Source organism: Pleurodeles waltl, chromosome 4_2 (genome assembly GCF_031143425.1).
Source record: "Pleurodeles waltl isolate 20211129_DDA chromosome 4_2, aPleWal1.hap1.20221129, whole genome shotgun sequence".
In the NCBI taxonomy this organism is placed as follows: Eukaryota; Metazoa; Chordata; class Amphibia; order Caudata; family Salamandridae; genus Pleurodeles; species Pleurodeles waltl.
In genome coordinates, this window is record NC_090443.1 from 932,138,382 (window position 1) to 932,426,739 (window position 288,358).

The 288,358-nt window shown below is 45.9% G+C and overlaps 1 protein-coding gene across 2 annotated transcripts; it reads left to right on the forward strand.

Moving 5' to 3' along the window:
• Nucleotides 1–8,814: 8,814 nt before the first annotated feature.
• LOC138293492 (voltage-gated potassium channel KCNC1-like) lies at nt 8,815–138,491 on the forward strand. Of its 2 annotated transcripts, XM_069232732.1 has the most exons (4): nt 8,815–9,034; nt 65,839–65,925; nt 66,516–67,056; nt 136,210–138,491. In XM_069232732.1, the coding sequence occupies exons 3-4, from the start codon at nt 66,565–66,567 to the stop codon at nt 137,026–137,028; spliced, it is 1,311 nt and encodes a 436-aa protein (XP_069088833.1). In that variant the 5' UTR covers nt 8,815–9,034; nt 65,839–65,925; nt 66,516–66,564; the 3' UTR covers nt 137,029–138,491. The 2 variants fall into 2 exon arrangements, with proteins under 2 accessions (XP_069088833.1, XP_069088832.1); XM_069232731.1 differs by lacking the exon at nt 65,839–65,925 and having other exon boundaries at nt 8,830–9,034.
• The last annotated feature ends 149,867 nt before the right edge of the window (nt 138,492–288,358 follow it).

The window sequence follows — 288,358 nt, forward strand, 5'->3', positions numbered from 1 at the left end:
CCTGCAACCTGCCAAGAGGAGCTGTCTGGCTGCCCAGAGGACTCACCTGGACTGCTTTGCTATGAAGGACTGCTGCCTTGCTGTTGCCCGCTGTCTTGCTGACCTCTGGCTCGGCTGAGAAGTGCTCTCCAAGGGCTTGGATTGAGCTTGCCTCCTGTTTCCTGAAGTCTCAGGACCAAAAAGACTTAATCTCTGCAAAGAACTCCTTGTGCGGCGAAAAATTGACACACAGTCTGCTAGAATCAATGCACAGCCTGCCTAGCAATGAAAGAATCACTGTATTGCCCAACTGGAATGATGCAGCCCCGCTCCCCAAGTGGAGAATGATGCAGCACCAACGTTGCAACCGGAACTTCGATGCACAGCCCACTGGATCAACGCATCGCTGAGCCGGAACAACGCAGCCTGACTTCCTGCAAGGGGAGTCGACGCAGCACCTGCCGTGTAGCAGAAACTCCGACTCATTGCCCACTGGATACACGCAGCACCTATGACTTCACTCTGCATGCCCAGGATTTCCACGCATTGTCCCTTGGCGTCAAAAGACCCCGCATCGCAAAGAGGATTCAAGCCTGCGTGCCGGGATTTGACGCAAAGTCCTTGCCGCGCAGAAAAGAATTGACGCATGTCTGTGTACGCCTGAAAATCCGACGCACACCCTTCATATTCCACTCATCTCCCACTCTGCAGTCTCTGTGGGTGTAATTTTGACACATATCAGGTACTTCATTCTGCAAGAGACACTTATTACTTTTTAAAGACTTAAAACTATTCTCATCATTGCAAAAGTGATACTTCAACTTGTACTTATCAAATTTACTCAGATAAATACTCTATATTTTTCTAAACTTGTGTGGTGTATTTTTGTGGTGTTTTCACTGTGTTATTGCATGGTTTATTGCACAAATACTTTACACATTGCCTTCTAAGTTAAGCCTGACTGCTCAGTGCCAAGCTACCAAAGGGTGGGCAAAGGATAATTTGGATTGTGTGTGACTTACCCTGACCATAGTGAGGGTTCTTGCTTGGACAGGGGGTAGCCTGACTGCCAACCAAAGACCCCATTTCTAACAGGTGCCATGTCAATAATTTAGGTATTCTGCAGTGTCATTTTCCTCCAGTGGTCCCTTGTAATTTGTTTAGGGACTCAGTAGTCTGACTTTCCTCCAGCAGTGCTTTGTCAGTTCTTTAGGTACTCAGCAGTGTGCCCTTCCCCCACCAGTGCCTTGTGAGTTTGTTAGGTATTCAGCAGTGTGACCTTGCTCTAGCAGTGCTTTGTCAGTTCTTTAGGTACCCAGCAGGTTGATCTTCCTCCAGCAGTGCCTTGTCAGTTCTTAGATACTCATCAGTGTGACATTCCTTCAGCAGTGCTTTCTGTAGGTACTTAGTAATGTGACATTCCTTCAGTGGTGCCTTGGCACTTCTTTAGTTACTCAGCAATGTGAACTGCCACTGGCAGTGCATTGTTAGTCTGTAGATACTCAGCGGTGTGACATTCTTCCAGCAGTGCTTTGTCCGTTCTTAGGTACTCAGCAGGATGATATTCCTCCAGCAGTGCTTTGTCACATCTTAGGGACTCAGCAATGTGACCTTCTTCCAGTAGTGCCTTCTCAGTTCTGCAGTTATTCAGCAGTGTGACTTTCCTCCAGAGGTGCCTTGTTGGTTCTAAAGATGCTCAGCAGTGTGACCTTCCTCCAGTGGTGCAGTGTCAGTTCTTTAGTTATTTATCAGTGTCACCATTCTTCAGTGGTGGCTTGTAATTTCTGCAGGTACTCAGCAGTGTGACCTTTCTCCGGTGGTGCCTTGGCATTTCTGTAGATACTCAGAAGTGCGATCTTACTCCAGAGGAGCCTTGTCAATTCGGTAAGTATGCAGCAGTGTGACCTTCAACCAGTGGTGCTTTGCCAGTTTTTATGTGCTCAGCAGTGTGACCTTCCTCCAGCGGTGTCTTGTCATTTCTTTGGGTACTCAGTAGTGCGATCTCCCTCCAGAGATGCATAGTCAGGTCTGTAGGTACTCAGCAGTGTGACCTTCCTGCAGTAGTGCCTTGTCAGTTCTGTAGGTACTCAGCAATCTGACTTTCCTCCTGCTATGATTTGTCAGTTCTGTAGGTACTTGGCAGTGTGACCTTACTCCAGCAGCGCTTAGTCAGTTCTTAGGTACTTAGCAATGTGTCCTTCCTCCAGTGGTGTGGTGTCAGTTCTTTAGGTACTCATAAGTGTGACATTTCCCCAGTGGTGTCTTGTCATTTCTGTAGGTACTCAGCAGCGTGATCTTCCTCCCAAGGAGCCTTATCAATCCTGTAGGTACTCAGCAGTGTGACCTTCCTCCAACGGTGCTTTTGTCAGTTCTGTACTTATTCAGCCGTGTGACCTTCTTCTGGAGGTGCTGTAGGAGACTGGCCTGGCTTGTAGTGGGTACCAGAGGTACTTACACCTTGTGCCAGGTCCAGTTATCCCTTATTAGTGTAGAAGAGGTGTTTCTAGCAGCTTACGCTGATAGAAGGTAGCTATGGCAAAGCAGCTTAGGCTTAACCATGATACATGATAAGCTCCTACTATACCACTGGTGTCATATGCACAATATCATAAGAAAACACAATACACAGAAGTACTAAAAATAAGGTACTTTATTTTTATGACAATATGCCAAAAGTATCTCAGTGAGTACCCTCAGTATGAGGATAAGTTATATACACAAGATATATGCACACAAACCAAAATTATGCAGGTAATAGCAAAAGGAAGTAATGCAAGCAATGTAAAGTTACAGTAGATTGCAATAGGAGCACATAGGTATAGGGGCAACACAAACCATATACTCCAAAAGTTGAATGCGAACCACAAATGGACCCCAAACCTATGTGAGCTTGTAGAGGGTCGCTGGGACTGTAAGAAAACAGTGAGGGTTAGAAAAATAGCCCACCCCAAGACCCTGAAAGGTAGGTGTAAAGTGCACTTACTACCCCCAGAGAGCACAAAAGTCGTGATAGGGTTATTCTGCAGGAAGAACAAACACCAGCAATGCAACAACAGTAGTTTTCCGGACCTGAGTACCTGTAAGACAAGAGGACCAAGTCCAATAGTCGCAACAGTGTCGAGAGTGGGCAGGAGTCACCTGTTGGAAGAAGCTTGGAGTTCTGCAAGAACGAAGAGGATTAGGAACTTCAGCTTTGGAGGGTGGATGTCCCACCTCGTGAAGAAGCTTGCCGAGGTGTTCCCAGGCAGAAAGACCGCAAACAAGCCTTGCTAGCTGCAAGGGTCATGATTAGGGTTTTTGGATGCTGCTGTGGCCCAGGAGGGACCAGGATGTCACCACTTGGAAGAGGAGACAGAGGGGGTGCCCAGCAACGTAGGGAGCCCTCACAGAAACAGGCAGCACCTGCAGAAGTACCTGAACAGGCACTTAGAAGAAAAGTGAACCGGAGTCCACCCGAAGTCACATTAGCGAGTCCCACGACGCCGGAGGACAACTCAGAAGGTTGTGCACTGCAGGAAGGAGTGTTGGGGACCCAGGCTTGGCTGTGCATGAAGGAAATCCTGGAAGAGTGCACAGGAGCCGGAGCAGCTGCAAATCATGCGATACCTAGCAATGCTGTCTAGCGTGGGGAGGCAAGCACTTACCTCCACCAAACTTGGACTGAAGAGTCACTGGACTGTGGGAGTCACTTGGACAGAGTTGCTGAGTTCCAGGGACCACGCTCGTTGTGCTGAGAGGGGACCCAGAGGACCAGTGATGCAGTCTTTTGGTGCCTGCGGTTGCAGGGGGAAGATCCCGTCGACCCACAGGAGATTTCTTCAGAGCTCCTGGTGCAGAGAGGAGGCGGACTACCCCCCGAGCATGCACCACCTGGAAACAGTCGAGAAAGCCGGCAGGATGAAGCGATACAAGGTTGCTAGTAGTCGTCTTGCTACTTTGTTGCGGTTTTGCAGGCGTCCTGAGCAGTCAGCGGTCGATCCTTTGGCAGAAGGTGAAGAGGGAGATGCAGAAGAACTCTGATGAGCTCTTGCATTCGTTATCTGAAGAATTCCCCAAAGCAGGGACCCTAAATAGCCAGAAAAGGAGGTTTGGCTACCTAGGAAGGAGGATTGGCTACCAAGAGAGGTAAGAGCCTATCAGAAGGAAGGAGCCTCTGACATCACCTGATGGCACTGGCCACTCAGAGCAGTCCAGTGTGCCACAGACACCTCTGTTTCCAAGATGGCAGAGGTCTGGGACACACTGGAGGAGCTCTGGACACCTCCCCTGGGAGGTGCAGGTCAGGGGAGTGGTCACTCCCCTTTCCTTTTTCCAGTTTTGCGCCAGAGCAGGGCTGGGGGATCCCTAAACCGGTGTAGACTGGCTTATGCAGAGATGGGCTCCATCTGTGCCCATCAAAGCATTTCCAGAGGCTGGGGGAGGCTACTCCTCCCCAGCCATCACACCTATTTCCAAAGGGAGAGGGTGTTACACCCTCTCTCAGAGGAAATCCTTTGTTCTGCCTTCCTGGGCCAGGGCTGCCTGGACCCCAGGAGGGCAGAAACCTGTCTGAGGGGTTGGCAGCAGCTGTAGTGGAGACCCCAGAAAGGCAGTTTGGCAGTACCCGGGCTTTGTGCTAGAGACCCGGGGGATCATGGAATTGTCACCCCAATGCCAGAATGGCATTGGGGTGACAATTCCATGATCTTAGACATGTTACATGGCCATGTTCGGAGTTACCCTTGTGACGCTGTACATAGGTAGTGACCTATGTACAGTGCACGCGTGTAATGATGTCCCCGCACTCACAAAGTCCAAGGAATTTGCCCTGAACTATGTGGGGGCACCTTGGCTAGTGCCAGGGTGCCCACACACTAAGTAACTTTGCACCCAACCTTCACCAGGTGAAGGTTAGACATATAGGTGACTTATAAGTTACTTAAGTGCAGCGGTAAATGGCTGTGAAATAACGTGGACGTTATTTCACTCAGGTTGCACTGGCAGGCCTGTGTAAGAATTGTCAGAGCTCCCTATGGGTGGCAAAAGAAATGCTGCAGCCCATAGGGATCTCCTGGAACCCCAATACCCTGGGTACCTCAGTACCATATACTAGGGAATTATATGGGTGTACCAGTATGCCAATGTGAATTGGTAAATTTAGTCACTAGTCTGTTAGTGACAAATCTGGAAAGCAGAAAGAGCATAACCACTGAGGTTCTGGTTAGCAGAGCCTCAGTGAGACAGTTAGGCATCACACAGGGAACACATACAGGGCACATACTTATGAGCACTGGGGCCCTGCCTGGCAGGGTCCCAGTGACACATAGACTAAAACAACATATATACAGTGAAATATGGGGGTAACATGCCAGGCAAGATGTTACTTTCCTACAGGTGCCTTGTTAGTTCAGCAGTTATTCGGCAATGTGACCTCCTCCAAAGGTGCCTTGTTGGTTATGTAGGTGCTCAGCAGTGTGACCTTCCTCCAGTGGTAATATGTAAACACTATGGGCCACCCTATGGACAACAAATTACATATAGTATAAATAAATTTAATAATGTAATTTAAATACAATTATGCATGTCTCTCAAGCCCTGTAAACAAAAATCCAACATTAATTTTATTATGATCTCAACACATATAGAGAGTCAATCATTATTTAATACTTTCACAAAATTATATAAACATATTGGAAAAAATATATACAAAGGAAACCAAGAAAACCCAAAACACCCTCATAAATATAACAAGAAAAAATATCTCAAACTGAAAGGATTCTGCAATCAAACAACCCACACATACACAGGCACTACCACTCACCCTCTAATAAAATAAATCCATATAATACAAACTATGCCGTGTAACATGCATATAATACAAAATAGTTAAACAATACAACATTCCAAAATATCAAATTGTTGGTGATTTTAAATCTGTAGTTATTCCACCATGATCAATTTCATGATGTATTATCTTCAACATACATTAGATAAACTATAAATTCAATCTTTTGGGTTTTCTTGGTTTCCTTTCACATATTTTTTCCAACATGTTTATATAATTTTGTGAAAGTATTAAATAATGATTGAATCTCTATATGTGTTGAGATCCTAATAAAATTAATGTTGGCCCATAGTGTTTACATATTACTAATTTTCTCTGGAGGGGCCATTTTTGTTGTTTCAGGGGCCCCTGTGTAGAACTTACTTCCTCCAGTGGTGCCTTTTCAATTCTTAGGTACGCAATGCATGATTTACACCACTTTGTAACCCTTTGCATCACATTATGCATGCGCCATGCATAATATATGCAAAAGATGTGTTCCCCCTCATTAGGGGAACATCACAAATGGCACATTGGAACTGCGCCATTTTTTGTGGCTACTTTTAATGCCTGCTCAGAGCAGGCATTAAAATGGGGCACACCATTGGTTACAATGGCCCCCTGTGCACTGTTGAGGGATAGCCCCAACATTTTGGCTCTAACCCTTAACAGTACATCAATACTGTCAAACATTGTGACGCTATTGCCCCCTACCATGTGCCATGGAGTATTTTAAATACGGCACACACATGGTGGCAGTAGGAGAGCGCTAAGGGGCGCAGGACAAGTAGCACTGCACTGGGTGCAGCGCCACTTGTCTTAAATCTGCTCTTATGTTTTTCTCAGTCTTTCATTACCCGAATGTTGCTAACAAAGGGTTGGTTTGGATGGAAATACATTCTTATTAGTGAAGTCAACTACAACCGGTGTGGTATGTTTTAAGCCCTAAGTCTAAACAATCTTACAATATACTGCCTACTAGTATGGATTACATGATTCCTTGTAATCTTTACTCTCTTATGAAACATTTCCTAGCATTTCTACATGCTGATTTACACATGTATGATTCATTGTCTCGGTATAGTTTATGTGTGGTGTAAAGTGCTCTGACATGCCTCACTGTTATGAATAGTGCTGTAAAACAAATTAAATGCATCGAGAGAGGTGCAATGGAGGGATCAGGGGCAATGTTGGATGGTGATAGTGAGGGAATCCATGGAGAAGGAGGTCACTGTGGAAGGGCACAGAAAACGGTTGTTGCACTGGGAGCCACCAGCCCTAACGCCGGCCCTGCTTATGTATGCAGCAATTTGACCTTCTTCCTGTGGATCCTTGTCAGGGACTTTTATCCAGAAGTGGCTTGCCACTGCTATAACTCTCCCACAGTGTGACCTTCCCCCAGGGCTTCCTTGTCCATGAGTTTCTTCCAGAAGTGGCTCGCCAGTGCTTTAGCTCTCCCACAGTGTGATCTTCCTCCAGCATTTCTTTGTCAGTGAGTTTCAACCAGAAGTGGCTGCTCAGTGTGCATAACATAAGTATTTTGCACAGCTTTTTTTGCTTTGCTTTTGCACTATTTTGTTTCAAAACCCAGTGTTTTTTAAGGTACATACATGTTACTAGTGACTTGCAGTCTGTGTAGATAAGAGCAGCAGCCAATTGGGTTGTGTTGGTACTAAAGTTGTGAGAAAGTTGCAGTGTGCTCCATAGCTGTGGTGCTCATCATCATTATCAATCAGGATTTGTAAGACAGGGCTAATCACCCAACAGGGCATTCAGCCGCTTGCAGTGAGAACGAGTGAAAAGCAAGGTGAAGGCACACAAAAAACTGGGGAAAAAGCAAGAAGAAATCAGTGAAAACGAGGGAAAAACAAGGAGAAGGCAAACAAAAAAACAGGGGAAAAAGCAAGTAGAAAGCAGTGAGAAGGAGGGAAATGCAAGGAAAAGGCACTCAAATAATGGGAGAAATAGTAAGGAGAACACAGGAGTAAGAGCGATGCAGCAGCACAGGGACAGCTGGGCCTGGGACCTGCTCAACGGGGCCATGCTGCAGCCTCCATTAAGTAAGCCCTGGGAGGAGCGAGGTGCGCTGGGAGCCGGTGGGCAGGGCTAGGCAGGAAGCAGCAAATAACGGGCAGGCGGGGTGGTAATGAGAGAAAAAGCGATGAGAAAGCAGTGAAAATGAGGGAAAAGCAAGGAGAAGGCAAACAAGAAACGGGGAAAAAGCAAGTAGAAAGCAGTGAGAATGAGGGAAATGCAAGGAGAAGGCACTGAAATAACGGGAGAAAAAGTAAGGAGAACACAGGGTCAAGAGCGATGCAGCAGCACGGGGACAGCTGGGCCTGGGACCTGCTCAACGGGGCCATGCTGCAGCCTCTATTAAGCAAGCCCTGGGAGCCGGTCTGCAGGGCTAGGCAGGAAGCAGCAAATAACGAGCAGGCAGGGTGGTAATAAGAGAAAAAGCAAAGAGAAAGCAGTGAAAATGAGGGAAAAGCAAGGAGAAAGCACACAAAAAACGGGGAAAGCAAGGAGAAAGTAGTTAATACTAGGGAAAAGCAAGGAGAAGGCACACATAAAACTTGGCAGGGGAAGCAAGGAGCAAGCAGTGAGGACGAGGGAAAAGCAAAGAGAAGGCACTCAACAAAAGGGGGGAAAAGCAAGGAGCTGCAGCACAGGAAGAGCTGGGCCTTGGACCTGATGTGGCATGGGACCTGCTAGGAACCTGGTGCTTTGTAGTGTATGCCAAGGCGTACATTAATATACATCATGGAAATAAGAGAGTGGCAGTACGGGGGTGGGGGGAGTATTCTGACCGAGAATGGACTTACATTCTAATGGAGGAATTTACCCTCCTAGCATCCATCATTATGAATTATAATTGCTCAGTTTCGAAGGCGCATTGAATGTCGCTAAAACAAAATAAAAGGACTGCTGGACTGAAGTATGGGAGTTAACTTGATGATGACAGAGTATTCTTCATAACAAGCCCCCTCCTGGGAACTCCCACTTATATACAAGCGGAGTTAAACAGCCGCAGGTTTGCGCACCCCACACAGAGACAACATGTGGTCGATGGGTGGATGTTCTCTGGTCCACATCTGTAAGCTATAGTTTTCTTGGCATCTCCCCTTCCCCTGGACATGGGGAAAGCCCCCCCACTTCCTGTTTTTCACTGGAGCAGCTGGCTTGCTTTCTGACTTTTACTCTCTCGGCCAGTTTCCCTCACTCTGTCCCGGCGCAGGCAGCAGGCGAAAGGTAAGAACTTGAGGCTCGCTAGATTTCTGCTTAAGTGTTTGCGTTTTGTGTTTTTGATAAGGCGTAATGTGCGCGCAGGGGAGAGAAAGAGGTCGCCTCTGTAATGTTTTAAAGTTATTTACTAAACGACGTATGAAGCTGCCACCATTTTGCAGAGCCCCGCTCACCCCTCTAAGATGCTGAACGTATTAATATAACGCGAATTTTTACTTTAGTGTGGCTTTGTTATTTTTAACAAAATAAATAAACCGAGAGGGAGCAAGAATGGTTATTGCAAAACTTCACTAAATAAAATAGGCCAGGGAAATACTGAAAAGCATATTACTTTGCGGCAATGTTTTAGTGGGAAGATAATCATAATGGGACTGGAGGGGGTTAATACGAATGCAAAGGGGTCGGATCTGTACGAAGCACACAGATCTAAGTGGAGGTGTGGGAGCCAACACACTTATAGGGAGAGAGGCGAGCCCGAGCCGAGCCAAAGGTCTGACTGGGATCCTAGAGCCCGTGCACGAGACGAGCCCTGAAAATGTTTGTTATGTAGTGCTTTAAATGGGCCGGTACTGTCCGGTACTGAGTACCGGCACTTTTTTATTTTGAGAGCGAGAGTACCGGCACATCTCAAGAAAAACGCAATACTTTTAATTGGAGAGTACCGGCACTTCTCACAAACAAGCAGGTACTCTGGCACAGAGTACCTGCAGTTCCATTTTTCCATTTCAAGCACTGATGTAAATCACACAACAAACATCACATAGAATCTCATAAAGTCGCTTAAAAACGAAAACGTTATTTAAAATGTGAATGTTTGACATGAATACCTCCTATTATAAACATTGCACTGACAAGTACTCATTAAAAGTGTTAGTTAGTGGTGCACTTGAAGATAATACAATTGTCATGTAAATGCTATGTGTGGCCCAGATTATTACACAGCAACATTATAGACTATTATATCAGTCACAGGTTTTTGTACAACTGGTATTCTGAACTCGCATGTTTTTAAGTGCTTTCATACACGATGATGAAGAAAAACGTTTTAGTGAAGTAGAAAAAAAATCCTTAAAATAACACAGTTCAACCTCTGAAGCCGCAAAATATCCAGATTTTCTGGTTTCATTGTGTGCAATCAGCCAGGAAATGGGAATCTATTTGCTTTTCCTTACATTAAGGTTTTGTTTTTCCCTCTGTGCATTTTTTGCAGTTTTTGTATAGAGAGAACTCGACTCGTATGCCCCACTGGAGTGCTTTTCATGGGCACCAGTGGCATTACACAAGGTCACATTCATTTTTTTATAGGCATGGGAGCATTCAGTGCCGGTAAAGACTGGTTTTCCTAATCCACTCAGATGTTCAAATAAAATACAGATCTGTTATTTGCAGCAGGCATATTAACCCTCTGCGCTGCTTTATGGGGAGTCAAAACTGCCACCAGACAAGACTCAGATCTCTTTCTCTCTCCCTGATAGGAACATTAATCACAACAATTACCGCAACATTTTTTATTGCTGCCTGAAAGCTGGAGCACAAGGACCTCTGCAGCAGGTGCTTTAAAATCGTAAATGATTGCTCAACACAGTGCGCCCTCCCGAGGTCAGTGCCCCCCTTACAGGTCAGCTCCAGTGGTGCTGTACCTGTGGCACTGAAAGCCAGCTCTGTTTGTCCACAATCTCAGGATTTTGAGCCAAGGAGTCGAACCTGGTTCTTTTGACTCATAAAGTAGCTTTGAGGGTTAATGAGCCTGCTGCAAAACACATCCTGTAACATGCAGATCACAGATTCATATTTTATGTTGTTAGGTAAGTGGGTCACTGCATTTGACACAGAGATCCTTTTTAGGGGCGAGCGCAAATCTCTCCGTCCCCTGTAGTAATCTCTTTTTGGGCTTCCAACCACGCCCATGTTACATCAGTCACTTTGATTGGTTCGTGGGCTTGCCTTTTAAAATCCGCTTGCTTTCATTTCTGAAAGGCATGCATACGTCATGCCTTTCCGCTGTTTAGCCCACCTACACAGTGCTAGTAAACTACTGAAAACATACGAGGCTTGATGTTTTCAGCGTGGTTTCCGGACTACTTTACCTGTTTATTTTCCACGCAGCGCGATCGCGCTGGGGTTTACATAGTGCGATTACACTAGTTTTTTCCCGTTTCAATTTCAGCACGACCGCGCTTTTACATAGTGCGATTGCACTGCATTTTTTTCTTTTAATTTGGTTGGCAAGAAAAGTCCGGTTAGGAGTTTACAACGCTAATAGCTCTAACTCGAGCAAATGCGAAACCCGTTGCATTCAAAATGCTTGTTTGACTTCCAGTTCGTAAGTTGCAATCCATGATTTGTAGCACACCGAGCTCTGAACCGGTGTCAAGGAGCTACATTAAAACTGCAAGTCATTGTTTTAGATACCTATTTTTTCTCAATCTATTATTCTACATTTGCAAAGAAGGATTCCTTTTGGTAGTAATAATGTTTTGTTAGTACAGACAATTGTAATCCCTGTGTTAAGTTCTAAATGCTGAGTGTTTGTTTTTCCTGACTGTGCACTCTTAACATATATACTCTTTATAAGTGTGGACGAAATGTGACTCCTACACCTAATAACCCTCATTGTCTTATATAACTATTCTTGTACATTCATTTACACAAATATATGATTTATTGTCTCTTTCGGTGTGATGTAAAGTGCTTAGACATCCTATACTGGTATTACTAGTGAATTGCAATTGGAGGGGCACCGACAAAGTTCACATAGGAAGTAATCATCCAAATATGTTGCTCCAATGGGATCTTTTATTCTCTTCGAATAACAGTCAACCGCCAACATGTTTCGTTCACCACCTGTGAACTTCCTCGGGCTGAAAAACAAACATACAGAAAGTATACATAATTCTCATTTAATACATCAAAAAATATCATTCCAATACATAATAGAGCCATACAAACATGACATCTAAAGCTTTGAGCTCATAATGCTAATAGAAAACAGTGTCAAATTTCACCATTACATGTTTAAAAACATGTGCACATGTATCTTCCCTCTCTGTATTATTGGTTACTGCTAAAAACATAAAAAGCACATCTAAAGACATTAAGAAGGAAAGGAAAGGACTGAACCATTCCCCCTTTTACATAATGCTGCATTAGCAATCCAAATTAGGACCAAGTCCTAGGAATAGGTGAACTCTAGTGATCACTCCACAATGAAATATTCTAGTTCAAATATATTTCCCCTACATGTAGATATTTACTAATACATACTAATAAACAGCTCTTCAATCTAAGCGTAATATTTAAAAATATTTCTCCTCCCTCTCATGAACATTTTTATATTCCAGTAGGAATATAGGTCGAACAGGGCTTTAAATAACATACCATCAGTGTTTTTATTTGTGCAGAGGGTTGAAGTTTCCCATTACAGCACCTGCAAGCTCTCAACCACATATATTCTCTTCTATTATTCCTTTGGTAAAAGTATATTCATTCCTAAAAATGAATCGAAAATTCATTATTAGTGATATAAAAGAATTAAATAAAAATAATTTAGTAAGTGCCATTTAAATCGATATGTATGTAAATGCTCATACACACCTCTATATCTGGTATACCTACAGTGCATGCACATTTCTGATATGGGATGGGGTAGAGGAGTTGAACAAAGTCAAAAACCTGCATCCAAGCAGTGATAGGCTCTAGATATCCCAACAACTCCCCCAACCCCTCCCAGGCAGGGTGATTCTCAGACTAAAGCAGGGCTGGTGTCCCTTTCAATCAAGCATTTGTTTTGGTCCCAGCTAGAAGTAAACGTAACTAACCTCGCTGTCTGCAGGTTGCTGCTCTGAACAGAAAGCAGATAATCTGCAGGCGCTGCTGAATTGTGTCTTGGTGTCAGAAAATTATATCAGGACTGTAAGGAAATGCCTCCTTGGCATGGTTACCCCCTAACATTTTGCCTTAGCTTATGCTAAGTTAGGATTTGAAAGTGTGCTGGGACCCTGCTAACCAGGCCCCGGCACCAGTGTTCTTTCCCTAAACTGTACCTTTGTCTCCACAACTGGCACAACCCTGGCACTCAGGTAAGTCCCTTGTAACTGGTATCCCTAGTACCAAGGGCCCTGATGCCAGGGGAGGTCTCTAAGGGCTGCAGCATGTCTTATGCCACCCTAGGGACCCCTCACTCAGCATATGCACACTGCCTCACAGCTTGTGTGTGCTGGTGGGGAGAAAATGACTAAGTCAACATGGCACTCCTCTCAGAGTGCCATGCCAACCTCACACTGCCTGTGGCATAGGTAAGTCACCCCTCTAGCAGGCCTTACGACTCTAAGGCAGAGTGCACTATACCACAGGTGAGGGCATATGTGCATGAGCACTATGCCCCTACAGTGTCTAAGCAAAACCTTAGACATTGTAAGTGCAGGGCAGCCATAAGAGTATATGGTCTGGGAGTTTGTCAAACACAAACTCCACAGTTCCATAATGGCTACACTGAAAACTGGAAAGTTTGGTATCAAACTTCTCAGCACAATAAATGCACACTGATGCCAGTGTGCAATTTATTGTAAAATACACCCAGAGAAATCCTCCATCTTGTGAGTGGAGGATTCCCCCTATAGGATTAGGGATGTGTCCCCCTCCCCACAGGGAGGAGGCACAAAGAGGGTGTAGCCACCCTCCAGGACAGTAGCCATTGGCTACTGCCCTCCCAGACCTAAACACACCCCTAAATTCAGTATTTAGGGGCTCCCCAGAACCTAGGAAACTAGATTCCTGCAACCTTAACAAGAAGAAGGACTGCTGACCTGAAGCCCTGCAGAGAAGACGGAGACGACAACTGCTTTGGCCCCAGCCCTACCGGCCTGTCTTCCTACTTCGAAGAAAACTGCAACAGTGACGCATCCAACAGGAACCAGCGACCTCTGAAGCCTCAGAGGACTGCCCTGCAACCAAGGACCAAGAAACTCCTGTGAACAGTGGCCCTGTTCAAAAACCTGCAACTTCCTTGCAACAAAGAAACAACTTTAAAGACTTCACATTTCCCGCCGGAAGCGTGAGACTTTCCACTCTTCACCCGATGCCCCGGCTCGACCTGCAGAAAACCAACACCTCAGGGAGGACTCCCCGGCAACTACTAGCCCGTGAGTAACCAGAGACGACCCCCCTGAGCCCCCACAGCAACACCAGCAGAGGAAATCCAGAGGCTCCCCCTTCCGCGACTGCCTGTAACAAGGGACCAGATGCCTAGAACTAACACTGCACCCGCAGCCCCAGAACCTGAAGGAACCGAACTCCAGTGCAGGAGGGACCCCCAGGTGACCCTCTGCCTAGCCTAGGTGGTGGCTGCCCCAAGGAGCCCCCCCTGTGCCTGCCTGCACTGCTGAAGTGACCCCTGAGTCTCTCCATTCCTTCCTATACAAAACCCGACCCCTGTTTCCACACTGCACCCGGCCGCCCCTACGCCGCTGAGTGTGTACTTTCTGTGCCTTCTTGTGTCCCCTCCGGTGCCCTACAAAACCCCCCTGGTCTGCCCCCGAGGACGCAAGTACTTACCTGCTGGCAGAATGGAACCGGGGCACCCCTGTTCTCCATAGAAACCTATGTGTTTTGGGCACCTCTTTGACCTCTGCACCTGACCGGCCCTGAGCTGCTGGTGTGGTAACTTTGGGGTTGCCTTGAACCCCCTACTGTGGGCTCCCTATGCCCGAACTTTGAGACTTGTAAGTGTTGTACTTACCTTCAAAACGAATCTTTGCGTACTTCCCCCGGAACTGTTGATTTTTGCAGTGTTCACTTTAAAAAAAACTTTTTGCCATTTTTACAAACACTGTACATTATATTGTGTTTATTCAAAGTTCCTGGAGTATCTAAGTGAAATACCTTACATTTGAAGTATTAAGTGTAACTCTGGAACCTGTGGTTCTCAAAATAAACTAAGAAAAGATATTTTTCAATATAAAAACCCATTGTCCTGGAGTAAGTCTTTGAGTGTGTGTTCCTCATTTATTGTCTGTGTGTGTACAACAAATGCTTAACACTATCCCTCTGATAAGCCTACTGTTCGACCACACTACCACAAAATAGAACATTAGAATTATCTACTTTTGCCACTATGTTACCTCTAAGGGGAACCCTTGGACTCCATGCACACTGTTTCTTACTTTGAAATAGTATATACAGAGCCAACTTCCTACAAGGACAAATACAGCATATTTCACTGGGTCAGGCAGATCACAGATCTGGCTCAGAAATACCGACTAGAACTGGTACACAGAGGTATCGCCCTCATTTTCTGCACTCGACCTACATAAACAGATGGGCATTCTTTCCTGAATAAAAGAATCCCTCATCCCTCCATTTAACCTCCAAATACGCACCATTGCTTTGCAGCCTGCTGTGCAGCCTCTTTTGTTTTGTTTTCATAGATGTCTAAGTTGGCAGGTCTACCATGATTTCTGGGTCACATCCCAGTCATAGTTTTTTGAGTGGAGAGGGATCTGCCAGGACAAATAGGCCCACTATTGTGACTGATCATGGGTATAAACCTTATTAAACAAAGTACATACTTTAGACATGTATAACGCTGTGTACCTTTGCAGAAGCACAATGCAAAAGATGCACATGACAAATATTTCGAAACTGAAGGAGGGCTCTGTTTATGCGCCTCTGGTGTTTGTGGTACACTGCTTGCATTGAGATGTTTGTGCACTCTTCAGCCACCGCAGGGTTGTTGTAAAGCTATTTTAGCCATATTTTATACACTTTATTTTAGCTACCCAGGCCTGCAGCTATGCATTTTCACCTAGATAAATTTTCTGCAGCATGTTTTTTTATTTTTATTTTTAGTAAGAGCCACTTTTGCGGTGCTGTCTTTATTGTTTCTATCGCATTCTCCTTTCGCCTAGGAAAACATTGTGTTCTTAGCAGAGGCTCTATGTTTTTTCCAAGGCTTTAGTCAGATAGGATTGCCGACAAACATGGTATGCTGTGTCTTCAACATTCACAGAAAAACATGCACGCAGGGACTATTTCTTAGAATGTCAGATGTTTTATTATAAAAACACCCCTTTGTCACAGACACGTTAGAGGGAGATTCCAGCCAGATGACCACGACTGTATGCTGATTGCTTCGCTACAGCTACCTGCTTAGATGGCCGCCCCTGATCCACATGGGGACGGTGTCTTTCTAGACTACAAGCATCCAGGTATGAGGGATGATGTACTCCTAGGGGGAAACCCAAAGGGCAGATTAGGCTTAGTATGCTGTGCTCATACTTAGCATAGGCAGGAGTATTATAGATCCATCCCCTTTTGACAGTATGGTAGGACTGTTTTTGTGTTTTACACTTCTAGTCACATGCTTGCTTATATTGTGTTTTATCATCCTAGGTATTGCTATACACACACTTTTATCTAAGATGCAGTTATTTCAATAAATGCTTATTGAACTTTATTCTGCCTCTGTTGTCTTTGCCGGAGTGAGACTTTTGGTAACTGAGAGAAAGGGATGTGATCTGATTAACCACGATTCCCTGAGGAGTCTATCTTGCCATGTGCTCGGTTGCCACAATCATCTCGGCCAGAGATGAGGAGCTGCTAGTTAGCCGGAAAACCCGCATTAGGCTGACAGGTCTCACCTGGTGTGGAATTGTACTCAGTACCTGCAATCCATGTGATCCTACCCCCCAAATCCAGTAGCCTCATTAGCATAATGAGAACGTATGCAACAGGGTCACAGGGACACGTCCTGCTGCCAAACTCGACATCCCTGTAAGACCCTGCCTTCCACTGCACACTTAGGGCCGTATTTACAGAAAGTGGCGCATCACTTTTGATGCACCACTTTTATTGCGCTTCCTAATGACACCATGTGTGTGCTTATTTACAATACCTGCGTGGGAATGCCCCCCTTGCATACATTATGCCTGGTGCAGGCATAATGTGGTGCAAGGGGTTACAAAGTGGTGCAATGGATGCATTGCCCCACTTTGTAGAGATGGCATAGAAGAATGGCCTTCTTCATGCCACATTAGCGTAAAACAAATGGCAGTAGAGTGGCGCTAAGAGTCACTAGGGCCTTGTAAATCTGGCCTTAAGGGAGGTAAGTCATCAAATAGTGGCCGCAAAATGTTGTCAACATGCAAAAAAAACACAATAAACATGCCACACTAATCTAAGTAAACACAAAAAAAACTGCATAAATGAAGGTGTCCGAGTTAACATACAAATAGGTAATCATGCCGAACTGTGTCACAAATGATGTATGAAGGTCATGAAGACAAGAATACAAGATTGCCAATGAGAACTCATCTTATAAGGGTGTGCATGATCATCACACTGCAGCCAGACCTAAAACTGTTTCCCCAATACCAAGGGGGTCATTCTAACCCTGGCGGTCGGTGATAAAGCGGCGGCCAACCCGCCAACAGGCCGGCGGTCAAAAAAATGCAATTCTGACCCTGGCGGGAACCGCCAACACAGGCCGCCGCTTTAACACTCCGACCGCCACGGCGGAACAAACAAACAGCGCGGCGGTCACCGCCAACAGGCAGGCGGCAGACAATGTACCGCCCACCCTATCATGACCCACCAATCCGCCACCTTTTCCGGGGCGGGAGCCCCGCCGATAAAAACACGGCGGAAACAGACATTTTCAATGGAAAACGCTCACCTCGAGACACTCCACGCGGAATCCGGACTGCATGGAACCCGAATTGAATATCATACCTGCTCTCGTCTACCTGCTCATCTACCACGAGTACGAACTCCGGCGCAGACGTCAACGGTGAGTACTGCACCTACGACACAGGGGAGGGGGTAGGACGAAAGGTTACGGGCACACACATATGCGACCCCCCCAATATGTACACACCAATGCAGAGCAACAAGTCACAGTGACACCACCCAAACACCCGTAAAAAATACAATGACACAACCAAATTTAGAATAAATATTTATGTACAAAAAAATCTCCTGGAAATTATTGACCAACCGTGATAAATATTTACAAAAATAAAAAATATATACACATCAGTGTATAACTGAAGTAACAAGTCCTGCACATCCTACGAATCTAACATGTCCGTGGGCCAATGTTTAGCGAAACAAGGGCAAAGCCCACACACGAGACCTGAGTCCTTTGGAGAGAACACTGCAGGGGCATCTGATGTTAAAACTACAGGCACCTCAGGGGGAAGGGAAGGGGGGGCCACCACAGCCACATGAGTCCACGATGCCAGATCCACGAGGAGCCACCATGCCCACTGCACCATCCTGGGGAGTGCAAAGCCACAGTCTCTCAATGTCTCTACAGTGGGTGGGCTGCCCACTGTACCATCCTGGGGAGTGCAAAGCCACAGTCTCTCAATGTCTCTACAGTGGGTGGCTTGCCCACTGTACCATCCTGGGGAGTGCAAAGCCACAGTCTCTCAATGTCTCTACAGTGGGTGGCTTGCCCACTGTACCATCCTGGGGAGTGCAAAGCCACAGTCTCTCAATGTCTCTACAGTGGGTGGGCTGCCCACTGTACCATCCTGGGGAGTGCAAAGCCACAGTCTCTCAATGTCTCTACAGTGGGTGGGCTGCCCACTGTACCATCCTGGGGAGTGCAAAGCCACAGTCTCTCAATGTCTCTACAGTGGGTGGCTTGCCCACTGTACCATCCTGTGGAGTGCAAAGCCACAGTCAATCCGGTGGATGACAGTCTCCACTGGTCAAGGAGGAGGCATGGTGGGCACAGTGAACCATAAACAGTGCCTGAGACGGCGGTTCCCAGCGGAGCGGTGCATGAGATGAAGGGCCCAGCGGAGCGGTGCTTCACAGGAAGGGCCCAGCGGAGCGGTGCTTGCAGGAAGGGCCCAGCGGAGCGGTGCTTGAGATGAAGGGCCCAGCGGAGCGGTGCTTGACACGGTGGGGCCCTGTTCAGCGGTGCTCTTCTGCACGGCGGGCCCTGTTCAGCGGTACCTGTCTTCACGGCGGGGCCCTCTTCAGCGGTGCTCTTCTGCACGGCGGGCCCTGTTCAGCGGTACCTGTCTTCACGGCGGGGCCCTGTTCAGCGGTACCTGTCTTCACGGCGGGGCCCTGTTCAGCGGTACCTGTCTTCACGGCGGGCCCTGTTCAGCGGTACCTGTCTTCACGGCGGGGCCCTGTTCAGCGGTGTTCTTCTGCACGGCGGGCCCTGTTCAGCGGTACCTGTCTTCACGGCGGGGCCCTCTTCAGCGGTGCTCTTCTGCACGGCGGGCCCTGTTCAGCGGTACCTGTCTTCACGGCGGGGCCCTGTTCAGCGGTACCTGTCTTCACGGCGGGGCCCTGTTCAGCGGTACCTGTCTTCACGGCGGGCCCTGTTCAGCGGTACCTGTCTTCACGGCGGGGCCCTGTTCAGCGGTGCTCTTCTGCACGGCGGGCCCTGTTCAGCGGTACCTGTCTTCACGGCGGGGCCCTCTTCAGCGGTGCTCTTCTGCACGGCGGGGCCCTCTTCAGCGGTGCTCTTCTGCACGGCGGGGCCCTCTTCAGCGGTACCTGTCTTCACGGCGGGGCCCTCTTCAGCGGTGCTCTTCTGCACGGCGGGGCCCTCTTCAGCGGTGCTCTTCTGCACGGCGGGCCCTGTTCAGCGGTACCTGTCTTCACGGCGGGCCCTCTTCAGCGGTGCTCTTCTGCACGGCGGGCCCTGTTCAGCGGTACCTGTCTTCACGGCGGGGCCCTGTTCAGCGGTACCTGTCTTCACGGCGGGGCCCTGTTCAGCGGTACCTATCTTCACGGCGGGGTCCTCTTCAGCGGTGCTCTTCTGCATGGCGGGCCCTGTTCAGCGGTACCTGTCTTCACGGCGGGGCCCTGTTCAGCGGTACCTGTCTTCACGGCGGGGCCCTGTTCAGCGGTACCTGTCTTCACGGCGGGCCCTGTTCAGTGGTACCTGTCTTCACGGCGGGGCCCTGTTCAGCGGTGCTCTTCTGCACGGCGGGCCCTGTTCAGCGGTACCTGTCTTCACGGCGGGGCCCTCTTCAGCGGTGCTCTTCTGCACGGCGGGGCCCTCTTCAGCGGTGCTCTTCTGCACGGCGGGGCCCTCTTCAGTGGTACCTGTCTTCACGGCGGGGCCCTCTTCAGCGGTGCTCTTCTGCACGGCGGGGCCCTCTTCAGCGGTGCTCTTCTGCACGGCGGGCCCTGTTCAGCGGTACCTGTCTTCACGGCGGGGCCCTCTTCAGCGGTGCTCTTCTGCACGGCGGGCCCTGTTCAGCGGTACCTGTCTTCACGGCGGGGCCCTGTTCAGCGGTACCTGTCTTCACGGCGGGGCCCTGTTCAGCGGTACCTGTCTTCGCGGCGGGCCCTGTTCAGCGGTGCTCTTGCAGTATGTCAAGGGAGTCAGACCTGGCCTGGACACCCTGCTCACTCGCCCTCCGACCGTGCAGTGTCAGGCCCCTTCGGGGACGGAGTCCTGGGCCCTTTGGTGTCGTCCCTTGCAGCCGGGATGGGGCTTGTGGGGCCCTTGCCTCCCCTGGCTGTTGTGGCAGGTGAAGTGGCCGGAGTTACCTCCTTGGGGGCAGCCGTCTCTGTCCGTTCACGGCGGCCCTTCACTTTCCGGATCCTCTTGCCTGGGGGGGGGGGCTGGCTGTCCCCTTGCTGCTCACCGAAGTGTCACTGCCGCCAAAGGGTGGACTCCACATGCCATGCACCACTTGCACTTTAGAAGCTGGGCTGGTGGTGGCTGAGGTGACCTTGGGACTTTTCCCAGTTGGAGGGGGTGGGTCAGGGGAGGGAAAGAGGTCAAGATTGGAGAGGTAATATTTCTTGGGACCAAGGTAAGGGGTAGGAGTAGTGGTGAGAGAAGTGGAGGAAGAGGATGTGGTTGTATGAGAGTCAGGTGTGCTGTCCTTGGGTGCAGGTGACTGGGACGTAGGCTGTCGTGAGGTGGTTGGCTGTTGTTTGGGTGTCTGCCAGCGTTTATGTGTCTTGGAAGAGGGGGTGACAGACACAGTGGGAGAGGACACAGGGGACGTGTAAATGCCAGTGGGGGTGGTGACTGCAGGTGTGCGGACTGTAGTGGAGGGTGTGCTGGTGGTGGAAGAACTGGCTGATGTTGGTGTGCATGCAGGTGTGAGTGTAGACGTCACAGGGAGGGAGGAGGGAGACGAGGAGGACGGGGACACAGAGGTGGTAGTGACTGTTGATATGTCTGCATCTGTGTGTTGCTTGGGTGAATGCTTGTGTTTTCTGTGGTGCTTATGTTTGGATGAGCTGGCCTTGGGTGTTGAGGTGTGTGCAGGCTGGTCTGATGGTGTGGATGGGATAGGTTGAGGTACAGGAGACAGAGAAAGGGTGGAGGCAGATAGAAGAGGGAGACTGGAGACAGGGACAATGGCTGCCGTCAGTGCTGAGGCCAGAGCAGTGAACGCTCGTTGATGGGCAGCCTGACCCGAATGAATGCCCTCCAGGTAGGCATTGCTCCGATGCACCTCCCTTTCCACCCCCTGGATGGCATTCAGAAGGGTAGTCTGCCCAACAATGACCGTCCTCACCAGGTCAATGAGCTCCGCACTGAGGGCAGCAGGGGTAACAGAGGCAGGGGCTGAGGTGCCTGGGGCGAAGGAGACGCGCGCCTTCCTGGCCGAGCGGCCACGGACCGAAGAGTGAGGGTCTGCTGGGAGGGCGGTGCTGGTGCGCTGGGTGGCGGCTGTACCTGTTGTTGCGGGGGGCACAGATGTTGCCGCCACCGCTAGGGAGCTCCCAAACGAGGACGTGTCCGTGTCGCTGGTGTCTCCACCGGCCCCGTTGTGGTGCTCCCCTCGCCCTCCGGATCACTGGTGCCCTCGGTGTCTGTGTCAGTGCCCACCGGGGCCTGGTGACCTGCAGCTCCCTCGTGCTCCAACGCCAAATCTCCTCCGCCTGATGATGCTAAAGCACAAGAAAACAAAGATTTAGGGTGGGGGGAGAAATAAAACAAAGTTGAGTGCATGCCTTATCAATACCCTTTGCGGAGAGGACAGACACAGGTGCCTCATGCACTAAGTCACGAACTTGGGGTACACTACTCAGTACTTCTGACTAGGCCAACAGGTCTAGGGACAACAGACGCGCACATGGGTGATGCTGGACCATGGGTAGCTGCGCTTGGCACCCTACAGAGGTGGGGGGCGGGGGCACAGGGCCATGCCTAAGGGAGAGGACTACACTACAGAAAGCGCCCTGGCCTAATGTCACCCACAGCCCTCCTCCCCCACCCAGACGCCTCCACTGCGCATACAGATGGAGAATGTGCAGATACTCACCCCCTTGTGTCTGCTGTGCTGTCCTCAAGCGCCCATCCAAATCAGGGTAGGCCACCACCAGGATCCGGGACATCAGGGGGGTCATGGTGCGACTGGCACCCCTCCTAGGTCGGGAGGCCATCCCCAGCAGTGTTTCTGCGGTCTTCCTCGTTCCGCGGCGGATGTCCTCCCACCTCTTGCAGCAGTGGGTGCCCCGTCTGTTGTGAACCCCCAAGTTCCGGACTTCCTTGGCGATGGCACGCCAAATATCGATTTTCTGATGGGCGCTCACCTGTTTGACATGTACAGGGTGGGAAAGAGAAAACGTCACATATCTGCTTGTTTGGAGTACATGCCCCCCCTCCCCAACCTTGCCATGGGTCCCATTCTCTCATCTGTCGTGCGTTGCACTCCTCATTTCCTCCCCACCCCACCAACTTACATCCCCCCCACACCACACAGGCATAACCCATTCAATGTGCACTCAGTGTACTCACCTGTTGGTCTGGAGGACCGTAGAGTAGCGCATACTGGGGGAGGACCCCGTCCACGAGCTTCTCCAACTCTTCTGAACTGAAGGCGGGGGCCCTTTCACCAGTAGCAGCAGCCATTGTCACTTCCAGACCGAGTTCACAGCAGCACTTGCAGTATAGGTCCTCTCCTGTGGATGATCAGGTCTCGAGTGATTAAGCTGATAGGAAATGGCGGTCACGCCCGCGGCGGTGCGTACCGCGGCGGTGCGTACCGCGACCGCCGGCGCACATCGTCATTGGCTCATGAAACCCATAGGCTTCAATGTTAACCAATGCGTCTTCGCACAGCGGTCTTCGACCGCCTACCGCCACGGTGTGCCCCGCCAGCGCAGTGACCTCACATCCCATTGTCCCACTTCACAGGTCAGGCAGCCGCCATTTCAAGGGCCCACATGGCTTAATTTCTAATGCGTCACACAGGCCTAGGCCTTGCTATGGCACACATACAAACATAGCAACCCATACATTTACCTGTACTGTGCAAGCTGTGTTGTACGTACCTGTGAGTGGATTGACTCTGTACTCCATATTCTCCTTCCTAGGCACCGTCCGCTGGGACTTGCGATGAGAAGGAGGAATCCTTGCGTGTACCGGCCGCTGGTGGATCTGTCGACAATGGAAGAACGCCATTTAATACTACGATACCGACTTGACCGAGCCACCATCCATGAACTGTGTGCCCAGCTGGAGCCAGCCCTGATGTCCCCCATCCGCCAACCCACAGGAATTCCCCCTCTAGTGCAGGTTCTGTCTGTCCTCCATTTTTTTGCAACTGGCTCATTCCAGACAACAGTGGCCATGTCATCTGGGATGTCTCAGCCTATGTTTTCAAAGATTTTGTCCAGAGTGTTGTCTGCCCTGATGAAACTCATGCGGAGCTACATCATTTTCCCAGAGGAGGGTGATTTGCCTACAGTGAAAGCTGATTTCTATGCCCTTGGACACATCCCCAACATCATTGGTGCAATTGATGGAACCCATGTGGCTTTAGTCCCCCCAAATGACGAGGAACAGGTGTACAGGAACAGGAAGAATTACCATTCTATGAATGTGCAGGTGGTCTGTTTGGCTGACCAGTACATCTCCCATGTAAATGCCAAGTTCCCAGGGTCAGTGCATGACGCGTATGTTATGCGAAATAGCAGCATTCCCTATGTGATGGAACAGCTACAGAGACAGCGTGTGTGGCTAATTGGTGACTCTGGTTATCCCAACCTGCCGTGGCTACTGACCCCAGTGAGGAATCCCAGGACCAGGGCAGAGGAACGGTACAATGAGGCCCATGGGCGTACTAGGAGGGTGATTGAGCGAACCTTTGGGCTCCTGAAGGCCAGATTTAGGTGCCTGCATATGACTGGTGGATCCCTAATGTACTCACCAAAGAAGGTGTGCCATATCATCGTGGCGTGCTGTATGCTTCACAACCTGGCTTTGCGACGCCAGGTACCTTTCCTGCAGGAGGATGGTCCAGATGGTGGTGTTGTAGAAGCCGTGGAGCCTGTGGAGAGTGAAGAGGAGGAAGACTCAGAGGACGACACAGACAATAGGGACAGAGTGATACAACAGTATTTCCAGTAACACACAGGTAAGAATCACCCACGCCATTTCACAATTGCTTAGAGCCTCCTGCATCTGTACTTTCTGTAGTTCCACCCAGATCTTTTTCATTAATTTTTGCCTTTCCCTTCCCTTCTCAGTGCTGTCTGACTCAGTGCCTGCCTTCTGCTTGGTTTGCCCATGAACTACACCGTATTGACATTGGTATGTTGTCATGACTAATTGACAGAACAGATATTGAACAGTAATATGTAATACATTTGTTATTAATACAGCATGACTCCAAACTGATTTGTGTGCAATATGTGATTTATTTACAGTGCTAGATATCGGTACATGTGATTCTAAGGGTGATGGGTGGGGGTGGAGGAATATCCATGGCAGAGTCCAGTTCTCAGTCTCACAGGTGCATTGTCCTTTTGCCTGTGGAAGGATGGAGCAGAGGCAGTTCATGGTTGGACAGGGTGGCAATGTGGGACAGTGGGAAGACTTGAGGGGGTATGTCCTGCTGGCGGGGGTCTTGACATCCTACTCTGTCGTTTTTTTTTATCTCAGGCTCCTCTTACGGGGTGGTTGTTCTTCAGCAGGAGGTGGGGTTCTGGTGGGCTGTCGTGGTGTTGGGGCCTCCTGTCCACTAGCGCCGGCGGAGGTGGTAGGCTGTTCCTAGTCCGGGCTAGTGACAGGGGCCCTGTGTGGTGCAACATGGTCCCGCAACGCGTCTTCTATCCTGTTGAGGGCCAGGACGATGGTCCCCATTGCGGTCCCGATGATTCTCAGCTCCTCCCTGAACCCCATGTAGCGTTCCTCCTGCTGTGCCTGGATCTCAGTGAACCTGGCCAGTACCGTCGCCATCGTTTCTTGGGAGTGGTGGTAGGCCCCCATGATGGTGGTGAGGGCCTCTTGGAGAGTGGGTTCCCTGGGCCTCTCCTCCCCCCCCTGTCGCACAGCAGCCCTCCGAGCTGCCCGGTTTCCCCCGGCCTCTGTCCCCTGGACGGTGTGCCCGCTACCACTGCCCCCAGGTCCCTGTTGTTGTTGGGGTGTTGGGTTAGCCTGGGTGCCCTGTAGTGGCAGACACACCGCAGATTGAGCTGTCCTAGAGACAGAGGCATGGGCCCGCTGGGTGGGAGCTGTGCTGGTGTTGGCAGAGGGGGTCGGGTTTGGTGTGGCCTGTGGCTGCCTGAGGGGAACCGACTGCCCAGAGGTCCCCGATGGTCCGGGCTGGTCATCAGGTTCACTGTCGACAGAGCTGCTATCCTCACTGTGGGCCTGTTCCGGGGGTGGGATGGACATTTCTGGACCCTCCTGGCTGGTGTGTTGGCGTTCGGGTCCTGCATGAGGTAAGAGAGTTTGGTTATTGTTTCTGTGTGTGCAATAGCGTTCGTGTTATGGGTGCCCTTGTCCCCCAGTGCAGGCATTCCCTTGAGGGAGGTGTTGTGAGGGTAGTTAGTGGGGTGGGGGGGGGGTTAGTGCAGTGGTCATGCTTAGGTGATGGGTGTCCATGATTTGTGTTGGCATTCAGGGTATGGTGTTGGGTTGGGTGGGTTGTGCTGGTGAGACATTGTCAGGGAGGATGTGTGCTGGGGGGTTGGGGGTGAGGGTGTGGGTGTGGCTTGGCATGCTGGTGGGGTGGGGGGGATATAGTAGTTGAGATTGGACTTACCAGAGTCCATTCCTCCGGCTACTCCAGCGAGGCCCTGAGGATGCAGGATGTTCAAGACGTCTTGCTCCCACGATGTAAATTCAGGAGGGGTGGGTGGGGGTCCGCCGCCAGTCTTCTGGACCGCGATGTTGTGCCTGGAGACCATCGATCCGACCTTCCCCCGTAGGTCGTTCCATCTTTTGCGGATGTCCTCCCTATTCCTGGGACGCTGTCCCACCGCGTTGACCCTGTCCACGATCCGCTGCCATAGCTCCGCCTTCCTAGCTATACTGGTGTGCTGCACCTGCGAGCCGAAGAGCTGGGGTTCCACTCTTAGGATTTCCTCCACCATGACCCGGAGTTCTTGGTCCGAAAACCGTGGGTGCCTTTGGGGTGCCATGGGGTGGTGTGGTTGAGGTGTGGGGTGGTGTATGTGATGATGAGTATGTTGGTGTGTGGTGCTTTGTGCTACTATGTGGTGTGTGTGATGGTGTAGTGTGCCTCAGTGTGTCTTGCTATGGTTTGTCTGCTGTGTCTCTCTCTCATTCTCTCAGTAATTGTGGTCGCAGGGGTTTGTGGGTGATGTGGGTGTGTGTTTTATAGTTGATTGATTGTGTGGGAGTGGTGTGTGTATGTGTATCATGTGTGTGGATTTTGAATTGTCCAATGTGGCTGTGTTTTGGTGCTGTGTGTGTATTTTGACCGCGGCGGTGTGTAGCGCCAATGGAATACCGCGTTTGAAAGACCGCTGTGTGGATTCGTGGGTCAGTATGGCATGGGCGTATTTCTGTTGGCGTGACGGTGGAGGTTTGGTCATCTCCAGTTTATCGCTGCCCGCTGATGTGGCGGACTGCAGTGGAGGTCGGATTTTTGGAGGTTTGGCCGTTGTGGGTCAGAATGACCGTGGCGGCTTTCCGCGGCCGTGGCGGTGTTATGGCGGTCTTCTGACCGGCGGTAAGCGCCTTTTACCGCCGAGGTCAGAATGACCCCCCAAGTCTGGAAGCACTGTTTGTGACTTTCAAAACACACTTATCAACAGAAACACATTGGGATCCATATTAACTGTGATTGGTGGTTGCAACAAAGGGTCAACACTTTGCAAGGTAGCTCTGGGCTAGCTGCCAATCGTACAGCTCAGTTGGGATTTGTTTGTCGCATAGGACACAGATGTTATAGTACAAAATTGATGTACACTGAATCCAAACACACGATCAAGTACCATTCAACACATACTATTAAGGATTAACCAAATATTTATTAAATACTAATCACAGATGAGGAAACTGAGGGAAAGATCTAACCTACCCTAATCTACCCTGTCTACTCATTACCCACAACTGTCCCTAACTAACCTAAGCTACACTTACTTATCACATGTAACGAAATGTTCTAACATCTGCCCCCCACCCCCCATATGAGACGGGACACATGGAGGACAACACATTCTAACCTAAACACATACTATACTATCCTATACAAATATATATGTTTTTGTATTTTTTTGAATTTTTGTAAAGTTTTTTTGCATTTTTTTTTTAAAAACACACAAGAACCCCAACATAGCCCACACACATGTAATAAGTAAAAATACTATAATTTGCCAATAACATGTACACCGAGGAGTTATAGAAAACTCCACACATGTTTGTCTCTACAGACACAGCACAGGTAAGGTCTATCTACAATTAGGAGTCAGCAAACCATAGAGCACTCATAGGGTCAGACATGTCAGGAAATGCAGAACTTGGTACACAACATATACTTCCAGCCAGTGAGGCCTGACTTACATCAGACACAGAGTTGCTAGGACACCCATGATCATGAATTGCATGCACACCTAGGCCATTGCATTCAAGTTCCACATACTTGTAGCACTACATGTGGAAGTACATGCTGCTAGTAGGTTCTACCTAATGTTTCAAAATTACGTAGGTAAATAGGGTAGCAGATGTCTATTGGAAAGCATTTTGCTATACCAATCTTAGAGAATGTGGGTCTGACAGGCTGACTAAATCGGGGCTGACTTCCAGTGCGACTCTTGGTAATACAAGTGTCATACACATGACTAACCCCTGTACTCACAGTGGGGCCTACAGGAATGACCTACAATCCCTACATGATAACATTGGATACGCATTGGCCAACTCAAAACATGTGAGAAACTGAATTCCCACTCATGGAACAAGAGAAAAGCTTGCCCAACGCATCACACCTTGCTATGCGTCCAACTCACACAAGTCCATAACCAGCAAACACAACACATAACAGACATATCAACACTTACTGGAGTGGTCGGGGTCCTCAAATGTCGCCACCTCTCCCACAGTGTAGGGTGCTGGTCCACCTGTAAGGTATGGAGGCTGAATAAGGAAATGGCAGCCATTCAGACATGATGGTACTGCATCTGATATATCACGGCCAACTTGTACATAGCATGGGTCTCCTGTCACAGTTACACACATATCTGCACACATATATTGGCCCTAACTATCATGTGGTTGCAAATATGCCCCGTAATTGGTGAGCAGTAAAAAATATGGAGTGTAATAGTCTCATCATGTGCATCCAAGAGAGACATCCAAAGCCTGGTTACTTGAGGACTGCATTACCAGTCAAACATGCCTTGTGGCCATGACACATTTATTACACATAGGTCCAATGTACAGAGGGAGGGGCAGGGACTTTTGTAAGCCATCCTGTTGTTACAGTTTATTCAATTGATGTGGCCCAGCTATGGTGATTTGCACCAACCATGGAGATGTGAAGCCATGTGCATATACTTGGACTGCCATCCATATTTGGAAGTTGGCACAACTAACTCCAACAAACATTCTAAGATGTTAGCTGAGGGCACCTTACACCTTTTCACAATGTTTTCAAATCCAGAACTGACATGTATCCAAAAAGATCAAGGAACACAATAATCCCACACATTCATAGTACTTCCGTGAACGCTTTCCTTCCACACTCACCAGACTCACATGAGACATATGTCTGAGCCACTTTGCTATTATCAATTGACGTGAAGGCAGCACTCATTTTCTGCATCATGTAGTGATTCTAAAGTCAGTCTAGCAATAGCGTCAACAAAGTTGGCCTAAATGTTGGTACATCTGTACTTCTCTGTCAATAGAACCCTATATAGACATGATTGGCTCCTATTTTGTTAGCTTTTCTGACAAAAAGGCCACACCAATTTCCTTCATGGAAAAGTTACCTGTAAGTTTGCTGAGCACGTGCTACCTGACAGCTAGCAATTGTGATCCTTGCCATAGTGCATCAATGATCCCTTTATATTTCCCCAGCATTACACACAGTCAGCAAGTTAGCTGGCAGACATTGTACTAATCCCCTTATGTCACTACAGAGCATTTAATCGTGCACATTAACATGATTCGTACTCACCAACAGTGCCACCAATCATGATTCCCAGGTGGTCCAAGAGATCCTGCTCCCTGGTGATGAGGTCAGCCCACCGGTGCTTCAGCTGGTGGTCACTCCTCTGGCTGGCATACACACGCTGCAGGTGATGCAGCACCTTTCCCCACCGGATTCTGCGCGCCTCTGTTGGATACCCCTGTATCACCCTGCCTGGATCATGAGCGGCAAGAAATGCGTCACAAGCCAGATGAACCCCCTCAACTCCTCTTCCCCCATCCTGCCAAGACGTGGCCTACCAGACATACTTGGAAGTGAAAGGGAATAGGGGTAAAAGAAATAGACAGGGGAAAAGGGGGAAAGTAGGGGTACAAACACAGATAAAAAGTAAACCTAAACACTAAAAGAGCCCAACTATCCCCAAACTAACACTACCCACAACATACTCCCACAAACAAAAAAAACACAAGATAAATGGACAAATGTAGACAAAAAAGAGTAGTACAGTATACAGCAACAATATTTATTTCACAAATTGACAATACAGATAGCACACAGGACAAAAACAGCACAAAATCTCAGGACAACACTCTCTACACAGCCACACAGTCTAGAAGGATCATAGACTGCAAAGTGAAAGTGAAAGTACAACCACTGTACATAATCTGTAAACAGGATATCCTATTACATCACTTCCTGTATGAAAAGTCCCGCCTTTTTTGCGTTATACGTCATTTTTTGTTTACCAAAACTGTATTTGCGTCATTTTTTTGGACGCACAGAAGTAAAAATTAACCAGCATCCACATAATAGTACATGGACTGTACAAATATCTGGATGCAGGCTAAATTTCACTCCTGTGCGTAAAAGAAAATGACGCAAATACAGTTTTGGTAGTCAAAAAATGACGCATAACGCTACAGTGCATTAACTGGTTTTGCCCATTTTTACTTGTTTTTTGGTTATGTTACATTTGGGACACATCAGAGATAGGCTGATTGAAGACAGTATGGTGTTGATGGTGTATGTTCACATGTGTGACATCATACTGCAGTGGACCATGATCGGCTACTCCCTTCACAGTATTTTTACGGTTGGCTGACGCACTAGATGGCCATATGTGTGGCCTACATATATATGTTGCACAAATTGTGCATGTTTGGCATAAGGAGAGGATAGCAATGTGACGCACATATGTACAATACCTAAATGCCTTTGGCTCAAATTGTGTGCTTTGGCAACTAATGTATTTGTTGACCAAGTGTGTGTGTATCACATGAAGCATATTTGTACATATGCTTGTATGAATGTGACGTCCATGTGTCCAATCCTTAGATGCAAGTCATATTGGAAATGTCAATGGTCCACATTTTCTACATCCTATGTCCTACAGTATTGGTAAGAGTTTCCTAGGCACTATTTGGTGAATCCCACAGTGAGTCATACACATGCATTCAGGAAGTGAGTACCATGTTGTTTGCACAGACAGACAAGGGTGAATCTCAAATGTATGATGACACCACAGTTGAGGCCATAGAAGTGAGCCAGAACTATCAAGTGGCTGTGGTGGGCCAGCATACAGGACAGCACGTGTCCACTTATTTCCAGTGATCAATTGCACATAGGTGTCTTGTTCATGTGTGTGGTCCAGTGATGATCCTGTATATTTTTATAATATGTAATTTGTCACAGTTCGGTCCAGGACTCATCATGAGTCAGTGGCAGGTATTCCTGTATCTACTGAGCATACTTGGTTGATCAATGTGAGTAAAGTGGATGTGGACATGTGAACCAACATGTGGATGGTCCCACCCTGTCACTAAAGACGTTTAATGAGACAGTCAACAGAGCAACCTTGGTGTGCTGAGTGAGCTAATGTCTCAGGTGTCATGTTCCGGCAGGTGTCATTACAACATTTGTATACAGGTTGGCCTCTGCACTTCCCATTGCATCTGGGAACATTATAGCCACTGTGCTGATTATTCTTGCAGCAATTCACCACACACGGCCCATCACTATGTTGTGCGCACTGTGATTCTGTGTGTGAACTGTCATGGTCCTGACATTTGTGTATTATTCATGGACATTATCAGAGGTTGCTGGTTGTGCTGAAAGCCCCGTACTCAATCCCTGCCTATGGCCCTGGGACACTGTCACACTTTGTCATTCATGCATAAATGCAACCCAGACAAGGGATGGGCCATGAATTTTGCTTTTCGAAGAGGATGTAACTCAAATGGTACAGTTAAAAGGCATATGATGCTATACAATGTATTTGTGTATGCATTGAAGAAGTCCATGCCCAATACCCCCTGATGAATGAGAGGTTTGCTAACGCAAGTGTGGTACATATGTAGACACAGGGATACTTTAGTGTGACGCACAGACAGTTGCCAGTCAGGCTGACACAATGCAAGGTGATTCAGGATCCAGCTACTTGATAAGTTACATAATCAGTGGTCTGACTAAGACTGTTTGGAGGACAAACTAGACAGTTGACATGTAAAACTGTGTATGTCCTGTGTTTTTGAAGGTGACAAATGAACCCAGTGGCTGTGTTACACGGCTTAATTAGTATCAATGCTTAACGGTGTATTTGACATAATGGCAACTCCTATGCTGTTCCAGGCATCAGCAGGGGCAGTGCTTTTTGAAATGGGTGGTGTGCATGGAGGTGATCACAGGTGTGGGCTGCATCTGTTTCTCACCAGTCCTGTAGGTGAGACTTGCATTCTAAGGGCCAACAGACATTTTCACAGGGGAAGCAATCTACATGTGCTAACAGGGCTTTGAAACTAGAAGACAGTGTATAAATTGACCTGAAGTCCTTGCAGTCAGATGTTCTATGACAATGGCATACCATAGGAAAGGGTGTAGCACACTGGTTTGCTAATGTTGGTCTGTGTGTGTAGAGGAGGGAATATCAGGGTACACATCTTAGTATTCCAGGGACCTCTTCTGACAGGTGGGTTGTGACCAGGTGCATGGGTGTGTCAGGAGTTAGGAAATGGGCTGACATATACATGGAATGTCATGTGTGCAATGCTGCTCGTATGTGTGGCACTTGTGCTGTCTCTGTTCTGCTTCTATGGAACTCTGGTCACAGATATTCCTTGCAAATATTGGATGCAGTTGGACTTACTGCTGTCAAGGGTCTGGTCAAGCATTCCTGTTACTGATGCCAAAGCGCATTGACTGCCTCATGTATGAGGCTTGTTTTCCCCTTATTGAGTGATGGTGTCTTAGTTGTGTGCCATATGCTGCGTTGGACCTTGATTTCAACATGTATGTGTGAAATAGTTGTGGTCCTCTGCTATTGGCCTTCAAAGGAAAAATGTGTCATTAAGAGTGTGTGTGTATGTGACCATTGTATGTTAGGCATCACAATAGCTCTGGGATGTTCAGTGTCCTACTCAGTATATCAGCAATGCTCCATGAGGCAACACTCTTATTCTGATAAGTAGAGATGAAGGTGTGCAAAAAGGAATAGCCAGACCATGATATGGTGATTAGAATAGGTGTTTATTTAAATTAGTTAACTAAAGTGGTGAAGGTGATCATATTCAAAATAAATTGTTAACGATCTGTTGCCGCCTGCGTATACCAGCGGCCGTGTTCTGTAGTTCCCCCTCCTGTTGCAGGCCAGCATCCTCCTCTTCCTCCTCTTCAGGCATGTGTGGCTCTGGTTCCAGGAGGGGAATGTTTCTTTTGACGCAAATGTTGTGCAATATTGCACATGTTAGGATGATCCTACAGGCCATCTCCGGGGAATATAGGAGGCTACCACCAGTGATGTTGAGGCACCGGAACCTTGACTTGAGGATGCCGAAGGTCCTCTCGACAATGCTGCATGTCCTCCTATGGGTGTCGTTGTAGGCACGCTCTGCAGCAGTACTTGGGTTGCCAAATGGTGTCATAATCCATGGCTGGATGCCATACCCCTGATCAGCTGCAAGAGAAAATGATTGGGATCATGTTGATGTAGCTGGCACTATTGAAATGACCTTTCATGGCAGTAGTTGTCTTGTGCTGTCTGTGACTCTTTTGTGTAATGATGTGGCATCCTATGCTTGTAGGATGTACCATCTGCATTGTGTTGTTTCCTTGGCTGAACGAGTGTTTGTCTGCTAACCGTTTGTCAGCAGTATGTTTTGGGATTTGCAGTGCACTGTGCCCTCCCTAGCATTGTGACTTGTGATACAGGTGTCCGTGTGTCTTCACTGGGGGTGAGATGATAGTTCCATGCACAGTTAAAATTGACAGTGTTAACACGCTCATTTCAATGTACCCTGGACATCCCATACCTATAGACTTAGGCAATGGATTAATGTAAAGGTCATTGGGACACTTACATTTTGCAAGGTGACATTTTGGCAACCCACTCCACATGTTGTGATCTTTGATGTCTTAACATTAGGCTGTACAGTAATTTCCGATATGTGACAGGTTCAATGGTGAGCTAAGAAACATGGCTAGCAATGTCACGACCTCAGTGTGTTCCTGTCCACATGTCGCTGTTGTGGTGTATGTGTTGTGTGTCCTAGAGGGTTGCTGTGCAGTGTGTATATAAGTAGGTTTCTGTACTTACCAACAAGTAGTCCATTGCCATACCGTCCATCCTGGAAGTGTTCATTGATGGTGCAATGACGGAAGATGAAGGAGTCATGGACACTCCCAGGATATTTAGCCACGATGTTGGTGATCAATCCCTGGTGATCGACTATGGCCTGCACGTTGATGGAATGTGTGTGCTTCCTGTTGCGGTAGAGGTGTTCAGTTGCAGCAGGTCGCACAAGGCATACATGTGTGCAGTCGATTGCACCAAGGACGTGTGGGAAGCCACTAATGAGGTAGAACCCCTGTTTTGTTTCCTGCTGCTTCTGCAGTGTGTTAGGGAAGCAGATGTGGCGGGTGTCAGTCAAATGATGGCATCCAGTACTTTGGGCAAAAAGGCGGAGAATGATGGTTGTGATATTCTGCCAACCAGGGCATCAGTTGTTTGGAAAGAGCCACTTGCCAGCATATGAAGTACGGCAAGTAGTTGGTTTCTGTTGGGATGGTGCGGGGTGTCACCAAAGTGGGGGCCAACTGCGGTTCAATGTTGCGCAGCAGCTGCTGAATGGCCTGCCAGTTCAACCGGTACCTCTGGATGATGTTGTGTTCCCTGAGGCCCTGAAGGGTGGTTCTGGGGCAGAATATCCTCTCCTGCCTTCTGCGCTGCCTTTGGGGTCCCTGCTGGTGTTGTTGTAGCTGCTGTTGTTGCTGCTGGGCTCTGCGTCTGCGTGCGCGCTGGATTAGAATCACCTCCATGGCTCCCTGTTGCTGCTCTGCTGCTCTGCTGTTTGTTCTGTGTGTTCTGATTAAATACAGGTGTGTTTGACCCATTTTAACGCCTGCTCTGACCCAGGCGTTAATTTTTGACGCAAATCGGGCTGTGCGTCACCTTTTGGCTCCGTCTCCCGGCCGTGCGTCATTTTTGCCCGAAAGCATAAATACGACGCACGGCCGTTTAATGCATATAATTAACGCAAGGCGGGTTGGCGCATCCAAAAAATTATGCACACGGCAGAATTTTGTCGTCCGCGGTTTCGGGTGTCAAAGTTTAAATACGGGGCAACGTTTGCGCTGATTGTGCGTCAAAACTTTTGACGCACATTCAGCGCAGACGGAGTATAAATATGCCCCTTGTTATTTTTGTAAATTGGTGGGGATCACCCTATTGAATTGTGTGTCTCATGTATTGACTGTGTGTGCATTTGCAGATGTCTAACACTCCTCTCTGATAAGTGTAAGGCTGTTAGACCACACTACCCCCTAAAAGAGCCCCTTGGCATTTCTAGAGCAAGCCCCTGTCCACTGGTAAGGGAACACTTGGACTCTTTGCAAGATATATCTCATTGTGATATATCATGTAAAGAGCCAGCTTCCTACAGAGATCAGAAGCTTATGGTCTCCAGCAGAGTCCCAGCTCCATATCATCATCCTGGAACTGAGAGTTATCCACTTGGTCTTGAAATCCTTTCTGCCCTCCATCAAAGGTAGGCTGGTATAGGTGTTCATAGACAACACCACTGCCATCTGGTACTGCAACAAACAGGGCAGGATAGAGTCACAGACCATATGCCTCTAGTCCCTCCATCTCTGGTAATGGCTGGACAGAGATTTTTTCTTGTGGTGAACCATCTGGCAGGATCCTTGAATACCTAGGCAGATGAGCTCAGCTATTGACACCTGGCATATCATGAATGGCAGTTACACCAGGAGGTGGTGCACAGTCTTTTCTGCGAATGGAGAGAAACTTGTCTGGATCTGTTTTCCTATGCTGAGAACGTGCACAGTCAGCACTTCTGAGCATTGGCGTTTCCAAGGCATCTTTAGCTTGGAGACTCTGTACTCTTGTATGCTTTACAGCAATAAAACTCCTGTCTCAAGTTCATAGAAGATCAGGAGCGGCCAAGCCCCATCCATCCTTGTGGCTCCGGATCGGGCCCTGACAATACGTTATCCAGACCTCCTGGGCTTGAGCATCGGCCCTCTAATCAGTCTTGCCTTCCGGGAGGGCCTGTTTTCACAGCAAAAGGGCAGGGTTCTGCACCCAGGCCTTTGCAGTCTCCATCTTCATGCTTGGAAATTGAGCAGTAACAGCTGACCAACTATGACCTTCCTCCAGAGGTGGTTTATGTCATTTTGACAGCCAGGCAGGCATCCCTCGAGAAAAAACTGTATAAACCTGTCATTGGGAACAATTTGTGGTCTGGTGCAGCACACGCCAGATTGACCCTCTTGGCCAAGTCAGCTGCCATTCTATTGTTTGTTTTGTCTCTTTCCTGCATGGCTTTGCTTTGGGCATGGCTAAAGATTATCTTTCGTCCTTCTTGCAGTTGCTAGATCTGCCCTCCTGGTTTGTTACAATTTGTGATGTAATTCTTGAGAGGACTTCAACATAAGTTTCCCTCTTTAGGCTGCCCCAATGTGACCTTAATCTACACCTTACTCTTTTGATGTGCACTCTGTTCAGAGCTGCCATTGAAGGCTCCTTACTATCAGGACGGTGCTCCTCTTCACATCACGTCTTTACATGTATGTCACTGAGCTTCAGACTCTTTGTGGTAATCCACCATACACCACCTTCTTTCTAGAAAAACTGGTTCTGCAGACTCAGGCACCATTTCTGCCTAATGTTTTGTTGCTGTTCAATGTTGGCCAAACCATCACCCTGCCAGCATTTTAATTCTGCTTCACCTTTCTAAGGGTGAAGAGAGTCTCCATCGCTTGGACCTCAAGAGAGCACTGAGCTTCTACATCAATCATAATAAAGAGCAGTGGACAATCAGGTCTTTGTGGGGTTCGCTGGAGCAAAGAAAATTCAAGGTTGTGCAGAAAAAAACCTCTCCTGCTTGATCATGCTCTGCATTAAGAACTGCTATGTACTTACTAGAAAGCAGTCTCTGGAAAGTCTGTGTGCTCACTCTACTAGGGCCTAAACGAATACAAAAGTGTTAGGTTTCAGTGTCCCTGTCCTAGATATATGCCAGGCAGCTACGTAGGCATCCCTCCATACATTCAGGACTCACTATTATCTGGGCAGCAGGATTCACGAGAGGTTCAGTTTGTCTCTCCGGTTCCGCATGACTTACATTCACAGACCCACCTCTACTAGGTACTGCTTCAAGTATCTATTCAAAAGGTTAGGTATCTGTGGCAATTTGTCTCTATCAGAAGATGAAGTTACTCACCCTCTGTAGAGCTTGTTCTGGTAGAGACTCTATCTAGCTGCAGATTCCTAACCGACTCTGCATTCGTCCCCGTTTTGTGATTTGACTCTTCAATAAGGTCCCAAGTCAAGGAATCTGCTGCTGCTCACAATCAATTTACTCTTGGGGTTCTGCGTCTGGGGACGCGGACATCCTTGAAATCAACTGACATCAGCACAGTGGAGCAGAAGTTGATGGTGCACAGAGGTACTGCTGAGAAGTTTCCAGATCCAGACTGTCACCGGAAGAATATTCAAAAGGTGAGGAGTTTGTGCCTAGAAAGTCTCTAACAGAAAGAGCATTACCGAAGGTAACTAACATGTTTATCTACTGTAACATAACAGCATAAGTGTACTAGCCTGTGGGTATGGCCATATTTGGTTGAAGGCCATTGCGAAGGATCTTTTTAATAATTTTGTCACTGTGAGTGGAATACTCTGCCATAGCCACAGCTGCATTTTGTGCCCTGAAGATGTGTCTCGTGCAATAACAAGATAGTATGCAGTGTATCGTAGCTCCATGCCATGTTTTATTTTGTTATCTAGTCCTTGACATTCCAGGATAACATTCAGTACCTAAGGTTCTCATCTGTGTCTGCCATGTGTACATATTATAGGGCAGATTTATCATTGTTTTGGCCCCACTTGCACCACCCAAGATGACATTAGGGTGACGCAAAGCCTGGAGTCAGCTTTACCAAGCCACGCAAGGCCATCGTGCATGGCTTGGTACGTCTGGTGTAACGCAAGGCAGCGCACGCTGCTGCCTTGCTTTATGCAGCACAGTGGCGGCATTGCATGAGTGGAGCGTGTGTGTTCCCACGCATCCACTCATGCATTCTGAAGCATTCCCAAATTTAACAACATTGGTAGAACTGGGAATACGTCAGAATTGTACACCTTCCCATCAGAGGTGCAACAAGGATAAATATCTTTATTTCTTATTGTTGTTTCTTTTTAAGTGTGCTACATTCTGCAACACCCTTAGAACGAGGAAATGCCTTTGAGGATTGTTTTAGTGCAGGAAGGGGCTCCTTCCAGCACAAAACCAATCCTGCCTGAAATGCAGACACCCTTGCTTCATGACACAAGGTTGCCTACATTGGCACTAAGCTGCACTGAGTGAGTCAGCGCCAGGAGAGGACTGGAATGCGCCATATGACACCCTCTCCCTTTCACGTAGTGCAGCACTGCAAGATCAGTGTTGTCAAGGGATAAGTTGTCTTACTGCATTGCATTTCATGACAAAATGATAAATATGCAACTAAGTTTTTGTGTGGCAATGCGTACTCACCTGAATATTTAACATTAAGGCCCTCATTACAACCCTGGCAGTCCAAGACCGCCAGGGCTGTTTTGGCTGAAGCACCGGCAACAGGCTGGCGGTGCTTCAGAGGGGATTACGACCGCCGTGGTAATGCCGCAGTCACACCGCCGGGGCCGGCGGTTTCCCGCCACATTTGCCCTGGCGGTGATAATCCGCCAGGGCAGCACCGCCAGGAAAAGGCTGGTGGTACGGGGAGTCGCGGGCCCCTGGGGGGCCCCTGCACTGCCCATGCCACTGGCACAGCATAGCAGACAGTGAAAAGTGCGACGGGTGCAGCTGCACCTGTCGCACGGCCGCAACACTGCCGGCTCCAAATGGCGGCCGCACGCGGTTACAACTTGGCGGGCGGCAATGACCCCCTAAATCTTCAGTAACCTGAACTTTAACTCCACGTCAGTTCCCCTATTCACTATACTTCCACCCCATCAGTATCTATCACCCATGAGAAATGTTTTCAGCCCTCACTTAACACAACATGGTGTTACCACATTCTTGCTGCTGAAGTCGGGAGGTCTAGCAGCACTAAAGTATTATCACATTGAGTTAGTAAACTGACCACTCACTATGTAATTATTCAAATATTGGAGCCCTTTCTCCTTGGCTATTTGAGTCTTCTGGAGCAATATTGGGCTCTTGTTCTTCTCCATGGTTTTCTCAAGAACTTTCTACCTCCTGTGACTCATACCTGTACTCAGAGGAGTTGTTATCTTCTTGGTCTGATTGTTGGAGGTGTGCTCTTCCATAATCTCTGCGTTCACTATTGTCTCCAGGGGTAGCACTCCTACAGGTATCATCTCTCCCCTTATGGGCCTTCAGGACTGCCCATGTCTGTGTGGGCCTTTTTTTTTGTTGCCTAATCCCATACTTTTTCAGTGGTGTTAAAGAAGAGGGTTTGGGAGATCTATGGTACGCCTGCTCATTTGTTTCATATGTGGTGGGGTTTCTGTGACTCTTGTGAAATGGGAACAAGGACCTCCACTTTCTACTGCCATTCTGGAAATTAGTTTTTTTTTATTGATCTCCATGTTTGTGCTTTTAGAGACCTAGCCTATTATGAAAGAAAATACACTGTCATGCCCATTTTGTCTTTTATACATGGATCTTGTTGCCTGCCCAGCATTGCTATGCACTGATCTGAGGCTACAACATGTCCTGCTTTTCCCCCAGCCATTTAAACACTGACTTCCAAATATATTTGATCTTTTTAGAGTCCCATAACATATGTTTCCAATTCTCAGTTTTTATCAGCCATTTAAACACCGACTCCCAAACATGTTTGATCTTATTACAGTCACAAGGGGTTACGGAAATGCTTTTGACATGACAGCGCAGTTTTGCGTCAAATAGTATAAATATGGGCCCAAGTGTCTTTATATTTATTTTGGCACCAAAATCAGTACGATCAGGTATGTATGTTTTACAAGAAAAATCTTTACAGTTTAGAAAAGTCAACAGTGCAATTTTTGAAAACCTCAATGTTATCCTATTGAGGAAAAACAAATACGGCAAGCAGGTATAGTACAATGACTTAGTGGACCAATCTCCTGGACTTAAGGTAAGTGTTGGGTAAGGTCAAGGGAACACCAACAAGTCACACTGGGCGGCACTGGGGTGGCTGGGTGCAGGGTGATAGTACGGCATTGGGTACCCAATGTTATGTTAGTCAATGGGGATCGGTCCAGTTGAAAACAGGCCACAGAATAGGACTGGGTATCCAGTCAGAGTGATCCACCAAGTGGGCTCAGTCCTTACAATGCTCAGGGACATAGGGACACCAGTGTTCCTCTTCTCCTCGGTCCTGGGCATCCGGGTGCAGAGGGTCCTTGTACCATTGGGTTTCTGTCACCGCTGGCAGTCACGGTGAAGGGGGCCCACAGAAACAGGCTGCAGGCTTGGGTTGGGGAACTAGTCTGGCTAAAGCAACAAGTGGGCTCAAGTCTCTTAAGCAGTCTTCTTCAGGATACCTGTGGACCTCTTCTCGGTCCGAGGCACCCGGGTGCAGAGGTGCAGTGAACCATCAGGTTGCTGTCACCGGAGGCGGTCGCAGTTGAGGTGTGCCTGCACAAAGAGGATGTAGGCATCGATGTGAAGGTCACAGTGGAGAGACCCACAATGTACTTTGGCCCGTATTTATACTTTTTTAGCGCCGCATTTGCGCTGCTTTTTGACGCAAAATTGTATTTTGCAAGTTTGCACCGCTTTTGCGTCAAAAAGCGGCGCAAATGCGGCGCTAAAAAAGTATAAATACGGGCTTTTATCTCTGGAGAGGTGGGGGTCACGCTGGCGCCGACTTCAACTCAGACTAGTGGGGCACGGGTGCAGTGGTGCTGTCCGGCATTGGGCTTTGGTAGAGTCCTCTTCAGTGTTTTTTAGTTACCTGCAAGGATGCAAGGGAGCGTGCGTGGGAGTTACTTGTGCTGGGCTGAAGACTGGCAGTACTCTTGGGCTTTTGAAAGTTTCACCAGCTGGAGGACAAGGTATCTTTCCCACAATTGTTGAAGTCAGCAGGCAGGCTGGCAGGGTTAGTGCCCAGTCAGTCACTGGTTTTCAGTACTTGCTTTGTGCATCTCTGGAGTGCCCTTCTTCTTCAGCAGTGATCTGCTCTCCTGGTACCAGTGGCTTCCCTAAATACTAAATTTAGGGATGTTTAGGGGAGTGTAGGGTAGTAGCCACTGGGCTACTTACCCCTGGGGTCACTACACCCCCTATATGACCACTTCCTGTGGGAAGTGAGCATGATCTTGTCCCAGAGTTTGAAAACATTAAAATGGCTTCCCTGTTCACTCACAATGTCTAAGATTCAACAAAGACATAGCAGAGGTATATCCATGCATGCAGTATGCCCTCACGTGTAATATAATGCACCCTGACTTATGGCTGCTAGGACTGCTGTAGGAGTGACTTACATATATTGCATGCAGTGATAGAGAACTCAACACACAGGCTGTGTGCCATGTCATGTTTTCACTTTTAGCTGCAGCAAGATTTGCAGCCTGCAATGGGAGTCTGCATATGCTAGATGAGGGGTCCCTGAGAGTGGCAGAATACATTCTGCAGCCCTTGGGGACCATCCTTGGTACCCATCCCCTAGGTACCAGGGGTACCATTTACTGGTGACTTAAAGGGTGACCAGAGGTATTGCCAAATGGGGAACAATTGCACAGGGGACCTGGTTAGCAGGAACCTAGTACACATTCAGTCAAAATTGCATCCCATACCAATCAAAAATTGGGTGGGGGTGACCAAGTCAAAAAGCTGCACTTTCCTACAATGCCCACCTCTTACAAGTGACCACCCCAACCTAGAAGTGATGAATCAGTCACTACCATCAGCACCAAGTGGGGAAGTGAGAGAAGTCTGCTGCTCACCCAATCGCGATCCAGCAACCACCACTGCTGATATTTTGCAATTTTGCAATACAAATGTGGTCAGAAAGGTGTCCTAGATGTCGGGCCTCCTAGGACTTTGGATCCCACTTCAGAGCCCTCTTATGCCTGCTGGTATGCTCAACCAGCAGGATACAGGAGGCCATCTGGCCCAGTAACCACAGAGTTTGCCTTACTGAAATGCAGGATTGAGGCTGAAAGATAAGGCTCATAGCCTGAATGTCCTCAACTCTCTTCCCCAGGGGAATGGCACGAAACCGGACCATATATAGATTGGCTCCAATGAAAGGGAGTGTCAGAGAGGGAATTAGATTGATAGTGAACCATAAAGATGACAGAAGGGTTGCTGTAGTCTGGAGGTGGCTGACAACTGCATGAGGGCAAAGCCTCCATCAATAGCCATTCGTTGACAGAGGGGACGACTGGCACTCCCAACCTCCAACTGTGAGCTGCTACCACCATCACTTCCATGCACTGGTGAGAACATAGCAGAGCACAGAGAATTGAAAATGCTCCTCTCTCACCACAGTCCGCAGGGAGTGCCAGTGGCTTGGTAGGACAGGTATATGGAAATAGGCATCCTGGCGGTCCAACGCCACAACCATTCTCCAGGGCCGTGGTCAGAACTAAGGTGAGCATTTTGATTTTCTCCTTCTGGAGGCAGGCAATGAGAGGGCACAGTTCTGAAATAGGCCGCTGGCCCCCATCTTTCTTAGGTACCAGAAAGTAGCAGGAACAACAATCACAACTTACTTCTGGCGCAGGGATCCTCTCAATAGGATTGGTGAAACTGTTGCAGTTGCTGAGGTAGGGTGGAAAGGCCAAGAGAGTGAGCCTTCATCCTTAAAACTCTCAAGAGCAGAATTAGCCTTGCCCCTGAACAGGTGAGTCCCATCGAAGGGAATGTCCATCACGGAGAACTATAAATCGCCTAAGAACCCAGTTGATGACAACCACGCATGGTGGTGAATAACAGCACCTGTGCCTATGGCCCGCCTGATGGAATAAGAGGTATCCAAGCCTCAAAATATCTTCAACTTGGCTGCATCATGACCATCTTGCATCACCTGAGCAAGAACAGGTCCAAAGTCTTTGGGAACACCGTGGAAGACTTGTGCTACTGAACCTCAAAAGGCGTGGGAGTAGCGTTCCAACAAGTAGCTGGCATTACCAGATCAGTGGTCCAGATTGGTGGAACAAAATACACGTTTGTCAAATGTTTCCACCACTTAGATTCCCTGTCAGGGGGAGTGGCAGGAAATTTGTTGAGATTAGATCGACTTATGGAGGCTTTCACAACTATGGTGAAGGGTGCTGCAAGAGAAAAGCAGGGTTGCCTGGTGCGGGACAATGGTACCTGGCAATTTTTCAATTGAGTAAGGGGGTATGAATATTGTTGGACCTGGCTTTTTGACAGGGTCATCCCCAAACTTTGTGCCTCCTTCCTTCTATTTTTTCTGACCTGTTGTTGGCTTTTGACCTCTGGGCACTTTACCACTGCTAACCAGTGCTAAAGTGCATATGCTCTCTGTGTAAATTGTACTATTGATTGGTTTATCCATGATTGGCTATTTAATTTACTTGTAAGTCCCTTGTAGAGTGCACTATATGTGCCTAGGGCCTGTAGATTAAATGCTACTAGTGGGCCTGTAGCACTGGTTGTGCCACCCACTTCAGTAGCCCCTTAACCTTGTCTCAGGCCTGCCAATGCAAGGCCTGTGTGTGCAGTTTCACTGCCACTTCGACTTGGCATTTAAAAGTACTTGCCAAGCCTAGAGCTCCCCTTTTTTTACATATAAGTCACCCCTAATGTGTGCCCTAGGTAACCCCTAGAGCAGGGTGCTGTGTGGGTAAAAGGCAGGACATGTACCTGTGTAGTTATATGTCCTGGTAGTGTAAAACTCCTAAATTCTTTTTTACACTACTGTGAGGCCTGCTCCCTTCATAGGCTAACATTGGGGCTGCCCTCATACATTGTTGAAGTGGCAGCTGCTGATCTGAAAGGAGCAGGAAGGTCATATTTAGTATGGCCAGAATGGTAATACAAAATCCTGCTGACTGGTGAAGTCGGATTTGATATTACTATTCTAGAAATGCCACTTTTAGAAAGTGAGCATTTCTTTGCACTTAAATCTTTCTGTGCCCTTCAATCCACGTCTGGCTAGGTTTAGTTGACAGCTCCTTGTGCATTCACTCAGGCACACCCCAAACACAGGGTACTCAGCCTCACTTGCATACATCTGCATTTTGAATGGGTCTTCCTGGGCTGGGAGGGTGGAGGGCCTGCCCTCACACAAAGGACTGCCACACCCCCTACTGGGACCCTGGCAGACAGGATTGAACTGAAAGGGGACCTGGTGCATTTCTTAGACACTCCTTGGAGTCACCCCCACTTCAAAGGCACAATTTAATATAAAACAGGGCCTCTGCCCTACCTCGTCAGACACTTGCTGGAGAAGAAACCTGAACCAGAAACTACATCCTGCCAAGAAGAACTGCCTGGCTGCTCAAAGGACTCACCTGTCTGCTTTTCTACAAAGGACTGCTGCCTTGCTGTTGGCCTGCTGCCTTGCTGAACTCTTGTCTGGCTGTAAAAGGGCTCTTCAAGGGCTTGGATAGAGCTTGCCTCCTGTTCCCTGAAGTCTCAGGACCAAAAAGACTTCTCTTTTTCATTTGGACTCTTTGTGCGCCGAAAATCTCTACGCACAGCTTGTTCCGCGGCGAGAAAAACGCTGCACTCCGACGCTGATCGACGCAACGCCTTCAGGGCGACCGGAACTTTCCACGCGGCCTCGCAAGGACAACGCCGCCCGAATTCCAGAGGGGAAATCGACGCAGCGCCTGCCGTGAGAGCGAAACTTTGACGCACAGCCCGCGGAACAACGCACAGCCGAAAAACAAGCAGGAGAATCCACGCACAGACCCGGGACATCTGGTAATCCCCGCGACCCACAGAAAGAGACTGTCCACGCGCCGGAAAACGACGCACGACTTCCCCGCGTGAAAAATAACGACGCAAGTCTGTGTGTGCTGGGGAGAAATCGACGCACACACCATTTTTCCATGTATCTCTTCTTCTGCGGCCCTTTGCGGAGATTTTCCACTCCAAACCAGATACTTTGTGCTTGAAAGAGACTTTGGTGGTCATTCTGACCCTGGCGGTCTTTGACCGCCAGGGCGGAGGACCGCGGGAGCACCGCCGACAGGCCGGCGGTGCTCCAATGGGGATTCCGACCGCGGCGGTAAAGCCGCGGTCGGACCGGCACCACTGGCGGGGTCCCGCCAGTGTACCGCCGCCCCATTGAATCCTCCGCGGCGGCGCAGCTTGCTGCACCGCCGCGGGGATTCCGACCCCCCCTACCGCCATCCAGATCCCGGCGGTCGGACCGCCGAGATCCGGATGGCGGTAGGGGGGGTCGCGGGGCCCCTGGGGGCCCCTGCAGTGCCCATGCCACTGGCATGGGCATTGCAGGGGCCCCCGTAAGAGGGCCCCTACATGTATTTCACTGTCTGCTGCGCTGACAGTGAAATACGCGACGGGTGCAACTGCACCCGTCGCACAGCTTCCACTCCGCCGGCTCGATTCCGAGCCGGCTTCATCGTGGAAGCCTCTTTCCCGCTGGGCTGGCTGGCGGTCTGAAGGCGACCGCCCGCCAGCCCAGCGGGAAAGTCAGAATTACCGCCGCGGTCTTTCGACCGCGGAACGGTAACCTGACGGCGGGACTTTGGCGGGCGGCCTCCGCCGCCCGCCAAGGTCAGAATGAGGGCCTTTGTTTGCTTTTTAAAGACTTAAGACACTTTATATCACTTTTCCGTGACATCTTTACAAAATTATATTGCATCTTTGATCGTTTTGACCTGCATATACCCAGATAAATAGTATATATTTTTCTAAACACTGTGTGGTGTATTTTTGTGGTGCTATATTATGGTATTGTATGATTTATTGCACAAATGCTTTACACATTGCCTTCTAAGTTAAGCCTGACTGCTCGTGCCAAGCTACCAGAGGGTGGGCACAGGCTAATTTTGGATTGTGTGTGACTTACCCTGACTAGAGTGAGGGTTCTTGCTTGGACAGAGGGTAACCTGACTGCCAACCAAAAACCCCATTTCTAAGAAATATGGTGTAGGAAGTGGATTCCTTTCTGGCTAGGGGGCAAGAACAGTTTTATTTTCAGGGAAGTAACAAAACCACTTGCTTCCTGCAAGTCCCCTTACCAGTTATCTTTCTGGAAGAGTTGTGCAAACTCATCACCCGGGTCATAGACATTGTCGGAGGTTGTTCTACAAAGGGAATGCAGAGTATGTTGCCTTCTTTGCGGAAGTGGCAAATTAAGTGGGGAATCAGCACTTCGGGCGTAATTGGGTGCAACTTTATTTGAGGTCAGACTGGCTCTGATTCAGCTTCAGAGAGTACTATTGGGTCCTCTTCCTCTGGCGTCAATGGAGTCGCCATTGGCGTTGAAGTATCCAGGGCCGGCATAGGTTGTGGAGCCGGAAGCTAGGTTGGAATGGGAACCAGAGGCAAGATAGCCTCTGAGGGTTCAACTGATTCAGAGGGCTAACCGGCCAGCTGTCCTCCAGATGGAAGGCCCCTCGGCACCTCTGAGTTGAAGGCGTACCAAAGGGAGTCAACGAGGATTCAAAGAGTTGGAACATGGCTGAACAGAACACTACAATCTGATGTAGCATGGCTGTCGGCCCCTGAAATTCAGGGTGTGCTGCTACTAGTTGTGCTAAAGGGAGATCGAGATGAGTGACACCTCCGTTGTGCCTTTTCAGGCGAATGCAAGTGGCACAAGTGTGTGGAATTCCACTCCGATTTCTTATGCTGCTTCTTTGATTTAACTGGTGATTGGACCATGAAGAAGGCTGGCCTCTCAAGCCACTCCGGGGAAGGTCACCTGGCCCAAACTGTGGACATGGAGAGTGAGTTGGAGTGGCCACAATGCAGAATCTTTTTGTGCTTGGTGACGTAAAGTTTGACCTCAGAGTCCCTGATGGCATTTGGGTCCGTATACGGGCAGTCACTGTAGGCCTTTAGGAGTCGTGGCCTGACCCCTGACACCACAGGCATACCTACTGGGGATCCGTTACAGACATTTGTTCGCAGCAATCCTTATAGGGCTTGAAACCTGCTGCTGTAGGGTGCGACATCCGTTGCACACTGAAGAAACTTTGAGGTAAATGTCTCAGAGAGACATGAACAGAGCTTAGGATCTATGTCTAGTGGCATAGAAGAAAGGAATGACATCTGTACGCAGGGGTGGCACTTATATAGGCCCTGCATGTCATTTCCAGAGTGAAACTACCTCAATTCTTAGTCTCATGGCACCACCTGATGGCCCTTCTAGGTACTGCTGAAAAGTTTCTGGATCCAGTCTGATGCCTAGAGAATATTCAAAAGGTGCGAAATCTGCAGCTAGAAGTCTCTATGAGAAAAAACACGTACCAAACTCACACCTGACATCAAAAAGAGAGAATAGTCTGACCAAAGAATCCAAATGGAATACAGCAGCTAGCAGCAAAAGTCAAGGATAAAAATAGAAAACAACTGGGCAATGAAAAATGATAACAAATGTGTTTCAACACAATTGGCTGTCATACTTGTCTCATTTCTATATGATTCAAAAAGGAACTGACATCTGACACGCTTCACATTGGATTGGAAGCCTCCAATAGAGTCCTATGGACCTTGGGATCCCACCCCATCTCTCAAAATCATAGCATCACCTAATACAGGAAGGGGAAAACCAAGTTTGACATTCTTTAACCACATCTGGATTCCAAAGCTCCCCTACAACATGCACTGACAAATACTTCCAACTGATTGTGAAAGACCATTCTGGCTGACCATGACAACAGAGCCATCAGCATCGCCCAGGACATGAGGATGCCTGTCTATGTGCTGGGTGCAGTGTCCAGTAGCACATCATCTAAGTGTGTGGTGCACCCATAGTCCTCTTCTGACCATTGGCATAATTAAAAGTAAAAAAAGTAAAACAAATGCATGGGAGTGCCAAAAGTGAAGCGAACTGTCCAATAGCACTTTGAAGCTCTTGGGCCTTTATAAAACAAAACACCAACGATGTACAAAAGTACTGGTTAGGGTCAGGCAGCAAATGGCAGTTGCAGGTCCTTTGGGAAAAATAAGTGCAAATACATTACTGTATTTGAAGAACCACAAGGGGTAGGATAGCAATTGAGGAGTGGGTTAGGGGCAGGTGAAGGGTAAACTACAGGGTTGATACATGAGAGGGGGTAAGCACAGCACAAGAGAAAGATAACACATGTACTCTCATGCAGTGCTTAACAAATAGGAAAAAATATTTCCATAAATGTGAACAGTGAAAGGACACAAGTCAGCAATGCTCCGGTGGAGGGACACAAGAAGAGGGACGAAAGATATCAAATAAGAAGCAAACAATTGCAAGTGATAATAAAGCCAACTAATAGTAATCAGTGGGCAGGTTTAGTTTTTTGTATGGTCCATTGAATCCTTTTGCCCACAATCAGCTAAAAGCTGTCTGGATGGTGAGAACCAAAAATTAATATTGAGATTGCATGCTTGGAAACTGTCATGAAAGTGAGCATGAGATGCACGTGTTACATGGAAATTATCCATTCAGTGTTTATATTTGAACCTGGAGATAAATCGTACAATATTAGAATGCTTTGTTGATAGTATTGAAGTATGTGTTTATTGTGTTTACAATGAGAAGACTTTACAATACAAATTCCCCCAAAACGTTAACAATAAGTCATACAATTGCAATGCAGAAGTGATCAGAATTAAGAGTCTTTTTTTGACTATAGCGTAGTTGCATGTGAAGGTTACAGCACTTGATGTCTGTTTTTTATGTCATTTGAAGGTTTGTTATGATGACAGAACTTATCACTTTGGGATTTGAAATGATCAGGAGAGGGTGTGACGTAAAGGGGAGTGGGTGTGGCATAATGGCCTGAGCTGCCGAATCAGGAGCTGGGGAAATGGGTTTGAGCCTCTGCCTCAGCTCAACATTCTATGGCTCTGGGCAAATCACTTAATCTCCCCTTACCTGCAAATCAGCGTTTATAGACCCTTACTGGTGATTTGCCGCACTTTACAAATCCTGGATTTATTTCTTTATTTTATGAACTGAGGGTAAAAACTGATCCTTGAATAGTAGACTCTTTTTGAAATTTTTGCTCTACATGTTGTAGGAGTTTGGAAATTCGTGCATTAAGGACAAAACACTTACTGGTCTGCTGCTTTGTTTCTCCCAAATAATTGTTTGATAGGAAGATAACGAAATATAGATATGTTGAACATCTCTGGCACATGCAATCTTTCATTTATGCACAGTGTTATCTTAAGCCATCAGACATTTGGAAACTCATTTGCCAAAGTTTGATTTAGAATATACTGAGTGATAGACAACCCAAGGTGCCAACCATTTCAAATATTGATACATATTATAGAGCAAATATGAAGCATATGGGTCATTCATTAATCCTACAGTTTAGAAGATGTGAGACAGAATTAGAGTAGCAAATGTCCATCTGTAGACAGTAGTAAAAACTGCAGGGGGCCTAGAAGTCCAACAACTGTTTAAACAGCAGGAAAAGTTGCAAGTACAAAATGCACTCTTGGTAACAATCACTTGGGATAATGGTAACCAAGAAGAGGACACTCAGATACCAGATGCAATGTAAATAATTACCATGATGAGTCAGGTCTTCTAAGCCAACAAAAAGTAGAGTTGAACATCCTTAAAATGTTTTGCTATAGCTAGCTCAAAGAATGTCAACAACTAATATAGTAAACGCAGTGGTTGCTGTAAACTCATTCTGTGGTTAAAAGAATGTGCAGACTACTTTTGCAAAACCTTCATCCAGTTTAAAAAAATAATTAAAAAAAAGGTTCATTAAAGCGACTGTTAAAAGTATAGTCATGTCTTTTTTTATTAAGTTATTTTACATATCTTCTTTCATTTGTTTGCAAACTTTCGCTTGAATAGAAAATTTTAATTTATCATTTAACCACTACATAGCTACAGGTTTAGTTTTCTGCAGCTGTGACTTTGTGAGGGCCACCTTCAATATCTCACAACAAACAAGATGAAAACCTAAATTGAAATCACTAGTGTAGGAAAATTGGTAATTCTGCAGGGTCACCCCTTGTTTTTAGTCTTTAGCTGGATCCTATATTTTTTCTGGCTGTACAACTCAGTGCACTTTACCCCTGCTATTAAGCAATAAATTGCCTGGGCTCGCTCTTTAAACATGGTGAAATTTGCATACCCCCTAATTGACATATTTAACTTACTTATAATAAGCCTCTAGTAAATAGTAGAAAGTGTAGCGCAGGGCCTGTAAGTTAAATGTCACTAGTGGACTTCAGCACCCCTTGTGCCACAGAACTCAGTGACAGTACAACCATGACTGCAGACGTACCATTTGTAGTCTGGCTGTACAGTTTTAAAACTGCATATTCAACTTGTCAGAATACCCCCTTTCGAAAGGTCAAAGCCTTTCTTTAAATGTTTTAGAAGTCACCCCTATGTAGGCCTTGTTGCCCATAAGACAGGGTGCATGGTACTTAATTGTAGGAATTTAATGTTAAATATGTCCTGATGGTGAAAAAGCTCCAAAAGTTATTTTCACTGTAGTAGAGGTTGGCCATTCCATAAGAAAACACTATGGTGGTCATTACAACCCTGGCGGTCGGTGTTAAAGCGGCGGTAAGACCGCCTACAGGCCGGCGGTAAAAAAATATGGAATCAAGACCGTGGCGGAAACCGCCAACAAAGACAGCCACTTTAACACTCCGACCGCGGTACAAACAAACAGCTTGGCGGTCTCCGCCAACAGACAGGTGGGAGACAATGTACCGCCCACACTATTATGACAGGCCAATCCGCCACCTTTTCCGGGGCGGATTCACCGCGGATAAAAACACAGCGGAAACAGGAATCCTGAAGGAAAAACGCTCGCCTCTACACACTCCACGAGGAACGAGGACGCCATGGACCCGAAACTCCAAATTATCCCTGCAATAGTCTTCCTGCTCCTCTACCTGGAGCACGAACGCTGGCGGCGAAGACCACGGTGAGTACTGCACCTACGACACAAGGGAGGGAAAAAACAGTGAAACACACAAGCAACAACCCCACCCTCACCAACTACAACACACACACTAATGCATAGCAATACATCACAGTTACACCCCACAAACCCCCCGGAAGAATGCAAAGACAATAGAAAATGAGTGTAACCATTGTAATATATTAAAAGCAAGTAGGCAGAAATATATATATATACACCATGTACAAAATATATACCAAGCATAGTAGTCCAGGTAGTGCTCTAAGAAAGTCAATGGAACACTGGGACCACACGGTATGGGTGAGGCCCACACAAGATCCCCGACCATGACGGAGAGAACACTGCAGGGGCATCAGACAGCAACTAAACAGGCACCTCAGGGGGAGGGAAAGGGGGGCACCTCAGCCGCTTGAGTGCACGACGCCAAATCTATGAGGGGGCCACATGCCCACTGTTCAATCCTGGGGAGTGCAAAGCCACAGTCTCTCAAGTCTCTACAGTGGGTGGTTTGCCCACTGTTCAATGCTGGGGAGTGCAAAGCCACAGTCTCTCAAGTCTCTACAGTGGGTGGTTTGCCTACTGTTCAATCCTGGGGAGTGCAAAGCCACAGTCACTCAAGTCTCACAAGTGGGTGGTTTGACCACTGTTCAATCCTGGGGAGTTCAAAGCCACAGTCTCTCAAATTCCACAAGTGGGTGGTTTGCCCACTGTTCAATCCTGGGGAGTGCAAAGCCACAGTCTCTCAAGTGGATAACAGTCTGCACTGGTTCTGGAGGGGGATTTGTGCCCAGAGTGCTTAATCCTGCCAAGGACTGAGGTAGTGGATGTATCTCTCCACTGGTTCTGGAGGGGGCTTTGTGCCCAGAGTGCTTCATCCTGCTAAGGACAGAGGGAGTGGATGCCTTTCTCCACTGGTTCTGGAGGGGGCTTTGTGCCCAGAGTGCTTCATCCTGCCAAGGACTGAGGTAGTGGATGTATCTCTCCACTGGTTCTGGAGGGGGCATGGTGCCCAGAGTGCATCATTCACCCCGTGACGGACTCAGTTGCGTCAGTGTCCTTGCCGCTCATGGGCCAGCGGGGCTTGAGATGGCGGTGCCCTGTTCAGCGGTGCTTGAGATGGCAGTGCCCTGTTCAGCGGTGCTTGAGATGGCGGTGCGCTGCGGTGCCCTGTTCAGCGGTGCTTGAGATGACGGTGCCTTGTTCAGCGGTGCTTGAGATGGCGGTGCGCTGTGCAGTGGTGCTTGAGATGACGGTGCCTTGTTCAGCGGTGCTTGAGATGGCGGTGCCCTGTTCAGCGGTGCTTGAGATGGCGGTGCCCTGTTCAGCGGTGCTTGAGATGGCGGTGCCCTGTGCAGCGGTGCTTGAGATGGCTGTGCCCTGTTCAGCGGTGCTTGAGATGGCGGTGCCCTGATCAGCAGGGCTTGAGATGGCGATGCCCTGTGCAGCGGTGCTTAAGATGGCGGTGCCCTGTTCAGCGGTGCTTGAGATGGCGGTGCCCTGTGCAGCGGTGCTTGAAATGGCACGGTGCTTGAGATGGCGGTGCCCTGTTCAGTGGTGCTTGAGGCGGCGGTGCCCTGTTCAGCGGTGCTTGAGATGGCGGTCTCTATTGCAGAGTCTCAGCTGCTGGCGGTCCTTCATGGCCCAGCGGGGCTTTTGCTGGCGGTCCTTCATGGCCCAGCGGGGCTTTTGCTGGCGGTCCTTCATGGCCCAGCGGGGCTAGTGCAGGTAGTAGCCTCCTGGCCAGGTGGGCTGGTGCTGGCGGTGGCCTCCTGGGCAGCTGGGATGGTGCTGGCGGTGGCCTCCTGGGCAGCTGGGCTGGTGCTGGCGGTGGCCTCCTGGCCAGGTGGGCTGGTGCTGGAGGTGGCCTCCTGGGCAGCTGGGATGGTGCTGGCAGTGGCCTCCTGGGCAGCTAGGATGGTGCTGGCGGTGGCCTCCAAGGCAGCTGGGCTGGTGCTGGCGGAGGCCTCCTGGGCAGCTGGGCTGGTGCTGGCGGTGGCCTCCTGGGCAGCTGGGATGGTGCTGGTGGTGGCCTCCTAGGCATCGGGGATGATGGCAGTCTTCTCTGCCGTGCTGCTCTTCCCAGACTTGCCGGATTTCTTCTGGCCCTTCCCCACCTTGGAAGGTGTCACAGCTGACTCCACACTCCCATCTGTAACCCTGGGAGCGGCTTTGGTGGCTGGAGTCTTCCCCCTCTCCCGCCGGGCACTGGCCAACTTCTGATGCTTCACAGGTGGGGGACTGTCTTTGCTGTGGCAGTGGATGTTGTTGTGTCTGCATGTGTGTGATGCTTGCGTGAATGCCTGTGGGATGTGTGGTGCTTATGTTTGCCTGAGCTACCCTTTGGTGTTGACGTGTGTGCATGTTGGTCTGTAGGTGTGCTTGGGATAGGCTGAGGTACAGAGGATTGGGTCGGGGTGGAGGAAGTTGGAGGGGGAAGGCTAGAGACAGGGACAATGGCTGCCATCAGTGCTGAGGCCAGAGTCTGAAAAGCTCGCTGAAGGGCCGCCTGACCAGAATGAATGCCCTCCAGGAATGCATTTGTTTGTTGCAACTGCCTCTCTACACCCTGGATGGCATTCAAAATGGTAGACTGCCCAACAGTGAGGGACCTGAGGAGGTCAATGGCATCCTCACTGAGGGCAGCAGGGGTGACTGGGGCAGGGCCTGAGGTGCCTGGGGCGAAGGTGATGCCCACCCTCCTGGGTGAGCGGGCACGGGGCAAAGGCTGAGGGGCTGCTGGGTGGGCGGTGCTGGTAGGGGGGGTGGCGGCTGTACCTGTAGATGAGGGGGGCACAGATGTTGCCACCACCACAAGGGAGCTCCCATCAGAGGACGAGTCTGTGTCGCTGGTCTCAGCTCCTGTCCCTGCTGTGGAGCTTCCCTCGCCCCCCGTCCCACTGGTGAATTCAGACTCCGTAGTGTCGCCCTCCAGGGCCATGTGGGATGCAGCTCCCACGTGCTCCAGTGCCACTGCTCCTCCGCCTGACGATGCTAATGCACACAAGAACAGGGAGACCACAAAAAGGGGGGGAAGACAGAAGAAAGACATGTTGAGTGCATGCATTACCGCTACCGTTGGCGGACACGACAGACACAGAAGCCCCCTGCACTACGCCGCGCTCTTGGGCTCCACTGTTCAATTCCTGGGAAATGGCCTACAAGGCTATGGACGACATCTGCACACATAGATGACACAGGGGCATGACTAGGTGTACTTGGCACTCTACAGAGGTGGGCTGGGGTGCCACATGGCCTGCCTTACGGAAGGGCTCTGCCTACGGAACTCGCCCTGGCCTAGGGAAACCCACAGCCCACCTTCCCCACCCAGACCCCTCCACTGCGTGCAAAGTCAGCAGAATGAGAGTGTACTCACCCCCTTGTGGCTGCTGTGATGCCCTCAAGCGCCCATCCAACTCCGGGTAGGCCACCGCCAGGATCCTGAACATCGGGGGGGTCATGGTGCGACGGGCACCCCTCCCACGTTGGGAGGCCATCCCCAGCTGAGCCTCCGCCGTCTTCTTGCTCCAGCGGCGAATGTCCTCCGTCTTTTACGGCAGTGGGTGCTCCGTCTGTGGTAGACCCCCAGGGTCCGGACGTCCTTTGCGATGGCACGCCAAATATCTTTTTTCTGGTGGGCGCTGACCTACATGAAATGTACAGGGGAAAATGAGAAGTTATTACCAACTGCACCGTCGAAGTCATTGGCCCCCATCCCTACCCTCGCCATTTGGCACATGCATTCACCGTCTTTCATGCATGCAGCACTCTCCCCCCTTCCTTCTTACATCCAGCCCTCTCCACTCAGGCATAGCCCATACAACATGCTCCTTGTGTACATAGATGTTTGTCTGGAGGACTGTAGAGTGGCGTGTACTGGGGGAGGACCCCATCCACGAGCTTCTCCAACTCCTCCGATGTAAAGGCAGGGGCCCTTTCCCCAGACACTTGAGCCATTGTATCTTCCAGACCGAGGTCACAGCAGCACTTGCTGTGTAGGTCCTCTCCTGTCGAAGATCAGGTATCGAGTGATTGAACAGATAGAAAATGGCGGTCAAGTCCGCGGCGGTGCGTACCGTCAACGCCGGCGTACATCGTCATTGGCTCCTGGGACCCATAGGGTCCAATGTTAACCAATGCAGCATTGCGCCGCGGACTTCGACCGCCTACCGCGACGGTGTACAACGCCAGCGCAGTTACCTCACATCCCATTGTCCCACTTTAGAGTTCAGGCAGCCGCCATTTCAGGGGCCCACATGGCTTCATTTCCAACTGCGTCACACATACCTAGGCCTAGACTCAACACACATACAGGCCACCTTTTGTGTATGATTGGTGTTCTGGGTAAACTGTGTGTACGTACCTCTGAGTTGTTTGACTCTGTGCTCGCTGTTGTCCTTTATAGGCACCGTCCGCTGGGACATGTGAGGAGATGGCGGCATCCTCCGGTGTACCGACTTTTGGTGGACCTGTGGACATTGGAGGAGCGACATGTGATTATCACGTACAGGCTTGACCGTGCCACAATCCAGGAACTGTGTACCCAGTTGGAGCCAGTCCTGATGTCAGCAATCCGCCATCCCACAGGAAACCCCCTGTCAAGTGCAGGTGCTGTCAGTGCTCCATTTCCTTGCAAGTGGGTCTTTTCATACAACAGTGGCCATAGCATCAGGGATGCCCCAGCCTATGTTTTCGGACGTATTGTCCAGAGTGTTGTCTGCCCTTCTGAAACACTACATCGTTTTCCCTCAGATGGAGGATTTGCCTACAGTGAAAGGTGATTTCTATGCCCTGGGACATATCCCCAACATCATAGGTGCCATTGATGGGACCCATGTGGCTTTGTTCCCCCCCACAGGAGTGAACAGGTGTACAGAAACCGGAAGAGTTATCATTCTATGAATGTACAGATGGTATGTTTGGCAGACCAGTACATCTCCCATGTGAATGCCAAGTTCCCTGGCTCAGTGCATGACGCCTACATCCTGCGGAATAGCAGCATCCCTTATGTGATGGGTCAACTCCAGAGGCACCGTGTGTGTCTATTAGGTGAGCACCTGGAGGCAAGTCAGTGGGAATGGTTGTCTGTGTCTGGGGTTATCCCTACAGGTTAGTGTGTGTCTAACTGTTATCCCTCACCATTTGCAGGTGACTCTGGTTACCCCAACCTGTCATGGCTACTGCCCCCAGTGAGGAATCCCAGGACAAGGACAGAGGAACGCTACAATGAGGCCCATGGGCGAACTAGGAGGGTGATCGAGAGGACCTTCGGCCTCCTGAAGGCCAGGTTCCGGTGCCTCCATATGACAGGTGGATCCCTATTCTACTCACCAAAGAAGGTGTGCCAGATCATCGTGGCCTGGTGTATGCTTCATAACTTGGCATTGTGACGACAGGTGCCTTTTCTGCAGGAGGATGGTCCAGATGGCGGTGTTGTTGCAGCTGTGGAGCCTGTGGACAGTGAAGACGAGGAAGCAGAGGAAGAAGACATGAACAACAGGGACTCAGTGATCCAGAAATATTTCCAGTGAGACACAGGTAAGAGTACAGACCTGCCTACTACATGTACTTTAACTCTACTACCTCTCTACTGTCTGTCGTTTTCACCCAGTGTATGGTCACTGAGTTGTCACTTTCCCTTACGATTTCACAGATGTGGGTCTCACTGTGTGACATCTGCTTAGATTCCTCATGGACTAGAGCTGTGTGACATAGGTATGTTGACATTACAATTGAAAGAGCATTTTGTCACTGTAATTGCTAATACACTATTTCGAAATCACAGACAGACTCCAGATTGTTTTGTGCTTTAAGTGTGTTTATCAAGTGCTCAATATTGGAGGGGGTAGTGAAATGGTGAGGGGTGATGGCGGAGGAATATCCATGGCAGAGTCCAGTCTATTAGTCTCACAGGTGCATTGCCCAAATGGGCATAGGAAGTGGAACTGGGGCAGTTTAAGGAAGGACAGGGTGACAAAGTGGGACAGTAGGATTACAATCAGGGCGGTCTCATTTCTTGGCTGGGGTCTTGGCATTGTGCTCTGTCTTTGTCCTGGATCTCAGGGACCGTTTGCGGGGTGGTTCTCCCTCTGCAGGGGGTGGGGTGCTGGTGTGGTGGTCCTGTGGCGGGGTGTTCTGTCCACTAGCGCTGGCGGAGGTGGTGGGCAGTTCATCGTCCATGCTAGTGTCAGGGACCCCTTGTAGTGCCACAGTGTCCCTCCTGGTGTTGAGTACTTCCTTCAGCACCCCTAAGATGGTGCCCAGGGTGGAGCTGATGGTTCTGAGTTCCTCCCTGAAACCCATATACTGTTCCTCCTGCAGGAGCTGGGTCTCCTGAAACTTGACTAGTACCGTTGCCATCGTCTCCTGGGAGTGGTGGTAGGCTCCCATGATGGAGGAGAGGGCCTTGTGGAGAGTGCGTTCCCTTGGCCTGTCCGCCCCCTGTTGCACAGCAGCCCTCCCAGTTCCCCTGTGTTCCTGGGCCTCCGTCCCCTGGACTGTGTGCCCACTACCACTGTCCCCAGGTCCCTGTTGTTGTTGGGGTGGTAGGTTATCCTGGGTTCCCTGTAGTGGTGGACACACTGCTGATTGACGTGTCCTGGGGACGGAGGTATAGGCCCGCTGGGTGGGTGCTGTGCTGGTGTTTCCAGAGGGTGGAAGGTCTGTGGTGGCCTGTGCCAGTGTGAGGGTAACCGACTGTCCGAGGTCCCCGATGGGCCGGGCTGGTCATCTAGATCCAGTTGGACAGAGCTGCTGTCATCACTGTGGGCCTCTTCTGTTGGTGGTGTGGACATGTGTGGACCCTCCTGTCCGGTGACGTTGGGTAGGGGTCCTGCAGGGGTATAAAAGGATGGTTATTACATCTGTATGTGTCATGGTGTGCAATGGGTGGGTGACCGTGTACCCCAGTGCTTGCATTCCTGTGTGGGACCTTGTGTGATGATGGTTTAGGGGGTTGTATGGATATGTGCAGTGGGCATGCTTTAGTGATGGGTGTCCATGGTTTGTTGTTGCATGCAGGGCTTCGTTTTGGGATGGGTGGTTTGTGATGTTGGGACATATGTGAGGAGTTGGGGTGCTGGGGGTGAGGGAGGGGGTATGTGATAGCATGCAGGTAGGGTGGGGGATGTAATAATTAAGATTTGTCTTTTCCAGAGTCCATTCCTCCACCTACTCCTGCGAGGCCCTCAGGATGCAGAATCGCCAAGACCTGCTCCTCCCATGTTGTTAGTTGTGGGGGAGGAGCTGGGGGTCCGCCGCCAGTCCGCTGATCCGCCTGGTGGTGTCTTGAGACCACAGAACACACCTTCCCCCGTAGGTCGTTCCACCTCTTCCCGATGTCCTCCCGATTTCTTGGGTGCTGTCCCACTGCGTTGACCCTGTCCACTATTCTTCGCCATAGCTCCATCTTCCTTGCAATTGAGGTGTCCTGCACCTGTGCTCCGAATAGCTGTGGCTCTACCCGGACGATTTCCTCCACCATGACCCTGAGCTCCTCCTCCGAGAACCTAGAGTGTCTTTGCCGTGCCATGGGGTGGTGTAGGTGATGTGTGGGGTGGATTGTATGGTGATAAGTGTGCTGATATGTAGTGGTGTGTTGTGTGAGGTGCGTGGAAGTTCTGTGGGTGATGGTGTTGTGTGCCTGTGGATGCTGTTGTTCTTGCTGGTGCTGTCTCTTTCTGGCCTTCTTTCAGACTTTTTGGTCGTGGGGGTTTGTGGGTGATGTGGGTGTGTGTTTTATAGTGTAATGGGTGTGTGGGAGTGGTGTGTGTATGTGTATCAGGTGTGTGTATTTTGAATTGTCCAATGTGGTAGTGTTTTGTATGTGTGTGTGTGTAGTTTGAGCGTGGCGGTGTGTACCGCCAATGGAATACCGTGGTTGAAAGAGCACCGCATGGATTCGTGTGTCGTGATAGTGTGGGTGTATTTCTGTTGGCGTGACGGTGGAGGTTTTGTTTTCGCCAGTTTTACACTGACCTTTGGTGTGGCGGACTTGTGTGGGTGTCTGAATTTTGGCGGATTCCGATATGTGGGTCATAATAACTGTGGTGGAAATCCACAGCCGCGGCAGTGTGTTTGCTGTCTTCTGCAAGGCGGTAAGCAGCTTTTACCGCCAATGTTGTAATGAGGGCCTATGTTACATTATTACATTTATTAATGCTAATTTTGGTTAGGGAACAGCTAGAAAAATAATTCAACAACTATTTTATTAGTAATTTAAAAAATCAATGGTTGGTGACTGGGGTGTTAGCCCTGGTTAATAAACAGCCACCATCCCTGGTACAATGAACTACAACAGTCACTAAATTAACCTGTGCTTAACCAAGGGGAGCTTGACACAAAATAGTAGTCCTTAGAGACAATGTGTAAACTATTTATGCAGCATACAAACAGTGTGAAAGTGAAAACACAATACAAAAAATCTCACACCAATTAAAATGGAGTGAATTCTAATACATTATTTGACACAAAAATGACAAAAATCCAATCAGTAGAATCATAGTTATAATTCTTTCAAGTTTTAGTAAACTCTTCGCCTAAAAGTTCAAAGCACCAACTGCTGACAGCTAGTTGCACAAGACCAAGTCAAAGTGGAAAAATATTGCCTAGCACAATGGAGTGCTGCCCGGATACAAGAAGTGGATTGAACCCTGTCAGTGCTTACCTTTAGACTGAGAAGAAATTCTAGTGAAAAAGTTCTGAGAAGGTAAAGTTCAGCGAGGAAAGACTGCAGGCGCTGTCCGAAGAGGGAGTGTCATCATCAGGAAGCTGCTGGACAAAGCCGCGTGAAGATCCTGACGTTTGGACTTAAAAACTTTAGTGGAAATTGAAAATCTCCAGCGGCATGAGGCAGGAGGCTGTAGTTGACTAGAGTTCCAGGAGGCAGGATGCCCCTTTGCCTAAGGACTGCTGAACAGAATTTGGTCCTGTGGAGAAGAACCCAGAGGGAGCTGCCACAAAGTCAGGCTGACAGGAAATGTACCTTGGGCAATTAGAAGAGCAGGTCAGTCCGGGTCTTCTGTCAGTTCTCAGAGCAATTTTTATTATAGTCTCAGTTTTTAGTATAGTCCTAAGTTTTGGATTTTGGCTATTTGGGCACCTTTAACACCACCACCAAGTATCCAGGCCTGGAAGGGCACCACTTGGGTGGTTAGGACTCACCCAGGCTGGGTCCAGGTGTGGGTTCAAGATGGCTTTGAACAGAAGGCCAGCAAACTAGCCCTTGGAGTCACTCTGATACTGTTATATGGTTCCCACTAGAAGTAGGACTACATATTAGGGCGACAGAACTTCAGGCTGTAGGGACTGAGACCATCTACACTATCAGGAAATGTCGGCCCAATTCCTAGCTAGTTCACAGTGCCTTACCTGAAGCCCTAACCTTCCCAGGGTAACAGATGATTCTGACAACCTTGAACATGACCACTCTAATTCCCAAAGAAATCGTGGAAACAGACCTTACCCTTTTGGTGTTTACTTAAGCATGCCCTGGGTGAACTCAAGAAAGATGGGAAGAAGGGCATTCAGACATTTATTAAAATAATCATATTCTTGCATAGAGAGAATGAGCTGCAATTTTGAGGCATATCAAACAAAGTATTGTAACCAGCATAATCAACATGGTGAATAGAATAAATAATCCAACCATGGCAATCTTATTTCTATATTCCTATCTATCATTACCTATATTCTGCGAGCATAGCGGGTGCACTCTCTGCCAGATCTTGAAGGATAACCTGAGACCCCATACTTGGATACCTGAGCCAGGGAGCCGGTCTAGGATGAAATTGGCAATTCTCCTCTGCAAGCTGAGAGGTCAGCAGAGCTGCATATGGAACACAGGATCCATTTCAGGACAGTCATGGCGGGAAGTCTCCTCTGACCCATATAGAGCAGTGCACCGTTTATATAATGAAAACTGTGTTGGAGGCGCAGCTCTGATGCGAGGATATGTCTAGATTTCAGGAGCTGTCTTCAAACGGACAATGCAAGGATATCTTTTTCTATGTTCCAAACCTTGAACAGAGTGTACAGATTACATGAAAGGTTTACTAAAACAAAGCAGTTGTACAGCGTATTCCCAGAATAATATTGTGTAAACATAAACATGTAAAATAATATTTCTAAAAACGATGCCTAAAATGTGTAAAATGTAAAACTAAAATGGAGAACCAAAGTGGGCTCAAGAAGGCCTCAGAACAGTAGTCCTTGGTTCGGTTGAAGACACGAGGTTCAAGCAGCAGGACAGGCCTCTCATGGTTCAAGGCAGGCTCCAGGTACCAATGCAGACTTGTGGAGTACACAGCAGGCCACAACAGCAGGTGGTCCTCTGAGAGGGCTCCGCAGGTCCAGAAAGTGAACTGAAGAGTGGGCTTAAGGGCCCTATTTTTATATCTGCTGCCTTCCTTGAAGTTTGGTGGTTTCTCTTTGAAGTCCTTGGAATTTTCTGACTCCCCTGCTCTGGCTTCAAGCTGGTAGCAGTGATAATGTAGAGGTGACAAGCCATTTTTGTGAAGGTAGGGCACAGTCTATTCAGTTACAAGTGGGACTTTGCCCAGCTCTGCCCCCCCCATCCTGCCAGCAGCTGACCCATTCAGTAAAACCTAATCCCTCTATTGTGTGACTGTCTGGGAGGCATTCACAAAGTCACAACTGCCCACTCCATCCAGTCATGTGAACCAGGGGAGGCATCGAATGGCTAACTTTCTAAAAGTGACATTTTCAAAATTGTAATTTAAAATCCAACTTTGCCACTCAAGAGGATTTTTAATAACAATTTTATAGATACCAAACATCAACTGCTTACCTGTATGCAATCAAAAGCTAGCACTTATTAAATGTAATACCGCAACTCAGTGTTATTCTAGGCGACAGGTAAGCCTCACAATCGTGAAAAACTAATTTGGGAGTTTTTCACTAGCAGGACGTGAAAAACTTAAATGTACATGTCCAACCTTTTAATTACAAGGCCTCCTGCCCTATGGGCTACCTAGGGCTTACCTGATGGGTGACATATATGCAATAAAAGAGGAGTTTAAGGCTTGGCAAGGGGGTTATATTGCCAAGTCGAATTGACAGTTTAGAACTGCATTCAGGCTGCAATGGCAGGCCTGGGATGTGTATTATGGGGCTATTTCAGAGGGTGGTACAATAAGTGCCACAGGCCCACTAGTAGCACTTAACTTTCAGGTTGCTGGTATATAGCACACCAAGCTACAAAAGACTCATAAGCAAATTAAATATACCAATTAGGTGTAAACCAATCTTACCATGTTTAGGGAACTGAGCACAAGCACCTTAGCACTGTTTAGCAGTCCTAAGGCCAACTAAACAAATTCAGCTAAAAGTGGAGGGGAAAATGCAAAACATTTGGGGGTGTCCTTGCGGAGAGTGCTAGGTCCAACAATAGTGAAATCAGATTTCTTAATAAATACTAAGGAAAGGATACTTTTAGAAAGTTACCCTTTCCCTGCCTAAATCTAGATGCCCATTTACATTTCTTCTCCCATTTCTGCCAGACAGTAATTAGTATTTGGATAGGTATGAATGGGTGTAAAATGCCTCCTAGGAACAAACTATGGACCAACCTGAATGGGTAGAGATGAATCCTCTGAACCTGACACAGTATGCTAGGTGGGGCTAGGAGCATTCTTTTTGACATTAGAGTACCAAATCCTACTCGTGCCAAATTCAGCTTCACAGGTCTGCTGAGGTTTTACTTTCGATATAACTTTTCGGGTGCACTTCAAGGGACGGAAAGAGGATGCCAAAACAATTCTTGTGTATCCACCGTCTGAATGCTGGAAAACCCTGCTTTTTTCTACCAGACTTCAGCCTCTGAGTTTTCTGAGACTACAGTGACTTCCCCAAGTTGGAATTCAGTGTTAGATGTGGGAGGACACAAGGGTGACAATACCACACTCTCCAGACATGCACTCAGCAGTCAGAGCCCAAGTTGAGTGTGGCCGAACACTTCCACCATCTTGAAAATTCCCAAAGTGAGTAGCTTTGGCCTTGGGAACTTTTACGCCATTGGTTATTTCGTGCCCTGGAGTCATTCCCAACTACAAGCTCCATTCACCCACTTCAGAACACTCCTGGACCTGAGGAAGAACAGAAGGGCTGGAATTGCTGTCTGCAACCCTGTCAAAGCCCTGAAAGGACTGGACTAGCATACTTTTGTACCCAGGACAAAGAAGTTGAGTCCAGGGGTCATAAGGCTGTCCCCTGTTGAAGCTACATGGATACAAGCTACAAAAATCCTTTCCCCAAATGCCCAGCTGAACAGTTGAAATTGTCCCTGGATTGGACCCTGCTGTTGGGCCTCTGCTTGTCACCCCCGAAGTATCTAAGTGCCTCTCTCTGAGGTCCCAGAAAGCTTTGGAAGTTTACTCCCCTGCTGGATTGGGACATTAAGACTAAAGTCAGAAGGTACCATTTTTGACAATGATGATCCTCTTTGGTGTATCCAATCCACGTTCACTGTTAGATTGACCCAAGGGCCTGGCCTGCAGTGACCATTGACTATCATTGACACTTTTTTCTACTCAGAACTATTACTTAATATTTTAAAATGTCATATCTTTGGTTCTTCATATTGGATTTTTGTCATTTTGGTGTCATTTTGTTTCTTGAATTTCATTCTCTTTTTCTTATTTTTGGATATTTATTGTTTTGCATTTCATACTTAGGCCCTCATTACGAGCCTGGCGGTCTGTGACCGCCAGGCTCGCGGTTGGCGGGAGCACCGCCGACAGCCCGGCGGTGCCCCGCAGGGCATTCTGACCGTGGCGCTTTGGCCGCGGTCAGTGAAGGAAAACCGGCGGTCTCCCGCCGGTTTTCCGCTGCCCGTTGGAATCCTCCAAGGCGGCGCAGCTTGCTGCGCCGCCGAGGGGATTCCGACCCCCCCTACCGCCATCCAGTTCCCGGCGGTCCGCCCGCCGGGAACCGGATGGCGGTAGGGGGGGTCGCGGGGCCCCTGCAGTGCCCATGCCACTGGCATGGGCACTGCAGGGGCCCCCGTAAGAGGGCCCCTAAATGTATTTCACTGTCTGCTGCGCAGACAGTGAAATACGCGACGGGTGCAACTGCACCTGTCGCACAGCTTCCACTCCGCCGGCTCGATTCCGAGCCGGCTTCATCGTGGAAGCCTCTTTCCCGCTGGGCTGGCGGGCGGCCTGAAGGCGGCCGCCCGCCAGCCCAGCGGGAATGTCAGAATTACCGCTGCGGTCTTTCGACCGCGGAACGGTAACCTGACGGCGGGACTTTGGCGGGCGGCCTCCGCCGCCCGCCAAGGTCAGAATGAGGGCCTTAGTATTGTTTTGGTGCTGCATAAATACTTACAGTGCCTCTAAGTAAATCCTATCTGTTCTGGGACATAACCACAAGGGGTTGGGCTCAGGATTATTTAGTGACTTTCAGGGCTTACCCTGATAAGGGCTGTGAAAGTTCTTTGAGGTAGATAGTCACCCACCCCAAAATAATAACCCAATTTCTCACTCCCATCCCAGGCACACGTGATGCAGAAGTCTCCCAAACATGTAGTCATGAAATATATGGTAGAAACCCTCGAGGATGTGCTTAAACTCAAAGCTTTATTATCCTATATTTTTTATTTTGTTTGTGATACTAAATCTTACCATAGTTGTAGGTCCCACATGCTCTCTGCTGGTCAGGTGCCGTAATAGGCTGCCAACAACTATGCCAGGAGGGCTTTTGTCAATCAACAACTAGAATAAAAAACTACAACAATGCAGGGAGGACCAACTTATATCAATAGCTACTGATATATCTTCTCATTAAATTGATTGATTGGCTAACTTCAATGATACTTGTACACGTATGAACTCTCTATGAGAGAGAACTCCTCCAACACATTATCATTATCATTAGATCATAAGGAAACATAACCATTTTAAAAATTGTTTTGATTGTGATTGGTGAAGCATTTTCTCTGCCATTCCATCTTCTTTGTGGCTTTCTTCAGCCTATATCCTAGGGTTTTAGTTTTGTTACATCTTTCAAGAATACAAATTCAGCTACTAGGAACATTGAATCATTTTATTTATCACAGTACCCTTACCTTCATCTACAAATAATGTACCCCCATAAACTACATTATACACATAGGTGTACATGTACTAATAGTCTGCACCAAGTGTACATCACAAGATTGATGCAAAATCTTTTTTTTCTAATTTACTTTACACCACAAAACGTGTTTTGTGCCGGAAATTCATTTGACAGTAGTGTGAAGCAGTACTTAGCACTGCTTTGCATTACTTAACGCCAAAAGAGGGTGGTCCATAGGTGGTGCATGGGCGTTCCCACGCAAGCATCCATGGTTATTGATGCAAAATCCTATCTACTAAAAAAGTAGACAGGGTTTTGCATCACAAAATACCAGCGCTATCAAGGAGAAATGCTTTTATTTCTTCTTTCTTTTCCAACCTTGCATGTGTGCGGCACTGTATATCACAGTTACAAAGTAGGAAAAGTTTTAAAGTTACTATTGGTATAGAATTTTGTCCTGGAAGGCCACCCTTCCACTACAAACCCTATAGTAACTCACGCACACACTGTGGTGCAAAGGTGTGTGCTTGGCACTCAGCAGCCTCATTGTGTGCCAGAGGTGGAGTGACAGGAGGAGGGCGCCAGGTCTCTGTAGATATGGCACTATCCTGCTCGTTCCCCAGGCAATGCAGTGCAGCATTTCTGGTTGCTGTGCTGCGTTGCGTGACAATTTGGCAAAATGACCACAGTCAAGTTATGTCCATTTCTTGCAAAGGCTCATGTTGAAATCATCAACAAGCAGCTTGAAGTAGGCTTGACATTTGCCATGATTACAGAAAGACTTCGGTGGAGGAAGAATCCATTTAGTGTCACTATATATTTTGTTATTTCTTCTGCAGGAAAGGTTGTGGAAAAAGACTGTCAATAAAACTGGAAGTCCAGTCTTATCTGACAAACGGATATAACTTCTACTATCATTAAAAACAGTGAGTATAAAAATCATTTTACAAAAAAACAACTTATAAACATAATTTTCAAGGAACTTTAACAGAGTTTACAACAGGCAATCGTAGCGAAGTTCCAGGATGAAGGACGTGGTCTTGGGTCAATTAGACCACATGGCACCTTTTATAAATATAACATAAAAGGATTGTCTGATATCCCCAATATTCTTTGAAAAAACAGAACTGGCCACCAGTGCATGAGTTGATATGAATTAATTATTTCATGTGCAACCAGCAATTTCAAAACACGATAGTCCCCAGTTGATAATAGATATATCCCACATTTGAACATATTTGCCTACACAGATTCCCTATGTTTTTGACATTTAGTAGAAATCACGTGGTTTTGCAGTGGTGCAGAAGAGAACAGATTCTGAGAGTTACTGGCCTTTTTTGTACTTTTCCTGAACATGGAGCCGCATGAATTTTAATTGCACAATTCTAAATATTGTCCCGGTTCATGACCAGGATCAGTTACATGCTGTAACTTGTAAAACAAGTTTTATAAAATGATTGCAAAGTTTTTTCCTAAACATGGCATTTATTTGTTTTTATTTTTCATTCCATTGTAGGTTTATGGGGTAGGCGCACCCACTGTTTAACTTCGATTCAGTCGCAAAAATGGACGCTCCAAACAATCGGATAACCATCAATGTTGGAGGAGTCAGGTTTGAGACATACTGTAGCACACTTCAGAAATTCCCTGGAACTAAGCTAGACAATCTCACTGACCCTCACTCCTACAGTTCCAGTGACTTTGACTCAAAACTCAAGGAGTTCTTCTTCGATAGAAATGCCAAAGTGTTTGCCTGTGTACTGGAATATTATCGGACAGGCCATCTTCATTTCGCAGGGGAAATATGTAGGTCTGTCTTGGTTGAAGAGCTGGCATTTTGGGAGATAAACGACACTCAGTTGGCACGTTGCTGTTGGCTAAAGCTTAACAGCAAAGAATGTAGCTTGGAAGATTTTGACATGTGGGATGAAAGCCATCAAACCGATGGAACGGGGCTTATAACTCCGACGGGAAGAACAGACTACAGCTGGAAAGCAAGATGGCAGCCAAAGATCTGGGCACTCTTCCAATCGCCATATTCTTCTATTGCTGCAATGGTGAGGCCTCTTCTATTTCTATAATAATAATGAGAGGTGAATACAAACAACATCTTTTAGCCTTTTACAATACTAGGCATAGGATGTCTGGGCTAGAGTGAGGCCTCATCTGAATATTGTGATACTCTTTTTAGTTGAATTCAAAAGCTCTAAATGTTAATACTTAACTACTGTAAGAATATTTATTTATTGGACAACTCTCCTACCACTAGTCCCACATTTAGAAAGAAACCATTCTGTACATACCACACTTGCATTGCAGGGATCCTAGCAATGAGGCAATTTTTCTTGTAGTTTAAATGTTGACCCAACCACACCTGTTATTAGCGGACAAAGGAATGGTGCGCTGTGACGTGGTAAATACTGTTGGTTTTTATACTCTACCTAAGGTACATTGTTATTGACAAGCTAAACAAGTTCTAAATATGGAAATGAAGAAGCAGTTGTGGGAAAGTTATTTGCTGGTGGGAGGCATTGTTTTGGTTACACTCTTGGCAATACTGACCAGACCGTTGCCTTGTACCCCGAGATTACTAGGCCACAGGTGCGGTGTATATTGTTTTCATCAAAAACAAACCCAGATAATTTGTCAGAGAAGTAAATCAAAATAGAAAATTAGCCTTTTTAATTTTATTAGCCTCTGCAGATCTTCCACAATTGTGAGTGTTGAAGCATGTTATAAATTAACAATCCGATCAACAAGTTTGTATACTTTCATTGGAACAACCATAATGGAATCTAGAGGCTCAACACTCTAGAGCTCCACTGGTAGGGTATTCAGATCCAATATATCCAACCAAGAATGACAAATGTATTGCTTATTTCATGTTTGTGAGTTTTCAACAAAGGCATTTTATTGCCTTACAGAGGTAAGATTATTCATGAGGTATATCCACTAGATAGGGCAGAGTTTGAACGTAAATCACTAAAGAAGAATATACAAGAAAAACACTGTTAGTTATTCTCCTGCCCTGAAGTTGATTACGTTTGAAGGAGTGATTCCTGGTGTCCTGGAAATCACCTGTGTGTGAGTGAGCATTGAGCATGCATCCAAGGGACACAGTTTCTTAGGATTTATTAAAATACTGAAATGTTGAATGCTCCATTCGAGACAGTGGGGTGTCTCAGGGCTAATAATGGCTGGTACAGGCCCCCGGTTCCAACATTCCAATGTGTGACTTTGTGTTTCTGCCTTTTTAATTCAGAAAATACTACCCTCAGTGGCTGGAATGTTCTAATAGTTTTATAGGCCCGCACTTACCTATGCCTCAGGTTTAACAACAATATAGCCCTTTGCATTGAGCTATAAGTCTATAATATGTTCCTGTGATAAGAGTTCTAAGGAGTCTCCAAGCCTGGTGTTGTTCCAAGTCTCACATTGAGGTTGTAGAGGTATAAATGCACATATAAATTCTAAACTACTGTTATCAATTTGATGTCCTATGAAAATTCCTACTCAAAACAATCTATGGTAAGTAGAAACTATCTGGAGAAGAGGAGTATGGAAGTGTACACACAACACACATGACAACTGGCACAAAGTAAAACCCACCAAGCAATATTATGTTACCAATTTTGTCTAAAATACTTTTGCAGCTGTTTTGGCCGTGTACATGCATTTTAAGATAAACCTTGGGCAACTCTCAACTGGAGACAGAATGCATGAGTATATGTTAAACCTACTTGTCAATGAGTACCTACAACCACCACAGGTATTGTTTTCATCATGAACTGCATTTTGTATGGATAAGATCATGTTTGCCCTCTCTGCCCATGACATCTGTGTAATAGACTAATTTCCATCTGGAAATCACATAGCAGGATTTCTATTTGACCACATCTAGTGGATGCTGTCCTTGAAATCGTAAAAACGTGAATGGTTTGGAACTTTGTTTGGTACCTTAACGAGGAATCTACACCCTTAAAGTAGATGAATAAATCTTGTGTCTAGGAATATGAATTTAACTCTTGAAAGAGAAAAATATCTCTCCTCTTATCAAGAAACGTTCTTCAAATGCAGCTAATGCAGCTATTATAGGACATGACAGATCCATTGTTGGGCAACCTTCTATTACCTCTAATTCTCTTCAAAACATATAGTAGTCCAAAGTGGAGCATCACAATTTGCAGGATTTAGTCTTTTTATGTTTCTGCCTCTTCACAAGATCAACTGTTTTGCCTCACGGCGAAGAATTAACTATTAACTGGAAGGATGAATAATTTTGTGTGTTGCTCAAATTATATGTTGCTTTAGATACAGTATTCCACAATATTTCCTGAGCAGACTGAAAGACTCAGCTACTATGTCGAAGTTTATTCTAGCTTTGTTTGACTCAGCATGTAAAACACTTAGGGTCTGATTTATGAAAAGTTAGTGCTGCCTTTGCGTCTTTTTTAATGCAAAAGCAGCGCAAACTTCCAAAATATACTTATATTTTGTAAGTTTACGCCACTTTTGCATCAAAAAATGACTCAAAGGCGGCGCTAAATTTTCATAAATTAGGCCCTTATTCTGATACAGATAGGTCTCCCATTCTCTTTGTCCATCAGTGCACATATCTAAGAAAGGCAGAACAAATTAGAAAAGATAAAGCAACTAATGAACCTGTTAAAGAAAACAAATGATGATTTTTTTAAACAGCTATTTGACTGTACTTGAACACTGTGAGCGCGTCTGACCTTATTTGGTCTCTTATAATTTATTTATTTAAGGGTCGCATTAGAGTTTCTATGGACCTTTTTACTGTGCTCAGAGTGATTCCACCATCTTTGATTTCACTACTCATAATCTAATCAACCACAATATCATATGCAATAATCAATTATTCAGAAGCTTTGAGTCAGTAAACTTCACGGACCATGACCCTTGAGGCCATGAATAACCACAACTTTAGTTAAAGTTAGAAAATATATTTCCATATAGTAACAATTTTATCATCACATAAATTAATTTCAGTACCAAATGATACACATATATGAATAACACAGGCTGACCAAAGCGTCAGAAGAATCTCAATTTAACCAAAGCATTGGCAATAAAGCTTTCAAGAGTCATAGTACAAATCAGTAGCAACATTAACTGAGCAACAGAAATAGCATCCATCTAGATTAAACAGGTGAACAGAATCAATCCTTAGTTAATAGCATTTGTCAACATTTGAGCTTACTCACTAACCCTCCAATTAGAATAGCATGTTTGGACATTATGCAAAACAATTTAGTCAAAAGTTAATTTGGAAAACATATAACTAACAAAATAGCGGTTGGCACCTAAAAGAAAAGGAATACAAATCTAGAACAAAGACCATAGCATTGTTATACCTCTCCTCAAGTGGATCAGCAAGCTGTGATTTCTCTTCGTCAATTGGACATCCGCCTAGTCAACATCAGCAATGGGCAATGAAAAGGGAATGGCTCAGCCACGGGTGGACTCTAAGTTAACTAAACCACAAAAAGGACATCATTAATGCAACTTCACTAGGAGGATGGTTAAGAGGGACAAACAAATATCAGAAACTTCTCAGCTCCTCGAACAGGACCACTACAGGTATAAATTGCATGGAAGAAATGGAAGTAGTGAATGCGGCGATTCCACAAAGTGTAGTCTGGGTATAGGGAATTCCCTAAAGCAATTTCTCTTGCCGTCATTGGTCAGAACATCGTACGTTCACAGTGGATCCAATAAAATTAGAAACCTAAATCTAAGATATACTAAACAGTCTTTGCGCACATTGATGTTTGGCTCTTCTCCTTTTCCCATCGTCAGGTCAACGTGCTTCAGTCAGTGCATCCATTATTAGCTCCTGGGAACATCTCTTTCTCATGCATCAAGTTAACATAGTAACATTTTCTACCGCAAAGCAATCTCCACAAGCAGTTCTCATGAAAAAGTCTAAGACATTTAGAAATTGCTTGGTCAGCTCAGTGTGAGCAGTGAGATATATTAATTCTCTGCATTCACGAACATTTATTAAAACAATGCAGCTTGACATGAAGTTTTGTCGACCAGGTCCGAACTCTAAATTAATCAATGGCTAATGTCATTAAAGCAAATACATTACATTAATTCAATAATATGATCGACTAATTCATTTTATTCTACATGTATATTTATTTAACCATAAATGTGAGTTCATTATTAATCATTACATGTGGTATGGTGGCCACTTAAGTGGGAACATTATCCAAGGTGCAAATTATTTTCTGTGTTAGCCTAATTCATGTAAATTCTTAACTAGATAATAAATGCAAATTCATTAGTCCCTCCTCTGATGACTAAATATTTCATCACACTTTGGGCCTCATTACGGCGTCTGTGGTCTTGTAAGCAGACTGCTGAAGTATCTGCAGTCAACAGGCCGCCAGTACTGGCCACCATATTAGGAGTCCTGTTTGGACTTCCACCCATTAATGTTGAACAGGCGGTTGCAGCACCACCACACCAGCAAGACTCCCCCCGCCACATTACAATATGTAATACGGCTTGGTGAAGTCTTTTACGGTGGTGCCGTGCTGGTGTTACAAAACACCAGGACCCATCCCCTCCCGGACTACCAACTCACTGGAAAAGGTAAGTTGATTGTCCGAAGTGGGGGGTGTTGGATGCATGTGTGTGGTGTGTACGTGTGTGTGTGCCTGTATGGGTGTGCGTGAGTGTGTGTGTGTGTGTATGCATGTGTCCGTGAGTGTGTGTGTGTGTATGCATGTGTGCGTGGAGTGCATGTGTGTGCATAAGTGTGGATTGAGTGGGGGTGTGTGGATGAGTGTGGATGAAGGGGGTGGGGAGGTGTGTGCATGTGTGTGGATGACCCGGAGTTGTGCATAAATGTGAATTTGGAGGGGGGGTGCATGCATGAGTGTGGATGAGTGGGGGGTGCATGGAGGTGTGGTGACATGTGTGCATGTGTGTACTGGTGACAGTAATGGGGATTCCTGTCTCCGGGTGCGTGACCACCAGGGTTTTCATGGCGGGGTGACCGCCGGCCTGAAGCAACTCCCCACCAGCCACATCGCTGCGACTGCACTGACAGGCCAGGCGGTGCTGTGGCGGTTTGGCTTCGGCAAAACCCCACAGCTTGTAATGCAGCAGTCTTTACCTCCGGGTCCGCGGTAGAACCGCCAGCCCCGTAAGGAGGGCCTTTTTATCCACTCACACACATTTTTCTTTAACTAAAATTTTGTATTGCTATAACCCTTTACTCTTATACCCTTTCTCGAATTTTCTCTAAGGTATGTCACCAATTTAATTTCTTCCCTCCTCTGATCCTTTTTCAACTTCTTCATTTTAATCACATTATACAATTTATAAATTCCCCATGATCCAATTATACAAGTCACAACAATCAACATTATCTGTATTTTTTTCAAAATTTCTTTCCTCCCTAGGTTGCCCAGCCACTTTTCCACAGAACGTTTTCTCAAACTCCAGGTTCTTTCAATTCTTGTAAATCAGAGTTGATATTAGTTAAATTGTTAATAAAGCTTCTAACTTTCTCACTATTGTCCTGGATGAAAGTACAACAATGTGCATTTGTACTAATTTACAAACTCTGTCCTCCTTTGCTAAAAGGATCTCTAATGCAAGGCGGTTCTGAAGAGTCATAGATCTTACCACAGCCATTTCTGTGTCCTTTAGGATCATGGCTCTTGAAAAACTAGTCAGCATGTTATCCACAATAGTAAACAACTTTTGAATTTTCACTGAATTCAGAGTAACTCCCACTGAGGGAATCATTGCTCCAAATATATCTCCAACTATGCCAGAGAAAGATTCTCTCTTTCATCTAGCATAGTGTAACCCTTTCAGGTTCTCAAGCTGATAAATCTTTGGGAATACTGTCCCTAAGTAACATGTGCCATACCATCCTCTTGGAAGGCTGTAATAAGCATTCGGTCCACAGATGTAATAAACCCCTGGAATTGCTGGGTCTTGTCCATTTAACATAAAAGTCCATTTAGTCTGGAAAAGAAACACATGCCTACATTCACTTGTTCCCGCAAATAATGTGCCAGTTCTAGACTTTGGCTGCTTCCCTACGCATCTAAAGCTAACTTCCCTTGTGTTCTAATTTCACTAAATGCATAGTCATTTCTAAATGTCCTTTTCTCTAAGCCCTTTTCTAATTTCTCCTTTAGTGACTTTCTCCTGTCATCAGTTTGATCTAAGAAGCTCTTTTCTACTGGTATAAGCAAGCATGTCAAATTAGTCCTGTGAGCGTCAGCAGTGCTACTTGTTAATGTAGGCTCAAAGAAACCTCTTAATAATTCTATGGTATTTTCCTTAGCCACTCTACTCAAGTATTTAATTATAGGTACAAACAAAAACACTACATCATGATTTGAATAGAAATACTGGATATACTCTTGGTTATAGAGCCTTGTTAGTAAAAGACTGCAACTAATTCCATACGTTAAAGGCAAGCTGTGATAGGTAATCACTTCCTCTACTGATGAAGGAATTTGTGTGCAAACATAACACTGTCATGCATTCATTGTCTCAACATACTCATTTAATAAGCGATAGAAAACATTAGAAGAAAGATCTCCTTGTGCATTATTTGCATGTAAATATATCTCATCCCTTTTAAACTTTTCTAACTCTATAAATGTAGTAGTCATTTCTAAAACAGAAGTATTATTATTCACAGTTTTCTCAATAAGACTCACACTCACAACGAATACCAAACATACTATCATGCACACAATAGCTAAACCAATACCTATGTATTTACAACACCTACTCTTCCTAGCCTGCTCATTCGGATTCCTCATGATCTGTAACAAATCGGAAAGTAGAAGGAAACAAAAATAAAGCTATGCAGCAAAATAAAAATCTTCTTTGCAAATATTTACAGCTTTCAGTCTCTTTTTCAGAACTTTTGTCAAAACCGCTATCTGTTGTCACATTCGGTTTAGCAGATTGTCAAATCAGATCATTTCAAAATGTTTCTTCAGGTTACTTTCAATTGTCTCTTTTTTCTCTCAGTCACACAAACTTTCCAAAGTTCAGTTCATTGACTTACTTCACATACCAAATTATTGACCTGGAATCTCACGATCAAAACAAAAAGAGAAATATTCACTCTGCCAATCACTAGTCGTTGCATACGCCCATTCAGGACCTGCATACCTTCTACTTGCAATTCGCTTTCTTTTCCGCCTAAGATCTCCATTTAATTTTCCATCACTCAAATCTTCTTTTCTTGTTGTGTCTACTTCTTCTTCAATTGTAGACACTGTAATTGATTTTTTTATCTTAGCTTGTGATTTTGGCCACTTTTCTCCATTCAGTGGACCCTTGGTTATATGCTCTTTTCAAGGTTGGACTTTCAGCTTCCTCAAGTTCTGCAGGATTTTTAGTCAATGTGACTCACTGCGACTTCTGTCGGAGGAGTCAGATCTCTTTGACTTTGATCTGCCTCAACTCCTTCAACCGCAGGGTTTGTGGCTTGCTCTATTTATCCTTCAAGTCCGTCTGCTTCTGGGAGAGCCCTCTTCTGGCTAGACTCTCCTGCTACCTCAGTTGAGGATGGTTCGCTGTCACCCTCCTGTATGTCCTCCACTTCGTCTCTCACAGGAGTGCCTGAATTGTCTTCAGTCTGCTCAGAGTCAGTCTCTGATTCTTCAGTTTCCTTGTCTTTTCCTGGAGTTTGTCCAGAAGTGGTTAGCACTCTCAACAACTTGTCTTCATTATCCAAAGGACAGGGTACTTTCTGAGTATGGCTGGTATGAATACATTTTGGAACTCCTGCACACTTCACAGCTGTCGTAGTAACCAGTACTACTTGAAGCTTCCATCTGATGAGAGAAAGAGTGAACCACATCAGCCAGACCCTTGCAGTAGTCCAACACCATATCATCTGTTAAGTTCACAAGAGCATTTGCAGGAACCGCTGGCAACCTCATTGCTCTGCCCATGAGGATTTCATGTGGTGATAGTCCAGTCTTCCTGTCGGGTGTGTTTCTCAAACTCATCAGAACTAGCGGTAGTGTGTCTGACCATTTCAGATTCGTGGGCGCACACATTTTTGCAAACCTTGATTTCAAGGTTCCATTAATTTGCTTGACAAGTCCTGATGCTTCAGGGCAATAACTACAATGCAACTTCTGTTCAATGTTTAAGGCTGAACACAGCAATTTAATTACTTCATTGTTGAAGTGACTTCCTCTGTCTGATTCTAAAGAGACCAGAAACTCAAAATGAGGCAACAGTTCCCTAAGCAGTAGCTTCACTACATTAAGACTATCATTTCTTTGTGTTAGGTAGGCTTCAATTCATGACTAAAAATGCACACAATCACCAGCACCTTTCTCAATCCTCCATACACAGGCACCTCAATAAAATCCATCTGTATTCTGCTAAATGGACCTCCCTCTCTTCCAATGTGGCTCATACTGACCACAGTCCTTTTTCCCACGTTCATCTGTTGACAGATGATGCAACTGTGGCAAATTGCTTCGCCGACATGTCTAAACTTTGGATTGAACTAGAATTGCTTAAACGTTCGAATCATGGCATCCCTCTCAACATGTGCTTAACCATGATAATATCTAGCCATTTGAGCCAACAAGTTATTTGGCAGGATGATTTGTCCTTCCTCTGTGACCCACACATCATAATCCCTTTGTACACATTTCATTTTGACCCACATTTTCTTTGAATCTTTGTCAGCATTTTCTTGAAGTGCTTTTAGCTCTTCCCAGGTGTCCATCACATTTAAAGCATAATTCGTACATGTTTCTTCCTCAGGTATCAATTAAAAATTGTCTTTGAATGCTATACAATTCAATGCGGAAAACTTTGCGACTTGTTCCGCATATTCATTTCCCATTGACACAAAATCTTGTGATTTTAGGTGTGCTCTGCATTTCACCACAGCGATCTTTTCAGGCATATGTAAAGCTTGCAGCAAATCATGGATTATTTCACTATTTAAAACTGGTGAACCAGAAGAGGTCAGGAAGGTTCTCTGTGACCATAGCAAACCAAAGTCATGGACTATTCCAAATCCATACTGACTGTCAGTATAAATGGTAACTTTAAGCTGTGCAGAAACAATGCATGCTCTGGAGTAAGAGCCACTAATTCAGCTACTTGTGCGAATACACTCCTAGAAGCCAGGACACACAGCATATCCTGCTCTCAATGTTCCCATGTTATCCCTTAAACAGGAAACATCAACAAAAATGATCTGGTCATTTTCTTCCAATTGAGTATCCTGAATATCAGGTCTCGGTTTCGTGCACAAATCGGTCACTTCCAGACAGTTATGTTCAACCTCTTTCAATTTGTTAGTTTCAACATTTTCTTTTGGGAGCAAAGTTGCTGGGTTCAGCACTGTACATCTTTTCAGAGTAACATTTGGTGAACCCAAAATTATAGTCTCTTATTTAACAAGCCTTGCATTGGTAAGATGTTGGGTCTTGGTTCGGGTAAGAAAAACTTCAATGGAGTAAGGGCCCATAACAGTTAAAGAATGTCCCATCACAATGCTTTCACTTGGAGTGAGGCTCAATCCAACTGCTGCTACTGTGCACAAACAGCCAGGTAATGCTGCTGCGACTGGGTCCAAAGAAGCTGGAAAATATGCTACTGGGTGGTTTACACCACCATGGACTTGAGTCAAGACAGACAAAGAACATGCATCATGCTCATGACAAAACAACAAGAATGGTTTTGTGTAATCAGGCATTCCCAAAGCTGGAGCTTTGCACAGACTCTCTTTCAACTCAGTAAAGGCTTTCAAGCAAGCTTGGTTTAATACTAAGGGATCAGTAACTTATTTGCGCGTCAGCTCCTGCAATGGCTTTGAAATGATTGAAAAGTTGGGAATCGATTGGTGACAATAGCTCACCATTCCCAGGAACTTTCTGACATCTCTCTGTGTGGCAGGTGGATTCATCTGCAATATACCTGTGACCCTCTCTCTGGAAATCTTTCTAGCTCCCTTTTCAATTTGGTGTCCCAAATATTTCCCTTCTCTCTGACAATACTGTCATTTTGTTGGGGACACTTTGGGGGTCATTATGACCCTGGCGGTCGGCGTTAATGTGGTGGTAGTTCTGCCAACAGGCTGGCGGTACTTACCGCCACATTGTGACATTGTCAACCCGCTAATGTACCACTCCAACCGTCATGGCGGTAGCGGGCGCCGGGCTGGAGATAACTATCTCCAGACTGGCTGTCATTGTGCCGCTGGCAGGATTATGACCCTGCCTACCGCCATGTTTTTTTGTGGCGTGCTTAATGCCACGAAAACCATGGCGGTAGGCACTATCAGTGACAGGGAATTCCTTCCCTATCACTGATAGGAGGCCCCCACTCCCCTACCTCTCCAGACACTCCCTCACCCCCTACCTCTCTAGACACCCCATCACCCCCCTACATCCACGCCCCCCCATCAGACACACACACACACAGACACACACTCATTCACACATACATGCATGCATTCTTCCATTCACACACACATCCGCACACACTTCAAAACATGCACACAGACATACATTCCTATTTCCATACATACACGCACTCACACTTCCATACATTCACGCACGCAATTAACACTAAACACACACCCGCATTTATGCACACACTCACACATACATGCACACACCCCCACAAACACACATAATACCCCCCTCCAGAGGGTCTTCCCGGCAGGAGAAGGGACGGGGAACTGCTACCGTCAGCAGCGCCCGCCAGCAGAACACCACCAGGCCGTATTATTTTTCATAATATGGCTGGTGGCGGTCTACTGGCGTGGCACTGCTTTGTGGTAGCAGCGCCAGTTTACCGCCATCCGCCAGGATGGCCACAGCCGGATTTCCACCCTTCTTGTGGTGGAAATCCAGCTGTAGTCATATTATGGCGGGCAGGTGGTAGCCGCAGCGACAATCTTTTGGTGGCCGTCACCGTGGAGGTAGGCGTTTTTTACCGCCGATGTTATAATGATGGCCTTTAGTCCATTCCTTTTAAAGTGATTTAACAAGGCAATAGTATCATACTTGCATGCTTCTCTTGTCTTTGAAGCAATCAACAAATCATCAATGTACTGTACCAAGGTTGATTGGAAAGGCATTGCCAATTACCCCAAATTCTTCTTCAGTATCTAATTAAAAATGGACGGTGACTCTGAAAATCCTTGTGGAATTCTGCACCAACACACACTCTATCCAGGAATTTAAAACAGAAAAAACTGTCTATCCTCGTGAAGAGGTACAGAAAAGAATGCTTTTGATAGGTCCACTACAGTGAACCATTCAGCATCACGTGGGATCTGAAACAATATCACTGCTGGATTTCAGACCACTGGACAACATTTAATCAGAATATCATTAATTTTCCTCAAATCCAGAACAATTTGAAACTTCCCACAGGGTTTTCTTAAACCCATGATAGGTGAGTTGCATGGGCTGCTCAGTACTTCTTTCAGATCACATTGGTTTACAAATTCCGCAATTATAGCTGCAATCCCTTTGATAGTATCCTGTGTCATGTAGCTTTGGGGAATCTGAGGGAAAATTGCATTTGGCTTGACTGGGACCTTAAATGGCTCAACTCCTTCGATTAAACCAATTTCCTTTCCTGAAAAATCCCGTACCTTTGTCTTAACAGTTCCCAGTAAATCAGAAGGAAGATCTTGTATTTTAAAAACTGTAAAGAAACTGATCAAGGGTTACTCTTCATTCACAAGTCACAATCTGTTCCTTTAGGAAGGTCTTTTTCGTCATCACTATTTGTCTGAATGGCAATGCCATCATTTGAACAAGTAATGGAACATCTAGTTTTGCATAGCAAGTCTCTTCTTCATCTGAACTCTCACCCATCCAATTATCATTCGCTTCATTCTCACTGCGTAATCGGTATTGATGTATTGTGTTAAACCTTTGACCTGTGCCCTGCTGAGGAAGCATCACCTGCTGCTGGTCCATTGGGGCTTGAGGTATCTGAATTTGTTGCCTAGGTACCATTTGGACTTGGGGTTGAATTTGTTGCAACTGGGGCATCTACAAATGTGACATTTACATCTGTTTCATAAGTTGAAGACCTTGCACCTGCTTCACATTATTCTGAAAATTTGGATTTTGACCCCCTCGTTCTTGGCCCTCTCACATTTGGAAAATAACTGATTTTGTTTGTCTGCTGAACAACACCTTCCTGTCCTAACATCCGACACTCACGCTTCCAATGCCCGAGGCCTTCGCAAGCGTGACAATGTAACATCCTTTTCATTCCCTGCACATCATTCTGAGTGGCTACAGTATTCAAATCGGGACCACAATTCCAATTTCCAACCCCACCACGACCTCTACCTTTCACCTGGTTCTGCAACCACATGTTTACCTGCTGCTGCTGCGGAAAACTTCCTTGCATCCCTGATTGTGCCGCTATAATCTGCATCACCATTGCCGTCTCTTTCAACTCAATCTCATCACTACAGTACTTGGTGCACTGCAATACCTCATCAATGGGCTTCGCTTGCCAATAAATCAAATGACTCTTAATCATCTGGCTAATTTTAGGTCTTAATACCTCAACAAATCTGAACACAAAATGACTCATGTCTTTTGGTTCAATTGTCTCTGTACCACTGTAATGTTTAAATGCCTGCAACAATCTTTCATAGAACGCATGTATGGACTCTTTCCCTTCTTGAGCTGTCCAGTCTATTCTCTGCCAATCAATGTTCTTGGGAGAAATTCTCATTTTAAAAAATTCAGTCACCTTAATGTAATATTTCATTACATCAGGAGATGGTGCACCGGTAGCCAAGTGTCTCTGAGGTTCTCTTGTTGGCCAATCTACACTCCTCTTGTATTCAACCCACACATGTGCTGTGACTACTATTTCTAATAGGGTATTCAAATCTTCCCACAGACATTTTGCAAGCTTTACAAACCTGTGTATTTGCTGGTACCATTCCACTGGTTTCTCTCTCAACCAGGGGTAGTAATTTGTAAATGATAACAGTTCACTTCTGCTCCAAGGGACAAGAACAAAATTCCCTCCCGGAATTTCTCTCATTGGTAATATTTTCACTGGGTCATCATCCTGCTGCACATTTGCAGTAAGGTTCGCAGAATCCCTTTTCTTCTTGTCTTGTTCTTCACCCATCTGCCTCCCACTTATCTAATGTTCCTCATGTTTGAATGCTCTGAATTAATTCCCTAACATAAATTTTCATTCCCAGTATTCTCATGTTCTCAAAGTCCTTTGAGTCAAATTCTAATCTGTAACTCCTTTTCAAATGCTTTGTTTTCTCAATTTCTATGTCATATCTCTCTGCCAGATCTGCTCATTTCCGATGCACTAATCCTGCTTTGTTGGTGATCAGTTTGCACAAATAAAGCAACTCTTCTTCATGGTATGAGTCAATTCTGTCTGGCCCTATTGTTCCCTCAATCTATTCCTCTGCTTCGAGTCTAAGCCTGGTCAAATTTAGTGAACTTCCTCCACTTGAATCTCCTTGTGAGCTGCTCAGCTTCTCCAACCATTCAGGTATTTGCTGAGCTGTCAAACCTTGTAATGAAATATTGTTATTACTCACACTGGGCACCTGATGTAACATTAAGCAAGGGGTCTCTGGTGTCACCATACTTGGGTTAGGACCTATGTCTGATGTCCCCTGATTATTTGGAGGAGTCCTAAAAGGACTCAAATCATTTAACGGACCTGTCCCCATCAAATGGCGGTCCCATTGAAGTCATCATTCCTGCATTTTCATTGAACCTTTCCATTTCTATACTTGGATTCAGAATTTTCTGTTCACTGCTCTTTTTGTTTCCCTGAGCAAACAGTGGTATAACTGGAGCAATGGCAACGGGTACGGACACAGTGTCCGGACACGGTCAGACATTTAGATCTCTAGGGTAAACTACTCCTGTATTCTGACTTGGAAATGCAGACATCTCTGTCTGTGAACCTGTTATAGGAATGTATCTCGGGACTGTATGTGTTTGCATTGGAGACTCTAAATTTGGGGTAGACTCTATCTGGGTCAATGTTGGCTTCTGATAAACTTGTCTCATATGAGCTGTTGGTCCTGTCTGTTGGTCCTGTTGGCATCATTAAACTAGTGGCAGTATCTACAATAGGTACATCTGAATAAATTCTCGGTATGTCAACCTGCCGCTTGGGTAACTGCAATGTAGAAGTGGAAGAGACATGGTGGCTAACCTGTACTTGTCTCTGGATAGTTTCAATAGATGCTGGAGTTGTAGGGCCCGCACTAGTACTTGGACCTGACTCGTGTGCTGCATATGGTGGGGGGCGATTCCTCAACAATTGTAAAATAAACTTGTCATCATCTGAATCCTCATCAAAAGTCAAAGACTTTCTAGACTTGGTCGATCTCTGCTCTTTCTTATCAGAAGGAGAGGAATCCCTCTTCTTGGTACTCTTTCTGGCCTTGCTCTCGTTTTCTTGTGTAATTACAGGAAACATCTTAATTCCCTGTAAAGTCTCAATTTTCTGTTGCTGTCTGGCCACTAATTCCCAAATAGCTAATGCATCAAATTGTGCAGGTCTCGGAGGAGGTACCTAATCATACAACACTCTCCTTAAATTCTCTAAAATCCTCAAATTAAATGTTGCGTGGGCAGGAAATGCTAAGCTCCCATCTTTTTCTGCTTCTTTGCACCATTGTTTTAGCCAAAGACATGGCGCAGCACCTTGTTTTTTGAATGATATAGGTGGGTTTACCTTCTGGCGGCGTAGCCTCCTCTATTCTAACTGGAATGAACGCATTTCCCTTTAGGGCACTTTTTAATGCTTTGAAAACTTTCATTTTCTGTACTTTACGCTACTTCAATTGAATCAGGAAGTAAATTTGAATTCCAAAATCCTTTTCTCAACCAATTACGCTTCACGGTTGTCCACCAATCCGTTCGTGGCTTTTCTCTCCAACCAACCTATCCCAGCGCAGCACACTAACACATACAGCGGCTGACAAAGCCCTTCAGCTTGTCTTCCTCAGTTCAGATCCGCAGCAAACTAAATGCAGATACTGCAAGTACTAAATAAAATAAACACACAACTTGTCTGTTTACTACAGATAGGTAACACAATCACTTCAGAAACCTTTCTGAATTTTCAACTGCGGCTTTTTGCTCTAACAGATACTCCTTCTATCTCAGTTTCCCTGACTCACAAGCAAAATTCGACCCGCAAATTTTACTCTCAACTGATTATTGGATCCTCCTGGTGCACATAAGACCCACCAAAGCTTCGTTGAAAACTACCACTCACTTTAACACTCACACTGAGGCCCATATTCATTCTTTTTTAGTGCAGCATTTGTGCCGCTTTTTGATGCAAAAGCGGTGCAAACTTACAAAATACAATTGTATATTGTACGTTTGCGCCACTTTTGCGTAACAAAATTACGCAAATGCAGCGCTAAAGAAGTATAAATATGGGCCTGAGTTCGTCAACCACGCCTGATTGACCCATTGAACAGATAAATTACAACATAAAGCAAGTGTCTTATGCACTTGTACAATACTCTAGAGTCTTAGACCATGCAGGGTCTATATGCCAGCAACCTTGTGGGCAATTTCGGAGCACAAAGCACCACACACATGTGAAGTTCAACAACTTCCCTACTCACACACTTTGGAGTACGCAAACTCCTAAAACAACTTCATTAGGAGTACGCAGACTCCTTATCCATTCACAAACATCGCAATTCACCTGCGAGTTGCTTAAGCTGTGCAAGCACAAAACCTGTTTCATTCACACTTTCACAAGAAACGCCGAGAACATCTTCAAACAAGCATTGGCAAACTCCAAGGTTTCGGGTAAGTCATGGTAGGCTCTTATGGAGACATCTTTTGTTTCCCTTACCAAATCTGGAATGTTATAGCTGTTGTATCTGGTGATTCATAAGGTCTCTTACGGAGATGCCACCCTCAGTTCCTGCTACCAAGAACTGATACTTTAGTGGCTTCTTAAAGAGATAAACCATCCAATTCTTCTGTTAATAACTGGAAAATGATGATGGCCTCTTAAGGAGACAAACCTCTGACTCTGCTACCAAAAACTGTGAGCACGTCTGACCTTATTTGATCTTTTATAATTTTTTATAAGGGGACACGTTAGAGGTTCGATGGACCTTTTGACTGCGTTTAGAGTGATACCACCATCTTTGACTTCACTACTCATAATCAAATTAACCACAATATTATATGCAACAATCAATTAATCAGCTTTGAGTCAGTAAACTTCACACACCATGACCCATGTGTCCATGAATAACCACACCTTTAGTAAAAGTTAAAAAAATGATTTCCCTATAGTAACAATGCCAACATCATGTAAACTAATCTCAATATAAAATGATACACATACATGAACAACACAGGCTGACCAAAGCATCAGAAGAATCTCAATTTAACTAAAGTGTTGGCAATTAAGCATTCAAGAGTCACGGTACATATCAATTGTAACAATAACTGAGCAACAGAAATAGCATACATCTAGATTCAACAGGTGAATATAATCAATCCTTAATTAATAGCTTTTGTCAACAGTTGAGCTTACTAATTAACCCTCCAATTAGAATAGCATATTTGGACTTCATGCTAAACAATTGTCAAAAGTTAATTTGGAAAACATTTAGCTAAGGCTCAGACAAAATAGCGGTTGGCACCAAAAAGAAAAGGAACAAAAATCTAGAAGAAAGACAATAGAATTGTTATACCTCTGCTTAAGTGGATCAGCAAGCTGCAATTTCTCTTCGTCAGTTGGCCATCGTCTAGTCATTATCAGCAATGGGTAATGAAAAGAGAATGGCTCAGCCACGGGTGGACTCTAAGTTGCCTGATCCACAAAAGGGACATCAAGCTAAAGATCAGAATACTACAAATACTCTATGAGAATAGTTATTAAGCTGAGGAACCATCATTTACACAACTTCTCTAGGAGGATGGTTAAGAGGGACAAAGAAATATCAGGAACTTCTCAGCTCCTCGGACCACTACGAGCAAAGGTAGCATGGAAGAAATGGAAGTAGTGAATGCGCCAATTCCACAAAGTGTAGTCTGGGTATATCGAATTCCCTGAAGCAATTTCTCTTGCAGTGATTGGTCAGAACATCGTACGTCCACAGTGGATCCAATAAAATTAGAAACTTTAATCTAAGATATAATAAACTGTCTTTTGCAAGTCGATGATTGGCTCTTCTCCTCCTGTTCCCATCGTCAGACTCGTCAGGTAGCTCTTTTGTTGCAATCCTTGCTTCAGTCAGTGCATCCATTGTTAGCTCCATTCTTTAGCGCAAAGCAATCTCCACAAGTAGTTCTCATGAGAAAGTCTAAGACATTTATAAATCGCTTGGTCAGCACAGTGTGAGCAGTGAGATATAATAATTCTCTACATTCACAAAACATTCACGAACATTTATTAAAACAATGCAGCTTTACATGAGGTTTTGTTGACTAGGCCCAAACCTCTAAATTAACCATGGGCTAATGTCAATAAAGCAAATACATAACATTAATTCAATAATGTGATCCACTAATACATTTCATTCCACATGTACATGTTTTTAACCATAAATGTGAGTTCATTATGAATCATTACACGTGATATAGTGGCCACTCAAGTGGGCACATTTTCCAAGATGCACATTATTTTCTATGTTAGCCTAATTCATGTAAATTCTTAACTAGATAATAAATGCAAATGTGTTAGTGATTAATTGAGCTTTCGCAACACTGACTCCTGAGCTTGAGGGCATTGATTACCTTCAGGTGCTTTGGATCAAGATCTGAAGAACAAACTGTTGCAGGGGGATATATATAGTGCCATCATAATGGAACAACTGAGAGGCCAGAATGTGAATGGCACCCAAGATGGCCGCTTTTACATGAGTCTCCCTGCCACCTGCTGACACAAGGACTGGTGTGACCCATACCTGGGAGACCTGTGCAATCCATATCTGGGTAAAAATGTGAGAGCAGAATCTAGTGGAATATAGGTGAATCAAGGGGCCACATTATCCACTGCTCAGATTGGTGAATAGAGCATTGTACATGAAGAAAAGGTGACTAAATTGTATTTGTCACAAATTGGTGGCGAGTCCAAAACAAAAATCATAATAACACATTTTAAATTAAAAAACAATCAGTTACATTTATTCTTTGAACATATCAATACAATATTAATTTCATTAGTTCTTCATTTTTAAGTTTAAATCTTCATGTATGTAGAATTACTTCCTAATTCAGTGCTGCTAGTTTAAATATTATTGATGCAGTACAGCCAAATAATTTCAAATTTAATAGAGTCACTTTCCATTCATATCAAGTGCAATTAATGGTTTCTTTGATGTTGTACAGCCTGCATCTGTTTTTTTTTAAATCTTTTTTGATACCATTCCCTTTTTTCTGCATCTTTCTGTTCTTTTCTTGTTCCCTCTCTTTCTTGTTCTTGTGTATCCAGATTGTTGCGGTTAAACTTAGTTGATAATTCTCTTTCCTCTCCACAAAATTCATTCTTTTGAGTTCATCTAAAAAATGGATTTTCTTTGGGGTTCAGTGATGTCATCTAAGCTATTAGCTGCTGTTGAAATACTTTCTGAGTTACTAGAAGCGCTACTACTGGCACTAGTGAGTTGTATGTGACGTCCTTTAATCATTTTATTCCTTTGAAATTAATTATCATATTTTCTAGCATAAGAACAAATCCTACCTATTTGATAATCTTGTTCATCCCTCAAAAATTGATTTCTTTTCCTCCGCTGTAATTCTGTTTTTAGTCAATACTTCCTCCAATATGACCTAATTTTTTATTGTACCATCTGGGATTTTTGTTTACTTGATTTCCTCTTTGACATCACCAATTTCTTTCTGTAACAGTAATGCTTTTTCTTCTATTTGCTCAATTACCATTTCCATAAAGTCTCTAGAGGATTGTTCTAGTTTGTGTTCCCATTTCTATCTCTATAAGAGCTCTACCACAGGAAAAATATTAATTCTAAGTCCTTGCACAGTCCTGCTCTCTCACCTGCAGCCATGTGCATTTAAAGTTAGTGGGCAGTGGTGGTAGTGCTTCTCACCTCACCACCAACACTAGGCCTTTAAGACTGGTGAGGTGGGGGAAAGGTGTGTACTGCCAAGGACAGAGGGCTACATTTGTGGCAAAGATGGGCTCTGCGCTGTGGCACCCTATTATTATGGATGACTCCTTCCCCTCAGACATCTGCCTGAAATTTAAGTGAATATATGGACATCACCTTTTACACTGCTTACAACCACCATATAATATGACCAATCCCTGCAGGCATCAGTCATGTAGCATCTATATGTATGACATTGTACATACATTGGAGAATTGCCTTGCCTACAACTACCACACCCTCACACTTTGAGGTGTTGTGTATGCTACCAGATCATTCAATACAGCCCTGAATGTTGTACGGGTGTTACTATTCCTGATGATTATCTGAGTGGCGCTTATTATTTATTCCCTATCTGGTTTCTATGTTAGAAGTTCATTTTTAAATATTTAAAAAAAATTGGGATCCCCTAACATGTACAGACAGTCACTTTTAACACACTTCCAATTCTCATTGGCCTTATACCTGTCACGTAGTTTGCGGGTGCAGAATTTTGTGTTTGCTTTGATCCAAGATCGCTTATGCATTCCTTCAGGTCCTTCAATAAATTATTTTTTTCTGACTGCTTATATGGCTAAAAGAGCTAAACATGCTTCTGCACCCCACAAATCGTCTCAGAAGACACCCTTTGAAAGCTGATGGAGGCAGTTGTGATGGCTGGTAATGACAATACCTGCGAGGTGACACTTCCTCCTAGTTTTCAAAAGATGTCAAATTTATACACAAGGACTTCATTTCATTTGAAGCTTGATTGGACTCTACATTGAAAGGGCTGGCTGATGTGCAAGAACATCTACGCAAGCCACCACATTATTAAACAGTCTTCTTACTTAGCAGACCCTAATTCACCAAATTTGGGTATGCACCTATAGAATGTAGACACAATGTTGAACTAAAAGAGAGAACTCCACCCAATCGTCTGTGCAATTGTGGAAAATGAGCTCAGTCTGTGCTCTAAATAACAGCAGGCTATAGGTCCTTCCAGGCCTTTCCTTTCTTTTCACAAAATTTCATTAATCATGCGAGCAGTCTGGACTAACACTATTTAATTTAATGCAAGCGCTGTGAACAAGGCAAGAATGCGGGATGACTGCTAGTTGACCAACTCCAATAAAGAGAATCTTTTTCAGCCACATTGGCTGTGTATGATAATGAAAGTGAAGTGCACCCATTAGAGAAAATGAAGATATTTTCCTCATTCTTTAAAGAAGTATACCATTCAAACCACATTGACCCAAGTGCAACAGGGGTACATTTCCTAAACAGTGTTTCTCTTCAACGACTCACCTTCAAATTTGGGAGCAGATTTTGAAAAGTGTCACTACACCTAGTGCAGTGTCATCATTTTTTACACTAGTCCGGCACTTTAAAGGATTAGCGTCAGACATTATTAAGATAATCCTACAAAGCACCCAGAGGCCCATTGTAATCAATAGGAGCCTCTTTTTAAGGCCTGCACTTAGCAGGCCTAAAAAATGCTGATAACAATGGTGCAAAGGAATCTCAAAGATTCCTTTGCACCTTTTTTACGACCCCCCCCTAGCGCTGGAACACCCCTTTGCAAACATAATGCCTGGCGCAGGCATGATGTGGCGCAAGGGGTTACAAAGTGCAAGCATTGTGCCACTTTGTAAATATGGCGCTGCATTTTCCCCTTCCAAAGCCACATTAGTGTCAACAAATGAGGCTAATGTGGCATTGGAATGCCACAAGGGCTCCATAAATCTGGCCCTTAGTGTCTAACTTGATGGTGAAATCACGTGACAGGGTATTTTTGAGGTGCTAAAGTAAATGTCTACTGGGAAATCCCATGGTAATGGCTTCAAAGCTGAACTTTAAAAAACGTAATGTTAGACCTGGCATCCTTGGTGTGGTTTCCCCTATCTTTTTGCCTCTGCTTCCTGTATTTTTGACTCTGTGCTGGATTTTGTTTTTGCTGGTTTTGGTAATCTGGGCACTTTACCACTGCTGACCAGTGCTAAGGTGCAAGCGCTCTCTGTGTAAATTGTATTGATGATTGGCTTTTCCATGATTGGCATATTTGGTTTGCTAGTAAGTTACTAGTAAAGTGCATGAGAAGTGCCCAGGGCCTGTAAATCAAATTCTACTAGTGGGCCTGTAGCACTGATTGTTCCACCCACATGAGTAGCCCTGTAAACATGGCTCAAGACCTGCTACTGAAGTGTCTGGGTGTGCAGTTTTAAACTGCCAATTCAACCTTGCAAGTGTACCAACTTGCCAGGCTCAAACCTTCCCATTTTTGTACATGTAAGGCACCACTAAGGTAGGCCCAGGCCCCCTGGGCAGGGTGCAGTGTATTTAAAAGGTAAGACATGCGCTGGTGTGTTTTACATGTTCTGATAGTGAAATACTGCCAAATTCATTTTTCACTATTGCAAGGCCTATCTCTCCCATAGGTTAGCATGGGGACTGCCTTTAAATATCTTTTAAGTGCAGTTTCCTGTTGGGAGCAGAAAGAGATGTGGAGTTTCGGGTCTCTGAACTCACAATTTAAAAATACATCTTTTGGTAAAGTTGATTTTTGGATTGTCAGTTTGAAAACGCCACTTTTAGAAAGTTGGCATTTTCGTGCTCAACCATTCTGTGCCTCTGCCCGCTTGTCGAATCCACGTCTGGGTCAGACTGACAGTTGGGCTGTTTGTGAATTCCCTCTAGACTGTGACACAATGGGACCTGGGGATTGTCCTCCATATCCTGATGAGTCTCCGGGCTAGAGTGGGGAGGGGATGAGCTGGCACCTGCACCTGAAAGGGCTGTGCCTGTCCTCACACAATGCAGTCATTGCAGACCATTTCAAAGGCAGAAATGGGTATAAGAGGTGGACCAAAAAACCCAGTTTTTTAGAACACTTCTGGGTCAAGAGGAACCTCTGCCAAGGAGAAGAGCTGCTGGAGGAGTATTGCCCCTTTGCTGTGTGCTTTGCTTGGTTGCTCTGCAGTGGCTGCTACTGCCTTAGAGAGGAAAAAGACTGGACTTTGTTGTGCATCCTGCTTGTAAGGTTTCCCTAAGGGCTTGGGCTGAGCTTGCCTCGTTTTAAGAAGTCTCAGGAACAGCAAAGACTTCACCTACCAGCCTCTGGGTTTGCTTGCTGTGAACCCTAACTCGCCAGGTGCTGCTTGTTCTAGTTTCTGGGCCCTTGGGAGTGAAAGCTGGTTGGAAACCAAGAAAACCCAGTGCACACGTGCCAGACAACGCCCGGACTGATGTCGCTGCCTCACTCTGTGACGCCGCCTGCAACTGAAGCTGTGGCCCCCGCTGGAGTGCAAAGACCCAGACTGACATCGGAGGGCTGACGCCACCACAGTCTTGCTGACATCCCATGACTTTGAGAGTCCGAAGTGCCATGTCACCGACATCCGTGACACCCGACTCTGCTGCGGCACCTGCAGTCCTGTTGTGTGACCGCGACCCTGTGAGGTCGCCGCACCGCTTCTTGACCTGCTAGACATCGACTCCGCCAGAGCATAAGAATCTGACACTTCACACCAAATCTGCCTCATCTCCCCAGCTCTGCAGCAAGGACTCGACGCTTCGCAGCAATGCCTCTGCTTCACTGCTCCGCAGCACCGGAACAGACACTCCACCAGATCCCGCAACACCCTGCTTCCCGACTCCATGCACCGGCTTGTTTCTTCACTTTCAAAAGGTACTGTACCTGGGGGTCCATGTGACTCCGTGACCAGCGTAATTGGCGTCAGATTGGTGGGAACAACTCAGTCACAATGCTGTGATAACACCAAATCGAAGCATTTGTGTTTCTAAGCACTATATTCAAATATAATCTTTGAAAATTCATAACTTTGCTTGGTATGTTGGATTTTTATTGTTTGGGTCTTGTTCTAATCAGATAAATATTGGCTGTTGTTCTAAAATGCTGTTGAGGTATTTTGTGGTGTTTTTACTGTTACTGTGTGGGATTGTTCAAAGACTTTTCACATTGCCTTTGAGATAAGCTTGACTGCTTGTGCCAAGCTACCAAGGGGGTGAGCAGGGCTAATCTGAGCTGTGTATCTTCCTTACCCTAACTAGCGTGAGGGTCCCTGCTTGGAAAGAGTGCAAACTGACTGCCAACCGGAGACCCCAATTCTAACACTTAACATCTGAGTTCCCTGATTTTCAATTACGTTTATAAGGAGGCTGACACAGTCAGATTCCTAGATCAAGACTTTAACAAGGCCATGGTCTTCCTGATACCAAAGCTAGGCACAGCCCCGTTGTATACCTGAAACTATATGATTATGCTGCTCATAAAAACAAACATTAGGACACTGGCAAAGGCCCTGGCAAAGTGTCTCAGGACTCATACACAGGGGCCAGATTTATCATAGTGTTATACCACCCTTGTGCTACCCAAGGGGGTGCAGGGGTGATGCAACACCAAAGTCAGATTTACCAAGCCAGGCAAGGACACCTTGTGTGGTCCTGCATGTCTTGATAAATCTGGAGTAACACAAGGCAGCACAAATTGCTGTCTTGCATTATTATGCCCTAGGGAGTACTTCCACGGGTGGAGTGTGGGTGTTCCCATGCATCCACTAATGGATTTTGGCATTTTCCTCGATTTACCATTAGTGGTACACTTGGGAATGTGTCAAAATGCTATGCCTCCCCAGGGGAGGAGTAACAAGGAGAAATATCTTTATTTCTCCTCATTTTTTTCTCTTTCTGTGTGTGCTGCATTTCTATGTGCTGCACACACAGAAAAAGGAAAATGCCTTTCAGAAAGATGTCCCTTTATGCCCAAAAACAATCCTGCCTGCAACGCAGGCACAATTGCAGCATGACACAGGAGTGTCTGTGTTAGGCAGCCAAGGTGTGCCAGTGTAAGGAAAGGACAGGAATGAGCTGTATAGTGTTAAATACAGCTCATTCCTGTCATTTGTTTTTACGCAGGACAGTGCAGCAAGATGGCTTGTTGCACTGCATGAAATTTTGGCCCAGAATTTCTTATGTTCTGTGGAAGGTCAATGAGAGTTCTTGTCCACACACATTGTTCTGCATATACTATAGCAGGTTAAAGATGGCCCTGAAGGGATGGTGGATGCCCTTCTGTAGGAAGCTGGGTACTGGATGCAGTAACCCCACCCCCACGTTTTGTCTGGTTTTTGATGCAACTTTGACTGAAGTGCACTAGGTTCCTGTTAGCCAGGTCTCCAGTGCCAGTGTTCCGTCCCCAAAACAAGACACCTGGGGCCAGATGTAGCAAATTCCGGGTTTGCGACTCGCAAATTGCGAGTCTGTGTGACTCGCAATTTGCGAGTCGCAAACCCGGATGCAGGATGGTGTCCCAGACACCATCTGCGAGTCGCGAGGGGGTCGCAAAGGCCCACCTCATTAATATTAACGAGGTGGGTCGCAATTTGCGACCCCCTTGCGAGTCGCAGCACTCACAGGGATGGTGGCCTGCTGGTTACAGCAGACCACCATGTCTGCGGCTGCTTTTCAATAAAGCAGTTTTTTTTTTGTAATGCAGCCCGTTTTCCTTAAAGGAAAACGAGTTGCATTACAAATAAAAAAATGAAATGTTTCAATTTCATTTTTTCAGAGCAGGCAGTGGTCCATAGGACCACTGCCTGCTACCACTGCCTGCTCTGAAAACATGTTTTCAGGGCCATTCACAAAGGGGAAGGGGTCACCTGGGGACCCCTTGCCTTTTGCGAATGGGTTACCACCAGTGTGACACTGGAGGTAACTGCGAATTGCTTTGCGACCGCGGTCACAAAGCAATTCTGCATCGCGATCCGACTCGCAAATAGGAAGGGGAACACCCCTTCCTATTTGCGACTCGCATTCCCATTTTGTGAGTTGGTAACCAGATTACCGACTCGCAAAATGGGAATGGGCATCGCGATGTGGCTTTTGCGCCTTGCAAACAGCGATTTTCGCTGTATGTGAGGCACAAAAGCTTTCCTACATCTGGCCCCTGGTCACTTGATCCCCAAGTAGCTATACCCTTTAGCACCCATACAAGTCCCTAGTAAATGGTATCCCTGGTACTAAGGGCATGAGTACTGAAGTGCGATCCTAAGAGCTACGGCACAACTTGTGCCACTCAAAGGGACCCAGCACCAACCTCATGCAGACTTCTATTGCAGGTTGAATGACAACGTGCTCCCAAAAGTGAAAACACAACATGACACACAATCTGTGTGCCATACCCTTAAAAACTGTATCTAATATTTGTAAGTCACCCCTACAGCAGGCCTTACAGCCCTAAGGCAGGGTGCTTTATGTAGTGAAGTTGTCATCCAAGAAGGGATTCAAGTTGACACAAGTAGATTGATTTGATGTAGGTTTATTTCCAGTTAGATGCATAAAAGAAACTTCATCCACCACCAAGTACAGATCCTTCCTTCACCACCCTCTCTGCTTTCCTGACTCTCTCACATTCCATATTCCAGAGAGTCTAAGAACATTAAGGAGAGCAGGGGGAGCAGTGGGAGAAACCAACTAAGATAAATACATAACTAAGAGAAACACTATACATATAAAGGAAAACCATGCTGAGATAAATACAATAAATAAACATAGAGAACACCACACTATCTTCCCCCTAAATTATAAAAGAAAACATATATAATTACACCTTCACAACTCTATTCAAATTCCAAATACGCCCATCATCCACTTTTATAGCACCTTTGAACACCTTGGTAACTTTAAAGATTTTACTGTAATGAGAAAAAGTTGCACAATTTATTTTTGGTAACTTGATTTTAACAGAATCACCGACTGCAACAACAAGAGGTTTGACTGCTTTACGAAGATCATATGTCAATTTCCTTTTTTCCTGTAAAATCTTGTCATTGGTTACAGCTAGTTCCTTAATTTTCTTGTGGTCCAACTCTTTACCAACATATTCATTCACCCATGAAGGATTTATGCTTGTATTAGGCACTCTTTTTTTGAACAATACAAATGGAGATTGGCCAGTACTGGAATGCGGCGTATATCTATAACTCTCAACTTTAGATTTAACAGCTTCTATCCAACTACGCCCTGTTAATCTTGCCACTTGAATAGTTTCCTTCAGCGTCCTGTTAAAGCGCTCAACCATACCATTAGTTTCAGGATGATATAGGGCACTTTTCTTATGTAATATACCTCTAGATGCTAAAAACTCGTACATGTGCTTAGAGGTGAATTGAACACCATTATCAGTAATAATGCATTTGGGATATCCTTCTCTAGAAAATACTCCTGAAAGAAAATTAGTAATTGACTGAGAAGTTATGTCTGAGGTAATCAAAATTTCCGGCCAACGTGACAACATGTCCATTATAACAACAATGTACTTGGAAACTGAACCGCACACAACAGGACCCATAATATCCATTGCAACATCCTCCCACACTTCATTCGGAATTTTCCTGATTTCTAATGGACGTGACCTACATTTGAGAGTTTTATCAGCATATTTGCATTCCACACAATCTCGAACAACTCTTTCCATCGCTAAATCCATTCTCGGCCACCAATAAAATTCTCTTAACCTTTCTTTTGTCTTGCAAATACCATGATTACCCAAATGAGCTAGATGTAACAACCTTTCTCGTAAACCAGATGGAGGTACTAATCTTCCACTCCTAAAAACCAAACCATTCTCAACTGAAAGTTCATTCCAAATTTTTTTATACACATTCTCTTCATCACAGTCAGCAGGAACACGATTAGATTCAATCAAATCCTTTACCCGTTTTAAACTGGTATCATTACTAAACTCCGTTAACCACTCATCTTCCGTGATACAACCATCAGTCAAGATACATACTTTCACATTCTCATCCACCCACCATGTGCTACAATCTGTATCTTGGTCCCAACCAAAAGATCTTAGCCTTGATAAACAGTTGGCTGTGCGATTCTCGCATCCCGGGACATATTTGACAGAAAACTGAAAGTCTTGTAGACCAACAATCCACTTGCAAATACGTGAAGAGATACAGTCTAGCCCCTTCTTATCAAAAATTTCTTGTAGAGGTTTATGATCAGATTGCACAACAAAACTAGATCCCCACAAAAACTGTTTAAATTTCTTTATAGCCCAGTATATAGCTAGTGCTTCTTTTTCAATGGTGGAATACCTTGACTCCGCACCCCTTAATGACCTGGAAGCAAATGCAATCGTAACATCCTTACCATCATACTTTTGCTTGAGAACACTTCCTAAACCCTTATCCGAAGCGTCAGTTATAATCCAACAGGGAAACCCTGGGCGAAAACTGTTGAGAGATTGAGCAGAGGATAGCGCATTCTTTAAATCCTCAAATTCTTTCTTGCAGGTATCAGACCATACAAAATCAACACCTTTCTTAAGCAATTCTCTAATGCAGCAAGACCTACTGGCAAAATTGGAAATAAATTTGGAATAAAATTCCGCCATGCCTAAAAAGACTTGCACATCTTCTCTTTTAACAGGATCCGCAAAATTAACAACAGTCTTAACTAAATCCTCTTTAGGTTTAACACCTTGAGAAGAAATCACATGCCCCAAATACGTGATATCTGAACATGCAAACTTACATTTTTCTCCTTTGAGTGTGATTCCCTTACTACGAAAAATTTTCAAGACTTCCCTAACTTTGGAAAGATGTTGCTCAAGAGTATTAGAAAAAACAAGAACATCATCTTGAAAAAATCTAACACCATCAATTTTCCCAAGAATATGATACATTAGTCTTTGGAATACAGAAGCAGCAGAGCACAACCCAAATGGCATCCTATTAAACTTGAACACACCAAAGGGAGTGATGAATGATGTCAGCAATTTAGATTCTTCACACAATTGAACTTGATGATAGGCTGAACTCAAATCTAATGTTGTGAAATATTTAGCCTCTCCTAAAAGACAGACCATTTCATTGATGTTAGGTAATGGAAATCTGTCCTCAATCACAGCTTTATTAAGCTGTCTAAGGTCCACACAAAGTCTAATATCCCCCGATTTCTTCACCGCAACAACAATGGGGGCAACCCATTGTGCAGCCTCAACTTCTTCAATGATGCCTTCAGATTGTAACCTTTGCAATTCAGACTTAACCTTATCTTGCAGGGTGAAAGGAATTTTCCTTACTTTACACGCTACAGGCCTGACACCTTCCTTAAGACAAATGCGATGTTTGTATCCTGTAATGCACCCCACTTTAGATGTAAATACATCAGAGAATTCACCAATGATGTCGTCTTTGATACTGCAAACATTTTGAACTAACACCTGAGGAATAGAATTGGGATTTAATATAATTCCAAGCATTTTCTGATGTGGCCAACTCAGAATTGTGTCACCAATAATTGGAACATATATTTTCCCTGTAATTGTGTTTCCTTTAAAGGTTATGGTAGCTTCAAAGTAACCCTTGAGCTCAATAGGTTTTCCGCCATAACTGTAAGGGATGATATCAGGATCCAGTAGAGAAACCTTTCCCATAAAATGCTTATTGAAATCCGAAACTGATACTAAGGAAAGTTTCGCGCCTGAATCCATCATCATAGAAATAGATGTTCCATTGACATCCACAAAATCCGAAGGGTACTGACAAATATCATTTGCTACACAATTAACATCATAAATAATCTGAAGAACAAAATCTCGATCGTCATTGCAATCAATTTCCTGCACTTTAACTTTAGACTTATAAGATGATTTGCAATACTTAGCAAAATGTCCCTTCTTGGAACATTTGTTACAAGTAACTTGAATAGCAGGACAGTCTTTACTATTAGCTAAGTGAGCTGTAGAACCAGACCTAAAACACATAAGTTTTGCTCTAATGTTTGCTTGAAACTTGTTATTAATTTTTGTATCTAGAGCTTGAACTTCCATAGAAACGCCCTTGGATTTCCTCAAATTTTCAATACAGGACATCGAGTGTTCAACTTGCTTAGCAATGAATAACACTTCATCTAGTGATGGATCATTTTTGACCCATAATGCTTCCCTTATTTTGTCACATTTACACTCAAGCATAAATTGATCTCTAATACGCTCTTCTAAATTTTCTCCGAAGTTACATGATGAGGCTAGTTTGCGTAGAGCTGTGACGAAAACTTCAATTGATTCCTCATCCATCTGCTTACGTTTCCCAAAATAGTAACGTTGTAAAATAATTGAAACTTTAGGAAGAAAGTGATTGTCCAGTCTAAGAATAGTGGAATCAAATTCATTCAGAGAGTTGTCACCTTCCGCACCATCAGATGTTGTTATTGCAGGTAAAGTTTCCAATATTTCCTGACCCTCTGCACCAAGACAATGTTGTAGAACAGAAGTCTTTCTTTCAGAGGAAAGGTTGCTGCCACAGACGCGCATGTAAGTCAGAAAAACCTTTTTCCATTTTTGCCACGGTATAGGAGGTTCTCCAGGAAGAACAAGAAAAAATGGTGGAGGTGTAATGTTCTGCATTACAAAATAATGATATAACACAAAAAAAAATAAAGAAGTGCCACCTAAATTACATAAAATATCCTCGAAACATTAAATCGTAACACTGACCAAAGTAGAACAGACCAACATTGTTTCCAAGAAAATAACCATTGTAAAATATAAATTTTAACAGACAGGTTAAAACTATACTCTTTGTATAATAGATCGCATTAAGAAGAAAAAAAAAAAATATACAAATGTGCGTGTCAACAATACATTTTCATATTCTCCTTTTTGAGCGTAATTCCCTTGAATGAGGCCCGGTAAACAGACAGCATGTGTTCCTTTGAGCGCGGCAGAAAACGAAAACGAAAAGCAGCAGAGCGCGTGTTTCCAATTCTGTTGAGTGCGGCCGGGTGGACACACAGCGTGCGTTCCTTTGAGCGCGGCTGGGAGCGAAAAGCACGCGTTCACGTTGCTGTGGCAACACTGTCAAAGCAGCAGAGCGCGCGTCTCCAGACAGTTGGCAAACGCGCTTGTTTATAAATAAACACGATCACGAACGAAAAGCTATGTGGCTCAAAAATGGTTGGAAAAAATATATGAGCCACAGAAAATGAAAGAAAAAAAATGACAGTACCTTTTTTTTTCCTTTAACGCTCGAAACCGAATAAATAAAGGTGTTGAAGTTTCCAGGTAACAGTTTCAGTTTTCAGAAGTCACCATCCTCGTCGCCAAAAATGTAGTGAAGTTGTCATCCAAGAAGGGATTCAAGTTGACACAAGTAGATTGATTTGATGTAGGTTTATTTCCAGTTAGATGCATAAAAGAAACTTCATCCACCACCAAGTACAGATCCTTCCTTCACCACCCTCTCTGCTTTCCTGACTCTCTCACATTCCATATTCCAGAGAGTCTAAGAACATTAAGGAGAGCAGGGGGAGCAGTGGGAGAAACCAACTAAGATAAATACATAACTAAGAGAAACACTATACATATAAAGGAAAACCATGCTGAGATAAATACAATAAATAAACATAGAGAACACCACACTTTATATTACATGTGTGGGTATATCTGCAAAGCAGATAAGCTTCTACTATTTCTTTGTCGATTCTTAGACATAGTAAGTGTGCAGTGAAGCTAATTTAAATACATGTGCTGGACACTGGTCAATACTAGTTCCCCAACTACATGATGGCTTCACTGCAGCTAGGGATGTTTGGTATCAAACATCCCGTATTAATAAACTTTCAATGATTCCAGTGATAGATTCATTAATACATGCACACAGAGAACACCTTAGAGGTACTCCTGGAAACCTACCAGCTGCTGCTGAGCTCACTGACTAGTTCTAACCAGACTGCTACCAACAGATGAGATTCTGACCGACAACGGTGGGGGCCTTTGCTCTGTGGAAGTCAGGAACAAAGCCTGCTCGGGCAGAGGTGTTACACACCCCTCCCCACAGGATGATCTGCATTTCAAGGCAGAACACAGCCCTTGGTATGCAGAACTTGCCTTCCTCAGAGGGAGATGCTGACACCTCTGCCCCAGGGCCCATCTGACACCTGGACAAGTAGGAAAATTAGCTATGCAGGAGGTGTGTTGCATTTCCAGGCTTGACACACCCCTAGGGTGACCAGCCTGAAATGAAAACAGCCTCAAGAATTCTGCCATCTTGTGTGTGGTGGAATTAAGAATTCTGAGGCAGGCGGATGCCCACTCCTCAAAGGAGGTGGTCATCTAGGAGGTGTAGTGACCCCAAGGGTAAGTAGTCCATTGGCTACTACCCTTCACTCCCCTTAACACCCCCAAATTGAATATTTTGGGGACCCCTGATACAAGGTCCTCAGATCTTTGCTGGACAAAAAAGAAGGATTGAACAAGAAGCTTGCTGAACCAGAGACCCGAGCAGCACGACTGACTTGGCATCAACCTTGCCTACCTGGTGCATCCAACCTTTGAGGAGCAACTGACCTGTCCTGCCACTGCAGCCTCCAAGAAACTGGGAGAGTTGCCTGTGCTTCACAAATCACCAAGAAGAACTCTCTTTAAGCAGAGAAGCTGTTTCCCTGCATCTGCAGACACGCAAAGAAAGAACTGAGAGGACCAAGACTACCAAAAACCTGATGCCGGACATCACTGCTGCACCCGAGCCGCCATGCCCACGCTGAAGTGGACCAGTGGTATCAGCATGGTCCCCAGGCCCTCCAGGGATGAAGCCCACCTTGAGTGCACCCACTGTGGACTTCCTGATGGCATCTGCAGTCTTTTTCTGCAGACCCCCCCTGTAACTGCGAGTGACCAGAAGACAAAGACCCAACACCCCAGGACACCTCTGCACCCCTCTGCCCTGGACTGAGGAAAAGAGAACCAAGGGTGTCCCCACATCTCCCAGCCTCGGGAGACCTGAGCCCACTTGTTAGCTTGGTACGACTATACCCCTATTCCCCACCTGAAGACTGTTTTTGCAGGCCCTCCCTGCAACAGCAAGGAACTCGAACACTGGACCCAACACCAGAAGACACCACTGCACCTAAGCCCCACTGTCCAAAGAGAAGTGGACCAATGGTGTCCCCATGTGCCTGAAGTCCTCAAGGGTCGAGCTCCACTGTGGTTCCCCTGGGTTGACCTTCCAGCCCGTCTCTGCAGCAACTTTGTGACTGGACCAATCCTCATAGACTTAAACGGGTCACCCAACTCTGAACTGCACCCCTGCACCCTGCCGCCTCAGTGCCACCAGAGGTGACCTGTTGGTGTTGCCTTGGACCTTATCCCCTACTTACCAAGCCCAGGAAATTGGTCCGGTAAGTTGCTGAACAATACCTGTATTCAGTGCTTGTTCTTCCCAATAGGATGACATCTAAAAAAAGCACTGTCAAATCTTAAAACCTGAAAAAATTCCTGACTCAAAAGGTGCTCGCCTAATTCGGGTGATCTTGCTATCAAAGTTTATATAAAAATATGTGTTATTTTTATAAATTTAGTGTCAGATTTCTTTATTGAGTGTATGTCTCACTGTATGAGTGTGCACCTTACATGCTTAGCACTCCCCTCTGATATGCCTAACTGCTCGACCACACAATGACGAAATAGAGCATTTAGGTTGTCATTTGTGCATTGTGATACCCGTGGGGTTTGCTTGGACTCTGCACAGTTTTACCTCATTTTGGTCCAATATATAAAGAGCCAGCTTCCTACACTTCCTTGATAGTGAGAAAGCATTCAGTTATGCTGAATGAGGCTACCTATTTTATATGCTGGATAGAGATGTTATCAGTGATATATATCAAATAATGTATTGGGGTAATTGTTATATAATCAAATGTATGTGTTTTATCAGCATTGGATAATATATTTTTTTAAACTGCCTTTTTAATCCGGAATGTAAAATGTGGTCCGTCAACTGAAGTAAACAAGCATTTGCAATGCAACGGGTCTCGCGTTTGCTCATGTTAGAGCTGATAGCGTTGTAAACTCCTAACCCGAATTTTTACCTATCGGGCAAAAGTGCATTTATATACGTAACCCGAAAAAGTGCAATTAACTATGTAAAGCGCTCGACTTCTGCCAATCGAGATCGCGCTCGTAAATTAGAGAAAAAGAAGTCCATGAGCCCGTGTGCACACCCATGTGTTTCATGGCTTAACAAAAATAAAATCCTATTGTAATCAGTCATCCTTAGTGTGGGTGCGTGACACAAACTCTCCTTTAGTTTCATAAATGATTCAGGGCACTCATTATCATATAGTACCAAATCGTGAACATCATTACATGTTAACATTACTAAAGGCTTTGAAATTTGTAAAGCATTTGGAATCCACTGAAAACAGTAGGCAATAATTCTCAAAAACATTAGAACCTCTCTCTGAGTGGTCGGGGGCCTCAATTTCAGATTTGTAGAAACATATTCTTTTGAAACCTTTCATACACCCTTCTTAATATGGTGCCCAAAATAGATAACTTCTCACAATACTGCATTTGTGATGGGGAGTCATAATGCCAATTTTCGGGCAAATGATTTAACAGAGCAATGGTATCAAGTTTCTAATCTTTTGTTTTAGATGCTAACATAAGATAAACTGTGCACTGGACTAGGACCAAATTACAAGGCAATTTTAAACTTTCTAAATATTTTTTAAAGAATCGGGAGAAAAGTGTATACCCTTGTGGGATTCTGCATCATACAAGAAGATTATTAAAAAATTGATATGCAAAAGCAGAACTGTGAATACTCATGCAATGGAACTTAAAATAATGATTGGCATAAGTCAATGAGTGTGTACCATTCTGCTTCTGTCTGAATTTGAAACAATATTACTGCTGGATTCAGTATAACTGAACAGCAAGGAACCACTATTTTAATAATCTTTTAGAGGTCTTGTACAATTCTGCATTTCCCACTTGGTTTCTTAATTCCCTTTAGAGGAGGATTGAATGGCCTTCCGAGATCCTCTCAAAGGAATTCCTTCTCAATAATTTGTTCAATTACTGGTTTCCTTCCCTCTTCAGCCTCTTTAGTTAGTTTGTACTGCCTAGTTCTGGGGAATATTGTATTTAGTATCACTATTATTTTCACTGGTTCCGCTGTTTTAATCAATCCTATTTATTTCCCTGAAAAATCCCATTCATTCTTTCTGTACATAAGTCTTAAATCTGGAGGAAGGTCTTCTTTTGTCAATTCCTTCACTTTGTTTTATTGCCAGACAAATTGATGCCACAAAATGTAGACATCCAAGAAGACTTGGAACAACTGGATTCAACACTACTGAAAGTTACATGATTGAGGGAATGATCTCTTGTGCTTCTGTGCAAGTATTGAAAGGGCACACTCACGTTTTGCACAGCAGAACAAATAGAAAGTCTTATTGTAATCAGTTGTCCCCACTTCATGTGCATGACACAAACTCTTTTTTAGTTTCATAAATGATTCAAGACAATTGTCATCCAGTGGTACCAAATGTTGAATGTCATTACATGCTAACCTTAATAAAGGCTTTGTAATCCGGGACAAATATAGAATTTACTGACAGTAAACAGTATAGCCAACAATTCCCAAAAATATCAGAGCCTCTCTGAGTTGTTGGGGTACTCAAATTCAGAATTGCTGAAAGGTATTATTTTGAAACGTTTCATACAACCTTCTCAAAATGGTGTCCAAGATAGATAACTTCCTTCTCACAATACTGCATTTGTGAAGAGAATACCTTATGCCAGTTTTCTGCCAAATGATTCAGCATAGAAATGATATCAAGTTTACAATCTTCTTTTGTTTTAGATGCTATGAAAGGTAATCTATGTACTGGAGTAGCACTGAATTACAAGGCACTTTAAACTTTCTAAATCTTTTTTAAAGATCTGGGAGAAAATTGAAGGACTCTCTGTATACCCTTGTGGGATTCTACAGAAGGTTATTAAAAAATTCAAATGCAAAACTGAACTGTGAATCCTCGTGCTAAATAATTGAAAATAACGCTTGGTACAAGAGGGTGTATCTCAGCTCTTGAATTCTATGTGTTAATTTTGAAAAGTGAATCCTCATCTTGTATTTCGATGGCCGCATCATCCAGTGTGCAATAAATAACACAATTAATCTTCCAAAAAAGATCCTTCCCAATCAAGTTTATTGGGCATGAATCGTATAGAATAAACTGATGTTTATTCTGCATTTGTCGTATTTTGACTGCCACGTCCACTGAAAGTTGAATAACAATTTGTTTAATATCGATCCCTACAACGTGGCCTTCTCTTCCTGAAAGGGGTAGGTCCAAGTAAGCAGTCCACCGTCATTGCAAGCTGGTGTCCGTCATGATCATCAGTAATGAACATGGCATTCTGTTGGTAATCTGCATTATATGGCATTTTGTTTTGCTGCATTACCAGAGCTGATGGTATTAGCATTTAAAATAGTTTAGGATTTTGCATGTTTTACATATTATCATTAAATTATTTCTCTGCACTTAATGGTTTTATTGTATGTTGTCTTGAATTCTTTCAAGATTCTGTACACATTCTCTTTCCCAATGACAATCCGGCCACAAAATCACAAGCTGAGGTCTCTTTCAACATTTCACCATTTCCAATCGTCCCATTTACTCTGTCACCTTTTGCCATCTGATCCATTCCATTAATTCAAATGTTTTACAAAACGTGTATTTGAAACCATCTGCCCTCTTTCAAATTGCTTTGTTTGAGCAATCATCAGCTTCTCTTTCATCTTTTTCCACTTCTTTTCTGGAGAATAACCACTGTTTTAGCCAATATCAAAATATCATCAATGTCTTTAGTACACCAGAAAACTTTACTTTGCTGAATATGAATGTTAATCTCTGATCTCAGTTTATTCATGAAAGCAGAAACAAAACCGCCATCAGCACCATCCTCTGGATTTTCGACTCCACTGTGCTTTTTAAATATTTGCATCAACCTTTCATAAGAAGAATGCACTGATTCTTTAGGTTCCTGTGTTATGCTTAAAATCCTTTTTAATTTCTATCTCTTTCTGTATTTTATTTATTCGAATCTCAATAACGCCTTAATATTTTTCAGCCGCATCTGTTGATGGTGCATTATTAGGATCCTGTCTAGGTAGTTCCTGTGTCTTCCACCCAGCTACCACCTTATACTTCAACCACAAATCACCTGGAACAACAATTTCAAACAATTAATTGAAATCTGTCCACAGCATCAGAGAAATATGTGCCAATTTATGTACCTCCTCATACCAATTTTCTGGATCTTTAACTTTGGAAAAGTATGCATTCAAGCAAACAAATCTGCTCTTGTCCAAGGGACATGCACACAATCCCCTCCATGTACTTCTCTCAAAGGAAACTCTGTCACTGTAATTGACTTCAAATGTCCCCAGTCTTGTGTTTTCTCAATCAAATCATTAATATGAGTTCTCAATGTAATGAGACTAGTATTTTTAATCTCATCATGTGTGAAGTCTGTTTTATCATTTATTTTGGCATTTTTACTTATGTCAACATCTAGTCCGTCATATAATTCTTTTGATTTATTGTGCTCTTCATTGGCTCATCTGGCTGCTTCTTCAATCAAATATCTCATCTAATCAGCATTATATGTCAATAGTCTGTTTAAATCCACATTACACTGGAGCATTTCTCCAAATTCTATCTTAAGAGTACCAATGCAAGTCTCTTTTGGAGGTTGTTCTATATATCCACTGTAGAAACAACATGCTCTGTCCTAATTTTACTAAGCATTGCCATTGTAGTCAGAATATCTGAGGTGGCATTTGGTACAACTTTTGTAGGGGCTTGCACTGCCACTGTAACTCCCCCTCTACCAACTACAACCGTAAGATGAGTTGATTCTGCCGATCTTGCCATGTACAGAGGAGGGCTTGAAATCAGTAACTCATTAAAGAAATTGTCATCATCATCTTGTGATACTCCATTCCCTTTCTCCTCTTTCGATTTGTTTTTTTTAAACTGCTCTGTCTTTATCACTACAGCATGAAATGTTTAAATACCTTTCAGCTTGTCCATTCTCCATGCTTTCTCCTCTCTGTCTAGCCTGGCTTTTAACCAGCCTTTGAAGGACTTCATAAATGATCTATCTTTCTTCTTTCTCTCCTTCTCTGTTGCCATTCAATCTCATTTATTCAATCTGTATAGTTCTAGGGGTTGGTTTCATATCATGGCCCGTCACAAGAAGTCTAATTTCTCAAAATTAAAGGTGCCTTCCATAGGAAATTGCACTTTCTCCTCATGTGCTGTACATTTATTCCCTTCAGGTATCCATAAACATGTGTAACACTCAACTTCTTCCACCATTTGAAATTCCTCTGTGTTTTCTTTGGGTATTTTCTGACCATCCTTAGGCTTATCCTCTCTCTTAGGTTTAAGTTATGTCAATATTCCACCAATATGTATGTAAAACTCAAAACAGCTTAAAAAGTCAAAACACTAAAACTGAATTTTGCGAACTACAGCCTATCACAGTGCGACTGTCAAAGGTTATCCTATCTCAGCACAGCTACACTTACAAACAACCATCAGAGCACTACAAGTGGTGATGTCTCACTAATCCCAGAGCAGCTTCCTAGATGAACAGCCAATTCCAGTGCAATATTTTCATGAACAGGGAAACAACAACACAACTACAATAAACCTTTAGAAAACAATAAACCAGTTGTCTGCTTACCCTAAAAAGGAAAGAAAATAAACTTTTAGTAGGTCAAAACTCTCTCACCATTGGGAGCTCGATTTGAAACAAATCAAAAAGACAGAATTAGAAACCTAGATTGAAATTTCATGCAATCCTATGAAGTTTTCACAAGGCAAATCTGTATCCAGCAGTATTCTCTCTCCAAGTTAATGTACTATACACTGTGCACTCAGGGCAAGCACAGTAACGCAAGTTAATCTACCAAACATGGAGAGCGAAAATCCATTAATGCAGATCTCTACCAATTTGCAAGCTGTGCCTCATTCTACACATCACAATACAAACAAGGTATGATAATAATATCTTGAGATCTTGGTTTTACAATGAAATCTGATAACCATTACTCTTCCATAAACAAAATAATGTCATATGGGTGCATATATATGAATAATACATCAAAATAGTAGTTAGCCCATCAATGAAAGCCACAATTATCATCACATAACCAAATAGCTCACCACAAAAACAGATATCCATCATTACAATACTCGCATACTCATACATTCAAATTTTCTGCATTCATTCTTACGCTCTAGTTCATTCAAGACCACACAGTAACACAGCCTGTCATCCCACAGGAGGATGCAGACCTGGAAAAGGTGGGAAAACTTCTAGACTCTTTCAGGAGTGGCTCCTCCATTAGGATGGAGGAGCACCGCCTCTCTGCCTAAAATGCCCCCCCCAGGGACTTAAAATAAAATGGTAATAAACTTAGTTTATTACCATTTTATTTTCCATCCTCCTATCCTGAACTGAGTGTCAGGATGGGGCGGGGCCACTGCTGCTGAGTGGCAGCAGTGAGCTGTGCATATTTTTTGGCCGGCTGTCTTGCGACTGTCAGCCAGACATGCCAATTTTAAACTTCTCCAACCTAGCTGTCTTAAGACAGCCTTGTTAGAGAAAGCACAGGCCTCCAGTGCTCTTGAGAGTGCAGAGAGAAGCTGTTCTCTCCAATCCTGGAGCTTCTCTTACATTGGTTAGGAGCATGAGAGCAGAAAACAAGATAAGTGCTTTTTGTTTTTATTTACACACATCACTCACCTTGCATACATGCATGCACCAAAACCACATTTGCCAGACCCCCACCACACCCTGCCTACATGCCAGCCACCACTCAACTCTTTTCTCCTTTGTTTTAGGCACCTAAGTCGCAATTTCTCAAAAATGTCTTTTGGGGAGCCTTTAAGGAAGGGGTGCTCTAACGTTAACCATCCTCTGTTACCACCTTTGTGGGAGCCAAACCCCAATATTCATTTGAACCTCAACATTTGAATGTCCCGGAGTGTACGCAGTACTTGTATCTCTGCATTAGTCCAGTGTGTCAGGTCCTTGGTCCATCTTTGCATGTCTTGGGTGCTGGGTGATTTCCATTGTGTTGCGATGAGCCACTTAAGCATAATAAATGCTAAATCTGCGCATCTGTGTCTTTGTTTGTCTTTATTTCGCCTAAGGCGTATCCCTAATAGGCAGGACTCGGGTGTGGGGGTCAGAGGCAATTCCGACCAAGTGGCGATCTGTTTTGTGGTGTTGTGCCACACACAGAGTAGCGGTGAGCAGTCCCAGGTCATATGGTAGACGTCTGCCTCCGCAACACCGCACCTTGGGCATTCAGAGGTGGCCTGTGGAAACATGTGTTTTATGCAAATTGGGGTTAAATATGTCTGGTGTAAGTAATTGAGTTGTGTGTATCTAAAGCGGGCATTGTGTGATATCTCCCGTGTAGTTGTGAGGGCTATGGACCATGCTTGTATTGTGAGTGGTGTTGGTAAGGCCTTGTCCCATCTGGACTTGGCTTGTGAATGTGCCTCTTCCGGACATGCTTGTAGTGTGTTATAGATCCAGGAGATGCTTGCTTGTGTCTCAGTGCCCGTCCACAATTCGTGTAATATTAGTGATGTTTGTGGTTCTGAGCTACCGCTGCCCCATGTTTGGCGTATTAGGCTCTTAAGTGCCCCATGCATAATTAACTCGCCCGGACCTAGGGTGTATGTTTCCGCTAGCGACTCGTAGGAGGTAAAGTGGCCGTCTATGAACAGGTCACCAACTAATTGTATGCCTTTTTCGGTCCATAAAGCGAGGCCCGATCTACCCTGTAATTGATCCATTCCTGGTGTAGCTAGTAGAGGGATCTTGGGTGAATATGATGGTGTGTGAATACCCCTTGATGCATAACGGCGCCAAATGCGGTCAGCTACTGTTATCAGAACGTTGCTATGAGGCGAGGGAGCCTCTCGTCCGATGAGCCAGCTCAGTACAACAGAGCGTCCTAGATGTATTTTCACTTTGCGACCCTCTGGTCCAAGGGGGTCTTGTAACCAGGTCAGAATCCAGTGCAGTTGTGCTGTCGCATAGTAGAGTTCGAGTTGTGGGACACCCATCCCGCCCTTCTCTATTGGAAGACAGATCTGGGTCATGGCCACTCTCCTACGTCAGTTAGTCCATATCAGTTCAGTCAGCAATTTGGTTAATTGTGTGAAGAAGGTTTTTGGCAGTATAAGTGGTAGTGCAGTGAAGTAGTATAATAATCGAGGAAGCACAATCATTTTAGCCAAGGCTACCCTACACATGGGTGAGAGAGGTAGTGAGCACCAGAAGGGTATAGAGCCCTTTATTGACCTAATCGCTCTGTCTAGGTTGCCTGCTCTTAAATCGGAGGTGTTGTGGTAGATATGTACTCCTAAATATTTAAAAGTTGTATATTCCCATTTTAAATCATTGCCAGTAACAGCGTGGTCACGTGGATCTGGGAGTGGTTGCATGGGGAATATACATGATTTGGCCCAGTTGACGCGTAGGCCAGATAAGGCGTAGAGATTGAGCAGGTGTAGTACGTTCGGTAGGGATTCAGCGTTATTGCGTAGATATATTAATGCGTCGTCTGCATATAGGGAGATGATGCGGAATTCCTCTCCATCTGGAATGCTCCATCTTGATGCTTCACTGCGCAATCTCGCTGCAAGGGGTTCGATTGCCAACACAAATAGTAATGGTGATAATGGGCAGCCCTGGCATGTGCCTCTGCCTATTTCGAATTCCTCCGAAATGGTGGCACCGGTTTTGACTCCTGCCTTGGGTCTAGTGTATAATATGGATATCCAGTGCATGAACACTGCGCCGAATCCCATTTTCTGTAGAGTTGCCATCAGAAAGAGCCAACCCAGTGTAGGAAGGCTTTCTCTACATCTAGTGAGACCGCCACACAGGAGTGGTCCGTTTCAGGGGTCTCGGCCATTAGGCGTAGTAAGTTCCTAATGTTAACAAAGGTGTTGCGTCCGGGTATAAAACCGGATTGGTCCGGTGTATCAGGGTAGTCATTAGTGGTAGGAGGCGGTTCGCCAACACCTTCCCCAGTATCTTATAGTCTGAGTTTAGTAGTGATAAGGGTCCGTAGGAACGGACATCCAGAGGATCACAGCCTTTTTTATGTAGGACTACGATTGTTGCTTCGCGTTGTGAGTCGCCCTGATTCGTATGCCTCCTGTAACATTATCAGATATAGCGTGAGTGTTTGTGATGGGAAAGTCTGGTAATATTCAATGGGTAGTCCGTCTATTCCCGGTGCTTTATTATGGGCTAGTTGTTTTAATGCCTGTAATATCTCCTCTTTTTCTATGGGTTTATCTAGGTCTACTAGTTGTTCTGCGTGTAGACGTGTCAGCAGGGCACTTCGGAGAAACTCTGTTAATTTTAACGGCTGTGGGGGGGGGGTTCAGCCTTGTAGAAGTGTGCTGTTATATTGCTTAAAGGCGTCATTTATCTCTGATTGGATATTTACTAATGTACCCGTGTCGTGTCGAATAGCGTTTATGGGTGTGTATCATTGCGGCCCTTTTGCTTACCAAGCCAGCATTCTGCTGGAACGGTCTCCCTCGGCATGTAAGCGCGCTGTGTAATGTCGGTAATTGAATTTTCGCAGGCGAATTTTAGATTCGCTCCATCGTTTTTTAAGATTATTAATTTCATCTCTGTCGATACTGCCCAAGGCCATTTCGCATTCCATATTTTGTAATTTCCCTTCGATATCTTGTAGTTCTAGGGTCAATGCCCATCGGACCCCTCCCGACATTGACATGCACATGCCTCTCATGACAACTTTGTGCCCGTCCTATTCTAACGTGCGTGATGCGGTCGTCTTAGCGTTTATTGCAAAGTAGGACTTTATTTCCTCTGCTATTTTATCTCGGAAGGGAGGGTCTCGCAACAGGGTGGGTTGCAGGCACCATGTGGGAATACGTGTTGGCTGTTTGCTCCATTTTAGTGTGGAGATTAGAGGGCTATGGTCTGATAGGGTTTTGGCCAGGTAGGATGTGCTGTGTTTTTGATTGTGATTTTATATGTTTTATTGTACTTTGGTGTTATTTATAAGACTTTTTTATGTTTGTGTGCTGTACCACCTTGCTTTTATGGCTTATTGACGAAATAAAGTTGACTGACTGACTTTACAATGGGACACTGATTGGAAAGGGGAATGAGCAGGAGGAAGTTAAACAGATAATCGGAAAGAACATCCATGTTAGAAATAATGCCTTCTTGCATAACGATTCATCTAATTATCTACTCTTCTAAATGACATTTCAAATGCCACATCATTAGCTCACTGGTTACAACTCTATGTATGAGATAAAACATTATATGAAATAATTTTCACACGAAATTTTTACATTTTACATATTTACCAAAACACTATAACACCCATAGGATTATTATGTACTAGAGAGAGGAGCGCCCCCCAACTCATGTCACTCTACTAGTGCATTGGCAGACAACAGGAGATGCTCAAGGACTGGGGAGGGGCTAGGGCTTGGAACAATTGAAAGAAAACAGGACTCGTGGTAATTTCAGTTTACCCTATGTTCCTGATGCTGTCCTGTGAACTTGGAATCAGGGGCCCCTAGAGTGGTGCCAGGAGCCACAAGGGGGAAAGCAGCTGTGACCTCTGGTGACCTCTAAATGATGTCTATGAACAGATAGTACACTAAGATGCACTAGTTGTAAAATGTTGGTTTCTCATAAAATCATAAAATAAACTCACTCACAGAACCTTAAAATTCCAATTGGGCAAATGTTCTTTCACCCTCCAGTGGATTACCTTCAATTAGGCAGCACTGTCTAGTTAGAGCCTTAACAAATCTGTCCACCACTTTATGATAGCATCAAGATCATAATGAAATTAAAACCACTGGTAGCATGTAGCACACGTGGGAATTTGCCTACTATGAAAAGCCAAGTACATCAAGAGGACTTTTGATGGTATATTGCAACAACCAAATCTTAAATTTCTTTTTGCACAAACTCAAGAGAAATCCTGCCTTTAAAAAAACTTTGAAAATGTGTTGCTCAAACGTAAATGAGGGTCAAGGCCCCATTATCATAAGTTATAATCTGGTGAATTTAGCTGCGCTGTAAATGCCTGATTTGAAGGATTGAATCATATCCGAGTGGGTTGTTTGACAAAATTTGGGATGCTTTGTACAAAATAAATTTAAAACGTGAAAATAACTTAACTACATGTTGGCCAAAGCCAATTGGTGGTATGTGTGTCAAAGGTTAATGGCTGGTCATCACTTATGTATAAAAGTTGCACGATATCATAGACCAGTGGCCATATTTATTGTCAATTGGAACAGCACAGTGCAGCAAGTCACCTTCCTGTGCTGTGCTGCGTCACAGGGAAAGGGCAGGAGTGCCCCTATTTATCTCAGTAGGGTGCATTCCTGTTCTTTCCCAATCACTGGTGCACAATAGGCTGCCTAGCGCCAATGCAGGCACTCTTGCACCATGGTGCAAGGGTGCCTCTGTTGCATGTAGGATTGCTTTAATGCAGGAAGGGGCACCTTCCTGCACAAAAACAATACCCTAAAGCTGTTTCCTTTGTTAAGTGTGCTTTAGGATGCAGCACACATAGAATAGGAAAAATCAAGGAGAAATAAAAGGCATTTCTCCTTGCTATGCCTCACCTAGAGAGGCATAGGTTTTTGGTGCATTCCCAGGTCTACCACTTCTGGTAAATTTAGGAGTGAGTCAAAATCCATGGATGTTGCATGAGAGCACCCACACAACACCATGGAATGCCTGCTTGGGACAGAGTAAGGCAACACAGCGATTTGCACTGCATTGCTTTACTCAAGACTTTTGAAGATACTTGGTGACACGCAAGGTGGCCTTCTGTGGCTTTATAAATGTCACGTTATCCCTCTTGCACCACTTTGCGTGGTGGAAGAGCGACACAATTGCACTTGTAAATATGCCACCAGGTGTCTCCATCTGTCAGTTGCGAGCTACCAGTAGGTCGCAGAAACCTCCAGAGTGGCTTGCAAACACAAGCACATGGTCACATTTTCCTTTTATATTTAAGGGAAGGCTGTGTTTATTTTACAAGATTGTCACCAGGTTGCAGATAGCAGATCATGATAATGAGCAGTGCTCAGTCAGATTTCTGATCCAAGCTGGGCACAGAGGTGAAGAAATTAAGTCCTGAGGTATTTAACTCTTAAATAAAGGCCCTTGTGAACTCAATATTGTAAGGTGAGAACAAAATTATATTTCTGAATGCTTTTAAATGGTAGAAAATGAAAATGAAAAGTTACCCTAATGATTAAATGTATTCTTCATTTTAATTTTCTCCCATTTGAAAGCGCTGTGTTTACTAACAGCAGGCATCTTGCTCCCAGTAGCCATTAGTCACTGTACCATATTTATTACTGAAAAATACCGTATTTTTTCAATTGGGAAAAATGCAAAGTGAAGAAAAATATTTCTATAAAACATTGCCTTAATGTTTTTCTCCACTTATAATTAAGCCAATTACGTCTTAATGTTTTTTTAACCAAGTTTCTTCACTTTAAATTCCTTGCATTTACACTAATGGCTGTATTTTTCTGTTATAAATATGGAGCGCTGCCTACAGGCCACCGGTTGCAAGATGCCTGCTGTTTGTAAATATGACACTTGGAAATGGGAGGAAATTTAAATGATGAGTTTTATGGAATCCATATAAACATAAAGTTGACTCCTCTGTTTAATGTTCTCCCCTTCCAAAGTATCGCCTTTACACACAGCAGGCATCTTACTTCCAGTGGCTGGTAGACACTCTGCCATATTTATAACAGAAAATGCAGCCATTGTTTTAAGTGGAATAAATAATTTGAAGCGCAGAAAAATGTTTCATATCATGAGCATTTTTGCAGAACAAAAATATCTGTATATATGTGTTATATGTGTAACGGTGCCAAATATGGGAAAAGGTATGTCCTATACCACCAGTACATATGTCTCGAGCTCTCAGTCAACCATACACATGTATCCCATTCATATGCACTCATGTTCATACATCCCCAAACACCACACTGTCATTAACACACAGGGCAGCCATATCATAGTGCCCCCAGTCAGAGTTGTTTGTTCAAACCATAGCATCTTGCTCTATGGTTATTAGGCTTAATGTTAACGAAGCTAGACATGGAGGTGTATGGGAACAATGCAAAGGGTTGTTTGGCCTTCAATAGCTCACAATGATTTTCACTGATCAGAAGTAGTTCTCATTACAGAAAAGGTTGGAGACCCATGTTAAGGACAATATTATAGACATTATTTGTGGTCTTATGACTTTACACTTTCCCCTTTGAGTAGGGTGAAACTACAGCTGAAAAACAGTACAGTGCACTGGATGATATCTGAAAGATAACTATGAGTCAGAAATTGTGGGACCGTTTATGACCTACAGAACATACTCCGAAGAAGTGGACAATTAGTACTGCTTGGTTAAATGAAAATTGTTGTAAACAATTGTGGACTTTTTTAGGAGGTCACAATGCTTTGAATCCTTGCTTTGGTTCCTATTCAATAGTTATGACACAGCATTATCAGAACAAAACGTTCCTGTAACGGACTGCATTTTATTGTAATGATTTTAGTTATCTGTACAAAGAAGTTGCTGTAATGGCCTGCATTCCATTTTAATAATTTCAACTCCTTATAGATTAATTTGCATATTTTATGGAAAATCTAGATTTACCAACTAATGCGATCAAGTCTTGTGTGATGGTTTGTGGACCTTGTTGGATTAAAATACATCCCAATAGGTAACACAGTACCCAAGTTAACCAAGTAAAATCTTTTCAATAGCTTGTGTACTCTACAATTCAGCATTTAAATGGGATTAGTTGACCAGGGTTAGTCAGTCACTCAATCAGTTTGATAGATAAATTGAAGCCGTTTTTAGATTCTCACATAAATTGGGCTTGCCACATCTTAGAGAGATGATAGAAATGAATAAAAGCAAATGTATCTGTATCACAAGTTATGGGTTGGAGTTTGGGCCTACAGTGATGTGAAGGAGTTTCAACTGCTGGAAAATACCTTCTTAAGAAGGCTCCTGTCTGTGCCCAAATCAATGTCTACTTTTAGCTGTCATTCTGAGCTGGATTTTGTTAGAGAGCAAACATTATTAATAAAAAAAGTAAATAAATAGTAAAATTACGAATACTAAAAGAGCGTAATTAGAGAAACATGTGCCAGACATGTAAAACGTGGATTTTTGAAATGTGGTTGACATGGTGTCCACTATCTTGAGTTCTATGTAAAATAATAAATAACATTGAAAACATATTTTGATGAATCATAACCATTTGTACTGACAAAAAATCATTAACTGTAATGAATAAAACTAATGATTTAAAATTATTATGGATTGATTAAATAATGTCGAAATAAGGTTCAAATGTTAAAATTGCTTTATTCTTCATGTACTAGCTTTAGTTAAAAGTCCTTGCCTTAGTATTTTTCCACAGAACAGTGAGGAGATGTTATTCTGATTTCAGTGAAATTCTTTTGCAAATATTGTTTATTAACCCCTTCGCTGCCAGGCCTTTTCCCCCTCAGGTGGCAGGACTTTTATTGGCTATTTGGGGAAGTTCGCGCTTAGGCCATCATAACATTTTGTCCACATAAGCTACCCACACCAAATTTGCGTCCTTTTTTTCCAACATCCTAGGGATTCTAGAGGTACCCAGAGTTTGTGGTTTCCCCTGGAGTACACCAAGAAATTAGCCAAAATAGAGCAAAAATGTCATTTTTTTTAAAAATGGGAAAAAAGGGCTACAGAAGAATGCTTGTGTTTTTTTCCCTGACAAAAGCATCAACAAAGGGTTTGCAGTACTAAAATCACCATCTTCCCAGCTTTCAGGAACAGGTACACTTGAATCAGAAAACCACATTTCTTAACACAATTTTGGCATTCTACTGGGACATAGCCCAGTTTTACTATTTTTTGTGCTTTTAGCCTCCTTCCAGTTAGTTACAGAAATAGGTGTGAAACCAATGCTGGTTCCCGGACAGCTAAACATTTCTAAAAAGTGAATTCAGCAAGGGGTCATTTGTGTAGGTCCTTCAAGGTTTTCCTACAGAAAATAATAGCTGAAATTAAAAAATATTGAAATTGAGGTAAAAAAACAGCCATTTTTCTCCACGTCTTACTGTGTAACTTTTTCCTGCAATGTCAGATTTTTAAAAGTAATATACTATTACATCTGCTGGACTCTTCTGGTTGATTGGATATATAGGGCTTGTAGGTTAATCAAGAGCAGTATGGCAACCCAATTCCGGAGTCCCCATACTAGCATGTGAATTACAGGCATTTCTCAAATAATCGTCTTTTTTCACACACTGTCTTACATTTGGAAGGAAAGAATGTACAGAATGACAAGGGGCAATACAACTTGTTCTTCTATTCTGTGTTCCCCCAAGCCTCTTGATAAAAATGGTACCTCACTTGCGTGGGAGGCCTAATGCCCACAACAGGAAACGCAACATTGACACATCACATTTTTACATTGAAATCTGACGTGTTTTTTGGAAAGGGCCTAGCTGCGGATTTTGGCCTTTAGCTCAGCCGGCACCTACGGAAACCTACCAAACCTGTGCATTTTTTAAAGCTAGACACCTAAGGGCATCCAGGATGGGGTGACTTGTGGGGCTCTCACCAGGTTCTGTTACCCAGAATCCTTTGCAAACCTCAAAGTCTTACAAAAAAACACTTTTTCCTCACAATTCAGTGACAGAAAGTTCTGGAATCCGAGAGGAAGCCACAAGTTTCCTTCCACCCAGCATTTCCCTAAGTCTCCCGATAAAAATGGTACCTCACTTGTTTGGGTAGGTCTAGTGCCCACGACAGGAAAAGCCCCAAAACACAGCATGCACACAGCACATTTTCCCAAAGAAAACTGACCTGTTTTTTTGCAAAGTGCCTAGCTGTGGATTTTGGCCTCTAGCTCAGTCGCACCTAGGGAAACCTACCAAACGTGTGCATTTTTGAAAACTAGACACCTAGGGGAATCCAGGATGGGGTGATTTGTGGGGCTCTCACCAGGTTCTGTTACCCAGAATCCTTTGCAAACCTAAACATTTGGCAAAAAAAACACTTTTTCCTCACATTTCAGTGACAGAAAGTTCTGGAATCCAAGAGAAGCCACAAATTTCCTTCCACCCAGCATTTCCCTACGTCTGCCGATAGAAATGGTACCTCACTTGTGTGGGTAGGCCTAGTGCCCACGACAGGAAATGCCCCAAAACACAACATGCACACATCACATTTTTCCAAAGAAAACTGACCTGTTTTTTGCAAAGTGCCTATCTGTGGATGTTGGCCTCTACCTCATCTGGCACCTATGAAAACCTAGCAAATCTGGACATTTCTGCAAACTAGACACCTAGGGGAACCCAGGATGGGGTAACCTATGGTGCTGTCACCAGATTCTGTTACCCAGAATCCTTAGCAAACCTCAAAGTTTGGCAAAAAAACACATTTTCCTCACATTTCTGTGCTTCAAAGTTTTGGAATCTGAGGGGAGCCACAAACCTCCTTCTACCCAGCATTTCCCCACATCTCCCGATAACAATGGTACCACACTTGTGTGGGTAGGCCTAGTGCCTGCAACAGGAAATGCCCCAAAACACTACATGGACACATCAAAATTATCAAATGCAAAACTATCTGTTTTTGCGGGAGGGACTCTGCATTTTTGGTCCTGGCCTCAGCAGCCATTTAGGGAAACCTACCAAACCCAGACATTTCTGATAAACTAGACACCCGAGGGAGTCCAGGGAGGTGTGACTTTCATGGATCCCCCAGTGTTTTCTTACCCAGAATCCTCAGCAAACCTCAAATTCAACTAAAAAATCTAATTTTTCCCAAATTTATGTGTGGGATCCACCACACCGGCACAAATTTCCTACCACCCAACGCTCCACTCAGTCTTCCCATAAAAATGATTCCTCACTTGTGTAGGTGAGCCAAGTGCCTGTGACAGGGAAGAGCCAAAAACATGTCGGAATTGAGGGGTAACCAAAACGGGTCCAAAAGGGAAGTTTGGAAAAAAACATTTTTAGGTTGATGAGTGGGGCAGAATTTTCATCGGTATAGATGCGACAATGCTGGGTGGTATTCATTTTGAGGATTCCTGTAGATTTCGGAAGGTTCCATCACAAAAATGTGGGAAAAATGTGTGATTTCGAGCAAAGTTGGAGGTTTGCAGGCCATGTGGGTAAGAAAATGGTGTGGGGTGCATGTGAGGCTCACCATCCTGGACTCATCCAGATGTTTCTAGGTCTCGTAGATTTTTCTGCATGGCAGTGTCCCAAAGTCCAAAAAGTGCAGCCCTCACCATTCCAAGTGGGACGATTTGGAGAGTTAGACCAGCTCTCATGGCCCAAATGTGAAACCAGAATCCAAAATAATCAAATGTCCTCCTGCTTGCCACTGGGATAAGATCTTTTAGTGTGTGAGGGAAGAGCTGAAAGAATGTTGCCCCTTTCAGTTGGGGTGGGGGCATAACCATGTCCATACTGGTTGGTAGCCACCACCCCACTATTTTTTTTATTTTTATTCCCTGGCATCTAGTAGGCCCTCTGTCCCCCGGGAAGTGGATTAGGGGTAATTGTCCCATCTGTCCACCGGTGGGCAGAACAACTTTGTCCCTATTAATTTGGGGTGGGCGTTAAGCCATTTTGAAAAAAAATATTCCCTGTGCCTGGTGGGCTTTCTGTCCCCTCTTGGGGGCAGATGGGCCTTACATAAAAAGGCTGATCTGCCCCCAAAGGGGGCAGAAATGGCCAACACTAATGTGCCCCCATGGGAAGCGACCCTTGCCTAAGGGGTTGCTCCCCATCTGTAAAAAATCAAAAATAAAACAAATCCCTGGGGCCTAGTGGTTTCTGCCTCCCTTGGGGGCAGATTGGCTTAATTAAAATAGGCTGATGTGGGGGGCAGAAGAGGTCTAAAATAAATTTGCCCACCACAGGAGCAACCCTTGCCTAAGGGGTCGCTCCCCTTGCGTGAAACTGCCGTAAACAAATCCCTGGTGTCTAGTGGTTTCTGCCTCCCCCCTAACAAAAATAGGCCGATCTGCCCCCAACGGGGGGCAGAAGTGGCCTAAAAAGAATTTCCCCACAAAGGGAGCGACCCTTGCTCAAGGGGTCGTTCCCCTTCATTGTTTACAATTAAAAAAATTAAAACACCTGGTGTCTAGTGGCTTGTGCCACCCCTGGGGGCAGATCGGCCTGATTATAATAGGCTGATCTGCCCCCTGAGGGGGCAGAAATAGCCTAATAAAAAATTGCCCCCCAGGGGAGCGATCTTGCTCAAGGGCTCGCTCCCCTTTATTGTTTACAATTTTTTTTAAAACTTCCTGGCGTCTAGTGGCTTCTGTCCCCACTGGGGGCAGATCGACCTAATTAAAATAGGCCGGTCTGCCCCTAGGGGGGACAGAAAAGGCCTTCTAAAAAATGCCTCCCTTGGGGAGCGGCCCTTGCCAAAGGGGCCGCTCCCCTTATGCCAATTACAGACATACAAACATAAAAACACAAATCCCTGGTGGCCTTTCCTTTCCTTTGATGCCTCTCTCGTCCCCAGCACGTGATCGGAAAAGAAATGCTTTTGGTGGGCTTCCAGCACAGTGTGGCGGTCTCTGATGAGGTCAGCGTGCAATCGAGCGCTGACATCATCAGACGTCACTCGGGGTTGAGGCGGGGGTGGAAGGGGAAGCGATTCCCCTTCTATCCCAGCCCATTGGAGTGGGGCGTGAGGCCCTCGGGAGCGCTAGCGCTTCCCCCGAGGGCCCATACCAGGAAGTAACATTTACGTCTTTGGCACCCAAGTGGTGAAGCCAAGGACGTAACAGTTACATCCTGGGCACCCAAGAGGTTAATTGTCTCATTGAAAGCTCACAGTGGAAATCTACTGCTTTTCCACTCTGCTCATTCGGTACTTCCTTGTGATAACTATTGAAAGTTTTAACAATAGGTCTTAGTGTCTGGTAGAAAGTAATGTTAGTCAAAACGTCATGTTCTGTGCTGTTTTCTACAATGCTAATATTCTGTGGAAACTGCCGTCCGGAGAGGAGCGTCAACATGGGCCTATCTTGAAGAAACACAGAGAAAGTTACAAACTGAAGAAGAAATGTAATCCATTTGGTTGCTCACTGTCACACTGGATATTCTTATCCAATAGGAGTTTAGCTAGCGAGGAAGAAGCGCTGTTAAGATCATAATTCTAATAGTTCAGTTACCTTAGGCCCAACACTATTGAACTGCTGCCCTTTCCATGTTCCTGATTTCGATTGCTGAAGACCTGCTGTTTCTGTGCCCTGCTGACGAAGACTCTGCTAACTGCTGTCACTTTTAGAAGAGATATAATCAATATATTTGTTTTTCTCTTGCAGGTTTCCCCCTTATAAATCCAACCTCAAATTTTTGTTCGCGCCATAGTGTAGAGGTTTTCCAAATAAATTTGTATCTTATTTTAATTTTTGCATGTGACAAATCCATCCCCACACAGGCATTTGAAATTACAATTTGGTAGCAAGGATGTCCGACTCAATTATTCAATTGAATGTTTATTCATTGATTATGACTGATTTAACTGCACAATTAATGAAATCTGTTACTATTTCTCAAATAATTCTGTTGGTATTCCGTATAATTCTTCTGGAGTGTTTAATGGTGATTGCTCTTGTTAGACTAAGATGTTTTGGACAGCCTGTGTTGTTTCTGAATTGCTATCATCTCTTTTTGTGTATTATTTATGTAACTTTAACATTGTTAATATGGGGGCAATAAATGTTTAAACTTTACTAAATTGGTGTGATGATTCATGGCCACATAGCTCATGGTGTGTGGAAATTACTGACTCCGTATTGGACATTGTTGTTGTTTATAGCTATTGGTTCTTATTTGTTTGATTTGATTATCTTAATACTCCTATCTGAGTCAAAAGATTTGAGTCGACCTCTGAGGGTAGTAGATTTCACTGCCCTATTATGTGTTACCTAAGCCTAAACTAGGAGGTCACACGTCCGCAGAATGTGGTAGCTGAGGATAGTTTTGTCTCAATAAGAGACAGATCATCTATAGTTTTGTTTATTTTTTATGGTTTTGTCTCAATAGTAGAGGGATCATTCATGAATTTTGTGTTTTTGGTTTTGTCTATGCTTGTTTAGATGAGGTTGGTATCTTCCCAGTGTTGGCCATTGTTGTTTCAGTTCTAAGTAGGGTTTGCGCTTGCAATGCTTTGGCAAATCGCAGGAGAATTGTGATGTATTGGTGAAATAGGTAGTTTGCATACTCCAAGTAGGGATCAGGGAGTCTGCAAAGGGTGAGAGTAGGGGAGTTTATGCACTATCTAAAGGAGTGTGGCACTTTGTGCTCAAAAACTGCCCATGTTGTTCTTGTTGTTCTGGACCCTGCAAGGTCTAAGACTCCAGAGCTTTGTACAAGTGTATGAGACACTTATTTGGTTGTTGTTGTTTACTTGTCTGCAGGTGATGGTATTGGTCGATGGAGCGCTGTTGAAATATTTCCTTATGTGTGTATTATTGGTCGGTATAAGATGAATCCTGAGTACTAACCAGAGTGAGGTTTGCGGGTCAAATCTTACTTGCATTTGTGAGAAATTGTTAGAAATGGGGTCTTTGGTTGGTAGTCAGGTTACCCCCTGTCCAAGCAAGGATCCTCATTCTAGTCAGGGTAAAAGAGAATCACACTCAGTTAACCCACGCTTATCCCCTTAGTAGCTTGGCACAAGCAGGCAGGCTTAAGTCAGAAGCAATGTGTAAAGTATTTGTACCAACACACACAGTAAGACAGTAAACCACTGCAAAAGGACACAACACAGGTTCAGAAAAATAATAAATATTTTATCTAAACAAACAAGACCAAATACAATGAAAATCCACAATACACCATTAAACCTGTGATTTTAGCACTTAAAACACAAAAATAGTGCCTAGAAGCCCAAATGCTTCAATTTGATATTAAGCGGCGTCGTGATGGAGTTGTTTCCTACAATGCGACACCACTGGCGCCATTTACGGAGTCGTACGACCCCCATGTACAGTACTTTTGTAAACAAGTAGAAAACAGGATGGTGCATGGAGTCGGGGACCGAGGTGTCGCTGGATCCGATGCGGCGTCGGTCCCGGTGCTACAGGGCAGAGGAGCAGAGGTGTTGCACAGTGGTATCAGGTCCTTACTGCAGGACGGCGAAAGTGAGGTGGCGTCGGTTGCGAGGTGTCGGTCCCTTGGTTCCAGCAGATACGGAGTCCGGTGAAGTCCCGATGCTGCTGGGCGACCTCATGAGGTCGCGATGATGTCACAGGGCCACAGACACTGTGATTGCGTCAGATTTCACAAACGTCAGACTTACGACACTCCGATCTCTGCAAATTCGTGCCGGGTCAGTGACTGTGGCGACGCAAAGCCTGCGGAATCATTAGGGTTGTCAAGCTTCTGCGAGGTCTATGGCTTTAGGTGCAGGCGGCGTTGCGGGTTTCGTGCAGCGGCGTCCTTAGCAAAGTCGCACGCCATTGTCTGGCGTCATTAGACAGATTTTCTCCAGGAATGCACTTCCAGGGACCCTGGGAAATGCAATGGCACTCTCTGGCAAGCTAGAATCCACAGTATTCAGACTCAGAACTGGATGGTGAAGCCTTTGCTGTTCCTGAGGCTTCAAAACAGAAGGCAAGCTCTTCTCCAAGCCCTTGGAGATACCTCTCAAGCAGGAATGCACAACAAAGTCCAGTCTCTGTCCTCCTGCACAGGCAGAAGCAGCAACTGCATGATAGCCCAACAAAGCACAGTCTCAGGCCAGGGCAGCACTTTTCCTTAGCTCTACTCCAGACAGAGGTTCCTTTTGAATCCTTGAAGTAATCTAATTTTTAGGGGGTTTGGGTCCAATACTTATGCCCCTTTCTGCCTTTGAAGTTGCTCAACCTCAAGGAAAAGTCTCACAAGATCCTACCTTGCCCACGCCAGGTCCCAGACACACACCAGGGGGTTGGAGACTGCATTGTGTGAGGGCAGGCACAGCCCTTTCAGGTGGGAGTGACCACTCCTCCCTCCCCTCCTAGCACAGATGGCTTATCAGGATATATAGGCTGCACCCCACCTCCCTTTGTGTCACTGTCTGGAGGAAAGGTGCTAATAGCCCAACTGTCAAACTGACCCAGACAGGCAATCCACAAACAGGCAGAGTCACAAAATGGTTTAAGCAAGAAAATGCCTACTTTCTAAAAGTGTGATTTTCAAACTAACAATCTAAAAACCAACTTTGCTAAAAGACGTATTTTTCAATTGTGAGTTCAGAGACCTCAAACTCCTTATTTAGATCTGCTCTCAAAGGAAATCTGCACTTTAATACTATTTAAAGGCAGCCCCCATGTTAACCTTTGAGAGAGATAGGCCTTGCAACAGTGAATACCGAATTTAGTAGTATTTCACTGTTAGGACATGTAACACACATCAGTACATGTCCCACCTTTAGCATACACTGCACCCTGTCCATAGGACTACCTAGGGCCTACTTTAGCGGTGCTTTACATGTATAAAAAGGGAAGGTTTAGTCCTGACAAGTGGGTACACTTGTCAAGTCCAATTGGTAGTTTAAAACTGCAAACACAGACGCTGCAGTGGCCATTCTGAGCCATGTTTACAGGGCTACTCAGGTGGGTAGCCCACTAGTAGCATTTGAATTACAGGCCCTGGGCACCTCTAGTCCACTTTACTAGGGACTTCCTTGTAAATTAAATATGCCAATCATGAATAAGCCAACTGCACATATATTTTACATAGGAGCACTTGCACTCTAGCACTGGTTAGCAGTATCAAAAACAGCAAAAACAGAGTCCAGCAGATACATCAACAACCTGGGAAGCAGAGGCAAAATGTTAAGGGAGACCACACCAAGAATGCCTAGTCTAACAGAAAGCCACAGCCAGAAGAGTAGCTGTTTGTGCAAAAGGCCACAGTTGAACTTTCCATAAAGTGATAGAGTCCTACCTGTAGTAAGCAGATAAAAATAATTTTTGATGCTTGCAATATTTTGTTGTGTGAATTGAGTTTGAAGGATGAGCCGTGAGGCTTTGTAAGCCGCTGTGTGAGCAAGTGTGACCTCACTGGGACCGCCGTGGAATTGGTAAGTTGGTGAAAAGAGCCACGTACAGATTGGTGGACAACTGTGGTCAGCTATTGGTTGAGAATAGCAAGTGAAAAGGATTTGGGGATTGAAATACTTCCTGTTTTGAATTTCATTTCTAGTTTAAAGCCCTATTAAAGGTAAAGATGAAAACTTTAAAAGCATTAAAGAGTGCGATGAGAGGAGATGCTTTCATTCCAGTTAGAATAGGAGAAATTGCCCCACCAGAAGGTACACCTGCATACATAGCAATTGAAGAGAAAGGTCCATCAGCATGCATTTGGTTAAAACAGTGGGGCAAAATAACAGAGAAGGAAGGATACTTAGCTTTTCCTGCTTATGGATGTTTTAATAAGAAAATTTTAGAAAATCTGAGAAGAGAAGTTTATGAATTAAAGCCCCCTTCAAGACCAGCACAATTTGAAGCTCTAGCTATTTGGGAGCTGGTAGCCAGACAACAAGAAAAATTTAAAGATGAGAGACGAATGCGAAAAGCTGAGAAAACATTGTTAGAAGCCACATGGGATAATGGAATGTTACCTGCAAGGGGATGGTGTTAGACTAAAGTCAAAGAAAAGGAATTCTGAAGGAACTGAGTTGATGTCAGATGAAGCTAGAAAATCACTGACTTATGATAGTGATTTGGGTGATAATGAATTTATTATTGAGAAATCATCCTTCTCCATATGCAGCAGAAGAGGCAAATCAAGATGCTAGTGTTAGTCCAAGTGTGCCTTCAGTTGTGGTAAGACAGTCAAGTTCAGGTTGCAACTAATGGTCCTACTATTACAGTAACTCAGACTCCTGTGATTCATACTGTAGCCCAGCCTGTGATATATTCTTCAGTTCCTGTTGTTACTTCTGCACTGAGCATTACAGTCCCAGTGGCACCACAGTTATTTCAGAAACCAGTGATGGTCATGGTAGAGTCTCCACCTAATTCAATGACTCCCATACAAGTTGTTAATCAAGCTCAGACAATGCCAATGTATACTCCAGTAACAACATCAAAGTCATGTTCTTCAGTATTTACAGGTCAGGATGCTGGAATGATTTACTCGAGAAATCAGAATACTTCATCAGGTCCAGAAGCAGTAACAGTTCCTGTCACAATTGGCCCAGTTGTTCCATTGTATGCTCAGGGAAATAATGACAGCAATATGCAGATTTCTAACTCAGTTAAATCTACAATGATTTCATCTTTTAGTTCAAATGCAGAAATGGAGAAACTCAATGCTTCTTATGTCTCCAATAAATCAGACTTTTGACAAAACAGGTCTGCTTATAGACGTAAATTGTCCTGTGATCTCCCAAACTTTGGTATCTCCAAACTCAGTTCTAGTGTCACCTGAAAGAGTGATGGGTCCACCATGTAATACTCCACAATGTGTGCCTAAAGTGAATAATAATGTTTCCTTGCTGGCGCAATGTTCCACACCGCAGTATATACCACAGGCAGTAAAAAGTGTGACGGGGCTGTCCATGGGGACCCCTGCACTGCCCATGCCCCCGGCACCCCGTCTCCACCAGCCTTTGCATGGCAGTGGAACCACCATGCAAAAGCTGGCGGACACAGGGGTTGTAATCGCAGCGCTGCCCTGGCATCACCAGGCCATCGGCCGGACTAAAAGTGGGGGTGCCGGCGGTCCGACCATGTCGCTTTCACCACAATCGTAATGTGGAGGTCGAACTGCCACTTTGATGGCCGTCCGGCCGCCACTGTGAGTGTGACGGTCTTAAAACCGGCACACTCGTAATGAGGGCCTGAATCTGGTAAGATTAAAATTAGAATGAAAAGAAATGATTGAGGAAACACTTGGATTAAATAGAATTGACTCAAATAATGAAGATGAGTTACGATTCATGTGTAAAGATCTCACAAACTGAGCAGGATTTGAACATCAAAAATTGTCAGAGCTTGCGGAAAAATATGAAGTGGATATTGAGAAATCCAAACCATTAAAGAGGAGTTACAGATTATAATTAAATTCAAAATACATTGCAAACATGAGATCTCCTGGAATGATAATTTATATTAGAGAATTAATCCAAAGTATTCAAACATGGGGAGCATTAGATAAATTGGAAGTAAAGAGATCAGAAGATCTTCTTCAAACTCTACCGACGCTCAACAGAATTATAGTCCAGTAACAATATTACCAATCAGAGACATTCTTTGAGGGGATTATGCTCATGTCTCTTGGAGCATGAGTGATATTTTGTCATTCAGATATGATTACCTGAGATTGAGAGAGAAGCCACTTGAATTGTATCAACAGACAGACAGGTTTGTGAAACTTGCAAAATGATTGTAGGAACATGTAATTATTATTTTAGAAATAGTGGTCCTGGCTGATTTATGGATTGAATGCAAGTCAAAGCATCTCCTCTCATCAGTGTTGATTGGCCAACGAGAGAGCCTCAACAAGATCTGGTTACAGGTACGTAGTCTCCTGATGTGAGGAAATGCTATTAGAAAGTGATAGAATTTTTGAAAAAGAGAATTTCTCCCAAAGAGAATTGTTAGAACAGCTCAGGATGCAAAGGAGTCAATACATGCATATTATGAAAGATTGTTGCAGGCATTCAAGCATTACAGTGGTGCGGAGACTATTGAGCCCAAAGATATGATTCATTTTGTGTTCAGGTTTGTGCAGGGGTTGAGACGTGAAACTGGTAACAATGCTTAAGAGTCATTTGATTTGCTGGCAAGCAAAACCGATTGATGAAGCATTCCAGTTTGCTAAATATTGCAATGACGGAAATGACATGAAAGAGAAAAGACTGAGGGAGAAGACAATGGTGATGCAGAGTAAAGCAGCACAATCGCGGTTGCAGGGAGTACAGCAGCAACAGGCAAATATGCCAGTGGTTCAGAGTCAGGGACAGGTGAGAGGAAGAGAACGTGTTGGAAATAGAAATCGTTTTGAACTGAATACTAATGTTAATTCAGGTGAGATGCAGGTAATGAAGAGGATGTTACCTTGACATGTGTGTGGGAATTTTGGACACTGGAAGCAAGAATGTCCTTTGATTGTGCAAGAAGGTGTTGTGCAGATGTATGAACATAGGGCCTCATTCCGACCCTGGCAGCCAGCGGTAAGCTAGTGGTAACACCGCCAACAGGCTGGCGGTGTACCACCAGCATATTATGACCGTGGCACATTAGCCACGCCCATATCACTGGCCCCTCCAACATACCACCAGGCTTCCGCCTGGCAGTCATAATCCCCAACCGCCAGCCTGTCCATGGTGGTAAACACTGCCATGGAAAGGCTGGCGGTAAGGGGGACTCAGGGTGCCCCTGGGGCACCCTGCACTGCCCATGCACTTGGCATGGGCAGTGCAGGGGCCCCAAGGCACAGCCCCATCGAAATGCGCGACGGGTGCTGCTGCACCCGCTGCACATTAACATTGCCGCCGGCTCTATTATGAGCTGGCTGCAATGTTGATGTGACTTTTCTGCTGGGCCACTAGATGGAAACACTGTTTCTGTCCGCTGGCCCAGCGGGAAAGTCATAATAGGGAGCCACATTTACCGCCAGCACTGGTGGTATAGTGGCGCGCGGGGCTTCGGCGGTCTTCTAGTAAGACCACTGAGGTCATAATGAGGGCCCTGATCTTTTTCTAACTTTGAGAGGACAGAGATATCAGAATCCTAATGCAAATGTCCAGAATATGAATAATCAAATGCAGATTCTGCAAATGCAAATTCCCCAACAGCAGGTGCCTCGTTTTCAGGTACCACAACAACAAATGCAACAGCAGATGTAAATGATGCCACAGCAGCAGCAAATACAAATACCTCAACCTCCAATGACACAGCGGTAGGTAGTGCTTCCTCAGCAGAACATGTGACAAAGGTTAAGTCAAATTAGTCAGCAATTGATTACACAGTACCCATTACACAGTATAGATGAGTTAAGTGATGAAATTATGAGTGAGAGTTCGGATAAGGGAGAATGTGTGCTAACAGGAGCTACACGCTCTACTGTCAGATCTGCAGAACTTCCCAATGCGCCACTTTCTGGGAGAACAGTAGACGTTTTAGGAGTAGCGAATCAACACCTGACAAATCCAATTACTGACTTGGTTCCTGTTAAAATTGGTACTTTTGAAGGCATGCACAAATTTGTAGTCTGTGACTCAAGTCCAGTATGTCTGCTGGGAAGAGACTTGTTGTGCAAACTAAAATGTTCAATTACTTGCACGAATGATGGAATTGCCATTCAAACAAACTGATGATGAAGAATCATGGATATCAGTTGGCTGTAATCTAATTAATGAAGAATTCCCATTGATTACTCTTTTCTCCGCGTTTACAGTACAGGACCTGCCCAGTGACCTACAAGATACAAGTATTTCAAAGGTATGGGATGTTTGTGGATGAGATATTGGTCTAATTACAGGAGTGGGACCAGTCAAAGTCACAGTTAAATCTAATGCGGTTTTACTGAACATTTCCCAATATCTCATGGCACCAGACGTAATTGAAGGAGTTACTCCTGTAATTGCAGATTTCGATGAGCAAGGGGTTTTGAAAGAAGTGCTGAGCCATCCATGTAATTCTGGGTTTGCGAAAACCTAGTGGGAAATTTTGCATAGTTCAGGATTTGAGAACAATAAATTACACAGTGGTCAAGTGTTGTCCAGTGGTACCCAATTCAGCAGTGATTCTGTTCCAAATTCCATGTGATGCAGAATGGTTCACAGCAGTGGACTTGTCTCAAGGATTATTCTCAGTGCCTCTACATCAGCACATTAGGATAGTCAGTTTCTCTATTGTTTTAAATGTTGTAATCATGTGTGTTCCTGGTGTAGAATTCCACAGGGATTTTCAGAATCCTCATCAATATTTAATCAGGTGTTGAAGAACAATTTGGAATCATTGGAAATGCCTTTTCAAATCTACATTGGTTCAGTACATTGATGATTTGATGGTTGCTTCAAAGACTCAAGAAGCATGCAGGCAAGATAATATTGCCTTATTGAATCACCTGGGTGAAAATTGACATAAAGGGGGTCATTCCGACCTTGGCGGGCGGCTACTGCCGCCCGCCAGGCGGAAACCACCATGCGGCCGCCAATGCAGCCGCACTCACGCAGCCCCCATTCCGACATTCACGCTGGGCCGGCGGGCGCAAACCAAGTTTGCGCCCGCGGCCCAGCGGGAATGAGGCCGCAACACAGGAGCCGGCTCCTAATGGAGCCGGCGGTGTTGCGGCCGTGCGACGGGTGTAGTTGCACCCGTCGCGCTTTTCACTGTCTGCTATGCAGACTGTGAAAAGCTGGCCGGGGCCCTGTTAGGGGACCCCTGCACTGCCCATGCCAATGGCATGGGCAGTGCAGGGGCCCCCAGGGGCCCCAGGACACCCCTTACCGCCAGCCTCTTCCTGGCGGTGCAAACCGCCAGAAACAGGCTGGCGGTAAGGGGGTCATAATCCCCAGGGCAGCGCTGCTTGCAGCGCTGCCCTGGCGGATTATCACCGCCGGTGCATAAACGGCGGGAAACCGCCGGCCCCGGCGGCGCGACTGCGGCGGTACCGCCGCGGTCAGAATAGGGAAGAAAGCACCGCCAGCCTGTTGGCGGTGCTTTTGTCATTTTTTCCCTGGCAGAATGACCCCCAAAGTGTCTACACCAAAATTACAGTACTGTCAAAAAAAGTGAAATACATGGGACATCAAATAGAGAAAGGTGTAAGGAAAGTGTCCAAAGAAAGCATTACAGCTAGATTGCAAATGAACCTTCCCGTTACTAAAAGAATTATCAGGATGTTTTTGGGAATGGTGAGTTACTGTCACCAGATGATTTCCAATTTTTCTGTTATTTCCAAGCCTTTGCAAAAATTGACTCCTAAAGATATTATTGACCCAGTGCCTTTTGCTGAAGTTTGTATGAAAGCTTTTACTGAGCTGAGAGAGAGTCTGAGCAGAGCACCAGCTCTAGGAATGCCTGACTACACAAAACCATTTTCATTGTTTTGTCATGAACGTGATTGTTGTGCTCTGTCTGTCCTGGCACAGGTACATGGCAGCGTAAATCATCCTGTAGCATTTTTTTCAGCTACATTGGATCCAGTTGCTACTGCTTTACCAGGTTGTTTAAAGCAGGGAGCTGTGGTTGGTGTTAGTCTTGCCCAAAGTGAGAGCACTGTGAGGGGACATCCTTTAACTGTTCTGGTTTCTCACTTAGTTAAGGTCTTGCTTACCAGGACTAAGACTTAATACCTGACAAATGCTCAATTGACAATATATGAATTACTGATTTTGGGTTCCCCAAATATAACTCTGAGAAGGCTACTTTGTTACCTATAAATATTGTTGAATCTGAAAATGTAAAAGAAGTGGACCATGACTGCCTGGATGTTACTGAACTGTGCACCAAACCCAGACCTGATAATTAGGATACTCCATTAGAGAAAAATGACCAAATACTTTTTGCAGATGGTTCCTGTTTAAGAGATAATGTGGGAACATAGAAAGCTGGTTACGCTGTGTGCACTATCTCTGGTGTACTCAAAGCTTCATGGCTTCAAGGAGTATTTTCTGCACAAGTGGCTGAATTGGTTGCTCTTACTAGAGCATACTGTATTTCATCACAGCTCAAAATTATGATATTTACAGACAGCCAATATGAATTTGGTGTTGTACATGATTTCGGGCAGCTGTGGTCCCAAAGTTGTTTTATGACCTCTTCTGGCTCACCCATTAGAAACGGTGATTGAATTAATGAATTACTAGAAGCTTTACAATTACCTGAGAAAGTCGCAGTTGTGAAGTGTACTGCACATTGCAAAGCAAATGATTTTATCACTATGGGTAATGCTTATGCTGATCAAGTTGCTGGATCTTGTACACTTAATTGTGTCACTTTCAATGAAGAGTGGAAAATGTAAAAGGTACTGATGAGACAAGTCAAAGTTTTCTATTGACAACGGTTGACACTTGGGAAGAAATTAAAAGATTGGAAGATGAAGTTTCAGAAGATGAAAAAAGAAACTGGATAAAATTGGGTTGTAACCAAAGAGAAATTGATGCAATTTGGGTTTCAAATGAAGGGCAGGTAGTCGTGCCAAACTGTCTACTGACACAAATGGCTAGATACTATCATGGTCAAACACACTGGCAGAAATGTAATGATTCAAACATTTAAACAATCCTGGTTTAATCCAAAATGTAGACAGTTTGCAGAAGCAATTTGTCACAGATGCATTACATGTCAGCAAATGAACATGGGAAAGAGAACTGTTGTCAATTTGAGTCACATTGGAAGATCAGGTAGTCCATTTAACAGAATGCACATGGATTTCATTGAGATGCCTGTGTGTGGTGGTTTAAAATACATGTTGGTGATTGCCTGTATATTTAGTCATTGGATTGAAGCCTACCCACCATGTAGAAATGATAGCCTCACAGTAGCAAGCTGTTCCTTAGGGAGCGGATCTCAAGATTCGAGTACCCGGCCTCTTTAGAATCAGATAGAGGAAGTCACTTCAATAACAAGGTGATAAACATTCTACGATCAGCCTTAAACATTGAGCAGAAGCTGCACTGTATTTACCGCCCTGAAGCGTCTGGATTAGTGGAATAAATTAATGGTACTCTGAAAGCTCGATTGGCAAAAATGTGTGCATCTACTAATCTGAAATGGCCTGATGCTTTACCTTTGTTCTGATGAGCATGCGAGGCACACCTGACAGAACAAGTGGTCTCTCACCACATGAAATATTGATGGGCAGAGCAATGAGCTTGCCAGCTGTTCCTGCAAATGCGGTTGTAAGCATAACAGATGACTGGATTACTGCAAGAGTCTAGCTGATGTGGTTCGCTCAGGTGGAAGCAACAGCCGTGCTACCATCCCAAGACCAATGTCACCGTCTACAGGCTGGTGATTGGGTGGTGATGAAGAAGTACATGTGGAAGTCTTGCTTGGAGCCTAGTTAGAAGAGTCCTTTTCAGGGCATATTGGTGATGACGACTGCTGTGAACTGTGCTGGAATTCTAAACTGAATTCATGTGAGACATACTTGTAAAGTGGCATATCCTTTGGATGATGAAGATCCAGTGTTCCTAAGAGCACCAACAGAAACTGTATAGTCTCAAAAGCAGCAAGTGACAGAAACAGAGCAAGAGACTGCAAAAGTAAAGACAGTGCAAACTAGTAAAGATTCAGATCCAAGTACTCCTCTGACAGCTGAAATTGAGGACAATCCTAGTACTCCTCCTCTATCAGCAGAAACAGAAGTGGCTGTAGCAGAAGAGTCAAGTCTGAGCCAGAGGACCCTTGCAGAAGCAGACAGTTGGGAAAAAGAGATAAAACAAATATAATTTCCTGAAATAGCTGAAAGTGGAGTTGATTTAAATCAGTCATACAGATTTGACTCCTCCTGAAGTGGCTAGTGGTGCAGGTGAACCAAGTCAAAGTCAAAGAAGAATCTGTCAAATCCCTGCTAGACCAAGAAGAATAGTAAATCCAGCTGTATCATAACTGACTAGAAAACGTCAGAGAAGATAAGTGGCCTTCATTGCATGCAGCTGAAAATGTTTCTGATATGTTGTGAAGCATAAATGAAGAAGTAGAAACCACCGAAGGAATAGATCTGAGTGAAGAAGAAACAAGTACAATTCGAAAATCAAAACGGAAAAGAGTTGCAAGTCAAAGATACACAGGTCCTGAATATGTGTACCTTGCAGCTGATGAGTGAGAACACAAGTTTATATACTTTTGTTTTGATAGTGAAAATCCAAGTCAGCATTTTGGAACTTGAAATCACACTTGGACTGAGTTTTGAAATTACATTGTCGATTGATCAAGAGAGGCATTATACACAGGAAGTGATAGACAGTGAACAGCAAATTGTGATCTACTAAAAGAGACATTCGAAACTGATTTTGACAAAGCTGCCAAACTGTTTTTTGACAAGCTCTGGAGAGCTGTATATAATCGCAAGGAAAGCTGAAGATTATTTTAGATTTTTGTTGTGGCTGCATGGGTAACTCTATATTTTCTTTCCTTCCACTTTTGATTCTTTACAGGCCGTGAATATGAATCACAATAGAAACAATAGGTGCAAGTATGTGTGTGTTGTATTGGCAGTTGTATGTGTGTTGTTGAGTTTGTTGTTGATATAAGCAAGAGTATTTGTGATAAAACTGACATTACTTACACACCTTCTTTAATACCAAACATCACTACACTTTCTGAGTTAGATAAGTTCTATAAAGATTAGAGTTACTTACACTTAGACAATTCACAAGGAGATCTTTCTTCTAATGTTTACTATTGTTTGTTGTATGAATATGTTGAGACTATGGATGTGAGAGGATGGTATGTGTGTACAAAAATTCCTTCCCCGGTGAAAAAGGGGTTACGTATCATAGCTTACCACTAACTTGTGGGATCAGTTGTAGTCTTTTTTTAACAAGGCTTTATAATCAAGAATACATACAGGCCCTCATTATGACTTTGGCGGCCTTTTAAAAGACCGCCGAAGCCGCGTGTGTCAACACACCGCCAGTGCTGGCGGTATGTCTGGCGCCCTATTATGACATTTCTGCTGGGCCAGCAGACGGAAACAGCATTTCCACCCGATGGCACCACGGAAAAGTCATCACAACATTGAAGCCGGCTCGTAATAGAGCCAGTGGCAATGTTGATGTGCAGCAGCACCCGTTGCGCATTCCACTGCCCGTAATTCAGGCAGTGGAATGCACGATGGGGCTGTGCATGGGGGCCCCGCAGTGCCCCCTGCCAAGTGCATGGGCATTGCAGGAGCCCCCCAGGACCTCCCAAGTCTCCCATACCGCCAGCCTTCACACGGCGGTGTTTACTGCCATGGACAGGCTGGCGGATGGGGACTCGTAATTCCCAGGGCAGCGCTACTTGCATCGCTGCCCTGGTGGATTACAACCGCCAGGCTGCAGTCTGACGGCAGCCTGGTGGTATCGGCGGTATTACCATTGCGGGACTGCCACGGTCATAGTGTGGCGGTAAGTACTGCCAGCCTGTTGGTGGTACTACCGCCACATTATCGCCACCCGCCGGGGTCATAATGTATTTTTATTCACATTTTTATTTGTTTTTTTCTTTTGTTCCAATTAACCAACATTTGAGTAGTATTGCTAAAGCTAGAAACATAGACATTGTAGGAGGTTTCTTTGAGCCAACACTAACATTTGGTACAGCTTACGCTCACAGGAATAATTTGACATGCATGCTTTCACCAGTTGAGAAAAGTTTCCTGAATCAGGCTGATGATAGATGAAAGGCAATGAAGGAGAAAATAAAGGAAGGCTTAATTAAATGCATTTGTAAGAATGATCATGCATATAGTGTAAGTAACAAGCAAGGAAAGCTTGCTTTAGATTACTAACATGTAGGGACGTTTTGTATACACAGGCGTCAATCCAGAACTGATGCTAAGTTTATAGGAACAAATGAATGCAGACATATATTTCTATTTAGGAATGTATTGGACTTTAAGATAAATGGACACATTCTTGTGATTCCTGGTGTATATTATATTTGTGCTAAAAATGGCTATTATTCTAGGGATGGTATGGGACCTTTTACCTGGGAGTGGTTCTCCCTAAAATGTACCAGATTTACAACACAAATAATACTCATGACAATTCAAGACCAAGATCAAAAAGGGCAATCTATTCAGAAATAATTGGGGATATATTTGGAGCAACTCTTCCTTCTATAGGAGTTCTCCTAAATGACATGAAGATTGAGCAATTGTCAACCATTGTGGCCAAAATGTTAATAGATTTATCTGGAGCGTTAATTTTCATGGATACAGAAATGTTTGTGGTCCGTTCTATGGTTCTTCAGACATCCTTTTAGCAAAAGAGGGCGGAGTCTGTCAGGTGCTTAAGATGCAACATTGTTGCACTTTTATTCCAGACAACAATAAAGGAATTAGAAGTTACATAAAAAATGTGACAAATTTTAAAGCTGACTTAAAGGACCTGAAACAATCAAGTGTGTGGGACAATATAGGTTAACGTTTTAAAAGATTGAGAAATTAGTTGTGAAATCTTAGTCAGGGTTTTGTGGGAACAATACTGAAACCATTATTAATAGTGGTTGTGTGTCTCATTCGTATAATCGGATTTTACAAACTGTACATATGTGTACAATATATGAGAGGCAAGAAATAAACCAAGGAGGGAAGAAACAGAAATAGAAAAAATGAGAAGCAGATACTTTTGTGTTTTGAAAATGTTGAAAATTTGAGATAATCTAACAGTAGATATGCCAAACAAACTAAGCTTTGAAATGTCTCATTAATGTAGTGTTCTTTTGTGGTGGCATATATTGCCATCAGAAGAGGGATTGTGAGAGAGTAAACATTATTAATAAAAAATGAGTAAATAAATCGTAAAAATGACGTAAACTAAAAGAGCTTATTTAGAGAAACGTGCTAGACTTGTAAAACATGCATGTTTGAAATGTGGTTGACATGATGTCCATATTCTCGATTTCTATGCTAAATAATACATAACATTGAAAACATATTTAGATGAATCATAACCATTTGTACTGACAAAAGATAATTAATATAGATGAATAAAACTAATAATTTCAAATTATTTTTGATTGATCAAATAATGTACTAAATACGGTTTGAATATTAAAATTGCTTTATTCTTCATGTATTAGCTTTAGTTAAAAGGCCTTAGCCTCAGTATTATTCCACAGTACAGTGATGAGATGTTATTCTGACAGTGAAACTCTTTTGAAATATTGTTTATTAATTCCCTCATTGAAAGCTCAAAGTGGAAATCTACTGCTTTTCCACTCTGCTCATTGCGATAACAATTGAAAGTTTTAACAATGGGTCTTAGTTTCCGGTAGGAAGTAATATTAGTCATAAGGTCATGTTCTGTGCTGTTTTCTACAATGTTAATACTCTGCGGAAACTGCCATCCAGAGACGAGAGTCAACATGGGCCTATCTTGAAGAAACACAGAGAAAGTTATAAACCGAAGCAGAAATGTAGTCCAGTTGGTTGCTCACTGTCACACTGCATAGTCTTGTCCAAAGGGAGTTTAGCTAGTAATTTTTGGGATTCATTTAGCAAAGTTTCAGATGATGTAGTTCAGTTGAGAGAGGAAAAAGTGCTGTTAAGTTTATTATTCTAATAGTTCAGTTACATTAGGCCCAACATTACTGAACTGTTGCCCTTTCTAGGTTCCTGATGCCAATTGCTGAAAACCTGTTGTCCCTGTGCTCTGCTGACGACGCTGCTAACTGCTTTCACTCTTAGGACAGGTATAATCAATATGCATTTGTTTTTTTCTTGCAGGTTTTCCCCTTAGAAATACAAACACATATTTTTGTTAGTGCCATAGTTTAGATGTTTTCCAAATTAATTTTGTCTTCTTTTAAGTTTTGCATGTGACAAAACCCAGCCCCACACATGCTTTTGAAATCAGAATTTGGTAGCAAGGCTGTCTGACTCAGTTACTGAATTGAATGTTCATCAATTGATTTTGCCTGACTCAACTGCACAATTAATGAAATCTGTTGCTATTTCTTAAAAAATTCTGTTTTTATTCTGTATAATTCTTCTGGAGTTTTTAATGGTGATTGCTCTTATTAGACTAGGATTCGTCAGACGTTTTGGACAGCCTGTGTTGTTTTTTGTATTGCTATCAATAAACGTTTAAACTTTACTAAATTGGTGTGATGATTCATGGCCACATAGGTCATGGTGTGTGGAAATTACTGACTCCGTATTGGACATTTTTGTTGTTTATAGCTGTTGGTTCTTATTTGTTTGATTTGATGATCTTAATACTCCTATGTGAGTCAAAAGATTTGAGTCGACCTCTGAGGGTAGTAGATTTCACTGCCCTATTGCGTGTCACCTAAGCCTAATTTAGAAGGTCACACACCCGCAGTGTCACATACCATGAGGATCTGATTAAGCTGCTTTCGCTTGCTCTGTGGGTTGTTATCTGGAGAAAACTTGTAACATCACTCAATTGGTAGATTATTTCAGATTGCCTCTCACTGGACCATGGTGATCGTATCCCTTGGTTGAGATACGTCAATAAAGATTTTGAAAAGTTAGGATTACCAGATGCCTTCTCTGCACCAAATTGAGGCAACCTTTTTTCCAAGGAAATGCTGAAAAAATTATTTCGCAAAAAATGTAATGAGGCTAGGATCTCGACAAATGCAAATAAATCAACTTTAAGTGCCTATGCTCTGATTACAACTACAAATATGAACTGTGCCTCAGCTGCTTAACCTATGTTTATCATAGATTCCTACTAATAAGGATTCAACTCAGTATAATTGAGGGTCTAGTAACCTCTCCAGAAAAGGGGCTCTGGAAGATTCATTTGCCCCTGTGTTCTTGTGATAATACATCAGCCCACCTAACAATGCATTTTAATCTTTTTTTGTCATTTTTGTAGGATGCCGATGAAAAAGTGTTTATTACTTTTACTGCATACATACAATTTTACATATCATAGATTTGCTTCTTCCTTTTTACAAGAACTCTTCTCAGTTTTAATATGTACTTCTTCTGCTAGTGCTATTCATCACGCAGTCACATTAAGGAACTTGTTGAATGCAACATAAGGTGTTACATGGCTGGACTGTACACATCTTCTGTGCTGCTAAGTTCAATGCAATTTATGGTTCTTCGATCCCTTACGAACCATTCTTGCCTATTATGCTGCTGTTGTGACTGCACTTATATTATATTTATGTAATAGATTTAATATTTTTTATGGCCATTTATTGCACTTTGTATTTTATTATATGGACGTGTTATGCATCTTTTATCGCTTTTATTAGCAAAATTAAGTATATTGATTGATTGATTTTCTTTCTTGTAAGTTACTTTTCAGGTGAAATAAGTTTGTACTTTATTTAGCTCACTTTTACAGTTTAAAGTGTCAAAACATTATTTATTGAACATATCAAAACTCAATAATGACACTTGATATGCTTCTTTTTGCAGGTTGTCACGCTGGTCTCCCTGCTCTTCACTATTGGAGCCATTGTTGTGTTCTTCGAGGAGACAAAAGGCCAGTTCCTTTATGAAGCCAACTTCACACATTCAATGCAACATGGCTCTCCTAGTATTGTCATGACCATCTCAGGGGAGCTGGAGTTCTACCATGCCACATATCTGCCTTATCTAGAGCTCCTATGTGTCCTTTGGTTCATCGCTGAGTTCTGCTTACGCTTCTTCTTTTGCCCAGATAAGAAAAAATTCCTATTAAATCTTCTAAACATTATGGATTTCATATCCCTTCTTCCGGTATTCATTGAGTTGAGTGCTGTTGGACGCCCTTTGAAGCTATCAATACTGTGGCTAGTTCTGGGTTTCATGCGTCTAACTTACATCATACGACTCATTCGATTTCTTAGGATGCTAGAATCTGTATTGATCGTTAGGGTCCTCTCCGGAACCCTTAGATCCATTGTTCGGGAAATCCTAATTTTGATGCTTGTTTTGACCTTTGAAACACTCTTCTTTGCCACACTAATGTTCTATGCTGAGTTTCATACAGTAGAATCTCACTTCTTTTATGAAAAATACTTTGGAGATATATATTCAGCCTGCTGGTGGGCAATAGTGACACTAACCACTGTGGGCTATGGTGATGTATACCCAATAAGTGTATTTGGCAAGGTCGTGGCAGCCGTAGCGGCAATGTCGGGCATTATGACAATTGTGATACCCATTCCAATATTAATAATCAAATTTCAGCACTACTACTCCATTGCCTTGGCACATGAGAAGTTGAAAATCAGTCGCAAGAGGTACTCCTAGTGACACAGTCATCCACTTGTGGTCTCAGATTATGCGGATTGGAAAACAGTGAAAGCGACACGTATAAAAAAGTAATGGGGAAATTGTTAGTGAATTAAACCTATGCTTCATCTTTACTATCAATTATTTTAAGAAAATTCCTAACCTTTTTCTGCAGCTTTGTAATTTGTGCCAACCCTGCACTGAAGAAAACTATACAAGCACTACTACTGCAATATAGATTGGCAAGTTTTTGACTGGCAGAGCCAGGGCAATGTCATGTTTTACAAGGATTTTAACAGATAGTCCTGTGCTAGTTTGTGCAATATTGAGACAACACATAACATTGATTTTAATGGCCACTATATATTGTCCACATGTAATTCTTTATTCAACACCGAATTCAAGATGCCATTGTGCATTCTGCTGCTGGGCACTTCTGGAGGTTCTTCTGCATTACAGATTAGCCCAGATCAGCAACGGGTTGGAAGCAGCCCAGACTGGATGCAGGCCATTAAAGAAAACCTAAATAATGTCTGATGATCAGCTCTAGTTGTTCAATGCATTTGTTTAAAATATAATCCTTGTCTCTGACACAAGCTAAAGACCTAATCGTCCACACTCATGTCCCCTAAAAATCTCCTAGTCTTTGGTATTTCTCATACCGCACTGCCATCCTTTGGAGCACATCACACCACTTGACTTTAACCCTTTGAATTCTCAAATCAACTTCTAAATCAATAAGAGCCAGATGTATGAAAATCTTTTCCTGGTCGCAAATGGCCTGGTAAAAGTATTTTCCCCATGTAACAATCCTATTCTACGAGTCGGTAACCTGGTAACAACTTGCAAAATAGATTTGTGAGTCGCAATTATAAAGGGGCGTGGCAAGGGCCTTCCTCCTAATTGCAATTTGCAGGAGAGTGTATGATTGTTTTGTGACCATGAATGCGGTCACAAAATAATCACAGTTACCACCAACTTCAAGTTGGTGGCAAACCCATTCGCAAACGTGAAGGGGTCCCCATACCCATATTCAAAAAGGAAAGACTTTATGCATTCTAGTTCTCTGGAAACGCTCCTACAATCTATCTTGAGCTCCCTTGCCTCAGAAGTAAGGGGTAATCCCACCATGGCTTCTTTAAAGAGAAGAGTTAAAGCAACACTGCTCACAAAACAGCTGCTGCCCCATTGTACGCCCAGTTAATTCTTGAAGTGAATCAACTATTCCAACACGTAGGGCTTAAACACAGAGTATGCCAAAGCTAATCAGCTCAACAAAAATAAGTGGCCTTGCTAACCTCTCCTTTGGAAAATCTGATGACTATTTACGTACATTATGTAACGAACATACTATATTTTTACCTAAAGTTCTCTGTAATCAACATTGTAAGATCACTGTTTGTGTGTCACTGTGCAGTGTCCGATTGAGGTATGCGCTTAATAAAATGCCTATAAATAAAGAAATAAAGTAAGAGTTTTCACCTATGCTTCTTGTATGATTTATGCAGGTATTTCGCATATCCTATGGATTTTTCCGCAGGGATATTCCAAAAAGATTCAACTAGCAAAAATGTGTACATGAAAATACAACTCATAATTTATTTCAAGCACACGCAGAATACAGCGGTATTCTTAAAAAGGAGCATACTTCAAAGAAATTATGGTTGTAAACAGCAGAAAACGTATGGGTCAATTTACTCATAGCTACGGCCTGGCTTTTGTCTGGGACTTTGAGCACACATCCATAGACATAACCAGGAGCGAGGACCAAAAAACATGTGACAATGGCAGGTAGGAAAACGCACTACTTGCAGGACTACAACTGTTTTAATTAAAAAAAGACTGCATGCAATAGAAATATGCTGAAGACTGAGGCCCATATTTATACTTTTTGACGCTAAGCTGTGCTAATGGAGTTTAGCGTCAAAAAGTATAGCGCCGGCGAGCGCCATTCCAAGACGCCTGCTGGGCTTCTTAATTATGGAATGGCGTTAGCCGGCGCAAAGGATGGGCTAGCGTCAAATATATTGACGTTAGCCAGGTGGGGTTGGCGGTATGGGAGAAGGTGGTTTAGTGTCCAAAAATGATGTTAGACTGGTTAGAGTAAAAAATTATGTCTCTAACCAGTCTAGCATCACTTATTGACACTAAACCTACCATACCACATGAGTCCTGTTTTAGGAAAGACAGGAGTCATGCCCACCACCCCAATGCCCTACACAGGGGACAAGGGGCCACTGGGCATGGTCATTGCACCCAGTGCCATGTATGTGGGCCCATTTCAGGGCCCCAAATGGCACTTTTTAAAATTAACCCAAATACTTACCTGGGATGGGGTCCCCCATCCTCTGCTGTCCCTCTGGTGTGGGTGGGGGTGTCCCTGGGGCCTGGGGAGGGCACCTGTAGACTCTTCCCAAGGAGTTCCACCATATAAATGAGCCCACAGGTCCCCTAACGATTGCCCTGACCCATGCGTTAAATAATGGCGCTAAACAGGTTTAGCACCATTATTTATGCCCGCCTACCTCCCGCGCCCCATTTCTGCACGGGAGGATTAATAAGGCATTAAGGCCTTTGCGCCATTTTTTGCCCGGGAACGCCTACCTTGCATATCATTCACTCAAGGTAGGTTTCCACAGTAACAAATGACGTTAAATTCATAACTTTGGCGCTAGACGGGCCTAGCGCCAAAGTATAAATATGGAGTTAAGGTTGCGCTGAATTAACGTTGAAATAAATGACGCTAATTCAGTGCAAACAGAGTATAAATATGCCCCTGAATGTTTTCTGTAGGCCCTTTTAGGAATTACGAGGGAAAACTTCAAGACAATTGTAAGTAACATTTAGGGGCAGATTTATGGAAAGCGGCACCGCACCGAGTGCAGCGCCGCTTTCCCTGGACCCCTTAGCATTCCCCCTACCACCACCATGGGTGCGTCATATTTAAAGAACGGCGCACAATGGCGCAGGGTAGGGTGCAATAGCGTAATGCTATGTGACACTATCGATGTACTCTGCAGGAGTAGTGCCAAAATGTTGCCTCTACTCCTGCAGAGTACATAGGGGCCCATTCTAAATAACGGAAGCCACCTTTTAATGCCTGCTCTGAGCAGGTGTTAAAAGTGCCAAAAAAAATGGTGCAAGGAAGTCTCATAGATTTCTTCGCACCATTTTTTCAGCCCCCCCCCCCTGATGGGGGAACGCCCACCTTGCATACATTATGCCTGGCGCAAGGGTTTACAAAGTAGCGCAATGCAAGCATTGCACCACTTTGTAAACATGGTGCATGGGAAATGCCACCTTAACGCCACATTTGCCTCTAAATAAATTCCGCAAATGTGGCACAAGGCGGCGCTAGGGGCTCATAAATATGCCCCTTAATGTAAAGCCCCTTTACCAAACGATAAAAACACCCTGCTCAACCGAGATCTTCGAATTCTCTGGCAAATCTCCTGACCATTCACACTGTGGAACTGAAAAAAACAGCCAGCATAGATGCAGTTCAGGCATCCACTCCACGTCGGAGGAGAAAACAAAACACTTTTCCTTTCTTTGCACTAACACAACATGCACTCATAATGCTACACTTCTCCTCTCTTATATTTAACAAGGTAAACACATCACCAGAGCATTAACAACAACAAAAAACATGCCACAACACCAGCAACACAATCATAAATGTCACCTTAACCACGGAAACTTCTCCTTTCGTATATAATTGCAAAATCACATTCCACAACCCCACATCTCTGATTCCAATAACACAACAATGTACACCTTTTCTTCTTAAAACACAACAACATCAAAGGGTATAAACATATCTCAAGACCTGGAACATGCACCCTGGGCATGCATTCAATGTTCACAGGTCTGTTTCCAGTCGAGCTTCCACTTTGACACACACATGCACATGTGCTCCTGACACAAGTTTATTAGGTTGCCCTTGATCGAGAGCCTACTCCGACACTTTTACACCGGGCATACAATTGTTCACAAGGTTTTCCCCTGATGGAGCTTACATTCCAACACACGTACACACTGCAGACATGCAAATAGTTGTTGAGGGGGGTGTGCTCTATTAGCGAGCCCATCAACACATTTATTTCAGACTCACAATTGTTCTGGAGGTTAATATCGGGTAGAGATTGTATCCTGACATGCACAGTTGTTCATGCCCCATGACCACATCCCCCATTCGAGAACACGCTCCGGCACATTCACTACAGGAGCTTTCCCTTAAGTCTACAATACTTGCAGAAAACGAGAAAAGGATTTAAATTTTGCGGATATACAGCACTCACATTCCAGAGTGCTATCACTTCAAAACAATATAAATATGTTAAAATGTCACTAGTGAGGGCGTCTTTTCTCATATGTCAATTTAAATCTATTCTTATGTACCGGAAGTGGTGTTAATCCCCCAAGGATTTTGTTGTTCCTCTAAATCTGGTCAACAAAATTACAATACAAGTTGTGAAGCACATTAGGCCTTATAATGAAAACAGGACAAATGTGTGAAGATTTATTTAAGGTTAAACTCTCTAAAGAAAGCAATTTGAATAGTTAGAGTCAGTCAATTGATCATTTATATCAAGAAATAGCACGAAGCTCAGAAAAAATATCACAAGCTACTTCAGATGTCACGCGACTCGGGCATAACCATGAACAGACCACAACACTCGTCATTGAGGGATAAAAGGCCGTTTTAATAGAACAGGTCTGGCAAACGAATAACCTTGGCAAAAGCCTCACAAAACTACTTGAACCTCACTAATACATAAATTACCTCCTATCCCTCCCCCTCCCTCTAATACCCATTCCACAACTACCCCTTAACCCAAACACCTTGACCTGACCTACCCTATACCCATCCCTTCTAAAATTACCCTTGCCTGTAAATCCCTGTCCTGTCAGCTTTATGTCGATTCCCTTCCCCACCCGAACTGCTTCTTGGCCCAAACCCCCCGCAGCCAGACCTGACTATCAGCGGCAGCCAACCCAACCTCTCCCCACAAAACACAACCAACATGCACTACTACGCACAGACCTGCCCTCTTAAAGAATAACCTATGACAAAACCAATGCCACAAGCCTAAAGTATCACATAAACCCCCCCCCAAAAACCCAAAGCAACAAAACAAAAACAAAATAAATAAAATCCTGGGAGGGCACGAGCACAACACGCCTACTGGGTGTGACGACGGCCAAAGAGGCCGCCCACACCCAGCCCCTGCCATTTATACCCTTGCCCAATGCCCGCCTTATCCTGCCCTACCCACCAATCCCCACCGACTCGGGCCGTGGACTGTACCACGGATGCCTGACAAGCCCGGGGGGGGACCGGGCAAGCCCTCTACTCCCCCCAACCCTCCATCGGGCATAACCATGAACAGACCACAACACTCGTCATTGAGGGATAAAAGGCCCCTTTAATAGAACAGGTCTGGCAAACAAATACCCTCGGCAAAAGCCTCACAAAACTACTTGAACCTCACTAATACATAAATTACCTCCTATCCCCTCCCCCTCCCTCTAATACCCATTCCACAACTACCCCTTAACCCAAACACCTTGACCTGACCTACCCTTTACCCATCCCTTCTAAAATTACCCTTGCCTGTAAATCCCTGTCCAGTCATCTTTATGTCGATTCCCTTCCCCACCCAAACTGCTTCTTGGCCCAAACCCCCCGCCACACAGGAAAACCCGGTTGGCTTTTTCCTGCCCCCACCCAACCCCTACTATCTATCCCAGAGCTTCAACCCCAATAAATCCGCAATAACCATACGCAAATCCAGTAAATAAAGCTCATTGCCCAAAAAAGAAAGATGGACTCCATCCTGCCGGAACAAAGCCACCTCTGAACCCAGAATGTTATCATGGCTCAATACAGAAAACCCATGTAACTTACAAAAATTCTTCATCTCTCTGTTCACTTTGCGCCTCTGCTTTTCAATACCTTTGAAAGAATGAGCACCCCTCCAGACCCTCCTAGGTACCAAACTTGTCCAAACAATGTGAGTTCCTGACCACCTCTCTTTAACACGAAGTAAGTCCACCTTCATCGTCTTGATCAAACCAATACCTGAGAGTGCCACTAAATCATTTTCGCCTAAATGAATTACCAACAAATCCAGACAAACCCCTTGCCTTAGCCTCTGGGATAAGAGATACAGTAGTTACCCCCACCTCATACCACTTTTCCCCACCCAGTTAACTTTAACCCTTATACCGTCCAAGCCCAGCTGGCGACCAAAATGCCTTGCAGCTGCCTGCTTCTCCGCCCATCGAACAAAAGAATGCCCGACGATCCATACCGCACAAACTCCATCTGGGCCCCCAACGCAACCTACAAAGAGAAAAGGGAGTGTTAATCAACTGCCTCTTACCCTTCACCCATGACTCACAGCACCAACCCTAAAAGAAAGGCTGAAAGAGAAAAATTGAGAATAAGAAGGGAAGGAAAGCAAAAAACATGCCTGTTCCAACAAACCCCCCCAAAAAAAAACCCCAATTACTTAAAAATACGAACATAACGTTGAAAACACTGAGACCTCCCTCTACCCAACTCCTGGATTACCTGATCACTCCTCCCAAGTCTTCTCGCTTCCGTCGCCGCCCCAATCCTAAAAGAATGAGTCCCATAGCATCTTGGATCTAAACCCAACTCTCTAATACACATTTTCAGTACCGCCAAAACTTGAGACGCCGTCAACGCATTCCCATCCTGATGAATAAAAAACAACTTTGCAGATTCAGGCAATCTATCCCCAAAGATTTCCCACAACCCAACCGGACAATCTTGCATACCCGTGCGACGCAAAACCACCTCTTGCCCCCTACCCAACTGATCCGTTTTTGATTTTCCCAACCAGATGACAAAATCCCCACCACTTACATGTACATTAGAAAGAAAAAGACCCTCCCTCCCCCTCACTCCCAACAACTAAATGAAATAACCACGCCATATATAAAGAGAACAAACTAACTTCCCAACTTGAAAAACAAACACTCTTCAAACACCGCAAAATGGCCCTAAGTAACTGGGACGTAATCGGCCTTCTTCTGTCCCACCGAGCACCCCCCGCCCTAGCCCAACCTGCCAATACCCTCCTACAAATCTCCCCTTCTACTGGATCGTAACCCCAAAAATACTTACCGTAAAAAGCAATCCCAGCCAACTTACCAGCAATCGTAACAGCAGACAAACCTTTCTCAATCAGATGCATTATGAAACGAACCGCTTCATCCCTTCTCCTCCCAATGACATCACTCCCCCTTACTATTTTACCGCACCTGCTTCCAAGAATTCCAACCAGGCTTGCCAATAGCTCTTTCGCGTCGATGGGGCTATAGACATCTGAACCAGCTCCAAAAGGCTTAATTTCCTATCTCCCACAATTCCCCTGGGACGCAAGTCTTCTCCGAATCCGCTCCCGGTGCCAGACCACGGAACCTCTGCCACTGAAAACGAGATAGGGCGTCAGCAATATCATTGTTAATGCCTGGAATATATTTAGCCTTAAACATAACATTAAACCTCAAACAGTGTAACAGGAAAATCCGCAGCAACTTCAACACCTTGTCATCCTTAGCTTTCTGTGAATTAACTAACGCCACCACCGACTGATTGTCAACATTAAAAACCACATTCCGATTAGCTAAATGAGATCCCCAAACCACCAATGCCACCACCAAAGGGAAAAACTCCAGAAACGCAATACTATGTTTTGCCTCTTTCCATGCGATTGGCCAGGCCTCCGCCACCCAATGGCCGTCCCAAAACAATCCAAAACCATTCGCTCCTGATGCATCAGAGAATATCTCCACCTGCCAAAACCAATCCTCATCCTCCACCAACATGGATACCCCATTGAAATCCTGCAAAAAACCCATCCACATCCTCAAATCATCCTTGATGGCGGCCTTAATCCGAATGTGATGATGAGGCAAGCACGCTCCTCTCATCGAAAAACCAAGCCTCCTACAAAAAGCTCGCCCAACTCTAACTACTCTGCATGCAAAATTCAAATGACCTAGCAGAGCTTGAACCTGCCTCTACTCCAACTTCTGCTTTTTCACTGCCTCTTCTAACAACTCAATCAACTGCTGAACTTTATCCTTAGGTAACCTACACTCCATCCTCTCTGAATCCAACTCAATACCCAAAAAACTAATACAAGTTGATGGACCCTCTGTCTTCTCCAGAGCCAGCGGCACACCAAATTCCCCCATCAATCTCTGAAATTCCAACAACGATCTACCACATGAGCCAGACTCCGCCCTTCCGACGAAAAATAAATCATCCAAATAATGAGTGACTAAACCCACTCCTTTCAAAGCCTGAAAACACCACTGTAAAAAGGTGCTAAACATCTCAAATAATGAGCAGGAAACTGAACACCCCATAGGCAACATCCTATCCACATAAATTGCACCCCCAAATTGAATTCCCGAAAGGGAAAAATCCTCTGGATGAACTGGCAATAAACGAAAAGCTGACTGAATATCCGATTTTGCCATCTCCGCACCACGTCCACATCTCCTCACCAAGGCAACCGCTTGATCCACCGACGCATAATGCACAGCAGTGTCCTCCACCGCGATGAAATCATTGATCGAAAAACCAGCAGGCCATGACAAATGATGGATAAGCCTAAACTCACCCGCCTGCTTCTTAGGGACCACACCTAGCGGTGAAATCGTCAAATTAGGCAACGGCCATTCGAAAAAGGGGCCAATTATCCTGCCCAAAAGCAATTCCTTCTTCAATTTCTCTTCAATCACTTCTGGGTACAACCTCGCAGATTTCAAATTATTAGCCCACCTGCGCAACCTAGGACCCTGATAACACAACCGAAAACCTTCCTTAAAACCATAAAACAGAACTTTTGCCTCCTCGGCCCTAGGATAACATTGTAGCCAATACGCGATTACCCCCAAATCAATAGGAGAAGGCCCCTTTTCCCCCAACATGCTGAGTCTGGCCTCTACCCCTCTCACCACCCCTAAACTGCTGCCCCTGCCAACCCCACTGCATACCCCCGAAACACTGATAGGCTGGGTGCCTCCCACCACAGTGGGAACAATCGTGCCGAAATCTGCACGGCTGCCTGTTGCAGAAACCACTGTTGAAAGCCCAGCAAGCTCCATTCCCTTGCAACTGGCTACGCTGTCCAAACCCCACCCCAAACTGGGTGGGACGCCCTTGAAAGGGCTTATACTGCACTGGCAAACCACTAGCTGTGTGCGTGGTTGGAGCATACCTCGCTGTCCTTAACCACTGCATCCACAGCTCATTATCAATTTCACCCCAAGCCTTAGACGGATCCATAGCTTTCCGAGCCCGAAACTCTTCATCGTAGCGAAACCAACCAAAACCACCATAATCCATTTGCGCTCGCCGCACTACGTCCATATACTTAAAAAGAGCCACACAAGAATCCACATGCCGCTCGCAATAAACACTAGCATAAATAAGAAAAGCAGACGTCCAATTCTCTATATTTGTAGGCACCCTAGGCCTCCTAAGCAACTCCCACTCCTCTTCCTTGGACCCTTCTTTTGCCTGAACTTCTCTGTGCAGTAATTTGAAGACATCAACAAATTCCCCTTTCCAAATCCTCTCCTTTAGATTCTGGGTGAGATGCGCCCCCAACGGCATCGCCACCCCCATGTAAGGTAATTTTTTACCCTTTACCGCAACACCTGAGTTAACCACCCCAACATTATGTACCACATCCGTTGCAACATTCGAGGCATCCTCTTTCAGCACCACTTCCGACTTACCTGCACCAGTATCCACCGCATCCACCTGAATTGAGGCATCCACCCCACCCTTTGTTAGGAAACCCCCAATAGCACCCTTCAAATTACACCCAATCCCCTTCTCCACCTCACCTCGTGGTAGACTCCCCGTCAAATCCTGACGTCGCATTGCAGGGCGATCGCCCCGGACCGCCTCCGACGCTGATGGCGCAAATTCTGTACCCACAGCCGAAGAAACCGGAAGAGCCCGATCTTCCATCTCCTCCTCGAAGTCCAAATCTTCTTCTTCTTGGATCTCCCACCTTCCCGTAGCGCCCCGGCTAGTGGAAGGGACCTCCTCTAATGAGCCCGCACCGTGACCCATTAGCGACATTGCTGACTCCCGCGCTGTCAGGTAAGCCGCTCCGGACTTCACCCTCTCTTCTTTCCGGTGTGCCAAAGGCGCCCTGGCCTTAACCGGCCGACTCTGACCATCTGAAGGCCGCCCAGCCTCCAGATGCACCGTCAACCCCTTCAGTCCGCCCTGAAACCGAGGAGCGCCACACCCAAAACCTACGTCCTATGCATCTCTCTGCCTCACATCCTGCAAAACTTGAAACCTTCCTTTATACAACTCTCCACTAGACTTACCACACAATCTACCCTTAAATATAACTCCATCCTGATCAACAAATTCCACCTGCTCACCTAAATCCAAACCTGATTCTGCAACCAAACTCTTCTTCCTCACCTCCTTAGAAAAACTCTCAACCGAATCCCTATCAACAAACCCATATCCTTCAAACCCTGCAACAAACTGGCTATAAGACGGCAATTTCCCCTCACTAAATTCCAAGCCAAATGCCTCAATCCCTTCTTGCTCCTCATCTGATATCACAATCACATCCTCTGACCTATCGATTTGCCAAGAAGCCTCCAAATCCGCCGCATTCCGCTTTAATTTCGATGAAACCGGCACCTCTTTACCTTCCGCGATGGGCGCCGCCATTTTGGGAGTGCCTCCCAACTGTCTTTCCTTTAAAATGGCTGCCGGACGCCCAACGCTTTCTTGAGTCGATTGGGCTTGCACCGCGGTCTTACTGCACCCCGCCCCTCCCACTCGCACACCTTCGCGCTGCGCCCCCTGCCTCTCTATCACCGCCTCCGCACTCGAGAGGGCCGCCCCTCTCCCACCAGCCGCAACCCGCCGGGCTAATGAGCCCCCTGAGCGCCGCGACGACCGCCCAGCCCCCCGTTTGCGCGCAAACCACGTCGGGCTCCCTTGGACCCTCACAGAAGTCTCCGCAATCTTGTCAGGTGAGCGCGATACCTTCCTGCCCTCAGCGCTCTTCGATTTAAATTTTTTACATTTTTGAGGCGACGATGAGCACGCGATGACCGCCGCGCTCACGCCTCTAGAAGACAGCCTCTTAGGTCTCCTTAAACCCACCCACGCCTCCTCCAAAACCCCTTCTTTAATCAGGTCCTCCCTGCCCTCGTCCTGCAATATTTTGAGGGCTTGCACAACCTTGCTAGGCTCCATATCTACCAGAAAAATACCGACTACAAATAACTACCCTGCTTCAGAATTAACGCACAGTAATAACTCCAAACAACAACACTACACTCCACAACCGTTTGAAAACGCCTACTACACGCCTACCCTTTGAACACGAGCACAACACGCCTACTGGGTGTGACGACGGCCAAAGAGGCCGCCCACACCCAGCCCCTGCCATTTATAGCCTTGCCCAATGCCCGCCTTATCCTGCCCTACCCACCAATCCCCACCGACTCGGGCCGTGGACTGTACCACGGATGCCCGACACGCCCGGGGGGAGACCGGGCAAGCCCTCTACTCCCCCCAAGCCCCCATTCAGCGAGGCTGCGGCGGTGTCGTGTCAGCGGCATTGGTCGGGGTCGTCGCACTCCAGCGGAGACCACGGCGTCAAGTTTCAGGCAGTGTTGCAGAGTCGTGCAGTGGCACCGCGTCTAGAGCCGTCTGGAGATGGTTTGCATGCCTTTTCTTGATTTCCAGCCAGCTTTCACTCCCAAGGTCCCAGGCACCCTCTAGGGGTCAGAGGCGGTATTGCGTGAGGGCAGGCACAGCCCCCAACCAGACATAGTTCAGTTCTAGTTCATAAATGGAAGTCATAAAGGAGAAGTCAGACCTGGGTAGCGCGGCCTCCTACGATAAAGAGAAGAATGAGACCACCACCCCCAAGAAAGGTCTTCCTTTAGAAAGTATTATACAATTGTAGTGTTTAGTACAATCATGCAACAGTCACGCGGTTTAGACCAATCAGAAGAAAGAACAATACAGTTTCTAAGTTCACATTCTCAACATTATCTCACAGATTCATATAAAGCAGTTCCCATCCCAGGTGCCCTTCAGACACCTAAATTGTAAATACAAATGTTATTACTTAATATACAAGGATGGTTTCTCTCGAAGAATCACAATGTGGTCCCAAGAGGTGAGGCCTTGAGAAAGTTCATTCTCTGTGGAACGGAGCTTTAAGGAAAAGAAACATCGTTCTGTACATGAGAAAGTGACATTACATGTTAAGACATTGTTTACAAGTTGCATGTGCATGAATCTCAGTGCACAGGGCGAGATTGAAGTAAAAAGATGACTGCATGTTGAAAGATGGCTACATTTTCAATTCAAGGCCAGCACTGGCCAATATTAGAATAAGCGCACTTTCTTCAGCCTCAAGTATTTGTTTAAACTACATGTTAATCAAATAGTAGTAATACAATTGTGCATTTAATCCTAAAACCTCATTCAATATCCCCACACATGAAAGCCTTTTTACAATGTATTTAACCTTCAGGTTAACACCAAACAAAGGAAAGAATTCGAACATTAAAACAGGCATGAAAAGCACTGGAAAGTAGCTCTAAATATTCTTGCAAATGAGCTCTGACCCTAGTTGAAAGGCAAAACACCGGCAATGTCACAGGACTCCGCTTTGAAGACAGTCACTTTGCCACATTGCTTTGGGAAAAAATATTGACTTTTGGCTTACATCACTAAACCAATCTCGAAAACGGTCTTTCGAGTAAGTTGTGTTAAAACGTGGTGTCCAACCGTACAAATGGAAGGGACAATTTGCTATCACAATTCATTGATTCCGCCTGAAACAACACAACTGTTCACTCTTATCTTACTTTGTCTCGTAGAGAAGTCTGTCACAGCACGCACAATGTACCAGCACAGGCCTGGTGAAGGAAGACCCGTCATAGCGTCAAAATATATGTGCATTGTTAGAAATGGGGTCTATAGATGACAGTCAGTTAACACCAGTGCATAATTTGTGCTTGTTGTTTCCAGTGCGCAGAACCGGCACTTATTTTTCTGCCTCAAGCATTTAGACACATATGGGAAAGACGGAGGATGAGAAAAACTTAAAAGCGTCACAATGGGAGAAAGAAGAAAGCTGCAAGAGTGAGCTAAAGGGGCAGAGAGTGGCTTTAAATGTATTGAAGTGCCCCGAGAATGCTTCAGGATTACGCTACCTCAGTATTCCATGTTTGGACCGCAGCCACATATTTAAGAGAAGGGCTTTGGGCACAGGTACGTTTTTATTTAGAAATTAAGCACTGGTTAACACCCTGTCCAAGTAGGGACCCTCACTCTAGTCAGGGCAATGGAGATACACAGCTCAGATACTTCCTGTTCACCACCTTGGTAGCTTGGCACAAGCAGTTAGGCTTATATCAGAGGCAGTGTGTAAATTATTTGTACAAACACACAAAGTAACACAGTGAAAACATCACAAAGGGACCATGGGGGTTCCGACTCCCTTACCGCCATCCTGTTCCTGGCGGCTAAAACAGGATGGCGGTAATGGGTGTCGTGGGGCCCCTGGGGGCCCCTGCAGTGCCCATGCATGCACCGCCACCCTGGCTGATTGCGACCTCCACCCGCAGTCAACCCATCAGGATCACCAATCACGGCGGAGATGGCAAAACCCTGGCAGTCTGACCGGCAGGGTCTTCATGTGGCGGTTGGACCACCAACCTCGTAATGAGGCACTAAGGGGCATATTTATACTTTGTTTGCGCCGAATTTGCGTTGTTTTTTTCGACGCAAATTCGGCACAAAACTAACGCCATATTTATACTTTGGCGTTAGACGCGTCTAGCGCCAAAGTATGGGCAAATAGCGTCATTTTTTTGCGTGAACGCCTTCCTTGCGTTAATGAGATGCAAGGAAGGCGTTCCCGTGTAAAAAAATGACTGCGACGCAAATGCGTCGTATTTATACTCCCGGGCAAAAATCACGCCCGGGAGTGGGTGGGGCAAAAAAACCCGCATTTGCGCCTCTTTTTAACGCCTGGGTCAGGGCAGGCGTTAAGGGGCCTGTGGGCTCAAAATGAGCCCAGAGGTGCCCTCCCCTGCCCCCAGGGACCCCCCCTGCCACCCTTGCCCACCCCAGGAGGACCCCCAAGGATGGAGGGACCCATCCCAGGGACATTCAGGTAAGTTCAGGTAAGTATAAAAAAAAAAATTAAATTTTTTTTTTGGTGGCATAGGGGGGCCTTATTTGTGCCCCCCTACATGCCACTATGCCCAATGACCATGCCCAGGGGACAGAAGTCCCCTGGGCATGGCCATTGGGCAAGGTGGCATGACTCCTGTCTTTACTAAGACAGGAGTCATTTAAATGGCGTCTGGGCGTCGTGAAAAATGGCGCAAATCGGGTTGAGGCGATTTTTTTGCCTCAACCTGACTTGCCCCATTTTAAGACGCCCTAACGCCATTTTCCCCAACGCCGGCGCTGCCTGGTGTACGTGTTTTTTTTCCACGCACACCAGGCAGCGCCGGTCTGCTAGCGCCGGCTAACGCCATTCCATAAATACGGCGCCCGCATGGCGCTTCAGAATGGCGTTAGCCGGCGCGAAATTTTTTGACGCTAAACTGCGTTAGCGCAGTTTAGCGTCAAAAAGTATAAATATGGGCCTAAGTCACATATTTTTACTTTTTTTAGTGCCGCATTTGCGTAATTTTTTTACGCAAAAGCGGCACAAACTTGCAAAATACAATTGTATTTTGTATGTTTGCGCCGTTTTTGCGTCAAAAAGCTGTGGAAATGGAGCGCTAAAAAAGTATAAATATGAGCTTAAATCCCAATAAAAGCACTTAGAGACACAATAGCTTCAACTGAGACTATCACAACTTCGTTGACAGAGTCATTCCTAACTGTCCGACGGCACTCGCGGGTAGTGCAGCGCAGTACAAGGAGTCACATGGACCCCCAGGTACAGTACCTTTGGTAATGAGGAAACAAGTTGGTGCACTCAGTTGGGGGGATGATGCGTGACTGGATCCCGTGAAGCGTTGGCTCCTTACTGCAGAACAGGGTAGATGATGCGGCGTTTGGGTGAGGCATTGGTTCCTTACGATCTGGCGGGGTCGATGAATTTGGCAGGTGAAGATGCGGTGGCGTGACCTCTCAGGTCGTGATCACGCCACAGGGCTACAGGTGCCAGAGCAGAGTCAGGTGTCATGGACGTCGGTGGCACAGGACTCACGATGTCCTGGGAATTCAGCGAGGCTGAGGCATTATCGGGCCTGCGGCATTGGTCAAGGGTCGTCGCAGTCCAGCAGAGACGAGGGATTCGAGTTTCAGGCAGTGACATGGAGTCGTGCAGCAGCACCAGTTCTGGAGTCGTACGGGTTTGGTGTGTGTGTTTTTTTCTTGGTTTCGAGCCAGCTTTCAGTCCCAGAGGCCCAGGAACAGGATTGGCACCACTTGGCAAGTCAAGGTCCTCAGCGGGAGTTCCCAGGTGCTGTGAGGTGAAGTCTTTGATGTCCCTGAGACTTCTTAACAGGAGGCAAGCTAAGTCCAAGCCTTTGGAGAATCTTCACAAGCAGGATACACAGCAAAGTCCACTCTTTAAACTCCCGGGGCAGAAGTAGCAGCAGCAGGATAGCACAGCAAAGCAACAGGCAGAATGGCAGGTCCTCCTCAACCATCCAGCTCTTCTCCCTGGCAGAGGTTCCTCTTGAGCCAGAAGTGTTCTGAAGTAGTGGGGCCAGCAGTTCAATACTCATACTCATTTCTGCCTTTGATGTAGGCAAACTTCAAAGGAAAGTCTTTGTAGTGCCCAAGACCCTGCCTCTTCCATGCCCTGCCCGAGATACACTCTAGGGTGTTGGAGACTGTATTGTGTGAGGGCAGGCACAGCCCTTTCAAGTGCAGGTGTAAGCTCCTCCCTCCCACCATAGCCAGGAAGACTCATCAGGATATGCAGGACACACCTCAGCTCCCTTTGTGTCCTTGTCTAGAGTGAATTCACAAACAGTTCAACTGTGAGTCTAACCCAAACGTTTATTCAGCAGCAAAGCAAAGGCATAGAACGGTTAAGGAAGAAAATGCCCACCTTCTAAAAGTGGCATTTACAAACTCACAATCTAAAACCCCACTTTGCCAAAGGATGTATTTTTAAATTGTGAGTTCAGAGACTCCAAACTCCACATCTCCAACTGCTCCCAATGGGAAACTACACTTAAAAGATATTTTAAGGCAATCCCCATGTTAACCTATGGGAGAGATAGGCCGTGCAATAGTGAAAAACGAATTTATCAGTTTTTCACTATCAGGACACGTAAAACACACTAGTACATGTACTACCTTTCAAATACACTGTACCCTGCCCATGACTTGTATGTAGAAAAAGGGAAGGTTTGGGCCTGGCAAGTTAGTGCAGTTTAAACTGGCAGAACACAGAAATGCAGTGGCAGGTCTGAGACATGTTTATATGGCTACTCAGGTGGGTGACAAAATCAGTGCTGTAGGCCCACTAGTAGCATTTGATTTACAGTCCTTGGGCACACATAGTGCACTTTACTAGGGACTTGTCACTAAAACAAATATGCCAATCATGGATAAACCAATCACCAATCCAATTGAGACAGAGAACACTTGCACTTTAGCACTGGTCAGCAGGTTAAAGTGCCCAGAGTCCTAAGGCCAACAAAAACAAAGTTAAGCACAAAGTCATAACAGGAGGTCAGAAGCCAAAAAGACGGGGGAAACCACGTCAAGAGCTGAGAGGTCTAACATGCATCATCCAAAAATGTAAGAATGCCTGGTATCGAGTACATGAAAAACTATCCCTCGTACAGTGCACTAAAAATCAGCATCAGCAGAGAGCACTGACCCAATGAACTGGCATAGATGAGAATGGTCATGCCATCTTGCAGATAACTCAGTTACTAATCAAAAGTGTAAGTGATGGCACTTCAGACATGCTTAAATTTTGAACCTTGGAAAGTGGGAGATTTTTTTTAAAAATCGGCGGAATGTATGTTCGCCATTAACATTTTCAAGCAGAGGCAAGTTTATGCGGGGGACAGCTAAAGCCATTTCTGGCTACAAAAATCGAAAGTCTCCTGCCTGAATCGGCTTTATATGCCATTTGACTAACTTTACACAAATGCAATGGGCAAAATGGAATCCAATTATCCAGTTGCACAGTAACAATTGGATAAGGTATTAAGGTTTCTCAAACTGAAAAAATAGAATGACTCATTGTTGCTAAACATCTGACAGGTCTGGCAGATAAACAGTCTCTTTCCAGTCACTTCATCTCTATTTGGGTGTAACCTTCTTTTGTTCTTGTTCATTCCCATTCACCTAATGAGATTACCCTTTGAAATGGTAGACTCTCCCCTCATTTCTTATTCAAGAGGTTGACAGATATGCAATCACCAGAGCCCCTTTGAGAAGCACTGAGGGGCATATGTATACTCTGTTTGCGGCGAATGTGCGTCAAAACTTTTGATGCACATTCAGCACAAACCTTGCCCCATATTTATACTATGACGCCTGACCCCACGGACGTCACAATTCCTCTGTGTGCGTCATTTTTTGGATGCGGGAAAGAGCCTTGCGTTAATGACATGCAAGGTAGGCGTTCCCGTCCAAAAAATGACTTTAAGGCCTGTGTGCCTTATTTATACTCCTGCATCATTTTGACGCACAGGAGGGGGCGGGCCTTAAAAAATGGCACACAGCCTGATGTGCGCCATTTTTTAACGCCTGGGTGAGGGCAGGCGTTAAGGGACCTGTGCGCTCACTTCCATTGCCTCTGACCATACAAGCAGTCCAGAGGTGCCCTTCCCTGCCCCCAGGGACACCCCCTGCCACCCTTGCCCACCTCTAGAGGACACCCATGGATGGGGGGGGACCCATCCCAGGTAAGCACAGGTAAGTAGAGGTAAGTATATATATATATTTTTTTTTAAGTGGCTTGAGGGGGCCTAACTTGGGTCCCTCCACATGCCACTGTGCCCAATTGCCATGCCCAGGGGACAGACGTCTCCTGGGCATGGCCGTTGGGCAAGGGGGCATGACTCCTGTCTTTGATAAGACAGGAGTCATTTCAATGGGGGTTGAGAGTCAAAAAATGGCGCAAGTCCGGTTTGAGCAATGATTTTTGACTCAAACCTGACTTGCACCATTTTTTGACGCACAACCCCCATTTTTCCCTACGCCGGCGTTGCCTGGTTTGAGTCTTTTTTTTTTTACTCTGACCAGCCTGCAGCGCCGGCTAACGACAATCCTTAAGTAAGGTGCCCGCCTGGTGCATAGGAACAGCATTAGCCGGCGGTACATTTTTTGACCCAAACCAGTGCCGGCGCTGGTTTGCATCAAAATTTATAAATATAGGCCTAAATTTGACCAACAGAAACTGTAGGTAACATTTTTGCACTCTGTAAACATGGACCACTGAAATTAAAGATCAAAACTGTAGTGACAATGTTGATGATGTCAGCACGCTGGCACGCATGCTGTCATCCTTGTGGCATCTTCCTCAGCCTGGTACCTTCTGAATAACTAGGCCACACAGAGAGCTGTAAATCACACGTCTTTATTCCTACTTGTAAATGCCAACATTCTAAACCAAGCTTTCATCACATTATATTCTAGAGATTACGTCACACTGATACACAGCCCTTGGGGAGCCAGAAAGATCTTTTCTAAATCATGCAAGACACTACGGGGCATATTTATACTTTTTGATACAAAACTGCACTAATGCAGTTTTGCATCAAAAAGTTTAGCATCGGCTTGCGCCATTCCTGAGCGCCAGCGGGGTGCCACATTTATGGAATGGCACAAGCTGGCGCAAAGGGTGGGCTAGTGTAAAAAACTTTTTAACGTTAGCCGGGTGGGGGGTTGGCAGAATAGGGGAAGGGGGTTTTGCACCAAAAAATGACATTAGACTGGTTAGAGGCAAAAAAAGAAAGACTCTAATCAGCCTAGCGTCATTTTCTGATGCAAAACCATCCATACCACATGACTCAGGAGTCATGTCCACCACCCCAATGGCCAGCACAGGGAACCAGTGTCTCCTGGGCATGGCCATTGCACCCTATGCCATCTAGGGGACCCCAAGTTGGGACCCCGATGGCACTTTAATTAAAAAAAATAAAATACTTTCCTATACTTACCCTACTTACCTGGGATGGGGACCACATCCTCCGGTGTCCCTCTTGTGTGGGTGGGGGTGTTCCTGGAGCTTGAGGAGGGCACCTGTGGACCCATTCCTGGTGTTTAACCATAGAAATGGCCCATAGGTCCCCCAACACAGGGTCTGACCCAGGCATTAAATAATGGTGGAAAGCAAGCTTTGCACCATTTTTCAGCTCCTTCTCCCAACCGTGCGTCATTTTAGCACGGGGCATACATATAGGGATGGGAATGCCTATCTTGCATCTCATTGACACAAGTAAGTTCACGCATCTAAAAAATGGTGCAAACTCCAATATTTTGACATTAGACGGGTCTAATGTCAAAATGTAAATATGGAGTTAGTTTTGCACCGAATTTGCATGAAAAAATTACGCAAATTCGGCAAAAATAGAGTATGAATATGCCCCTATATCTCCCCCTTGGTTAAATGAAAAATTGCAAATGTTTAGGAAATCATGAGAAAGACACAAATATCTACATATATAGAGAAACATATACAACCATATCCTTTAATTAATCGCATTGGCACTTTCATCTGGTTACTAAAAGCTGTGAACAATCATCTTTAATGTCGGATGTTGCCAATGATGGTAAGGAATCAGCAGTAGTCACTGATTTTCAGAAATAGTCTTTGATTCACCATCTTGAGTTGAAGACTGATGGAACACAGGCCTAAAGTGAGAAGAGTCTCAGGTAATGGATTTCCCAAAACATTAGGTGAACACACTGTGTCCTTTGGTAGACAGAACTTGAAAAGTGTCAGCATCGTAAGGAGCATCAGACTTTTTTTTCCGTAACTGTCGAGCAATCACCAGATCTCCCATTTGAAATGAGAGGTCTTTTGCATGTCGCCTCTTGTCTACATATACTTACATTTTCTGTTTTTGAACCAAGCCTCTTGTACGAATCAGTTTTTCATTGCTATCTCTTTCTGTGGGCCATAGCGTAACTTGGTTGCCATTGCTCACCCACACACACATCAAAGTCGCAGGACTTTCACCTTTGGTCTAGTGGGGTATCAAACAATGAGATCATAGAGTTCAGTAGTGTTTTTAGACTGAGCTTCTCAAAAGTTGCACGCTGTACTGCTTTCTTCAGAGTACTCCTAAAACACTCAACAAGTCCATTGACTTGTGTCCATAAGGGTGTAAACTTTTGATGCTCTATGTTCAGATGCTCAAAAAAAAAATCAAGTTTTTTTGATTACTCGCTTGTGTGTGGTGTATGAGAGATCTTCGACCAAAGGAAAACGTGAATATTCAGCTACAATCACCATTAAATGATGTCCATTGTCAAGTGGACCAAAGCAATCAATGGCTATTCTCTTACAGGCATATATTAGGGAGTTTCAACATGTTCAGAGTATGTTGAGTGACTTTGGTTGACAAGTAATGCAAACATACAAAAAAGGGGTAGCAATTTCAAAAAGAATGCACCTCCCATAAGTGTTCAACAGAATCTGGGTAGATTAAACTTATTTCAGAGTGTCTACCAACGGTGCTAAATGGTTGTCTACCCCACTACCTACAGGTAGGAATATGTATTAGTTAATACATAATAAATTCAAACATTGCAACCAAAGCACTCTCTTTGTTCAAACATGTGAAACACAGTCTATAGCATAAGTCTTTCAAACCAATCCGTCTTGTGTTGCCAGGTCTTCTTTTATTGTGAAAATTCTTCTTTTTTTCTTTGTTAACTCTCATACTGGAGCACTGACAGTGGCAAAGTCCTTTATGTATTGTGAGCAGTAGCTGGCGATTTCACGAAAAGAATGTACCATTAAAACATCCTATGGGGGTTCAACAACAGCAAGGCTTTTAGTTTTGCGCGATCAGGCATCATGACCCCATCAAAAAAGATTTGGCCAAAGAATTTCAGTTTTGTCCTATTGAACTCACACTTATCTGCATTTAAAGTCAAAACTTTTTCCTCATTAAGTAATTGTCATAGTGGTGCGAGGGCTCTATCGTGCTTCTTCCGTGTAGCTCCAAAAAACAGATTGTCATTGCTTTAGTTAAATGCATTCACAACAGGTTGTATGATGCGTCGTATGGCATCCTGGGAAGGTTCTGCAGCCGATGACACACCAAAACTGAGGTCATGGCGGAGGGGGTTACTCCGTCACAAACATGAAGGATATTTAGGGGGTCATTCTGACCCCGGCGGGCGGCGGGAGCCGCCCGCCTGGAGGGAACCGCCAGAATACCGCTGCGCGGTCAAAAGACCGCCGCGGGTATTCTGGGTTTCCCACTGGGCTGGCGGGCGACAGCCAAAAGGCCGCCCGCCAGCCCAGTGGGAAACACCCCTCCATGAGGATGCCGGCTCCGAATGGAGCCAGCGGAGTGGAGGATGTGCGACGGGTGCAGTAGCACCCGTCGCGCATTTCAGTGTCTGCTAAGCAGACACTGAAATTCAGGGTGGGGCCCTCTTACGGGGGGCCCTGCAGTGCCCATGCCATTGGCATGGGCACTGCAGGGGCCCCCAGGGGCCCCACGACACCCCATACCGCCATCCTGTTCCTGGCGGGCGAACCGCCAGGAACAGGATGGCGGTATGGGGTGTCTGAATCCCCATGGCGGCGCAGCAGCAGGGCAGCGGAAAACCGGCGGGACACCGCCCGTTTTCTTGTTCTGACCGCGGCCATACCGCCGCGGTCAGAATGCCCTGCGGAGCACCGCCAGCCTGTTGGCGGTGCTCCCGCCGACCCCGGCCCCGGCGGTCCTTGACCGCCGGGGTCAGAATCACCCCCTTAGTCTGCTGTATTACAATTCCATTATGGCCTATGGAGATCGTAATACGGTGCATGGGATATGTGTCATGTTTCTTACAGAGTAACCCCTCCGCCAAACTCTGAATCAGGCCCTAAGTCTCTTGTATCTAAACAAACAAACATGTGTGGCAAACGTTCAATCACTTTGTTAGCCTGGTACATGTCAACACACATGCACTCAGCTCCCTCATGGGCCTTTTTAGGCACCACAACTATGGGAGAATCCCATGGCATTGGACAACTGGAAAGTTCAATAATGTCATGCTTAAGTAATGATTCAATTCTTTTTCAACAACTTCTTGGAAATGAAAAGCAACTTATCTATGTCGTTGAGCAACTTGACAGGCATCCTAATTAATATGTAGTTTTGCTTTCACAGTCTTTAACTTTCCTAAACCATAAAACAGTGAAGGCAATTGACTGACTTACTATATTGTGATGAGCATTTATTTTGTAATTCACTGATATCAGTCCCATGTCAACAGCTGTGCTGAAACCCAGCAAGCAGGCACTTGCTGCTGTACCTTGAAAAACGTGGATCAGTGTTTGTACTTTTGTTTTCTTACATTTCACTGTTCCCATAAACAAACCTTTACTTTTCATAAATGTCGATGCAGCCCAAGTGTACAATATGGTCTTTGACGGCGTAGTCCGTGGTAATGAAGACAGTTCATTGTACTTTTCTTCAGTCATTACGTTAGACCTAACAGCCCAGGATGCTTGTTTCTGGTTATTTGCATTGTTCAACACTCCGTCCATCCTCCTTTTGTGGTGCTAAAGTTGCCCTAAGTGGGAAGGGTATGCCCAGACGTGGGTCCCTTTCTCACTGTGCCACTGGATTCAAGCTAGCCTGGCTGATGAAGGGTAATACCCTGAAACTGGTCACAGGATGCTTGTTTCCGGTCCAGGGAGGACCTGGCTTGGCAGATCGAGCTGGACTGTTCCCATGAGCAACAGGGTCAAGATTAATTTTGCATATGGCTGGGTCCAAACTGGGGTTGCATGGTGAGCAAAAGAACAATGGATTAAACCCAGATCTGTGACTGGGGGTGAGTGTTTGCATTGTTCAACACTCAGTCCATCATCCTTTTGTGTTGCTAAAGTTGCCCTAATTGGGAAGGGTATGCCAAGACGTGGGCCCCTTGCTCACTGTGGCACTGGATTCAAGCTAGCCTGGCTGATGAATGGTGATACCCTGAAACCGGTCCCAGGATGCTTGTTTCCGGTCCATAGAGGACATGGCTTGGCAGTTCGAGCTGGACTGTTCCCATGAGGAACAGGGTCAAGACTGATTTGCATATGGCTGGGTCCAAACTGGGGTAGCATGGTGAGCAAAAGAACAATTAATTTAACCCAGATCTGTGACTGGGGGTGAGTGTTTGCATTGTTCAACACTCAGTCCATCATCCTTTTGTGTTGCTAAAGTTGCCCTAATTGGGAAGGGTATGCCAAGACGTGGGCCCCTTGCTCACTGTGCCACTGGATTCAGGCTAGCCTGGCTGATGAAGGGTGATACCATGAAACCGGTCCCAGGAAGCTTGTTTCCGGTCCAGGGAGGACCTGGCTTGGCAGTTCGAGCTGGACTGTTCCCATGAGGAACAGGGTCAAGACTGATTTGCATATGGCTGGGTCCAAACTGGGGTGGCATGGTGAGCAAAAGAACATTGGATTAAACATAGATCTGTGACTGGGGGTGACTGTTTGCATTGTTCAACACTCCGCCAAACATCTTTTTGTGTCCCTCCACTTTTTAACAGTTTTTGCTGTTTTAGGACTCTGCACACTTTACCACTGCTAACCAGTGCTAAAGTAAATATGCTCTCTCCCTCAAAACATACCCAATTGGCATATTTCATTTACTTGTAAGTCTCTAGTAAAGTCCACTGCTTGTGCCCTGGGCCTGTAAATTAAATGCTACTAGTGGGCCTTCAGCACTGATTGTGCCACCCACATAAGTAGCCCCTTAACCCTGTCTCAGGCCTGCCATTGCAAAGTCTATGTGTGCAGTTTCACTGCCACTTCGATTTGGCATTTAAAATTACTTGCCAAGCCTTAATCTCCCCTTCTTCTACATATAAGTCATCCTTAAGGTAGGCCCTAGGTAACCCAGAGGGCAGGGTGATGTGTAGGTAAAAGGCAGGACATATATCTGTGTGTTATATATGTCCTAGTAGTGGAAAACTCCTCAATTTGATTTCCTTTGCTGGGAGGCCTGCTCCTTTCATGGGCTAACATTAAGTCTACCATCATAAACTGAGTGGTAGATTCTGATCAGAAAGTTGTAAATAGGTCATATTTAGTATGGCCAGAATGGTAATACAAAATCCTACTTATTGGTGAGGTTGGATTTTATATTACTATTGTAGAAATGCTACTTTTAGAAAGTGAGCATTTCTCTGCACTTAAATCCTTCTGTGTCTTACAGCCTGTCTTCAATCCACGTCTGGGCTGGGCTGGTTGACAGCTCCCATGTGCATTTCATCCAGACAACCACAAACACAGGATGCTCAGTCACACCTGCACACATCTGCATACTGAATGTGTCTTTCTGGGTTGGAAGGGTGGAGGGACTGACACTTACATTTCAAAGGACAGTGGCCTGCCCTCATACAATGGACTGCCAAACCCCCTACTGGGGCCTTGGCAGAGAGGGTTCTACTGAAAGGGGACCTTGTGCACTTCAAAACCACTCTTTGAAGTCTCCCCGACTTCAAAGGTACTTATCGATATATAAACTGGGCCCCTGACCCTACCAAGCTTGACACTTCCTGGGACAGACACTCTGAACCAGATCCTGCAACCTGCCAAGAGGAGCTGCCTGGCTGCCCAAAGGACTCACCTGGACTGCTTTGCTGTAAAGAACTGCTACCTTGCTGTTGCCCGGTTGACTTGCTGGCCTCTGCTCAGAAGTGCTCTCCAAGGGCTTGGATTGAGCTTGCCTCCTTTCTTGAAGTCTCAGGGCCAAAAAGACTTCTTCTCTGCAAGGAAACTCCTTGTGTGGCGAAAATGACGCACATCCTGCCGTAATTGATGCACACCCTGCCCAGCAGTGAAAGAATCACTGCATTGCTGAACCGGAACGAAGCAGCCTGGCTCCCCGAGTGGAGATCGATGCAGTGCCAGCGTTGCGACTGGAACAGTGATACACAGCCCACTGGATCGACGCATCACCGAGCTGGAACAACGAAACCCGACTTCCTGCATGAGGAATCGACGCAGCACCTGCCGTGCAACAGAAACTCCGCTGCATCACCCACCAGATCGACGCAGCACCTGTGACTTCGTTCAGCATGCCCAGGATTTCCACGCATCGTCTCTGGGTGTCAAAAGACCCCGCATTGGAAAGAGGATTCAGGCCTGCGTGCCGGAATTTGACGCAAAGTCCTTGCCGTGTGGAAAAGAATCGACCCATCGTCTGTGTGTGCCCGGAAATTTGACGCACACCCTTTGTTTTCCAGGCATCTCCTCCTCTGCGGTCTCCGTGCATGTAATTTTGACGCATACCAAGTACTTTGTGCACACAAGAGACATTTGTTGCTTATTAAAGACTTAAGACTCTTATCATTTCAAAAGTGATTATCAAATCTTGATCATTTTGACCTTAATTCACTTTAATAAATATTTTTCTAAACCTGTGTGGTGTATTGTTGGGGTGTTTTCGCTATGTTATTGCAAGATTTATTGTACAAATATTTTACACATGGCATTCTAAGTAAAGCCTGACTGCTCAGTGCCAAGCTACCAGAGGGTGGACATAGGATAATTTGGATTGTGTGTGATTTACCCTGATGAGGATTTTGGTCCCTACTTGGACACGGGTGTTTACCTCTGCCAACTAGAGACCCCATTTCTAACACATTATATTTATCGAAGTACCACTATCGATAAGGAAAGGTTTTGAACATCCATTTATTTTCATTGTAACCTTTGAACAGTGTTTGTATGATTGCGTTACTTTGACATGCTGACTTTTCTTTGACTAACATTTCTCCTCACAGGTGACCATGGTTACATGTGCACGTTTTTCTGAGGTAAGCATTGACATAGCACAATCACGTTCTTCACTTTCACTTGTTATTAAGGTGGGAGAACTGTTTTACAATGATTTAGATGATGATCTACTTCATTTAATATCTATTTGGCTCAACTGGTCACTGCTTGGCCTCGTGGGTGTGCGTCGAACATTGCTTCTGGAACATTATAGTGACCTTTTTGTCTTCACATCATGACGCACTCACTTTTTCCTTCACTCTGCACATCATCACAAAATGGATCGCTTTACCGCAGCCTTTGCATTTTTGACGAATGGCGGGACACTTTCCTTCGTGTGGAAAAGCAAATCCACACCTGAAGCACAGCTGCTTTTTGCATGCAGACATCACTTTCTGTCTTTCAATCTTTTGTTTCGAATTACCTTTCACACTCATGACTAACTTGCTCTGGGCACCTCCAGTCTCTATGTCAGCAGCTTGTCTCTCAGCACATTCCTCATGTCTAGCAGCAATCTGTCCTCACGCCAGACTAAGAGTTTCTCTCAGCATTTTTTGTCTGAATGAATCAGACAAGCATCTATCACTTTGAGTCACATGGCATCTTCATCATTCAATTCATTGAATATGCAGTGTTTGATAAGTGTGTCAAGCCTTTCCACAAATTCATTGATTGTTTTAACAAATCTTTGATGTTATGGACTGAAAACGTGTTGTTCATAATCAATGTTTCGTACTGAATTGAATTTAAGATTCAATGCATTCTTAATCTGATAGTATTTGACTTCTTTGTCAGTTCTTCGCATCTTCTTTATGACTTCTTTCACACCATCACGATTTTTTAGATATTTGATAAACTTCCTGTTATCAGTCTCTTCAAGTGCATCAATGAAATCTTCAAAAGTCTATATCCATGTAGACCACCTATCGCCAATGTTTTATTATTTGGCAGTGTTGAATGGTGGAGGTGGTCTGAGGAAGGCAGCAGCATTGTAAACCAGTGGCAACTTAATGACGCTGAAAAGTAGCGCTTTCTCCTGCCTCTCTGACTGGAAATTAGAATCAGTTCATTTCATGCCCTATCCCTGGCCCTGTGATGGGCCAGCCTCAGGGGCATCCTTGATGGGCTCCATCGGCAGAACAGCCTTCAGCCAAGTTTCTGGCTGCTATAGAAGTTGATTGCTCCTTTAGCACAATCCTGTGCACTGTTCTTGGGGCCAGTGTCAGTCGCGATGTAACCACTCCATTTAGCAGCCTCGGTGAGTCCTTTACTTTATTCTTTTTATACTTCCATTTGTATTGTCTTACACCTGGTTGATTTCTGCCTTGCAGCTCAATTTGGTATCTGATAACTGTCTTTAACTGTGCCAGGTAAATCTGGTTGAATCTGCCTTCATTGTTAACGCTCTCTATATCACACAACTTTATTTTGCACGGCAGCGCTGTACTTTTTTGCCTTTTTTGTAGGATCTTGGTTGTAGTTTCTTGACCAGCGATGCGTAGACTTTTCACTGAAGCTCTCTTACCATTCACACTCTTCACACCGGCTGGAGTTGCTCTTTGACTCCACATGAGCCAACCGTCGACTTGGCACTTTGACAATGGCACACGTGGCACAGACAAGCAGTTTGCTTGGATCAAGGCAGAATCTACAGGAGAGTACTTTATCCCATCCTCATCACCAGTTGTACCATCTTCCTCTGCCTGGTACCCGCTGAATAACTAGGCCACACACAAAGCTGTAAATCACATGTCTTTATTCCTCTGCGTGTACCTGTGAACTCCAACATTCTAAACCTAGCTTTCATTACATTCTATTCTAATGAATATGTCACACTGATATAGAGTCCTTGGGGAGCCAGATAGGTTCAGTTCTAAATCATGCAACACATGACAATCCTGACGCCTGGTGTGGCATTTTATTAAACAACACGTTATTGCTGTGAATGTATAGCTCCTGCTCGGGTCTCCTGACGTTTGGTGTCTGCCTCATTATTGGGCTGGAATAGGACTGGTAGCTCTGTCTCCCACAGTGGGGACAACTGATGACCACAACACCACACCACCAACCATCAACCAGCCATGATCACTGCCATGGTAGACTAATACCTCCTTCCCAGGGCAAACCCTAAATGAACTGATGCTGCTTGAACGTCCAGGACACCCGAATCACAACAAGGGGGCAGCGCTCAGCAGCAACCAATAGAAGCCACAACCAAGAACTTGAAATTTGCACACCAATTTTCAGTACATCACTGCACATAAGCACGAACTGTGTCCACTGGTGGCAATGAACCTTATCTGCATAAGCACAGCCCCCAGTTGCACTTATAATGTTGCCATTCCCATTAGGACACGCTGACCTCTGCACCAGATACAGCTATACCGGCATAATAAAATTGCTGACTATGCATTATGTGACCTCATGCAACCTGCTCCTAAAGCGGCTAAGGGCCAACACACAGCTTGAAATATGATGAAGCACCCATCATACCGCCATGCACAATGAACCACATAAACCCAGCGGGGGTAGATGTTGCTCAAAATGCTCCCCCAGGCCATGCTCATAGTGCCAACCTCCCTGCCATCTAACCTGGAGTAGACCATCACTCTCAATGGGCAGAGTCAACAATGCCCTGCCCTCATTCAGTGCCCTTGCTATAGTGGCAACTGGCTAGTGTTCTTGAGTAGCCCGCCTTAACAACTATATCAAGGCTGCCAAAGTAACCGATGAGGAAGTCAAAATATCTATACTGCTGTACTATGCAAAGCAATAGATATTCAAGCTGTTCAAAAATCTACCTAACTCAGGAGGTGATGGTGATTATGACAGGACAGTCACTGCTCTGAATATTTACTTTGATTCTTAAATGAAACCAGACTTTCAGTACTTCAAATGTCGCAGAGCATACCTGCCCGAGGGAGAATACATCGAGGTATTCTCTGCCTGACTGCTTGAACTGGCAAATAAACGGATGATGACCCACAGAAAGAGGTGGGGTTGCAAATAACCCTTGGTTGCAGGTTGACTACCCTAAAACGTCAAATCCTGAGGTAGTCCGGCATGTCAATAGATGAAATACTCACGCTTTCTCACTTGCATGAATTATCTAATGGCCAAGCGGGGCAGATGGAACTTGCATCTGGCAAGCTCACCACCAAGTAAGAGCCAGGTGACTCAAGACATAAACCATCTCCACCATCACAAGATGACAGGTGTCACATGCTCCTTCTCAACCAGTAGACACTGAGACTCAAATGCAGAAGTTGTGCACATACTGCAGATTCTTAGTACATTCCGCCCAAGGCATGCCCTGTAAAGGGCAAAAAATGTTCCAGCTGCTAGCACCCCAACCACTTTAGGAGGGTTTACAGATGCGGCTGCTCAGCGACAGTGCCACACACAAGGGGACGCTTATGGTGCAGGGGCAGGTGCTCTTATTGATACTAAAGATCCTACAACTTCCACACTGCACTTTCTTTCTCATTTCCCAGAACCACCAAGATACTGATGAAGAAGATGAATTATTTCTTATCTTGTGTATGCCCAGAAGCAAAGGCAGACCAGGAAAATTGCATCCAAGTTGTCAAATCAGAATATCTTAAACAACCATAACAACAGTATTAGAGACACTAGAGCTTTGGTCAAGGTAATCAGCAAATGACAATTTGAAGCACTGAAGCACTGAAGCACTGACTGATACTCCAAACCACGCAGGTCAAGATATTTGCTTATCGAGGAAATACCCTCCTGCTTCCCTGATAGGGGTGCTCAAGTTCTCTTTCACTCATGGCAACATGAAACTGTGAAGCCAGATCCTTCACTGCCACAGGAGGAATTGAAACCCTGCTCAGCTTTTCCACTTTTGAAGACTTCAAGCTTATATAGTGTGCTATAGCTGTCAGAGGACGTAGATGATGTACTAAAAGGCTTCCAACATCACTTCCAAGGGCTTGGCTGACTACAAGCGCCCCTGGTGTCGCTCGATATCGACACAGCAATCAAGCCAGTTTGATTGAATAAAGAGGACGAGGATGAAGCTTCATGACTCGGATCTAAAAGACTGGGAGCCTATTTAATAATATAGGGCCCTTCGTGATTGAATAAATTAATTTGAAAGATGAGTGGATTTTTTGAAGTTATCAGTTTGGTGGACTTTCGTGAAACTAAAGACAATGGCCCTCATTCCAACCCTGGCGGTCATGGACCGCCAGGGTGGAGGGACACGGAAGCACCGCCAACAGGCTGGCGGTGCTTCCAGGGCCATTCTGACCGCGGCGGTAAAGCCGCGGTCAGAAAAGGGGATCCGGCGGTTTCCCGCCGGATTTCACCTGGCCCAGAGAATCCTCCATGGCGGCGCTGCTTGCAGCGCCGCCATGGGGATTCCGACCCCCTTCCCGCCATCCTGTTCCTGGCGGTAAAACCCGCCAGGAACAGGATGGCGGGAACGGGTGTCATGGGGCCCCCTAACAGGGCCCCAGCAGGATTTTCACTGTCTGCTTTGCAGACAGTGAAAATCGCGACGGGTGCTACTGCACCCGTCGCACCCCAGCAACTCCACCTGCTCCATTCGGAGCCGGCTTCATTGTTGCAGGGGCTTTCCCGCTGGGCCGGCGGGCGATCTTTTGGTGGTCGCCCTCCGGCCCAGCGGGAAATTCGAAATGACCCCCGCGGTCTTTTGACCGCGGAGCGGTCTTCCGACGGGGTTACTTTGGCGGGCGGCGTCCTCCGCCCGCCAAAGTTGGAATGACCCCCAATGTGTGTATAAACATATGGATTTGGGATGACTGGTTAATTGATGCCTACTTGATTTATGGTATATGCAGATTTGAAAGATATATGTGGGGAGTATATCTCAATTTCCTGAAGAAGGTGGTGGAAGGACTTTTGAAAGACCACTGAAACGCGTAGATGCAAATTAGGTTGCTGGACCTATTGTAACGTGCCTAAAATTGAACAGGAATTGCGGACAGAAATTGATAGGCCTACATATACCAAGATTGGGACAGCTCATATATAATAGACTAGAGTGGATGTCTTTTGTTTTGTCTCCCTTATGTCTGATTTTTATATGTGATAGTTTTATCATTGTTTCTGGTTTGTAAAGGGTGGTTGTATTTCATAAAGTTATGGGTTTGTACTAATAAAATTATATTTGTCATTATTGATTCCTTTATTTAGATTAATCATTGGAGGTATTGAGTGGTTGAGACTGTGTATGGTATGTTGTAGAGTTTATTTGATCCCATTGGGAAATTTCTTTTCATCAAATAATCTCTTGTCAGCTTCATCTGGCAGTAGAAGCAGAGCTTAAAACAATTACAGGACTCAAAGTCATTGAAAAAGTCTCAGACCCCATGCCCTAGGTCTCCCCCATGCTAGTCGCAGCAAGCCCAAGCAACCAGGTAACATTAGAATATGCATTGACCACCAAACAAGGCTGTCAAAAGGGAGCGGCACCTCACCTTGATGACAGACAACCTCCTTAATGATCTAAATGAAGCCTGCTGGTTATCCAAATTGAACTTAACCTCAGGCTACTACCAGTCGGAGCTCCAGGAAGACTGCTGTTATATAACAATCTTTTCCTCCCAAAATCAGCCTCAGAAGATACCACAAACAAAGAGTGGTGTTTCCTTGGCAGTGGAGGTTTTTCATGATAATATTTGAAGAGTTATGTAGGGGCTAGATGGCATCATAAGTCTGTTCCGAAGTATGAGTTAGTTCAGTTTCTTCATTTTATATATGACTTTGACACCTGCACTTTTGCGGGGAGTGAGTTAAACTCCTCTGTATTCGATCACTTTTAGTGTATATTGTTTCAGTTTGGTCTGTTGACTTGGGGTTTTTTAATTGTGAAGGGTATTTGGTAAAAGTATCCAGGTGTTCTACAAATTTGATTGTGGTTACATTTTTTAATGACTAGGGGGTTTTGTTGTTGCCTTAATCACCTTTCCCATTTTGGCATTTGGCTGCCTTCTGCTGCCATTGTTGTCCCACTTTCTGCCACCATTTTGGAAGCAGTCTAGGCATTTGCTAGAAAAGGTGGGGACTTTGACTGAGATAGTGGTCTTAAGGAAACCCACAGTGCAGACATGCGCAGTGGGCATGCTGCTGGCATGCCAAAGGCAACCCCGTCTGCACCTGTCCACATCTGTTCCGTATGCAGCGCGAGCCACAATGACAGATTTGCCCCTGAACAGCGTGGCTACATTGTTTTTTCAGCAGATAAAATGAAGGCTTTCGTTAAGAAGCCATGTTGTAATATAAACTTGAAACCTGTCAAAATGCTGGGATCACTATCCTGCACCATTTGTCGACAGACTATCACTATTACTCGGGTTTTAATATAGGCACTCATGGCAATAACACCAAATAGCAGGATGGACTAATAAACGTTTACCAACAGATAAAAAGCTAGATTTTATTTTCCATTTCCTTTCCATTGGACCACTGCCTGTTCTGAAAAAATATTTTCAGCACATTCACAAAGGGGAAGGGGTCCCATGGGGACCCCTTCCCGTTTGCGAATGCGTTACCACCCACTTCAAGTGGGTGGTAACTGCGAGTTGGTTTGCGACCGCATTCGCGTCACAAAGCAACTCAGCATGGCGATGCGGTCGCAAATAGGAAGGGGACACCCCTTCCTATTTGCGAGTCGCATCCTCAAATTGCAAGTCGGTACCGACTCGCAATTTGAGGATGTGCATCGCGTTCGGCCTTTTGCATGCCGCAAACTGCGTTTTTCGCAGTTTGCGACATGCCAAAGGCTTCCTACATCTGGCCCCTAGTCCGAAGGTAAAAAGTTGACCGGGACCTCCCAGCCAGCGTATTGGAGGAGGGCTCCAGGGACGTCGGATCAAGATCCAGGTTTACCCCGGTCAAAGGATTTTCACCTAAAAAAAAACTACATCCGAAGGTAAAAATCTCCACCGAGGATTCCCGCGACGCGTATCCGGAGAAGGGCTCCAGGAGGTCGGATTGGACTGGCAGGTTCATCCCGCTGAAGAAAATCTTCCGAAAAACGACTAAATGTGATGGTAAACTTTTGACCGAGGCCTTCTGCGGCCTGTAGCCGAGCCGGGCTCCATCACTGTCAGCCTGAAACTTTGACTTTGCCCCTGTCGAGGTGCAACCAGATGACCCGATTGGCGCTTTTTGTTTCTAGGCGCTAAAAAAACAATCATTCTTTCCAAATTCATATCTCCAGTTCCCCTTGTCCGGTTTTATTCGTTTGTGTGTCATTTTAAAGATAAAAATATAATCTATATTTATAAATTGGTTTTGGATTTTTAAACTGTTTCCTGTGTTTTATTTAATTAGTGTTTTGTGATATTTGAATGCTTACACTCTGTCTCCTAAGTTAAGCCTTGTTGCTCGTTGCCAAGCTGCCAAGGGTTGAGCTGGGTTTAATTTACTGAGACCTAACTGGACCTAAGTGGAGGTTAGTGGCCTATTGCTAAGTGTAGGTACTTACCTGCCCTTACCAATAACCCATTTTCCAACACACTTTAAGAAATTTTAATTCATCCATGTAATAGCTTCCAAAAGGCAGTTTTTAAAATGTCATTCTGAATTGGTGAAATTCTTGTTAAGGGCAAGAATCAGATGCGTATCGTCTGCATAAGACATAATGGAGATACCAAATGATTTAATAAGAGTGAAAAGGGGGGCATATACACATTGAATAAGGTTGGGCTAAGTGATGAGCACCGGGAGACACCATATTTAAGCAATTTCTCCTTTGACCTAAAAGACCCCAATGTGGTAATGCGCTTTCTGTTTTCTAAAAAAGATTGAAGCCACTCCAAGGCATGGCCACAAATTCCTATACGAACCATGTCAAAGGCTGCCAGCATAGCTACGAGAGTCAGCACAGTTTATTTTCCACTATCTAACCTCAGATTAAGGGATTTGGGGCCAGATGTAGCAAAGGGGTTTTCCCATTCTGTGTCAATGGGAAAATGTGTTTGTACATATGGCCCTTAGTTACTTCAAGGAGTGCAGACTTAGTGGAGTGTCTAGGTCTGAAACCAGCTTGAAAACAGTGAAGATTACCTGATTCTAAGACATTGACCAGTTGGACTTCAAACAGATTTTCCAATATTTGCATTGGCGCTGGAGGTAAAGAAATAGGCTGGTAGTTAGACAGGACCTTTGGGTCAGCACTGGGTTTCTCAAACAAAGGGTTAACAATGGCTAACTTCCAATTATCTGGCACAAGAGCCGAAAGGAGTAATTGATTAAGTAAGGCATTCAGAATCAAATTGATAATCTCTATATCCATCTTTAGCACCTGCGGGAGCAGGGGTCATAAGGCAAACCATATTTTCAATGCATTATAGCAAGTTTAAACTGCGCCACTCTGGAATAGAGGCTGATACAGGGCAGTTTGAAAGAATCCTGCCAAGAATTGGCATTGGTTTGACGAAGGAAGTGAAACCAGAAAAGACAGTTGTGATCTTATGCACAAAAAAGTTGGCCAGCCTATCACAGAGTTCCCACAGTGAATTAGGATCAGGAGAACAGCCTTTAGGCTGCAGAAAATCTTTTGAGATTTGAAAAATTACAAGGGAATTATTCCTTACCGCTTCAGTCTTTGCAACAAAGAACAGCCTCTTTGCTTCTACAATAGCTTGTGGTATTTTTTAAGGCTAATTTATAGAGGGCTGTATCTGCTAGAGCGTACTTGGCTCTCCAGGCCCTCTCTAGTTTCCTATAGCTAAGACATTGTTCTGCCAGTGAGGAAGGGAACCAAGGGGAAGATTGAGATCAGTTCTTCTGAGTATTTGATAATCGGAAGTAATTGCTCATTGATTACCTGAATCAGCAAATGATTAAACGTTTCTAAGTAATTGTTTACTTCTCCTCATAGCACAGGGAGAGAACTAGAAAGTTGCTCAATCAATTGCAGAGTCCTGGAGTTTGCCACATCATCATCAACACATAATATTAGTCCTCCCAAAGACTTTCTGCCAGTTCTGAGGGTTTCTGACATAAGTGTTAAAGTGATAAACTTATGATCTGACCATATCTGGGTTTCTGAAAAGCCAGCAGTGAGAAACAGTTGGTTTGTACAACCTATGGGCCTGATTTAGATATTGGCGGATGAGTTATTTCATCACAACGGTGATGGATATCACGTCCATTGAAATCTAAATCCCATCATATCCTATGGGATTTAGATTTCAGTGGATGGGTTTGCCTTAACCGTTGTGACGAAGTAACTTGTCCGTCAATATCGAAATCATCCCTTTGTCCAGAATATGGCCAGTCTGGTTTGTAGCGCTACTAACCAATTGAGTGAATTTGAGAGCAGTTAAGTGGTCAACAAGTGTCCTAGCAACACTGTTTTTAGCATTATCAATATGACAGTTGAGGTCACCCAGAATGGTGAAGTTGGAATACTGAAGCCAATGAGGAATTACGGCCTCTACTAGTAAGTCCAGAAATTGAGAGCAAGGTCCTGTGGGATGATAGATTAAAGTGCCACAAAAATAATCTTGCTGAGAAATCTGCAAACAGAAACCCAGGCTTTCTGCTTATCAATATAAAACACAGAACACTGAAAGGTTTTGCGTAAAATAAAAGCTAGGCCTCCCTCTTCTCAACATCCCATCCTGTCCACCTGGTGTATGGAGCCCGAAGGAATCGCCATTTCTATGTCTGGGTTGGAACACTCATTTAACCAAGTTTCAGTGAGGAAAACGGGCTGCAATAAAAAAAAAAAAACTGCTTTATTAAAAAAAGGCAGTCACAGACATGGAGGTCTGCTGTCTCCAGCAGGCCACCATCCCTGTGAGTGCAGGGACTCGCTATGGGGTCGCAATTTGCGACCCACCTCATCAATATTCATGAGCTGGGTCTTTGCGACCCCATAGCGAGTCGCAGAAGGTGTCTGAGACACCTTTCTGCATGCAATTTTGCGAGTTGCAATTTGCGAGTCGTATGACTCACAATTTGCAAGTCGCAACATTTTTTTTTGCTACATCTGGCCCTTAGTCTTTTTTTTGGAGATTTTCTTTACCTGCAAATCAGGCCGGGTCGCGGTTGAGGCAAGTCGGCTAGAGTTGCCACGGTGGGTCGGTCCCTCTATGGAGCTTTTTTTCAAAAGTTCTCAAAACTTCTCCAAACTTCTGGGGCTTCTCCCAGATGTTCTTCTAAGGTTCTTTTGAGGTCGACAGCTCACCCCAAGGGTCCAGAAGCTCTGAGATGATCCTTGGGGGTGCGGACTACAACTCCCAGAATGCACGTGGTGCAAACTCCTTTTTGGCCACTGGGCAGTGGCCAGCTGGTTGATTTCTTTAGGAGTTGGTGCAGGGGACTCTGGTTAGCAGTTTTTCACCTGTAGCAAACAGGGAGTCCCTCCTTGAAGCAGTTGAAGCCAGGCAAAGTCCTTCTTGTGGTGAAGCCCAAGTGTGCAGCTGGTGTAGTCCTTCTGAGTGCAGGTTCCAGGTGCAGGCCAGAGGTCCAGCAGGGCAGTCCTTCTTCTCCTTTGGTTTTTCCTTGTTGGAATCTGGTGGGGATCTGAGGTGTGGGTGCAGGTCTGCCAGTTTTATCCTTGCTCCTGGGTGAAAAACAGGGGGGTCCTTATTCTCCAATCAGGTGCAGGGTCCTTCCCCCTGTGATGACCACTTCCTGGGAAGTGTGGCAAAAATCAATCCCAGGAGGCAACATTCTTCAAAAATCCATCATGGCTCAATGTGATTTTTGGAGGCTACATCTGGCTGAGCCCACCCACTGGTGTGGCTAAAAATCATGAACACACCCCTCTCCTGCCCTCTCCTAATCTAATCAAGGGGTCACCTAGTTGTCTGGGGTTGCAGGATGTGGGGGCGTTGCTGGGGTGCTCCAAATGTCCTTCTCTGCCTTTGAAGACCAGTTTGGCAGCCCTCCCCCTTCCTGCCTCACCATCTGCTGAGGGGAAATTCCCTCCCACAGGCACATCTCTTTGTGTGAAGCCAGGCTATTTTACACCTCATCAAGGCAGCCCGGCCAGGCTGCCAGAGGCTGGTCAATCAGAGCACAGCCGCAAAAACAATGCAGGGCTGAAATTGGCAACTTTTCAGGTAAAGTTTAAAACTCTTTACCTAAACAAGTTATATTAAATCCCACAACTGGAAGTTGTGGGATTTATTATAACAATTAATTTGATACCAAACTCTTGGTATCCATTACTTAAGGGGACTTTTAAAATTAAAATAAAGTCTCCCCATTCCAGCCTATGGAGGCCATTCACTACAATGAGGGAAAAAACGAATTTGGCTGTTTTTACCTCACCAGGGCTTATATAACTACTTTTATAAGGTCCCCGCTTATAGTTACATGGCACCCAGCCCTATGGGCATATAGGGCACACCTTAGGGGTGACTTATATGTAAAAATAAGGTCGTTTAAGACTTTGGAACTACTTTTAATTCCAAAGTCGAATTTGCATATAACTTTAATTTAAAAGCGGCCAGCAAGGCAGGCCTGCCTTTAAAATGACACTGGCCACCTCAGCAGTGCACCTATGGGTGCACTAACTATGCTGTGGTCCCTAAACCTACATGCCCTACCATATACTAGGGACTTATAGGTAGGTTAACTTAGCCAATTATAATTAGTCTAATTTGCATATCCACTTTACACAGAGCACTGGCCCTGGGACTGGTAAGCAGTACCCAGGGCACAGCCAAGAGTCAGTAACCAACAGTACCTGTCCAAAAAGTGTGGGGGTGACCAGGGCAAAAAGGAGGACTTTCCTACAAAGTGCAAAGCGGATAAAACAGAAAGTTTACCTTTTGGGAAGGAAAATCAGTTCTCTGTCTTGGATTGGTGGCCAGACAATCATGATAATTTCCCCCACCTGCTAAATTGGTGAAGAACTTGTGAGTCAAGTCTGACAATTGTTTGTCTTTTCACCTCCATGTAAACATTGTGGCAGCTGTATACTTTTCTGTGATTAACTCTTTAAAAAAGTTTGTTGACTTTCTTCCGTTTTCAGCAAGGACGTCAGATGTTCTTGCCCTGATCACCTCAAGGCTTGACTATTGCAACAGTCTTCTCTTTAGTTTGCCTAACTATCTGATCCAGAAGCTGCAGATGCTACACAATGCTGCTGTGAGAATAGTACTTCAATTCCCTTATCAAAGCCCCATCACAGAGGGTTTGCAGGAGCTCCATTAGTTAGTAGTTGGTGATCCGATTCTTTTCCATTGTGTACAGGGCCTATTATCAAATTGGTTCCAAATTTCTGTCTAATCATTTTGTTGCCTCCCTTCCACTGCTGAGAACGCTGAGATGATCCTGTAATAATCTGCTAGCTATCCTGAAATTTAAGTTACAAACCGGGGGGGGGGCACATTGATATATCTGTTCTCGGGGCAAAGACATGGAACAATCTTCTGCTCACTCTCAATCCAAGACCCAAATTGATACTTTGAAAAAGCTTCCGAAAACATGGCTGTTCACTCAATCTTAAGTCGAGCAGGTTGCTTTTTCTTTTGTTCCAGTGTTGTTAGCTCAAAGATGGCTCTTGAAGTTGCTGTTGAGCTTTACAAATACCAAGGTCAGGTTCAATAAATGTCAATCACAAAATTCTAATATATGCCCCCTGTTAGAAATGGGGTCTTTGCCTTAGCCCTACATTTATCACCATTGGCTGCCTCACTGCCTGGGTCAACGGAGCCACCGCAATGGGTATCTGTGGAGAGGACGCTGATTTCCCATGGTGGAGGCCAAGATGGGCTCAACTGTAATGATTCCTCACCCCCTAGCGTAGTGAACCCGATCTTGAAGGTGACATGCACGGCATGGGGGAGGGTCTACCGCCTACTTGGGGTACACCCCTTCCTACACGCCCAGGCCCCCTTATGGAACAATGAGAGCTTGCGGATAGGAGGAATGGTTCTCAACTGGCCGCAGTGGAGTGGTGCTGGTATTGTCCACCTGCCCCAGGACTTAGAGGACAGAATTCTCAAATACTTCGCCAAGCTGCAGGAGGAATTCAACCTCCATCCACGACAGGAATGGCGATACCTGCAACTCAAACCCTGTCTACAACAGAACGCTGACATCGCCCGCTGGGGACTTCAGGCTTCGCCCGCGGTGACCTATCTAAAAACGTGGGGGAAACACAAAGGCATTATGGCAGGCCTATATGAGGCCATTACATGCCACTTATACTCGCAACCTCTCCTGGAAACTCTACGTCTACAATGGCAAACCCACCTACAGTGGACCTTTGATTCAGAAGACTGGATAGACATCGTGGATGCTCTAGACAGGGGCACTTGCGAAGCTTGATTACAATTCTGTCTCTTCAAGATAATCCACGACTGGTACTGGACCCCGGTGAAGTTAGACAAGACTGGGCTTCTTCTGCTTGCGAACTGCCGGCGCTGCACGGAGACACACTGTGATCGGCTTCATATCCTAAATGGCTGTCCGTCGGTCCAGCCTTTATGGGAAGCTGTTAAACTCAACCTGGCTGACTCAATGCCACTTCCATCCCCACTATCCTCCTCCCTTATCATAATGCTCAACATGGATTCTCTCCCGGCCCTGTCACGACCGCAACGAAGACTGTTACACACAGAACTAGCAACTGCAAAAATATGTATCCTCCGACACTGGAGATCGGTAGCCCCTCCAACACCGGAGGAATGGATAGTGGCAATGGCTCGCATAGCCGCACACGAGAGAGTCATCTATAACCTATAGGACCAGGCCGCCCTATTTAATCAGATATGGGCCCCCTTCCTTGCGGAAACTCTGCCACATCTTGCCGGTCGTTAGCTTCTCCTATTACACGTTCATCCCTGCCCATGTTTTAGCTATCTCCTTGGTAAAAGCCTCACCATCTCCCACTCCTCCCACCTCCCCCCCTCCACACACCTATCACGTACATGTGCACTACCACCCCGCATTTCCCGCCCCACTCCTGACACTCTGGAGACCTTGTCAACAGCCATGTGGCACCTCCTCACCGTCCCCCCCCTCCTATTTGACTCCTTCTGTTTCTTTGACACCAGCCCCTTCTCTCTCCACTCCCACTTTTTCTCCCCCCCCCTCACCTCTTCCATCATCCCTCTCCCGGCAAGAAGGACTGACTTGCTTAGTACCGCAAAGACCTTAGCATATACCTCCCAAGTAGCGATACAGAGCTAATTCACTACTTCATTGTCCATCAAATTATCTCACAATATAGTACATGATCTGTGGACCGCTCCTCGTGCACGTGTCTCCCCCACATCAATTGCATCAATTACCTCACTACTTACCCACCCTCTCATCACCCAGGCCCATTACCGACTTCTCACTACTCCCCCTCCTCCTTTTTTTAGAAATGCCGCCTAACCGGTACACTTATACACAGACTTCCCAGATGTCCTTTGCTGAAGATAATCAACCCCAGCTCTCCATCCCCTTCCGCAAGCCATACCCTTAACCCTGAGTCTCAATGAAGCACAACTGAAACACAGAAAGATAGCTCCTACCTACACACTGACCATAGATGCGTTGAAGCGACTCCAGACATCCCATCCTTCTGTGCAAGGGGAAACAACCCGCAGGGGCATCATAGAAATGCGAGGCGAGCGCATCCCAGATCACGGCTCATCATGGTACACCATGTTATCTTTGGTACATAGTACATCACAGCCTACACCGCTGCTTCCCACCCCTCCCCGTGTTGCTACCCCTCCCCCATTATTCAATCTCTTAATTGCCATTGCCTTCTTATATTTGTTTGTAATTGCTGTTGAATGTATTTAGCCCATCTCGCTACCCATAAGACACAGTTTGTACGAACACCGCAATGTACTGGTACTTCGATCCCTTTTTATCAGCACTGTATCATTCCGTATTATCAACAATAAAAAATTACAACACAAAAAAAAAGAAATGGGGTCTTTGGTTGGGAGTCAGGTTACCTGCTGTCCAAGCAAGGACCCTCACTCTAGTCAGGGTAAATTTGAATCACCCCCGCTCACCCCCTTGGAAGCTTAGAACAAGCAGGCAGGCCTAACTTCAGAAGCAATGTGAAAAGTATTTGTACCAACACACACAGTAACCCAGTGAAAACACTACAAAATGACACAACACAGGTTTAGAAAAATAGGTAATATTTATCTGAACAAAACAAGACCAAACATACACAAGTCAAGATATGAATTAAAAAAAAAACAATAAGAGTCTTAATCCTTAGAAAACAGTGATAACGCTGTTGTTGCACAAAAGTACCTGGGTAGTGTCAAAATAAAGCCACATGGGCGAGTGTTCGTTGAAAAAGGTCAGCAATACGTCGATTTCTCACTCGCAAGCAAGACCATTCGTCATTCCTCCTCTAGTCGGGTCGGCATGCATTGTTTCTTCTCTTCCGCAAGAGAGCGATGCGTTGATCCCAGATCAGCACCTTGGGTCTGGGCAGTCTTTGCGTCGATTTTCCGCGTCCAGCATTGTTGCTTTAAAATCCGGTTGCACGGTGTCAAGAAACTGCACTGCGTGGGGACTTGCGTCATTAACAGCAGCCGTTACTGGTGTTGCATGTCGTTTCTCCAGCTGCATTGCGTTGATCTCCCAGCCGCGATGCAGGAGGAGCGTTGATTTTAGCCATAAGGCCAGCAGTGCGTCTTTTATTAGCCGTGGGGCGGTTGGTGCATCAAAGGTTTCCCTGCACAGTGGTCCTTGCGTGGATTCCAGTCCTTTTCCACCAGCTGCACCTTTCAAGGGCCCAGAGACAGGTTAGGGCACCACTTGGCAGGCAGAACTCTCAGCAGAAAGCCCAAGTGCTGGCAGAGAGAAGTCTTTGTTGTCCCTGAGACTTCAACAACAGGAGGCAAGCTCAGTTCAAGCCCATGGAGATTCTTCACCAGTGGGAAGTCACACAAAAATCAGTCTTTGTTCTCAGGCAGAAGCAGCTACTGCAGGCCAACCCAGCAAAGCACAGTCACAGGCAAAGGGACAGTACTCTTCCTCCAGCTTCTCCAGCTCTTCTCCCGGGCAGAAGTTCCTCTTGGTTTCAGAAGTAATCTGATCTTCAGGGGTTTTGGGTCCTCTTCTTATAGCCCTTTCTGCCTTTAAAGTAGGCCTACTTCAAAGAGAAGTCTTTCTTGTTTACAGGATCCTGTCTTGCCCAGGCCAGGCACCAGACACACACCAGTGGGTTGGAGACTGCATTGTGTGAGAGCAGGCACAGCCCTTCCAGGTGTAAGTAACCACTCCTCCCCTCCCCTAAAGCTCAGATGGTCCATCAGGATATGCAGGCTACACTCACAAAAAAGGGGGACGATGAGGTTAATTGGTCCAGTGTACGACCTCCCTGCTATAGCATAATCATCAAAAAAAGGTACACTGTTCCTAGAAGAGGCAACAAATAGTGCAGAAGAAAGCTTTACTTTGGAATATAAGTAAATCAGAAGTAAGAGCCCTTTCAGAAGCAAGGGCCCTCAGGTATCATCATCAATCAATTGATCAAATCAAATCAATTTTAAAATGATGCCCGTTTAACCATCTTGAGTTCTTGTCTTGACTTTCAATTGTAAAGGCAGCAAATGTGAATGTAAAAGTCATAACTCAAACATTTAAATTCCCTTTATGCATAACTGAAACATTTAAATTTCCTGTATCTATAAAATATGGCATCCTCTCCATTTCTTTATAAATAAATAAGGAGTGGCATAACATTCTACATTCTAATTGCTTATATTCCTTATTTTGTACTTAAAGCATATAATATAATAAAACATAATTTGAATTTCAAATATTCCTTTGAGCATATTGTTTTAATTTTTTCCTTGATTAGTTCAGCGCCTATTTCTGCATTTCATTTGTTTAGCCTTATCTTTAAGTAATTCATTTAAAAACATATTGCCAATTTAATTTCCGTTTGTTCAAATTCATATTTTATTCATTTTTCCTTACACTGACACATGTTTAATGCTGTCTGGAGCTTCTTCAATACCTTTGTGTTCTCAGTGCTGACAGGAAATGTATATTTTAGGACTAAAAGTGCCTCAGGTGCTTCAAGACACATTGCAATTATTTATTAATAATAATTTTATTTTCAGCCTCTCCTGTTCTATACTTCGCAATGACAGCCAGTGCACGGAGTGTAACCGGTCACCTCTACATGTTCCATCATGTAGGTTTTTGGCGACAGACACACAGCTTCCACACATGTACCATTACTCTAAGACCCTGCACCAAACTAGATGAAGCTGATGACAAAACAAACATATACAAATAACTGCATGTTATTGAGGTGCCCCTTCCCGCACAAAAACAATTGTGCATGAAATGTAGGCACCTTGCACCATTGTGCAAGGGTGCCTGCATTGGTGCTAGGCAGCCCATTGTGCACCAGCTCAGAGGAAAGAGCAGGAATGTGCTGCACTGCCTTAAATACAGTGCATTGCTGCCCTTTCCCAGTGACACAATGCAGTGCAGCAAGGTGATTTGCTGAGATGCGCCACTTTTTCATAAATATGACCCTAGCGCTCCATCTTCCAACTCCTGTCCCGACTCCAGCAGCTGTGTATCAGATTTGCATGGTAAGAGTACAAAAAGGATCTTGTACTTTAGGTATTTAAGACTGCCACGTGGGGAGCATCGGAAGCTTTGGTAGGTCGCCTTCAGGAGGTCAATCTCTCCTGTTCTCAACTCCTTACACTGTCTGCCAGTCAGGAAGTGGATCTTATTTAATCCCTTGTTTTGGTTCATAGGACAATATTTAAAGCCAGCCCAGGCTACCTTGCTAGGAGGTTTGTGTCCTATTGCCCTTCTAGAGCGCTACACTCAGCATTTATGGTGCTGTTGGTTTTTCCCAGTATTAAGCGTCTGATGAAGAAAGGCAAAGTCTTTTTGTTCCTTTCAGTTCAATCATAGAACAAGCCTCTATGCAATCTTTTGGGGATTCCTTTTTAGGATCTCTTCAGAAGTCGACTGAAAACATGGCTCTTCTCTTCTGGGGAACAGGGTTTGTGTGGTTTGGTGCGTTCTATTATGCTTCTAGAAACTGGACACTCTCTGAGTAGCTGTGGGCTCTACAAATCGCCCTCCACCCCATTCACCATTCATTCATTCACCACTGTCAGGTCTAGAGAGGGTCTTGTGACTCCATGGGACAAGTAGTCCTTCTTGTCTTTACTCAGGGGTTTAACTTCCGAGACTTCTATCAAGATGGTGCCCACACTCTACTCTCTGCAGCCATGTATCCTCTTCTGGTCCTGAAGACATGCATGTTTAGGAGCTTCAGAATAGAGAACTGCAAAAGCAGATTTATGTGCCTCTTGTACCAGTGCTCTGCTTTCAAGGTTTTTCTCACCATTTTCAGAAAAAGGAACTTAAGAGGTTGACATAAGTGAGGATTGCTGATAGTAGTCCTAAAAGCCCACCACAAAATTATCCATGTACCAACATGTCAACGTCAAAATATCTACTATACAAATATCTACTTTCTATATTTAAAATTAAAATTATCAAATAGCTACTACAAAAGTATCAACTATAAAGAATCAAAACTAACTACTAACAAAATAGCTACTAAATAATGTAGTATTTTTAAATTACAAGAAGTAACAAAAATATCTACTACAAAAATATTGTTGCAAAATATTGTTAAAACAGTTTAAAAATAATCTTTTTTAGAAATATTAATTATTACAAATGTTAATTACTTAAAAAATAAATACTGTGTAAAAATATTTTTCCAAACTAACATAATCTAATTTGCTATGAGTGTGTTTAATAAAACAAATTTAACATTAGGCATGGCCATAATATTTGTTACACCGGCATAATTTAGGGTAATCTCAAGATTTTTTTGGGAACTCTGGGCCTCATTTATGAGGCCCTTGTGGCACACTGACACTATAAGTCATTTGTTTTGATGCTCGGCTGCCACAGTGTGCCAGCCCATATTTACAAGGCCACGGAAAGCCACCTTGCATGGCTTTTCATGACCTTATAAATATGGACCACTTTCACGCATAACACTGCATGCAAGGGGCATTCCATAGGTTTTGCTTGGTGTGTTCCCACGCAACACTCATGGAACCTGAAGGAATCTGGTGCATTCCCATATTTACAAGTCTGGGAATGCGTCAGATTCCTACGTCGCCTCAGGGGTGGCGTAAGAGTGATGCTACGGGGAGAAATACCTTTATTTTGCCTCATTTTGTCCTCTTTAAATGTGTGCTGCATTCTACAGCGCACATAGAAAGAGGAAAACACCTCTTGTATTGTTGAGGAAGGTGTCCCTTCCTGCACAAAAACAATCATCCCCAGCAACACAGGCATCCTTGGACCGTGGTGCAAGGGGACCTGCATTAGCGCTAGGCAGCAATTCATGCACCAGCTCAGGGACAGAGGACAGGGACAGAGGACAGAAATGCACTGTATCTTGCAGGTACAGCACATTTCTGCCCTTTCCTGGTGGTGCAGGGTGGCGCAGCAAGGCACTTGGTTCGCCACCTGCGCCACAGGCCTCGTAAATGAAGCCCTCTGTGTTGCCCAAACAAGATGCCCTCTTAGGGGAAAAACCTAATGCAGGATAACACGAACAATACCATTGACATTCAGCAACAACGCAATAGACTTGAACAGGAGCAACATTTGTTTTACACAAGCACCAATTAAATATGTCAAAAAGTTATTCTGTGTTAAACTTTTTACCCAAGTAGAGAGTTAGGGTAAATTCTGAGTATGAAATGCATCTTTTTGTATTTTGTTTGTTTACTCAGGGGAAGTGCAATATAAAGTGAGGCTCGTGCACTTGCAGTATCTTCCTCTTCTTGTCCTGAAGACTCCTCCCTGAGTTTCATCCATTCCTTGGTCATTTTGGATCTGTATTTTGGAGGCAAAACATCACTTTATTTTTTTCTGAAATCTCTTCTATATCATCCATACCTGGAAGCTAGAATCTGTACATTTTTTGGAAAATCAAGTAAGTTGTGTGCAGTTGTTCGCAAAATGTTTGTATTGGCAGGTATCAGTATTTTTGTTCCTTTTTTAATTTTGTTTGTTGCTGATGGCCGGGAGTTTATTTTATTCAGGGCGCAGGCCCACGTTAGATTAAGGTATAATGGACTTTTTGGGTGAATTTACCTGGGGTTAATAACATTTCCTGCTTTTCCTTCTGTTTTTCAAAATTTTCTCCAAGTTAGTCTTCATACCGTTGTGGCTTTTACTTCTTGAGACCTAGTCTGCTGTAGGCCTTGGATGTATTTATAATGTATTTTTCACATTCACCAGGCCAAATGAAGAAAAACCCCAACTTACCAGGAGTGGAGTCAAACGTTTCCTCAGCCCCATTTTATATCGATACAGTGGTGCATGGTACATCCGATGCAAGAATTTGAGATGTATAAGATGCAGTCGTTAATCTGGGGATAGCATGCCCCTCTGGGTACAACAAAATCGCCGTTACTTCTCTGTTGGTGTGGGCACCAGTGTTGCCTGTCACTTAAAGTGGGCCTTCACAACGCATACCGGGGCCTCAATTTGCATGGTGTTGTAAAGTTAAGAAACTGTTTTTTTAGAGAACAGGGAATTCAGAATCGCATTCCGCGCATGTAACTGTAGGGGGTATTCATGAACTGTGTGATGTTCGTGTAGCATGTGATATAAAAAATATCTGAAGAGCAGTAGGGCTGAGCAGTAATTGACTCCATATGGAGGAATCATCCCCCTGGGAAAAGATCACTCAATTTTAAGAATTACATTTGTTCCAGCTCTTGACATTTTTTGTAGTCAGCAGTGAGGGGCATAGCTGGGTTCACAGTAATAGGCGTGCTGTCAGAATATATACAGATCAGACTGACTCTCCTGTGGAGGCAATCCCAACCCCAGATTGTGCATTCAGTCTCCGTGTGGGCACCTTGCATGCAAGCATAACATGGTGTTGAACGGGCAGGGGGCGGTGTTGTTCACTTCAATCACTACATGTGGTTGAATGGGCTTGGGGTGGTTCCAAAAGTCTGCACACTTCCCCATGCCAGTAATAATACAGTTCAGGGTCTGAAGCACACACCCCCGATCGGCCAACTAAGGGGCATTTTTTAGTGCCCCTAGCGCCATTCAAACACCACATTAGCGTCATTTTTTTGCACCAATGTGGCATGAGAAGGCCAAAAAGGTCACACCATATTTACAAAGTAGTGCAATGCATGCATTGCGCCACTTTATAACCTTTGCACTACACTATGCCTGCGCCAGTCAATGTATACAAAAGGGGCGTTCCCTCATTAAGTAGGGCCAAAACAATGGTGCAAGGAAATCTAAAAGATTTCCTTGCGCCATTTTTTTCGGCACTTTAAACGCCTGCTCAGAGCAGGCGGTTAGAGGAGGCTTCCATTGATTACAATGGCCCTCTGGGCGCTTTGCAGGATTAGCGTCAGAATTTTTTACGCTAATCCTTACCTCCATAGTGCGCCACACACATGGTGGCATTGGGGGAGTGCTAAAGCGCACAAGCACTTTTCTTAAATATGCCTCTAAATCTTAGAAACTCCCTTTTCACAGAAGATATATTTGTCTCTGGGTCCTGGATGTACAAAGTGATGTCGTCTGCATAGGGTGACACCAGCAGATTCCTAACCCAGGAACAACCCCTTTTCATAATGGTGCAGGTGGAGCTGCACCACAATGGCCTTCATTGCCATTGTGAACAGGAGCGGAGACAGAAGGCATACCTGTCTTGTACTACTGCTGATTAAGAAAAATAGGGACATTTCACAATGAAGTTGCACCCGTGCTACTGGTTGCTGGTATAGTAGTTTTATCACTGGAGAAATCGCTTGCTAAGACATATGCGCTCCTGTAGCATGAACATATACTGCTACTCCAGTGAATGGAACACTTTCGCAGCACCAATCAGGACCACCATGGCCTGACTTGAGTGTTCTGTGAGTGCAAAAATGCAAACATTGTTTGATGACTATGGGCAGTTGACTGTCCCGGTATAAATTCTGATCTGTGAGGCCCGATTACTGCGGGGAGCAGTAGGAGGAGTCTATTTGTGATTAGTTTGGCCAATATCTTGTTGTCGATGCTCATCATCGATAGTGGCCTGTAAGAGTCACAATATTTGGGAGGGTTTATCAGGTTTTAAGATGGTGACTATTGATAGAGCGGAACGTGGTAACAATTTACCTGCGTTCGGACGCTCTTTAGGCCGATGAATCTTTTGACTAAGTGGGAACTCTCTGTACTATTAATCAATCAATCACATCAAATCGATAATCAATAACGAACATAAGCAACACCTTGAACAACATAACACTTAACAATTAATCCAGAATACATTTTGGCGAGCCCTGACCTTTCAGTCAGGAATAACCACACCAGTTTATTGCAAAGTTAGTGAATTTATTTCCCTATATTAACAAAGCTAGCACAATATATATGTGTCTCAACACCAAATGATAAACATAAATGAACATTAATAGCTGTCCATATCGTCGAAACAAGTGTAATCTATGTAGCATTTGAATCACAAGGCATTCGATAATGGCAATGCAAAGCACTAATACGATAATCTGTAATGGGCTAATTGCGTACATTTAGTCAGCATAACAAGATCTCAAATTGCATCGTGCGACATATGGAATCCTCATCTAACCTCAAATTAGCATCAGCATGTGGGACTTCATGCAAAAACAATTTAGCAACATCAATTTAGAAAACTCCTAGCTAGGGCTCTTATCAAAATCAGCAGTTGGTTACCTAAAAGAAACACAATGCAATTTCACAATTTCCTTTCATAATTACCAATTCCGATCAGCAATCAATGAAGTCTTCGTCTCACAGGTATCGTTTCTCGATCAGCATAGGACGGGACAAAGGGACAGGGGTGGACGGGGCAATTGCCTCACGGCGGCAAGTTAAAACTACTACTTCATGTAAAGGGACAAATCAAAGTTAAAGTCTCTAGGGCAAGAATCATTAAAGTCTCTTTCTCTCGACTAGAGAAAGCATCAAAGTCTCTCAAAATGGCGTCGCAGCAAAGTGGGCCATAATAGCTACGAAGTCTGCAAAATGGCGGGTATCGAGCTGGTAATGGCTACCTTCTTCTCGTGCACCTGGGTTTTATAGACAACAGTTCAAGTCCAGTAGGGTCTCCATTGGAGGGTTCATAGGTTAGCTTCAAATTGACCAATCAAAAACGACAGTTCTCAAGCTTTTACTTAAGCATACATTATCCTTGGAGATGGGTACGCAAATTGCAACATTGTCTCTCGATTAGCTTACTCTCAGAGCCTCCATTGTCCGCACCTGCAAGTCGACCTTGAATTAAAGAGAAAATATGCCATGCTGGCACGAAACTTTAAGATAAGCATGTGAACAGTTTCTGTGGAAAAGTACAGCTTCAAGCAGAAATACACGTTTAATAGCACATTGGAAAAATACGGACATCTAAACCGTGAGACCAGGCCACTAGGCCAAAGCCTCCGCTAAAGTAATGCTAAGCTAAGGCATTTCAAACAAGCAAATCGTAGCACACGTTTATGATTATGTCGGATTAGTGCAATTCTAATACACCACGTTATATAAAGCACGCATGTAAATGTTGGCAAACTACGCTGAGGGCACATTTTGTCCCCGTACAATCTTTATTAGTTCGGTTAATGTCACACATGATTATTTCAGCACTACGTTTAAGCGTTAATAAATCAAAACCTTCATTTTCTGCTTCATCAATCCCTCCTCTGATGACTACTTGTCATCACACAAATTTAGCCCACAAATTTTATCCCATTAAAATTCTGTCAGCTCCCTTTTCCTTTTAGTTCCCCTAGTTTGCGCTTTGTATTCCTCTGCCATTCTTTTCATAATTTTCTCCTCCTTTCTTCTTTTAATTCTTTCCATAATCATTATTATTCCCCTTTTTATTCCCCAAATTCCAAATACACAAATTATCACTATTAATATTCCTTCTATTATTTTCAATAATATTCCATTCCAAATTCCCCCAATCCAATGTCCCACTGAAGCAAGTCCCTTTCCAACCTTCTCCCACACTCCTGGTTCTTTCAGTTCCTTCAAATCTGCACTTTCTTTTGTTAGATTAGCAAGCATAGTTTTAATTTTCACACTATTATCAGGTATATAGGTGCAGCAGTGACGTGCACCAATCATTTTGCAAACGCCTCCATCCTTTGCTAAAAGAATGTCTAAAGTAAGCCTATTTTGAAGAGTCATAGCTCTTTCTGCTGCAAGTTCAGCATCTATCAGGATTATAGCACCTGAAAACTTTGTCAACATGTTATCCACTATAGTAGACAACTTTCGTATCTTGATAGAATTCAACACAACTCCTAATGAAGGAATCATGGCTCCAAATATATCACCTACCACAGCAGCTGCGGTCTCTCTTTTCTGGATACGATGGGATCCAGGTGTCTTTTGAATCATCGATATGTCATCCAGTTGATAAACCTTTGGAAACACTATACCCAAATAACATCTTCCCCACCATCCCTTTGGAAGACGATAATAGGCATTATGCCCACAAATGTAATATACCCCTGGAATGACAGGGTCAAGTCCGTCCATCATGAATGTCCATTTGGCCTTAAAAATAAACGTATGTTTGCATTCACTCGCTCCTACAAAAATATTGTCATAATAAGATTCTCCTCGATATATACAAAACTTCCCTACATGCCAAGCATCTAAAGCAATTTTCCCTTGTGTCTTTATAGCAGCAAAATCATAATTATCTACTGAAGTCTTCTTATGTAGCTCTTTTTCTAATTTCGCCTTCATTTGTGCCCTTCTATCATCTGTGCGATCTAAAAAGCTTATTTCTACAGCAGAGACTGAGCAAGTAAGGTTCTCCCTATGAGCATGAGCCGTCTCAAAAGGTTGCATTGGCTCGAAAAATTCCCCCATAATTTTATAATCCCAATATTTTGCAGTTTGGCTTAGCTGTGCTATTATAGGAACATAAGCAAATGTAACATCATAATTCGAGTAAAAATACTGTATGTTAGTTTGACCATAGAACCTAGACATTACTATACTACATGTAATCCCGTATGTAAGAGGCATGTGATGATAAGTCACTCCTTCCTTTACTGATGTCGGTATTTGGGTACACACATAACAATCCTTCGCATCCATCGTCTCGACATACTCTGTTAGTAAGCGATAGAAAACGTTATACGAAAGCTCTTTCTTATCGTGCAAGAGCCTCTCATCCAGTGCTAGTCTTTTCAATGGTGTCAGTTCAGTGACAGTAACAGGAGCAATAGTAGAAGCAGCAATAGTCTCATTCTCACCCTTTCCATGCATTCCAAACACAATTGCCATTATTATTAGTACACATGTTACTACCAAGCCTATACACACGTATTTACAATATTTCTTTCTATTGTTTTGCGTCATGATCTGTATAGAATCAGAGAGCTAGAAGCACTTATAAATGAAACTACTTAGCAATTCAGTTACAAAGCTGAGCGAGCACAATGTTCACACCGTCTTCTTCGAAAGGCCAGTCACTTATCGGTTAGCAGCATTTGTCTCAATTCGGTTTAGCAATGTCTCAACTGGTTGTTTGTCTCACGTTAAATTGCAGCAAGCAATACCATTTACTACCGTTTCAATCAACAGAGTCTATGAAACTTTTCTTTTCTATTGGTATCTCTTCTTCTTCCTCGTTCTCGATGCTTAGAGATACGAACTCATCAGTCCAATCATCGTTTACCGCATATGCCCATTCAGGACCAGAATACCTTCTGTTTGGTATCCTTTTCCTTTTCAATTTTGCTTCTCTTTTCGATTCTGCTTCGCTGGCACTCTCCTCCTTCGCCAAGTCTTTTTCTTCGCTTGACGATTGTTCCACGACAGTCACTTCCTTTCTTTTCTCTTTTACTTTTGGCCTTCCTCCTTCGTTCAAACTTTCTTTACCCTTTTCTTTTACCGGTGAGATACTTAGTCTTCTTTTTGCACCGTGTCCGTTTGATGGACCTGCGATCTTTTCTGTAGAGGTTTGAGCTCTTTCGTTCTGCTCTTCTTTGTCCCCACCTTCAGGGGAATCGATCACGTTCTCCTTTTCTTTTTCTGTATCGTCTGTTTCTGGGAAAGCCCCCTTCTGCTCAGGCTCTCCTGCCTTCTCACCCTTTTCGAGCCCTTCGTCACCATTACTTTCTTCTGGCTCTGTATCACTTTCAGCTGCTTCAGGTTCTTTGTCACCCTCAGCTGCTTCAGGCTTTTTGCTACCCTCAGCTGCTTCAGGTTCTTTGTCACCTGCAGCTTCCTCGTCGCTGTCTGAACTTTCCCCGTGGTCTTCCCCAAGCGAGTCAGACTCTTCGCCCTCCAATAATATTTCTTTCTCTCCTGCTTCTGCTTGTTCGCTTTCAGTTCGCTTCTGTTCTTTCTCAGCACTCGGCACTGTTTTATCAGGCACTGGCAATTTCAGCGCTTCAACTTCCTCATCTGTTGGACACAGCACCTTCTTTGTGTGACTGGCGTGAATCCAGTTGGGAACCCCCGCGCACTTCACAGCGGTAGTTGTCGTCAGGATCACTTGGAAAGGGCCTTTCCAACGGGGTTCCAGACACGACTTCCTCACGTGCTTATTTATCACGACCCAGTCACCTGCTTTCAGTGCGTGTCCTGGACCTTGGATCGGTGGCAAGGTGGTCGCTTCCACCTGGTGAGAGAAAGAGCGAACCACGTCAGCCAGTCCTTTGCAGTAGTCTAACACCATATCATCTGTAATATTCAAAAGCATGTTCGCGGGAACTGCAGGAAGTCTCATAGCCCTGCCCATGAGAATTTCGTGCGGAGACAGTCCAGTTTTTCTATCTGGAGTGTTTCTCATTGACATTAGCACTAAGGGCAATGCATCAGGCCATTTCAAATTTGTCGATGCGCATATTTTTGCCATTCTCGATTTCAGCGTACCATTCATCTGCTCCACCAGTCCTGATGCTTCAGGGCGATAGCTACAGTGCAGCTTTTGCTCAATGTTCAGTGCTTCGCAGAGTAACTTTATCACCTCGTTGTTGAAGTGACTTCCCCTATCTGATTCTAAAGAGATCGGGAATCCGAAACGTGGTATTAACTCCCTCAATAATAGCTTGGCAACTGTAAGGCTGTCATTTCTACGTGTGGGGTATGCCTCAATCCAGTGACTAAAAATGCACACAATCACCAACACATATTTCAGACCTCCATGCACAGGCATCTCAATGAAGTCCATCTGCATACGGCTAAAAGGTCCGCTTGCCCTACCAATGTGACTCGCGTTCACAACCGTTCCCTTTCCTGGGTTCATCTGCTGGCAAGTGACACATCGATGGCAAACTGCCTCTGCAGCTTGACGAAATCTGGGGTTAAACCAATCAGTTTTGAACAATCTTATCATGGCATCTCTCCCTAAGTGAGCTTGCCCATGATAGAACCGCGCAAGCTGTGATAGGAGACTGTTTGGCAAAACAAATTTTCCCTCATGTGAAACCCATAACTCGTCTTGTCTCTTTATACATTGTGATTTAATCCAGGAATCTCTTTCATCCTCCCTGACATTATTCTGTAGTGCTTTTAGTTCCTCTATTGTATCTATGACCTTCAAGGCAAATGCTTCAGCTGGTTCGAGTTCTGGTTCACTTATTGTATTCCAATCCTCCCTTAGCAATATACAGTTCAAAGCACAAAATCTTGCGACTTGATCCGCGTATGCATTTCCCAGAGACACATAGTCCTGACCTTTCGTGTGAGCACTGCACTTTACCACTGCAACCTCAGCTGGCACTTGAATGGCATGTAACAATTCTCTTATTCTTTCCCCATTCTTCACTGGGGATCCTGAAGAAGTCAGGAAACCTCTCTGCAACCATAGTTGTCCAAAATCATGCACAATCCCAAACCCATATTGACTATCAGTGTAAATGGTGACTTTCATCAATGCAGACAATTGACATGCTCTAGTAAGGGCTACAAGTTCTGCTACTTGTGCAGAATAGACCCCTTGGAGCCATCCCGCTTCCAAGACCCCTGTTACAGTACATACAGCATATCCTGCTTTCAAAATTCCCATCCCATCTCTTAGACATGAACCATCAACAAAAAGAATTTGGTCATTTTCATCAAGTTTTGTATCCTTGATGTCCGGTCGGGGTTTTGTGCAAAATTCAGTCACCTGAAGGCAGTCATGCTCGACGTCTTCAACGTTCTCAATTTCAGCATTTTCTCCAGGAAGCAAGGTAGCTGGATTCAACGTAGTGCACCTTTTCAGCTGCACATTCGGTGAGCCAAGAATAATCGTTTCATACCTTGTGAGTCTTGCTCCAGTCATGTGCTGCGTTCGGGAGCGGGTCAAAAGTATCTCAACTGAGTGAGGGACCATGACTGTTACTGGGTGTCCCATCACTATTCCTTCACTCTGAGTGAGGCTGATACCAACTGCTGCTACGGCGCGCAAACACCCTGGGAGTGCTGCTGCAACCGGATCCAGAGTAGCTGAAAAATACGCTACTGGTCTGTTTACGCCACCATGGGCTTGAGTCAAGACAGACAAAGAACATGCATCACGTTCATGGCAAAACAATGTGAAAGGCTTTGTGTAGTCAGGCATACCTAAAGCTGGAGCCCTGCACATGCATTCTTTCAATTCAACAAAAGCATCCATCTCATCCCCTTTCAGTTCGATCTGATCTAAGGCATCCTTCTGGGTCAATTTCAGTAAAGGCTTCGCTAGAGTGGAGAAGTTGGGAATCCACTGGCGACAATATCCCACCATTCCCAAAAACTTCCTCACCTCCTTCCTTGTCTTAGGTGGACTCATTTGAAGTATACTTGTAATTCTTTCCTTCATTATTCTCCGTGACCCTTTCTCTATTTGGTGACCCAAGTATTTCACTTTCTTCTGACAGAACTGTAATTTGGAAGGAGACACCTTGTGTCCGTTTCTTCCCAAATGGTTCAACAGAGCAATGGTATCGGCTGTGCAGCCACTTTCTGTCTTTGATGCAACCAGTAAGTCATCAATGTACTGCACTAGGGTTGACTCGAATGGCAAATCTAACTCTTCCAAATCTTTCTTTAGAACTTGATTGAATATTGACGGTGACTCAGAAAACCCCTGAGGAATTCGACACCAACTGTACACTCTGTCTAGGAATTTGAAACAAAAGAGGAATTGGCTGTCCTCATGAAGAGGCACAGAAAAGAATGCTTGTGACAAATCGATGACTGAGAACCATTCAGCATCGCAAGGGACTTGAAACATTATCACAGCTGGATTCGGTACCACAGGACAGCACTTTATTATGATGTCATTTATTTTCCTCAAATCCTGCACGAGTCGGACTTTCCCACTTGGCTTTATTAGTCCCATTATCGGTTAATTACATGGGCTGCTTAATACTTCTTTCAGTACTCCCTGCTTTACGAATTCGTCAATAAGTTGGGCAACTTTCATGAGGGTATCTTGTGGCATGTGGTATTGTGGGGTCTGGGGAAAGATCGCATTGGGCTTTACCATCACTTTTACTGGTTCCACTCCTTTCATCAATCCCACCTCTTTCCCTGTCATATCCCACACTTCCTTTCCGACTGTTTCCCGTAATTCTGCTGGGATATCTTCTTCAGTTATCATCGGGAAAAGACAAATCAGAGGATACTCTTCGTCAACTGTTTCCATCTCATCACCCTCTATACTGTCCTCTTCTTCCCCATCACTGCTCGTCTGTATTGTTATTCCCTCGTTCGAACACATTATCGAACAACCCAATTTGCACAATAGGTCTCTTCCTAACAGTGCTATCGGACTTGAGTCACATACCACAAACTGATGTACCCCTTGGTAATTTCCAATGCTGACTGGTACCGGATCTGTTATTGGGTTCGTCAGATGCCTGTTTGCTACTCCCACCACTTGAACTGTCCTCCCTGAGAGCGGCAAATTTGGTACTTCACTGCTCTTAACAGTTGAATGTGTGGCTCCCGTGTCAACCAAGAATGAGACACGATGACCCATTACTCTTCCTTCTACGTACGGACCCCTTTGATCAACTTCTAGGGATGCCGCAAGCACACAATCTCCTTCCTCTTCTGAGCTTTCACTCTCCCATACATTGTTTATTCCACTCTCACTGTGTAATGGGAACTGTTGTACTGTGCCGTTTGTACTCATTACCTGACCCGTTACCTGTGGAGGAACCATCACTTGCTGCTGACTCATTGGTGCCAAAGGTATTTGCATTTGCTGATTAGGTACCATAGGTAACTGCTGTTGCATCGGCTGCATCTGCGTCATCTGCATACGGGGCATCTGCATCTGCTGCGGCTGCATAGGTTGTAATCCCTGCAATTGATTTATGGTCTGAAAATTTGGGTTTAGACCTCTCATTTTTGGTCCTCTCATTGTCTGAAATGCATTGACATCATTGTTTTGCTGACCAACACCTACACCTGCACCTGCACCTTCCTGCACCACCATCGGGCACTCGCGTTTCCAATGACCTACGTTTCCGCACGCGTGACACGGCATCACCTTCTTCATTGCCTGCACACCCGTCACAACAGTGTTCAAATCCGGACCATTATTCACAAAACCTCCTCTGCCTCTGGCCTGTGGTTGAAATGCCATGTTTCCCTGCAACTGCGGCTGCGGTTGCGGTACTTGCTGTTGGAACCCTTGCATCCCTGGCAACCCTTGCAGACCTTGCAAACCCTGCAAACCTGTTTGAGCTGCCTTAAGCTGCATCATCATCACCTTCTCTTTCAGCTTTTTCTGTTTCACTTCAATTTCGTCGCTACAGTATTTCGCATAAGTCAAGACTTCATCAATCGGTTTCGACTGCCAGCAGATCAAATGCGATTTTATCATCTGACTTATCTCTGGTCTCATCCCTTCCACAAATCTGAACACAAAATGAAGCATATCTTTCGCCTCTATTGCTTCCGTGCCACTGTAATTCTTGAACGCCTTCAACAACCTCTCATAGTAACTATGAATCGATTCTTTAGCCTCTTGGGCAGTTCGATCAATTTTCTGCCAATCCACATTTTTCGCGGCAACCTTCGTCTTCAAATGTTCAATCACCTTATAGTACAGACACATCACCATAGGTGATGGTGCACCCGTCTCTCTGTCTCTCTCTGGTTCACTTGTCGGCCAACCTACAGCTCTTTTGCAATCCTCCCACAAATCTGCCGGAACCACGATCTCGAATAGAGTGTTCAGGTCTTCCCAGAGACATTTTGCAAGCTTCACAAACCTATCAGTCTGTTGATACCATTCAATCGGCTTCTCTCTCAGTTTGGGAAAATCATTCGTAAAAGACTGAATGTCGCTCCTGTGCCATGGTACATGTACTAATTTTCCCCCTGCTGTCTCCCTCATTGGTAACATTGTTACTGTCTCACTACTCTGCGGTCTTTTCTCATTGTGCTCTGTAGCACTGTCCCTCCTCTTATCCTTCCTCTTTACCCATTTGCTTTCCCACTTGTCTAAGCACCTCCACACTTGGGCACTCTGCAACAATTCTCTAAGGTGTGCCTTCATGCCTGCTGATCTCATGTGTTCAAAATCTGTGGTCCCAAAATCCAACCTATAGCTCCTGCTCAAGTGTTTCGTCTTGCCTATGTCAATGCCGTTCCTGTCTGCTACCTCCTGCAAACTTTTATGTACCTTTACTTCTTTCGTGATCTTTGGACATAGATATCTCAACTCCTCTTCCGTGTAGGACTCTAACCTGTTCACACCCATATTCCCTTCCACCAATTCTTGTGCTTCCATGTTCAGCCTCATCCTATTCAAGTAATCTTCTCCTTTCCCATTGTCTGAACTTTGTGTGGAATTTAGACTGTTGAACCACTGTGTCAGCTGTTGCGCATTTACCCCCATCAGTGTAGCATTCACATCGACTGCCATCGATGGTTGCGGCAACTTTTCAGTATTCGAGGTTAAAGGTATTATCAGTGGGGGGCTCGACCTCACCAGTGTAGACTGAGCACATATGGGACTAAACTCCATCAGGGACCCAGACCCAGTCGGCTGAGCCGCTATCGGAGTTATCCCCGGAGTGTTTTCTATGCACCTTCTTTCTGTCCCATTCTGCAGCATTGGTCCCTGACTGCTCAGACCCGAATTAGGCTGACTATACAGAGGTACCGCTGGACCTACGGTAATGGGTAAGGATATCGCGTCTGGGTTCTGTCCATTCCCCATATTCTGAGGCATGTTCATTCCCACACCATGGGTCATCATTGCCGGCATGCCCATCTGGCTCCCCGTCATTTGAGCATATGCGTTTCCTCCCTGCATCTGCTTTTGAGGCATCATAAACTGAGTTGATTCAGCTTGTGCCATTGTTGGGTTGTAACCATTCTGTACTCCCCTTACGGTTGGATCTAGAATCATTCCTCCACTGTTGTCACTGCCGTAGTACCCTGGCATCTGCGGCTGATAATTTTCTGCTGGTTTCAACACGGGCACATCTGGATACATTCTCCTAACCTGCGGTATCTGCGGGGTGAGCAGTAAACTCGGATCCTTAGATCCCGATGGTACTCCTGAACTCTGGGTTTCACTGTTCTGTACCGATGCCGGAGGGGCAGAACTGGTACTTGGACCTTGTCCATTCTCCGCATAAGGTGGTGGACGGTCGTTCAGCAATTGCATTATTAACTCCTCATCCTCTAACTCCTCTTCTCTTCTCAACTTTTCCTCGTCCTCTCTATCCTTGGAACACTTCCTGTCTGTCTTACAGGTAGCTTTCTTACCTGTCTCCCCTTCATCCTTAGTAATTGCTGGAAACAATTTTATCCCCTGCAATATATCTGACCTCCACACCTTCTGCGCATTATCCCACCTAGCATCCGCTAGTGTCTTTTCTACCTTCCTCATCCTTGTTTCAAACTTGTTCTTTTGTTGCTGTCTAGCCATTAGTTCCCATATTGCTAGAGCCTCAAACTGGGCTGGCCTTGGAGGCACCTTCATGTCATACATCGTGAATCTCAAATTCTCTAAAACCCTTATATTGAAGGTCCCATGTATCGGGAACGCTACGCTCCCATGTTTCTCTGTCAGTTTGTGCCATTGCTTTAGCCAAAGACACGGAGCTACCCCTTTTTCCTCCATTACAATGTAAGCTGGTGTACCTTCGGGTGGCGTCTCCTCTCCTACGCTCGCTTTAATGTAAGACTCCCCCTTCATCGCGCTCCTGAATGCTTTAAGGAATTTCATTTTCTCGTCTTTTATTTCCCAAAGTTTATAATCAATAGGTCACTTTTATTCCACAAAATTTGTAATCAATAGGTGACTTTAATTCCCGGAATACTCTTCACTTGCCTTTCCCCTTCCAATCGAGTCCCACGGACTGCGTCCAATCCGTGCGCGACCCTTCTCTCCAACCAACCTATCCCAGCGCGGCTCTTAGTGACGTCACACTCACACACACTGCGGCTGACAAAGCCTCGCGGCTAGTCCTCCTTCACTCAGCTCCTCTCGTAACAACTTCTTGCATATATTGCGAGCTACCAAAACTAAAACAGATCTGTCGGTTTACTACAGGAAGGGTAACATAATCGCTTCAGGACCTTAGGGACTTTTCACTAGCCTCGGGACTTTTCACTAGCCTCTGGCCGCTATTCCGTCTTTCTCAGTCCCCACATTCGCAAGCAAATCTGACCTGCAGACCTACTCTCAACTTGTCAATGATCTGTTCTAGTGCACTTAGAATCTTGTCAAAGCCCGAAGTCGAAGTTTCTTTCACTCCCTAACACACGTACCGACTCGTTGACCACGCCCGATCAACCTACTAAACCGCCCAGACCACAACATGGATCAACATACTCCGGAGTCTCTTGACCTCGCAGGGCCCGTCTCAACAACAACAACCACGTGGACCTTTTTATGCACAAAGCGCCAGACGCACATGAAGTTCGACGACTTCCCTACTCTCACACTCGGAGCCGCACCTCCGATATCTCTATGAAGTTCGACGACTTCCCTACTTCTACACTCGGAGTCGCACCTCCGCTATAAAAAAAAATCCTCGCAACCTTTTCACACACCCTGCGGCAATAAGCTGTGCAAGCGCAAAACCCTAACTTCACTCATACCATCACTAGTACTGCCAACGCTGTTTCCACATCTCCTTTCTCTCCATTCGCAAGCTTCGAGATCCCGGGAAAGTCGCGGTGGACCTAGCCCATCATCATCTTGTCAATCAGTTTTATCCAAGAAAATCTAATTCAACTTCCCGAGTGGGGCCCAAAAAAAAAATGCGTAACCGCTAATTCGACACCATGTACTCTACTAGTACAGGGTCCCAAAAGACGAAACCGTCCTCTGCTACCATCTACTGATAGAGCGGAACGTGGTAACAATTTACCTGCGTTCGGACGCTCTTTAGGCCGATGAATCTTTTGACTAAGTGGGAACTCTCTGTACTATTAATCAATCAATCACATCAAATCGATAATCAATAACGAACATAAGCAACACCTTGAACAACATAACACTTAACAATTAATCCAGAATACATTTTGGCGAGCCCTGACCTTTCAGTCAGGAATAACCACACCAGTTTATTGCAAAGTTAGTGAATTTATTTCCCTATATTAACAAAGCTAGCACAATATATATGTGTCTCAACACCAAATGATAAACATAAATGAACATTAATAGCTGTCCATATCGTCGAAACAAGTGTAATCTATGTAGCATTTGAATCACAAGGCATTCGATAATGGCAATGCAAAGCACTAATACGATAATCTGTAATGGGCTAATTGCGTACATTTCGTCAGCATAACAAGATCTCAAATTGCATCGTGCGACATATGGAATCCTCATCTAACCTCAAATTAGCATCAGCATGTGGGACTTCATGCAAAAACAATTTAGCAACATCAATTTAGAAAACTCCTAGCTAGGGCTCTTATCAAAATCAGCAGTTGGTTACCTAAAAGAAACAATGCAATTTCACAATTTCCTTTCATAATTACCAATTCCGATCAGCAATCAATGAAGTCTTCGTCTCACAGGTATCGTTTCTCGATCAGCATAGGACGGGACAAAGGGACAGGGGTGGACGGGGCAATTGCCTCACGGCGGCAAGTTAAAACTACTACTTCATGTAAAGGGACAAATCAAAGTTAAAGTCTCTAGGGCAAGAATCATTAAAGTCTCTTTCTCTCGACTAGAGAAAGCATCAAAGTCTCTCAAAATGGCGTTGCAGCAAAGTGGGCCATAATAGCTACGAAGTCTGCAAAATGGCGGGTATCGAGCTGGTAATGGCTACCTTCTTCTCGTGCACCTGGGTTTTATAGACAACAGTTCAAGTCCAGTAGGGTCTCCATTGGAGGGTTCATAGGTTAGCTTCAAATTGACCAATCAAAAACGACAGTTCTCAAGCTTTTACTTAAGCATACATTATCCTTGGAGATGGGTACGCAAATTGCAACATTGTCTCTCGATTAGCTTACTCTCAGAGCCTCCATTGTCCGCACCTGCAAGTCGACCTTGAATTAAAGAGAAAATATGCCATGCTGGCACGAAACTTTAAGATAAGCATGTGAACAGTTTCTGTGGAAAAGTACAGCTTCAAGCAGAAATACACGTTTAATAGCACATTGGAAAAATACAGACATCTAAACCGTGAGACCAGGCCACTAGGCCAAAGCCTCCGCTAAAGTAATGCTAAGCTAAGGCATTTCAAACAAGCAAATCGTAGCACACGTTTATGATTATGTCGGATTAGTGCAATTCTAATACACCACGTTATATAAAGCACGCATGTAAATGTTGGCAAACTACGCTGAGGGCACATTTTGTCCCCGTACAATCTTTATTAGTTCGGTTAATGTCACACATGATTATTTCAGCACTACGTTTAAGCGTTAATAAATCAAAACCTTCATTTTCTGCTTCATCACTATGAAGGCCTCTGCAAGTGAAGGTGGGAGAATCTCAGTTTCCGGGGACTCCTCATAGACCTATAGCAGATGGGGGGGCTACAATTTGCAAAAAATCTTTCTACCATTAGGCCATCAGACCATCACATCCTGGGGCCTTGTTTCTGAGCATTTTAAGTATCAGCTGTGCAATCTCCTCTACAGTGAACGGGGCATCTAGCTATGTCTATGGGCATCCCCAGCCACACAAGGGCAACAGAGTTGAGGAAATCAGCTCCGGTAGGGTGGGGTCTTAGGTACACCAGTACAAGTTGGTGTGGTATTCACTGACAATTTGTATGATGTCTCAGTGATGGGCCAGAGGATATTATGTGTGTTGTTAAGTTTCATAGTACCTGCCCAAGGTTTATTTAGCATGCCTGGTAGAGTCTTACCTAACCTGTCACCTTCACCAAAGCATCTAGCAGGGGCCTCATGCCCCAAGTAATCGATTTCCTGCTTTACAATCATTTTATATTCTTCCAGCTTGACACTGATAGCCAGGGACTGGTCATTACTGTAGGGATAGTAGTATAGCCCTAGTATGAAGTTAGTATGAAGTTTCCTATCAAGAACTCCCAGTCGCTGCTGTAAGGGCCTGAGTATTCCAGACTGTTTTGCGATGCATGCTCCACATATGATGACCTTAAAGGTGTCCCAGAGTGTGCTAGCCTTGGATACATAGGCCCATAGTTATGGGCCTTTAGCACATAGCAGCACAGCAAGGCACCTTGCTGCGCTGCCCTGCCCTGCGTCAAAAGGAAAGGGCAGAAATGCACCGTATCTGTGGCAAATGGTGTATTCCTGTACTTTCCCACTTTGCTGGTGCGGTTTGGGAAGCCTAGTGCCAACACAGACACCCTTGCATCATGGTGCAAAAATGTCTGCGCTGTAGGCAGGATTGTTTTTGTGCAGGAAGACATGCCTTTCTACACAAAAACAATCCTGGGAGGTGTTTTCCTCTTTCTATGTGTGCCTCAGAAGTCAGTACACATATAAAGAGAAAAATTGAGGAGAACTAAAGATATTTCTCCTTGTAGCGCCTCCCTTGGGGAGGCGTAAGGTTTAGGCACATCCCCAAGTTTACAAGGTCTTGTATTTCTGAGGATGCGTCAAAATCCTTGGGTGTTGCATGGGAACACCCACCAAAATGCCCTTGGAGCGCCTCCACTGTGCAGAGTAAGGCAATGCAGCAATCTGCGCTCCCTTGCTTTACTCCACATCTGTGAGGCCATTCAAAGCCACACAAAGTGGCTTAACGTGGGTTCATAGATATGAGTTAAAGGTTTACGCCACTGTTGCGCCACAAGAAGTGATGCAACGGCGGCACATGGGGCTCATAAATATGCCCCAGAGTGTGAGCCGAAAGAGATTTATTCCAGAATATCAGACTTTATCGCATTGTAAATCACTAAACCCCCAGAAAGTGTTTGGCAGCAAGCACCAAGAGAAAGCCCTGACTACGGGCTCCAGATGGGGTGACTGTCAAGAGTACTCGCGCCTCTCTTTGGCTTCCCAATGTCCCACTCTCTGGCTGTCACTCAAGTCTTTTTCAATTTGAGTGCATGTAACTTTTGGGATGTTTGTGGGTGGGAGCAACATCTAATGTTAGGCCTATCCTGAGATGGGTCCAAGGTCACATTGAAATCCCTTCCTCATTTGATTGTTTTGGTTCCTAGTGTGATCAATCTCTGCCAGATTCTAATAAGGAAGTCAGGGTAATCAACATTTGGCCCATATGCACAAATTATTACAATGGCAGTACCTGAAAGAGTACCGTCTAACAGGATATATCTACTCTCCCTGTTGCAGATGGCTTAAAGTGTGCTCCTTGGAGTCATCTTAGACATAGTTTTATTTGTTCTCTATGCATCATTCTTAGCTGGCCATGACCATTGTATAGAGCCACTGTATTTTACTGATTATTAGGGCCAGATGTAGCAAAGGGTTTTACCCAGTCTGTGTCTATGGGAAAATGTGTTCCTACATATGGCCCTTAATTATTTTTATTGTTTTTCCTAGTATATGTTCCCTCATGTATTTATTTGTGCTTGCAGTTCATTGCAGTGGCCTGTTGCAGTGCACAGTTGTTGTTTTTAATTAATTTATTCAATTTTAGTTTGTCTCCCTCTGCCTTCCATAGGGGCCCATGGGCCCTGCAGGGACATGAAATAATCATTAGACAATTTATTTGATTTGTGTCAGATACACCCTGCCTCCCATAGAAGCAGCATGGCTGTAGCGGTACACCAGGTATTTTCATATTAATCTATTAAATAGAGTCCTACCCAATATGTCACCTTCACCATTGTGTCTAGAAGTGGCTTCATGCCCCTAGTACAGCCTCTCTATATTCTGTACCCTCTCTATATTCTGCCTCAAATCAGTGCATTTTGGTAAGCCATGTAAAGGTTACTGTACTGGAGGCCAAGTGGTCCCACTGACAAATCAACACCCAATTGTGTAGGAAGAGCATCTCAAACATACAGCTGCAGGAGGGAGAGAAAGTGAAGAAGACTTACAGAAATACGTGGTGGTGAGGAAGCAGCCCTGTGACTGTCAATCATAGTGTGCAGTAATCACCCGCAGCAACCGCGGCAGGGCACCAGAAAAAGAGGGATACAGTGACTTCAAATCACCTGCTACCCATTGGTGACTTGAGGAGATATCCTCACAAAGCAAACTGCCACAGCCACCCGCTATCAAGTTTATGTTCAGCAAAGAGGAAGCTGGCCAAGATAGAGATTGACCTCCTGCCTTTTTCTTTGGTGTAAGGAGAGGCGTTTCTGGAATAAATGGAGGTCCTCTGTCCAAAATGGAAGGTCCCTCACTAGTCCTATTTTTCTACACTTAGGCCCATATTTGTACTTCTTTAGCACCGCATTTGCGCCACTTTTTGACGCAAATGCGGCACAAGCATACAAAATACAATTGAAGACTGAAGAAAGATGAAGACTTTAGCAGACGGGGGACATTTATATATCCTTGTTATAAGTTGGTTTAATAGACTACTGTCTTTGCCCAGTAGGATTTCGGTGCCATATGGCAATGAAGGAGAAATGTTGGACCTTATTACTTCAAGCAGAGGGAATAGGCTTGGGCACAATAGGGAGTTTGATAAAGACACCTGGGGCCATATTTATACTTTTTGACGCAAAACTGCGCTATCGCAGTTTTGCGTCAAAACAATTTGCACCGTCTAACGCCATTTGGATGCGCCATTCGGGCGTCAAATTTATACTTTGACGTACGGCGGCGCAACCAACAGGTGGGAGTCATTATTTCGTGACGCAAACAGCGTCGGTCTGTCGTAAGGGAAACCCACGTAAAAGTGACGCAAATCACTGTGGGTCGATTTACGACAGCGCAATCGTGAAAACGCCGTTTTTTTTCACGCTATTGCGTGACATTTTTGCGCGAAAACTGCACTTACAGGAGAGGAGACCCAAAATGGATCCTAGATGCCCCAACAGACCCCAGGAGGATGAGAGCAGACCAGGACCCAGCCAGGAGGAAGCATACAGGAACCAGGACATGTTAAAGAAAAAAAGAAAGTGTCGCTTCAGTGCAGAGGAGCAGGAAATCCTGGTGAAAGAGGTGACGGAACACCAGCACCAATTTTTCATATCCTCAAAATTGCCACTCAGTAGGAGAGAGGCCATCTGGAAAGAAATTGTGGACAAGATAAACAGTGTGGCTGAAGAACGCCGGACAGTCACCGAGTGTAAGAAACGCTGGCATGACTGTAAACGTAGGACCAAAGAGAAAATGGCCAGGAACAGGAAGGCAGCAATGCAGACTGGAGGGGGGAGTCCAGCACAACAGGAGGCCCTGGACCACATGGAGGAGATGGTTGCAGCCGTCATCCCGGAGGAGATCGTCACAGGGATACAAGGACTGGACAGCGCAGACTACCACGACACTACGCACATGCAGGGTAAGTCGCATGGGGAATTACAATGCAATAATGGGGACTGTAAGCAGGGGGGGATACCTACTACACAATGCATGTAACTTAGCACATATATGAAGTGGCATGGGGAAAGGGGCACGGCAGGGGGGAATGGCCAGTACTGACCATAGCCGGGGCACGACAAAATACTGCCACCACTACAGTCCCATGGGGACATCCTGTAATTACAACAAGAGAGCCAAGGGAAACCAGTGACAGGTGGGAAGGACACTACCCTGAATCCACATCCAGGCACTTGTTTTGCACAAACTATTCCCCATCAACTAGGTCCCTACCTGTAATGCAGTAGCAAATACAACAACTGCAACTTAACTGCCACCACAGTTGACAATAACACCTCTCATCTCTGGGCAGCTATAGTACCAAATGGCAGGAACCCCACCCTGGAACATACATTCCTAAATTAGGGGGTGAGGATGACATCTGCAACTACTCCTAGAAATAAGACAAATGTACCAGTACACTTAAATGCCGAATGTCCATAACTGACACATACATAAGCCTAAGTAAACAGCAATAGGAGCCACACAGCACTAACGACACACACATGCTGCATACGTCAGGGTCCCTCACGTGCCTGCCTAACAATGCTACATCACAAATGTCATACTGCTCAGACAACAACATTGACGAGGGGACACAGGCAACTGGTCAATGAAACACATCTGCACAGTCTAACCAAAAAATAGGACATTCATACGATAAACAGGCCAATCCAGTAAGACACACATGAGACCCCATCAGATACAAACATCAACAATGTTTACATCCATACCACATCCTAACATTGACATACATAGGTCATGCCACCTAACATGTACAGATCATGCAATGTGAATAAAAAGTGTATGGTGCAGGGCCTGTGAGGCAAGTGTGCTGGCAGGGCAGTCACAACACCCACAGTCAGTCAAAGTGTAGCGTGGCAAGTGAAACGTATACTTTGCGCAATAGCCTCAGGCTGGAGGCCTTTGTGCATCTTACCCTGAATGTACTTATACTCATTTGCTCACATCTAAGTGCCTCAGAGCACTTTGCACTAAATGAATCTCATTGCCCTTCCTATCAGTTAATGTAGCAAATAGTCATTCCTAAGGTGTTGGCAATTAGTCAAATCACCCTGTTTTGCCTACTTCTGCACTGGAGTTTGCCAGAACATATTCACTCTGTGCCCCAGTCAAGGATACCGTCTGGTTCGTTGATGATAGATGTGGTAGGGGTTAAGGTTTGCCATTCCTGCGTAGGGAAACTTTGTCATCACAATGACATATGTCTTTTAAATTCACTTCCTCGTCCCAAGACACGCATGGGGGAGTTTACAAACAGAAAATCACATCTAGATGCTGCCTGCCTTGCTGCTGATGCACAACCAGATCCCAGCCCATTCCTCTGATATGAGGGATGATGTCTCCCCTGTGATTCAGACAGCCAAGCTCCAAACTTAACATGCAGTGCTATATATAGAACAAGCAGAGGGAGAGTAGAAACTGTTAGGCACCATGATAGCTGTGTACCAATGTATTACTCTCCTGCGGACTATTTAAGTTCTAACTGTGTGTATTGTTTTGGTTATTGGGGCTCACACCTAAATTCCTACAAGTCAGTTGTACAATGAAACTTCATATCAAACAAATACTGTCTGTGTCATTTGTGTATGGGAACATACCGGAAAAGATAGAAATGTGTAGGACCTGAGTGACCACCACTTCCCTGAGAAGTCCCAAAGATGTCATGGGCTTGGACTTCTAAACATTCCTCTGTTGTGGGAGACCAGAGGCACTGCTAGTCTGTCTGAGCTAAATAGAATATCTGGGTGACAGAGTTATTTACAAGTGGGTCAAACTTAGTCCCCCACACCATTAGCTATCCTGCTGCCTAGAAAGCCAAGAATCACATGTAGGATAATGAGAGCCCACCCAAACAAATGTCCCTCCATAACAATAGTGAAACACCGAGGGAGGAGTAGGACAAAAAAATGCATATTCCGAAATAATTACAAATCAACACCTAGAGATGACCTGCAGGCATGTCTGATAGCTCCATATCATACATGTGACACACAGGTGGGCCATAGGCCTACAACAATGCCCTATGACGGACAGCAGATACCAAGACAAAATCAGAGTACAAAGTTAAGGCATCCAAAGGCTTGTATCTTAGTGCTAAATGATCTCAACACAGACACACTAATTGTACCCTGTTTCTTTGCAGAGGAACACGGATCTCCTGCCGATATGCCTGTCCATGAGTTCCCTGATGACATGGATGACGAGACCATCAACCTCACACAAGAGACCATTGACATGGTCCTCGAAAGCCTCCAAACCCCCCCTTCAGTAACAAGGAGGAGCCAAGAAGAAGCAGCCACCACAGTAGAACCACCCGCCACCCCAATTGTAAGACCTGCCAGCTCCAACACAGCTGAGGACTCTGACGACACTGGCACCAGCTTCGAAAGAACAGTCGTTGGGGTCCAGCGGGAGCTGGCCAAGGAGGTGCGGGTGGGGATGCAAACTATGGCAGCCAGCCTTGAGGGGGTGCGTTCGTGCATGCTGTCAACTGCTGATCAGGCAGCTGCAATGCAAGCCAGAACATCGCTGTTGGAGGAACTTTTAGTAACACAGAAGGCAATCTGCACAGCTGTCATCCAGTTGACCAAACAACTCCAACAGCAAGCCAGTCAGCGTGTGCACGAATGCAACATTGAACCCCTCAGGGCCGACCTGGCTGCCTACCATCGGGATGTGGCTGCCATTCTGAAAAACCAGCACGCTCTCCTTGCTGCAGTACTGCCCTTCATAACTGGACAGGGATCAGCCCCCGGGATGTCTGCCTCCATGTCTTCTGACACTGAGGTGTGTGTTGCCCCTTCACAACCAACAACAACAAGGACACACCAGGCAACACACACATCAGAAGAAGAAGACATGGAACAGATAACATTCACTCGCAAGAGTACCCGGAAGCCCTAGTCCCTGCACCATGCCCTACTCTGACCAAGGTCCTACGTTTTGACACATGCCAGCCTCACTCCAACTACCCTCAATGACTGTTCGGCAATCTACTGTTTAACTTGTCCACATTGGCTGTAAATGTTTCTCTCCTACGATTTGGCAATTCCTGTTCCTCTGCACCGTCGGTGACATCACCCCAGCATGTCAGGAGCATCATCCACACCCTGTAAATAGGATCACCATTTAAGAATGCACCAGAACGGACTCACCTAACATTGTTAATGGACTTTTTGCACTACTCCACCTAAAAATAAATATCACTTGCACACCTATTGTGTCTCTGTGTCATTTCACACTTCAACTGTGCAGTACATAACTCCAAAGTGGCTGTGTGGCAACCATGTCGATTCTCTATACTACTGTCCTGATTTCAGGTATACTGAAACATCTGTGCAGTGGCCAGGATTGCATCATAGCTTTACTAGACTGAGGAAAATAACTGATGTAGGGACTAAGCACACACAATCATGCTGTGTTGGACAGAATGAGGCCCCATCCATAGCTATTCTAGACAACTAATGGTGGCTGAGAAATGTAGGCACCTTGCAATACTAAAACAAGACATTATGCTGTAAAATGAAAGGAATGATAACCAAATTACACTGCATCAATCACCCTTACAGCGTATACTACCATGAAGGAAAGTCATGCTCAAGCAGTACACACATGATGTAGGTCAGCAATGACAGCAACAAGACAAGAGTGTGAACAAATACTCATCTACAAAGCTCTCCCTGAACTTCACAATGCTGTCCGACCTATCTATTTACCTACAAAATCAACTCTGGAAGCACTCTTTGTGAAGTAGGATACATACCAACCCCAAATCTTGATGATCTATGCACACTACCAATGGTGGCTCTCCCACATGGTGGATACTTACCAAGTTAGCACACGGGTAGCTGGCATGTTAAACCTCAATAGCCTGGTGATAGCGAGCATAGGACACAAATGTCATACTAAAACTTTCTGCTACACTGATGTCAAGGACATGAAAAGGTAGCACCTAACGCATCAGGTAAAGGGTTAACAAAATTTTTATTTCCAATAAGTAATAAAAGAGGCAACTAAGGGAAAGATAAACCTACACTAATCTAACCTGACTACTACTAACCCACAACTGTCCCTAACTAACCGAAGCTAAACTTACTCTACACATGTAACGAAACGATCTAAACATCAACCCCCCACCCACCATTATGAGACAAGACACATGCAGGACAACACTTACTAACCTACACACATACTACACTATCCTAAACAAACATATATTTGTGTTTTTTCTTTTTTTTTATAGTTTTTTTTTTTTTTTTTTTTTTTAAACAGGAATCCCAACATTGCCCCCCACCCACCCACCCACACAAAAAGATAAGATATAAAGAAGAAGGACCCCCCACCCTCTTACCTAACACTAACTAAGCTAATTTCCTACACTTATCCTATAACTAACCCCCCAAACCCAACTAACAGTATGAAATAGGAAAGAGGTGGGAGGGGTAAAAGTTCTGGAGGGCAAAATGTCTACTGATTTGGCCTCCGTAGTGTTCGCCGGATGGAGCGCACCTTCTTCTTCACCTCAGCCATGTCCTCCGTCAGGGTGTCAACTTTTCCAATCAACCTGTCCAATTTCCTTGACAATGCGTGGAAGTCCGCTGGGTTGATCGGAGGGTCAGTGCAGGTCTGGGTGCCGGTGGAGGTGGATTGTGTTGGTGGAGTGGTGTGGGCACGGGACTGCCCTGCTCCCACCACACGGCTGGGTCCAGGTCTGGATGAGGATGCCTGGTCCGTTGCTGGGTCCACTTGGCCAGACCTGGTGGATGTAGTGGCGGGGGTTGTTGGGGGCACCATTGGGGGAGCCTGTGGTGTGGCATACCACGCCCCGGAGGCCCGTTCCGAATTGTATCTGCGGGCCATCCTCCGATACCCACACTGCACCTGCAGGATGTGGCTGTACCTCATTGCCCGGCGCTCAAACTGGTTGCGAGCGCGGCACTCAGGTTTGCAGCTGTGAAGAGAAAAGGCAAATATTGAGCATAGAATTTACAGTGGGTTGAATACCACAATGGGTAATTTGTCCTTTACTAGCAATGTATTGGTTGCAGCAATTGTTACAACATAGTTCACGGGAAGGCTCAGAGGAAGTACATGTGAATCATGCATACTGAAGGGCATATCACATATAGCATATCCATGTCTCTACATGATGGATGACATCACCCTAAACTACTCATACAATTCATACCTAAGGCATTATACATTATGGCACCAGCTCGTCCGCATACTGACTTCACTACATATGTCATTCTATGTGATAAGAATCACACTCCTCACTCAATGGCATTTCGAAATAGTTGTGTGCTAAGATTGAACCCCTGGCCATGAATCATATGTCGACACTATGGGCCAGATGTAGGAATTGATGGGAAATCAACTAGCAAATTGCAAAGCTGAACGGTGTCTCTGACACCGTCTGCGAGTCACTATGGGGTCCCTAAATCCCACCTCATGAACATCAATGATGTGGGTTCCAACTTGCACCACCTTAGCAACTATGGGCACTCACGGGGATGGAGGCCTACTGGGAACAGCAGAACTCCATAGACGTGACTGCTTTTAAATGAAGCAAGTTATTTTTCACCAAGTGTAGGCCCTTTATCTGAAAGGAAAATGAGATGCGATTTGTTTAAATTCACAACAATTGATTTTTCGTAATTTACACAATAATTATTGCTCCCCTAGACCACTGGCTGTTTTGTGCAGGAGTATTTTGGTCCACTCACAAAGGTGAAGGTTCACAATGAGGACCCCTTCCAGTCAGCAAGTTGGTTAGCATCCACTTCAAGTGGATGATAACAGCTACTCACTTTGCAACCACGTACTCGTTAGCAAATGGGATTGCCTACCACTGTGATTTGCAAGTAGGGCTGGTAAACTCCTTTATTTTTTTCATTTAGAAAAGCATTTTGTGAATATGTACATGACCACCAAAAACATTTCGGATTAGGAACAGACGTTTGCAACTCACTAACATCAAATTATGCTATTTGCAATGTGGAGACATTTTGCTACATCTGGACCTAGGTACAAACTCAAGTCACAAAAGGTGTTAAGTACGTGTAACATACTGGTTGCTACAGTCCTAGGTACCCTGTTTCACAGTAACATCCCAGTCTTTGTGGGTGGTGTGGGAAGAACAAACAACAATCCCATGATCAATGCACAACCAGGAGTGTACAGAAAGTTCAACAAGCATGTGCCTTCACACACAACACCTATGAAGGGCTAGCAACACGTTGGAGTCAGCCCAACCTTGTCACATCCCAGGTCCACACATGTCAAAATGATATGACTTAGCCAAACATAACATACTATTAGTGAGGCATGTTTTACAACACACACAGAGGAGGTAGAACACCCATTCACATGATTCAACAGAACACCTAGGCCATTGCACTCAAGTCACACACACTTCGAGGTCACCTTGTGGAAGTACATGCCCCCGGAAGATCCGACCTACAGTGTACACAGTCCATCCTCAACTAGGAAGAAGCACTTGTCATCGAAGCCATGTGCCTAAGCTATCTGGGAGACTGTCAGTCTGATATGCTGACTCAGTTAATGGCAAGTTCCTGACCAAGTCTAACATTGACCAGTGTATTCAAAATGAGTCATGCTATTCCCAATTGTCGCACTAATTGAATGACCTACTGCCCCTCAATCTGAGAGATGACTAGGTATTGCTTTACAGAAACATTATTCCAATTTGATATCACACCAAAACAACAAAGCCAATGAACGGCCAGCACATCAAATCATGAATTATCCTGAACACACAGTAATCCATCATGCTTCATTTCCAAACAATGTAAATAGCACTTAGGCAACACTCACTGTAGGTATCGGGGTCGTCAAAATGGGCTACCTCACCAACGGTGTACGGGGCTGGTCCACCTGTAAAGCATGAAAGGAAGATTATACTCAGACTGGGTGAACAGACAAATAATTTCTGTTACAATGACAGTGTGTGAATATTACATGGTAATGATACACTTTCACACATGCTCATCCTGCCTGGCTGACTTTGTATTCTAGATTATCATTGGATGAGTCTCCTGCTCCAGTGACACACCCTACTACACTCATGCAGTGGCCAGGACAGTCATGTGTCGTCCAAGTTAATCCTCCATTAGTAGGCCCGAACAATCATGTGATCCATACATCTCAGCATGTGCATCCCAGAGAGAAACATTCCACAACTGGTTCCATGAGGACTGCATGACCACTCACAATCAAACAGGCTATGTGGACAGGTTCAACACACAGCAACCAGACACACATGTGACATATGTGTGGACAACATGACTAACTTCATGTGACGTGAAGGCAACACACAGGTGTAGCATCATCATGTGTTTGCAATTTTCGGTCTAGCTATGGCGTCTACATATGTAGGTATGTTGTTTCTACATGACGTACTCACTGGCCATTATGACCAGTAGAGTACAAATAGAGCAGTTCACGTGTTGCTTTTCAGACACAAATGCAACAGTACATTCCATGCAGCTACAGCCATCTGGTATGTGTTGCAAAAATGAGGCATCGGCCTGGTAGCATAGGTCTTCATACACATCCTGCAACAAATACACATTTGGACACATATGTATACCTTTGTAGCGCAGCATTTGCATCATTTTGTGACGCAGAGAGGGGGCTACTTAGCAAAATACAAATAGATGTTGCATTTTACTGCTGTTATTGGGTGTACATGTGTAGCAAAAATGGGGATTTATGTGTATGCCCATGGGCCTAGGTTTCCCTAGTATAACACGCAGTCAGCTACTTATTTTGCAGATTGGCTACCAATCATCACATGTTCACGCACACATTCCTATTATTCCCATGTAATTGATTATTACTCACCAACATAGCCACCAATCCGGAGTCCCAGGTGGTCCAGCAGGTCCTGTTCCCTGCTGATCAGATCCGCCCAGCGGTGCTTGAGTTGATGTATATTCCTCAGACTCCCGTAGACCCGGACCAGGTGATGGCGCACCTTCTCCCAACGGATTTCCCCAGCCTCCAGCATCAGTGGGAGGAAATGGCTTACGAGCCATATGAAGCCCCCCAATTCGTCCTCACCCATCCTGGACAGGCGAGGCCTACCTGACATGATGAGAGGTGTAAAAAAGTACAAAAGAAAAATGAAAGAAAAAGTGGGAAATGGGGAAAGGTAGAGGTGTGAAAGAAAAAGAAGAAGGAGAAAAATAGCCCAACTAACCCCCCAAACTATGCTACCCACAACAGACTCCCACAGACAATACAAACTATCACAGGTATAGACAAAATAACACTAAACAGACTGAGACAATGTTAGACAACAATAAAAGATTGACACAAAGACAAAATACAAGGCACACAGGACACTAAAGCAGTAAAACACAGGACAACACCTTTCACACAACCACACAGTCTAGATAACTCTGAGACTGCAAAGTGAAAGTGAAAGTCAACTCCCAGTACAGATTTGGTAAACAGGATATCCTATTACATCACTTCCTGCATAAAATGGCCGCCGTTTTTATTTTCGCGTAATGCGTCATATTTTCACGCATACACAGATGTGCGTCATATTTTTTTGACGCATTACAGCGCACATGATGCGGAGTGTAAAAATATGATATGAATATTAATATTTCAAATTGTACATGAGATGACCAACATATTGTGCATGTAGCGTCAATTTCACCACGCATACCTCATGGGCGTCGTTTTTTTTACACGTACAGTGGTGCACATGATGCGGAGTCAAAAAATATGATATGAATATTAATAATTAATACTGTACATGAGATGACCAACATATTGTCCATGTAGCGTCATTTTTACCACGCATACATCATGGGCGTCATTTTTTTTACACGTACAGTAGTGCACATGATGCCGAGTGAAAAAAAATGATATGAATATTAATATTTCAAATTGTACATGAGATGACCAATATATTGTGCATGTAGCGTCAATTTCACCACGCATACATCATGGGCGTCGTTTTTTTTACACGTACAGTGGTGCACATGATGCGGAGTCAAAAAATATGATATGAATATTAATAATTAATACTGTACATGAAATGACCAACATATTGTCCATGTAGCGTCATTTTGACCACGCATACATCATGGGCGTCATTTTTTTTACACGTACAGTGGTGCACATGATGCGGAGTCTAAAAATATGATATGAATATTAATAATTAATACTGTACATGAAATGACCAACATATTGTCCATGTAGCGTCATTTTGACCACGCATACATCATGGGAGTCATTTTTTTTACACGTGCAGTGGTGCACATGATGCGGAGTGAAAAAATATGGTATGAATATTAATAATTAATACTGTACATGAAATGACCAATATATTGTGCATATAGCGTCAATTTCACGACGCATACATCATGGGCGTGTTTTTTTTTACACGTACAGTAGTGCACATGATGCAGAGTCAAAAATATTGTGGATGTAAATAATAATTTGAAGGTGAAATATCAAGACACTTTTGGATACATTTGTATCTGACTCTGCATTGTGTGCACTCATGTACATGAACAAATTATGACGGCCATGCTGTATGCGTAGAATATGGAGCAAATTTATCCAAATGTCTTCATGTGTTTAGCTTTGGAAAGGTGATTTGTCATGGTAAAACGGTGCGATGTGAGACACATTTGTGTTTGTATATGACAAATGTCCGTACTTTTATGTATAGACGGCCTTCACACTGTGATGTTTGGGATACGTTAACTAATGTATTGACCATATTTGACAACATATTTGGTGTAATTGCTGATGGCTATTTTGAAATGAGGTTTTTGATACCATTATGTATTCCGTCTCCAAAATGTCCCCACCTTTATGATGGGGATGCTTTTATCTGTAGTCCTAACAGGGAGTGGGAGAGTCACTTTCAGTTTTTATGGGGCTGACCATGTCCCATTATGATTTTGTGTTTCATATTTGTGTAGGACTTGTGACATGGAGGCCACACATGTGCCTTATGCATGTGTTTAGTTCACAAGTACATGATTCCTGTATGTTTTGGGGGTGGTAGAGGTGGAGTTAGGCCCCCAGCACCCTAGGATTTGACCATCCAGAATAGCTACTGTATCCATGGAGTATTTTTATCATATCCTGGCAAACCTGCAGCAGCGGGCGAATGTAAGGCCATATGGTATGAATGACTGTTGACCATTCATTCATCTCATTAGCCCATTTGACGTTTGCAGTATTGATGATTTGGAGCTAAGTTGCATACCATTTTCATATGACTAAGGGGGTCATTCTGACCGCGGCGGTCGGCGGTCGCCGCCCGCCAAACGGTTCCCGCCGAAAGACCGCGGCGGTCATTCTGGCTTTCCCACTGGGCTGGCGGGCGACCGCCAAAAGTCCGCCCGCCAGCCCAGCGGGAAACACCCTTCCCACGAGGACGCCGGCTCAGAATGGAGCCGGCGGAGTGGGAAGGTGCGACGGGTGCAGTTGCACCCGTCGTGAATTTCAGTGTCTGCAAAGCAGACACTGAAATTCTTTGTGGGGCCCTCTTACGGGGGCCCCTGCAGTGCCCATGCCATTGGCATGGGCACTGCAGGGGCCCCCAGGGGCCCCGCGGCACCCCCTACCGCCATCCTGTTCCTGGCGGGAGACCCGCCAGGAACAGGATGGCGGTAGGGGGTGTCAGAATCCCCATGGCGGCGGAGCGCGCTCCGCCGCCATGGCGGATTCTCAAGGGCAGCGGGAAGTCGGCGGTACACCGCCGACTTCCCGTTTCTGGCCGCGGCTGAACCGCCGCGCTCAGAATGCCCATCGGTGCACCGCCAGCCTGTTGGCGGTGCTACCGCCGACCTCCGCCATGGCGGTAATTACCGCCAGGGTCAGAATGACCCCCTAAGTTTGCAAGACTCTCAGCGTTCACGATGTGATAATGCGAAGATTGTTTTGCTTGTCTGTGTCCCTTTCTGCATAAACTGGTTTAGTGTCATGTTACAATCTTCCTGCTAGGTTCAAACTGGGACACAACTGTGATGGTCTACTTTCAAATATTAGGTTGGTTGTATGACATATGTGTACATGTGTGTGGGAATGTGGATCCAGTATGACCTGTCTGTGTGTATGTTGTCACTGTAACTTCAAGGTCTCCTCCTGAGTTAGTGGCAGCTGATGTTGTTGCAATTGTGTATTGCTCACATCATACACTTGAGAGAAGCCATTGATGACATGTTCACGTACACATGGATGGTCCCACCCTGTCTCTGAACACGTGTGATGTGACTTTCAAATGATCTCCAATTTTGGGCTGGATGAGAGACTGTTTCAGTTGTTTGGATCCGGCATGTGTAATTGTCACATTTGTACTCTTGTTGGGCTCTGTGTATGGTAATGTAACATGTCACATCCTACCCTCTGTGCATACAGTTGTGATGTTTATTTTTGGTATGATGAATTTTAATGGCATTCTTGATCAATGAGACGACATTCATCTTCAGCTATTTCAAACTAAAGGTGGTCAGAAATGAATAGGCCAAAGCATGATGTGGTGTTTGTGATCTGTGTTTATTTACAAGTGTGGAATACAAGTGATTATAATGACTTAAGTAAAAAAATTGTTCACAAGCTGTTGGCGCCTACGCACTCCTGCTGCGGTGTTAGGTTGTTCCCCCTCCTGTTGCAGGCCAGCATCCTCCTCATCATCATCCTCAGGCATGTCTGGGTCCGGTTCAAGGAGGGGAATGTTCCTTTGTACACAAATATTGTGTAATATGGCACAAGTGAGTATGATTTTGCATACCATCTCTGGGGAGTATAGTAGGCTTCCGCCAGTGATGTCAAGGCAGCGGAACCTTGACTTTAGGATCCCAAAGGTCCTCTCCATAATGCTGCGTGTCCTCTTGTGGGCGTCATTGTATGCCCGCTCAGCAGCAGTATTTGGGTTCCCATATGGTGTCATTATCCAAGGCTGGATGCCATACCCCTGATCAGCTGAAAGAGAAACACAGAATGGTATCAATTAGATGTAGGAGGCACTGTTGTACGTATCTTTGATGGCAGTAGTTGTGTTGTGTTGTCTGTGACTATTTTGTGTACTAATGTGACAACCTATGGTTGTTGGTGGAAACTTTGGCATTGTTTTTTATCCTTGGCTGAGCAAGTGTTTGTTGTCTAACTGTTTGTCAGCAGGATGTATTGGTTTCTCAAGTACAGTGTGCCCTCCCTTGCATTGTGACTTGTGACACAGGTGTCCGTGTGTCCTCACTGGGGGTGTGATGATAGTTCCATGCAGAGTTGAAACATGAAAGGGTATTAGAAACGTTCATATGAACATAGCCAGGCCATCCCATCCCTTAAAAGTTATGCATTGTATTAGTGTACAGGTTATTGTGAGACTTCCAATTTGCAAGGTGACATTTAGGCAACCACAGTCATGAATGTCTTCACACTAAGCTGTGGAGTAAATTCAAATGTGTGAGAGGTTCAATGGTGACTTGTGACACATGGCTAGTGATGTGAGTACCTCAGTGTGTTCCTGTCTAGGTGTTGCTATTGTGGTGTATGGGTTGTTTATCCTAGAGGGTTTCTGTGCAGTGAGTATATAAGTAGATTTTTGTCCTTACCAACAAGTAATCCATTGCCATACCGTCCATCCTGGAAGTGTTGGTTGATGGTGCAGTGACGGAAGATGAATGCGTCATGTACACTCCCAGGATATTTAGCCACAATGTTGCTGATCAGTCCTTGGTGATCGACTATGGCCTGCACGTTGATGGAATGTGTGTGCTTCCTGTTGCGGTAGAGGTGTTCACTCACAGCAGGTGGCACAAGGCGTACGTGTGTGCAGTCGATTGCACCAAGGATGTGCGGAAAGCCACTGATGGCGTAGAACCCCTGTTTTGTTTCCTGCTGCTTCTGCAGTGTGTTAGGGAAGCAGATGTGGCGGGGTGTCAGTCCAATGATGGCATCCAGTACTTTAGGCAGGAATGCGGAGAAAGATGGTTGTGAGATTCCACCAACCAGGGCACCAGTTGTCTGAAAGGAGCCACTTGCCAGCAGGTGAAGTACGGCAAGCAGCTTTGTTTCGGTTGGGATAGTGCGTGGAGTCACTAAAGTGGGGGCCAATTGCTGTTCAATATTTGTCAGCAGCTGCTGAATGGCCTGCCAGTTCAACCGGTACCTCTGGATGATGTCTCGTTCCCTGAGGCCATGCAGGGTTGTTCGTGGGCGGAATATCCTCTCCTGCCTTCTGCGCTGTCTTTGGGGTCCCTGCTGTTGTTGTTGTGGCTGCTGTTGTTGCTGCAGGGCTCTGCGTCTACGTGCACGTTGAAGAAAAAGCACCTCCATGTCTCCCTGTTGCTGCTCTGCTGCTCTGTTGTTTGTTCTGTGTGTTCTGATTAAGTACAGGTGTGTTTGCCCCATTTTAACGCCTGCCCTGACCCAGGCGTTAAAATTTCACGCTATTCGTGCTTTGCGCCATTTTTTTGCGCCGCCTGCCGCGCGGGAGTGATTTTTGCCCTGGAGCATAAATACCACGCACCGCTATGTGCGTCTGTTTTTAGACGGGAACGCCTTCCTTGCATCTCATTAACGCAAGGAAGGCGTTCACGCAAAAAAATGACGCTATTTGCCCATACTTTGGCGCTAGACGCGTCTAACGCCAAAGTATAAATATGGTGTTAGTTTTGCGCCGAATTTGCGGCAAAAAAAACGACGCTAATTCGGCGCAAACGGAGTATAAATATGCCCCCTGGAGTATCAGGCCCTTTGCTTTAATTCCCTTCTATTGCCTTATGAAGGATCCCGTGGCGTTGATATGTACCCCCAAGTATTTACATGATTGTTCCATCACGATCTTGTTGCCATTGTAGAACCAGCTGCCCCTGATGCTTTTTCCATCCAGAAGTAACAGTCTTTGTTTTCTTCAGACTGACCTCCAGGTTGTTTATGACTGTATATGCACGAAGGTGGTTAAGTAGCTGTTAAAGCCCTACACTCATAGATCTAAAAAGGGCCAGAGCATCAGCATACAGCAGATGACTGATCTGTGCTACCTGATCTTGGGGGGACGACTCTTGATGTAATAAAGGGAATGTGAAAGATCCACGATGAACAATGTAGGGGAGCAAACACACATCCCTGCTTTACCCCCCGAGATGTGGGTATTTTCCTGGATACGTGGGTACAATCCCCTAATTTGATACAAATCCAGGTGTTGGTATGTAGCTGGAGTATAGGTTCCAAAAGTTTTGTGGGGATTCCCCACTTCTTTAATTTGGACCAAAGAGCCCCCTGTGGGACTGTCGAATGCCGCTTTCAAGTCAACAAAACAACAGTGCAACAAAGAGTGTGAAGATGTTGCCTTGTCCATTAGAACTGATATTGCCAACAGGTTGGTCAGTGTACCAGATTTTACTGTAAAACCTGTCTAATTTTGGGGAATAAGCCCTTTACCTTCACCCGCAGCAGTAGATCCTTTAGGAGCAAACCGGCATAATATTTTGCTTCGATGTCCAGGAGCGAAATCAACCTGTAATTACTTGAATCAGATTCATGAACAAAAACAATCCTGCATGCAACACAGACACACTAGCACCATGGTGCAATGGTCCCTGCATTGGCGCTAGGCTGCTAAAAAAGTGCCAGCACAGGGAGAAAGGACAGGAATGTGCTGTGTTACTTAAATATGGTGCATTCCTGTCCTTTCCCTTTGACACATGGCAGCGCAGCAAGGTGACTTACTGTGCTGCCCTGCGCCGAAATCTTGTAAATTTGACCCTGTGTGTTTTAGAGGGAGGAGGGGTTTAATATTCATCAACTTGGCAGCTATAGCATTAAAAGCCAAGAAGCATCGAACCAATAGTTCCTACTGACAGACACAAGATATGAGCTGCTGTGTAACTTCACCAAAGTGGGACGGGCTTGAAAAAGCAGGCACCTAGGCAGGCAGGCAGCCTGCAACCCACTTTTGTTGGAGTGATCCAGTTGGAGGGGATTATCCTGCTTGTTTGGGGAAGCTCATTATCAGGCTACTTTGTGTTCTTTGTTCTGTCCGATTGCACCTAATATTATTCCTAACCTTTACAATCTTTCCTTCCTATTCCCAAATTGTTTTATGAGGAAATATTCATAACAGAAGAACGATATTGTTTTCCCTTCCTGTTTGTGCAGTTTGGTCAATGCTTATTTTGCAGCCATGCATGTGTAACAAGAGTGAAGAACGTACATCCATCATGGAAACACAGATCACTGAGCTCAACTTCTACATTCTGAAAACCATCCTTCTCCAGGCCACTCGAGAAACTATAAAAACCAGGATTGTTGGGTAGGCCGTAACCATAATTTTCACGAAACATTTGGTCAAACCACATACGATTGAAAGCGTTTTAGTGCAATGCACAATAGTATTAATACTACATGTAGTTGAGCCCAAGACTTTATATTGGAAAAACTGCACTTATCTTAATATTTGTGAATGGAGGCTTCGATTTCAAAATGGCTGTTACTGTTTGCAGCCATCTTTTCAGCATGAAATCAATTTTTTGTCTCTGTCTCACTCTGCACATAGACGATTCATGCACATGTAACTTTTTAAACAATGTTTGAGATGTAATGACACTATCCGAGGTACAGAATGCTGTATATTTTCTTTAGAGTGCATTAGTGTAATGTTCCCGTGAGAGTGAATTTTCCAAGGTTTCACATATTTGGACCACAGTGTGATTCTTTATTATCAGACCTTGTTTTTTATATATTAACAATATTTGTGTTAACTATTGAGGTGTACTCAAAGACACCAGAGATGGGAACTGTATTATGTGAACCAAAAGAAAGCTAGCCCCACCCTTCCTGCCTAGGTGCCATAAAGGAGGCTGGCTCCTCCTGTAAATATCTAAGCCTCATCAAAGGACTGAAAGGAGGGTGGGTGAGTGAGATGTGAAGAATGTGAGGAGCAAAAGATGTACTACGTGTAATGAAGATTACTGGTAAGTAACCAGGGCATTTCCCCTATGCCCCTCATCCTCGTCCTAGTCATTACTAATGAGGTATACCAAAGCTGAAGTGCTTTTATTCCCTTACAAACAAATAGCAAAGGAAAACTCATTATTCGCATCACCCCATTTAATTGTGCATAACAGAGAAAAAAAGGGCACATTTCTAACTATTTTGCAGAGTTTAAAACCCCTGTTCCAGATTCAGTTGACAATCTGAAACAGAATTAAGAAAAAAATGTCTGATAAAGGTATGCCCTGATGACCAGATGGGTGTACTACAAATTTCCTGGACACCCCCTAAACTTCTGCCCAGGAGGCAACCATGCCCCCTTGTAGACCTTCCCTGAGCAGGAAGGGAAGTCAGTTTGTCTTATCCTGCCAATAAAATGGTGGATTTGATCTTCCTGATGAGAGTCATCAATACAGGGGCTCATTATGAACCCCAGCGGTTCAGGCCGCCATGCCGGCAGCGGCGGAAAAGACCGCCACCGGCATGGCGGTCTGAACCGCCATATAATATACACATGAAAGGCTGCCTGTGGCGGCCCTCTGCCACCGCCAGGCTACCGCCGACAGGCAGCCTGACGATGGCGGATTACATTATCTGGATAATGTACCCTGTTTCCCCCAGCCTTTCCCTGCTGGGTTCCCCTGCTAGGGAAAGGCTGGTGGAAGGGGTGCTCCGCGGTCCCTCTGGGGGCCCCTGCACTGCCCATGCACTTGGCATGGGCAGTGCAGGAACCCTCGTGCAGTGCCCCGTCGATCTGGTCACTGCCCGATTTACAGGCAGTGATCTGCACAACGGGTGCTGCTGCACCCGCCGCACTGAAGCATTGATGACGGCTCCATGTGGAGCCATCGGCAATGTCCTGGCCCAGCAACATGTTCATAATGCGGCCAGTTAGGTCTCAAGGGGGCTGGCGGTCTATGGAATACCGCCAGCATGAACATGGCGGTGTTTACCGCTGTGTTCATAATGACCCCCATAGTCTTCTTTTCCCTTCGATATTGGCCAAAAGTTACAAACAAATGATCCGTCTTTCTGTTGTATTAAAACCTGTTAATATATATTAAAAGGGCCCTTTTAACATCTAGAGTAAGCAACGAAGAGTCTTCATCAGTGACGGGAGCAGTGAAAAAACAGAAAGATGAATTCTTGTGATCTGTGAAAGGCAGAATTACCCTTCGAAAATTTCTCTAATGGAGGGTCCTGTGGGAAGCAGGGTGCAGCCCAGTCTTCCCACAGGATTCTTCGTGGTGGGGACATGACATGACAGGATGGGCAGGTAAGGGGGGGGAGATGCAGTGGGTATAAGAGGTGGTTGCAGGAAAGGGTATTCCTCTTCTTGGGCAACCCTTGCATTAGCTGAGTGGACATCGCCAGGTGCCTCATTATTTAGACGATTTCCTTTTTGTTGGCAAGGGGGGGTCCAGGCGGGTTTCTGTGGGAAGGAGAGCGGACCTGAGAGTTTGGGAGGTTTTTTTGGAGGACTTCAATGGGGTGTCTATACTTTTTTCAGGAAGAGGACACCATCTGGCAAGTGCAGATTTTCTCTAATGCAGCAGGGGCCTTGGGTTTTGGTCTGTTTTGGGGTTGGGAGGTGTGTGCTGAAAGTTGGCCATAGGCTTGGTTGGGGCAAGGGCGCAGTATTGCTTTCTTGCAGTTCTTTCCATTGTTGGTGGACCTGGCAGTGTGGGATGGTGAACTGTGGAACCGTAGAGTGCTCTTTGACTTAGACAACATGACGGTGGTTGACCTGGTCAATCGTCAGAAAGGTTTTACGGCTCTTACGTTGTTTTATTTTTTTCTTTCTTAAGCTGAACGTTGTTTTCAAAGCAAAGCATGTGCCAGGTGTTAACAACACTATAGCAGATTTATTGTCTTGTTCACAGTGGTAGCAGTTCCACATCCTGGCACCGGGAGCAGAGGAGCACAAGATGCCCGTCCCGGCAGATATTTGGGAGTGGGGGGCATGAAGGTTGTTAGGCTTGACGAGAAGTCCCTAGCGGAGTCCACAAAAAGAAGTTACAAACTGGCATGAACAGAATTTTCATCCTTTGAGGGTCATTAAACAAGTCAATGGAACAGGGGACAAAAGAGCATGGAAAGTAAGGTGATACAATTTGTAATGTTCTTGATTGAAAGAGGTTTGTCACCGGCAACTATAGTTGGGAAGTTGCAAGAGTTATCCTTCTATAGAAAGCTTTATTGGGGTTTTGTCCCGGTGAAAGATGACATTTTGGGTAGGATCTTGAAGGGGTGAGGAAAAGAGAGGGAGGGACGTCCTACATACTTGAGGGAGGCAATTACATTTGAGTTGATGATGGATGTTTTGGGTGTTTTGCCTGTGTGTTGTAGAGATAGTTTATAGGTTGCAATTTTTAGTTTTTGCATGGTGTAGATGTTTTTTGGAGCTTTTAGGGTGTCAGAACTGTTGGGGCTGGGTAAAGAGGTTGGGATCCTGCAAAGGGAAGTAAGGGTGGGGCAAGTCAGGTGGGTATATGGCTGCGTAAATCCAAGACGGATAAATGGGTATGGCTGCAGCAGGGTGGGGTGGAAGGAGCATGCCCAGTGAAGAAATGGCACAGTTTTTGCAAGTGGCCTGAGCGGAGACAGGAGCCGACTTTCTGTCACGAGAAGGGGGACTGGGTTACAGCTTTTCAGCTGTTGTCAGTATTGAGGACGGCATTGAAGAAGGTGGGCTGTGATGCAGCCATGTTTGGCACTCACTCATTCAGGACAGGGGCAGCAACTGTGGCTGCCCGTTTGTGTTGAAGTTGGTCACAGATTAGACATATTGCCAGGTGGAGATCATGCTACTGCGAGAAATATGTACGAAAATGACATGATGAAGAAATGGACATGGCGGTGGGATGTCTTAGGGGAAAGTAGGGTTCTGGTTCACTTGTTTTTTCCTTTCATGCAGGGCGCATGGATGGCCCTGCAAGACAAAAGATGATCACATGGCTGGTTGAACACTCTTTCAACCATTGGAAGGTAAAATATCCTGAATGGCATATTTATGTGCGGAGCCTGGGATTGCCTAGCAGGAGGCATGAGGTTTTCTGGTAGGGAAAGAGTGGTATGAGATGAGGAAATTTGCTACCTTTCTTGGCTACTACGATTCCAGAGCTGGGATGCCCAGATATGTTGGTACTTCATTTGGGGGAGAATGATTTGGTGCACCTTGTGGGGCTCACTCTACTGCAACACATACACATACGTTGCTCATTCAACAGAACTTATCTGGGACAATGCTGATTTGGACTGAGTTTGTTCCCTGCAGGGAATGGAGAGGTGCGGTGGAGCACTAGGCAATTGAAGGGGCATGGAGGAAGCTAAATTGTATGATGTGAGTTTTTTGCTGGGGTCATGGTATCAAGGTGCTGGTGCATGGGGGAATTGAGGGGGAGAATGCTGACATATTTCAGGAGGACGGGGTTCATCTGTCTGATATGAATAATGCCTATTACATGCTGAAGTTGAGAGATTTGTTGGGTTTGCTGTGGCACGAGAGAGTATGGGGCAGGGAAACTGAGTAAGGTTGTGTTGCAGTGGGTGGTGCTGGGGCAGTGAAACACCCACCGGGGTTTTACTGGGTGTCAATAGTTGGGGTGGAGAGTCACATGCGGGCCAATCTACCATGAGGGGAAAAAAGTAGGGAATATGGGTGGATGCCAAGGTGTGGGATCCATGGGACAGAATGAGGGATCGGCAAGGAAAGATGCTATGCTTGGATTGAAGAAGCAAGATTGGGTTGTGTTTGGAATGAGATGATGGGAGGGATGGTGAGATGGTGCTTTAAACAAATAGGAATATTTTAAGATGTGTTCAATAAAGTTATCGTGTTGTAATGCTTGTTAAGGTCATATGTTGGTAATTGAAACAGTTTTGAATTGCAGTCCTGTCCTAATAAATGGCCTTTTACATTAAAAATGGATTGTAGCGTACTTTATTCACGATGGAGGGACCTATGGAAAGCAACACGTAGCCCAGTCTTCTCACGGTATTCTTCGTGGTGGGGACGTGGCAGGACCAGATAGGCAGGTGGGAGATGAGGTGGGTATAAGAGTGGGTCGCAGGCAGGGGTATTCCTCTTCCTTGGCCACCCTCGCATTAGTAAGGGTAGTGAATTTAGTTACCATCCACCCACCTGGCAGAAAAATTGGGTTTTAATACAGGCAGAAGCGAGATTGGGTTGTGTTTGGAAGGGGATCATGGGAGGAATGGTGAGAAGGTGCTTTAAACAGGCAGGAATATTTTAAGATGTGTTCAATAAAGTTATTTTGTTGTAATGCAAGTTAAGGTCATATGTTGGTAATTAAAACAGTTTTGAATTGCAATCCTGTCCTAATAAATGGCCTTTTACACTACAAACGGACTACTTTAATCACGATGCCGACTGCGAATCGTCTTAATTCTGAGAATTTGGATCCAGATCTTAGCATAGCAAAACGCATCTTTTTGCTCACATGTGTCACATCTAGATGAGTAAACACATTCGTGAATCGGATTCTAAATACACACTTTACATTTCTGAAAATGGTTTGAACATTTAACTTGTAACGGTGGAACACTCCTCGTGTTTAATGCCTGGCGTTGGATGCTGGATGTAGGAAACTAATATGCCTTCTTTGTATGCATTTCTTTCGTCAATGCACATCCCAACCACGAGAGGGCAGTGTGACCTCAGCAAAGACGACTCTGAAAAGCATTCAAAAACATGCTTAAAATAAAAAATAACGTAAGTAAAGGTGACACGCATCTCTTCAATATTGTTTAAATACTACGGGGCGGTCTGCTGGCATTTGCTATTTGTAGTTTAGCGACTGTTATAATTCACTGATTGACACTACAACATATTAATAAGCTCTTCATTTAGATTTTTAAGGTAACCGTACAATCGGTTACTGTACTTATTATGTTGGCAGTGAAGCCTGGGCTTTAAGATTTTAGATTGGTGACACTTATCACATTCTCTGAGTTTTTAAGCAAATAAGGGCGTAACACAGGCCCCTGAACCCCCTGCGGTAGGGGGCGGGAAACCTTTAGAGGCCCCCAACCATTGATGGGACAGCATTCAGCCCAAGGCCGATGCGTATCTGCGAGAAATGGTGAACTACGGGGGAGCCTTCAAATTCTGCAGGAGGGTCCTTCATTTGAAGAATTCTGAGTGTCTTCACCAGTCCTTTGCTCTGGGTTTCTTACTGATCGAGATTCCTAACATCTGATAATTATCAACATATATTGGTGCCAAGAGGGAAATACATCTGCCTGTATGACCGACGAGCAAAAGGAGGGCACTTGGGTGGCCTGATCAGGGGCGTAGTTTCCATGCGGTACAGCAGGTGCAGTGGTACGGGGACGGGGGGCTTATGGGGAGCAACAAATCATGATTTTGCTGTCTTTTACAATTCAAACAGCAACCAGAGGGCCCATTGCCCACCTTGCACTAGGGCCCATGATTGGCTATGCCACTAGGCCCGATTGCTTAGGTGGGTGGTGAAAGGACATCTGCCAAAAATGGACCGATGCCCCATCTGCCCACCTCTTAATTGCACACCTCATTTAGAGGTGACGAATAAGGGTCTTTCTTACAGAGGAGCCGCATGTGCCGGGGCGCGGAGCAGCGAGCAGAGACACAGACAGTCCAAATAGCACTTGCTCGTTATAGACGCTGCCTTCAGCAGTCAGCCCTCCCTTTATTTATCCTGAAGGTCGAAACTGACCCGGGTGCGTGCCACGTCAGCCCAAATGACGTTTAATTCTGCCCCACCTGCAGCACACATGATAAAGGGGGTCATTACAACCCTGGTGGACGGTGTTAAAGCGGCGGTAAAAAAATGGGAATTATGACCGTGGCGGAAACCGCCAACAAAGACAGCCACTTTAACACTCCGACCGCCACGGCGGTACAAACAAACAGCGCGGCGGTCACCGCCAACAGACAGGCGGAAGACAAAGTACCGCCCACTGTATCACAACCTACCACTCCGCCACCTTTTCCGGGGCGGCTTCACCGCAGATAAAAACACGGCGGAAACAGCCATTTCAAAGGGAAAACGCTCACCTTTACACACTCCACGAGGAACGAGGGCACCATGGAGCCTGAACTCCATATTCTTCCAGCACTAGTCTTCCTGCTCCTATATGACGATCATCAACGCCGGCAGCGAGAACAACAGTGAGCACTGCACCTACGACATAGGGGAGGGGGAGGCAAAATACAGGGACACACACACGCAACATCCCCACCCCCACCCGACCCTCACCCACTACAACACACACACCAATGCATATCCAAACATTACAGTAATAACCCCTAACCCTCCCGGAAGAATGCAAAGACCAAAGGAAATGAGTGGAACCATTGTAATATATCAAAATACAGTAACCAAATATCTACATATATATATATATATATATATACACATTCAACAAAATATACACCACGATTAGTAGTGCAGGTAATGCACAAGTCATTGTCCGTGGACCACTGGGCCCAAAATGCATGGGCGAGGCTCACACAAGATACCTGATCAAAACGGAGAGAAAACTGCTGGGGCATCAGATACAAATACAACAGGCACCTCAGGGGGAAGCGAAGGGGGGGCACCTCAGCTGGATGAGTGCACCACGCCAGATCCACGAGGGGGCTCCATGCCCATTGATGTATCCTGGGGAGTGCAAAGCCACAGTCTCTCAAGTCTCACAAGTGGGTGGGTTGCCCACTGTACCATCCTGGGGAGTGGAAAGCCACAGTCTCTCAAGTCTCTACAGTGGGTGGTTTGCCCACTGTACCATCCTGGGGAGTGCAAAGCCACAGTCTCTCAAGTCTCTACAGTGGGTGGTTTGCCCACTGTACCATCCTGGGGAGTGCAAAGCCACAGTCTCTCAAGTCTCTACAGTGGGTGGTTTGCCCACTGTATCATCCTGGGCAGTGCAAAGCCACAGTCTCTCAAGTCTCTACAGTGGGTGGGTTGCCCACTGTACCATCCTGGGAAGTGCAAAGCCACAGTCTCTCAAGTGGATAACAGTCTCCACTGTTTCTGGAGGGGGACTGGTGCCCAGAGTGCTTCATCCTGTGCAGGACAGACTCAGTGGATGCATGTCTCCACTGGTTCTGGAGGGGGACTGGTGCCCAGAGTGCTTCATCCTGTGCAGGACAGACTGAGTGGGAGTGCTTCATCCTGTGCAGGACAGACTGAGTGGATGCATGTCTCCACTGGTTCTGGAGGGGGACTGGTGCCCAGAGTGCTTCATCCTGTGCAGGACAGACTGAGTGGATGCATGTCTCCACTGGTTCTGGAGGGGGACTGGTGCCCAGAGTGCATCACTCTCCCCGTGACGGTCCCAGTTGCGTCACTGCCCCTGCCACTCATGGGCTAGCGGTGCTTGAGTTGGCGGACCTTGCCCTGTTCGGCGGTGCTTGCCCTGTTCAGCAGTGCTTGCCATGGCGGTCTTTGCCCTGTTCAGCGGTGCTTGCCCTGTTCAGCGGTGCTTGAGTTTGCAGTTTCTGACCTGTTCAGCGGTGCTTGCCATGGCGGTCCTTCATTGCCCAGCTGGGCTGGGGCTGGCAGTCCTTCATTGGGCAGCTGGGCTGTGGCTGCCGGGGCCCTCCTGGGCAGCTGGGCTGTGGCTGGCGGTGGCCTCCTGGCCAGTGACGATTGGACTGCCCTCCTGGGCACTGACTCTGGCGGTGGCCTCCTGGCCAGTGACGATCGGGCTGCCCTCCTGGGCACTGACTCTGGCGGCGGTCTCCTGTCCAGTGACGATCGGGCTGCCCTCCTGGGCACTGACTCTGGCAGTGGCCTCCTGGCCACTGATGATCGGGCTGCCCTCCTGGGCACTGACTCTGGCGGTGGCCTCCTGGCCAGTGACAATTGGGCTGGCGGTGGCCTCCTGGGCAGCGGGGATGATGGCGGTCTACTCCGCCGTGCTGCTTCTCCCAGACTTTGGCGATTTCTTCTGCCCCTTCCCCACCTTGGGAGGAGTCACAGCTGAGTGGACACTACCCCCGGGATCCTTGTGAGCGGCTTTGCTGGCTGGAGTCTTCCCCCTCTCCCGCCGGGCACTGTTCAACTTCTGGTGCTTCACAGGGGGGGGACTGGCTGTGCTGTGGCTCCATGTCACACTGGCTGCCCTGGTGCCCGGTGCACTCCACATACCTCTAACAACAGGCACCACTGGTCCCGGAGATTTTTTGTTGAGGTGCTAGTATGGGACCTATGAATTGGAGGGGAGGGTGGGAAAGAGGTCAAGCTTGCTCAGGAAAAGTTTCTTATGAACACTGGGACGGGTAGCTGGAGGGGGTCTGGGAGTGGAGGAAGAGGAGGTGGTTGTAGGAGGTGTAACTTTAGTGGCTTTGGGTGCAGGTGCATGCGCTGGAGGCTGTCGTGAGGTGGATGTATGTTGGGTGGGTGTGTGCCTGCATTTGTGTACTTTGGGAGGGGGCGTCACAGACACACTGGGAGAGGACACAGGGGACGTGTAAATGGTAGTGGGGGTGGTGAATGCACGTGAGCGGGGTGTGGTGGTGGGTGTGCTAGTGCGGTACCTAGTGGCTGTAGTGGTAGTGCATGCAGGTGAGAGTGTAGACGAGACTGGGAGGGAGGAGGGAGACAACGAGGAGGGGGACACAGTGGAGGCAGTGGATGTTGCTGTGTCTGTATGTGTGTGATGCTTGTGTGAGTGCCTGTGGGATGTGTGGTGCTTATGTTTGCCTGAGCTTCCCTTGTTTGGTGAGGTGTGTGCATGCTGGTCTGATGGTGTGCTTGGGATAGGCTGGGGTACAGGGGATTGGGTCTGGGTGGAGGAAGTTGGAGGGGGGAGGCTAGACACAGGGACAATGGCTGCCATCAGTGCTGAGGCCAGAGTTTGCAGGGTTCCATGAAGGGCAGCCTGACCAGAATAAATGCCCTCCAGGAATGCATTTGTGTGTTGCAATTCCCTTTCTACACCCTGGATGTCATTCAAAATGGTAGACTGCCCAACAGTAAGTGACCTGAGGAGGTCAATGGCCTCCTCACTGAGGGCAGCAGAGGTGACAGGGGCAGGGGCTGAGGTGCCTGGGGCGAAGGTGATGCCCACCCTCCTGGGTGAGCGGGCACGAGGCGAAGGCTGAGGGGCTGCTGGGAGGGCGGTGCTGGTAAGGGGGTTGGCGGCTGTACCTGTAGAAGTGGGGGTCACAGATTTTGCTGCCACCACAAGGGAGCTCCCATCGGAGGACGAGTCCGTGTCGCTGGTTGCAGTTCCTGTGACCGCCGTGAAGCTCCCCTCGCCCTCCGTCCCACTGGTATATTCAGAGTCCATGGTGTGGCCCTCCATGGCCATGTGGGATGCAACTCCCTCGTGCTGCGGTGCCACTGTACCTCCGCCTGTTCATGCTGATGCACACAAGAACAGGGAGACCACAAAAAATGGGGGGACGACAGAAGAAAGACAGGTTGAGTGCATGGCTTACCGCTACCGTTGGCGGACAATACAGACACAGCAGCCCCCTGCACTACGCCGCGCTGTTGGGCTCTACAGATGCAGTTCCTGGGATATGGCCTACATGGCTATGGTCGACATCTGCACACATAGATGACACAGGGGCATGTATACCTGTAATTGGCACTCTACAGAGGTGGGGTGGAGTGCCACATGGCCTGCATTACGGAGGGGCCTAGCCTACGGAACTCGCCCTGGCCTAGGGGAACCCACAGCCCTCCTCCCCCACCCAGACACCTTCACTGTGCGCAAAGTCCGCAGAATGATCTTATACTCACCCCCTTGTGTCTGCTGTGATGCCCTCAAGTGCCCATCCAACTCAGGGTAGGCCACCGCCAGGATCCAGAACATCAGGGGTGTCATGGTGCGACGGGCACCCCTCCCACGTTGGGAGGCCATCCCCAGCTGAGCCTCCGCCGTCTTCTTGCTCCAGCGGCGAATGTCCTCCCATCTTATACGGCAGTGGGTGCTCCATCTGTGGTGGACCCCCAGGGTCCGGACGTCCTTGGCGATGGCACGCCAAATATCCTTCGTCTGGTGGGCGCTGACCTAAATGACATGTACAGGGGAAGAAGAGAAGTCATTAGCAACTGCACCGTCGAAGTGAGTGGCCCACATCCCTACCCTTGCCATGTGCAACATGCATTCACAGTTCTTCATGCACGCAGAACTGTGGCCCCTTCCTTCTTACAACCAGCCCTCTCCACTCAGGCATAGCCCATACAACGTGCTCCCTGTGTACTTACCTGTTGGTCTGGAGGACCGAAGAGTAGCGTGTACTGGGGGCAGACCCTGTCCACGAGCTTCTCCAACTCCTGTGCAGTAGAGGCAGGGGCCCTTTCCCCAGACGCATGAGCCATTGTCTCTTCCAGACGGAGGTCACAGCAGCACTTGCAGTGTAGGTCCTCTCCTGTCGAAGATCAGGCATCGAGTGATTGAACAGATAGAAAATGGCGGTCACGTCCGTGGCGGTGACGTCCGCGGCCGTGCGTACCATCACCGCCGGCGCACTTCGTGATTGGCTCCTGGGACCCATAGGGTCCAATGTTAACCAATGCAGCAATGCGCCGCAGTCTTCGACCGCCTACGGTGATGGTGTACAACGCCAGCGCAGTTACCTCACATCCCATTGTCCCAGTTTAGAGGTCAGGCAGCCGCCATTTCAGGGGCCCACATGGGTTCATTTTTAAGTGTGTCACACATACCTAGGCCTAGACTCAACACACATAAAGGCAACTTTTTGGATTATGTTTCGTGTTCTGTGTAGACTGTGGGTACATACCTCTGAGTTGTTTGACTCTGTGGTCGCTGTTGTCCTTCCTAGGCACCGTCCGCTGGGACATGTGAGGAGATGGCGGAATCCTCCGGTGTACCGACCGCTGGTGGACCTGTTGACAATGGAGGAGCGACATTTAATCATCACCTACAGGTTTGACCCGTGCCACAATCCAGGAACTGTGTACCCAGTTGGAGCCAGACCTGCTGTCAGCAATCCGCCATCCCACAGGAATCCCCCCTCAAGTGCAGGTGCTATCAGTGCTCCATTTCCTTGCAAGTGGGTCATTTCAAACAACAGTGGCCATGGCATCAGGGATGTCCCAGCCTATGTTTTCAAACGTGTTGTCCAGAGTGTTGTCTGCCCTGCTGAAACACATGCGGAGCTACATCGTTTTCCCTCAGGTGGAGGATTTGCCTACAGTGAAAGGTGACTTCTATGCCCTTGGATATATCCCTAACATCATAGGTGCTATTGATGGGACCCATGTAGCTCTGGTCCCCCCCCCCCCCACAGGAGTGAACAGGTGTACAGGAACCGGAAGAGTTATCATTCCATGAATGTACAGATGGTATGTTTGGCAGACCAGTACATCTCTCAGGTAAATCCTATGTTCCCTGGCTCTGTGCATGACGCCTACATCCTGCGGAATAGCAGTGTCCCTTATGTGATGGGTCAACTCCAGAGGCTCCGGGTGTGGCTATTAGGGGACTCTGGTTACCCCAACCTGTCATGGCTACTGACCCCAGTGAGGAATCCCAGGACCAGGGCAGAGGAACGCTACAATGAGGCCCATGGGCGGACTAGGAGGGTGATCGAACGCACCTTCGGCTTCCTGAAGGCCAGGTTCAGGTGCCTCCATATGACAGGTGGTTCCCTATTCTACTCACCAAGGAAGGTGTGCCAGATCATCGTGGCCTGCAGTATGCTTCACAATTTGGCTTTGCGACGACAGGTGCCTTTTCTGCAGGAGGATGGTCCAGATGACGGTGTTGTGGCAGCTGTGGAGCCTGTGGACAGTGATGAGGAGGAAGCAGAGGAAGAAGACAGTGACAACAGGGACTCAGTTATCCAGCAATATTTCCAGTGACACACAGGTGAGAATACATTCCTGCCTACTACAAGTATATTCACACTTCTACCTCTGTCCTGTCTGTCGATTTCAACCAGTATATGGTAACTGAGTTGTACATTTCCATTACGGTTTCACAGGTGTGGTTTCCAACGTGTGTCAGCTGCTTAGATTCCTCATGGACTTGAGATGTGTGACATAGGTATGTTGACATTACATTTGAGAACGCATTTTGTCACTGTCATTGCTAATATACATTTTCTAAATCACAGACTGACTCCAGGTTGTTTTGTGCTTCAAGGGTGTTTATTGCAGTGCTAAATATTGGAGGGAGGTTGTAAAATGGTGAGGGGTGATGGTGGAGGAATGTCCATGGCAGAGTCCAGTCTATTAGTCTCACATGTGCATTGCCCGTATGGGCATAGGAAGTGGAGCTGGGGCAGTTCCAATATGGACAGGGTTACAAAGTGGGACAGTAGGATGACAATCAGGGTGGTCTTATTTCTTGGCGGGGGTCTTGGCATCGTGCTCTGTCTTGTTCCTGGTTCTCAGGGACCGCTTGTGGGGTGGTTCTCCGTCTGCAGGGGGTGTGGTGCTGGTGTGGTGGTCCTGTGGCAGTGCCTCCTGTCCACTAGCGCTGGCGGAGGTGGTGGGCAGTTCATCGTCCAGGCTAGTGTCAGGGGCCCCTTGGAGTGCCACAGTGTCCCTTCTGGTGTTCAGTATCTCCTTCAGCACCCCTACGATGGTGCCCGGGGCGGTGCTGATGGTTCTGAGTTCCTCCCTGAACCCCAAATACTGTTCCTCCTGCTGGAGCTGGGTCTCCTGAAACCTGGCCAGGACCGTTGCTATCGTCTCCTGGAAGTGGTGGTATGCTCCCATGATGGAGGAGAGGGCATCATGGTGAGTGGGTTCCCTAGGCCTGTCCGCCCCCTGTCGCACGGCAGCCCTCCCAGTTCCCCTGTGTTCCTGTGCCTCCGTCCCCTGGACCGTGTGCCCACTGCCACTGCCCCCAGGTCCCTGTTGTTGTTGGGGTGGTGGGTTATCCTGGGTTCCCTGTAGTGGTGGACACACAGCTGATTGACATGTCCTGGGGATGGAGGTATGGGCCAGCTGGGTGGGTGCTGTGCTGGTGTTACCAGAGGGTGGAAGGTCTGTGGTGGGCTGTGCCTGTGTGAGGGGAACCAACTGTCCCGAGGCCCACGATGGTCCGGGCTGGTCATCTAGATCCAGGTGGACAGAGCTGCTGTCATCACTGTGGGCCTCTTCTGTGGGTGGGGTGGAGATGTCTGGACCCTCCTGTCTGGTGACGTTGGGTAGTGGTCCTGCAGTGGTGGAAAGGCATGATTATTGCATCTGTGTGTTTTATGGTGTGCAATGGGTGGGTGACCGTGCACCCCAGTGCTAGCATTCCTGTGTGTGGGCTTGTGTGATGATGGTTGAGAGGGGTTTTATGGGTATGTGCAGTGGGCATGCTTTAGTGATGGGTGTCCATGCTTTGTTTTTGCATGCAGGGCTTGGTGTTGGGATGTGTGGTTTGTGATATTGGTACATTTGTGAGGAGTTGGAGTGATAGGAGTGGGGGCAAGGGTGGGGGTATGTGATAGCATGCAGGTAGGGTGGGGGATATGATAGTTAAGATTTGACTTACCAGAGTCCATTCCTCCACCGACTCCTGCGAGGCCCTCAGGATGAGAATAGTCAAGACCTGCTCCTCCCATGTTGTTAGTTGTGGGGGAGGAGGTGGGGGTCCGCCGCCAGTCCGCTGTACCGCGATGTTGTGTCTGGAGACCACGGAACGCACCTTCCACCGTAGGTGGTTCCACCTCTTCCCGATGTCGTCCCTATTTCTTGGGTGCTGTCCCACTGCGTTGACCCTGTCGACTATTCTTATCCATAGCTACATCTTCCTAGCAATGGAGGTGTGCTGCACCTGTGAGCCAAATAGCTGTGGCTCTACCCGTACGATTTCCTCCACCATGACCCTGAGCTCCTCCTCAGAGAACCTGGGGTGTCTTTGCCGTGCCATGGGGTGGTGTAGGTGATGTGTGGGGTGGTGTATGTGGTGATAAGTGTGGTGATATGTAGTAGTGTGTGGTGTTTTGTGCGTGGAAGTAGTGTGGGTGATGGTGTTGAGTGTCTGTGGCTGCTAGTTTGTGGATGGTGGTGTCTCTCTGTGTGCTTCGTTCTCAATTGTTGTCGTAGGGGTTTGTGGGTGATGTGGGTGTATGTTTTATATTGTATTGAGTGTGTGGGAGTGGTGTGTGTATGTGTCTCAGGTGTGTGTCTTTCGAATTGTCCAATGTGGTGGTGTTTTGTAGGAGTGTGTGTATTTTGAGCGCGGCGGTGTGTACCGCCAATGGAATACCGCGGTTGAAAGACCGCCGCGTGGATTCGTGGGTCGTGATAGCATGGGCGTATTTCTGTTGGCGTGACGGTGTCGGTTTTGTTTTCCCCAGTTTATCACTGACCTTTGGTGTGGCGGACTTGTGTGGGTGTCTGAATTTTGTCGGATTTCGGGATGTGGGTCATAATAGCTGTGGCGGATTTCCACGGCCACGGCGGTGTGTTGGCGCTCTTCTGCACGGCGGTAAGCGGCTTTTACCGCCGAGGTCGTAATGACCCCAAAGTATTTTAAGTCTTGTGCTGGGTCGTGAATGTGGTCTTTGGAGATAATGTTGGCTTTGTCTATCTGTGCTGGTCTTCCACACAGTTCTTCTGTAACTCTTTACTCCGCATTTGCACGTCTTCTCTGTACTCCTGGCTATTTGGAGGCACAATCATTGCATCAACTACTGTAACTATATGAGGGGCCACTCTGACATCCTCTGGAGCTTCCTCCTGGTTTTCTGAGGTGCTCCTCTTACCTTCCTTTTCTGGTGTTGTTGCGGCTTGTATCTTCTTGAACCAGGATACCTTGTATGTGATTCTCTCAGTTTCTCTCACAGCTGTGACCATTGTTCCTTTTTTGTTGACCATGGCCCGATTCTCTGTTCATACAGGATCCTGTACTATCAACCAGGGTGCCGATCTCTGAGGAAGACAGGATCACCTTCCCTTGTCCCACTGTCTTTGGCTTGTCGGGCCACGGAGGTATGACTGTTGTTGAGGGTCCTTCTCTGTTGGCTGTTTGTGGATTGTAGTTTTGTTGGCCTAAACCTGGCTGTCGTGGGGAATATGTCTCTCAGTCCTCTCCCAAATATCAGGGATGCAGAGGTGCACTGTGTGACACCATGTGGGGTCTTGCAATACGCACTTTGGAATTTGTGTAGGACCCATTCTGGTTCCTCATCCTGGCTTACACTGATCCTGTGTGCTTTAGTCAGGGTGTGAATGAATTTCACATCATCCCCATAGGCGTTCAGGCATTGAGGTGTCAGGGGTCTGTTTTTGACATTGAGACTCTCCAAGTAGTCCCACAATTCATGTCTCTGAAATTGGGTCCATTATTTGACCGCACAGTTGTTAGTGGGCCAACTGCGTGGACTGAACTAACACTACCTCTGGAAATTTTAAGTATGAATCCATAAACACCAGGGTGAGGAGGGCATCCAGGGAACTTCTGAAGTCTATAATAACCAATGTCCAAGGTGCGGTGCTCGGCCCCTCGGTGATGACAGGTGTTGATCGGTCTGCTTTACTGTTTAATTGACAGGGAACACACTGGGCACCAGTTCATTTACCTCTGTGTTCATGCCTGGAAACCACAGCTTTTCCCAAAGCCATGCTTTCATCTTGGCTTTTCCTTGGTGACCCTGGTGTGCTAGTGTCACTAATATTTCTTGCATCGCTGTTGCCACTAATATTACCTGACCTCGAAGGATCAGGCCTTCGCTGGTCATGCTGAGATATGTTGTTACCCTCAAAAAATGTTCAAGAGTGTCCTTCGCCTTATGGAGGGAGTGAAGGAGTTCACTAGGAATGTTCTGCTGGATGGCTTCCTGGGTAGTTGCTAAGCTGCTTGAGAAATTAGGTGGACATACTTCTGTTGAGTGTGTCTGGGGAGCAGCGTTGCTTGCCCCATTCTAAGGGTGTCTGGATAGAAAGTCTGCATTGTTGTTTGCTTCCCGATTAGTAGGGGATGCTAAACAGGTATTGTTGTAACTATGAGGCCTACTTTTCACTGCGGGTGAGGGGTGGCTCGATGTGCCCTGAAAAACACTCACTAATGGTTTGTGGTGGGTGATGACTTTGAATCGGTGTGCTATGAGGTATGATGAAAGTGAGTGCAGGCACACTTGATGGCCAGGGCCTCATGCTCAATTAGAGTGTTTTGCATCTCGATGTCTAAAAATGCTTGACTGGAAAAGGCCACTTGGGTCTAACAATTTGTTTTTTGTTGTTGGACTACGACTGCCCCCAATTCCACCAGGCTGGAGTCAATGATTAATTCTCTGTCTGTGGGGCTGCAATATGCCATTGTTACATCACAAAGGAGTGCCTCTTTGATGCCTTGGAATGCCATCTGCTGGGCCTTCCCCCCATTCCCAGCAGGCATGCACATTTGTCAATGTTGTGAGCAGATTTGTAAGAGTGGCCAGGTTTGGCATGAACAGGCCATAGTAGCTTGCCACGCCCAGAAAGCTCCTCACTTCAGAGACTGTTGTTGCTGCTTGGGCATTGTGTTTGCCATCAGAATTTCATGGGTCTACATTTATGCCATCTGTGAAGGAGATGCATCTCAATAATTTGACTTCCTGGTCAAATAACAAGCCATTTAACCTCATTTAGGGGGTGATTTTAACCTTGGCGGACGGCGGAGGCCGTCCGCCAAGGTACCGCCGCCAAATGACCGCACCGCGGTCAAAAGACCGCGGCGGCCATTCAAACATTTCCGCTGGGCCGGCGGGCGCTCTCCAAAAGAGTGCCCGCCGGCCCAGCGGAAATGCCCCTGCAACGAGGACGCCGGCTCAGAATTGAGCCGGCGTAGTTGCAGGGGTGCGACGGGTGCAGTTGCACCCGTCGCGTATTTCAGTGTCTGCAAAGCAGACACTGAAATACTTTGTGGGGCCCTCTTACGGGGGCCCCTGCAGTGCCCATGCCATTGGCATGGGCACTGCAGGGGCCCCCAGGGGCCCCGCGGCACCCCCTACCGCCATCCTGTTCATGGCGGGTTTCCCGCCATGAACAGGATGGCAGTAGGGGGTGTCTGAATCCCCATGGCGGCGGAGAGCGCTCCGCCGCCATGGAGGATTCAATGGGGCAGCGGTAAACCGGCGGGAGACCGCCGGTTTACCCTTTCTGACCGCGGCTGAACCGCCGCGGTCAGAATGCCCTCGGGAGCACCGCCAGCCTGTTGGCGGTGCTCCCGTGGTCGGTGACCCTGGCGGTCACCGGCCGCCAGGGTCAGAATGACCCCCTTAGTGTGTTGTTGCTCTCTGACAGCCTCTGAAGGACAGCTCGGATGTGGTGGAAGCGCTCTTCCCTTGTTTTGGAGTAAATGTGTACATCATCACATAAATTGATCACTCCTGGTAGCCTGGATAGGGTTTCTCGTATTACATTTTGAAAAAACTTCCACTGTGGATGAGATCCCGAAGTTTAACCTCATGTAACATCAGTCAAAGCCCCAAATGCATGGAAAAAGTAGTGATGTATCTGCTTTTCACGTCTAGGAGCAGTTGGTGGTATTTTGAATTGAGCCTGACTTTGGAGAACCATTTGGCACCTGTGAGGTCAGTGATGTCATCCATTGTTGGTGTGATGTGGCGCTCATGTTTTATGTCCTGATTTGGGAGTCTAATATCTATTTAGAATCTGACTGGACTAGGCTGCTCAGGCTTTGGGGTGATGATCATTGGGCGTACCCAGGAGGTGGGGCTTGTTACTTTTTCTATGAAGCCTACTTCTTCGACACATGTGAGTTCTGCTTCCACTTGGGGGTCCTATGTGAAACTGGACACAGCTGTTTCTCAGGGCCACTGTTTTGACAGCTTCATTGATGTGCTGCCTGACTTGATAAACTTTTAGGCACTCTAGCCCTCTGAATACATGCTTGAATTTGTACAATAAAAGGTCTGCCTGGTGGTGATGCACCTACCTGGCAAAATCCACAAGTTCTAGTTTTTCATTTGAAAGCCGAGCAGTGTCTCCTGACTTTGTGGTAACATAGAACTTTACCTCTATGTTCTTGTCCTGGAGACTTACGAGGCCATAAAATGTTCATGCCACTGGTGCTCCCATATAGGAAGATCCTCATCCTTGTTGCTGCTAGCTGTGGCTGTTTGTTGAGGCTCTGATATTGGTCCACACCATCATATTTACTGAGGCTCCTGTGTCAATCATTGATAGGATAACTTGACCATTCAATTTTATCTTGCAGGCTGGTTGCAGCCTTTTAGCTGGAGTTTTGTCTATAGTGTAGGAGACGAGAAATGCATCTCCATCACTCTTCTCATCGGTGTCCTGCTGGTCATATTCAGACAACTGGCATGTGATATTGCTGCACCTTACAAGGAGATCACTCAAAAGGGGGCCATGGGTGGACAGTCAGGCACCTCCTCTGCGCCCTTTGGCACTGCTGCAGCATATTTGTGCAAAGTGGTAATACTTGCCACACTTGTGAGTATATGTATGAAAAATTACGCATTGCTGCAACTAGGCAGTGATGCATCAGGAAAAGCTGCTCTTTGGTACAACTGTTCCAAACACCATGGATGAGCCATATTTACTGTATGGCACACCATGTCGTGAGGTCCCCAGGTGCATTAAAAAAAATTACGCATCCATTGGACAGATGCTGCAAAGAAAAGTGACGCATGCGCAGCAAAAGTGACTCAAAGCTGCTTTGCAGGTCAAAAACCAACGCTTATGCGCTGCAAATCACCTTTGTGTCACAATGAGTGCGTCATGCATCAAAAATACCTTTAAAAGTGATGCATTGGAAAATAAAATATTACCCACACTTCAAAAAGGGGGAGATGGAGCAGGGGGCAGCAGCAGTCAGGGCAACAACCTCAACAACCCCAGCTCCAGCCAGGATGTCCAGACCGAACCCCAGGGGAAGAAGAAGAAGAAGAGGAAGATTAATTTTAGTGAGGAGGAGTAAATTCTGATAACAGGTGAGAAAGCATGAATATCAACTCTTTGTCACCTCCAAATTGCCATTAGAGAAGAAAGAAGCCATTTGGCAGTTGTGAGAAGGTAGCTCTATTCTAGCATTGTTACCCTCACTTTTGGCCTGTTTGTGAGTATATGTCAGTGTGTTTTTATTGTCTCACTGGGATCCTGCTAGCCAGGACCCCAGTGCTCATAGTGAAAACCCTATTTGTCAGTATGTTTTACCTGTCTCACTGGGACCCTGCTAGCCAGGACCCCAGTGCTCATACTTTGTGGCCTGAATGTGTGTACCTGTGTAGTGCCTAACTGTGTCACCGAGGCTCTACTAATCAGAACCTCAGTGCTTATGCTCTCTCTGCCTTTAAAATTGTCACTTCAGGCTAGTGACCACTTTACCATTTTCAATTGGCATACTGAAACAATTATAATTCCCTAGTATATGGTACCTAGGTACCCAGGGTATTGGGGTTCCAGGAGATCCCTATGGGCTGCAGCATTTCTTTTGCCACCCATAGGGAGCTCAGACAAACCTTTACACAGGACTGCCATTGCAGCCTGAGTGAAATAACGCACACGTTCCTTCACAGCCATTTTCACTGCACTTAAGTAACTTATAAGTCTCCTAAATGTCTAACCTTCACTTGCGGAAGGTTATGTGCAAAGTTACTAAGTGTGAGGGCACCCTTGCACTAGCAAAGGTGCCACCACATAGTTCAGGGCCATTTTCCCGAACTTTGTGAGTGCTGGGACACCTTTACACGCGGGCACTACATATAGGTCAATACCTATATGCAGCTTCACAATGGTAACTCCAAATATGGCCATGTAAGGTGTCTAAGATCATGGAATTGTCTCCCCATTCCAATTCTGGTATTGGGGAGCCAATTCCATGCATCCCAGTGGCTCCACTATGAACCCCGGGTACTGCCAAACCAGCTCTCTGGGGTTTTCTCTGCAGCTACCACTGCTACCACCCCACAGATAGGATTCTGTCCCAGGAAGGCAGAACAAAACAGAGGTTACACCCTCTCGCTTTGGAAGTAGGTGTTAAGGGGAGAGGGAGCCTCTCCCAGCCTCTGGAAATGCTTTGAAGGGCACAGATGGTGCCCTCCTTGCATAAGCCAATCTACACCGGTTTAGGGAACCCCCAGTCCCTACTCTGGCGCGAAACTGGACAAAGGAAAGGGGAGTGACCACTCCCCTGTCCATCACCACCCCAGGGGTGGTGCCCAGAGCTCCTCCAGTGTGTCCCAGATCTCTGCCATCTTGTTTCCAGAGTTGTGAGGGCACTCTGGAGGCCTCTGAGTGGCCAGTGCCGGCAGGTGACGTCAGAGACCCCTATTGATAGGTGCTTACGTGACTAGGTGGCCAACCTCCTCTGATGGCTACCTAGGGTCTCTCCAGTGGGCTTTTCCTCAGATAACGACTTGCAAGAATTTACCAGAGTTCCTCTGTACCTCTCTCTTCGACTTCTGCCAAGTATCCACCGCTGACTGCTCCAGGACGCCTGCAAAACTGCAACAAAGTAGCCAGAAGACTACCAGCGACATTGTAGTGCCTAATCCTGCCGGCTTTCTCAACTGTTTCTTGGTGGTGCATGCTCTGGGGTCTGCCTGCCTTCATCCTGCACTGGAAGCCATAAAGAAATCTCCCGTGGGTCGACGGAATCTTCCCCCTGCTTCAGCAGGCACCAAACTTCAGCTTCACCGGTACTCTGGGACCCCTCTCATCCTGACGAGCGTGGTCCCCAGAACACAGGTGGTGGACCCAAGTGGTCCAGACTGTCCAGTGGTCCAACTGTCCAAATTTGGAGGAGGTAAGTCCTTGCCTCCCCTCGCCAGACAGTAATCCTGTGCACTGCATGAACTACAGCTACAAGGGCTTCTGTGCACATTTCCAATAAATCCTGCATGCACAGCCGAGCCTAGGTCCCCAGCACTCTGTCCTGCAGTGCTCAGCTCCCTGAGTCGATCTCCGGTGTCGTGGGACCTCCTTTTGCTGTGTGGAGATGACCGCCATGTTCAGACTTCTTGAACCCGTGTTCAAGGACTTCTGCAGGTGCTTCCTGCTTGTGCATGGGCTCTCTACGTTGCTTAGGGCCCCTCTGTCTCCTCTCCCAACTGGCAACATCCTGGTCCTTCCTGGGCCCGGGCAGCACCCTTTTTCTCTAACTGTGACTCTTGCAGCTAGCAAGGCTTGTTTGCGGTATTTTGCCAAGGAAACAACTCTGCCAAGGAAACAACTCTGCATCTCTGCAAGCGACCTCTGACCCTGCATTCTTGCAGGCAGGTCGCTTCCTCCTCACCACTGCTCCGGTAAGTGCTGCCATTGTTTTGGGCTTGTTGGGCTTGTCGGGGCTTGTCTGGGCTTGTTTGGGCTTGTTTGGGCTTCTTCTCTCCTGGAAGGCCCCACACCCTTCCCTCCTCCTCGGAGCTCTTCCCACTCCTGACTCCTGCTGCCCCCGCCACCCGCACTCCCATTGGAGGTTTCCCTCCCTCCTCCCAGCTGCCACTCCCTCCCACCCACCTCCCCTCTTATGCCAGCCGCAGCGCACACGCGCGCAGCGGGCGCGCCAAAGGCAAGCCCGTCTGCGCCACAACTGTGCCCAGCACCAGACCCCCTGGCCAACACACCTCCCGCGCCACCGAACACCTTTACACTGCCAACAAACTCCACACCCTTAATCCAGGATGCTCCTCCATCTGCTTCCAGTACACACCGATGCGCACCAAAGGACCCTTCTCCTGCAAAGCCTGCAGTTTCACCTGCAACCTAACCTCCAAACTCCAAATCAAAACAGACAACTTCCGAAGATGCATCCTACTTAACACCGCTCCGTCCACAAACATGCAATTGAACTCTGGGACCTCCTGACCACATACTTGCCCGACGTCGCATTCCTCACCGAAACCTGGATGAATTCGGCCTCGGAACCAGACGTAGCCATAGCCATACCAGAAAACTACAAGATCACCAGAAGAGACCGAATCAACAGACCAGGAGGAGGAATCGCCATAGTCCACAAAAACACCATAAGAGTCTCCACCAACTCCCACGACACCATCAACTCCGCCGAGCACCTCCACTTCAAAATCCACATCAACGCCAACAACACACTCAGAGGAACACTGGTCTACAGACCCCCCTGGACCCAGACCGCAGTTCTGCGACAACATCGCCGACGCCATCAGCTCCCAAGCCCTCGCCTCAACAGACTACATCCTCCTCGGTGACCTAAACTTCCACTTAGAAAATAACGATATGAACACCACCAACCTAATCGACAACCTCGCTAACTTCGGCCTCAAACAACTCGTCAATACACCCACCCACTCCGCAGGCCACACACTCGACCCCATCTTCTCAGCCAGCAACCACATCTCTTTCAGCCACACCACCGAACTCAGCTCGACAGACCACCGCTGCATCCACTTCTCCTACCAGAAACCAGTCACTCACCACCACTGCACACAACCCCCTGATGCAACTGGAGCAAAATATCAACGGATCAACTGATCCCCACTCTCGCCCGGGCCCCACCCACTGGGACCTAGGACCCCAACACAGCCACCACCAACCTGCATCGATGGATAGAAGAATGCGGCAACACCCTCGCACCGCTCCAAAAAAAACCAAACACCTCCCACAGAATCAAGGCCAGCTGGTTCACCCCAGAACTACAGGAATCCAAACGGCTATGTCACAGAATGGAAAAAAGCTGGCACCTTGACCCTACCAACTCCAACCACATCGCTTTCAAGGATGCCCTATGCAAACATCACCAACTGATCAGCACCACCGAAAGGACTCACTTCAAAAACCGCATTGACGCCAACGCTCACAACAGTAAAGAGCTCTTCGGCATCGTCAATGAGCTCTCCACCCCCAGGACCTGCTCCAACGAACCCTCGCCATCACAGGAGTTCTGCAACTCACTGGCAACCCACTTCCGTCGAAAGATAGAAGAAATCTACAATAGCTTCAAACCCCAGACCCGCAAACACCCAAGAACCCAACGCTCCAAGCAACGCCCACCTCCTCCACACCTGGACCTCATCAACATAGAGGACACCGCCACCCCCATGGCCTCCATCCACTCCGGATCACCATCGGACCCCTGCCCACACCATATATCTTCAATAAGGCAAACATCATCATCGCCCCCCACCTCTGCAAAACCATCAACAGCTCCTTCGAGTCAGCCACCTTCCCAGAAATATGGAAGCACGCAGAAATCAACGCCCTGCTAAAGAAACCAAAGGCAGACCCAGACGACCCCAAGAACTACCGCCCGATCTCCCTCCTCCCCTTCCCAGCCAAGGTCATCGAAAAAATCGTAAACCGCCAACTATCCCGGTTCCTGGAAGACAGCAAGGTACTCGACACCTCCCAATCCGGATTCCGCAGAAACCACAGCACCGAGACTGCACTCATTGCTGCCACAGACGACATTAGGACCATGCTCGATGAAGGAGAAACAGCAGCACTCATCCTCCTGGACCTCTCCGCAGCTTTCGATACGGTATGTCATCACACTCTCCGCACACGCCTCCACAATGCTGGAATCCGCGACAAGGCAGTCAACTGGATCTCGTCATTTCTCTCAGGCAGAACCCAGAGAGTCCGCCTCCCACTGTTCCTGTCAGAAGCCTCCAGAATCATTTGTGGCATTCCCCAAGGATCTTCGCTCAGCCCCACGCTCTTCAACGTTTACATGGCCCCCCTCGCCAACATCGCACGAACCCACCACATCAACATAGTTTCCTACGCAGATGACACTCAGCTCATCCTCTCCCTCACAAAAGGCCCTACAACTGCAAAGAACAACCTCCACAACGGACTTCACGCCATCGCCAGCTGGATGGAATCAAGCCACCTCAAGTTAAACACAGACAAGACAGAAATCCTCATCTTTGGCACCAACCCCTCAACTTGGAATGACTCCTGGTGGCCCACCTCCCTAGGAACCGCGCCCTCACCCACCACCCACGCACGCAACCTAGACTTCATCTTGGACTCCACACTCAGCATGACTCAGCAGGTCAATACCATCTCCTCTTCCTGCTACAACACTCTCCGCATGCTCAGCAAAATCTTCAAGTGGATTCCCATCGTAACCAGGAAAACTGTCACCCACGCCCTGGTCAGCAGCTGATTGAACTACGGAAATGCCCTATATGCAGGAATAACAGCCAAACCTCTACCAAAGCTGCAAAGAATCCAGAACGCATCCGCCTGCCTCATTCTGGACATCCCACGCCGTGACCACATTACCCCCCACCCCAGAGACCTTCACTGGCTACCAGTATCAAAGAGGATCACCGTCAAACTCCTCATCCACGCACACAAGGCCCTCCACGACACAGGCCCAGCCTACCTCAACGCCAGACTCACCTTCCACATCCCCACCCGCAATCTTCGGTCCGCCAGCCTCGCCCTCGCCTCCATCCCCCGCATCCGCCGCACCACCGCCAGAGGAAGATCCTTCTCTCACCTAGCCACCAAGACCTGAAACTCTCAACCGCTCCACCTTTGCCAGACCCAAGACCTCTTGACATTCAGAAAATGCCTCAAGACATGGCTCTACGACCAGTAGCTCCCCCCCCCAGCGCCTTGAGACCCTAACGGGTGATTAGTGCACTCTATAAATCCTTGATTGATTGATTGATTGATTGCATCCTCCAGCATGCCGTGGGACATCTTCTGCACAAAGGAGACGTTCCTAGCACCTTTCGTTGTTGCAGAATCTTCAGCTTCTTCCATCCGGAGGCAACCATTTTGCACCTTCATCCGGGGTTTAGTGGGCTCCTGCCCCCCCCCGGACACTTTCGCGACTCTTGGACTTGGTCCCCTCCCTTTGCAGGTCCTCAGGTCCAGGAATCCGTCTTCAGTGCTTTGCAGTCTGTTGTGGTCTGCAAAATCCCTTATCACAACTTTAGTGTGTTTCTGGGGAAATAGTAGTACTTTACTCCTACTTTCCAGGGTCTTGGGGTGGGGTATCTTGGACACCCTTAGTGTTTTCTTACACTCCCAGCGACCCTGTACACACTACATTAGCCTAGGGGTCCACTCGTGGTTCGCATTCCACTTTCTTAGTATAGGGTTTGTGTTGCCCCTAGTCCTATTGCATCCTATTGTATTAAACAGTGTTTGCACTACTTTCTGACTGTTTTACTTACCTGATTTGGTCTGTTGTGTATATTTTGTCTATTTTACTTACCTCCTAAGGGAGTAAATCCTCTGAGATATTTTTGGCACATTGTCACTAAAATAAAGTACCTTTATTTTTAGTAACACTAAGGCCCTCATTACAACCCTGGCGGTCGGTGTTAAAGCAGTGGTAATACCGCCAACAGGCTGGCGGAAAAAAAATGGAATCACGACCATGGCGGAAACCGCCAAAATAGACAGCCACTTTAACACTCCGACCACCACGGCGGTAGAAACAAACCCCGCGGTCACTGACAACAGACAGGCGGAGGACAGAGTACCGCTCACTGTATTACAACACGCCTATCCGCCACCTTTTCTGGGGCGGAACCAACGCTATCAAAAGCACGGCGGAAACAGTACACAGAAGGGAAACCACTCACCTCTTGACACCCAACGAGGAACCAGAACACCATGGAGCCCGAGGTACAGGTCCTGCCCATGCTGGTCTTCCTCCTTCTGTATCAGGAGCAGGACAGACGCCGTCGACGACCACAGTGAGTACTGCACCTACAACACAGGGGAGGGGGGGATGGAAAACACGCAACACTCAATACCCCCACCCCCACTCTCACCCACAACACCATACACACAAATACATGTAGCAACATTAAATATTAATCCCCTCACCCCCTGGAAGAACGCAAGGACAAAAGGAAATGATTGTAACAATTGTAATCAATAAAAATCAAGTAAAAAATATGTACACCAACTACACAAGTCCGGATAGTGTTCCAATCATTGTCCGTGGACCAGTGGTCCCAAAATGCATGGGCGAAGCCCACACAAGATACCTGACTCGAAACGAGAACACTGCAGGGGCATCAGATCGAAATTAAACAGCCATCTCAGGGGGAAGGGGAGGGGGGGCACCTCAGCCGGATGAACGCACAACGCCACTGCTGCACGAGGGGGCTCTATGCCCATTGTTGTATCCTTGGGAGTGCAAAGCCACAGTCTCTCAAGTCTTTCCAGTGGGTGGTTTGCCCACTGCTTTATCCTGGGGAGTGCAAAGCCACAGTCTCTCAAGTCTTTCCAGTGGGTGGTTTGCCCACTGCTTCATCCTGGGGAGTGCAAAGCCACAGTCTCTGAAGTGGATAACAGTCTCCACTGGTTCTGGAGGAGGCTTTGTGCCCATAGTGCTTCATCCTGCCAAGGACTGAGGAAGTGGATGTATCTCTCCACTGGTTCTGGAGGGGGTTTGGTGCTCAGAGTGTTTCACATGCAGTGTGGCTGGTTCCATTACCTCACATGGGTGTGTGTGCCTCGAGATTGCCTAGGAACAGATAGCATGATACGCCATGGAGGCAGAGACACACCCCACCCTGCTGCAGCTTTGCCTGCCAACTGCAGGTACAAATAGTGATGAGAGTCATGCCTCATGGAAGCTGGGCAGGGTCCAGGAAGTCTCCTCCAGCCTCGGACGGCTGTCCACTGGGGATGGTAGCAACGCGGGGCTGGTGGCGGTGCTGGCGGAGGTGTCTGTGGCGGAGGTGCTGGCGGTGGTGCATGTGTCAGCACCTGTTAAGGGACATAGCAGGACGTCTCCTGCAGCCTCGGATGGCTGCCCACTGGGAAAGATGCTGGGGACTGTTGCTGAGGCTGCAGAAGTGCAGGTGGCGGTGCAGGTGGCAGTGCAGGTGGCGGTGCTGATGGCAGTGCAGGTGGTGGTGCTGGGGCAGGTGGCGATGCAGGTGGTGGTGTCCGCCGCCGTACAGGTTGGTGTAGTGGTTCACAGAAGGGGTGACTCTAGTCCCTCAGTCGGAGCCACCGTGCCCTGTTCTGACCTGCTCTTCGGCTTGTGTCCCTTCCCCACCTTTGATGTTGCTGCAGGTGTCTTGCCACTATCCCCTTTTGGTTTGGAGGACCCCTTGGTGGCTGGTAGGTGCAGCTTCTCCCTCTGGGATGTGGGCACCTTCTTCACCTTGGCAGGAGGCGGAATGTTCTTGGCCTCGCTAGGTGGCACACTGGCAGCCCTGATGGGTGGCGCACTCGATGACACCGCAGTTGCTGGCACCTCTGTGGCTGGGGATTTGGTGTCTGAGGTGCTGGGCTGGGACCTGGAAAGCCTGTGCCTAGGGGAAGGACGGGGTGGAGGTGTAGGGAAGAGGTCAATGTTAGCCAGGAAAAGTTTTTTAGACACACTGGGATGGGAAGATGGAGGGGGTTTGGGAGTGGAAGAAGAGGTAGTGGTTGTAGGTGGTGTACGTTTGCTGAATTTGGGTGAAGGTGCATGGGCCGGAGGCTGTTGTGAGGTGGATGGCTGTTGGGTGGGTGTGTGCCTGCGTTTGTGTACTTTGGGAGGAGGGCTCACAGACACACTGGGAGAGAACACTGGGGATATGTGAATGGCAGTGGGGGTGGTGATTGCGTGTGAGCGGTGTGTGGTGATGGGCGTGCAGGTGATGGAGGTAGTGGTGTGAGTGGAGACGAGACAGGGAGGTGTGAGTGGAGACGAGACAGGGAGGGAGAAGGAGGACATGGAGGAGGGGGACACAGTGGAGGCAGTGGATGTTCCCGTGTCTGCATGGGGATGGTGCTTGTGTGAGTGCTTGTGGGATGTGTGGTGCTTATGTTTGCCGTGTCCACTCTTGTGTGTTGATGAGTGTGCATGCTGGTCTGATGGTGTGCTTGGGATAGGCTGAGGTACAGGGGACTGGGTCCGGGTGGAGGAAGTTGGAGGGGCGAGGCTGGACACAGGGACAATGGCTGCCATCAGTGCTGAGGCCAGAGCCTGAAATGCTCTCTATTGGGCCACCTGCAGAGAATAAATGCCCTCCAGGTATGCATTTGTTTGTTGCAAATGCCTCTCAACATCCTGGATGGCATTCAAAATGGTAGATTGCCCAACAGTGAGGGATCTCAGGAGGTCAAAGGCCTCCTCACTGAGGGCAGCAGGGCTGACTGGGGCAGGGCCTGAGGTGCCTGGGGCGCCTGGGGCGAAGGAGATGCCCACCCTCCTGGGTGAGTGGGCACGGGACACACAGTGAGGGGCTGCTGGGAGGGCGGTGCTGGTAGAGGGGTGGCGGCTGTACCTGTTGATGCGGTGGGCACAGGGGTGCCCGCCACTGCAAGGGAGCTCCCATCAGAGGAGGAGTCACTGTTGCTGGTGTGTGCTCCTGTCCCCGTCGTGGAGCTCACCCTCACCCTCTGACCCACTGGTGGCCTCAGACTCCATTGCTTCACCCTCCAGGGATATGTGGGATGCAGCTCCCTCCTGCTCCGGTGCCACTGCTCCTCTGCCAGATGATGCTAATGCACGCAAGAACAGGGTGACAAAACAAAAAGGGGGGGAAAGACAGAAGAAACACACGTTCAGTGCATGCAACACCACTACCGTTGGCGACACAACACACAGGGAGCAGCCCTATGCACTAAGCCATGCACTAACAATTCTTAGCAAATTCACATGCCCATGGGGGACGAGGCCTAAGCCCAAATGCTGCACTTCTGCAAGCCACAGGAGCCTGACTAGGTGTAGATGGCTATTACCAGTAGTGGGGTTGGGGTGCCACAGAGCATGCCTAACAAGGGACCTAGCCTACCAAGTTCGCCCTGGCCTAGGGGAACCCACAGCCCACTTCCCCCACCCAGACATCTCGTAAAGCGCGCCAGCTCAGCTGAATTAGAGTGTACTCACCCCCTTGTGGCTGCTGTGATGCCCTCAAGCGCCCATCCAACTTTGGGGGGTCATGGTGCGACGGGCCCCCTTCCACGTTGGGAGGCCATCCCCAGCTGGGCCTCCGCCGTCTTCTTGCTCCAGCGGCGCAGGTCCTCCCATCTTTTACGGCACTGGGTGCTCCATCTATGGTAGACCCCCAGGGTCCGGACGTCCTTGGTGATGGCACCCCAAATACCCTTCGTCTGGTGGGCGCTGACCTAGAGGAAAAGTGAAGTTAGAATGGATGTTTCTATCCCATACATTTCATCTCATGCATTGCCAAACACCTCACACCCTGGCCCAGACCTTCATACACACTCATTCCTGACATGCTGGCCTGTCACCCTCCCCACCCTCTTCCATCCACGACACTCCATACAATCATGTGCCATCCACCATGCTCACAGTGTACTCACCTGTTTGTCTGGAGGACCGTACAGTTGCGTGTACTGGGGGAGGACCCATCCACCAGTTTCTCCAACTCCTCCGAAGTGAAGGCAGGTGCCCTTTCACCAGACACTGTAGCCATTGTCGCTTCCAGACACAGTTCACAGCAGCACTTGTAGTGTAGGTCCTCTCCTGTTGAAGGTCAGGTATCAATTGAGGGAACAGTTCGAAAATGGCGGCCACGTCCGTGGGCATGCCTACCATCACCGCCGGTGTACATCGTCATTGGCTCCTGGGACCCATAAGGCCCAATGTTAACCAATGCTGAATTGCGCCACGTTCTTCCACCGCTTACCGGTGTACTACGCCAGCAAAGTTACCTCATTTCCCCTTGTCCCACCTTACAGGTCAGGCAGCCGCCATTTCAGGGGTCCACATGGCAGGGAAAAAAACTGCATCACACCTATTTAGGCCTGGAATATGGACAGAAAAAGGCGCATTGCGAATTTCCAACGTTTTAGCAAATAACATATTGTGATACCTAATTGTTGGATGACCCTCTGCTCACTGTTCTCCTCCATAGGGTACGTCTGCTGGGGCAGGTGATGAGATGGCGGCATCCCATGGTGTACAGACCCCTGGTGGACCTGTCGACAATGGAAGAGAGACATATCATTATCACTTACAGACTTGATTGCACAACAATCCTGGAACTGTGTGCCCAGTTGGAGCCAGACCTGATGTCAGCTATCTGCCAACCCACAGGAATCCCCCCTCTTGTGCAGGTTCTGTCTGTAGTCCATTTCCTGGCCAGTGGGTCTTTTCAAACAACAGTGGCCATGGCATCAGGGATGTCCCAGCCAATGTTCTCTAACGTGTTGTCCAGAGTGCTGTCTGCCCTGCTGAAACACATGCACAGCTACATCGTTTTCCCTCAGGTGGAGGATTTGTCCACAGTGAAAGGTGACTTCTATGCCCTGGGACATATCCCCAACATCATTGGTGCCTTTGATGGTACACATGTGGCATTTGTCCCCCCCGCAGGAATGAACAGGTGTACAGAAACCGGAAAGCTACCATTCAATAAATGTGCAGATGGTGTGTTTGGCAGACCTGTACATCTCCCATGTGAATGCCAAGTATCCTGGCTCTGTGCATGACGCTTACATTTTGAGGAATAGCAGCATCCCTTATGCGATGGGGCAACTCCAGAGGAACCGTGTGTGGCTAATAGGTGAGCCCAAGGTCCCAACACAGTTGACATGGGTGTCTGGGTATGGGGTTGTCCCTATGGGTTAGTGTGTGGCTAACAGTTGTCCCTCAACATTTGCAGGTGACTCTGGTTACCCCAACCTGTCATGGCTACTGACCCAAGTGAGGAATCCCAGGACAAGGGCAGAGGAACGCTACAATGAGGCACATGGGTGAACTAGGAGGATTATAGAACGCACCTTAGGCCTCCTGAAGGCCAGATTCCGATGCCTCCATCTGACAGGTGGCTCCCTTTGTGCTAGATAATCGTGGCCTGCTGTATATTGCACAACCTGGCTTTGCGTCGCCAGGTGCCTTTTCTGCAGGATGATGGGCCAGGTGGTGGTCTTGTAGCAGCTGTGGATCCTGTGGACAGTGAAGAAGAGGAAGCAGAAGAAGAAGATGTAGACAACCAAAACAACATCATCATGCAATACTTCCAGTGAGACACAGATAAGAAGATGTAACTGCTTTCCACATCTCATACTATTGTTGGAGCTAGCATAAGTCTCTCATTTTCACTCAGTGTATGGACCCTGACTTGTTACTTTGCCTTTCCATTTCACAGATCTGAGGCCCACTTTATGCCCTCTGCTACGTTTACTGCTGGCCTACAGCTGCGTTACATTGGTATGTGAACAAGTACATTGACATTGCTATATTCCAGAGGTTTTGCAATTACACATTTGTGAAAGCACAGACTGACTCTAGATTGTTTTGTTATTCAAGGGTGTTTATTTCTGTGCAAATAAGTGGAGGTGGTTGTGAAATGGGCTGGGGTGATGTGGAGGAATGTCCATGGCAGAGTCCAGTCTATTTGTTTCACAGGTGCATTGTCCAATGGGGCATAGGAAGTGGAGCAATGGCAGTTTAAGCTGGAAAGGGTATCAAAGTGGGACAGAAGGGTGACATTCAGGGGGGTCTTATTACCTGGTGGGGGTCTTGGCAATGTTCTCTGTCTTGTTCCTGGAACTCAGGGACCATTTGCGGGGTGGTTCTCCTTCTGCAGGGGGTGGGGTGCTGGTGGCCTGTTGTTCCTGTGGCGGTGCCTCCTGTCCACTAACGCCGGTGGAGGTGAAGGGCTGTTCATTGTCCAGGCTAGTGTCAGGGGCCCGTTGGTGTGCCACTGTGTCCCTCCTGGTGTTGACAAGGTCTGCCAGCACCCCTGCAATGGTGACCAGGGTGGTGTTGATGGACTTCAAGTCCTCCCTGATCCCAAGGTAGTGTTACTCCTGCAGCCACTGGATCTCCTGAAACTTGACCAGTACCATGCCCATGGTCTCCTGGGAATGGTGGTAAGCTCCCATGATGTTGGAGAGTGCCTCGTGGAGAGTGGGTTCCCTGGGCCTGTCCTCCCCCTGTCGTACAGCAGTCCTCCCAGCTTCCCTGTTATCCTGTGTATCTGTCCCCTGAACCATGTGCCCACCGCTACTGCCCCCAGGTCCCTGATCGTCCTGTGTTAGTGGGGTTGCCTGGGTTCCCAGTAGTGGTGGACACACTGCTGATTCATGTGTCCTGGGAACAGAGGGATGGGCTCGCTGGGTGGGTGCTGTGGCGGTGTTTCCTGAGAGGGGAGGTTCAGTGGTAGTTTGTGACTGTGTCAGGGGAACCGACTGTCCTGAGGTCCCTGATGGGCCGGGCTCGTCATCTTGATCCAGGCGTGCAGAGCTGCTGTCATCACTGTGGGCCTCTTCTGTGGGGGGACTGGATATGTCTGGCATCTCCTATCCGGTGACCTTGGGTAGGGGTCCTGTTGGGGTGTGAATGCATAATCTTAGTATCTGTGTGTGCCATCTTGTGCAATGGGTGAGTTAACCTCTACTCCTGTGCTTGCATTATTGCTGTGGCCCTTGTGTGATTGGTGATTTTGGGGCATGGGTGAGTCTCTCTACTGGACATGCTTTGGTGATGGGTGTCCATGCAGGGCTTGGTTTTGGGATGTGTGGGTTGTGGTAGTGGGGTATCTGTGGGGTGTTGGGGTGATGGGTGTGAGAGTGAGGGTGGGAGTATGTGATGGCATGCAAGTAGAGTGGGGGATATAGTAATAAAGCTTTGCCTTACCAGAGTCCAGTCCTCCTGCTACTCCTGCGAGGCCCTCAGGATGCAGTATTGCCAAGACTCGCTCCTCCCATGTTGTTAGTTGTGTGGGAGGAGGTGGGGGTCCACCGCCAGTCCTCTGTACAGTAATCTGGTGTCTGGATACCACAGACGTATCTTCCCCCGTAGGTCTTTCCACCTCTTTCTGATTTCATCCCGTGTTCTTGGATGCTGTCCTACTGCGTTGACCCTGTCGACGATTCTCCGCCATAGCTCCATCTTCCTAGCAATGGATGTCTGCTGCACCTGTGATCCGAATAGCTGTGGCTCTACCCAGATGATTTCCTCCACCATGACCGTGATGTCCTCCTCTGAAAACCTGGGATGTCTTTGAGGTGCCATGATGTGGTGTGGGTGATGTGTGAGGTGCTGTCTGTTGTGATGTGTGAGGGGATGTGTTGGTGTGCGTTGTTTGAGGTGCGTGGATGTTATATAAGTGATGGTATTGTGTGTCTGTGGATGCTGGTGTTGTGTTAGCTAATCTCTCTCTCTGGCCTTCTTTCAAAATTTTGGTTGTAAGGGTTTGTGGGTGATGTGGGTGTGTGCTTTATATTAGATTTGGTGTGTGGGTTTGGTGTGTGTATGTGTATCAGGTGTGTGTATTTTGAATTGTCCAATATGGTTGTGTTTTGTAAATGTGTGTGTATTTTGAGCGCGGCGGTGTGTACCGCCAATGGATTACCGTGGTTGAATGACCGCCGCGTTGATTTGTGGGTCGTGATAGTGTGGGCGTATTCTTGTTTTTGTGACAGTGTGGGTTTTGGTATCGCCAGTTTATCACTGACCTTTGGTGTGGTGGACTTGTGTGGGTGTCTGTATTGTGGCAGATTCCAAGCTGTGAGTCATAATACCTGTAGCGGAATTCCGCCGCAGCAACGGTATGTTGGTGGTCTTCAGCACAGCGGAACGCGGGATTTACCGCCAGGGTTGTAATGAGGGCCTAAGTATTGTCTTTCTTATGGTACAGTACCTAAATGATATAAATGGTATTGCATGAGCTTTGCATGGCTCCTACTTCAGCCTTGGCTGCTCTGCTATAGCTACCTCTATCAGCCTAAGCTGCTAGAACACTACTACTCTACTAATAAGGGATAACTGGACCTGGCACAAGGTGTAAGTACCATTAGTACCCACTATAAGCCAGGTCAGCCTCCTACAGCAGTCCATGCTTGGACATTTAAACCCTGCCTAACATGACTGTGACAGTACAGGCCCTCTTGCACCATGAGTCTAGTGTGTCTGTCTTAGGCTCATGCAGCCAAATCTGGACTGTAAAGCAATGGAATAGAATGAGGTTACCAGGGTATTAAGTCCTCACCTGAGAGGGGGTCCAGGTGTGGTGTATATGATGTCTCACCATGTAGGGTCATGCAAAGAGCCATGTGTACAATAGGTAGCATGTAACTACATTGCAAGCAGCTGTCATGATGTGCAGTGTGAGAGCACACAGGAGTTGGCTTCCATGGTAGAGAGCACCCTACCTCTTGTCATGTACAAATGTATACTGCGGGTGGTGGTGAATGCAAGTGATTCACACCAGAGGACCATAAGTGTTTGTTGGGAGAATCAATGTTGTGTGAGCCTGTATGAGCCCCTGGTAGTGTAGTGAAATGTAGGTGTGGCTGAGTATATTGAACTGGCAATGTGTCTGAATAGGGAGACATTGCATTGTAATGAGGTGAGTTGTGACGTCTGTAGTGCAAGTAGCCTCATATTCACACACTGCTGTGTCTGATAGTGACACACTTGTGTTGCAGCTGTGATGGGATGCCATAGAGGCCAATAAGTGAATCTCTAAACAGAATAGCCATCATGAAAACTAAAGCTATCACCGAGGCCTTACCTCAACTTACTCTCACAGGCAGGGCAGGCCAGCAAGCTGTGTGGCAGTGTTGCAATGGCTAGCATGACATGAAAAGTCACCCTTGTCACACAGTGGTTGTGCTAACAAAGGAAAGATATTGCATTTAAAAAGCAACTACAGTACAACTTGGCCACATTACCTACAAGTAACATGTGTCCTACACATCAATGTTGAACTTTGAAAGTGAATGAGAATAAAGTTTGTATGTCAGAAAAATTACTAATTTCACCATCTAGCATAGATCAACACTAACATATTTCCAATTTCATTGCAGTGGAAGAAATAACACCTTCTGAACAGCAGGCTGTCTTGGATGATAAATCTGTTGGCAATATTATCCTGCTCCCCCTCCCCTCCCATGGACAATGACACCTTCCAGCAACTCCTGGACTCCATTGGAACACCTTCTGTGGTCAAAGCAAGGAGGGGCAGCATTGCTGGGTCTCCAGAAGAACCGCTTACCCCCAGAACATGCCCCATCCTCCAGCACAAGCCCAGTTCAGGACTCCAAGGAACCCCATGTTGCCTTCCAACGGCAAGCAGTAGCAGTTCAGCTACAGATGGTAAAAAGGTATGGGCGTTGATGGAGACAATTGTGGGCAGCCTAGAGGGAGTCCGTAGGTGCCTCAGTCCCAATAAGGACAACTCTGAGGCAATCAAAGGCATCTACCATTTGGTCCATAGAATGGAACAGTCCCTGGTTGATATTGTTGGTGTCATGAGGCAGAGGCAACAACAACAGCCCTTCCAATATTACACCAGTGAAATTGCCACACAGCTGGGGCCCATATACACTATCCTCCAATCTATGGAGCACAAGCAGAACTCCTATACTGCAACTAGGGGTGCCTTCCACTGCAACCTTGTTGCCTTGTTGACAAGCCATTAGGCCTTTGTCAACGCAGTGCTGCCTTCCTTGCTAGCACAGGCAAATGCTGCAACGGACAGTGGAGACATATCTTCTGCCCCTGTGTGTGCCTCCTGTACAAACACCACCACAGGCAGACGTAACACACATCAAAGGAGGAAGATGTGGACTTCACCAATTTCCGTCCAATTAACATTTGTCTCTTGGCCACTTCCTCATTGGACCTGTGTCTATCTTCACCCTACCACCTATGTCACCTGCTACTGTCCCCTTTTTGTATGCCCACCTGATAATCTGATCAATTTGTGGACTCTTGGTGAGGCCTACCATCCCAACTGGCAGTTTGTACCTCCTCCTCACTGGAAATCTCCCCACCTCTGCATATCACAATACATGTATCCTGTACGGACTGTCTGGACATACTTTGGTGTTAAACAATGTTGGGCTTGTTGCTGCAAGAACTGCTAATTTGTAAATACGTGTGTATAACCCTATAAATAAATCCAATCACATGAACCAGCATGCTGTATGTCTGTAGCAGATAGGACTAACTAGACAATGGTGGATGTGTTCCAACAAAAGTCACTTCTTAGCATCTTAAGGAAATTGCGCTACATTCACTATCAAGTGCTCTGGATGGACATGCCCAAGCATCGTGTATATCCAGTGTGTAGGAGGCTGGCCTGGTTTGTAGTGGGTACCCTAGTTACTTACACCTTATACCAGGTCCAGTTATCCCTTATTAGTGAAATGTAGTCAGTGTTCTAGCAGCTAGGGCTGTTAGAGGTAGCTGTAGCAGAGCAGCTTAGGCTGAACTAGGAGACATGCAAAGCTCCTGCAAAACCACTATAGTTACACAGTACTTATCCACAATAAAAGACAATACTCAGTGTTACCAAAAATAAGGTACTTTATTTTATTGACACAAGGCAAAAAATATCTTAGAGGCAATACTCCTTCTGGAGGTAAGTATTATACACAGTATATATACTAGAGACCCAACATCAGGTAAGCAATCAGTCACAGAATAGTGCAAACAGTAGAACATACCATAGAATGCAATAGGAAGAAATAGGCCTAGAGGCAACACAAACCATATACTAAGAAAGTGGAATGTGAATCATAAATTCCCCCCTAGGCTAAGTGTAGTGTGTAGAGGGGCACTGGAAGTGTAAGAAAACCACAAAGGTGAGTAAAATACACCACCCCAGAGCCCATGAAAATAGGAGTAAAGTACTGCAAGTGTTCTCAGTATACACTACACGTCGTAATAAGAGTTATTGCAAGAACCAAGCAAGACTGCAAGCAAAAAATGGTGGATTCCTGGACCTGAAGACCTGTAAAGAGAGGAGCCCAAGTCCAGAAGTCGCAGAAAATTCCAGGAAGGACAGGAGCCCCTGCCAACCTAGAAGATGGTGCAAAAGAGGATTCTCTGGTTGGAATGTCTGCAGAACAGCACCTAAGAAGATGGCTGGGGGTTCCTGCATGATGTAAAGGATGTCCCACGTCAAGATGTTGGATACAGGCAAGTTACAGCTCTGGATTCCTTCAACAAGCCCTGGTCCAAGCAATGTCGCTGTTTGCGTCAAAATGACGCTGCCTGGACCCAGGAGGGACCTGGGGGCTGCAACTCAGACTGAGGAGGCAGAGGGGGCTCCCAACACTGGAGGGAACCCACAGATGACCAGGCAGTACCCACGGGAGTCCCAGGACATGGGGACAAAGAAGGTGCAAATTGCAGTTGCTGCAGCACTACAAAAGAAGGTCCCACACCGCCGGAGAACAACTCAGCGAGTTGAGCGTCACAGGATAGAGTGCTGATGACCTGGGCCACACTGTGCATGAAAGATTCTTGCAAATAGTGCACAGAGGCCTCAGGAGCTAGAGATGACGCAGTGCACAGGGTTACTGTTGCAAACCAGGGAGGCAAGCTCTTACCTCCTCCAAAGTTGGACAGCTGAACCTTAGGACAGTCTGGGTCGAAGGGGTCCACCACCTGTGTTCCAGGGAGCATGCTCGTCCTCCAGAGAGGAGTCCCAGAGAACTGGTCGTCGTCTTAGAAGGTGCCTGCTGGAGCAGGGAAGTGACTCTGTCACTCCATGGGAGATTTCTTCGGTCCTTCTGGTGCAGGGTGAAGACAGGGAGTCCTCAGAGCGTGCACACCTTGGAAACTGTTGCAGTTGCTGGCTGGACCTGAAGTTGCTTAGTCACAGTAGCCTTCTTGGATACTTTGTTGCAGTTACAGTGGTAACTGGAGCAGTCTGCAGTTGATCCGACGGTCAGTGGATAAAGCAGGAGTTGCAGAGTATTCCTGGTGGAAACTTGCAAGCTAAATATGAAGAGGAACCCACAGGGGAGACCCTAAATAGCCCTGAGAGGGAAATTGGCTATCTAACTAGGTATGCTCCTATCAGGAGGGTTCTCTGACCTCACCTGCTGGCACTGGCCACTCAAATTTCCAGAGTGTCCCCACACCTTGGAAAACAAGATGGCTAACACCAGGGACACACTGGAGGAGCTCTGGGCACCACCCCTGGGGTGGTGATGGACAGGGGAGTGGTCACTCTACTTTCCTTTGTCCAGTTTTGTGCCAGAGAAGGGACTGGGGGTCCCTAGACCGGTGTAGACTGGCTTATGCAAGGAGGGCACAATCTGTGCCTTTCAAAGCATTTCTAGAGGCTCTGGGAGGCTACCCCTCCCAAGCCTGTAACACCTGTTTCCAAAAAGAGAGGGTGTAACACCCTCCTCCCAAAGGAAATGCTATGTTCTGCCTTCCTGGGACTGAGGTGGCAGCAGCTGTAGCTGCAGTGCAAGCCTCAGAGAGCTTGATTGGCAGTACTGAGGGTCAATGGTGGAGCCCCCAGAATGCATGGGATTGGACCCCCAATACCAGATTTGGAATGGGGGGACAATTCCATGATCTTAGATAACTTACATGGCCATATTCGGAGTTACCATTGTGAAGCTACATAGAGACATTGACCTATATGTAGTGCACACGTGTAATGGTATCCCTGCACTCACAGAGTCCGGGGAATTGGCTCTCGACAGCGTGGGGGCACCTCTGCTAGTGAAAGGGTGCCCTCACACTTAGTAACTTTGCACCTAGCCTTCAGTAAATGAAGGTTAGACATATAGGTGACTTATAAGTTACTTAAGTGCAGTGAAAATGGCTGTGAAATAGTGTGTGCACTATTTCACACAGGCTGCAGTGGCAGTCATGTGAAAGGGTTTGTCTGAGCTCCTTATGGGAGGCAAAAGAAATGCTGCAGCCCATAAGGATCTCCTGAAACCCTACCATATACTAGGGACTTATAAGGGGGGTCCAGTGTGCCAATTGGAAATGGTAAATGAAGTCACTAAACTATAGCAACTAATTTGGAAGCAGAGAGAGCATAAGCACTGAAGTTCTGGTTAGCAGAACTTCAGTGACACAGTTAAGCACTACTGATAACGCACACATTAGGCCACAAACTATGAGCACTGGGGCCTGACCAGCAGGATCCCAGTGAGACAGGCAAAACATACTGACAAACAGGTGGAAATTTGGGGTAACATGCCAAGAAAGATGGTACTTTCCTACACCTGGCATTATGTCTTAAGTCTCATATAACTTTTGAACGTCATGGTGAGACAATATGCATCAGTTACTTGACTTGCAGGGTGAAAATGACTTAAAATTACTTAATAATCACAGAATTGTCTACCTGCACAAAAATAATCATGTGAGCTACCAACACAGTTTCACATATCGACATATATCTTGCTCTGTGATCATAACAACCTCATAGAGCACATATGATAGCCTCAATGCTTTCACTTGAGAACTTCCAACGTTTTAGCAAATAACATATTGTGATACCTAATTGTTGGATGACCCTCTGCTCACTGTTCTCCTCCATAGGGTACGTCTGCTGGGGCAGGTGATGAGATGGCGGCATCCCATGGTGTACAGACCCCTGGTGGACCTGTCGACAATGGAAGAGAGACATATCATTATCACTTACAGACTTGATTGCACAACAATCCTGGAACTGTGTGCCCAGTTGGAGCCAGACCTGATGTCAGCTATCTGCCAACCCACAGGAATCCCCCCTCTTGTGCAGGTTCTGTCTGTACTCCATTTCCTGGCCAGTGGGTCTTTTCAAACAACAGTGGCCATGGCATCAGGGATGTCCCAGCCAATGTTCTCTAACGTGTTGTCCAGAGTGCTGTCTGCCCTGCTGAAACACATGCACAGCTACATCGTTTTCCCTCAGGTGGAGGATTTGTCCACAGTGAAAGGTGACTTCTATGCCCTGGGACATATCCCCAACATCATTGGTGCCTTTGATGGTACACATGTGGCATTTGTCCCCCCCGCAGGAATGAACAGGTGTACAGAAACCGGAAAGCTACCATTCAATAAATGTGCAGATGGTGTGTTTGGCAGACATGTACATCTCCCATGTGAATGCCAAGTATCCTGGCTCTGTGCATGACGCTTACATTTTGAGGAATAGCAGCATCCCTTATGCGATGGGGCAACTCCAGAGGAACCGTGTGTGGCTAATAGGTGAGCCCAAGGTCCCAACACAGTTGACATAGGTGTCTGGGTATGGGGTTGTCCCTATGGGTTAGTGTGTGGCTAACAGTTGTCCCTCAACATTTGCAGGTGACTCTGGTTACCCCAACCTGTCATGGCTACTGACCCAAGTGAGGAATCCCAGGACAAGGGCAGAGGAACGCTACAATGAGGCACATGGGTGAACTAGGAGGATTATAGAACGCACCTTCGGCCTCCTGAAGGCCAGATTCCGATGCCTCCATCTGACAGGTGGCTCCCTTTGTGCTAGATAATCGTGGCCTGCTGTATATTGCACAACCTGGCTTTGCGTCGCCAGGTGCCTTTTCTGCAGGATGATGGGCCAGGTGGTGGTCTTGTAGCAGCTGTGGATCCTGTGGACAGTGAAGAAGAGGAAGCAGAAGAAGAAGATGTAGACAACCAAAACAACATCATCATGCAATACTTCCAGTGAGACACAGATAAGAAGATGTAACTTCTTTCCACATCTCATACTATTGTTGGAGCTAGCATAAGTCTCTCATTTTCACTCAGTGTATGGACCCTGACTTGTTACTTTGCCTTTCCATTTCACAGATCTGAGGCCCACTTTATGCCCTCTGCTACGTTTACTGCTGGCCTACAGCTGCGTTACATTGTTATGTGAACAAGTACATTGACATTGCTATATTCCAGAGGTTTTGCAATTACACATTTGTGAAAGCACAGATTGACTCTAGATTGTTTTGTTATTCAAGGGTGTTTATTTCTGTGCAAATAAGTGGAGGTGGTTGTGAAATGGGCTGGGGTGATGTGGAGGAATGTCCATGGCAGAGTCCAGTCTATTTGTTTCACAGGTGCATTGTCCAATGGGGCATAGGAAGTGGAGCAATGGCAGTTTAAGCTGGAAAGGGTATCAAAGTGGGACAGAAGGGTGACATTCAGGGGGGTCTTATTACCTGGTGGGGGTCTTGGCAATGTTCTCTGTCTTGTTCCTGGAACTCAGGGACCATTTGCGGGGTGGTTCTCCTTCTGCAGGGGGTGGGGTGCTGGTGGCCTGTTGTTCCTGTGGCGGTGCCTCCTGTCCACTAACGCCGGTGGAGGTGAAGGGCTGTTCATTGTCCAGGCTAGTGTCAGGGGCCCGTTGGTGTGCCACTGTGTCCCTCCTGGTGTTGACAAGGTCTGCCAGCACCCCTGCAATGGTGACCAGGGTGGTGTTGATGGACTTCAAGTCCTCCCTGATCCCAAGGTAGTGTTACTCCTGCAGCCACTGGGTCTCCTGAAACTTGGCCAGTACCATGCCCATGGTCTCCTGGGAATGGTGGTAAGCTCCCATGATGTTGGAGAGTGCCTCGTGGAGAGTGGGTTCCCTGGGCCTGTCCTCCCCCTGTCGTACAGCAGTCCTCCCAGCTTCCCTGTTATCCTGTGTATCTGTCCCCTGAACCATGTGCCCACCGCTACTGCCCCCAGGTCCCTGATCGTCCTGTGTTAGTGGGGTTGCCTGGGTTCCCAGTAGTGGTGGACACACTGCTGATTCATGTGTCCTGGGAACAGAGGGATGGGCTCGCTGGGTGGGTGCTGTGGCGGTGTTTCCTGAGAGGGGAGGTTCAGTGGTAGTTTGTGACTGTGTCAGGGGAACCGACTGTCCTGAGGTCCCTGATGGGCCGGGCTCGTCATCTTGATCCAGGCGTGCAGAGCTGCTGTCATCACTGTGGGCCTCTTCTGTGGGGGGACTGGATATGTCTGGCATCTCCTATCCGGTGACCTTGGGTAGGGGTCCTGTTGGGGTGTGAATGCATAATCTTAGTATCTGTGTGTGCCATCTTGTGCAATGGGTGAGTTAACCTCTACTCCTGTGCTTGCATTATTGCTGTGGCCCTTGTGTGATTGGTGATTTTGGGGCATGGGTGAGTCTCTCTACTGGACATGCTTTGGTGATGGGTGTCCATGCAGGGCTTGGTTTTGGGATGTGTGGGTTGTGGTAGTGGGGTATCTGTGGGGTGTTGGGGTGATGGGTGTGAGAGTGAGGGTGGGAGTATGTGATGGCATGCAAGTAGAGTGGGGGATATAGTAATAAAGCTTTGCCTTACCAGAGTCCAGTCCTCCTGCTACTCCTGCGAGGCCCTCAGGATGCAGTATTGCCAAGACTCGCTCCTCCCATGTTGTTAGTTGTGTGGGAGGAGGTGGGGGTCCACCGCCAGTCCTCTGTACAGTAATCTGGTGTCTGGATACCACAGACGTATCTTCCCCCGTAGGTCTTTCCACCTCTTTCTGATTTCATCCCGTGTTCTTGGATGCTGTCCTACTGCGTTGACCCTGTCGACGATTCTCCGCCATAGCTCCATCTTCCTAGCAATGGATGTCTGCTGCACCTGTGATCCGAATAGCTGTGGCTCTACCCAGATGATTTCCTCCACCATGACCGTGATGTCCTCCTCTGAAAACCTGGGGTGTCTTTGAGGTGCCATGATGTGGTGTGGGTGATGTGTGAGGTGCTGTCTGTTGTGATGTGTGAGGGGATGTGTTGGTGTGCGTTGTTTGAGGTGCGTGGATGTTGTATAAGTGATGGTATTGTGTGTCTGTGGATGCTGGTGTTGTGTTAGCTAATCTCTCTCTCTGGCCTTCTTTCAAAATTTTGGTTGTAAGGGTTTGTGGGTGATGTGGGTGTGTGCTTTATATTGGATTTGGTGTGTGGGTTTGGTGTGTGTATGTGTATCAGGTGTGTGTATTTTGAATTGTCCAATATGGTTGTGTTTTGTAAATGTGTGTGTATTTTGAGCGCGGCGGTGTGTACCGCCAATGGATTACCGTGGTTGAATGACCGCCGCGTTGATTTGTGGGTCGTGATAGTGTGGGCGTATTCTTGTTTTTGTGACAGTGTGGGTTTTGGTATCGCCAGTTTATCACTGACCTTTGGTGTGGTGGACTTGTGTGGGTGTCTGTATTGTGGCAGATTCCAAGCTGTGAGTCATAATACCTGTAGCGGAATTCCGCCGCCGCAACGGTATGTTGGTGGTCTTCAGCACAGCGGAACGCGGGATTTACCGCCAGGGTTGTAATGAGGGCCTAAGTATTGTCTTTCTTATGGTACAGTACCTAAATGATATAAATGGTATTGCATGAGCTTTGCATGGCTCCTACTTCAGCCTTGGCTGCTCTGCTATAGCTACCTCTATCAGCCTAAGCTGCTAGAACACTACTACTCTACTAATAAGGGATAACTGGACCTGGCACAAGGTGTAAGTACCATTAGTACCCACTATAAGCCAGGTCAGCCTCCTACAGCAGTCCATGCTTGGACATTTAAACCCTGCCTAACATGACTGTGACAGTACAGGCCCTCTTGCACCATGAGTCTAGTGTGTCTGTCTTAGGCTCATGCAGCCACATCTGGACTGTAAAGCAATGGAATAGAATGAGGTTACCAGGGTATTAAGTCCTCACCTGAGAGGGGGTCCAGGTGTGGTGTATATGATGTCTCACCATGTAGGGTCATGCAAAGAGCCATGTGTACAATAGGTAGCATGTAACTACATTGCAAGCAGCTGTCATGATGTGCAGTGTGAGAGCACACAGGAGTTGGCTTCCATGGTAGAGAGCACCCTACCTCTTGTCATGTACAAATGTATACTGCGGGTGGTGGTGAATGCAAGTGATTCACACCAGAGGACCATAAGTGTTTGTTGGGAGAATCAATGTTGTGTGAGCCTGTATGAGCCCCTGGTAGTGTAGTGAAATGTAGGTGTGGCTGAGTATATTGAACTGGCAATGTGTCTGAATAGGGAGACATTGCATTGTAATGAGGTGAGTTGTGACGTCTGTAGTGCAAGTAGCCTCAGTGATATTCACACACTGCTGTGTCTGATAGTGACACACTTGTGTTGCAGCTGTGATGGGATGCCATAGAGGCCAATAAGTGAATATCTAAACAGAATAGCCATCATGAAAACTAAAGCTATCACCGAGGCCTTACCTCAACTTACTCTCACAGGCAGGGCAGGCCAGCAAGCTGTGTGGCAGTGTTGCAATGGCTAGCATGACATGAAAAGTCACCCTTGTCACACAGTGGTTGTGCTAACAAAGGACAGATATTGCGTTTAAAAAGCAACTACAGTACAACTTGGCCACATTACCTACAAGTAACATGTGTCCTACACATCAATGTTGAACTTTGAAAGTGAATGAGAATAAAGTTTGTATGTCAGAAAAATTACTAATTTCAACATCTAGCATAGATCAACACTAACATATTTCCAATTTCATTGCAGTGGAAGAAATAACACCTTCTGAACAGCAGGCTGTCTTGGATGATAAATCTGTTGGCAATATTATCCTGCTCCCCCTCCCATGGACAATGACACCTTCCAGCAACTCCTGGACTCCATTGGAACACCTTCTGTGGTCAAATCAAGGAGGGGCAGCATTGCTGGGTCTCCAGAAGAACCGCTTACCCCCAGAACATGCCCCATCCTCCAGCACAAGCCCAGTTCAGGACTCCAAGGAACCCCATGTTGCCTTCCAACGGCAAGCAGTAGCAGTTCAGCTACAGATGGTAAAAAGGTATGGGCGTTGAAGGAGACAATTGCGGGCAGCCTAGAGGGAGTCCGTAGGTGCCTCAGTCCCAATAAGGACAACTCTGAGGCAATCAAAGGCATCTACCATTTGGTCCATAGAATGGAACAGTCCCTGGTTGATATTGTTGGTGTCATGAGGCAGAGGCAACAACAACAGCCCTTCCAATATTACACCAGTGAAATTGCCACACAGCTGGGGCCCATATACACTATCCTCCAATCTATGGAGCACAAGCAGAACTCCTATACTGCAACTAGGGGTGCCTTCCACTGCAACCTTGTTGCCTTGTTGACAAGCCATTAGGCCTTTGTCAACGCAGTGCTGCCTTCCTTGCTAGCACAGGCAAATGCTGCAACGGACAGTGGAGACATATCTTCTGCCCCTGTGTGTGCCTCCTGTACAAACACCACCACAGGCAGACGTAACACACATCAAAGGAGGAAGATGTGGACTTCACCAATTTCCGTCCAATTAACATTTGTCTCTTGGCCACTTCCTCATTGGACCTGTGTCTATCTTCACCCTACCACCTATGTCACCTGCTACTGTCCCCTTTCTGTATGCCCACCTGATAATCTGATCAACTTGTGGACTCTTGGTGAGGCCTACCATCCCAACTGGCAGTTTGTACCTTCTCCTCACTGGAAATCTCCCCACCTCTGCATATCACAATACATGTATCCTGTACGGACTGTCTGGACATACTTTGGTGTTAAACAATGTTGGGCTTGTTGCTGCAAGAACTGCTAATTTGTAAATACGTGTGTATAACCCTATAAATAAATCCAATCACATGAACCAGCATGCTGTATGTCTGTAGCAGATAGGACTAACTAGACAATGGTGGATGTGTTCCAACAAAAGTCACTTCTTAGCATCTTAAGGAAATTGCGCTACATTCACTATCAAGTGCTCTGGATGGACATGCCCAAGCATCGTGTATATCCAGTGTGTAGGAGGCTGGCCTGGTTTGTAGTGGGTACCCTAGTTACTTACACCTTATACCAGGTCCAGTTATCCCTTATTAGTGAAATGTAGTCAGTGTTCTAGCAGCTAGGGCTGTTAGAGGTAGCTGTAGCAGAGCAGCTTAGGCTGAACTAGGAGACATGCAAAGCTCCTGCAAAACCACTATAGTTACACAGTACTTATACACAATAAAAGACAATACTCAGTGTTACCAAAAATAAGGTACTTTATTTTATTGACACAAGGCAAAAAATATCTTAGAGGCAATACTCCTTCTGGAGGTAAGTATTATACACAGTATATATACTAGAGACCCAACATCAGGTAAGCAATCAGTCACAGAATAGTGCAAACAGTAGAACATACCATAGAATGCAATAGGAAGAAATAGGCCTAGAGGCAACACAAACCATATACTAAGAAAGTGGAATGTGAATCATAAATTCCCCCCTAGGCTAAGTGTAGTGTGTAGAGGGGCACTGGAAGTGTAAGAAAACCACAAAGGTGAGTAAAATACACCACCCCAGAGCCCATGAAAATAGGAGTAAAGTACTGCAAGTGTTCTCAGTATACACTACACGTCATAATAAGAGTTATTGCAAGAACCAAGCAAGACTGCAAGCAAAAAATGGTGGATTCCTGGACCTGAAGACCTGTAAAGAGAGGAGCCCAAGTCCAGAAGTCGCAGAAAATTCCAGGAAGGACAGGAGCCCCTGCCAACCTAGAAGATGGTGCAAAAGAGGATTCTCTGGTTGGAATGTCTGCAGAACAGCACCTAAGAAGATGGCTGGGGGTTCCTGCATGATGTAAAGGATGTCCCACGTCAAGATGTTGGATACAAGCAAGTTACAGCTCTGGATTCCTTCAACAAGCCCTGGTCCAAGCAATGTCGCTGTTTGCGTCAAAATGACGCTGCCTGGACCCAGGAGGGACCTGGGGGCTGCAACTCAGACTGAGGAGGCAGAGGGGGCTCCCAACACTGGAGGGAACCCACAGATGACCAGGCAGTACCCACGGGAGGTCCCAGGACATGGGGACAAAGAAGGTGCAAATTGCAGTTGCTGCAGCACTACAAAAGAAGGTCCCACACCGCCGGAGAACAACTCAGCGAGTTGAGCGTCACAGGATAGAGTGCTGATGACCTGGGCCACACTGTGCATGAAAGATTCTTGCAAATAGTGCACAGAGGCCTCAGGAGCTAGAGATGACGCAGTGCACAGGGTTACTGTTGCAAACCAGGGAGGCAAGCTCTTACCTCCTCCAAAGTTGGACAGCTGAACCTTAGGACAGTCTGGGTCGAAGGGGTCCACCACCTGTGTTCCAGGGAGCATGCTCGTCCTCCAGAGAGGAGTCCCAGAGAACTGGTCGTCGTCTTAGAAGGTGCCTGCTGGAGCAGGGAAGTGACTCTGTCACTCCATGGGAGATTTCTTCGGTCCTTCTGGTGCAGGGTGAAGACAGGGAGTCCTCAGAGCGTGCACACCTTGGAAACTGTTGCAGTTGCTGGCTGGACCTGAAGTTGCTTAGTCACAGTAGCCTTCTTGGATACTTTGTTGCAGTTACAGTGGTAACTGGAGCAGTCTGCAGTTGATCCGACGGTCAGTGGATAAAGCAGGAGTTGCAGAGTATTCCTGGTGGAAACTTGCAAGCTAAATATGAAGAGGAACCCACAGGAGAGACCCTAAATAGCCCTGAGAGGGAAATTGGCTATCTAACTAGGTATGCTCCTATCAGGAGGGTTCTCTGACCTCACCTGCTGGCACTGGCCACTCAAATTTCCAGAGTGTCCCCACACCTTGGAAAACAAGATGGCTAACACCAGGGACACACTGGAGGAGCTCTGGGCACCACCCCTGGGGTGGTGATGGACAGGGGAGTGGTCACTCCACTTTCCTTTGTCCAGTTTTGTGCCAGAGAAGGGACTGGGGGTCCCTAGACCGGTGTAGACTGGCTTATGCAAGGAGGGCACAATCTGTGCCTTTCAAAGCATTTCTAGAGGCTCTGGGAGGCTACCCCTCCCAAGCCTGTAACACCTGTTTCCAAAAAGAGAGGGTGTAACACCCTCCTCCCAAAGGAAATGCTATGTTCTGCCTTCCTGGGACTGAGGTGGCAGCAGCTGTAGCTGCAGTGCAAGCCTCAGAGAGCTTGATTGGCAGTACTGAGGGTCAATGGTGGAGCCCCCAGAATGCATGGGATTGGACCCCCAATACCAGATTTGGAATGGGGGACAATTCCATGATCTTAGATAACTTACATGGCCATATTCGGAGTTACCATTGTGAAGCTACATAGAGACATTGACCTATATGTAGTGCACACGTGTAATGGTATCCCTGCACTCACAGAGTCCGGGGAATTGGCTCTGGACAGCGTGGGGGCACCTTTGCTAGTGAAAGGGTGCCCTCACACTTAGTAACTTTGCACCTAGCCTTCAGTAAATGAAGGTTAGACATATAGGTGACTTATAAGTTACTTAAGTGCAGTGAAAATGGCTGTGAAATAGTGTGTGCACTATTTCACACAGGCTGCAGTGGCAGTCATGTGAAAGGGTTTGTCTGAGCTCCTTATGGGAGGCAAAAGAAATGCTGCAGCCCATAAGGATCTCCTGAAACCCTACCATATACTAGGGACTTATAAGGGGGGTCCAGTGTGCCAATTGGAAATGGTAAATGAAGTCACTAAACTATAGTAACTAATTTGGAAGCAGAGAGAGCATAAGCACTGAAGTTCTGGTTAGCAGAACTTCAGTGACACAGTTAAGCACTACTGATAACGCACACATTAGGCCACAAACTATGAGCACTGGGGCCTGACCAGCAGGATCCCAGTGAGACAGGCAAAACATACTGACAAACAGGTGGAAATTTGGGGTAACATGCCAAGAAAGATGGTACTTTCCTACACCTGGCATTATGTCTTAAGTCTCATATAACTTTTGAACGTCATGGTGAGACAATATGCATCAGTTACTTGACTTGCAGGGTGAAAATGACTTAAAATTACTTAATAATCACAGAATTGTCTACCTGCACAAAAATAATCATGTGAGCTACCAACACAGTTTCACATATCGACATATATCTTGCTCTGTGATCATAACAACCTCATAGAGCACATATGATAGCCTCAATGCTTTCACTTGAGAACTTCTAAATATCAAAATTATGCATGCACTGACAATATGCAGATACTAATGCCCAGACTCCTTCTGATTTAGCATCATACCTATGCCCCTCAATGATGTAGAACCTCGGTGCAACACCTTGGATGCCAGTATGCATGAAATGCTACTTCAAATTATTACTGGTCCATCAGTTGAAATGTCCACTGGGACACGCTAGATTTATCTGTCCCTCTATCCTTGAGAGGCCTCACGTGTGTTGATTGTGAGTATAAACACACATAACATAAATTTAAAAATATCCACACATATGACTAATTTGAAGCCACATCACAGACACAGGATTAAATCGAAACATCACTGGCCAAGAGGAATGGGAGACTTGTGTTAAAAATAGTGCAAGTTAGTGTACAAAGTCACTTGCATGTGGTGCTACACTTAGCAAGTACGGAATGCCAATGGTTATTGATGTTCTCCAGGCAGGTGGGGCCACAGATATGAGTTGTAACCAACTAACAACCAGCACCTATATGCTAAGTTGTGCAAGGGTCTATGTTTCAGTGGCATGCACCAGTGTGTGTCCCGGCATAGCTCATATCCTGTACTGTGTTACAAAAATATGTAACAAATACATGGCATATCCCTTTCACACACAATCCTAAAGTGAGTGAGTATCCCCTGCCTGTGTGTCAAATCAGACAAAGACAACCACTTACAATTGTTTCTCATTTTCAGTTTGTCCTTAGGTGACTCATGTGATATACACAACCTGTAGACCATAGTACTACTACTAAATCACATATACATAAAATGACAGCACAGCAATAGCAGCATCATGTAGTCAACTCAACATAGGCAGTGTTAGAAAATCACAATGATGCTATAATGATGAGGTTGTGAAGCAAGAAAATTATTTATTATAGATAATGTTATGTTAAAAAACTAAACATACCTAAACTACACTACCTAATCTAAACACTGCTTAGATAACACTACACTGATCCAAATCTAACTACGTCTATGTATCCTAAACTAACTATCCTAAGCACTACCTAAAACTAACTTAACTTATCTTGCACTAACATAACCACTAAGCACAAATGACATGTAAAACGTCAACCCTCCACCCCTTTTAACATATACAGTCACACAATACAAAAAGAAACTACAACTAAACATAAACTACCTACACATCGAAATCTAAACAAATATATATTTTTAGACATTTTTTTTTTCACCACAAAGCCTCAACATTATTCCCCCCCCCCCACTAACACCTTATAAAAATATGAATATCTCAGTCTAAAAACATGTACAATATCTTAACCTCTTAGCTGCTGGGCCTTTCCCACCCCCCCTCAGTGCTGAGCCCTTTTTTGGCTATTTGGGGTAGTTCGCGCTTAGGCCTTCATAACGATTTGTCCACATAAGCTATCCATGCCAAATTTGTGTCCTTTTTTCCAACATCCTAGGGATTTTAAAGGTACCCAGAGTTTGTGGTTTCCCCTGGAGGAAACAAAGAAATTAGCAAAAATACAGCGAACATTTCGTTTTTTTTAAAAAAAATGGGAAAAAAGGGCTGCTGAAGAAGGCTTGTGGTTTGTTCCCTGAAAATTGCACCAACAAAGGGTTTGTGGTGCTAAAATCTCCATCTTCCCAGCTTTCAGGAACAGGCAGACTTGAATCAGAAAACTACATTTTTCAACACAATTTTGGCATTTTACTGTGACATACCCCATTTTTACTATTTTTTACCCTTTCAGCCTCCTTCCAGTTAGTGACAGAAATGGGTGTGAAACCAAAGCTGGATCCCAGAAAGCTAAACATGTCTGAAAAGTAGACAACATTCTGAATTCAACAAGGGGTAATTTGTGTAGATCCTACAAGGTTTTCCTGCTGAAATAAAAAAAATATTGAAATTGAGGTGAAAAAAACAGCCATTTTTCTCCACATTTTACTCTGTAACTTTTTCCTGCGATGTCAGATTTTTTAAAACAATATACCGTTACGTCTGCTGGACTCTTTTGGTTGCGGGGATATAAAGGGCTTGTAGGTTCATCAAGAACCCTAGTTACCCAGAGCCAATAAAGGAACTGCACCTTGAAATGGGTTTTCATTCCATACTGGGTGTACAGCAATTAATTTGCTGAAATATAAAGAGTGAAAAATAAGTATCAAGAAAACCTTTGTAGTTCCAAAATGGGCACAAGATAAGGTGTTGAGAAGCAGTGGTTATTTTCACATCTCTGAATTCCGGGATGCCCATACAAGCATGTGAATTACAGGGCATTTCTCAAATAGACATCTTTTTTCACACACTGTCTTTCATTTGGAAGGAAAAACCTTTGAGAAAGACAAGAGGCAGTAACACTTGTTTTGCTATTCTGTGTTTCCCCAAGTCTCTCGATAAAAATGGCACCTCACTTGTGTGGGTAGGCCTAATGTTCACGACAGGAAACGGCTCAGAAAACAACATGGCCACATCACAGTTTTACATTAAAATTTGATGTGTTTTTTGCAAAGTGCCTAGCTGTAGATTTTGGCCTCTAGCTCAGCCGGCACCTAGGGAAACCTACCAAACCTGTGCATTTTTTTAAACTAGACACCTAGTGAAATGTAAGATGGGGTGACTTGTGGGGCTCTCGCCAGGTTCTGTTACCCAGAATCTTTTGCAAACCTCAAAATTTGACAAAAAAACACTTTTTCTTCACATTTCGGTGACAGAAAGTTCTGGAATCTGAGAGGAGCCACAAATTTTCTTCTACACAACATTACCCTAAGTCTCCTGATAAAAATGGTACTTCACTTGGGTGGGTAGGCCTAGTGCCCACGTCAGGAAATGCCCCAAAACACAACGTGGACACATCACATTTTCTGAAAGAAAACTGACCTATTTTTTGCAAAGTGCCTAGCTGTGGATTTTAGCCTCTAGCTTGGCCGGCACCTAGGGAAACCTACCAAATCTATACATGTTTGAAAACTAGACACCTAGGGGAATCCAAGATGGAGTGACTCGTGGGACACTCACCAGGTTCTGTTACCCAGAATCCCGTGCAAGGCTCAATATTTGGCAAAAAAAACACTTCTTCCTCACATTTCGTGATGGAAAGTTCTGGAATCTAGGGGGAGCCACAAACTTCCTTCTACTCAGCATTCCCCTAGGTCTCCAGATAAAAATGGTACCTCACTTGTGTGGGTAGGCTAGTGCCAGCTACAGGAAATTGATCACACAAGGGTCAATGGTAGTCCTTGCATGAGGGCTACTGTTAACCCTGGAGTGATCCATTCTTGACGCAGGCACTAGGCGCAGGCACACAAGTGGGGTTGTGTTTTTATCAGGTCAAGTGGAGAAACACTGGGTGGTAGAAATTTTGAGGATCCCTGCACATTCCTGTAGTTTCTGTGATGAAAAAGCAAGGAAAAATAGTGTTTTTAATCAACGTTTCACTTTTGTGGGGTATTCTGCGTAAGAAAACGTTGTGAAATCCAAACGTGCCACACTTCCGTGGACTGCCTTGGGTGTCTAATTTTCAGAAATGTCTGGGTTTGGTAGGTTTCCCTATATGGCTGCCGAGCCCAGGACCAAATACTCCGGTGACTGTCTTACAAAATGAGGCTGTTTTGTGGTAGGTAATTTTGATGTCTCCACAATCCGTTTTGGGTACTTCCCTGTTGTGGTCACTTGCCCACTCACTAAAGTGAGGCAGTTTTTCACTGGAGACTTAGTGGAATGCCGAGTGGTAGAAAATGTGTGGCTGCCTGCAGATCCCTGGACTCCTGCTCACTGAAATGCAAGGCAAAAGTGTTTTTAAAGCAGATTTTGTGATTTCAAGGGGATTCTGGGCAAAGGAAAACTGGTGAGAGCCACGCAAGTCCTGCACCCTTGGGCTCCTCTGGTACTAGTATGTGAAAGTTAACCCACCACTCACACTGGTTGGTTTTAGCACCTCTAGAAATTATGGTTTCAAAGCATGAAAACTTATCAAAGTATCTGAATATTGAAACCAAGCCTTCTGAAGGTGGGCCATAAAGCCACGTCAAGGACCCAACCTGTTTATGGTCCATTCACAAGCCATTCACGCACAACAAACAACCCTTTCATACCTCCGGCTATGGGCCCAATCCAACCAATCACTGCATTCACAGTAACTTACCGCTGCCAGACAAGGGCCCATCACATTCACACGCCACACAACGGAATAAGTTTGACTACATTTTACCACCTGTCAAGTAACCGCCTCCTTCTTCCTGAACATTACAGAATGCATGCGTAACTAACCTTTACTAATGACTCCCATGACAGCCACCTGAGGCTCAGGAAGACATGTTTTTCATGCACCTTTAACGCACTCACTGTGCTGAATCCTACTCCTTCCAGTTTATGGATGCAATTTGGGGGTGTCCGAGTATGCCGTAGAAAGCGATTTCTCAAACTGAGGCCCATATTTATACTCCCTTTGAGCCAGATTAGCGTAATTTCTTTTACACTAATCCGGCGCAAATTTAACACCATATTTAAATGTTGACGATAGACCCGTCTAGCGTCAAAATTTCAGAGTTTGCGTCATTTTCTGGATGCGTGAAACCGCATTGCGTCAATAAGATGCAAGGTAGGCGTTCCCGTCCAAAAAATGACTCAAACACCGGCGCACCATATTTATCCAACCTGGCAAAAATGATGCACGGCTGGGAAGTGGACCCGAAAAATTACGCAAAGTCCGATTTGCATCAAATTCTAACGTCTGGGCAGGCGTTAAAATTGGGCAAACACATCACTACTTAAGGAAAACTCACACAAGTAACATCATTGCTCAAGAAGGACCACATGGAGGTGCTACTCATACAGCATGTCAGACGACGCAGAGCACAGGACCAACAGCAGCAGCAGAGGCACAGACTCAACTGGCAAGCCATACAGCAGCTGCTTCGCCAAATTGAGCCACAGTTAACAGCCAGCCTGCAAACACCCCACATTATTCCACCGGAGACCAAGCTGCTAGCTGTCCTGACCTTGTTCGCAAGTGGGTCATTTCAGACTACGGGTGCCCTGGTCGCTGGGGTCTCACAGACCCCATTCTCCACCTTCCTTCCCAAGGTGTTTGATGTCATCATCTCCCTCACACCCCACAACATCAGCTTCCCCAAAACACAGCAGAAGCAGCAGGAGACCAAACAGGGGTTTTACCAAATAAATGGCTTCCCGCATGTGCTTTATGCCATTGACTGCACACATGTCCGTATTATACCACCTGCTGCAACCAAGCACCTATACCGCAACAGAAAGCACACCCACTCCCTCAATGTGCAGGCCATTGTTGATAACCAGGGATTGTTCACCAACATCACGGCAAAGAATCCTGGGAGTGTACATGATTCCTTCATCTTCTGCCACGGCACCATCAATCAGCACTTCCAGGATGGACGATATGCAAATGCCTTCTTGTTGGTAAGTCCAGAAACCTAGTAATATACAGACAGCACAGCAATCCTGTAGGACACACAAGACATACACCACTACATTGACACATGGCCAGGAAGACACTGAGGTGTGACACTGGTAGTTATGTTTGATATCCTGACCCAATGGGATTCACACCTATGGACAAATGACGGCTGCCAATAACAATAGATGTCACTCTAGAGCCACAAGGGACCAATTTAAAACCACACAGTGACAATGACATAGCCTTTACTGGCAGTACAACTTGGAAGAATAACCATTCAATATCATATAAGGACACATAGTCAATCCCACCCTTCCAGGCAATATGTACTGTGTAAGGGGTGTGCAATGATTGTTGCTCCAGGTCAAACACCATGAAACACATAGCATGATGACGCTGACTCAAATGAAGGTGACATGGAATTACCGAGGCAGTACCAACATTTCACATCACTCCTAGGGTGGCATTGCCAGCTAGCAATAAGGAAGTGGACTGTGCTATGAAAACATGTTGAGGTGACACTAATTCAAAGTGCACACTGCTGCGCATACTGAAAGAGACAATTCCCCATCTACATAACAGATGTACAGGGAGATGGACCTTCCTACACAAATACATCCACCTCCACAACCAAGTTAGCCAGCTCACCTGGAGCAAGTTCAGTAGTGTAGGTGCACGGTTGCACCTGAGCCAACTGGCAGAAGGAACAAATAAGGTTTGCATAGAACTAGTCACACATGGGACAATTGTGCATTGTCAATACTGAACTCCTCAGTGCTGGCAACTTATGGAGATGTGTTGTGCATTGTCACCCAGCCTAATCAAATGGCCTCACTGTTGCATTTCATCTACAAAGACATATGTGTAATGGGATGGGATGTCCAGGCCATGTAGTGCAACCATGTTACTACCACAGTGGAATCTATTGTGTGTGTGGAAGTATCATGTCACCTCCAGTGAATGCACACTAAAACATCTTGCTCACTACATAACGCATGGGAGATACACACTGAACTGCAAGTTTCAAAATATACCAGAGATATCAGGTCAATTAGCCAACACAAGTTTTTCAAGTCAAACAACCCAATGCAGAAAGAACCTCACAGAAGCCCAGGATCCCACACAAAACCACAAACACATATCAGTCACAGAAGACACAAGATAACAACTGCTGTGCAAAATTACATTCCTGGTGCAAGCAACAACAGAATACTTAACCCTATTTTCTTTTTCAGCTGATCAGGGTTACAGGATTCAGCCATGGATCATGACCCCATTTGCCAACCCAAGCACAGCAGCAGAGCGTGCCCATAATGAGGTACATCGGAGGACACGCACCACCGGAGGCAGCCTCCTATATTCCCCAGAAATGGTCTGCAAGATCATTTTGACCTGTGCCATCCTGCACCACATTTGTGTTAGGAGGAACATCCCCCTATATGAACCTGAACAAGAACTGCCTGAAGAGGAGGAGGAGGTGGATGCTGTCTGTGAAAATGAGGGGGAACATCCTAACACAGCTGCAGGAATGCGTCGCTGGCAACAGATAGTACAAAACTTTGTTCAACAATAGTCACTATCAACACTTTGTTACGATATGAAATTAAACACCTCACTTTATCACTCAGCCACGCTCTGGGTAATTATTTATGCATCACATGTTCTCTAGGAATCAGAGTATTACCTCATGGAGCATTTCAGAAAGACAAATATGACTACTTCTGATACCACATCACAGTTGATGGGTATGAATGTACAGCAAACATCACACACAGTTTGTATGAAAAACTGCTTGTCTATTTCACGTTTGAAGGGCAAATTCATAGGACCACAGCTATGAGAGACATCCATGTTGCCAACATGGTCTATTTCAGCAAAGGACACCCAACTGTGACATCATCAATCATAAGGTAAATAAGTGCATCATACATGAGGCAGTGGATGTGAAATAGCATTGGTAACAGGAATGTATGACCAGACCCTTGACATCAGTGAGTGTGACATCAGCTATCACTGCAAGGAGCATGTGTGACAAGAAGTGCATTAATCCTGAAAATGAATAGTACGAGTGCCCCAGGTATGACAAGCAATGCTCACAAGACATGCCCTGCACAGTCCATCACAGGGAATAAGTCCTGCCACTGCCATGTTTTAAGTCTCTGCCCTTCCTTCTCTAGGGGACTCTGTAAATGGACTCTCTGTACCCTGGGAATCATCTACACTCACCCAGACTCCCATTCTGACTCCAGTGTGCTTTCCTTTTCAGTATGGCATGCCATAGTTCAGCTACATCAGCCTGCATGGGCTTCAGGTCCCAAAATACACTGCCTGGTTGTCGGTAAAACCTATAATCTTCTGTCCATTGCTTCCCATTGGAAAAGTCTGGTTGGCCCCTTATACTGGATTCTCTCCTCCAGGACTTGTGAGAGACTGAAGCTGCACACACCTGTGAGCTCTCTCATGCAGCCAAGCCATTTGACTCTGTCCTGGCCTTGCTGCTGCCTGGAACTGCTTAGAAGCTGTCATTCACTGAAGCTCCTTGTTGTGCATTGGAGTACAATTCATTTGTGTACCAGAGCCCTTGTTGGAATGTGTTACAGAGCTGAGTACCCCAGAAACTGCTCTTTGTTTCCACAGTGTTGTCCATGCTTGTTCCAGTCAGACTCTGCTCCCTGTTTTTCTGCCTTGTGTATGTTTGTTCCTGGCAGAGCCTGCTTCCTGTTAGCCAGACTGCGTCAACCAGAGCCATTCCCGGTGTCTACATTTGCCTCATAGTTTGTTTCCATGCCCTTCGTTTCCTCTTGCGGTATTGTGTCTGGTAAGTCTATGATCAGTCCTCAACTGTATAGAATGGTTTACTTTTTTTTTTTTGAACTGCCACATGTTTTCCAGGGGGTGAATCCAGCCCCCATCCTTTGTATGGTTTTGCATGTATTCATTAGTGCCAAACAGTGACAGTGTGCTGTGGCTGTATTCCTGGATTTAGTACTGTGCCTCCAGCCCAAAAAGCAAGGGCTGGTAATGTGTATGTAAGAACAATACATGTTTGTGCCCTGACAGTCCAGACACAGAATCACTTCTGCTGCCACCTTTCGATGGAGCCTGCGTTGTGACTAGCTGTGAGATTATTCTGCACAGAGGCAATGATGTTCCCTGTTGCTTTGGGAAGTTCAGAGCCCTACCCTGTGTACAAATGTAGTGATGAAACCTGCGTGTTTCTCTATTAGTGATCCATAACATATGTGTCCACAACAATGTTGCTCTGTCGTCACTCTTCTGTATTTTCTGCTGTACCATAGCTGCCCTATCCCCTTGCATGCCTTTAGCTGATCTTTGGCTTTAGGTCAAATCTGCTTTGAAAGATACTCTGTTAATTCAAGGGTTGGCTCCACAGACTCCTGATTAGACATGCACGTAACCGTTACACCATGGAGGCCAATACTGACACAGGGTACACATGGCCACACACTTGAACTGGACACTTTTGTGCAATGAACCTCTGAAAATATATGAACACATGCAGCTTGGGCTGCTGGTCCACCACAGCCACAGGAGGAACGTAGGTCATTTACATTAGTCAAACTGTGGTGTACAGAACAATGTGATGATTGAATTAGAGGCTCTGTGTCGCAAACACTGTACCTACCAAACATGTTCAAATGCCTGACTCATGGGTAGTATACACACAAGTGACCATGAAGTGGTAGCCAACAATTCATGACATGTGAGGGGTAACATATCCAACATAGTCCTCATCAGCCATCCTCGATCTTTCCTGTGTATCGTTTGTCGTGGGAAATGTATTGTCCCCAAAGTCAAGCAACTACATGCAGTAAAAGATTTAACACATATTACAAATACATCTCATGACTGTTGTACCTCATTGATTGGCATCTGATGGTGATACCCATTTGTAACGCATTCATACATGAACATTACGCCAAACGTATTGCATGCCGTTCCAACAGAAGCACACAAATAGTTTTAACAGTCAATTCACACACAACACACACAGGCCATGATTCATATTTTTGTAGCATAGCCTTGCTGTCCTCTATTGATGCAACATCTGCGCAAACTTAAAATTTCCATTTTAATTTCCAACTTTTGCACTGCTGTTGCGTCAGTTAAGAAAGCTAATCCTGCACAATGATATGAGTAATGTGGGCTGCAGTAGCATGGTCTACCACATGTGGCCAAACACTAGAACACACACTGCATATCTTTGTCTAGTTATAGGCTGCATGCATGTTAAAATATGAAAAATGAGGCAAACACAGTTTGAGTCAGAAATATTGACGCAAATGCATCAAAAAATGACGCACACGCTCAAATGACATCAATGGGTCCCTAGCGTTAATTCTACCAGCGCACTCAAGGCATGCGGATATCCATTGAAAATGTATTGATCCATGAATGCTTGGGTTTTTGACGCATATGCGTCAAAAAATTTGACGCAAACTACGAAATCGTCAAAAAATTACACACAAGACAAAACTGGGGCACAAATGAGACAGGAATTGATGTAATAGGATATCCTGTTTACAGAAATGGTACAGTGGATGTACTTTCACTTTACAGTCTGTGATTTTCTAGACTGTGTGGCTGTCTGTTGGTTTGCTTCTCTGTTGATTTTGTGATTTTGTCTCCTGTGTGGTCTATATTTTGTCTTTTGGTGTTTTTTAACTGTATCTTGTACCTGTTTATGTGTTTTTTTGTCTTTTATTGTTGTTAGATTTGTACTGTTGGGGGTCTGTGTGTGGGTAGGATTAGTGGGGTAGTTTGGGGCTTTAATTGGGTTATATTAGTTTATTTTTTTCTACCTCAGTTCTGTGTTTTTTCCCTATTTACTTTGAGAAATTGTGTTTCGTATTATGTCGGGAAGGGCACGGCTGGGGCGCATGGGTGAGGAGGAGCTTGGGGCATTTGTGTGGCTGGTGTGCCACTTCCTCCCCATGATGTTGGAGGCTGGTGGCCGTGTGATACAGGGGTCTGTATCACACGGAGGCAAGGATGCTGCGGTGCGCAAAGGTGCTGTTCCACCTGAAGAGGATTTTTAACAGCGCACGCAATGAGCACCAGCTGAAGCATCGCTTGGTTGACCTGGTGGCCCGAGTGCAGGACCTGCTGGACCACCTGGGTGTGATGATTGGTGGCCCTGTTGGTGAGTACCAAATTGACAAATGTGTACAGTTCAATGCTCTGGAGTGACAGTAGCAGATGTCCTGACATGCTGCATGCAATGTTTGTGGTCATGTGGAATGCAAGATGAACAAACTGTGGCCCTGATTTATACTTTTTTTTGCTGCATTACTGTAATTTTTTTATGTAAAAGTGGCGCAAACGTACAAAATACAATTGTATTTTGTACGTTTGCGCCACATTCGCATCAATAAATGACAGTAATGCGGTGAAAAAAAGTATAAATTAGGGCACATGGTAACAATGCAGTCCACAGTTTTGTTGAGCCATGTCCGAACAGTATTCAGGGACATATGTACCAAGCTCTTCATAACCTTCACTATTATGTTAGGCCCATATTTTACTTTTTTAGCGCCACATTTGCGTCATTTCTTGACGTAAATACAGCGCAAACTTGCAACATACAAATATATTTTGCACATTTTCACTGTTTTTGCGTAAAAAAATGATGCAAATGCCTCACTAAAAAAGTATACATCTGGGCCTAAGTTCACTGTATTTGTGTGTTTACGTCAGGACAAATAATCATTCACATAGACAAACCAAAATGGCCCATTATGTTACCAGATTGCACAATCACAAAACAGGGTTTTCTAGTGGCATTTAGGATTAGGCGTTTAAATCCTATCATTGAGTCGCAGGCCCCTACAACATTTTTTTCTTGGGCACAATTGCTGGGACTGAGCTATTGCAGTTACCATGTGTGTCACATTGGTGCCAAACCATTTTCAAAAGGGAAAAGGTCAGCATGGGATCCCTCCTCTTTGTGTATGCTTGGCCACAAACTATTTCTGAGCATGAAGTTGTGCAAGGGACCACTGACTTCTTCCATAATTCTATTTTAGTGCTGAAACGGGTTGTTAAATTCCTTTCTGTACACCCCTGCTGAAATATTGCTGCATTTCAACAAATGTCAACATCTTAATATGAAGGCAGTCACTGACATGGTGGTCTGCTGAGCTCGGCAGTCCAGCATTCCTGTGAGTGCCAACATTCACAAGGGGTTTTCAAATAGAGACCTACCTTATCATGATTGAAGAGGTAAGTCTTTTGCTACCCCATTTTTCATTTGCAAACAATGTAATTTCAGGTGTTCTACCTCTGATCATCCAACTTCCTATTGCTAGTTGCTGAATCTTGCAATGTGTGAGTCACAATACCTGATATAGGTACACATGGCCCTGAGTGACACATTTCAGGTGCAATGACTACACCTGTGCCCAAGCATTCTACCAACGATGATCAACTAAGACACTGTCAGCATACATTATTTTGCAGTTTTGGAACAGCAAAGTGGCTAATCCATGTTTGGCCACATTTAGTAGTCATCATTTCACACACAGGATCCCTACCATCATGTTGTCATAGGGGGCATCTACGGCTTAGGGGTCACTGCCAATGGGGCATATGTAACCTACATACAACACTGGCACACCTATTATGAACCACTTAAAGCACAATAATTACTGAAAGCAAATCAACCCACATGTGCATCACACAGTTACACACTGTCCCTTGATGCACATGTCACAATACCTGAGTCACCGGTATTGCAGTGCACCAGGAACGTGGTATTGCATTTGTCACATAATAACAAATGATGAAATGGAGTACCATCTGGAATGGATTAGCCACAAAAGTGTGTAGTCAGGTTTGGCACCATATGATTGTGTGCATATGTGCGTCTATCACTCACTGGAGTGACAGTGTCAATGCAAGTTTGTAGTGGTATGTCTGTTGGAGTGTCTACATGCCTGATGTGCAGCTCTATCATAAAAAATGTCACACACTGTGATTTGTTGTTCCCACGTTTGTACAATGATCAGACATTGAGCATATATCTCCCTTCCATGTTTTAAAGGTGTTCCAGCACCCTACACCGTTGGTGAAGTGGCTCGATTCGAGGACCCAGGCGTATCCAGTAAGTGTGAAAACGTTTGTCCTGTGTTGTGATTGCAGCTGTTGTGTGATTGACTCTTGTGTGTTGGACTCATTGCAAGATATGATGAGCTGGCACGTGATCTGATATGTGACTTGACTGGAGGTTGACATAGTGTTCCATGGAAGAGTTAGACATTCACTGGCAGAGAGTCATATATTGAGAGTCTAGTGCATATCGACAATAGGCATGGGCAGGTGAACAAGGTGATTTGTAGCCACATGTATGCCCACAATTGATTCAGAGGTGGCCAGTGTCATAATTTAGTCAGCAAGTCATACCCTAATTCACACAAACCAGTGATGCATCAGTTTTACACACAAACATGTGCATCCCTGTAATGTAAGGAACATGTAGGACTGTATGGGTGACTGTTCCCCAGCATCTAGCCCCACATGTTGTACTCCATTTACATAGCACTTAAGTGGTATGTTATAGGCATCCATGCAGGTCAAGGGCAGATGTGTGCTTTCATCAATGTGGGTGATTTAGGAAATGTGTCAGTGAGATCTGATGTTGATGGTTGTCGACAAATGGAAACATGAATGTAGATGTGATTGACCAATGGTTTACTCACTCCTAGTTGGTAGGCCTCCTTACCTGTGTTCCACTGACTAAATCCATGTACAGCTTGACAAAGCTTCGTGGTTGTCCTTGACGTTAGAAATAAATTATTGCATGCCCATCTCCCCTGAGGCACAGGGTTAGGGGGAGAAAATATATGTAGCTAGGTGTGATGGTCACAGTGTAGATGACAGACGTAATTCAAGCATGTATGTGTGCCAAACTACACTGACCCCTTATGATTAGCAACTGCATACCACCCTGATAGTTCCATATAAAAATCACAGGTCTTGAGTGCCTTGAAGTTGATCCAGATGATAGGGATTAGTTGGGCTGGCACATGTTGAGTACTTGCTGCATTTGCATTGTGACACATTGCACTCCATAAATGCACAGATCAGTTAATCTGGTACACACCTTGTTATGCATTGCTGTGCTGTTAGATAGTTGATGGGTAGGTTGCGTTGGCATGTCATTCCTCAGGGACATTCTATCATCTGTATTGTGATTTGGACTGCATGTGCTATTTGTGAGGAAGTGTTAGATTATCATCTGTACATGCATCACACAATGATGACACTAATGTTTGCCTGTCTCTTTTTTACAGCTGCCCACATAAATACCCAAGAAATTCATGAGTTTCAGAGGCGGGCAGTGAGGTACAGGCACATCCTCGATATGGAGATAGGGTATCGCATGATGGCTAGACGCTATCATCGAGAAACAGCCACAGGAGCATGGAGGGCTTTTAGCCAAGGGGGCCCAGCATTGGCCACAACAGGGGCCGCCACCACCCCGACTGCAGGCACAGTGGACACTGTGCCACACCAGCTGCACCCTCAACATCTGCAGCACAAGGCACACCTGCAGCACCATCTATGCCACCACCCCCAACCACGGCACTAGCACCTGCAACATCCACAATGACACAAACCACCACAGCAGGTGGTATGGACATGGCCGCATTGTGCCAGCTACAACAGGACATGCGAAGGGTTGTATAGTCTCCAGCAAGAGGTGGACCACAACAGCAGAAGACTGAAGTCTATAAAAAACTCTGAGGAGGGCAAATCTCTGAGTCGAGTTGTGACTCACCCCTAATTCCGTCTCCTCCCTCCTCTTTCCTTATACTGTTTTTTAGTGGGTTTAGGGGTTTTAGTGATAGGTTAGAGTAGGCTATTAGCTTAGATAGGATAATTGGATTGGGGGCTGGGGGCGTTATATTATTACTTGTTAGTTTGTGGGTGGGTGGGTGGGGTTGTTGATGTTGGGGTTTATGTGTATCCCAAAAAACAAAACTACAAAAAATATATATTTGTTTAGTATTAGTTAGTATGTGTTTAGGTTAGTATATGTTGTCCTACACGTGTCCCGTTGTATAAGGGGGGTGTGGGTTGATGTTTAGAGTGTTTAGTTACATGTGGTAAGTAAGTTTAGCATAGGGTAGTTAGGGCCAGTTGTGGGTAATGTATAGTTAGGATAGGTTAGGTTAGTATAGGAGTGTGACATAGTTTAAGTTTTCTTTCATACATATGTAATAAAGTTTTAGGTACTCCTTTATGGTATGGGTCAGATGCTTGGGGATCTGGGCCTTAGCATGAGTGTACAGTGATAAATTTGTGTTTGCCTGTGTGCTCCATCCTGCATCCACATACCATTCTTGACAAGTTTATTCCCACTTCCAAATGAGCTGTCACATTGGCAGCTACAACAAAGCTACATGTCTATGCATCTGCCATCCATTGAATCCACCACTCAAGGTGACTATGGTTCCCATGTATTGGAGAGGTAGGTGTGATTTTAAAGCTGTCATCGTTTGGGTCCTGTGTTGGAATCTTGGGCACTGTGGGACGTCTGCCTGCAGCCTGATGTTCATGTGAACCCTGATAAACTGAGTGGTGTCATAATCTTATGGAGTTCAGTATACATAAATCACACCTATGAGTTTTCTCATTGTACTCACAGGTGACGTTATTGTCCAAACACTCTTACACATCCATTCCTGCTGTATGGTGTGGTTGTGGGATTTAAGTTTAGAGTCATATGTCACATACACAATGATTTTCTTGTAGGGGATGTGTGCAGCCTTGAGTTTCATCTTGTAGATACCTTGGGCCTGACATATACAATTCTTACACAGCATTATACTGTTTGTGATGCTTTAACTTCAGAAATAAGCCACAAGTAGAACAGATGATTGTAAAATCCAGACCCTTATAGATATCAGGCCACATTCTTTCTACGCTATTGTATCAACATTCTGTGGCCACTGACATGTTACGTGCATCACAAACTCCAGCACAGTAGATGTGTCATATTAGACAGAGACAAAGTGGTTCAGTAGGTGCTGTTTATTTGAAAGTGCTGTAGTGCAATATTTACATAGTCCAGGTTTGTAAGTCCATTGGTGTGACACATTCTATTGTGACGCAACACAAGTGCAATGTTGAGGGACATGTCATTGGACATGCTGCAATGGAGTGTCATTCAGTGCAGAGGAACATGAATTGCCAATTAGGTAATGAGAGACAATTGCACTCCATAGTGGTAAGGTAAACAGTGTGTTGGAGAACAGTCCATGTTACCAACAGTAGCAAGACTGGCATGTTGTCAAGCACAGGGCATAGCAAAATCACTGTCCATGTGGCATGTGCTGGTGCTACCGGGTACTCCTATGGGTAAAGGTGATCTGTTCCACATCTTCATCTTCTGATGTGTGTGTTGTCTCCTCTGCTCCTCTGCCTTGGTCGTGGTGGGTTTGAGGGGGCAACACACACCTCAGTGTTTGGAGAGGTGGACTCTGAATTCCCTGTAGCTGCCAACTGTAGAACTATTAAGAGCAGAACTGCAGCAAGGAGGAGCTGCTGGTTATTGAGTATAGCAGCAACATCCCTGTGGTAGGCAGCCATGTCGGCCCTGAGGGGGTCATGATTGTAGTCATGCATGCAGTTAAACGTTTGGGAGGCCAGGTGTTGTGGCAACTCCCTCACTGCAGTGGTGAAGTCCCTCACACACTGTTGTAGTTCTTGCAGTAGTGATTGTTGGACTTGCATGGCTGCTGACTGTTCTGAGGATGTCATCATGCACATGCGCATCCCCGCAAGGCTGGCTGCCATATTTTGCATCCCCGCCGCACCTCCTTGGCCAGCTCCTGCTGTACTCCCACAACTGTCCTCTCAAAGGTAGTCCCAGTGTCATCAGAGTCCTCAGCTGTGTTTGAGCTGGTAGGTCGTACTATTGGGGTGGTTCATCTGGGATGGCTGCTACATCTTTGCTCCTTGCGACTGAAGGTGGGGTCTGGAGGGTTCCCAGGACATCTTGGAGGGTATCCTGGCTAATGGTTGTCAGCTCATCATCCATGTCATCAGGGTAGTCCAGGACAGTCATATCCACAGGAGAGCCATCGTCCTCTGCAATGAGATATTGTACAATTAGTGTGTCTGTATTGTGCCAGTTGTAATGTGACATCACTGACTTCCTATTAGTGGAACATTGTAATCTGGGTTCGTGTTCATTGTTCCTGTCATTAATATTATCATTCTCACAGGCCTATGCCCCACCTGCATGTCACATGTAGTGTGGGCAGTTTGGGGAATTGTCTGCGTCACATCCTCTAGGTGTAGGTTCTGTCCAAATTGTGGCTTGCCCCCTTCTTGTCCTAATCAACCCTCCCTCTGCTACCATTAGCATGGTGAGGCCTTGCAATGCCTGTTGGTGTTCTGATGCCACTTGCACGACACATAACAACATGGGCCTGACCCAGTCTATGATATTTCACATACACCTATACGTTGTTGAAACCTAGCACATACCATGTATTGCATTGGCATGACACGATACAGGTGTCAGCATTGGTAGTGTGTCATGGTGATTTTTGCGAATGTGTGCTACATTGCGTTGCACTGATGGGCCTGGCAGAGTTCCATTTCTTCTTATGACGGTGCGGGTATGTTTCACTAGCTACACACATCAATGCTGTTGTCTTAGCAGTATGACAGTTGAGATGTTGCAAGGTGGCATTGCAGCTATTGTAACACAGGCACGGGATAGACCCTGGAATGAGCAGCATGGGTATGACATTACTGCTGTTTACTTCATAATGTAAGTGACAATACCTGATATTTATTGCGCCAAGAGACATGAGCATTTGACAGGAGTTACACTTGGTTAGGAATTGAAGGAGATTGATCACGTAGTCATCCTGAACCCTCATTTTGAGTGTGTTTGTTCCCTTCGGCACCTAACTGCCATTTCCTAATTGACCAGCACACACAGCACAGGTAGTAGTGGCAAATGTTGTCAATGGTAAATGCGGCTTGAGGCAATGGCCTGAGACTTGGCATTGTCCCCTAGTTCACATTCTGACAATACCATCTATCCTGTGACTGCAGCCCAGTTTTGCATTCTAGACTACCCTCCTGGACTGGATTTGCCTTTCCAGCAGCCTTGGCATGGGGGTGTACCCCCATGCAAAGGTTGTTGGTGTTGTGTTGTGCTGTGCCCCTGGATGCCCCTGCACAGCTCATGCACCTGTGCTGTGCCCCTTTGACCTTTCCACTGCCTGATTTTCATGGCTGACATGCATTGTGTAATAGGTATGTACCTCCCCCTGTTTGCAATTAACAGTTAGGCATTTTGGTCCCCCATGCAACTTACCCTGCATATGTGTTGTTTCCTGGTAGTATGTGCTGTCCTGTCCTGCAATTCCTGTGATTATCTCCTCCGGGGTGACGGCTGCAACCATCTCCTCCATCTCGTGCAGGGCCTCCTTCGGTGCTGGACTCCCACCTCCAGTCTGCAGTGCTGCCTTCCTGTTCCTTCCTATTTTCTCCTTTGTCCTGCGCTTGTAGTCATGCCAGGGTTTCTTGCACTCAGTGACAGTTCTCCTGACCTCTGCCACACTGTTTATCTTGTCGATAATTTGTTGGCAAATTGCCTCTCTCCTACCAATCGGCAATTTAGAGGTAATGAAAAGTTGATGCTGGTGCTCTGTCACCTCTCTGACCAGTATTTCATGCTCCTCTGCACTGAAACGACATTTCTTTTTCTTCCTGTCTCTCCCATGGGTCTTGTCTGTGTCCTCCTGGCTGGTTCCGGGTAGATTGAAGTCTCCCGGGGGTCTCTCCTGGCTTCTGGGATCCATTTTGTGGCTCCTTAGCACTGTTTGTTGCGTTTGCGCCGCTTTTTTACACTATTGCTGTGGAAAATGGCACATATCTGGTTTGTGATGTTTTCCACGTCGTAAACCGGATTGGAGTCATTTTCCCTGCGTTAACGTCATAACGTCAATGGTTAGCGTAAAAAAAATTACTCTAACCCGTGCTTAGCGCCACTGCGCGTCAAAGTATAAATTTGACGCATGGGTGACCCTAAGAAATGGCGTTAGCCCGCGTTAATTTTTTTGATGCAAAACTGCATTAATGCAGTTTTGCGTTAAAAAGTATAAATATGGCCCTGAGTGAGCATATCTATCTTTGAAACTAAGGGAGACATGCTGGGGAATTCTTCTGATGTTCCCTAAAGAGAAGGTCATAGGCTATGAAAAAGGGTGGTGTTTGGCACATAGTGGAGGCCGTGAGAACGTAGCATATGTCCCAGCCAACATTATGTGCAGTGCTGTGACTGTAATGCACTTATCATACAGCAAACTGAACATCCACTAAGTTCTGATGGAGGATGAACATGAAAAGCAGGTTAAACACTGATCCATACATCATTGTCCTTCAGTGCTGGGATGGCACCAATGGGTTTGAATCCATAGGTGTAGATGATGTACATCTGTTGGAAAGTGGGTTATTGGCAGTGGTAACTATGAACCTACCACTGGCACTAAGGCCACTAACCAAATATAGGTTCAGTATAGGTCCCAGTAAATTATCCCTTTGCTCAACCCTTGGTAGCTATAACCGAGCACGCAGGCCTAACTTAGGAGACAAGAGTGTAAAGCATTACAAAAAACACCAATACAGTAAATAAGTGAGACAGAACACACAATACAAATCCCACGGCACTTTATAAAAATAGGTTATATTTTTATGAGTAAATAGACACCAAACCGACAAAAATCCAATGTAGGGAACCAGAGATATGAAGTTTAAAAGAATAAACACTTTCTAGCGCTTAGAAACACAAAGTGCAAACTTTACCAAAATTCTCCAAACTTCAGGAGGTGTTTCCTGAAGTCCTCCATCTAGGTCCCAAAGGTCCAAAACACAAATCCAAGGGTCTGGAATCTCCGGGTGGGTCCTTGGAACCGGAGATATGAATTATTTTAAAGAATAAAGACTTCCTAGTGCTTAGAATCACAAAGCGGCAATTTTACCAAAACTCTCCAAACTTCTCCACTCTTGAGGAGGCGTTTCCTGAAGTCCTCCTTGCAGGTACAGAAGGTCCAAAACACAAATCCAAGGGTCCGGAATCTCCTGGATGGTCCTTGGAAAGTGGGACCACAATTCCCACAATGCACCTGGCCAAATCCTTAAAAGTCCACTGAATGCACTCCAGGCTGGGGACTTTTGCTGGGGATGATGCAGGTGAAGCTCTGTTAACCTGTAGCTTCAGGGAGTCCACTCCTGAGTCCTTCTTGAAGCACGGCACCATCCCCAGGGCTGTGGTACCACATTGTGCAGCAGGCACAGTTCACTCAGAAGTGTAGGCCAAGGGTGCAGATCCAGATTCCAGCAGGGAAGTTCTTCTTTCTCTTGTAGTTTCAGGCAGCAGATCAGAGATGCTATGCACCTCTCACATATTTATTCCCAGCTCCTGGGCATCAGGAAGGGGGGTGCCCAATCAAAAGAATGCAGAGTGACGCCCAGATGCATGACCACTTCCTGCAAAGTGTGGCATATTCCTGCCACAGAAAGCATAATTTTTGCAAAATCCATGATGTTTGAAACTAAGAGCTGACTAAACCATCCTCTAGTGTGGCTCATTTCCATAGCTCTCCTCCTTCTAACATCTGCAAATTCCTTCCTTAAGCCTGGTATCTGGCTGAGGGGTCCAGAAGGTGGGGGTTAGGTGATCTGACATTCTCACCTGTCTTGCTCTCTTTTGAGGCTGTATGTTTTATTACCCCTCCCCCTGCTCATGCATTCCTGTGTAGCCCCCGAGCTGCCCTTCACCAGATATGCTCTCCCCTGGACAGCCACGTATCACTTAATCAAGCAGCTCTGCTAATCCTGTTAGCACTGACCAATCAGAGGGGACAGTCAGAAGGCAGGATTTTGGCTTACAGAAAGAAAAGCCTTATGACTTATTTTCTGTACAAGTTGTGATAAATTCACCAATGTCAAATGCTAGATTTATCAAAACAAACCTTTTAAGTCCTTGAATTACTTTTCTGCGCTTTTCCTTACTATTATTACCATGAAATACAATATAGCAATGATAACCTATGAAGGCCAGTATCTATAGTGGGGGGAAGTAAAATGATCAGTTTTTCCCTTACCTGGGTTTATAAAACATCTTTTATAAGATCCCTGCTTATGGTTACATGACCCCCCGCCCCTGGGATACCTTGGGGAGATCTGGGGAGTACCTAATATGTGAAAATAAGGTAGACCATCACATTTAAAGTGCCCACAGCACCAAAGTCGAATTGGGACACCACTTCCATGTAAATACAGTCTGCATAGTCAGGCTGCATTTTAAAATGACAGAAAACCTCCAGCAGTGTCCACATGCAAAGGGCAGCAATTCTGCTGGGTCTCTACTTCCATGCCCTAATATGTACAAGGGTCTTGTAGGTAGTTGGCACCCCCTTGCCATATTGTTTACTAGGGACCTACAGGGGCTGTCATGCAAATGGTAGGAATGTAACTTTTAAAGACAGGCTGTAAGTCAGGTC

Coding starts and splice junctions, on each gene's coding strand:
- LOC138293492 (XM_069232732.1), top strand. CDS start 66,565: ATGGACGCTCCAAACAATCGGATAACCATCAATGTTGGAGGAGTCAGG. Junction 67,057..136,209: donor ATTCTTCTATTGCTGCAATG/GTGAGGCCTCTT, acceptor TTCTTTTTGCAG/GTTGTCACGCTGGTCTCCCT.